Here is a 288,358-nt window from a genome sequence, read left to right on the forward strand (position 1 = left end):
TAAATCCTGAAGATAACCCCTGTCATCTCTGCCATGTGGGGATATTACACCTCATTTCTGTGGCCTCAGTTGCCTTACCTATAAAATAAGATTGTGATGGTCCATACTTGATAGAGCTGTTAAAATGGTGAGATGAAAAAAAAAAATCTGTAAATCGCCCCACATAGGACCATACTCAACAGATACTGTCTTGGGGCAGAAAACGAAGAGGGAACACCCTATTTGATTAATGACTTTGGTTAAGGCATCCAATATGAAAAGCCAAGAATTGTGAGAACAAGTGTAGGAGGCTTCCAGAAGCTGACCTACATGTTGATAATGTTTTCGTTCTTCGAACATCAAGGCGGGGGTCTGTAAGCTGTAATGCAAGTAAGAAACCATCAACTGCTTACCATCAGCATGTTGTAAGGTGCATAAGTGGATTTAATAGGTGTTATGCTCCTTTGGCTTAGCTCCATGATTTCCCATAGTGACTAAATGAGATAAGGTATAGAAAAGATTCTTCATTAGCTGTAATGTTCTATTACAAATGCACCCATTTGTTTCCGCATTTGCTGTAGATGTATCAAGTGTTGATCAGATACCCTACACTTGGTTAAGGACTGGCGTACTTGAACGTGTACCATGGTGTAGTCATAGGTTCTGCCACCAAGCAACATCAAGTCTAGTGACAGATGACAGACAAGTACATGAAGTTTTATAATCAAATGTGCCATCATGCAGGGATCTAAAGAGCAGTACGGAAATAGGAGAAAGTGACAAATGACGTTATCGTTGTTGAAATACCCTTTCCTTCCTCTTTAGAAGAATCCACAATCTAAAATTTCCTTCAATGAGATTTCAAGGTCAGGATGGGGAGGTTATCATATCTTGCTAAAATTATTAATAATGGAAGGACGCCTGGGTGGTCCAGGCATGGTCTCTTGATTTGAGCTCAAGTCATGGTCTCACGGTTTGTGGGATTGAGCCCCATGTCAGGGATTCTCTCTCTCCCTCTCCCCTGCTCTCTCCCTCTCAAAATAAATAAATAAACATTAAAAAAATTAATGCTTGCAGCATAATACAAAATCTGCATTTCCTGAATATTATAGTTTATTACCTAAGCTAAAATACTGGTTTGGGTTTGACTTTGGTCAATACTTACCCCATGTGGCTCCATTGCTTGGCTGTCATTACAAAATGTCCATTTTTAACATCATAGTGACAAACAGCTGTTACATAAGCTTGGACTTTATCTTTTGAATTTCGCTATGGGTAGACTACGTTTGTTGTACGTCAGGTTGGGAATTCATGGAGGAATCTGTGAGAGCCCAGGTTTACTGTCCTCCAAAGGAAGCTGTTAGAATTCCTTTAGATCTTCAGGTGACAGTGGCCTCCCTTTTCCTGACCTCTTGTCATTGGGGCAAACTCTCACTGCTAGGCCGAAGACAAGGTCTTCAGGACAAACCCAGAGATACGCAGCCACAAAGGTCCATGGGCAGAACAAGTTGGGGACAGAGCAGAGAGGATTTTCCAAGGAAGCATGGTCTTTCCTGTTGACCAGTTGTCAACCATATGCCTAGAGCGTATGACGAATGGCACTGTGATCGTGGATGCATTTGAAGGATGATGTGCTAGCAATACAGTTTTAAGTTTTAATCTAGTAACTTTTTTGTTACACAAGTAATGCATGCCTGCTGTGGCAAACAACTCTAGATGAACAAAAACATAAACAAAAATTACCTATTTCCTACCTCTAGTGGTTTCTAGGTACTTTCTTTGCATATATGATAAAACCTTGGATTGCCAGTAACTTGTTCTGCAAGTGTTTAGCAAGATAAGCAAACATTTTTTTATAGGTTTTTAATGTTTATTTATTTTTGAAATAGAGAGAGACAGAGTTTGAGTAGGGGAGGGGCAGAGAGAGACAGAGACACAGATTCTGAAGCAGGCTCTAGGCTCTGAGCTGTCAGCACAGAGCCCGATGCGGGGCTCTACCCCATGCACTGTGAGATCATGTCCTGAGCCATTGTTGGATGCTTAACCAACTGAGCCACTCAGGTGCCCCGACAAGCAAACATTTCTAATACATTTTAACTTGATAAACAAGCCACGTCTCGCAATATGAGTAGTACATGATGCCGAATGTCACATGATCACAACTGAACCAATGGTTCTTGAAATTCACTTTGACATACAAGTGCTTGGGATTATAAGCATGTTTCTGGAAACAATTATGCTCTCAAATCAAGGTTTACTCTACACATACATATTATTCATGTTGTATTGTAACCCTCACATTATTGCGAACATTGAGGAAATATCTAGAACTAGAATATTCTTGGAAATGATCGCAATGCCCCTAGTATATTTGATATTCTATGATACTTTTGCTATATCTTATATCAAATAAGACTTTGAATAAACTCTAGGGGGAGGGGGCGATTTATGTGTATCACTCTTCACCGAATACTCTGCAGCCCTGTCATACAGTGGGAAGAACATGAGTTTTGGAATAGGACAGAAATGGCTGAAATTTGAGTTTGTACACTTGGTGGTTGTGTGATCTCGGCAAATTAAATAGGTTTAATCACATGAAACTGCCAACATCTAATCCTTTTCGACTGAAAAATGGTGATTTCCTCTGGTTCAGTCTGAATCTTCAACTCTCTGAGTATAGCTTCCTTAACTATTAAATGTAGAATGCTACTATCTAACAGAATTGATGTTGGAATTAAATCAGATAATATTTATTTTTTTTATATTACTTATTTAACTTTATTATTTTTTAATATGAAATTTTTGTCAAATTGGTTTCCATACAACACCCAGTGTTCATCCCAACAGATGCCCTCCTCAATGCCCATCACTCACTTTCTCCTCCCTCCCACCGCCATCAACCTTCAGTTTATTCTGTTTTGAAGAGTCTCTTATGGTTTGGCTCCCTCCCTCTCTTACTTTTTTTATTTTCCTTCCCCTCCCCCACGGTCTTTTGTTAAGTTTCTCAGGATCCACATAAGAGTGAAAACATATGGTAAAGTCAGATAATATTTGTAAAATACCTAGTGTATGGTAGATGTTTGACAAATATTAATCCCTTACCCTGACATCTTCACTGGGAATACACAATACCCTTAGGGGATGTGTGAGTGTGGATCCTCACAGAAGCAAAGGCCAAGATGGATTAAAGGGGCAAGAAATTTGTTGGGAGGAATGATTTTCAGGAAGAAGGGGGATCGATTCAGGAAAGGCCAGGGAAACTGTCAGACTGTGTTGGAGGTCTGGTCTTGACTGAAGGAAAAAGAGAAGAAGGCAAGGTTGGGGTCAAGTGTCTTAGACCACTGTACAGTTCTGAGGGAAGTCTGTCAAGGCTATCAGCAAAGGGGAGTCCTGTATCACACAGGCACCGGGTTGCCTTGATCTCTCTACTAGGGTCAATTGTTCCCTGGAGGCAGCAATGTTCCCTGGAGCACAGAAACTGGTGGGATTCTCAGAGGGTAGCTCCTGGAGCTTCCCCGGCAGAAATCAGAGGGGCACGTTCTTCTGGCCATCATTTGTGAATTCCAGACATTAACCAGTGCAGTGTGTTCTTCATTATTTTTAGCAAGATTGAAATTAGAATTTGGGAATGATCAGGATTTGGAAAATGGATAATTTAAATTTTTTCAGCATTATTTATGGCATCTCGTCAATATTTGCCTCCACATTCCCCTCACAGTGAAATCCGGACTGACTTGACTCTGGCCCTGTTCTTGGTCACGATTTGGATCCCTTGTCTTTTGGCTTCTCTTCCCCTTTACATTCTTGGAGCTTTCTAGGCCCTGAAGAATGACACTGGGATTTTAATAATCATTGATTAGCAGTCTCTTTTTATTTTGGTTTTGTTTTTTGTTCTTTTTATTGAGATTATAGGAGTTCTGATGCAACATAAACATAATTTTGTCTCTGAGTAAGAGAATCCCAGAGACAGAAAATAGAAAAGCTGATTGGGTTAATACCCAGGGACCAGAGTCATCACGACTCTCCAATTACTGCCAGTGATATTACCGCCTGTAGTTAGGATAATGATGTTGTAGTTTTTGAAGTATTAATAAGCTGATGAGATAGTATGAGGCCTCAGGATAGAGTCTCTGGCTTTATTTATTTATTTATTTATTTATTTATTTATTTATTTATGTATTTATTTATTTAGGGGTGTTCTATAAAGACAGAGGAGGAAACTGTAAAGAGTGATATAGTATTTTAGTGTTAGGCTGTTAGGAGATACTATAATGTCATTTTTCCAGTTAAGAAAAATCACATGGTAATGTCACATAATCAGGACCAGAGGTGATTGACAAACCTGTCAGGCATACACATTTTTCCAGCTTCTCTAGAGATTTCGTACATTTCGGCAGTCATTGTAATTGCGTTAGAGTTTATTCTTCACAAAGCCATCAAAGTCAATGAGCTAATATCAAAGTTTATATTAACAACTCAAAATAGTTCCAACCTTTAAATTGTTGACATGGAAACACATCTTTCTTCACCTTATCAGAACTCTGCACATGTGCCTATGTGGACTGGGTCCTGGATTAATCAGAAATGTACTATTCGATCATGCCTTCAAGTCAGCAAGAGTTACGAAGAGAAAATTATTATTCATATATTCTGTGTATCTACAGAAAACAATCAGTCTAATGGTGTTGTCATGTTGGCTGTTTTTCAGTCCTGTGTTATTAAACTGGTAAAATCCTCAACACAACCTGAATTTTTCCAGCCCCAGCCCCAGAGTAATCAACAGATGTTTACTTTGAAAAAGAGGTACAAACCCTATTTCTCTGTCGATGTTCCATTTAAAAAGTGAATATATTTTGTGCATGTAGCGTGCAGCACTAAGAAGCAAATATGAGGGAGAAACTGTATTCTGAACTGCAGACTCTTAAACCATGTTAGAAAAAGACCATGGAGGGATTTGGGTTAACCATGTAGCTTCAGGAACATAAATGTCTGAACTTCATTGGCTCAGACAATGGCTGAGAACAATGGCTCCTTGTGCTTTTTTTTTTTTTTTCTCCTTCAAATTGCCCAATTGTTTTCATCTTCATTTCATTTGAGTTCAGTTGACACACAGTGTTCCATCACTTTCAGGTGTACATGCGGCTGTTTTGTGTCGCCGTACAAAGCTATTACTATATTGATGATGTTCCCTGTGTTGTGCCTTTCATTGCTGTGACTGACTCATCTCAGACCTGGAAACCTGTGTCTCCCACTCCCCTTCACTCATTTTGTCTACATCCCCCCAACCCTCCTAGTCTGTCACCCATCAGTTTGTTTCCTGTATCCTTGTGCTTTATTTGAACCATTAGACCAATCATTTGGGACCAGGGGAATTTGTTAATCTGGGTAGCAGCTTGGCCGTGATGGCCAGAGTGAGGATCCTCATGCTGTTGTGCAACTGTACTTCTCACCTGGGTTGCTGCACTAGGATTTGTTTTTTGTGCAATGTTTGGGAAAGTGTTTGGTGGAACCGTTGGGCTATTTTCTGGATACCAGGAGAGGAAGGTAGGATACCTTATTCAGAAGGAGGTGGGCAGATCAAGGGATGAGTAACCAGTTCACATATATAAAAATCCATTTTGGAGATTTCTTCCTCACTGTCCCTAGGTGGATATGAAATTTAAAACCGAATGGAGGAAACTCCTGGCATACTTCTCTGGGATGTAACATAATTCATATTGCCCCCTTTGTAGATCTTCAGACATTTTCAACATTAGACCCACTGTGATTCTACTCTAAGAACCTCATCTTCTTTAGAATAGAATTTAATTTTCCTTTTTCTGAATTCATAAGACCATCAGAGGATAAGGATTATGACTGACGCTCTAAGTCAGTGAATAAAAGGAAAAGATGGATAATTTTACACATGACCCTAAGTAGGGGTGCGGTCAAGGATAATCAATTTGAGCCTCACAGTAAAGGATATAGGGTCTGTGAGTTAATTGATAAATCCCTTTAGGTTTCAACCTTTATAAATGAAAAGCTGTCTCCCCCTACGTTGTTAGCATATAGGTCCATAGTCAGTAGCTTATTCACATATCCATCCATCCATCCATCCATCCATCCATCCATCCATCCACTCATTCATTCAACCAACACATATTTATGAAGCATTTGTCATATGTCAGGCACTGTACTTGATTTGGGGACACAACAATTCCTGCTTTGTTGGATTATAGATGTTCATGGCACGGGTTATAGGGCCAAGAGAGTATCGAATATCTATCTCTTTTAATTCTATTGCCAGGTCTTAGAAAACAAGGTACATGTGTCCTCAGTGCCTAGCCTAGGGCTATGCATTGCAAAATGGTATGTTGACTTGGATACACCTGGAGTATTTTTCCTTTGATTTAGAGCATGTAAAGTCTCTTTATTTAGATTCTTGCTAGTAGTAATAAGACAATCAATGATATGGTAGTTGGCATAGATCACACTTTCCCTGTCACATTCCATCATCTCCTGAACACATCCACAGAGCCGGTGGCTAATCCAGAATTCATTCCTCATAAGCTTTTCTGTGTGGGCCCAAAGAGTCAAATAAAGCCATGCTCTCCCCTCAGGTTTATAGCAGCTGGAACAAATCCGAGTTGTTATTGTCAACTCTGATAATAGCTTACCGACTTTAATTAATTAAATCAAGAATAAATCCCCATACAGTTATCTTGACTCCAATGTCATTGATTAAATTTTGGGGGGAAAGGGTGGAAATATCCCATTTTAGGCATCTTATTCACTGCATCTACATGATGAACTTCATCCTAGTTGGTCCTTTCTGGTCAATTTCTTATTTTTGTTGTAAAAATTACTGTATGCCAACAAAAAGATGGCTATCTGATTTTATTTCACGGGGTAGAACTGAGGAAGGGAGAAATGTAAATAATCAAAATCAAAAGTCCACATGTTTTTATGTGACTCTCTGCATTATTCTATGTTAGCCATGATTTTTTTTTAAAGACATCATTGTGGCACAAATAAAAGACATAGATGAAATGCCAAGTTGCAAACTTGGTTTAAGAATTCAGATATGTTTATAATATTAGTAGCTATCTTCTGGAAACTTATACTTAATGGAACCAAATACCTGGTCTTCAAGGATTACCTAAAGGTCAAAGTCTCCGCTGTCCTTGGACAAAAGGTGCTGGTGTAAAAAATTCACTTGCTATTCCTTCTGGCTTGGATTTCAGGCAAGGAGCCAGGTGGCTTAACAGCTAAAGTTATGTTAGTTTCCTAAGTACAATTTTAGACCACAAGAAGTCTTTTTAATGTCTGAGAAATTGGGGACCAAAGGATTCTGCAGTGAAGCGACCAGCTTCCAGAACCCGAGTTTGACAAGTGACAAGTAATCATAGACTGCCAATCTTCCCCTGAGATGCTAATGAACCCCTACCCTTCCATGACCTCAATAATTCACCAAATTCTTCCATGGGCATTGGTTTGCCCATTAGGTTTTCCTCTAGAAGGGGAGGCATCATTATCTCTCTATTACAAGTAAGTAAACTGAGGCTCACAAAAGTGAACTGATGAAGGAAGTTCACATGGCTGACAAGCAGTGACATGGAAAGCCAAGGGGCTTTCAATCAAATTAACGTCTTTCTGTCTTCCTGGACACGCATGGCCTAGCTCTCTTTCGCTAATCTCCCACTAGGCCACGCAGAGGGAAACGATTCAGTGTCATAACTCCAGATACTTATCTATTTACTAAAATTTTTTTTAATGTTTGTTTATTTTTGAGAGAGAGACAGAGAGGGAGTGCACGAGCAGAGAGGCAGAGAGAGGGAGGCATAGTCCGAAGCAGGTTCCAGGCCTTGAGCTGTCAGCACAGAGCCCAACGCAGGGCTCGAACTCACAAGCAGTGAAATCATGGCTTGAGCCAAAGTCAGATGCTTAACAGACTGAGCCATCCAGGTGCGCCACGCCAGAGCCACTTTTTAAAGATTAGTATTTTCCTAGTGAAATCACTATTTTTGACAACAGTGACCACATGTGTCCACTGGCAGGGTACAAAATTAAAAATTAGATGATCAACAGCAGAGTCAATCCATGACAGACTGTAACTTTACTAATATTTCACAGAATGTATGACAAGGAAATTACATGAGCATCAACACTGACATTACTGTCATCGATTAGGGGGCTTCTTTATAGTTAACATATCATTGTATCATTTTGGCAAAGAAGTAAACAATAAGATCTTCTAATAAAGAAGCTTATTATTTTTTCCTGTAGGTTTATTCAAGGTTGCAAAAGCATGTAAGCATTTGTATTTTCTTTGAATTGCTTTCAAACCTTGAAATGGGTAATATCACCAAGGGATCGGTTGAAATAGAAAGCTGGACAAGTAGGTCTGGGATAGGGCCCGAGAACTACATTTGTAACAAGCCTCTGGGTATGGCCACTGCTTTGGCTGCTGATTGAAGGGCCAGGCTGGTAGTGACAGTGTCCTGAGCTTTCTGGGGGGGACTGACTACTCTCTTCTCAGCTAGCCCCTTCCATGTTGCCCATGGAAACTTAGCGTCTGTTTTAAGTAGATGGTTAAAAACGAAGTCTTCGACAGCAATTTTGTTGCGTTTTCACACGTTGTGTTGTCGTAATAGATGACTTCCTTCAAAATGTGTCTGTATCCCTTACACCAGACTTGTTATATGCCAAAACAATTGACACAGCCCATCTTACCAGTTCTATGAATGTCTTAGGTAGCCAATAACTCATCTTCTCTTAGTTCCTACCTTCGAAAATGTGCTTCTTCCTAGCTAAAGTGTTCATTCCAGAACTTCATGTGATTTCGCCTTGAGTAAGCATTTTCTCCCATGGTAAGTAAGTCCCTGTTTCATGTACATGGTTACTTGAAGACATTTATGGACTGTAATCATGTTTCCTGCTGAGCCTCCTCTTTTCTAGGCCATAAAGACATAGTCTCCGACTTTATACTTTCTTGCTTTATATTCCTAGCCCTTGTTATGTGTGTTCAATCCTTCATGTATTTTTATGCTGGTTTGCTGTTTCCTCCCTAAATTGGGGGTGGGCAAAGTGAAGAGAAGGTTATGTATAATTGAGAGACGGTGCTGATTTAGTCCTTGGAAGGACTATTTCCCAGGGATCTGAGGCACAGCAGGACATGGGGCAGTAATTGAGTGGATACAGCTCTGGCCTCTTTTTGCAGCCCAGCCCCTGAGTGCTACTCACATTCATTGTTCATACTCCCATAAAGCACATGGTAGACTCTGTGTACCTAAAGACATCTATTTTATGGACTGCGTCTCCGTTAAGATTCCTTTGAGTGTTAAAATCTCTCTCATGTTATTTTGAATAAGGGAGTAAGGAAACAAGGTTCAAGCTTTTCAGATACTTGTACATATATAAAATAAACGCTAGTACAAAATGTCATCTATATTAGTCAGGGGTCGACCAGTGAAACAAGTAAAAGATAATATAAGGAAACAAATGGCAAGGAATTGGCTTATGTGATAGTGGTGGTTGGCTAGGCAAGTCTGGAATCCACAAGGCAGGCTGTCTGGAAGGACAGGCTGGAAACTCAGGCGTATGCTGAAGCTGTGATGCACAGATAAAATTTCTTCTTCTTCAAGGAAGCTTCAGTTCTTCCCCTAAATCCTTGGAATGATTGAATCTAGGTGGTGATCTAGATGAATCTTCCTTACATAAAGTCAACTGAAGATAAACTTTAATCCCACTTAACAAAGTGTGATTAAATCACAGTTAATCACATTACAGTGTGCCTTAACAGCGGCCCCAGATTAGTGTTTGATTGATTGGGCACTGTAGCTTTACTGAGCTGACCTAAAACTGACCATGATGTGACACATGGAGCTTTTGGCTATGTCTCCTATAATTTAAAGTGTCAAGCCCCTTGTTTACCTTTGGGGAGATACTAAAGATACTTTGATGTAGTGTATGGGTCCCTTCTTTTTTGGTAAAGTGTGGTTATGGTCCTGGTTCTGTTGTGGAACTCATTCACACGAAGTGTCCATGCCCACGTGTATGGAGATTTTCAATCCATGCATGATGGTGTGTTTCCCACTTCTGAGTAACACAGGTGTAGGCCGTAGTGACAGATGTAACCATGAAATAGAGGAATGCTTCTCAGACTTGAGTCATTTTAATATAACCTTCATGATTTTATTTGTGTCTGCATGCATTATTACTTCCACATGTATAATCTTCTAAATATATTACTTTGAAGTATATTATCTGTGTTTGTAGTTCTGGTAGCATGGCGGATTGAGGTAATGTTGAATACCATCTCACTGAAAAGCAGAAATTCTATTTTCAAAAATAGTCATGTTTGAAAGACCTAATGGGCTTGAGGGCCAGGGCAGTGAGCGTGTGGTTTGATGCCAGGGAAACTGGGAGTATGTTAGGTCTAAATAGGAGTTCTAAGAGAGGCAACAGATGTTGTCCTGTATCTTCAGGAGGCAGGGAGATTGACTGAGGCCCTTTTTTGAAGATGAGATCCTAGAAGACCTGCCCCTTTCGATGCAAGAAACATATCTCCAACTTTTAAGGGAAGGGACAAGAGAGCTGCAGGCAAAAAAAAAAAAATACCCCATTAGAAATCAAAACCTGAACTTGATTAAATAAATATAGATACAAAATTTGCATGTATTTTAGTTATGATATTTGGAACTGAAATGGAAACATGAGTACAAAATCTAGTCCCCCATGATAAAAAGGAAACAGAACTCCTCTGGAAGGACACTTCAACAACATAGGGCACATAAGAATTTCCAGAAGTATGGGTTGAAGAGCACATAACAGTGAAGATGAGCTCATAATGGGGAAGAAAAGGTACACACTCACAAACAATGTTAGGAAACGTATGCAATCAAGAATCAGAAGACAAGACCTAGGATCTTAAAAACTTGAAATAGCAATATGAGTCTGTAAAATACAAAAATGAAAAGTGATAAAGGAGATAAAAGTAGGAATAGAAGCTACAATGAAAGAATTGGCATCTATTGGCGGCAAAACATAACTGTGAAGATCCAAAAGGAACTTGTAGAAACACGCAAAAGACCCTGAAATTTTAAAAATTCATGGATAATTGAAAGATCGTTCATATTTTTAATGTTCCACTGGTTTTCTTGTGTGGAGTGGGGTATTCCTTACTACTTGTGGTTGTTGAATGTTTAAAATAATCACCTTTTGAATCTTTCAAGCACAGGTAGCTCTAGATACTTCTGCTAAAGATGAAAATGTAGACATTTGAAAAAACTTGAGACTAGCAAACATAGGTTTCAAATTTTCCAAACCTTTATAAAAAATCGACAAGTCAAAGAAGTCAGGTTGTCTTCAATGCTTTAGATACTCTTTAGATACTCTTTAGATACTTCTTTAGATAAAGAACACAGACTCTTGACTAATGGTAACAGAACACAGTGATAGGATGGGACGTCACTCCTGTGATTAGGTAATCTTGCATGACACTCATGAAGGGCTTTTGGGGATAGAATTCAGATTCCAAATCACTTGCTTTGAATTGATAAAAAAAAAAAAAAGGAGTTTATCCTGATTGGACCAAACTTAATTAGTTGAAAGCCCATAAAAGGAAGTGGTCATGCCTTACAGACAGAGCTGTCCTTCTGCTGGCCTTGGAAAAGCAAATGGCCATGTTGAGAGCTCCATTTTCCAGGGAACTGTGAGCAGCCTTGAGACCTAAGGGCGGGGGGATTCTAGCTGACACCTACTGAGGTAAGAAGTTGGCAATGGAGCTGCACGGAGAGGAATCCTACCAACCGAGGGATCGGATTGGAAGTGGATTTTCTCTTCAAGCCTTTGATAAGACTTTGGTCTAGTCACACCAAGATCGCAGCCTGGTCAGACTCCCAAGCAGATAACTCCATAGAACCATGCCTGGAATCCTGAACCTTGGAAACTGAGAGACAATAAAAATATAGATGGTTTTAAGCCCCTTAGCTGGTGGCACCATATTATGCAGCAATGGCAAGTGAATATATTCACACTGATAGTGTTTATGCCAGTAGTATGGTCACACTGGGACATCCCCTATGAAGTAGAAGACAGTTGTTACTCTACCTCTTGGACCTTTTTGGTGTCAAAGTCAGCTTATACCATACTTGAGATGAGCGGTCTCATGCATTCTTGAGTGATTCTTAGAGGCGGGTCTAAATTAAGAGGTTTCTGCAGCAGCTGCAGGTTGTTTCTCTGCTGCTCAGTACTTGATTTAAAACACAGTTCCTGGGACGCTGTACCATAATAGAGACCGAGGGCCTGATTAGAAGATACCCATTGTTGATGCATCTAGAGCTACCCATCAAGAGCTGTGTGTTACCAGATGTACCAAGTCATGAGATCTGGTGAGGCAATAGTAATCTCTTGTGTGATGAACATGGCATACTTGGGATCAGGCCTGGGTAGAATCAGAGGACACTAACAAGTTACATAAATAGGCGACCCAGACCTGTGTGTCTCCTATTACATCAGCCCCTTCATCAGCTCTTTTGGGAGGGTTTGGAAGGGTTTCTCTATAACCAACTCAAGAACTTGCAAAATTCAGGAAGGGTTCACAGATGGGTCTTGGTGGTAGAGGGGAGTGAACCACCAGTCTGGAGCAAACCACTGTTACGTTATCGTTCCCCTCAAGGCTAGCCCTGCAGGGCGTTGTAAGTTAAATTCTTTTATTAGGCAGACATGTGAACAATACACTTAGTCATTCACTTTGGAAACAGAATTGTCTAGAGATGGGAACATGCACTGAAACCCTGGCCAGTGGCAAAAAGTTGGTCCAGCTGGTGAAGACAGAGACCAAGTGTATGGGATGACTCATTCGATCCAGCTTCTCTCTTCAGTCACCTCCATAGCACAGTGGGCACATAGACGGTGGCCACGATGGCAGGAATGAAGGCTATAAAGTCTGCTCCTCCAACTTCGACACAACGTTGTCTTATCGTCTCTGCCTCGAGAAGAAAGATCAAATAAGATAAGGACTGGATGTCCGGGGTCCCTGTGAGGCAGAGTGGCTGCTGTGGCGGGGATGGAGCAGGAAGTGAGATTCCAGCAGGCTGAGGAATGAATGGGTGTGTGAGGGTGGACAGTCCTTGCAAGAAATCTGACTTTGAGAAAGAGGACCGAGATGAGGTGGTCCCTTGAGGTGGGCATGAAGTTTAGGGAGATCGCAACACTGAGGTAGGAAAGAGTGAGATACATTAAACTATGAGTAAGGAGGAGGCAGTAGGGGAGGAGATATAAAGATAAAGGATTGAGACATGCTAAACTCTCAGGTGCCTAAGAAGGAGGGAAGAAAAGGGTCCCAAGAGAGAGGGACGCGCTGATTTTCTGGTCTTCAACAGAGGACTAAAATGAAAAGCGTCTTCTGTTTCGATACAGTAAGATTTTGTATATCTGGAGCTCACTAATTTCTAATGCAGACGCCTTCAGAATTTGGAGTGTTCTATTGGGGGGCAGAGCTAAAAGTCTGTAGCTTTGTGACATGTTTTATAACTATATTATAATTGGCTTTACCAATGAAATCAATAGTAAATAGTAAAGAGAATTTGAGAAGGATGTTTGTGCCACTGAAGAAATCTTAAAGAAAACAGCCAAGGCAAGAACCTAAAGCATTCTATTTGCATACCAGCAATGGTGTGCTAATTACAAATTGCTCTTTTGGACTACGGATTATTAAATAGGCTCTTTGGTTAATAGCAATGGTTAGCCTGGGGCTATAAAGTAATACAATGGCCGTATTCCAAAAATATTGTGTAATTCCTTATTTTAACTTGGAAAGCCCAACGCCTGCCTTCTTCCAATTATTCCAAACTAATGAGGTTTCGCTGCCACGCATAGAAGGGAATTTGGAAAACATTGCCCGGTTTGCTGACCAGTACTAGAAAAACTTGAAGCTCTCTTTGTCTTCTTTCTTTGTTTCTTTTTAACCCAAAGCCCTTTTCCAGAGTCCGATTCAAGCTGGGCTCCTTTTGCTCACACCTGGTGCAACTGTTGGTTCCCACTTGGCACTGTTAAGTGGAGGGGGCCTGACAGCATACTGTCCTCCCAGACTCTGGGCCTCTGGATGCAGAAAGCCAATTTGCTTCTCACTGCTTTGTCTTGGGCACCTCACAATGTGCTCTAATGACAGCTCAGCAGTTCTAATAGCCCTTTTTAATGGCTAAAAACAGACCCGGTCTGTCCAAACATAGCCTATTCACCAGCTCTCATCAAAACAATTCAGTTTTGCTATATGATGATGCAGCAGACCATGGAAAGCAGTCACACAGACTCTATTCAAGTCCCAAGTTGGACCCTGAGGCTAAAGCAAGTCGACCCAAGCAATGGTCATATTAAATACTTTTTTTTTTTTTTTTTACTGTCTGTTTCTGAAATAGGGCTTGTGTTTCAAGGGACAAGGCAGGCAGGCTCCATTTGCAAATGCAACTCAGCACAATATGAAAAAAATGAGTAAAGAAATTAGGTCCTTGAAGGGGTGAGGGATTTTCATTTTGACTGTAGTATATCATTTATACTTGACCACCTGTGTTTCACAGCACAGAGAAGAAAGTCTAAGGCTAGTTTGTAGGTAATGGAAGTCTCAAGGCAAAGGATCAGTGACCATTCTGTTTTTCTCTTAAGGCAACAATTATGTTACATATCTGTATCCTTACTGTGACATTTTGACTTTTAGATCTTGGCCATCCGGTGGTTTTCAGCTCAATTTCCTTACGTTGTCCTGACCTACAAAGGTATAGCAATAAAGGGAATACCAAGTGACACTTAAAATAAAAAATAACTAGTTTCCCCAGGCCCCCTTAGGGGCGTAATTTTAAAATGTAAATGTATTAATGATCCTTCAATGAAAAGGTTCTTTCCCTGCAGTCTGCACATTTTTTTTTTTAAAGGTGGATTTCTAGGCAAACATTAAAAGCACATTTAATGATGCTTGCCACAAACTTGAAACCGTTCTTGTCATATGCACAAAAATTATAAAAAGTTGGATGATTATTTGTCTTGGTCAGTGTGCAAGGCTATAGTTTTATTTCAGAATGAACTGTACACATGATTTAAAAATATGGCTAATAGTCAATGGGACTATATGTCAAATGGCTGATTACCCCATTGGGACTTGATGGAGTAGTAACAGAGACTTGCAGGCCCAGATGACAGGTGTATGAACTCAGGATCTCTGCTGTACATGACCTTCAGGGATGCAACGATGGTTGGAAGTCTCCAGAAGCAGCGTAGAAAAGTTAAGAGTTAAAACTTATTTTCTAAGGGTGCTGTATTTTTAGTGGACTGAAAGCAGTTGCTTTGTTTCTAAGAAATGGGACTGGTTGTTGAGGCCAGGGAAAAAAGAAGTAATCTGTTCAGCAGGATTAGTTAATAAATGCAAGCTGTAGGAATCATTAAGCCATAGAAAGGTATGGAGAGTGGAGTGGTTGAGATGAGGTCATCACTGGTAATGGGACCTAACTCAGGGTAGCCTCTGAAGGGGAATGTCCCAGGGATCCATGAATAATGGATTCTTGACCTCAAGCCCTGTGCTCATGGAAGTATCCACTTCTGCTGGGTCTCCTTGTCCAACCGGGATGCCTGACACGTGTCGAGACCAACAGTAAAAGGCAAGGAATGACTTTGAAAGCCAAGAGAGGAGCAGAGACGACTGCTTTGCTCTGGAAAGAGTCTGGAGCTGATTGAGTGCAGTCAACTTTCACCTGGGTATAGAATGGGGTTCCCCGTGGCTGCTGATGCTTGGAGCCACATGTCCCTGCAAGAAGATGTAGCTAGTTCAAAGACAAGTTCTGAGAGAGTAGCACATGAACACAGCAGTTAAAGCAAAAAATTCTACTGCCTGGGTATACATAGTGACTTCTGGCCCGTGTCACAATCAGTGTACCCTCACAACTACAAAGTGATTCCAACTGAGGTGGCCTAAGTCCCAAGTATGAAAGATCTGACCAGTGCCTAGTGCGCCAGCTGGAGCATACGTGCTGGACTTGAATCGGTAAATCCACCATATTTTGAGTTTCTGAGTGTCAGAGTCACGTCTGCCCTTGCTAGACCCTGAAGAGGTCTCATTTGGATACAAGAACCCCCATTTTGTAACCCAAGTTCAAAATGGACGGCACTGCTAGCTTCAGGGAGCAAAGATACAAATAGTTTCCCGATGCGTTGTTGTAGTTACGCCTGCGTCTGGTTTAGAAACATCTGGAGGCCAGTGCATTAATACATTAGGGTTTTGTGGAGGGGGCAGGCGTGATGGAACTGAGGCAGATTTTTCTGTTTTGTCATGCCATGAGTCTGCTGTTCTGTGCTCTGGAAAGGGGGACAGCTCCCAGTTTCCTTAGCATTGTAATGCCTCAGGCGATATATCAAGTTCACCTCGAGTCGGTGGTAAAGCAAATAATTTATAATATCTCTCCTCCGTTGTCCTTGGTAGTGAGTTTTGCTTCAAGCTAGTGCTAAAATTCAAACAAGAATGTCCCAAATAGTGCCTAATAGGGAAAGAGAGCAAGCGGGAAGGATCTGGAGCACATTTTATTTTTTAGCACCTTTAATGAGGTACTCTGAGCCTGCCACTCAAGTGATTGACTGGCTGCCTTCAATATGCTTTCCAAGGCATTTAAGAAGTGCAGTATTTTCTTTTCTCTGTTGCCTATATTACTGACACTAAATATTTAATCACTAACTAGGGCTACAGTAGCTGCAGAAGTGATGAATAATGGGCCCCTGTGCACTTGTGAACTCTCTGTTGTTGGCTGATTAGGTTGGCTTTGCCTGGAGAGATGGAACGCGGATGGCTCACCACCTGTAGTCAAAGAGAAAAAGGGAATGCTGACAAGGGATGAAACTTCATGTAGGAAGGCCACTGTGTCACTGCCATGTAATTACCACAGTGGCTTGAAGAATTAGGTTTGGCTAATTTTTTTTTTTTTTTTCAGATCTACCACAATGTCTTTTAAATCCATTCTGAAGGTATCATTTTGTAAGGCTATGACCTACTCTAGTACCCAGAATTACGCTTCCTTGTTTTTAACAAATGGAGAAACTACATTATGGAGAAACGAAAGGACTGGTCCTTCATTGTACATCGCTAATAGCGTAAAAATGGACTAGGATAGGCCGATTTTATTTTAAGAGGCTCCTATCACAAACCTAAGATAGAACCTTCCTATTCTGGACTTTCTTACAGAAGCCATGAGACCACGGAAGTTACCTACCTTCCTTAACTTGGGAGTTTTCTCATCAGTAACACGGGGACGGTAACACGTCTCTCAAATAGAAATTTGTTAGCCTGACCATCACTGATGCGCTTCAATTGCCTGGCCTGGTTGCTGCACAGAGCAGGCATTTTATAGATGGCAGTGTCTTGGCAGTGGCTGATACTGTCTGGGCCTCTCGAATGTGTTCGTTCGCTAGGGCTGCCTCCACAAGGTATCACAGGCTGGGTGGCTTACGCAGCAGAGAAGTATTTTCTCACGGTTCTGGAGGCATAGCAGTGCTGATTCCTTCTGAAGCCCTGGCTCAGGCCTTGTCCTTGGCTTGTCCTTGGCCATTTTCTCCCTTTGTCTTCCCCTGGACCTGCCTCTATACAACTTTACGTCCAAATCTCTTTTCATAAAGGACACCAGCCATGTTGTACCAAAGGCCACCCGAATGACTGCATTTTCACTTCCTCACCTCTTGAAAGATCTGGTCTCCAAATGTAGTCACTTTCTGAGATGATGGGGCTTGACTTTAGCATAGGAATTTGTTTCTGTTTGTTTGTGTGTGTGTATGTGTGTGTGTGTTTTGATGTTTGTTCTTTGTTTGCTTGTTTGTTTTTTTCAAGGGAAGCAACGCCTTCAGCCCATAATACTAACTTTGAATAATAAATAACATTAATGATTTACTTTATTATCTTCTGGGGGTATATTTATTCTAAGGGGTGGGGAGAGCAAATCATATATTTCTGTAGAATACAGAAAAGCAGTTGCTACTTTCTCTTTATGTGTTGAACCACATTTATTCCCAAATAAGTGATTTCATCTTGTGGGGTAAGTAGATGCAACTTTTTTTTTTTTTTTTTTTTTTTTGGTGGGGAGGCAGGGAAGTGATCCCAGGAAGTGTCAGTAGGAGAAGGAAAATGGAAGGAAATGGAGAAGACCCGGCTGCTAATTCAGGGATCATTGATGACCAGGTTCTGTGTGGACAGTGGGAGCACTTTCCCACTGGGGAGACCTGGTGGAAGGGCTTCGAGACGGCCTCAGAGCTCTCTAACGCTAGGGATGGGGAAACTGGGTGTTGACACACAGATTCCTGCCTGTCTTTTGAGGGCTGCCCCTAGGGCCATGTCCATTTCTGGAAATTCCCTCTGTTTGACCTTGGCAGGAGTTGAGGATAGTATAATGGTGGCAGGGAGCCCGGGTGGATACAGTAAAAATGGTGAATGCAGAGGAGACAGGTGTAGGGCAGTTTTGTTTTGTTTTGTTTTTGGTCTTACTTGCATACAACCAGTACATGTCTACTTTGGACTTTGATGGTTGATCACAAAAACACAGTGTTATTCTATTCTATTCTATTTATTTAAAAAATGTTTTTAATGTGTATTTATTTTTGAGAGAGAGAGAGAGAGAGAGAGAGAGAGAGAGAGAGAGGGAGAGAGAGAGACAGAATCTGAAGTGGGCTCCAGGCTCTGAGATGTCAGCACAGAGCCCTCTGCCGGGCTTGAACCCACAAACTCATGACCTGAGCTGAAGGTGGACGCTTAACCACCTGAGCCCCCCAGGCGCCCCACAAAAACACAGTTTTAAGAGTACTAGTGCGGCTACAAAACATCTTCAGCACCGTGTACAACTACCTACATTGTCCTGAATGGCAGTACAAGCTACTGGCCATGTTGAATGGAGAGTAACATGAAATAAATTGGCAAAGGCACAGTATAGCTTAGTTCAAGCTACTGGCTTTGAAACCAAACCAACCTGAATTTATACGTGAGATTTGATGCTGATTAACATTGTGAGCTTGAATAAGGCACTCCTTGAGTTTTCTCTTGAGTAAATGGATATACTAATAGTTGACTCATTGAGTTGCATGAGGGATATATGAAAATCTTGTTATAATAACTTCCAAGTCATCGATGCTCCATAGAGTAGCTATTACCATTAGGAAGATGATAATACCAATAAACAGGAGGATTTGGGGATTTTGTGTCGAATAGGTTTCAGTAGCTGTGACACATGATTAGGGACTTCTCTTTTGATCTAGTGTCAGGAGTTGTGTGTTCTAGTCCTCAATAAGTCATTTGCGAGTCAAGTCATCTGCTTACTTCCTTTGTCAAAAAGAAACAGTATCGGGTCACCTGGGTGCCTCAGTTGGTTGAGCCTGTGACTCTCGGTTTCAGCTCAGGTCATGATCTCTGGGTTTGCAAGATTGAGCCCTGCATCCAGGGCTACATCAATTTTATTTAATTAATTAATTAATTAGTATTTTAAAAAATTTATTTATTTTTGAGAGAGAGACAGAGCACAAGTGGGGGAGGGGCAGAGAGAGAGGGAGACACAGAATCGGAAGCAGGCTCCAGGCTCTGAGCTGTCAGCACAGAGCCCGACATGGGGCTCGAACACACAAACCATGAGATCATGACCTGAACTGAAGTCGGACGCCCCACCAACTGAGCCACCCAGGTGCACCTCAATTTTATTTTTAAAAATAAAATAGCATCAAAACCTGTGGGTATTTGCCATTTTGACCCAAGAATTTTTGGGAGGTTTAATCCGATTGATGAAACTTTATGCCATCAGTAATGTATGAATATAAGCATTTTTATAATCCACAATGGTGTTATGCCAGCCTTTTCCTCCTCTTAAATTTGTCAAAGCAGGATTGAAATATAACCTTGAAATCTTCTAAGACTTTGTCCCTTCTTTGCCACAGATCCTGAATACATTCTATTTCTAGTTATTCATTTAGAGAGTGAAAGCGTGGAGTTTAAGTTTGAGAACATTGAGTGTCACATATGTCCAGGTAGATAATATGTAAGTTCAAAGAGTATCCACTGAATCTGATTTGATAAATCTTAATGGCCTGGTTCCCTACATTCATCATCAGTGTTCACTTACATCTCTGTGGAATCTTGGCCTTTTCTCTCAGTTGCAGGTATAACCTTGTGATATCAGATGAAAGTTTCACTCTTTTACAGACACATTATCCTGAGCAAATGTTTGCCATTTTGTGAACTGCCCTCAGCGCTGTGTGAGAAAAACTCCCTACTCTAAGCTGTTTACTTTCTACCTCTCTCTCTCTCTCTCTCTCTCTCTCTCTCTGTCTCTTTTGGGCACATTTCCTTTTTCCTTGGATAAAATCATTGTTCTTTCCAATCCACTTGATAGCATTTTTTTTTTAACTCTAACTGCCTTCGGTGACCCACATCTTCCCACCGAACTGAATTTGCCCGTCAGTCAAACCCAAAATTAACCTTTCTAAAACAAACCTTTGTATTTGCTAAATGTAAGCTTTGGGAAAGATGGGTGGTGGTAATCTGATAGAAACTGGTGAAGGGGTATTTCTGAACAATGATGTGGTTTTTATTTAACAGAAGTACTATAGAGCTTGAGGTCATATATGCCATGGAGCTTAATTGACTGAGGACAGCCCCCCTTTGTCCTTCCCCGAGACATGAATTCCATTCTATTTGAGTCATTCTCTTTCATGCCATGCCACCCTGCCCCATCCCATCGCATCTGAATCCCTTTCTAACGCATGAACTATGAGCATGGCTTTTTTTCTAGGTGGTAAGACCAGTGGAAGTCGTCTGGAAGATTTGTTGGGCCCAAGGAAGTCTTTAATAGTAGGAAAGCAGGAATCTAAGTTCCAGTTTATTTTTCAGGCCAACCATATTATTCCAACATGGCTACTGTGAGTATGGATTTAGGAAGAAGTAAAACTCCTTCAGGGTACTTTCTAAGATGAACTCAAAAGGAGTCATTAGTCTCTATGCTTTATGGAGTAAAGAAGAGGCAGTGGTAGACTAATGTAGCTCTTCGATGAGATTTAAATTTGCTTGTGGAAATAGGAACAAAGAAAAAAGAGCAATGAATAGAACTCAGTAGTAAATGAGTGGACATCACGGGTCTCCAGCCAATGACCATGGCCAGGGAAGCTGATGTTCTCAAACTACGCTTAGGCTCTCCCTGGCTTATCTGGTCCTCCTCTGCTGTGATGCTCTTAGTTCCCAGGATAGCCTAATATGCTAAGCTGGGCTATGTCATTCACAGGCTGAGAGAGGGCCACCATTTTTCTTTTCTCCTTGATTCCTAAGAAGTGAACAGAAGCTACAAGGGACACCAAAGATTTTTAAGTCTATAAATCATTGAAGAAATGAAAGCATAGTGTGGTGGGGAAAAAGGAAAACTAATTTCATGTTTGTTGTTGAAACTATCTCATTGCAAGAGTTTAACACGATGGTGATAATGGAAAGCCTTTACAGGTTTACTGAAAAGATTGAAACAGACACTAGGCTTCAGACAATTCTATTCAAAGCTCCATTATTTATTTGCAGAGACAAAGCTACATATCCCATAAAAGGAAATGGCCTGCCGGCTAAACTTGGCTCTGGTACATGTGACTTTCCGACCAAGTTTTGGATCATCCACAGTTAATTCCACACATATACTACAAATAGAAAAATTTACCTTACGTCAGTACATTTATTTTGAAGGATGGTAAAAATTCTTGAGATCAGCGTGGTTAAGTTCACAGTGTTTATACCTGTAAAGTTGATTTGTATGCTTTGGGTTAATATTTTTATTGTGAAATAACTCCTAATATAAATTTGCAAGAAGGACTATAAACACTCTAATGTATCCTTGATCCAAATTTGTCAGTTGAGAACATTTAGCCCCATTTGATTTCTTTCTTTCTTTCCTTTTTTTTTAAGTTTCTTTCTTTATTTTGAGAGAGAGAGAGAGAGAGAGAGAGAACACGCATGAGCAGGAGGCGGGTAGAGAGAGAGAGAGAGAGAGAGAGAGAGAGAGGGAATCTGTCAGTGCAGAGCCCAACATGGAGGTCGATTTCACCCCGAACCATGAGATCATGATCTGAGCTGAAATCAACAGTTGGGCGCTCACCTGACTGAGCCACCCAGACATCCCTGCCCCATTTGTTTTCTCATAGTCGCACTCTCTCCACCTATAAATAACACCTCTTTTCTTTCCACTAGAAAGTGAATTGCCGTTGACCCTCTTCTTGCCCTCCATACTTTCAGGCATTGCTCGCCACCAACCACTAGCATCTGTTCACATTTTGCTGATTCGACAGATGGGACCCTTTGGAGAATTTCTTTTCTTTCTTTTTCTTTTTCTTTGCAGTCCAGGATGTAATTTCAAGATTATGCATTGCATTTTGTTGTCATGCCACTTTGATCTTCCACCTAAAGAACTTTCCCAGCCTTTGTTCTGAATGAAATTGACATTTTTGAAGAGTACAAGTAATTTACTTCATACATTACCCCTTAATTTGAATTTGTCTCCAGTTTCCTTTTAATTACCTTCAAGTCACGGATTTACTGCATAAATGATGTGTTATTTTCAGTGTGTTACACTGCGAAGGTGGTCACCTTTTCTGTTAACTTAGATCACTTGGGTCAGGTAGTTTGCACTAGATTTCTCAACTCTAAAATGAATGTTCTACTTTTATAATTTAAAGGTAATTTGAGAAGAGATGCATTTTGACTATGTAAATATGCTGTACCTGACAAAGCGTTGACTCATTAGCCCTAGTGTCTATTGAGGATTCTTGCCTGAATCAAGTGTTACAATGTTAGTTGCAAAAATTCAGTGATTTTTAAATTCTGTCATCTTATATTTATTAGTTGGCCTTCTGCTGGCTTTTTAATTTTCCTTATTTTTATCAATACATTCTAATTTTTTATTGTATTAAAATGTTTTTTTTTAACATTTATTTGTTTTTGGGAGACAGAGAAACAGAGAGAGACAGAGTGTGAGCAAGGCGGGCGGAGGGGCAGAGAGAGAGGGAAACAAGAACCCAAAGCAGGTTCTAAGCTCCGAGCTGAGCCGTCAGCACAGAGCCTGATGTGGGGCTCAAACTCACCAATCACCAGATCATGACCTGAGCCAAAGTCAGATGCTTAACTGACTGAGCCACCCAGGCGCCCCACTAATTTATTTTATTGAGTAGACTCTAATCTATTACTGTCATTATTTTGTTTTGAGGGTTAAAGTATCCAGGCATTAGGAAATATTGTGGGTACCATGGTTGTTCCAAAACTTAATAATTTAAACTTGGCCACAAGATTCTATGCAACTTGGAGGAGGAAGTTGTTCTGTATCTTCCATTCTGTTCTGCCTACTGTCTGCCTCCAGAGCCCAACCTATGTATCTGGAAGCCCTAGGTTCTTTTTTTTTTTTTTTGTGGTTTCTAGGTGAGTTTGGCCCATGAGGAGAGCTTGCCTATAGGTGAAGGGGGGATGCAGAGTGAGATTAGCTATTTTTCACGTCGGGTCATCATTAAAGATGATTTAATTTTTTGAAAGATTGTGAGTAAAGGCAGAACTCTTTACTCTGGATGAGTCCAAATACTTGCATTGTCCTTATTGTTCTGCCGTCTCTGATGTGTCTAGGTATAGTTTGAAAATGTATCTTGTTGAGGATTTGTTCACCTTCTAGAATCAGCACTCTAAAAAATTCCAGATATTTTCTCTTTTAATATCGGGTCTCGCTGTTCTCTTGAACATCTCCTTTTAGAAAGAGTTTGGGGGGCACCTGGGTAGCTCAGTCTTAAGCGGCCGCCTTTGGCTCAGGTCATGATCTTATGGTTCATGGGTTTGAGCCCTGCATTGGGCTCTTTGCTGGCTGTACAGATCCTACTTCAGATCCTCTGTTCCTTTCTCTCTCTCTGCTCCTCCCTTTCTTGTGCGTGCTCTCTCTCTCTCTCTCAAAAAAAAAAAAGAGTTTAGAATTTTTCATGCTCTTCTTTGGGTCTCTTAACAGCTTTTTTTTTTTTTTTTTTTTTTTTTTGTATTTTGGCCTGATTTCTCTCCACTTCATTCTAGAACATATTCTCCTATATATTTGCAGTTCACTGGTTTTCATTTCAGGTTTAATTTGATTTTGAACCCATCACTGAATTTAAACTTTTCATGACTGCTTTTCTTACTCAGAATTTCTTTTTGGTTTCTTTTAAAATCTAACTTGACTCATGTGAACATTTAATTAATTAATTAATTTAAATTGTTTTTAACATTTATTTATTTTTTGAGAGGCAAAGCGTGAGCAGGGAAGGGGCAGAGAGAGAAGGTGACACAGAACCCGAAGCAGGCTCCAGGCTCTGAGCTGTCAGCACAGAGCCTGATGTGGGGCTCAAACCCGCGAACCAGGAGAGCATGACCTGAGCCGAAGTCAGATGCTTAACCAACTGAGCCACCCAGGAGCCCCTCTTGGAACATTTAAAATACGCTTTTGTCAAAAAATTAGTTGCTGTTACATCCCTCGATTTTTCTGAAGGTGTCTATGCTAGGATTTATTTTGCTGCAGATTCTTTCTCATGGAACTTCTGCCATGTTGTATTTTGTAATTTGAGAATTGGTGTTCTCCTCGGTGGTGATTTTGATGTGGGAACTCCTGTGAGGCCTCTCAGGTGTTGGCTTATGCCAGGAGTCCAGGGTTCTCGTGACAATTTTTTATGTGATTTCTCAGTTTGGAGACAAATAAAGCATGTGAAAGGCATAAACTGGAATTCCAAACTGCCAAGATGTATCGGTCACTGTTAGGTGACCCTCAGTCCTGGATAGGATTGGCTGATGACCATGTATTGGCAGGTGGTTTGTTCTTGTTGGTGTCTTCATGGAGAAGCCCAAACAGGGTCTGATTTAATGCAGAGATGCCTCCCTTTGATTTTGCTTTCCATAGGTCCATGGTCTCTTCTTCTTGGTGCTTCGACTCCAGTGCTGAGATGAGACCAAAAATCCTATCTAGGGAATTGGCTCCCTCACACATTCATTGCTCTTAGTTCTTAAAGTTTTTTTGAGATAGAGAATGAGAGGGAGAGAGAGAGAGAATCCCAACCAGGCTCTGCACTGTTAGCACAGAGCCCAACACCAGGCTCGATCCCATGAACTGTGAGATCATGACCTGAGCTGAAATCAGGAATCAGATGCTCAACCAACTGAGCTCTCCAGACACCCCCAGTGCTCTTATTTCTAATTGTTACTTTATTTCTGCTTTTTAAGAGCTATCTAGATAAACTTCACCTACCATAAATTCACCCATTTAATGCACACATTTCAATGGGTTTTTGTATGTTCAGTTTTCAGCTTTGACCACAAGTAAGTTTAGAATATTGTCATCACCTAAAAAATAAACCCCTTATCATTTAGTGGACTCTCCTGATGTCCCTCAGGGTTCATCACCCTGAGCCACTAATCTCCCTTCTATCTCTATGGATTTTCCTTTTCAGAATATTTCATGTAGATAGAATCCTACCATATATAGTCATTTGTGACTGGCTTCTTTCCCTTAGCACAGCGTTGTCAAGGTTCACCCATTTGTACCATGTTCCAGTATATTCTTTTGTGTTCCAAATAATATTCCATTGCATAGATACACCACATGGTAATTATCCATTTTTCAGTTAATGGGTGTTTAGGGAATTAGCACTTTTTGGCTATTATAAATAATGCTGTTATGACCAGTCACGTACAAATTTTTGTGAGGACATATGTTTTTATTTCTCATGGGTATATATGTAGGAGTAACATTGCTGGATCTTAGAGCACCTCTGTGTTTAACCTCAGAAAATGTAAAGTAATATCTCATTATAGTTTTGATTAGCCTCATCCTTAAAAAAATTTTTTTAATGCTTATTTATTTTTTGAGAGAGAGAGACAGAGTGCAAGCTAGGGAGGGGCAGAGAGAGAGGGAGACACAGAATCTGAAGCAGGATCCAGGCTTTGAGCTGTCAGCACAGAGCCCTATGTGGGGCTCGAACTCATGAACCGTGAGGTCATGACGTGAGCTGAAGTTGAATGTTTAACTGACTGAGCCATCCAGGTGCCCCAGATTTGCCTTATCCTAATAGCTAATCATATTGAGCATTTTTTTCTTGTACTTACTGGCCATTTTTGGAGAAATACCTGTTGATATCTTTCGTTCATTTAGGGATATGGATATCTGTCTGTCTCATAATTGAGTTCTAAGAGTTGCTATGTTTTCTAGATACAAGTTCATTATAAAATATTTGATTTGTACAAATTCTCTCCCATATTCTGTGGGTTGACTCTTCACTTATGATTCCTTGAAACCCCAAATTTTCTAATTTTGGTGTCAAACTTACCTTTCTTTTTCTTGTGCCATTTCTAAGAAACCATTGCCTAATCCAAGAGCACATGTTTTCTTCTAAGAATGTTGTATGTTTAGCTTTTGCATTTGAGTATTGAATATAGTTTCAGAATTTTTGTATATGATGTGAGGTAGAGGTAGAAATGAATTCTTTGGCACTTACATATCGAGTCTTCCCATCACCATTTGTTGAAAAGGCCATTCTTTTCCCTTAGAATGATCTTGGTACCCTTGATAAAAATCATTTGACCATGAATGTGAAGGTGTAGATTTGGACTCACAGTTTTCTTCTATTTATCAATATATCTGTACTCAATCCAGTGCCACACTGTGATGCATGCTTACTGGGGCTTTTAAAAAAAATTTTTTTTTAACATTTTTATTTATTTTTGAGAGACAGAGACAGAGCATGAGCAGGGGAGGGGCAGAGAGAGGGAGACACATAATCTGAAGCAGGCCTCGGGCTCTGAGCTGTCAGCACAGAGCCTGACATGGGGCTCAAACTCATGAACCGTGAGATCATGACCTGAGCCGAAGTCAGACACTCAACCAACTGAGCCACCCAGGTGCCCCATTGGGACTTTGTAGTAAGCTTTGAGATGGAAAAGCATGAGTTTTCCAACTTTGTTCCTTTTCAAGGTTGTTTTGATTTGGGTCCTTTGAATTTTTGTACGATCTTTAGGATCAGATTGTCAGTTAATACAAAAAAAGATGAAAAAAATAGGTGATTATTTTTTGGGGGTGATTTTTTTCTTGGGGTGGCATGATTTTTTTTATTGTTTAAGTCAAAGTAAAATAACTTAGTGTTAATAGTTATAGGTGTATACTATAATGATTCAACAATTCTATACATTCCTCAGTGCTCATCAAGAGAAGTGTAATCTTAATCTCTTTGATCGATTTCACACATCCTCTCGCCTACTTACCCCTCTGGGAAGCCTCAGTTCTCTATATTTAAGAGTGTTTTTTGGTCTTGTTTTCACCTTTGTTCATTTGTTCTGATTTTAAATTCCCTGTACGAGTAAATCGTATGGTCTGTCTTTCTCTAACTTAGTTTGCTTAGCATGATACCCTCTAGGTCCATTCATGTTGTTGGAAATAGCAAGACCTCATTCTTCGTTATGGCTGAGTAATGTTCCAGTGTGTGTGTGTTGTGTGTGTGTGTGTGTGTGTGTGTGTGTGTGTGTACATACCACATCTTCTTATCCATATCCATGGATACTTGGGTTGCTTCCATAGCCTGGCTATTGTAAAATAATGATGCGGTACGCAGAGGGGTGCTTATATGTTTTTGAACTAGTGTTTTCATTTCCTCTGCATAGGTATCTAGTCATGGAATCACTGGATCATACAGTAATTCTATTTTTAGTTGTTGGAGGAATCCCCATACTGTCTTCCACAGTGGCTGTACCAGTTTGCCTTCCGACCAACAGTGTGTCAAGGTTCCTCGTTCTCTACATCCTCGCCAACACTTCTTATTTCTTGTGCTTTTGATTCTAACCATTCTGACTGGGGTGTAGCGATAACTCCTAATCGTTTTCATTTCTACTTCCCTGATGATTAGACTGTGCATCTTCTCCTTTGTCTGTTGGACATCTGTATGTTTCTTTGGAAAATTGCCTATTCAGGTCCTACACCCATTTTTAAATCAGGTTATTTGTGGGTTTTGTTGTTGGTGGTGGTGGGGGTGGTGTTGAGTTGTGGAAGCTCTTCATATATTTTGAATGTTAACTCCTTAACCAGATATATTGTTTGCAAAAATCTTGTCCCATTCAGTAGGTTGCATTTTTGTTCTGTTGTTGGTTTCTTGGTGGTGCAAAACCTTTTCATTTTGGGGGGTAGTCTCAACAGTTTAACTTTGCTTTTATTTCCCTTGCCTGAGGAGACACCTCTAGAAAAAAGGATTTCTGTGACTGCTGTCACAGAAATTACACCTATATTTTCTTTTAGGAGTTTTATGGTTTCAAGTTTCACATTTGGGTCTTTAATCCATCTTGAGTTTATTTTTCTGTATGATATCAGATGGTGGTCCACGTTCATTGTTTTGCATGTCGTTGTCCAGTTTTTCCAACATCATTTGTGGATGAGACTGTCTTTTAACAGTAGTATATTTTTGCCTTCTTAATTAATTGAGTGGGTGAGATCTTACCTGGATTGTATTGAATCTGTAGATTAATTTGGCAAATGTTGCCATCTTAACACCTGTGAGTCTTTAAATTAATGAACATGTAATGTTGTGGCATTTACTTAGATCTTGACTTTCTCTCAACGTCGTTGTGTAGTTTTCAGAGCAACAGTTTCTCTTGTTTCGTTAAACTGTTGATAGCATTTTAAATGAGATCGTTTTACTGGTGCTTTTTACTATTATACACTGCAAAAGTATAGGAATAAAACAGATTTTTCTATACTTTATTAATTTAATTAAAAAGACATTTAAAAATACTTGTATGCTGTAACCTTACTGAGCCAGTTGTTTTCATTCTAATAATTTTCAGTGAATTTCTTAGGATTTTCTATATACAAGGTTATGTCACCTACAAATAGAGATAGAGGCTTACATCTTTGCGATCTGATGGTTATTTGTCTGTTTGTTTATTTATTTATTGCCTAACTGCACTTCCAATACAATGCTAGTTGGAATTGATGAGATCAGACATCCTTATCTTGTTTCTGACCTGAATGTTACACCTACTTTACCCTTGTGGGATAGATCCCACTTGTCAAGGTATACAATCACTTTGTGGTGAGGCTTTTTAGATCTATATTCATAAGAGTTCTTGGTCTATAGATGTTTTGCCTTGTGATGTTTTGTTTTGGATAGCAGAGTAACCCTCCATCACGGCGTAGGGACCACAGACTCTGCCTATTCTGACATTCAGTCACTTTTCTTAAGTAAGTTTTCCTTTATTTGCTGTGTATTTGTTTCCTATGGCAGATGTAGCAGATGACCACACACCTTGTGGCTTAAAACAAAGAAAGTTATTGTGTTGCGATTCTGGAGGCCAGAAGTCCTAAATTGGTATCATTGGACTAAAATTACAATGTTAGCACTGAGTTGTGCTGTGTTGGGGTTTCTCGGGAAGGATCCATTCCTTGCCTACTCCAGGTTCTGGTGGCTACTAGCTTTCCTTGGTTTGTAGCCACATCACTTTAACCTCGGTGCCCATAGGTCATAATATCTTCTCGGACTTTGTCTTACCAAATCTTCTGGTTCACTCTTGTAAAGATACTTCCAATTGAATTAACAGCTCAACAAGATAATCCAGGTTAACCTTTTGATTTTAACATAATCACATCTGCAAAAAAACCTTTTTCTTAAATGTTAAAGTTATAGGAGTACCTGGGTGGCTCTGTCAATTAAGCGTCTGACTTTGGCTCAGGTTATGACCTCATGGTTTGTAGGTTCAAGCCCCACATTGGGCTCTATGCTGACATCTTGGAGCCTGGAGCCTGCTTTGGATTTTGTGTCTCCCTCTCTGTTGGCCCCTACCCTGCTCATACTCTGTCTCTCTATCTCTGAAAAATAAACATTAAAAAATGATTTAAAAAAGATAACAGTTACAAATTCTGAAGCTGAGGACATGGGGTCTCTGGGTCGCCATTATCCAGCCTACCACATGCTTGATGCCCTTAGGACAATTTCTCCAGACTTGAAATGTTTTTCCCTTGTAACTAATTTTACTAGTTCCGATTGCTGGTCAAAAATAGGTGGCAGATCTCCTCCATTGCCATTCCAGAAACATTAAAAAAAAAAGATTTTATTTAAATTCCAGTTAGTTAACATACAGTGTACTATTAGTTTCAGATGTACAATTTAGTGATTCAACATGTAAAAGTTTTTAATCTAACATTTTCAACTATTTTTGGAAGAGTTTTCAGTTTATATTTTCTGTCCCTTTTGGGGACCTGGAACTCAATAATTTTAATAAACTCAGCATCACGTAAACCCAATTCAAAGCAGAACAGTCATGAGGTAATGACCCCTGGCTGCCAATAGGTATACATGCATTCGTGTGTAAAAGTGTTATTTCAACGGTGGGTTCTAAAAATGGATGCTATTTTATCCTAGTGGTTGATAGAAGTATCTGACAGAAGAAAGTTTTTAAAGGGGTCTTAGCAAATTCTACCTCTCATCACACATTGAAGGGTATTGTGGGGAGAAACATACCTGAGGTCGGCTATGATGATCAGAAGCTTGAAGTCTATGGGTTGGACGAAATCTTAGTGTTGACATTGCCAATGTGCATTCTCTTCTCTTTAGATAATTGAAAGTTGGTTTTCCTTTGGGAAGGGACTCGATCCTCATTCTCTGTGCATGGGGTGCAAGATGGACTCCATGCTGTTTGGCTCCAAGTTGCAGATGTTGGCGCATGAGTCAGCCATGGAAGGACAGCCTATTACCCTTGGCCCAGTGATAGGTGTATGACTTAAATGTGGACAAAGAGTGTTGGTGTTGTCAATGGTAGTTGTAGTAGTGTGGTTTACTTCTATGTGTATGTATGCATATGTGTGTTTTCCATTGAGATTCTTTTTAATACAATTTATTGTCAGATTGGTTTCCATACAACACCCAGTGCTCATCCCAACAGGTGCCCTACTCAGTGCCCATCGCCCACTTTCCCCTGTCCCCCACCCCCATCCACTCTCAGTTTGTTCTCTGTATTCACGAGTCTCTTATGGTTTGCCTCCCTCCCTCTCTGCTTGTAACTTTTTTTCCCCCTCTTCCCCTCCCCTGTGTTCCATTGAGATATAAACTGGGAAACTGTTGCTGGAACTATGTGAAAAGGGATGCTCTTTTTGTTGCATGATGGATGAGGTAAGAGGATGTAAGCCTAGAAATGCCAGATGCCAGTTTTGCTACTATTTGAGGAACACTATGGGAAAATAAAGTCAAGAAAGAAGAATGTGGAGAAGGGAGAGAGATGGTTCTACGTAAGACCATTTGGTAGGACCCAGCGGTGACCACTACCGGCAACAGTATAGGGTGGTCATTTATCTGAGGAAGTACATCTCTCCCCATATCCAACCTACTTCTGTGCACATAGACCTTCCATTTCTTGTGCCTGGCCAACTTGGGTTGAACCTCTGCCCCTTGAAACTAAAAAAAAGTTCCCTGGGAAATAAGTGCATTCATGTTAATTTTCCAAAAAACGTGTAAGTCAGATATCTCATCTAACATAGGTATCACACAATAACATTACTCCCGGTCAGAAGTTGATCTAGCGCTCCTTGAATCCTTAAGATGCACCAGTTGCTAATCTGCCTGAGAGCTTTAAAGGTCGTTGGAATTAGGAATTGGTGTAGAAGAGGATGTGATGGTAGCCTCATCACTGTTTAGAGATCATGATTCTTTGTCTCATGTCTGTTTCTCCCAGGCAGAACCTCGCCGCGTTCATACCCAGGTGGGGGAAGCATGTGCTTCCTAAAACCAGGTACTTAGGTCCTTCCTAGGGACACCCAATTACAAAGATCCCTTGTCAGCCAGACTGTTGCCCTCTAGCAGCAAAAGCCAGGAATCATCTAAAACCTTCTCCTGAGCCTTCATTACTACCAAGAACTCCAAACACAAACACCTGAGGGAACAGAGAAGCTCTAAGTCAGGATTCCTACCGAGCAGCAGGCATATTTTTGAACAAGCTTGAGTTGTCTCCTGTAGGGATCACGGGGAAAAGGAGAAATTGTAAGCTTAGGGTGTACGGTGGGATATTTTTCAGGTGTCTTGATACTGTGTATTGTGCTTGCTCGTGCTTCTGAAGTTTTGGAAGCAGAGCATGGAAGGTGGGTCGCTTGGCTTTGCAGGGACTCTGACACATCTGTGCAAATGGCAAGCCTTTCTTGGGGACAACGAGGGAACTGGGCCACAGGAGAGTAAGGTTTGGCCCAGCTGCGGTGACTTACTCTCTCCCCCGGAACCAAGTATACAAAGTGGGAAGGCCAGGGTGGGGTGGGAGGGGTGGGGGGGGTGGGGTAGGCTCTGCTGAAAGTGCTGGTTATGGATAGTGGAGAGAGCAGGGAAGGATTTTGCTAAATTAGGAAATGAAGGAAAGAAAAGGATAAAATAACTCTTGTGATTTTTTCCCCCCAGTGGGATAGTTCTTTTACAGTTTGATGTGAGATCTTGGATAGAGGCCGTCTGTCTTTACTGTTCTAGGATTTCTTCCTTCTTTTCTTTTTATTTTCTTTTCCTTTCTCTTTTCTGGAAAACATCCCTGGGAGCTCAATTACTCAGATATCAGAAATATTTTCTCATGTTAACTTAGAAAGGATAGGCCACCTGCTTCTTACACAGATCCCTAAACACTTGCCCCACCCCCCAACAAATCTCTATGGATATTGGCATGTTGAGATATTACTGCTTAATTTGTGGGAAGTAGACTCCTCAGAGACAGATGACCAAGAGGTGGAAAAGACAAAAAACAAAAAACAAACGCTGAAATGGCTTCCAGAAGGTTTTAGTGTTTTGTGATTTTGAGTTCTCTGGGGACAGACAAGAGGGATAGTCAAAGGAAACGTTGATATTTTACATGGTGAGATTTAACATCAATTTCCTCAACAGAAACACCTTCAAAAACAAATGAAAGCTGAGCTTTGAAATAGTCAGCAGTGAAGTGTGAGTCTTACTTACTCCAACATTATTGCTTTTCTTTTTCGGGCATACCTGGCCCATGGAAAGCTATTTATTTATTTATTTATCATTTTTTGTATTTTTAGGTTTTTCAAACGTTTGTTTATTTTGAGAGAGAGAGAGAGCGTGCGTGAGCGAGAAGGGGAGGGGCAGAGAAGGAGGGAGGGAGAAGCCCAAGTAGGCTCTTCCACTGTCAGCACAGAGCCCAATGTGGGGCTTGATCTCACAAAGTAGGAGATCATGACCTGAGCTGAAATCAAGAGTCTGGTGCTTGGGGTGACTGGGTGGCTCAGTTGGTTGGGAGTCCAACTTGGCTCTTGTGGCTCGCGAGTTCGAGCCCCACATGGTGCTCTGGGCTGACAGCTCAGAGCCTGGAACCTGCTTCGGATTCTGTGTCTCCCTCTCTCTCTGCCCCTCCCATGCTCCTGCTCACATACTCACTCTCTCTCTCTCTCTTTCTCAAAAATAAATAAATAAATAAACATTAAAATAAAATTTGAAGTTATTCTATTTGGAAATACTTGGAGACTTGAAATAAGCTGTATAAATAGTACACTGGGTTCCTGAATGTCCCTCCTTCAACTTCTCCCAATGATAACATCTTATGTAAGCATCGTACAGTATTCCGAACCAGGAAATAAACAACTCTAAAGACATTATTTAAATGTTGCCCTTTGTCCCTCCTAATGTCTCTTTTTGTTCTTCCTAGTTTATAATCCAGGATCCCATATTTCATTTTGTTATCTCTGTGTTGTTTCCTCCAGTCTTGGGACAGTTAATCATCTCTCTCTCTTTTTTTTTTTTTTCTTTTTTTTGTCTCTTCACATCCTTGACACTGTTACAGGGTATCAGCCAGTCACTTCCCTGAATGTTCCTCAGTTTGAATTTCTCTGCTTGCCTCTCCACCAGTGTTAAAAATTTTGTCAAGAGCGCTGCAGAAGTGAAATTGTGCCCGTCTCCCTGCCTTGTGTCAGGAAGAACTTGATGTTGATACATCTTTTCCCTGTTGATATTTCCTTCAGTCACTGACTAAAAAGTGGGGTCTTCTGTGTTCTGCTACTGTGAACTTACTGCGTTGGTTTCCTAGGGTTACATGACAAAGGACCACAGGCTGACTGGCTTGAGGCAGTAGATACTTATTTCCTCATAATTCTGGAGGCTAGACATCTGAGGGCCATGCTCCCACTGGAGCCTCCAGGAGAGAATCTTTCCTTGTCTCTGCCAGATTCTGGAAGCCCCAGGCATTTCTTGGCTTCTGGCAGCGTAATTCCAAATTTGGTCTCCATGGACACATGGCGTTCTCCTTGTTTCTGTCTATGTCTTTCTCTTCTTATAAGGAAGCCAGTTAAATTGGGTTAAGGGCGCAGGAAGAACATGAACGTGAATTTTGGGGCAGACTGTCCTGTTCAGTTGGGTTACTCTTACTCTTTTTGTACCTTCAGTGCTTTGTAGGGGAGTTACTTTGAGATTGTGCACAGATCCATTTTCTCCATAGACTTTGGCCCATTCATTTTAGAATCCCCGAGTGATTCTTGCCTGCATCATTGACCGCCGTGGTGTTTGCAAAACGATGAATTTCATTCTCTACCATTTCTTCTAGACTTATCAATTAGAATTCTACCATAAAAAAACTGTCTCTTTTCTTCCATGTATGCATATTTTAAATAATTTTTTTTGGATTAGTATGGTCTCACTGGTTGCTATTAGGTTTATAGATTATAACCTATTACTACTATATACACATACACACACACACACGTGTGTGTGTGTGTGTGTTATATATATATGTGTGTGTGTGTGTGTGTGTGTGTGTGTTATATTTTTAATAGTCCCAGATTTGGTCACTGGAAACCTTTTAATTTTGCCCCCATTCTTTTTTTTTTATGTTTATTTATTTTTGAAAGACAGAGTAAGACAGAGCACAAGCAGGGGTGGAGCGGAGGGTGGGGGAGCCGGACGCAGAATCTGAAGCAGGTTCCAGGCTCTGAGCTGTCAGCACAGAGCCCGACGCGGGGCTCAAACTCACAAAGCGTGAGATCATGACCTGAGCCGAAGTCTGATGCTCAACCGACTGAGTCACTCAGGGGCTCCTGGCCCCCATTCTTGAAGTCTGGCCACGTCTTGATCAGCGAAACTTTCCTTAATGACTCTGCTCCTACTTTGCTGTCTCTTCCTGAGTTCATACTATACACTGAAGCTAGTACCACATTCTAGCCCTTACTTTTCTGTACTTTCATGTAACTATTAATATTTCTTTATCCTCTTGTCTCATCTTCCAGACCAGGAATGATTTCTTATGTCTCTTGAATTTTCTCTTTCTTTTCAAGATTAGGTATTGAATCTCCAGATTGAACTCAGAGTAGGGACTCGGGTTATTCCGGCATTGTTAATGGGTGTATTGTTTCATGAAATCATAGGATTCTTTAGTCTTTTTCGAATAATTTAAGACCTGGTTGTCTGACGTTCCTTTCTGAATATCACAGCTTTCTCCTTTGCCCTGGCATACATTTCTCAGCACCTGGGTTTCTTTGTGTTAAATACTAAGTACTTCTGACAATGCTTGCTTGGTTTCAAATTTCCTACTAACTTTAATTAAATATGCCCAGCAGCTTTTTACCCACTTCCCCAAAGCCTTAATTATAAGAGCATATCAGTACACAGAAACAATTACTAGTTCCTTCCTGTGACAGGGCGGAGTAAGTACATCTGGATAAATGTTTGTCGAAGGATTAAACCAAAGAGAGCCAATTTTCGTCTCCATTCTTTGGGCAAATGCATTTGCAAGTAGCTTTTGCCAACTTCATTTTGGACTGAACTGGTGAATACCTCCATACCAGTGATAACTTGAGGACTGGGGGTTGTTTGCAAACCTATTGTGTCCCATCCGTGAAGCTGCTTCAGAAGTGAAAGGCATCGATCCTAATTGCAAACGCTCTGAAAAGTCAGGTTTCACCCCGAGTGTCCTTTTTATTGCATTTTTGGAAGATGGACTGCACCTCAATTGAAGACAGTACGTGTGCTCTGGAAAAATGTAGAGCATTTTGCTTAAGTCTGTGCCCTTCTGCAAAGAAGTAATAGCATATGGCATCAATAGAATTAAAGAGGACTACTTGTCACACATGGCCACCTGTTTATCCACATGGATGCATATTTTCATAAACCCTTGAACATGAACCTAGCATACTGAGACTTACCGGACAGGACTTGTTTGAGATTAAGAGACTCTAGGCAGTATTTTCTATCTAACTTTATTTGTTTCTATACTTACCGTAGAGTAAGTCTTTAATATGGGATGAACATTATATTCAGAATAATCTGCAAATTCCACTTACAAAATGGTTTTGTGAGGAGGAAGAACCTTGTTGAGTGGAAAGGCGTGAGAGTTGAGGAGTTGCCGTGGGGAAGAGCTAAACTGTTCTGCGCTTGGCATTTGAAAGGCAATGTGGGAGGCGGGAGACAGCCCTCAGCTATGGGATGTGAGACTAAAATCTGCATGGGTGGGGGGAGGGGCGGAGAGGGGAGCAGGGTCAGGAGAGGAAAAATGGAGGTAAGAAGAGGCATGCCCAAATCCATACAAGTAAAAACTTCAGGGAAGAGACATGTATGATGTGGATTTTGGATTTTTTGGCTTTGTGTCCCCCATCTTATAACCAGCGGTTTTTAGGAAATTCCAAAGTCTGAGCGCTATCCTGTCAGTTTTGCTCCTTGGTTTAATGCCAGCTTTCACAATGCACAGTGAGGACCAGTTATTCAAGAGTTTAAAGAGACCCTTGAGAAGCCAAGTTTTCTTCTTTGCACTCCCTTGTCATCTTGGAAATAGTTGTGAGCTCCAAAAGTAGGAGAATGGGCTATATGGAGCCACTCTTACCTGATCCCTGAGGAATAGGGAGTCTGCACACTAGGTGATCCTTCATGGCAGGCCAAACAATGCAGAATTAGGCCTTCTCATCTCTATTTTACATGCAAAAGAACTGAAGCTTAGCCAGATTACACGGGGCAGGTAGCCAAGCCAGATTTTGAACCCAGGCTATCTGATTCCAAAGCCACACAGGCCTCCTAAATTCTAGCCTTTACGACAAAGGGAGCTGTCAGTAAATGTTGAGTACAGTTGGGTAAGAAATGTCTTGAAGACCTCGTTTCAATAGAACATTGGATTGCTGGTAATGGAGGAAGGATGGAGTTGGGTGGAAAGTCATGATATCAACCCTTGGGGTGCATGAACACTCATGCGTGTCTCAGAGGAGTCCTACGTGGTGATCCTGGAGGATGGGGTAACTTGCCGAGATTCTAGGACTGGAAGCGGCAAACGAGATGTGCATGCAGGCAGCAAGGTCATGGAATCTCGCCTCCTAACTTTGTCCCGTACATTCTGTCCTTGAGATACAGAGTTCCGTGTGACGGAAACGTGCCCATTCCACAGAGGTGTTGTTGTGATAATCCCCAAATATGCCCGAGTTAGTAGTCAGATGCAACAATTGGTAGAAGGACAACCTATTTGTATCCACGTGGAGGGGCCTAAGAGTAAATTCCCTTGCAGCTCAGGTAGACTTCGTTACTCCGTCCCTCCCTTGTGCATTTCACTCCTCCCCAGTCCTACTGGCTTCACTCTTACAAAGATTATGAATCATGGTGGTGGTGTCTACAGCTAGGAGTCTACCTGACTCCATTTCATAGAAAGATCTGTTTAGCAGAGCTGGAGAGCAGCTCCCTTCAAGGTCTAAAATTCCGTCCTTCTAGCACAATCCTCTAAATTGGGGAAGCAAGGGGGAAAAAAACCCAACAATGCTCAGTGCCCCGCCCTAGTTATGGCGGTGGATAGATCCCAGCTGTCAGGGAGTAACCCTCTTTTCGTTTGGATTCCAACTCTCCCGTGGATGTGTATTCCAACTGGCCCTGTCTCCATCTTTAGCCTCATTTCCTCATGAGAGCATCAGCCAACACAAAGATTCTCTTTGGAACGAGCTGGCAGGGCTGTGAGTTCACTGCTGGCTCTTCTTAATGACAACTTTCACAGTCAGGGTTTTGGCGAGAAGATCTACAGCTCCTCCTTAATTCCAGCCTAACAGGCAGTGCTAGGACTTGTTCCTGGAGAAGAATAGACAATCACCTCCCTAGAAAGAGATGGGTGGCTTTTAAGGAGTTAACACGGAATGATCTTGCTGAAAACAATGGTGGGAAGGGTGTTGGTAATGGTGAAAACATACGCCGCTGATTCCTGCTCTGTCTTATTTTACTTGGCTGCTGTCATAAGCAATAAAACTTCTCCTTTGTGTGACTGCTTGGCATTGTCGGAGGTGAGAGCTAGAAAGTGGTGCCCTCTTCCTGGCTCTGTGCTGATTTCTCACATAAGCAAAATAGTTCACCACAGTACGCCTCTTTGCCTTTCCTTGTCTAAGAGAGCTAAAGTGCTGTCCTTACTTGGACACCTCTGCCCTCTGTTTTCCTTTGTAACTTAACCACCTGGAACACTTGGGGCTCTGGATTGTGGTAGAAAACCGGGAACGAGTCAAAGGCTGGCACTGGCAAGAGAAATCGCTAAATAACTGAGTGAATTTAGTGTCCACACTGGACTGTTAGCATTGAATCTGGCCATTTCCAACAGACTGAAGCCTGGATCCTTGGAGAACAGGGAGAGCTCTGAAATCACGAGCTTCATTCACCACACAAATGGTATCAGCACACCATTGTCTGGTCCATCTGGTCAACCATGAGGCCCGAGCAACTCTTTGTCCTCGAGGAGAAAGAGAAATTAAGAGAACAAGTGGTTTGGAATAGATCACTCTTTCATATAGCTTGTAAATACATATGTGAAGCTGTCTACACAGATTCTGGTCAGATTAGAAATGTGCATTGTGGAACGCTGTCACTTGGGAAACGTTGCTACATTTGCTCGTTTCCATGTTAGGATGTTGTCCTCAGAATAGTCTGCCACAACCTCATTCTGGGCCATGTGGGAGTGATTCTGAGTGTTGGTGGGCAGGGGACCAGGAGCCTGGCACACAAAGGGATTGTAAGAAAGATTAAGAGTGTCTCCTCCCTGGACCTTTTGGTCTCATCTGTAAGTGGAGAACACAGTAGGGCACCGCTGTAACTAATGTCAGAACAGGGCAGTGCCTCAGTCTACAGTGAACTTGTCCTCGCTTGCTGACCCCTCAGAGCCTGGAGCTTGCTTCGGATTCTTTGGCTCCCTTCTGTCTCTGCTCCTCCCCTGCGTGTGTTCTCTCTCTCTCTCGCTCTCAAAAATAAATAAGTGTTAAAAAAGAAAAATAGAGTCTTTGCTCATTTTATAGGAGGGGCTCGAGGATTCTCATTAAGAAAAATGCTGCAGATGCTTATGTGGCTGCTGAGGTTGATGAGATAGTAAAACAGGAGAGAGAGTTAATTAAAAGTGGATACATCCATTTGACCCTTGAACAATGCAGACGATGAGGCGCCCACCCCCCTGCATGATTGGAAATGTACGTGGAACTTTGGGCTCCCCCATAACTTAATAGGAGTCTCCTGTTGACCAGAAGCCTTAGCAATAATATACACAATGAACACACATTTTGTATGTTATATGGATTAGATAGTGTATTTTTACAATAAAGTAAGCTAGCTGAGAGAAAACATTAAGGAAGAGGACACCATAAGGAAGAAGAAAAACATTTGTGGTACTTGACAGTCTTTATCAAAAACAAATCCACAGGTGAGAAGACCAGGCCAGTTCAAACCTGTGTTGTTCAAGGATCAAGTGTGTGTGTGTGTGTGTGTGTGTGTGTGTGTGTGTAATTGTGTATGTGTGACACACATAGGTATCTATAAATGTATATCTGTATATATACACATTCATACTTGTATATATTCAAACACATATCTCTGATAGCTTAACTTTGAATACATATTATATGGTAAACCGAATTATATTGTCAGTGATATATGTCATAATGGTGTTCCCTCCTCACCTTTGAAACACACCAGAAAATAAAAGTAAGCTTTAAAAATGGACACTGTTGGGGACGCCTGGGTGGCTCAGTCTGTTAAATGTCCGACTTGGGCTCAGATCATGATCTCACAGTTCTTGAGTTCGAGCCCCACATCTGGCTTTCTGCTGTCAGGACAGAGCCGGCTCTGGATCCTCTGTTTTCTTCTCTCCCTGCCCCTCCCCTACTCATGCACACTCTCTCTCTCTCTCTCCGTCTCTCTCCCTCTCCCTCTCTCAAAAAATCAACATGAAAAAAAAAGGACACTCATGTTTCAAGACCAAAAAAGCTGACCCTGTGAACATGCTTGCCCTGTGATTTTCTTAGGTTTTCATAGTCTAAAAACTCCTCAAGGAAAGTGTTGGTAGCCTCAGTCAGCTTTCCTTCATTAGGAAAGCAATGTTCCTTCCAAATAGCGTGTTTTAGAGAAACAGTGTTTCCTGGTTAGATGGTCTGTGAGTTCTCGGCATGGGTCTAGTTAAGGAAATGTCTCTCGATGCCTATACCAGCATCACAGCCCTGTGGTGGGCAAGAATCAGGAAAGCTTGTTTAAAAGTGCTCACAAAACCTGTCAATCTAAAAACCTTTCTACTAACTATAGCCTACCTCTGTTTTACTTTGTCTTGCTTCCATATTCTATGAAAGGGAGAGATAATCATTTTTTTCCCTCCTATTTTGTTCATTCCAGTCCCCTTCGGTAACTTCCTAGAATCTTGAATTGTTTTCTTTTTCTCGTGACCTTTCTAGAAGCTCAAGGATTCACACCCAGCCTTTTTTTTTTTCCCTTTTACCCAGCGAGATCTATAAGTATTACTAGTTCAATGAGGTGTACAATTGCTACGCTACCTATTTAAACTCCCATTAGTTACAATCTTAGTTGTTAAGGATCATTAAGTAAGCATTCTCTGGCCTGAGCGTCTAACACCTCAAAGTCACGCAAATGCTGGTTCATGAATTCTGATAAATACCTACGTACAGTTTTGGGCACAGGCCACCATGTTTTTCAATCAGTATGAGAACCTTTTAAGGATAAGTGATGGAAATCAGGCATACATACTTAAAACAACAGTGCCCCCCACCTCCCCCGCCCAGTGACGACTAACAAAAGAAGTCGTACCCAGTGTAGCTGTTGTCAAGCCCTGCTTTCAGTATAATAGAGCGTCTAGCTGAAGTCCATTACGGAAAGTGCCTATAGTCACCCTATGCAGCTGTTTGTTCAAAGATACCATACGAGCTGGCAGATCATAGGTGAGGGCTTGTGTGTACCAAGCTAGGTCATCAATATAGAGGAGACCAAGTAGTTCAAGGTAGAGCTCTTGCCTGTAAGGAGTGAATAATCTTAATAATCCAAGGTGCTGTAACAACTTGGGAAGCAGAGGGTCAGCAGGATTGAAGAATTAGGTATAGAGAATCGAGGAACCAGCCAAAACAAGACCATGATCACTACCAACCCAGGCAAAGGACTTTGACGTCCTTCTATCAGGATGGGAGATAGTTCCCAGTCCACTTGCCTCAGAGCCTACGTAAGGGTCATATCTGTCTACCAATTATGATGGTCCCTATGTCATTCAGAGTAAAGACGGATGCATCATCATCTTGTTTCTTTGCTAGTCCCTTAGAAACAAACGTACTAAATTTTCTTCAGCGAACAATCTAATTTTCCAACATCTTATCCTAAAACCGCATTTCTATGTTTAGAGACAACCAGGGTATACTATGTTTCCCTTCTCAAAAACAGGTTCAGTGTGTGTTTTCAAATAATGTCATGGAGGTGTGGCGCTGGAAGACAATTGAGAGATTCATTGTAAGTGACAGGCTCGGAGTAATTATTTGCATAATGCAATATAGGAACATCACAGCATTAATCTGAATATTTAGGTGAAAATGACATTTTTGGCTTTTATTATGCAAATAAACTCGCCTCTGTCCTTTATTTCACTTTGAGTGCAAAGAGAGTAGCTCACTTATGTTCTCAGGTGGTAGAAATTTAATTCGTTTAATCTGATACCTAAAATCAATTAATTTCTGCCTTTTTAAATGTCTTTTCTGCCTTTTGTAATTTTATGTGTTCCTTTTCCTGTGGTGGTATCTTTTAGGAGTGAGACAAGTTTTGGAAAGTTGTTTCATTAAAAGTATAAAAGAAGAGAAGAAAGAGAATAGATAGCAAACATCAATCTCTGTAGGACAATTATCAGGAAAATAAATATAGCCAAATGTGCAGCTATCCTAGAAAGCCTTTCATAAACCACAGTATTGCCTCACATAAATTTAATAGGAACCAATCAATTTGCTCTCATTATTTTTTAATGTCTATGCACTGCAAAAGCGTACACATGACTCTAAACTAAACGTAATTGTGTCTGCAAACCAATAAAATAGGGCTCATTTAGCATCTAATTCCAAGGAGGATTATTACCCATGGGTATACCATAAGTACAATGACCCCTTCCTGATCTATAAACGAGATGATCTCAGATAAGCGCATGTACTTGATTTGGTGAATTATAATTTAATAAATGTTTGCCATCTCGTGTAAGTTGTGGTTAAGATTTTTATTGGAACTACATAGTTTAACTTATAAAATTCCATTGTCGGGCACGTTTCGAATGGAGTCTCTCTGACAAGAAATGGCCATAATTCGGGGTGTCTCGTGGCTCAGTCAGTTAAGCATCTAGCTCCTTTCTGATCTCAGCTCAGGTCATGATCTTGAGGTTCATGAGTTCGAGCCCCACATCTGGCTCTGGGCTGGGAGCGTGGAGCCTCGTTGAGATTCTCTCTCTCCCCTTCTCTCTCTGCTCTTCCCCTGCTCACACATTCTGTCTCTCTCAAAATAAATAAATGAACTTTAAAAAATTCCAAACAAAAATGGCAATACATAGTTCTGTCGGAACCACACCCCTCCCAATGACGTATGAAAGAATCAAGCAATTGGATTAAATGTGACTTCCAGAAGCCTGCTTCAGATGCTGTGTCTCCCTCTCTCTCTGCCCCTCTCCTGTTTGTGCTCTGTCTCCCTCAAAAGTAAATAATAAAACATTAGGAAAAAATTCTAAATGTGACTTGCAGAGAAAAACCTGCTCAACCATTCAAGCTTCTTGTCACAGTGGTTCCGTAGAATTTTGTTTTTAAAAATAGTGGTGGAAATGGAGGAGGGAGAAGATTTCAAGAGCAAAAAGATAAAATTGTGTCCCTTTTTTTTTTTTTTTTTTTTTTTTTTTTAAATTTAGAGCGTTAGTAACAAGGCTATATGAAAAGACCTGGCTGATTCACTAGGCTAAAAGTTGCAGAGCTGCAATGCTGTCTGGGAAATTATTTTCAAGATGTTGAGAATAACACGTTCTTCAACTTGAGTGACGACTTACCTTTATAAAAATCAAAAGGTCTCGAGAGCTCATTTTTCCCTCTCTTTCTCATCAGGGAAGACTCACGTGAAACCTGGAAAAGAATCTATCCGTTCAAATTAAAGCTAAGATGTCACCGAGCCCTTCAGAACTAACTGAAGTATCTCACACCTCGTATTGTTGAAGATCTAAAACTCTCTTTTGCTTACTCTCTTTTGAAAGAGGCTTCTCAAATTAGACTTGGTGGAAATTCAACAGTGTCAAGCTAACCACTAGCTGGTGATGAGTAAAAAAAAAAAAAAATTCTGGCAACAATAGTGCATAAAAAGAAATACACTGCTGGTGAAGATTTTGCTTTCATTTATTTATTTTTAAATGTTTATTTTTGACAGACAGCGACAGAGACAGAGTTGGAGCTGGGGAGGGGCAGAGAGAGAGGGAGACACAGAATCCAAAGCAGGCTCCTGGCTCCGAGCAGTCAGCGCAGAGCCCGACGTGGGGCTCGAACCCACAAACCGTGCGACCATGACCTGAGCTGCGGTTAGACATTTCACTGACTGAGCCACCCAGGCGCCCCTGAAAATTTTTGTTTTAGAATCCAGGTTCACAGATTCTGAAGCGGGATAGTATGTGCTTAGGTCCTGTCCCCATTCCTTCCTTTTCTACCAAGTAATTTTTCTGTAAAGCTTTTTCTGTGTAGCTTGGCGTGAGTGACCCAGTTGTCTCATCTATGAGAAGTGAAGAGGAGGACTAAATAAATTTGATTATTCTCAATAATAAATGAGGACGATTACTTTCTGTCTGCAAAATGTTTGTCGCGGTATCTTGACCATAGGAGGTACTTAATATTTACCACCAGGCCACTCTATGTTCACGCTCTCAGGCTGTCACTTCAGCTGGTTTGCACATGTCTACTGCGTGAGCCCAGTTTTATCCTGGCATTTCATGTCTGTGCCTAAGTTCTTGAGAGGAGCCCCAAAAGTGGTAACATGAAGATGTATAGCTTGGATCCATTTGTAGGTGTGTAGCAACAGGTGCAGACTGATTTGGAATAGGTTAATTCACCAAACGCATGCACCGAAGTGCAGGCCATAGTCCTTGCCTGCAGTTTTGGAAAGACGGTGGTGGGCTTCCTCCTGTGGAAGGCAAAATCGCTCTAGATTTGCCCCTGAATTGATTGCCTCCCTTCCCTTGATTCTCAGTTACCCGCGGTCGTCGGTAGCATCGTTTTTCTCTACAGGCTCTCACCTTGTGAACATAGTGCATCTGTCCCATTCAAATACATGTGAATAAAGCGTGTGCCACTGGGGGAGGATGGAGGTGGGATTCTTGCGTTACATATTCCGGCCGGAGAATGTACATTTTATTTATTTATTTATTTATTTACTTACTTAGTTACTTACTTACTTACTTACTTACTTACTTATTTATTTATTTAATTGCCAGGTTGGCTAACATACAGTGTATACAGTGTGCTCTTGGTTTGGGGGGTAGATTCCCGTGGTTCATCTCTTCCATAGAACCCCCAGTGCTCATCCCAACCAGTGCCCTCGTCGATGCCCACCACCCATTTTCCACCCCACACCAGTCCGAGTGGCTAACATGAACAACTCGGGAGACAACCCATGCTGGTTAAGGATGTGGAGAAATGGGAACCCTTGTGCACTGCTGGGGGGAATGCAAACTGGTGCAGCCACTCTGGAAAACAGTGTGGAGGTTTCTCACAAAATAACATATATGTATTTCAAACGAGTCCCAATTATTTGATTTCTCTAGTTCTGTCGATCCATTTCACTGCCCTAAAAGGGCCCCACCCTCCACTACAACCCCAGGGTTCCCCAGCGACCTCTACATTAGTCAAGAAAATGGTTCTGGTTTATACTTGACAGGAGAGAGCCACTCTTGGGACAATTTTGCCCACTCTTGTCCTTGAAACTCCCACTGTCCTTCAGCTTCTATGGCTTCAGTTTCTCTGGTATCCCTTGTCACCTCTGAGACAATCTTCCTCAGTGTCCTTTAGCTTGGCTGGTGTCAAAGTTTCATATTGCTGACCTTTTCTGGTTTCAGGTCTGCTCAACACCCATTCTTTGAGTTCAGTCACGCTTGTCATTTTAACCACTTTACATCAGTGACTCCTAATGCAGGCTTGCTTGCATTCTGGGAGATCTATACCAAGAAGCCCAAGTTCCTCCTGGGCATCTCTCATCTAAAAGTAGAGTCATCTTCAAGGCTGCATCTTTTTATTTTCTTTTTCTCCCATGTTCTCCTTAGTTGCATGCCATTACACCCCCCGCCCCACCTCCTTTTTTTCACTGTACAATCAGTCAGTATAATTATGTGGATCTTTTCGTTTTTGTCTTCTAAATTTGCATCGACTCAGTCTCCCTCTGTTCATCCCTACTACCTCTTTCTTATTTAAATCCCCATCATCCTTCACCCATTATTTATGATACTCTCTGCATCAAACATCTATGTTGCTACTCCAGGATGTGTGATTCCAAAATATGCTGCTTTTGCTTAGGGATTATTTTGAGCTGAAGACAATTGAGAAGAAGCAGATACAAGAAAAGATATCTGTCCTCCCCGTTTGCCTAAAAGCAGGACATAAATTTGTAAAGCTGTCTCTCCCTTCCTTTCTATGAGGAGAGAGAATTTAATCACAAGAGAACTCTAGACTTTTCTCAACCCAGAGATAGCACCTAGAAGAAGCCGACACAACCCTTTCTAACTAGCTATTATCTACCATTTCCCCCCATTTATTAACATTTCTGCAACTTTCATCCCTAGAGGCTCAAAGTCCTTCCATTTGGCTTTGTCAATTCTCGGCAACATTTTTGTTCTTAGCTACTATGTTATACAAGTTCAAGTTCTAAACACCCCTTTGAGTTACTCATCACTGAGTACCTCTGTGTATATCAACAATATACATATTAGTGAACTTCTTTGTTACTCCTTTGTTAATCTGTCCTTTGTCTAATTTGCAAGGACCTAGCCCCTGAATCTAAAATGGGTTGAGGAAAAGGTTTTTTTTTTTGTCTCCCCTACATATCTTTGCCTTCAGTCTTGCTACCCTAAAATTTGTCTTTATCATTAATGCAATCTACCCCCAATGCCTATCTATTTATACTATGATTTCTTTCTGCAGATTAAGTTTCTGGTTCCTTACCATGATGTCCTTGGCCCTTTCCTAGGAGGACTCTCTCATGTTCTGAATTCCACTGCTTGCCTGGAATCTATACTCCATTGCTCCAAATTCCACAAATGCTGATCCATTATTGTTGACTGTAAACATTAGGCTCTTTCACAACCCAGTATTTTGTGCCAGCTGTTCTTTCTCTGGAATATTCTTTCTCCATTTGATTTACCTTGATAGAATCTGTTCATTCTTTACGACTCAGTTTACCAGTTACTTCAGGCAGTAGTTTCGTGACCTGCCCTCCTTCCCGACATATCCCAAACTGGATTCATTTCTTTTCCCTGCTTCCATAGCACTCTGGGGAAACTGCAGCTAGAGTTATCTGTTGTCTACGAACCGCTGGTAAGGATATTGAGAATGAGAACATTATCTTGTTGTATGTGTATTCCCATTGATTAGTTCCAGTGTAAATAACTGTTGAAGTTATGTGAATTCTAGCCAAATAGAGCATATTTGACTTGTCTTAAAGCAATTATCCCAGAGTAAAAATTGTGCAAGTATCTTCAAAAAATATGGCATACATAAATCACTGTGGATATTTTTTCCCAAGGTTTTTTTTTTTTCCTTTTCTTTTCCTTTGTTCTTCTTGCTAATTTTTTCCTATGTAACAAGAACAAAGTACTGATTGGGCAATTCTTAGATTGTTTATGGCACTTTAGGGATGTATGGAATAAATTAGGCCATCTTGAGGACCGCAAATCTTTCTTCAGTAAAAAGTACTCGGTGACTGAAAAAGTTCTAATCCCCCAGCTGCACTTGTGAGGCTGGAATGAATTGTCAGTGACTGAATGAAGTGTCTGTCCAGCTGGTCAGTCTGAAATGCCAGTGTGGAACTTAAAAGAGGGGGTTTGTTTTAGAAGACAGATTTCTGTTCTATAAATGCAGGAGGGTGCAAATGCAAGGGTTAAAAATAAACTTGTAAAAGTTTATAGTTAACAGAGATACCCTGCCACAAAAATGCTGTGGGAAAACAACTTGAGGGAGAGAAAACCAAAAAAACCAAATGTTGAGAAATCATAAGTATGTGGTAGGGAAGTCATAGACGCCTCCAAACAGAAATGCTTTAGAAATTCTCTGGAGCATATTAAGTTTGTTTAAATATATAGTAGTCCTGTATGTGCTGTTAAAAGTTTGGTAGTTGTCTTGAGCAACGTTGTAAATGGATGCCATTAGAAGTTTGTTTCTCCATTTGAATGGAGTCAAGGGAATGTTTTTTACAAATCAAAGTAGAAAGATACCATGATTTCTTTTTTCAGTGTTGTTTGTGACAGTCAATGGGGGAAATGAGACCAGCCCCGTAAAATGCCATACTAATAAGGTTCGAAGAAATGGCAACACCATTTAATACTATTTTCGGTTTTTCAAATACAGCAGGGTGGTAAGGATTGCATAAAACATCCAGCAACTTGTCTCCCAGAGCTTTTGTTACAAAAAGGATTAAGGAAGGCAATTTAGGTGATACAAACAAACTTGGTTTCACACTTTAGGAAGTAGGCAGTCTCCTTTCAGAGAACTGTGAAATGGCCTAGAAGGCAAGAAGCCCTTATAGGGTAGAGAATAAATAACAAGGATCGACAAATAGAAATGATCTGATTGGCTGGGGCCACAAAGTCAATGTGTTAGGGGTGAGAAGGCCCATATTGCCTCACGTTTGGAGATTGGCTAACTAGTTACAGTGAGTTTCTGGTCAAGCAGAGCTTTCCAAGGGACACGAAAAGTTCTCATAGTTTCTGTTAGCTGCACCCCCAGCAGTACCAGCTCATCTTGGGCTTGGACCGTTACTGCAACACTTCAGTATCTGGGGATGAAAAGACAGCTTTATGCTCGTTTCTTTCTCACATTGGAATAAAATGAACTTGCGTATTTAAGTTAAGAATGTGGCAGTGACTTTTAAGCAATTAGTCCGAGGAAGTTGGAAAATCCCTTACAAATATGCTTATCAAACTTTACATAGAATTGTAGAATTGGGAATCAAATCTCTCCACTCATTTCCTAATATCCTTTACAAAGGTAATAATGTTCCCAGGCTTCCTATGTTACGAATGTCAACAGCCCCACTGGGAATCCCAGGCTCCACTCCCAAACCTCACCCTCACCTCCCGGAGATATTTCAAGGTTAATTATTGTGCAGTCTAACTTAAAAATCTTGGTCTGTGTTGATTGTTTTTTTCCTTGTGCCTTAATGTCAGGAACCGATACACTATAGCTTAGGAAAGAAGGTCTCAAAGCAGATTAGTGGAGTGAGGGGGGGGGGGGGGTGGGGAGAAAGCACAGATACTGAGGGTGAAGTCTGGAATGCTCCAGCGAATGTGGCCAGAATCATTAAGGCACCCCTGACCCTCACCTATAATTTGTTAAATGGTTCTAGACTGTTTTTTTTTTAAATTTTTTTTTAACGTTTATTTTATTTTTGAGACAGAGAGAGACAGAGCATGAACGGGGTAGGGTCAGAGAGTGGGAGACACAGAATCTGAAACAGGCTCCAGGCTCTGAGCTGTCAGCACAGAGTCCAACGCGGGGCTCGAACTCACGGACCGCGAGATCGTGACCTGAGCCGAGGTCGGACGCTTAACCGACTGAGCCACCCAGGCGCCCCTAGACTGGCTTTTAGATACATGCTCTCGCCCGACGCTGAAATTCTGCGGCTTTTCATTTTATATTCACTCTTTCCCGTTCTAGGACTTCGCCTCTCTCCCTACCCATTCTCCAGAACCAGAACAGAAACACTTGGCTTTCTGTTGACTCATTCTTTTTCTTCTCTTTTATCTTAAAAGCAACAGCTAAAAGAGAAAACCTCAAATCTGAAGAAAGAATGAACAGTAGTCATACCCTCTCTCTCCACCAACTGGCAAATCAGGACTTGTAAATTAATGAGGTAGTTTACAGGATAATCTTTTTCTGACCTTTAAAGACACCTGATTTATCATACATTTGTCTTAAGTTTTACTGTCTCCCTTCAATTTCAACTATGTCATATCTGTTACCAATGCTGTATGATGAGAATTTTGTAATTATTATTTTCTTTATGGTATGAGAGTATGGTAGCCTCGCCAAATGTCAGAGAATAATTAGGATGTTGAACAGGTTAAGCTTTGATAGACTTGTACCTCCTGAAAACACCTTTCCGTTATGTTGGCTCTCTTCAAAGAGCTCTTTTCAAAGCTCATACAGAAGCCTCAATGCAGCTTCACTCAGACTGTTTTCCTAGACAGAAAAGACAATCCTTGTCTTCTACGAGCCCCCTTCCCACCCTCCCTCCCCGCCAGAAAACCCCCAACAAATTGCCTGTATCTCATTTTCATTCATTTCGTAAGACATGGCACTGATAAAGACTTTAGAGTTGGACTTTCCAGAACATGATACATATCATCTCCTGTGATAGTTCTTAAAAATATACAAAGTATGAGCCCTAAAGACTCTTAGATGCTGGAATTTCAGGCAGTTTATGGCGGGGGGGTGATGAGATGGAGACAGGGGCAGAAAATTTGGTATGGAGAAGTCTTTTCTGACGAATTTTTCACCTAGGCTTTGGGATACATGTTTGGGGGACATGACGTGTGTCCACAGTCAAGTAATAGCTACAGATGAGCTCCATGAAGTCAGTCACGAATCTCCACCAGCCACCCTTTGGAAACTTGTTGCGTTGGAAAGTCTCATTTGCATTGAACTTTCGTAAGTGTCTGTTACCAGGATCTTTACCCGGTTGATTGAATTGTCTGTCTGCTGACACTTCATAGTTTGTCGTTTTCACTCTTCGGTATGTAGAGAGCCTGCAAAATGGCAAAATATTTTCATAAACTCTATAGATACCCTTTTCTCTGTGAGAGAAGGTGTGGTTTTTGTTTTTTTGTTTTTGTTTTTTGCTATTGTTAGTGTCCACTGCACCCTGCCCCCACCCCAGCCCCAATGAGGCAGTAAGGATCCCAATCGATATCTGCAACATTATAGTATAAAGTTGTTAGAGGAAAGGAAGTTAAATAATAGTATCATTCTGGTAAAGAATAAATATGAGGAAGCCCATAAAAATTCACAGATTTTCCATTTCCGCAGATGAGTCAACAGGGGGGGAGGTTTGCCCCCAAAGGGTGTCAAGATAGTTTTTGCCTTTTAATAAAAACAGAAGACGTGTTAAGGGATCTAGTGCTGGGGTACATTCCTTCCTTATGTGTGCCTGCATTTTTACCTGAGTTTTTCCTTTTGTCTATTTTGCAAAGCTCTCATTCATAATTTCTTTACCACCATCTCGCCTCTCAGGTTCAAATCTCACTCTTCCCTACTCCTCCAGATCACCGTCCTTCACTCCTCCCTCTCCCTTGGGTATTTCCCTTATGTTCAAGTTGCTTCTCTTCCTATATCTTGGTTAGGAGCGTGCTGTGGGCTTCATATCCTCTGCAAGTTGTAGAATAATGACAAAGATGTCCTTCTCCTCCACTGAAGGAGCGTGCTTCAAGTTTCTCTTAAGGTTGCTGTCTGATAATATAAACCTTCTCAAATTCTCTTTTATGTCGTTGTCTGCCTTGATCTCGGAGATGACATCGAACTGGTTAGGCAAGTGTAATCCTCTGTGTTTACAGATGGAGAGACTGGAGGCTCTGAGACATGACCCCTTGATTAAAATTACACACTTGGTCAATGATGGCAGGAGACAAGAGCTGGGGCTCCCAGCTCTCTGTGTTGTGCTTGGTCCCTGAGCCGAGGCTGGGAGTAATGTTGGAATGCAAGGTCTTCAACTGCTGTGAAAAAAGGGTTCATCATTATAATCAACAAAGGTGCAGAGGATTTTCCCTTAGGGAAAGCGAGAGGAAAACTGAGGCCAATACCCCTCTATAGATTTATAAGTGTCAAAGTCTTTAGGTCTCGAAAGCTTGCCACAGAATGTATTTCTCTATTGACAGCAGACCTCATGGATATTTCACACGTATACCTTTATACCCATATTATGAAATATAATCTATTTCATGAATTTAGACTTGATGAAATATTTTCAAGTCAGGAATATTACATTAACAGGTAAACCTAACCACTCAGTTAAGCTAGTGATCCTCCACTTGTAGTGAATTTCCTTTTATACAAGAAGCCCACTCAAACCTAAGATGCTTTGGGGCTCCTGGGTGGCTCGGTCAATGAAGCGTCTGACTTTGGCTCAGGTTATGACCTTGCAGTTTGTGGGTTCAAGCCCCGCATCAGGCTCTGTGCTGACAACTCAGTGCCTGGAGCCAGCTTGGGATTCTGTGTCTCTCTCTCTCTGTCCCTTCTCTGTTGGTGATCCCGGTTTCTTTCTCCAAATAAATAAATTAAAAAAAAACCACAAAAAAACCTAAGATGCTTTGTCGTTGCTATTACCCCAGCTCAAATTCCATGCCCTAGATTTTGTAAGCTCTGTTTTGTCATTAAGTACTCAGTTTAGTAGGTGTCAGCTTAGAGAAGACTTTTTTGAACAGCTATCTAAAGATGACCCACATCCTTGGTCATACTCTTTCACATCATGATTTGTTTTTCATGGCAGTTATTATCACCAAAAATTAAGTTATTCATTATTTGCTTACTTGGGTTTTTTTCTTCCTCACCCTCTTGCCAGAATGGAACTCTGAGAGAAGTATCCTATCACTTATTCAACACTGTGTGTTTTAGTTGTCTATTATAATTGTAATTTATTTTATAAATATGTCCATGTCTCTTGGTCACCAGGGCATTCTGAGCATTGAGAAGCATGCCTCACTCACAGTAGATGCTCAGTTCATCTTTACTAAATGGATGAATAAATTGAGGACACCTACTTCTTGCACAGATTCCGGAAAAGTGACCACCCAGCCACTGTTGGAGCTGGAATTGAGAAAGCCATGAATATTTTTCAGTAGTTTAAATTATAATGCCTGTTTACATATTAATGAAAATCAGCCACCCCCATTTTTTCATTCAACCCCCCAGCAGAGGTCAGCTTTCTGCTTATGGATCGAATACATCTAATCTTGCTTCCACTCTGCATCCATTGAAATGATGGACAGTAGTGTCCTTGTCCTTGCCATGTGTCCTCTGTTCAGAGTTAACCTTTTCCATTTCATTTTGCTATGACTCATATTGCATAATTTTTCAAATCCCCATCACCCTGACCTCCCCCCTGCCCACTTCCTCTTGCAGTGGACTTGAGTCAGTCCATGATCCTCAGATTTTTCATTAATTAATTAATTATCTAAATTTACACCCAAGTTAGCTAGCATCTCGTGCAATAATGATTTCAGGAGTAGAATCCATGAATTCATCCCCTACATATAACACCCAGTGCTCATCCCAACAAGTGTCTTCCTTAATGCCCCTTACCCATTTAGCCCATCCCCCTACCCACAACCTCTCCAGTCATCTTCACTTTGTTCTCTGTATTTAAGAGTCTCTTATGTTTGGTCCCCCTCCCTGGGCTTATGTTAATTTTGCTTCCCTTCCCTTCTGTTCATCTGTTTTGTATCTTAAATTTCACATATGCGTGAAGTCTTAGGCTATTTGTCTTTCTCTGACTGACTTGTTTCACTTAGCATAATACCCTCCGGTTCCAGCCATGCTGTTGCAAATGGCAAGGTCCATGCTCCTCTTATAAAGAATTCCACCAAGTGTAGGAAGGACCCTAACCTCCTGCCTCCAGGAGGGGCTGGGAGAGTGTGGTTAATGGCAAGGGTTTTAAAGCCATTCAGATCCAGGCTCAAAAACTACCATTAGTATGGGCTGGCTTTGGGAAGTAGGGAAAGTCTCTAAGTCTCGGTACCCTCAATTATACAATGAGAATACAAAGAGAGAAAAAGATAATCAGACCTAAAAACCATTTGTTTTGGTTTGATCACACTTCTCCTCCCATAACTTCTGATCCAGCTGAGAAACCAATACAGATATATACCAGGAAGAAAATATCAGCTTTATTGAGAGATCAGATGGTACAGATGGTATTATCTAGAATATAAACTAATAGTCTACTGTTTTTCTTTTTTTTAAATTTTTCATGTTTGTTTATTTTTGAGAGACATAGAAAGTGTGTGAGCAGGGGAGGGACAGAGAGAGAGAGGGAGACACACAATCGGAAGCAGGCTCCAGGCTCTGAGCTGTCAGTGCAGATCCTGACACAGGGCTCGAACCCATGAACTGTGAGATCATGACCTGAGCCAAAATCAGAAGCTTAACTGACGGAACCACCCAGGCATCCTTAGTCAACTATTTTTCTTACGTACTTTTTACTCAAACTGCTCTTAAACCAGGTTTCCCTGTCTTTTATTTTTTCCTTTATCTTTTCATTAAGCAACTAATTTTATAAATCTAGTGGAAGATTCTAGGTATATCTAGATTTCCTTTAAAAACCATAGTCTTGGGGTGCCTGGGCGGCTCAGTCTGTTGAGTGTCTGATTTAGACTCAGGTCATGATCTCACGGTTTGTGGGTTTGAGCCCCGCGTCGGGCTCTGTGCTGATGGCTCAGAGCCTGGAGCCTGCTTTGGATTCTGTGTCTCTCTGCCCTACCCCTGCTTGTGCTCTGTCTCTTTCTTTCAAAACTGAATAAACATTAAAAAAAATTGTTAAAAACATAGTCTTATATGATGCCAGACTGATTATCTCTTGGATTAGTCTTTTGTAATTGGATCAGGTATGTCACCAGCAGTTGTATCATCTATCAATTCGATGGGATCAAAGTCCCAGGTTTCTTTTCTGGCATTTTGAGTATGAATATTGATCAAGATGAGGTCAATAGCAGCATCGCACGGCGTATCGCTGGAGTTTGTGCTCTACCTTGACTTATTAAGACTGACGATGTGAGTAACTCCCGTGTCATCTCAGCAATGTCTCCTCGCCCTGTAAAGAAGAATGTAGTCGCAGATACTCTCAGGTTCTTGTTTTGAAACACATTGCCCTGTGCCTACTGCTTTGCCTTGCCACATCAGTAATCGTAGTTTCTAAATTCCAATCCTTAGTCATAGTAGAGTTCATTAGTGGGTCTAGAAATGACTCTTGGAACTAGGAAACGTTTGCCCAATGGAAGCTCTCTCCCTTGATTCTTCAAAGATCACTAAGAGAAGAACAGCCAAACCCACCTTCAAAGTTCTGTCTATACGCGAAGAAGTAATTTGAATGGGCCTAGAGACTCAGCTTCGTGAAAAGGGTATTTCCCTACTATCGTTTTCCTTATCTTTGGCTCCAATTTCCTTTTAACCATGTCTCCTGTACACTGTGAAGTGCAAAGATTATGCTCTTTGATAGCCCACCTGGAAAAAGGTAATTGTGCTTCCTGTTAGTGTTTGATCATTGACCCCAAGCAGTGGGCCAAATCCTCCCCCCTTCCTCTTTAGAGTCAGGCTCTTAACATGGATGGAAAGTCTCACTGGTTATTATCTCCAACCTTAGTTTAAGAAAAACAGCATTCTCTGTCTTCTTATTGGTCTTTGAGTGTCATGGCAATATTTGCGACACTATTGTTTTTCTTTTTCCTGGGTGTCTTATCATTATTACTATCTATCACGCCAACCCAAGCCAAACAAAACAGGAACCATCAGAGTTGTAGAAATCGCTTGCTGTGTTGCCAAATTCATCTTTTGGTAGACAGTTGTGATTGTATTAACGTTATGTTTATTATAGTCAACATTCTGTCCCTACTAAGTCATGACTCTGAATCTCCAGAAAAGGGATTCGATTAATCAATTTATTTGAACATTAACTTTTATAAAATTTTAACAAAATTCAGACTGGGCCAAGAATTTCCCTAGTACTATTTTATTTTATTTTATTTTTTACATTTATTCATTTTTTGAGAGACAGAGACAGAGACTGAGTACAGCAGGGGCAGAGAAAGAGGGAGACGCAGAATCCGAAGCAGACTGTAGGCTCTGAGCTGTCAGCACAGAGCCTGACACGGGGCTTGAACTCACAAACCTTGAGATCATGGCCTGAGCCGAAGTCGGACGGTTAACTCGCTGAGCCACTCAGACTCCCCACATTATTTTCATTTCTAAGGTATTGGAGTCATCGTTAAAAATTTCTCTGCGTTATCTCTTTTTCATCTTAGCTAGTACAACGGTACATGTGCCCCAGTGATTTCCTCACTTTGTAAAATGGCACATCATTAGAAAGAAATTTAATAATTTATGAAATCTCAAAATGAGGGAAGATATATTACATATTGAACATACATACATGATAGAATGTTATGCAAACGTTAAAATATTTATGAAAATGTTTAAATAATGTAATAACATATAATGAAAGAAAATTACGCAAAGTCAAATAATTAAAAGAGGGCAAGACACCAAAATGTTTATTGGATGTGCTAATATAGAAATGAGCGATCAGGAGTGATGCATGTACTTTTATCCATGTTACCTTAAGATAGGATTGCTGGGAATTTTTTGTTTTTGATTTCTTTATTACAGAAGCAATCAAGTAAATCCATTAACATCATAAATGATGTAATCAAAATTACCCTTATTAGACTATGAAAATATTTTCTTCATAATTACTCCTTACTCTTAGTCCAATCAATGCCAGCGTAGGCAACTATGATTTAACATCATCAGAGATAGAGTTTTAAATGAGATTGTCAGTTTTGCCTATGCTTGTTGCTTGATTTGAGTGTTTAGCACGTCTCAGGTCAAACTGAGTCATTTACATTTTCCTGAACACGTCATTTCTGATGTTGGTTTCGGTTATATAGGCTATCTTTTTCTGTCTTTCTCTCTCCCACTCTTTGTCTCTTCATCTATCCATCCATCCATCCATCCCTCTGTGATAAAGACCGAGAGATAGACAGACGCTTACATGATACACAATACCAGTGCTTTGCTTATTCTATGAGATAGTTATTATTTGTAGAAAGCACAATTTTCTGGAACCATATTCTAATTATATGCCCCAGGCCACTCAAAACATATCTGAATGATACATATGGCATGTTATTAGTAATAATGAAATTTGGGTTTTCTGACATTAATATGCTGTTTGGTGACCACGAAGGCAAGTATGTAATGCTGTAACAATTGTTCCTGGGTCCCCATCTTGGATTCTCAAAAGGACTCCTAGATTTTTCTACCTTGATGCTATCTTGATTTACAGCCTTAGTCTTATTTCTTCTTTCTCAATTTTTATTTTAAGTCTTTGGATGCAACTGGTCAGACCCCTCTTATACATGCTATGTTGCCATTGAAAGTGCGCTTTTTTTAAATAGGAAATTATTCCACAATCCTAAGTCAGTGTTTCTTGAAAACTAGTCTGAGTACCAACTTGCTGTCTTGAATAGCAACCTGAGTGTTCATAAGGAGCCCCCCTCCCCTGCAGCAACTGAGTATTACTTGTTGGTGACAAGGTCCAGGAATCTGTCTTCGAACCACTCTCCTGGATGATTATCATACCCAACAAAGTTTGAGACCCATTCATTAAATTCTCATTCCGACAACTAAAGTCCATTCTGTAGCACCATTTAGACGGGCAACTTGTTCCTTTCCTCCCCCTCTTTGTTCTTGTCTTTCCCTCTGTTTACTTCTACATATTTTCATATCCATATTCCCAAGCTTGACTTAAAGTGAAGGTGAAAAAAATGGCAGCCCCAGCTTTGTCCACGCAGGCTCCACAGACAGCCGAAACATTCCAGCACTCAAGTGACATCATTGTTGGACTGCTTAGGAATTAGTTGATGCTTTCGTATGTGGAGTACTCCACTGTGTGTCAAAACATGTTCTGTAGCAATACCCGCCTATTAATTAGTAAGGTCATATTTTCAGAGAGCAGCTAGTATTGGATTCAGTATGATTCAAGTTCATTTTTTTTTTTTTCTTTTTTTTAGTATTTCTTACATTTCGATTCTGGGAACTTGCATAATTTTAGATTACGTATCTATTGTTGGGCTGAATTTGGAGCTCTTTAAAAATGACTTGTAACTATGATGTACGCCTGAAACCAGTCGGTTCCTGTATGTCATATACACTTTCATTAAAAAGATGTGATGATCCCTACAAAGGAACAAAGAGGGTTTTATAGAGAAAAACACACAAAAGTGAAATTATACCTATAGTGTGATTATAACGTTATAATAAAGGAGGAAAAATACATAGAAAAAAAGCGAATGTAGATGTTATTAAAAATAGTTGTCTTTCACTAGAGGTACTCTTGATTTTTTTCCTTTCTTTTTACATTCTGTATTTTTATCAGTTCTTTACTAAAGACATACTACCCGTAGATGAAGTCTTAAAATTCATTATTTTAAAGGCCACCTTAGTTTCAGAATTAAATTAGGGAGAAAAAATAATCTCCTGCTCTTTTTCTTAATCCAGGAAACACGATGTTAACTGGACAGCCTACATTTAGAACTTGGAAAATCGCTAGCTTCTGCAAAACCGAAACGTTAACCTGCAAACGGGGTTTTTAAAAAAGAATACATCATTATTTTGGGTTATTTGAAAATTTGGGAGAAATAAGAAAAACAACCATACCAGCAAATCAGCAAGGATAGTGAGTTCTAGCCTAGGCTTTTCCAATGATTTGTCTTTTGCATGCATTCTTTATATTCGATTTGATTTGATTTGATACCTGGTTTTACCAATTGAACTTTGTAGCAAATGCTTTTCTGTTTGCTCATAAACTTTTTATAGAGACACCTTCACTCACTAGGCAGTTAGTGTTTTGAGTCAAGTGTTTTGAGTGCCTGTGCCATAGATTATACGGCTATTATCCTATGAATATTGAACTTGTATACATGTTTTTTTTAATGCCATAAATTATTTTTTAATACTGCAAAAAACCACACCATGCTTTGCCTTTGAAAGTATCTTTTTCTCTCCATCTCTCTTGCTCTTTACTTCTCTGCTTCTTTCTTCACCCCCTCATTCTTTTTCTTTCTTTTTTATCTTAGAGATTATTTTCTTAGGCTAAATTCTGAATAGTGGCATTGTGGGATCAAAGGGAATTGACATTTTTTAAAGGTTCCTAGCACACACTAAATTGTTTTTTAAAAGTTGACAGATTTACATTCTTACCAGTAGCATGCAAGAGTGATCTGGAAAGTTTTTAAATTGTGAACTTGGAGATGTTTTTGCCATGTTTGTTTGTTTGTTTGTTTGTTTGTTTGTTTTCCCTTCCTGAGCATGTAATCATACTGACTGGTTGGTACCTTGTTATAGAGAAGCCAAAGTAGACATTTTCTTTGATATAAAACCTGAAAAGCTTGTCTTTTGGGACATTTACTCATAGATGACCTAACCCAACAGCTTTCACAAATAATGACAGTTTCCTTTTGGAGATGTTTCTTTAAAATTTTTTTTTTAACATTTCTTTATTTGTGTGTGTGTGTGTGAGAGAGAGAGAGAGAGAGAGAGAGAGAGAGAGAGAGAGAGAGATACAGACAGACAGAGTCTGAGAGGTAGAGAGTCAGAGCACAGGATGGAAGGGTCAGAGAGAGGGAGCCATGGAATCTGAAGCAGGCTCCAGGCTCTGAGCTGTCAGCACAGAGCCCGACTCGGGGCTCAAACCCATGAACTGAGAGATCATGACCTGAGCCAAAGTCTGACATTTAACCGACTGAGCCACCCAGGCGCCCCTGGAAACGTTTCTGATAGCAAATTAAGCCAGCCAGATTTTCAAGGCACATTAAATATCAGATCAGAGTACACATGCATGCTGTAAATTGAGGGTATGTTTTAAGGTCAAAGTGGTAGCCCAGCTAAATTTTATATAGCCGTAACCATACTGCAAGTTTAGGACAGACAGCACTTTAGTTGCATGGTACCAACAGACAAATTTGAATAGAGCCAAATACCATGAGAATTGTTTAATTCTTAGTCCCAATGATGAATGGAGATTATATCCATTTTTTGTTTTGTCTTCTAAGACCACACAATCCAAATTGTCTTAATTCTCCGAAATGTTGAGGACGGTTTCCTCTCCTCGTGAAAATTCCTGGTGTGGTTGTTTTCCTGGTATCAGCCATCATTCTGTGGCATGACAACAGCTCATATTCCAGGGGCTGATGCACTCCAATCTCTCTCCTTTTCTGTTAAGTGTGAGGTCAATAGTTAAGTTCGTCCTGCCCCGGACTTGATGTTGGATAGCAGTGGTTTTAACAGTTGAGTTTGGCTTTGGGTGGTTTGGGGTGGGCGTTCCTGTGGATGGATCTTCCAGTGCATGCTTATGCTTATGACCTTATAAAAGAGGAAGCTAAACCTGACAGGCATCAAGTGACTCGCCAGGTCACAAAATAGAGGCAAGCACAATGTCCAAATAAGGTAGGCCTTCTGGCTACGAATACAACTTCTTTTCCCTCTACCATAAATGGAGATAAGCCAGTAGTTTTTCTTGGGAAAGTTCATTCTAATCCAGTAGGACATGTTCAACAGAGTTGGTCAACGTTAAGGAACAGGGGAGTTTGTGTACTATTTAAGGACGTGAGCTTTGCTGTCAGAGCTGTATTTGAGTTTCACTACCTAGCCTGATAACCTTGGGCAAATGACTGAACCGCTCAAAGCAAGGGTTCCATCTGTAAAAAAACAGCATAAAGTAAGATCGTACGTATGAAGGTGTAAAACACCGTTTGGCACATAGCACGTACTCGCTAAATGATTTTATTTTTATATTAAATTTCTTACTTAAATTATATTTTTTACTCATTTCTACAAGAGTAATCCAAAACTAGTGTACATAAATATTGTTACTGTAGGCAGATGATATTAATGTCTTACATATTACATCATACTTAAGACTATCATGGCATTCTAAAAACTAATAGCCCTAGATTTTATTTCCTACTAAAATTAGAAAGTATGGGGCATCTGGGTGGCTCATTCAGTTGGGCGTCTGACTCTTGATTTCATTGCAGGTCATGGTCTCAGGGTTGTGGGATCGAGCCTGGCAATGGGCTCCATGCTGAGTGAGAGGCCTGCTTGAGATTCTCTCTCTTTTCCTTCTGCTCCTCTCCCCTGCTCATGTGCATGCGCTCGCACTCTCTATCACTCAAAAAAATTTAAAAAATAAGAATAAATGAATGAATAAATAAATGAATAAATATAGTATAAAGGTAAACAGAAATCTTCTAACTTAGGAGTGTCTTCAAGTGTTTAGGTCAGAGCCACATGTAGACGTTAATTAAAAAAAAAATTTTTTTTTAATGTTAATTTATTTTTGAGAGAGGCAGAGACAGAATGCGAATGGGTTAGGGGCAGAGAGAGAGGGAGACACAGAAGCAGGCTCCAGGCTCTGAGCTGTGTAGCTGTTAATTTTTAAAAGTATAGTAAGACACAGGGCCTTGTCTTGGCTGTCCTGGGGAATCATGACCAAATGAAGAAGAGAATTAACGATGTTGAAGAGTATGATACCGCTGTTTTGTAGGAATTTTTAAAACCTAGGACAAAGAGGCTCAAAGTGGGGATACAACATTTCAACTATTTACTGGAATTCAGAGCTAATCAATACAAGGAATAGCAGGTTTTCTACCATTTCTTCATGCATGTGATGTTTCAAGGGAAGGAGGGGATAGAGGTCAAGTACTTCTAAAATCCAAGGATTATATACTTGGAGACCTAAAAATCTTCCTGCTCCCAGTCTTTTACTCCATTAATTATAGGTGATGAACTTTACAAAGAATTAAGCCAATTAGCTCTGATGGTGCCAATCTAAAAAGCTTTAGAGAGTAGCTGTGAGCTTGGGAAGAATTTAGAAAACACTTGAATCAATTCTCAGATTATCTAAGATTTTATTTTTTTTTATTTCCTTAGGCCACATGAGACACTGTATTGAAAACACTTTTTGTTTCTTCAAGTCCTTCTTCTGTGGCTGCATACTGAACCCCAAAGAAAGAATTTTCTGTTTATTGTGTTCAAATAGTTTCCTGGGCAAAGGTCATAAAGTAATAAATTGAGAATTTAACTTCTAGTGGACTAAAAACTAAGGAAATGAATTTCTATCTCTATTACCATAAATCGACATAGGTGCCGGCCATGGAGTCTAAAACACATGACCACTTTCCATGTCACCTGTCAAACACAGATTGTTCACAGGTGGCTGGAGTGAATATTTGGCTCTTAGATTAATAAGTAATCAGGGTTGCAGGGTTTTTTGTTTTTTGGTTTTTTTTCTTCCCAAGACAACTTATTCCCATGAGATAGTATTTGGCTCCTCTGTAGGTTTTTTGAAGGTGATCAAATGACACTTTGGTGCATAATTTTAAACAAGTCTCTTAGTGAAAGTTTTACAAGTCTTTGGCAATAGTTCCCATGGCATGATAGTTATTTTCTGTCCTACATCACTCAAAATGGAGAAATAAAATCAGATATAGTTTATATTCTAAGGACTGTTCCTGATTGTAGTGGTTCTTACAAGTGCCAGAAATGAGAATCACCTGGAACCTTTCCTAAAAAACAAAAACAAAAACAAAAACAAATTCTTCTTCCACTCTAGATTCAGAATTATTCTTTTTTTTAAGTTTTTTTTTGTTTTTTTTTTTTTTGTTTTTTTTTTTTACAGGATTATCAATTCGTGAATGGGACCAAGAAACTGAACTTTCACAAGGCAGCTCAGGGATTACTTCGACTGGATGAGTTTGAGTCATCAAACTTGTCTTCAGTTGACAGGCAATAAGGTCTGAGAGGTGGATAGTTGCTGAAAGTCAGACACTTAACTTTCTACATCACAAGAGACGCCCCGGATCCCTTGAGCTCAGACTTAAGCTCATGCTAATTTTGATGATGGTGACCGCTATCGTACATAAAACTGTGTGCTTAAGGGGCCACTGCACAACTGCGAAGCTTAAGGAAACCGACAAAAATGTGTTAGCACCTCATTCTTGAGTAAGAAAACCCAGCAAGCTCTATAGCAATTCCTGTCAAAGACATCTGGAGTGCTTACTCTGAGAAAACTCCTGTTCTTTCTTTTCACGTATATCTATGTGCAAAAGAAGCTGGGATTTCATTCAGCTTCTCCTTAAGAAACTAAAGCAGTAGAGATCAGAATTGGAAATTCCTTAACCGATGGAACTGCAGAGTGAGACTATGAAATGGTAATGTGAGCTGGTGAGAATAGGAGAAAGGGTTGTAGACATTTCTGCTCATAAATACTTGGGGTTAGATTAGATTGATGTTACAATTGATCAAAGATGACACTTTTTCTTAACTTGCCTTAAGAACAGACATTCACTTTCGGGACACCTGGGTGGCTCAGTCGGTTGAGTGTCCGACTTCGGCTCAGGTCATGATCTCCCTGTTCGTGAGTTCGAGCCCCGCGTTGGGCTCTGTGCTGACAGCTTAGACCCTGGAACCTGCTTCGGATTCTGTGTCTCCCTCTTTCTCTGCCCCTCCCCTGCTCGCGCTTTTTCTCTGTCTCTGTCTCTCTCTCTCATTCTGTCTCAAAAGTAAATAACCTTTAAAAACATGATAAGAACGGATGTTCAGTTTTGTTACATTTCTTTCGTTTTTGTTCCATTCGAATTGTATCACAATTCATCTTTCATCCTTACTTCTCTCCTATTTGTCTTTTTTTTCCTGGCTATATTTCTTACCCTTCTACACTTTCCTCATACTTTCTCATGTAGGCTATTCTTGCCATATGTTTCCTTACTCACTTTTGTTTGTTGAGTTGACACAGCCATATTGGCACCAACCTGCTAACCAGTCAGAGATCGCCTTCCGTTCTGAAGATGGTTCGCTGTTCATAGGAACGTGGTTGTAAAAACTCTTGAGGGAACCTGACTTTGAAGATGCTTTCTGTTAATTTTGTTCTGTAGAGTTGAGTTATCGAATGGATGTTTAAAAAAGTTTTAATTTAAATTCTAGTTAGTGAACATACAGTGTATTGTTTAGGTGTACAATTGAGTGCTTTAACACTTACCTGCAACCAGGGTTGCTCATCATGATTAGGGCCCTCCTTAATCCCCATCACCTATTTATCCCATCTTCCCTTCTACCTCTCCTCTGGTAGCCATCATTTTGTTCTCTGTGGTTAAGAGTCTATGTCGTGGGGTGCCTGGATGGCTCAGTCAGTTGAGCATCTAACTCTTGATTTCAGCTCAGGTCATGATCTCAGGGTTTGTGAGGTCAAGCCCCGCATTGGACTCTGCACTGACAGCATGGAACCTGCTTGGGATTCTGTCTCCCTCTCTCTCTGACTCTCCCTTACTCTCTCTTTCTCTTTCAAAAATAAACTTGTTTTCTTTTTAAAGAGTCTGTTTCTTGGTTTTCTTCTGTTTCCCCCATATAGTCGTTTATTTTGTTTCTTAAATTCCACATATGAGTTAGATCATATGGTATTTGTTTTCTCTGACTTACTTTGCTTAGCATTCTACTCTCTAGCTCCATTCACATCATTGGAAATTTCAAGATTTCATTCTTTTTTATGGCTGAGTAATACTCTATTGTGTGTGTTTGTGTATATCTATATCTCTATATGCTTGTTCTCTCTCTCTCTCTCTCTCATATATATACACACACAGACACCCATCACATCTTCTTTATCCATTCGTGAGTCGACAGGAGGACGCTTGGACTGTTTCTGTAATTTGGCTCTTGTAGATCATGCTGCTGTAAACAGCAGTGTGCATGTCTCCTTTTGAATTAGTATTTTTCTATCCTTTGGGTAAATACCTAGTGGTGCCATTGCTGGATCATAGGGTAGTTCTATTTTTAACTTTTTATTGAATGGGTTGAATGGAGCTATTGCAGCTTTCCTTTTATCTCCTCCAAGTTCACGTCTGGGTCATCCCAGTGGACTTCTCCTCTTAGAACCTAGTCATCGTGGGCTTTGTGTCCTCCTCAGAGGCTGCTTTATTCTTGGTGGATGGGAGTGGATGGTGGGTGGTCCAGACGTATTTCGGCACTTAAATTCCCATCCCCAAACTTTCCGGTGTCCGGGCAGTAACTCTGTCATCACTCACCTCTCTCTTTCCTCAGCCTCTTATTTTTCAGATACACATTAAAAAATAGCCTTTTATGGAAGAACCAGATAATCCTTTTAAAACTAAATGCTAAGGCATCTTTTGCCGTTGATACCTTGCTTGTGGATGGAGTTTTGTGTCTGATGTCATGTCTCCTCCTCCCCACCCTCCCCCCACCTCCAACCAGCACCGGGCTTTTCAGTGTTGAAATAAAAAAAAAAATGTAGATCTACGTTAAGCTATTACCTGAATTGATTTAATTTCTTCATCATAGGCTTGAAGTGCTCTCCCTTATTATGTAAAAAAAATAAACTAATCCATCTGTCCTATGGAGGAAAGAAAATATTTGTGAGGAAAGCAGATAGTTGTAAAACAGAGCACAAATGAGCCACAAACTTGAGAGATCATCTATAAGGAAATCTGATAGGACCCCAGTTGGGATTGCTTTCACAGGGGAAGAACAAAAAGGAAAGTTTTTAACAGTGTCTAATGCATTGGTGAAAACATGGCTAGAAAACAAACAAAAAAATAATTCCAGGAAACTAGATGGTATGGAAGGGATGGAAATAGTCGACAGACAGCAACTGAAGATTTCAACTTAAGGTTAAAATACGACATAGACTTGAACTGAACCTTCAAAGTTTCAGAGCCAGAATATTGGAGAGTCTTCGAGGTTTCAGTTAGCCGCTCTTAGTTAAAATCTGAGAGCCTGGATGAACCCAAATTGTTCGCATGGATCATAAAGTACTTTATCGATGAATGGTCTGATTGGCTACAAGACGAGGCCATGTTCACAGTTGTATTTTTAGCCTATTGATCGTTTTTTTGGTAAGTCTTCAGGTTCAAAGAGGTGAGTTACAGAGGGCCATAAACTTACCCAGCTGTTCTGAGAAATGTTTTATGTTTAGTGGGTGTTTGTTTCTTTAATCATCTAGAAAAAGTTGTCATCATACCAGGTCAACCAGCTTTTCTTTGTCTTTGTTATGACCGACTACTGAATTGTTGAAGAGCGCAAGCTCAAAGTGTTTATTTTTATTATTCGGTGAGCAGCGCTGCAGTGTAGCGTCTAAAAAACACACTTATCCATTTAACATAGCCTGGTGTGCCAATTTTACTACTGACTTTTCATCTTGCAGACTGCTTCATGTTTGGCCTCTAGATTCCACTCTACAAAAGTACACTTCTTTTCGTTCTCACCCTTAATCATATGTGGGATGAAGGAGCCTTTGCTGTGACATCTTCTAGAACAAAGATTCCTCAAAGCTTTTATTTTCTCTACTCATAAACTGTGGGCTCCCTCTCTGTTCTCTTTCTCCCAATCTTTCCTTTATCTTCGTCTAAATCAGACTTTGGTTGTCCCGAATACCTTTTCAACTTGAAATTCAGCAAGAGCTGTATCTTAAAGGGAGGACAAAATATATCATGTGTTATCCATTAGTAAAATGAGTGCCCCAGATCTCAACGATGTTGGGTCATTTGCAACGTAGGACTGTAAATTTCTGGAGTTAGCATTCATATTTTCCCTATCTTGAAACACTGAGGTTAGGTAAAAAGTAGAATAATTAAATTAAAAACTCTTTAGAGCAAGGGAAGAAAAAAAAAACCCACCACAGAATGCTGTCATCAATGAAACCATAAAACTGTAAGGAGCAGACTATAGCGGGGTCAAGGGAAATGGAGCATGGGTCATGGAGAGAAAATTCCCCCAAGAATCGTATTTCAGACAACTGCTGTTGGAATAAAACCGCTTCTGGGCCCATGCTTAAACTTAATCTGTAGTTACTGTTGCATATAAGATCAGTATGAACGTGGTCCTAGCATATAATAATGATAATAGTAATAATAATAATAACAATAATACTATTATCTCCACTATGTAGAACTTAAAATTTTGAGACCCTTCTCTGTCCGTTAATCCTATGATGTCAGATCTGTCAACAATGCTCAGGCAAATACTGTGATGATCCTTCCATGTTCCTCTTAGGGTGATGTTTCTCTTTGTTTTCTCATTTTGCACAGAGGGAAGCCAAGTCACTGTCACATGAAAAGCAGCTGGAAGGAGAAGCCTGTCAGATGAGTACTTGCTTCCCTGGCACTGTCCGAATGTGCAGGGACCCCCCCAAGCCCCGTGTCTTCCTGAGGTACATTCTGCCTGTCCGAGTCCTACTAATTGACATGATCTTGCCAGATGTTCTGGTCTGTCTGGTGGCAGAGTTTCATGGAGGAATTTGTAATAGGACGGTTGCCCAAATGGTTATTATTCTGTTGCTTTGCTGGCCTCAGAGGGGTATTATACACAGAGGGATCATTACCCACAATACAGTGTGGGGGAGAATGAATCTGAGAGCCCCTGGAAAGGAATGCGGCGTGAAAACAAGGTCAGGGCCTCCCGTTGCTTTCTGACTTGTAATCGCCGTTCGGTGGCTTCCAGACAGCTGCAGGAGGCCCTGGTAGCATGACTGTGTGGCTGTGACATGTGTGAGTAAATGCTGGCTCCATTCTGTGCCTGAGATGTGTGCTCCCTCCACACCCACGGAAGGCTGCACTTTTGTGGGACACGGGCAATTTTGGAAGGTTGGCTTTTGTGCTTTGTAACTTTAGAAAAAGCTACTGATAGAGCTGACACTTTTTTGGATTCTCCTAGAACCCCGTCCGTACAGTAAGATTATTTCTGAACCTTCTTCACTACTAACTGAAATAAACACACATAATGAGAATTTGGCGTCAGGGAAATGTTCAGAAATGGCATTGTGTTTTTAAGGGGTGGAAGGAAAGCTCAAAAGTCTCAAACAACTGGAAGTCACCCAGCTGCCTTTTTGAATCTGCTTAGTGGATTCAGTTACGGGTTCTACAAACATCTACGTTGTGAAGCATTTGTCTGCTTTGAGCAATGTCAAAATTAGCCGAATCAATAAATAAAGCTCTTACACAGTATGTACAAAGTGGGCCGTAATTATAAAGTTATTCAAGATCATGTTAGGGAATTTATAAAAGGATGAATTGAAAGAATCAGAAAAATGTTGACTCTGACTCCTATTTCTTATTCCACCTCCCATTGTTAAACGTTTTGACCCAATAGTGTAATTCCTTCAATTCATTGTGTGTGTGTGTGTGTGTGTGTGTGTGTATGTATTTTAAGCTTGATATTATGGTGTATATTAATGGTGAGTCTGCCCAAATCTTCTATGTCTCTGAATGTCACCTTTCCACCCTGAAAGGTGACAACACTGTACCCACTTTACTGACTTTTCCTGAGGATTCGAGAGTAATACACTGTGTCTTGTAGAAGTAGAAGTTGTGTGGGGACAAATACAAGGTGTATTGTTTCTCCATTCTCTACTCCCGCCTGTGCTAGGCTGGATCTTTGTCTCCTTAACATTTGATGCCTTTTTTATTCCTCTGTGGCTAGTTTCCTCTAAAAATGTCAGGATAGGGGTGCCTGGGTGGCTCAGTCGGTTAAGCGTCCGACTTCGGCACAGGTCATGATCTCACAGTTCGTGAGTTCAAGCCCCGCGTCAGGCTCTGTGCTGATGGCTCAGAGCCTGGAGCCTGTTTCAGATTCTGTGTCTCTCTCTCTCCCTGACCCTCCCCCGTTCATGCTGTCTCTCTCTGTCTCAAAAATAAATAAACATTTAAAAAAATTAAAAAAAAAATAAAAAATAAAAATGTCAGGATAGTTCATTTTAAAAGTTCAGTGAAAACTTCAGGTCTTGGAAATGATGAGGGGTGGTTTGCACTTTTATAAGTCCAGTGTGGCAGCAAGGAGAAAGGATTAGGGCAAAAACCAACTGGTACCTATTTTGGCTTTGGAGTGTTCTTCTCAGGCTCTTTCCCTGGCTAAAACCAGTTGACCACCATCACTGTCCTCATTGTGACAGTCAAATATTTGCTTTCTCAACAGGTCCTCCTGCATGGTTTTCTCTGTGTCTACAGGATTTTACCATCCCCCAGTTCCTCTGACTCCATGTTTCACTTCTGTCCCCTTTCAGCTCCCACCCATGGCTGACTCTTGAGAGTTTGTTGTTACTGGGATTTTCTTGCCTGATGACCAAAACTCTTGGCAACATTGGAGGGGGTGGGTGTGGGTGAGATTGTAGCCAGATAGTTCTGGAATGTTCCTTGGTTCCCCTACTAATGGTCTTGGCTTCTCCTCTGGTGGATAGCTGTGTCACACAAACTTGCCAAGGTGTGGCCTATATGATTGTGTAAATGAGAGAGAATTCTTACCTTTGTTTGCAATGGAAACATCCCAAGGAAGACAAACTAAAAATGTTGGGGACTTGGAATCTATCAAATGTGACTTTCAGCTCTGGTCCTTATGCTTCCTGCTTTCCAGGTATGTGATCTTTGGTATATTGGACAAACTCTCTGGCAATCATGTGAATCGTGTGAATAAGAAAGGTCAAAGGATTGGCTTGAGAATTAAATGAAACATGGTATTCCAATAAAGGTCTCTAGCTCTCTTACCTACTTGTTTGCTTTACAAGAATGTGTGCAATGTGTGCTTTTCCTTTTTCTTTTCTCTCTTCTTTTTTGTTTTCTTTCTCTTTCCTCATGTTTCTCTCCTTCCCTCCTCCTTCCCCTTCCTTTGTTCCGTTGTTGGGGAGTAGAAGCAGAGAGCTGTCTAGGTATATGGGTGCATGAAATGAATGCGCGATGCCAGGAGGGGAGCGAGGGTACCATTGCGCTTTAATAGCCAATCACCTACCCTCGATGGGCCCCAAACACAAAACTTCCCATGCCTTCACTGGAGTCAGGAGCTTTGTGAGTTTGTTTGGACAGAGTGTCATGATTGGAGAGGTGCACAGAAAAAGGAGGTCGGTGCCATTTAATCTATAGAGGATAGAGTTTCAAGATCAAAGGACAGGATGGCATACACTACAAATTGATTTCAAATGACAGGAATATAAAATCCATGTGAATACATTCATAGATAGTCATATACAGTTTTCAAATAACTCTTAACGAAGTTTGCCATTTCCCTGGGTACAGACAATTCAGAACCGTATGTTCAATCACTTTAATATTTATAAGAAATAGGTGTGGAAGGAAGTTAGAAAATGCAGAGGGAGAACTGAATCCCCAGTTTTCCTCGAAACACATTAAGCCTTGGATTAACTGCCTCCAAAATCCATTTTTGATGGAAAAACCCAGGCTGAAAGTTTTTCCAAGTTGCCACAATAATGGTACCGGCAATAAACTTGAGCGTTGTTTTTCCCTCAGGGAAGATTATGCTGAGTGCGTTTGACAGAATTTTATATGGAGAAATAGGGAAGCAAGGGAAGCCACGGGGGAAGGGGCGATGAGCAGCAGAGAGAATGAAAACATAGCAGAAGCATTAAAGCTTTAACTTCAATACAAATGATTTTCAGACTGTTGGAGAATACAAGGGTGATAGTCATAATTGCCCAGCTGTTGTTTGCAGACTACAGCAGCTGCACAGAAGTGCCTACACAGATACGGAATTTTATTGTCTTTTCTGCAATTCTTATGTGACTCTGGGTAGTGGGGGATATTATTTCACCCTTGAATGGAGGGAGGAAAGACCATGTTTTCCTGAAAGGTTTAGACAAACCAAGGAAGCGTGAGAATTCAACCGCTTCTCCACATCCTTTTGTTGAAATGTGGATTCAAGGTGCAGTTAATTACACCTGTCTCCTTAACACCATTGAGAATACTCCAACCCTGGATTTTTTAAATGGCCTTAAGTTGCATAGATAGTGGCGGGAAAAAAAAAGCAAACCCAAAAAACCAGTTGTGAGTCCTTATTTTTCCCTCCAGTGACCTCACAATGATTAGGTCATTATGAAATGAATGACTTTTAAGATAATTTTGAATTTTAATAAAACTTAAGATTTTTCTCCTGTGTTTGACATAAACAGTGCTTTCTTTCCTGTAGTGTTAAAAATTGGTGTTTTTAACTAATGTGAAAAACTAGTAGTGTTAAACACTAAGAGGTAGTAAAGGAATGCTTTAATTAAAAAGGAATTCAGTGGACATTGTAAAAATGAGCCTCCTGCCTGAATTTGGGAGCTACTTGGCAAACATGTGGTGGAGAGTGTAACACAGAGGTAAAACAATTCTAGCATAATTTGCTAGCATCTCTACTGTCCAATGATTAGAAACCTTCAAGACACTTCCTACTTATATTCTGATGTCCTTTTCCCGCTGAACTGTGTTTACGTTTACTCCTTTATCATTGCCTTCGTTTCTTCAGTTTGAACCAACTAATCCGACTTTACTTTTTCTAGTAGATTTCTTTTTCTTACTACTCGTGTTGTACCATCTCACAGTTATAGAGACGTGCGTTCATTCACTGTGGGGTTACATGTCAATAAACCTAGTGTGAGTTGAAAGTAATCCTGACTCAAAAATGCATTTAATACACCCAGCCTACTCTACAGCACAGCTTAGCCTCGCCTACCATAAATGTCCTCAGAAGGCCTGCATTAGCCTACAGTTGTGCAATATAAGCTAACATAAAACTTCTTTTATTATAATGTGTTGAACATCCCAGGCAATTGATTACAGACAGCGAAAACCAAAATGGTGGAAAGCGTATTGGTTGTTGACCCTTGCGATTGCACGGCTGCCGAGAAGATGCACCTCGATGCTGCTGCCCAGCAAGGGACACAAACAGATAGCCTGGGAAAAGATGAAAATGCAAAATTTGAAGTATGTGTCTACTGAATATGTACCATCACAAAGTCAAAAAGTCATAAGTCAAACCAGCATACAGTGGGGACCATCTGTATTTGTATGTTTTCTTTACATCACCTTGCATAGAACTTTGTTTTCACTGATGGTTAAACACTTGTACTAGTTCATAATTTAGGAAAACAATACATTTTTTGCAGTGAAACGCAAAACAGTTGCTAAGCCCCTTACTGTGTGCTGGAGATGTACTTGAATTATGATTGCTTCCACTAATCCTCCGACAGACCCAGGGGATTTTTATTACGATTATGTTCATTTTACAGATGATAAAAGTGAGAAGCAGAGATGCTAATGTGTGTATAGCTGTATAGCTGGAAGATTACAGAGCTAGGGTTCAGACTCTGGTTCTGTCTCTAATGGTCGGCCTGCCCGAGATGGAGGTCCATCACCTTTGCCCTGCTCCCTTGATAATCATTCAGATTTCTTGCTCTAAATATGAATCATGTGGTTCCAAAATATATTTTCCAGATTTAACCTCTCCTGGAATTCTGACATCGTATATTACTTGTCTGGTTAATAATCTTTACTTGGATATAGAAGTAGACATCTCAAACATAACTAGTCAAAGTAGATGAATTGATTACTAATATCCCATGTCCTGTAATGAACTTCTTTCTGAGTCAATATCACAATCTTCCTCCTAATTGTTCAAATCAAAATTATGGATCTCTTTTCATTCCTGTCTTTTTCACATCCCTCTGTTTAATCAGTCAATAAACACTGTCAGTTTTACCCCTACAGTATATTCCAAATCCTCTCACCTTTCTCCATATTTAGTATTGACACCATAGTCCAAGTTTCCATTGTAATTTACCTGGTCTACAGCAGGAGGCTTCACGTAGGTCTCCCTGATTCCATTACTGCCCCTATGCGGTCCACTGGCAACCCAGCAGTTACAGTGATGCTTCTAGAATGAAAATTACATTGTAAAATAAATCTGCAGTAGATTCCCAAAACACTTAGGATAAAATAAAAACTCCTTTTTCATTACCTTTTTGTCTGAGTGATACTTGTTATCAAGCTAAGGCTTGAGTGACCTTCAGGGAATGATACAGTGTAAAAGTAGGCATCCTGTTACTTGAAGATTACTACTACTCCTGATAATTTTTCTTACACATATAGTTATTTTATTTTATGCGAGAATAGGGGTTCCATGAGTCAAGTGCCTTGCCCGTCTTAATTATATCTGTACTCAAAGGTACTTCGTGAATGTTAGTCACAATCAAACGCATCCAAACAGGAAAATTTCATGCCATCACACTCGAACAGCCACCATTTGGCCAACATGCCCTATTGGACACTGCACGCATCTTTGCACATTTTCTTTGAACTACACTTCTAGATGTGGAATTCAGTCAAAAGGTACTCACACTTAACTTCTGATAGGCTTTGAATAATTGGCTCTTAGAGACTTACTGCTTACCAAGAGTGAATGAGAATTCCCATCCCACTGTTCTCTCATCAACCGTGGGAGTTGTTAATTTTTTTTCAATTTTGCTGATCTGAAAGGTGAAAAATGGTATTTCATTATGGTTTGAGTTTGTGCTTACTTCATTAGCAGTTAAATTGAACATCATTCTGAAATTTAAATGCCATTAGCGTTTCTTCTTTTATGGATTCTCTGTTAAATTACGGTGCCTAGTCTTGTGTGTGAGCCTGTGGGCACGGGTGCATTTTTTTTTCTCACTATTGATAAGCGAGAGACCTTACAGGTATTACAAATAATTTCAGCCACATTTTTAATTTATTATTTTCTTTTTTAAAATTTATTATTTTCAGCCACTTTTTTTAAAAGTTTATTTATTTTGAGAGAGAGACAGACAGACAGAGAGAGTGAAAGAGAGGGAGAGAGAAAATCCTAAGCAGGTTCCACACTGTCAGTGCAGAGCCCGATGAAGGGCTTGAACCTATGAACCATGAGATCATGACCTGAGCAGAAACCAAGAGTTGGATGCTTAATTGGTGGAGATACCCAGGTGCCCCTATTTTCAGCCACTTTTCATTTTTATTTAATTTTTATTAACTACTGTTTGTGTGCTCTATAGAAGTTGACATTTTTATCTGGTATTATTTACAGTTTTCTTTGGTGACTTTCTTCATTGTTGGCTCTAGAAAGCATTTTCCCTTCCTGATATTTAAACACATTAACTAATGTTTTGCTGTATTTTTTTTAAAGCTTCAGTCTTCATGTTTAAAGTTTTATTTCTCTGTCATTCATTTCAGTATCGAAATAAGGTAGAGAATTACCTTCTTTTTTTTAACTTCTAAAAATAGCATTTTTTCTAGTATAACTTTTCTTCCTAGCATCCTTAACTGACCACTTCTCACAATTTTTTTTTTCCACATTCTGTATTCCCATACATACCTGGATCCATTGGCTGATTCTCTATTTCAATACATTCTAAAGAGTGTTCTTGGGAAGATAATTTTAGGAATTCTCTTGGAATGATTTCATGGTCACACAAGTCTGAGAAGCTTAAGATTGTGTAAGTTTAGACAGATTTCTATAGAATGGTAGTTTCGGATTCTTTAATATGCTAAAATAGATGATAAGTCTCTAAGGGGTAGACACAAAGAACGAAGTTTCCATTTTTGATAATGAGTATTTGTCCATGGAAATACTTTTGGGAAGCATTTCAGTTGTGCATACTTTGGCAAACCTGATCCATTCTTTTTGTTATTATTATTTTGTAAAGTTTATTTATTTTGAGAGAAAGAGAGCAAGCAGGGGAGAGGCACAGGGAGAATCCCAAGCAGGCTCTGCACTGTCAGCACAGAGCCCTATGCAGGGCTCGAACTCACAAACTGTGAGATCATGACCTGAGCTAGAGTCAACAGTCAGATGCTTATCTGTCTGATATACCCAGGCACCCCCCCAATCTATTTATTTTTAGTGATCTGTCTATGCATTGGCTAGTGCCACAATCTTTTAATGCATGTACCTTTATAATCTGTTTTATCATTTGGTAAGCCATGTCCTTGCTTGTTAGTGTCCTTTTTCGGAATCAAAGAGATTTCCCAGTTTGCACATGTCTCCCCCAACAGACATTTTACTTCATTCAGTCGCAAGGGGAAAATAAGTCATGAAATTTCCGGTGCTTCCGCAGGACAGAAGTTGGCTGAGGTTTATTTTTTTTCTTTTCTTTCCTCGTCTTTACATTTCCTTCCCTTTGTTTAAGTTAAGAGAAAGCAAGATCTTGGATTAACACTAAGGTTTTTCAAAGGCTAAGACTCATGTGAGGTTAGTTGAGATAATTCTCATTAAGAGGAAACAGAAAACCCCTGAGATGAGAGGGAGCAGCCAATCAATAAGAGACAAGCAGAGCAGGACAATTGGACAGTCACAGTCCTGAACGTTAAGAAGGAGCTAGGAGGCTTCAGGACTGAATAATAAGAAAGCGTTAGTAATAACGGAGGCATATGTCAGAAAGTGTATCTTACTTGTTCATTTTCCATGTCATTCTAAAATAACCTTTAAAACCGTAGTAAAATTTAAATTTTTTAAAGAAATTAAAATCTTGCTGTAGGGGAACCGTTGAAACTTGATGCTGAGACGAGACAGAGAGACGTAAAGCACTGCTATCTGTTAGCTTAGGAAGAAGATGTACCCTCAATTTAAAACTTTAGTTTACACACTGTACAGCAGTGAGAGGATTAAGGCACCTGAGGCAGATTTGCTATAAGGGAATAACCCCTGAACTTCAATCCAGAAAATGTGGCTCTGAGCCCTGATCTGTCGCCAGTTGTGTGACTTTGCACAAGGTGCTTAGCCTCTCAGGTCTTCCTATTTGTAAGGCTGTTATGTCCTGGAGCTTGATCTTCAGACATAGCTGACTGTGGGCGTCTCCTCCACATCCACACTGGATGACCTCACGGTTATGGTAACTTGTATTCGGTCATGGTGGGAGTTTGTACACCATGGCCCGTGACGCATCCGGCAAATCAAGGTGGTCTTGTTGTTATTGTTGTCCTAGCTGTTTTCAGGGAGGCTGTGTGAGCATTGCTGTGTGTCATCCATACCAGTTCTTAAAGTTGTTGGAACACCAGAATGATTTAATAAATATGGAAGCACTTTGCTAATTAATAACATCAGCCAGCTGAAAGCATACATGTCACTGTATCTCTGAATACCTCGTTGGAGACAAAAACTAAAAAAAACCCTGTTGATTTCTAAAGAGAACAAATGTTAGAGTCCACAAGTGTCAGTCATTCATCTACGGCTAATTTTGGAAATATTTAAAGTATTTTCCTAGAGTGGGTATTTTGAGAGAGAGAGAGAGAGAGAGAGAGAGAGAGAGAGAGAGAGAGAGAGAGAGAAAGGAAGAACACGAGTGGGGAGGGGCAGGAGAGAGAATTCCAAGCAGGCTTTGCACTCTTAGCACAGAGCCCATTGCAAGGCTCCATCTCAGGACCTTGAGATCATGACCTGAGCCAAAATCAAGAGTCAGACCCTCACCTGACTGAGCCACCCAGGTGCCTCCTGAAAGCCTTGCTTCTATCATCTAAACATCTTTGAGTCATATTCCCAACTACTTTTTGACTTTGAACACCCTAGATACATTAATAGAAAATGAAGTGACCACTTCAGTCAGAGATACAAATGCTTTCTGGTATAGTGGAAAGAGCATGAAATGTGGTCAGGAGAGTGGGGTTCTAGTCCTTACCAGAGCCTTGGTAAGAGGGTGGGGAGGATAAGTAGCCATGAGGGGAGTCTTATCTCCGCTTCATACAGAGTCCTATCTCTAGCGATGGTATACAAAATATTTTCCTCCCCTTCTCTTCGCAGCCCCCCTCCAAAACAGTCCATTGGCACACCACTTTTCAAGATTCTAGAACACACCTTGTGTGGGCTGAGTGTTGGGGGTTCTCTGCTTATGTAGATAGAATTAATGATAAGTTTGACAAATATGTAAGAAAATCAGAAAAGAAATTTGTGAGAAAGTTTTACCCTGAAGGGTAGAAGCTGATACAAAATCAGCTGGCTTGATAGCCAGTCAACATACTGATTGTATTGATCAAATTTGACTATAATAAAATTGTTTCCAGAAAGTTCTTTCTTGAGTTATTCGTTGGGGATTTGCTCTAACCTTACTATTTTTGGATAGCATTTAAAATTAGTTTTTTATTTTTATTCATTTCATTTCCTAAAACAAGAAAACTGATATATGTCATAAAAATTTTACTTAAATATGCCTGATAATGAAAATATTTTCAGTATATAGAGATGAGAACTTTAGTCTGACTATATTTTCTGCTTAAGTCTTTTTCATTGCCCTCTACTGGCATTTGATTGGTTGACTGTGTTTTAGATGGGTTAGATGGGTTTTTCAAGAGTTGACCTTTTATTAACATCATAAGATTCTTCAAAATATTGCTAGAATCAAAATTCTTAACAACACATTACAAAAGTAAAGTTTCTTTGCCTCCTTCGATAGGTCTTTGTTAATTTTTTTTTTTTTTAATTTGATCTTGTGGCAAACTATTGTTTTGGTGTCAGCAAAAGCCTTTAGTCGTGTGACCACTAATGATACAGGGAGAACCCAGAAAGGCCAGTTTCAACTGGCCAGTAGCTGGACGTGGGACACCTGCGTGATTCAGTCGGTTGAATGCCCAACTCTTGGTTTTGGCTCGGGTCATGATCTCAGAGTCGTGGGAGCAAGCCCCATGTCAACTGCCTCACTGAGCATGGAGACTGCTCAGGGATCTCTTTCTCTTACTCTCCCTCTTCCCCACTGACCCTCTTCCCCACCCATGCTCTCACTCTCTTTCTCTCTAAATTAACAAAAGAAAAAGAAAAACAAAAAAAAGTGATTGGACTTGTGTTGTCAGCAAAAATGCAACTGCTGATGATATTGACAAATTGCTAATGAATCAGGTGACAGTATGAAGATTACACACTTCATTCCCTTAACTGGATGAAATACCACAGTGTTCTTAATATTGAGCACAAATAAAGTTTAGGTTGATGTTGCATTGAATCAATAGCTAAGTTTTGGAGGCCCCTGGGTGGCTCAGTCTACTGAACATGACTTGGGCTCGGGTCCTGATCTTATGGTTCATTGGTTTGAGCGCTGCATCGGGCTCTGCTGACAGCTCAGAGCCTGGACCCTGCTTCGGATTCTGTGTCTCCCTCTGTCTCTGCACCTCGCCTGCTCACACTCGGTCTCTTTCTCTCTCAAAGATGAATAAACACTTAAAAAAATTTTTTTTTTAAAGAGCCAAGTGTTAACCTAACAGAGGGATTTTTGTGAAAATCAGACTCCATTCAGGGAGCCTTAGGCTTGGAAGTAAATTTTTGGTTTCCTAAAATTTTACCCTATTAGGCTAATTTAATTTGATAGTTAAAATCCGTGTTATTTTACTGTAGTAATTAAAGTGTTACAACAATAAGAAAAATCCAATTATCCCTTTATTTTGATAGCCCTGTTACAATACTCAGAACATACTCTCTCAGGAAGTGGAAATAGCGGATATCCACCAGAAGGGCTGGTTTCCCTAACACTGCTGGTCAACTAGGTTTTAATGTTGTGTCTGTATCCTGCTCCTGGAGGAATACGAAATTGCAACTTCTCACCTAATTGGTGTACCACCAAGAAAAATTTTGAGGACAGTCTTGCTGTTTTGTTCAGCAGCAAAATGGGAGGGATTTTAGTGGGCGAGATGATGCATTTCACTTTATATCTTTCCATATCCCCTGATCTTTTTAGTTAGATTCTCATTTTAGGGACGCCTGGGTGACTCAGTCAGTTAAGCATCCAACTCTTAATTTTAGCTCAGGTCATGATCCCATGGTTCATGAGGTTGAGCCCTGCATTGGGTTCTGTGCTGACAGTGTGAAACCTGCTTGGGATTCTCTGTCTCCCTCCCTCTCTGTTCCTCCCTCACTCTCTTCCTCCCTTTCTCCCTCTCTCAAAATCAATAGACACTTTCTTTTTAAAGGTTCTCATTTCAGCCATTCTTTGTTCATTCCCAGTTGAAAGCTTATTGTCTTGCTTCTCCTTTATTGGTAATGTCTCTGCTGGTGCTTTCTACATGGCTACAACCTACTCACTTTTTCAAAGGTTTCTGTTTTAAACTTCTTCCTTTAAATCTAGTACTTGATTCATTCATTCACCATTTGCCATCTACTTATGAACTATATATCATGTATTGGGCACTATCGTAGGGTCCTGGGAACCTGATAGTAAATGGCTAGAGTTGTTCTATATTCTTGTTTCTGTGGAGAAATAAATGAGTAAACAAGTCAGGAAAATTATTATGGCTTATGACAAGGGCTGTGAAAGGAGGACATCAGCAGAATAATAGATGATAAGCCAGTGGGGGATTGTTTTTGTTCTCCGTTTTATACACAAAGGCATGAGAGCAGAGAATAGTTAACCACATGTTAATGGCCCCTGGCCAGCTGAGATTAGCCAGCTATTAAAGTCTGAAGGCCACATGTGTCCCTCTACTGTAGGCTGAGGCCAAAGAGAATTCAGTGACTATTTACTAGTGTGGCAACTGAATTCTGATGTAAGGAGTTTGGCTAAGTCAATTTTTATTATTTTTAAAGTTTATTTCTTATTTATTTATTTATTTATTTAGAGAGAGAGCAACTGGAGGGAGGGACAGAGAAAGAGAGAAAAAGTCCCCAGAAGGCTCTCCACTGATAGTGGGACTCAAACCCACAAACTGCAAGATGATGACCCAAGCAGAAGTCAGATGCCTTACTAACTGAGCCACCCAGGTGCCCTGGGCTAAACCAATTTTTAAAACCTTCTTATAATTTAGAATAACCATCATCTGCATCATTAGCTCACAGAGAACAATGTAACAATAAAACAGCAGAGACCAGATAGAAGCATGTGAGGGCTTGACACATAGCAAGCAGGCCTTCACAAAACAATGGCAAAAGGACTGATTATTCTTTTTTTTTAAATGTTTATTTTTGAGACAGAGACAGAGTGTGAGCAGGGGAGGGGCAGAGACAGAGAGGGAGACACAGAATTTGAAGCAGGCTCCAGGACCGAGCTGTCAGCACAGAGCCCAACGCGGAGCTCAAACCCACAAACCGTGAGATCATGACCTGAGTCAAAGTCAGATGCTCAACTGACTGAGCCACCCAGGCGCACCAGGACTGATTATTCTAAAAAGTCTAAAAGGACTACCTGAAAGGCACTGGGGCAATTACTTATTCATTTGGAAGCAATGAGATTTGACCTTTACCTGACATGATGTACAAAAGTAAAATCAAAAAGAAGAAATGATAAGAATTTGAAAAACATTACTATAAAATTTTTACAGAAAAGAAAGACATTTTTAATGATACTCGGTCCGTAAAAAATTCTTAAGTTACAAAAAGCACAAAAGAAAGAAAAATATTGATGATGGGAGCACATCACTAATTTTCATGAAAAATAAAGCCAGAGGCCAGAGCAAATACTTGTAGAACATACAACTGAACAAAGAGAGAGAATCCAAAATTGATAAGGAGCATCCAAAAAAGAAAAGTAGAAACAACTCATTGAAATAGCAGTGAAAGGTATGAACAGGCAATTCACAGACGAAAGGATCACCAATTCATACATGTAAAGGAATAATAATGAAGGAAAGGTGTATTGGAATCATAGTGAGATGTATTGTGACCCATGAGATTGGCAAAAAAATAAGACTGCTATTACCAACATTTATGAGAACGTAAGGAAATATTAAGCCTCATATTCTATCCAAGCGAGTATGAATTTTGCAATAATTTTAAACAGTCATTTAGTAATTTTTTTGTAAAACTGACCAAGCAACAGGATTGTTTTACCAATTCCTATTTTTGGTGTAGACCTAGGAGTAGCTCCTGAAAACAGATTGGAAAAAAAACCCTGCAGACGGATGTTTTGCAGCATTGTGTGCACTGGCAAAAAAAAGTAGAAACAATCTATCAACAGAGGAGTGGATGAATAAATGATGAATTATTTAGATAATGACTAAACAGATGATATATGTCACCTTGGATTAATTTCAAAACAATTTTTAGGGAAAACATGAACTACAATATGATGGTATATATGTAAATAGCAGGATGCTATATATGCTTATTAGATACACATATTGGCAGAAAAATGTGAACTAGAAAGTACACATGAACTTGAGGAAGCACTTCTAGAAATGGGGGTTCAGGTATACCTGGAAGATGTAGTTCCTTAAAAAACGTAGAGATGATGAAATCGTCATTTGTTGACAAAAGTTACATTTGTTAGAAAAGTAACATTTATGAAATCTGCATGGTAAATAAATAAGTCTTTTATTTGTCCCACTCATCCGTACTTTAGAAATGTTTTGTAACGGGTGCCTGGGTGGCTCAGTCAGTTAAGCGTCCGACTTCGGCTCAGGTCACAATCTCACGGTCCGTGAGTTCGAGCCCCGCATCGGGCTCTGGGCTGATGGCTCAGAGCCTGGAGCCTGCTTCCGATTCTGTGTCTCCCTCTCTCTGTGCCCCTCCCCCGTTCATGCTCTGTCTCTGTCTCAAAAATAAATAAAGCGTTAAAAAAAATAAAAAAAAAAAAAGAAATGTTTTGTAACAAAAATGATTCATGATTTCTTATTTCCTGATGTCATAGTTTTCTTTAACGTTGCCTTTTCTCCTGTCAGTCAGATGCTAACTGCATCACTAAGTTTTATACCTCTTTAAGTTCCACTTACTTTTTTCACTTCATGTATTGGGATGGTGTTATAAATGGAGTTTTTTACTTAAAAGTAAGAAAAAAACCTATATATTTTTGTATATTCACAGCCACTTTTGTTTAGTAAGGAAATGTATAATGGAGTCTTCTTAGAGAATATTGAGGTGGTTATAGACCATAATTAAGATAGAGTAGCAAGGCAACTCCAAAAACTGATGATGAGTATGATTGTTGACCTACAGACGCAAGAGGACACTTGAAGAAAGTCTTCCTTTTCAATACAGAGTTGAAATTTGTGTAGGTTACAGTGGTGCTCTCTAGCCAAGGCCGTGTTGACAGGACAATGGAATCCATTCCTCTAGATCTGCCTTGCTTACTCCCCATTTATGGTCTGCCTTCTCCCCACTATGTGCACCATTTTTGAGGTACCCTGGTGCTAACCAAGCATAAACTCCTTAGATGTCTTTTAAGACTTCACACTTCATCCTTCAGCGTTCATTTCCTGTTACGTCTTCTAGTTTCCCAGACACCGCCAACCTTCGTTACTCCCATGAGCCTTTCCTCGTGCTAATCTGCTTAGGATGCCTTCTGATCTTCATGTCTCCTCCTCCTTTGGCCAATTCTCACTCTCTTTCAAGACCTGCCCCAGGCCTTGTCTTCTGTATTCATTCCTGAACCCTGCTCTGAGCCTGCCTTCCATGTTGTTCTTAGAGCGGTAGCAAAAACTTAGGGGAGGGTACCAGCCATGTATGTTTGAATCAGGTGAGTAGACTCTATAGAAAGTGAAGTTCCTGGTTTGAGGACAGTATGGGAGGAAAGAATGCTCTGCTTTGATAAATAGCAGAGAGAGCCACAGGACTTGAAGTTGCTCTCTGGACAGATGCAAGGAGTATCTTGAGTAGCACTTCAGTAGACAGCCCCACAAATAGGTAAATAAAAGGAGGACCAGTGTCCACTCCCCATCTCACCTTGTACTTTGGTACCACGTACTTGACGGAAGCCCAGAGAAAATGGGGCAGGCGACTCACCGTAGACTGATCTGTGGTAGTTGGTGGAAAAGGAGCATAAGAATAGAAACTAAGAATTGATAGAGCACTTTCAAAAGTTAGTTTTCTTTTGACCTTTGACTTGGTGGACTGATACTCTACGTCATAAATTTGTACTTGTATGTGGAGACTGAGTGGGGAAGTGACATCCTTTGATGCTGCTTCCCCACCCCCCCACACTCCCCACCCCATGTCCCATTTAATTCTTCCACCTTGTAGTGCTGACAGGAGGATTGGAACCACCTGGACTTCTTTTGTTCTTTATTTTAATTTTCAGAGATGTGAGTTATATTTTCAATGTTCTAATACAAGGATATTAGTCGTCATAAAATTTTATTTCTTTGTGGTTTTGCCTTCTCGCTGTACATCCAGGCACTAATGAGTGCCATAACAGAAAGAACCAGGAACTCCAAAGTAAGTGGTCAACTTTATTTCACAGAACAGGCATTGTTTCACATTATTCTGTCTCACTCAGAATTCCTTGTTGCTGATACTATCAAGAAATTCAGACAAGAAGTGTAACATTGAAACTGTAGAACCACAGACAGATCTTGACCCCAGAATAAGAGGTCTTTGTGTCTTCTCTCTACTATGCATAGAGACTCCACTGGGTAAAACTTCCCTCTTTTAAGACACTACCAAGTGTTTGGGGACAAGACACCACGAATAAACAAATTATACCCAGAAGGCTATCTTCTGTTTTTTTTTTTTTTTCAGTTACTCCAAGTTCAAAATACTTTGTCAAATACAGAATAGGAAGCCATAAACACCTTTCAGTCAAGTGGCCTGGTTATTGATGACCATCCTTTTAGAAACCATTAAGCTCTATTCATGGCAGACAAGCTACAGACATATTTACGTGATACGTTCTCATCACACCACGAGGTGTAGGGTGAAGACTGGATCCTCTTGGGTAAAATTCTGAAGAACTTGAACGGACTCTGAATTGTCTTGGAAGCCTCATAATTACACAGGAGCATCACTGAGTTGTATCTGGGGCAGTTTCCGATTTCACATAATACTGGACTTTTAACTTCTTGAGATTTAAGAGTTACCCATTTCTGCTGAAGAGGAGGGTAGAAAATGGTGTGTTCACAAATCATTAGCCCAAGGCTCCGGGCCACAGAGCTGTCTTGAAGCGTAACCCATTCCATTGGTAAATGGCAGTCTTGCAGAAAGTGGTGTGCCGACGAGAATTTTGTGATACCTTGATGTCATCCTTCCTAAAGTCGGTGACTCTTCCTGACGGTCCATTCCTATACCTCTGACCGTATCCACTGTTATTGAGTCACTACCTGTCCAGCCAGCACCTCTAAACGTTGGCACTTCAAGAACTGCAGTCATAAAATTTGCTTCTTTACAAGAGTCACCTTTAAAGAAACTATACATATAAAATCTGAAAATATTTTCCAACGCTGTGCTTCCATTTAGTGGTATCATGTTGCTGGCTTCTCAGGGGAAGCAGGTCTGTTAAATTACCTTCCCTGTGTCTTATGATAAGATCATGGTAGTGATCTCCGCATCCGTGGAGTTCCTTTTATTTTCAGTCTTTGAATCTATACTGAATTAAGGGTGCATGCAGATCTGTTCAGTACATTTTGTTTAGCTGAGGTAGAACTATTATTTTAATAGATCTGAGACCTTGGTCAATGCCTGAAGAATCAGGGTGTTTGGTATATATTCTGAGTCTATTCTTTATTTTATCCCTTAAGGGAATCTTTTATGAAAAACTATTCAAATGCACTTTGGAGGTAATGTCGTAAAGATATCATGACATTAAACTTGACACCAGGTATGAAATTACTGTTGTGAGTGTATAGATGTGTTTTTTTCAGCGTCCACAGCAGAGCTGGTATTCCTTGACTTGTGCCCTCTTCCTAGCAGTGATACACAAAGGTTTCTGGTTTACTCTGGGACTCATTTATAAGCACAGCTTAGCCTTCCCTACATCACACACAAATAGAGGGACTATGCTGATTGCAGATAGGAATAAGAGAAACATACCTGGTATGAAAGGTTCATAGATTGAGCTGTCAGAAATGATGAGTGTTTGGAAGACTGGACCCATGTCTCTGCCTTCTGTCCTGGAATGCCTGCCTCCTGTCTGAAATGGCCTGTAGGTTACATAGCTGTCATAAAGTTACCCATCAAATAGTTGTTGGTTTATGATGGAATTATTTTTAACTTGATCATTCTTTTGTGTTTTGGGAATAGAGCATTAATACGGCATTCTTACTTACTTTTCTGATAAATAAGAAAATCTCCGGAACTATCAAAATGGAAGAGACCAAATATGACCACAAATTGGAGATTGACATCATTTTCAAGAGGCCATTTTCCTGGTTTTACAGGAGCTTATCTACACTTAAGATTCAAAGAGGAAGGGTGTTACTCACGGCAATACTGTACTATCTCTCTGCCCCCCTATATTAAGGAGAAGAACTTTTTTGGAACGTGGATTAACATCAGATTATTTAACAATGTGGAAAAGTTACATCAGAATTATACGGAGTTTGAGAATCAAAGCCAACCAGAGGTTAAATGATCGTGACACAGGCTACCTTATTTTAGCTGAAGACAGTCATTTTTGCCCCTGAGGGTGAAGAAGAAAGCAAGATGCATTTATGGTGGGATGCTAAGGAGATCCAAGCACCTGAATTAATACAAACCACCCGGGGAGTTACAGGAGGCTGCGCATAATCACAAGTAATATGGCGCTAGCAAGGAAGACTCACTGAGACAGGATTGTGGGAGTCGAGGGAAGAAGAAGTCAAACAAGCTTCCTTGGGCCAAGGAAGAGCTCAAAACACTGTGACACCAGAGTTTTTAGAACTAGGCCAAGTCAGGAAGGAGGAGGAGTTTTCAAACTTGGCTCTGCATGAGAATCATCTCCAGCAAGTGTTAGAGATACATAAGCCAGCATTCTACCTCTGATCCACTAAATCTGAACTCTGGGATGATCCAGGTCCTAGCTGCTGGTGTTACTAAAAATCTCTAGGTAATTCTGATGCATAGAAAACTTTGACGTTGGGAACGCCCAGAACTCTCCAGTATGTTGGGTGAATTGTGAAGTTGTTCTCTGAAGAAGCAAGTGTTACTTCTCATGAATATGCCTGCAACCATCTAGATGATAAAATTTGGCTGACTCACAATGATTAACTGTCTTGGCTAGGCTTCAAATACCAAGTCCTAGGCTGCTTGCAAGGTTTTAAAAAAAAAACAAAAAACAAACTGAATTGGACTCCAAGGTCAGAAAACCATTTTGAATATTTGTTCCATGGGAGCTAGTTTGTTTGTGACATTAGGCAAGGCATTTAACCTTTAAACGTCATTTTGTTTCCTTTTTTATTAATGAGAGAAAAATTCCTTCTTTCTCATTAGGTAGGAGAAATCATTTTGAAAACTGTACTTTAACAGAAGTTTAAGTGGATCAGAAATTTAAGCCCTAACAGGTCGACATGCAGAAATCTAAAATATTAATGAATTTTATATAACTGAACTTGCCTTTGCTTTGAAGATAGAAATCTTCCAAGAGTAAATAACTTCTTTCTCGGATTTTAGTACATTCCGTCTGATCTCACCATTGCCTGTTCGCATTTATATATCATCTCTGGCGCTGTGGGGTTCAAAACACAGTCACTTTGAGGAAACTTATCAACCATCATGGTTTGTTTCCTTCTTTCTTCTACTTTTTTTTCAGGGGTTGTCTTGAATGAGAGAAGCTTCTGGAGCAGTGTGGACAGTTGGTCAGGGCTGGCTCCTCTCTGAGTCTTCCTTCATAACATTGCTCTGTCTGCCTCAGTTTGGCAGGCTGGATCTGCGGGTGTGGACACCTTCTTGTATCTGTTGAAGAGAGGCTGCTCCCACCTTGTCTTTGGGGCATCGTGCTGGCGTGTGGCACTTGCTGTCATGCAGGTGTAAGGCTCGATGAGCCTGTCCTCAGATCCCCCCTCAGTGTTCAATACCCTGCCGGGCTCATGTCCTGTTTGGGGAAGCAACACAGTGAATAAGGAGAGTGTTTCAGGGTGAGGTCTCCAAGAGCTGGGGATTTGAGTGCATGTGAATTCTTAAGGAAATATTCGAAGAAGAAACTGATAGAGAAGTGGAGGAAGCCGGTATGGAAGGGGAAAAAGGCAAGCAAGGATTCAAGGTCAGGGAAAGTTCTAGTATCAGCCAGATTCTGTAGCAGCAAGTATACTTCCTATCGTCTTTCATCTTGCACTCAGGGGGCTGAGGTTTTTCACTTCTTCTGCTTTAGTTTAACTCAGTGGCTTATTAAGGCTGTGGTGGGGGGAAGGGGTGGTTGGTCATAAGCTCCCTGGAACTTCGCCATGGTGGTTCCTGGCACCCAATGGCATTCCTCAGTAAGAAACGTCACTGATGCAAGTCTTGGGCAGAACAGCAGAGGCTGACGGGTGGATATACAGACCTTGATGGAATATGAAGGTATTTGGGCGGGGAGCCAGGAGTGTCTATTACAGCTGATCTTGTGCAACTTTTCCATTAAGTTTGCAGCTTTTTCAAAAATCTGGTGGGTCACAACTTCTGCAGACAAACTTTATAAGATGGCTTGGTGTGATGAGCTTTAATCTCCATTGCTAGAGTTGGTCCCAAGACCCACAGTGATGGTCCTAATCTTCCCGCTACACCCATACCAAACTTACCCTTGGCTAACACCTCTGCTGTTCTAGAAGATAGCCTGGTGGGGTGAACTACACCAACGTCTGAGGAGTCTGAGCTCTGGTCACTGGCAGTCATCTTCCACAGTTAAAATTCCTCTTGGGAGTCACTGCCATGTGTGACCAAGTAAGCTGATATTAGGCAATACTCTCACACATGACAAGTATATATACTCTGGGCAAAATAGAAAAAAGGAAACAAAAACCAAAGACAGCCACTTGAAGACACTGGAGGAAACTTAAAGACTGAAGGTGGTGGAGAGGGGTCACCAGTTGGGTAGAAGGGGTAGTGGGGGTAGGAAAGGATTTTCTCTTTTTCGTTAGCTTCTAGCTTAAGGACAAGCCTCGTCAGGTGCAATATGTAGCATACAAACCGGTCATAGAAAACCCTGCATTTTCTCTGTCCTGAAGAACCAGAGGACAAGATTGAAGGCAGCTGTAATAGCTGGTCATGTATGGGGGAACACAGAACAAAGGGAACCAGAGAGAGCAAACCTCCCATTTTCCATAAATTTTGTGTGTAAGCTCTAACACTCTTTTAGATAACGCAGGAGCCAGATACATTAGGAAAAGTATCTTTTAAGCTACCATGTTAAAGTTTAAAAAAAAACAAAAAACAACGGAACTGATATTTGAGCTGTTACCCAGCTGACAGAATTTCTAGTTTTAGTTCAGTCCGGTTAATTACCTGATAAAACAAACAGCGAAGATCCTCAGTTTTTGGACCTGTATAACAGTTCAGAGTGTTCACAACACAGGATTCCAAATGTCCGTGATACAGTCCAGAATAGCTTGGCATACGGAGAAACAGGAAAATGTGCCCCATTATCCTGACCAAAGACAATCAGTAGAGACTGTTCCTGAGATGGAACAAAGTCTGGAATTCTCAGGCAAAGGTTTTATGGAAGCTATTATAATAATGGTAGGAAAATATGCTCATGGTGAATGAGAAAATTGGAAAATTCAGCAAAAAGTTAGAAACTATAATAAAGAACCAAATGGAAACACTAAAATTGAAACGTACCACATCTGAAATAAAGCTGGTCATTGAAACACTGAGCGTTGCTGAAATGCCAACCCTAGCTCTAATATGTAATAGTAACACTAAATCTTTTTGACGATCGGTATCAATGTTACCTGTCAAGATGGTAATTCCGTCCTTTGCCTGTTGGTATTGGTGTGAGGAGTCCAAGAGACCCAATGGCAATCAAAACTTTACATTTAGTAGGGCTCCACTCTAGGTCTTGCTGGATTCATTTCTCTCTGGGAACTAGGAGCTTTAGACACACGGAGCTTTAAGATACAGAGCTGAGAAGCGTTGATTGTTTACATATATCATTAGCTACAATTAGTAAGCGAGGACACTGTCTTTCCACCCCTAGGTCTGAGACCCATAAATTACACTAGGTGGGGACTCAGCACCACATAATGGCTGTAAATTTAATGTTGCCATTGTATCTTGAAGAATAATCCCCTACCTTTACAGAGGCTCGTCTCTTAGATGACATTTCAGAGGTTATTCTAGAGCTCTGCTAGGCGAGCAGATTCTAAATTGTGTGGTATGTGTTTAAACCAAGAAATGTTCTGGTCATACACCTACTGTTGGGCATCCTTCCAAATAAAGTAGGTCCGTTGGTCCAAGGCAATTTTTTAAGGAGACTGTATTAGTAAATATGACATTCTGTAAGCCCTTTGATAGGGTACATGCCAAGGAACTACTGTCAAGGGAGGCAATCTCTTTTCTCATCTTGGTAAAGGGAAGTTACTTTGCTTCCACAATGAACAGGGTGTAGTGTAATCAACTTGCCACAGGAGTAGCACGTTTGTCTCTTCAAGAGATGAGAATTGACCAAGTGCTATACCTTGGTTTCTTTTGTTGACATATTGGACAAAATGAGCTAGTGTCAAAAACGACATCATGTTTGATTGGAGAGAGGTCTATGAGTAGCTTCCATCTCTAACACCATGACTAATTGGTTTACCAATCCATCGCGTAAGCCCTTGGGGAACCAAGCACACATGCTGCCTGATAGTGATTTGATGAGGCGTCCTGGTCACTGTATTATTTAGTACACCTTCTGCAATGGGTGCTTTATCGTGGGTATTAAAATGTGATGCAGATATCCTTTTCTCCTGTGGTTGCTCTTACTCCACAGATCAAAGAAGCAGAGTTCGGGTTTTATCAGATCGCTGGTCTGTACATTCCATGTACACATTCAAGAACCAGAGTAATCACCATTGGATGAGTCTGTGGATCCATGGGACACTATACATGTTGGACATAAGCCAGCTCTCTATTTACCACTAGATAGATATACACCTGCCCATACAGTAACAGAGGATCAGGATAATAATTTCCATCCCAGGTACAGGATCAGTCAGACTCATTCCGCTTCAAAATACCTACATGGTTTTCTTTCTTGAATATGCAGGTAATGAGGTGAATGGCTACAAGTCCCATGGGGAAAGGACAAAGAAGATCACTATTGTTAAAAGCTGTTGTGGCAATGCCTCTTCCTTTCTCAGGAACCTAATGTCTTTTTATCTTTGGATTCTAGGTGTAAAAATTATTCAGGTGCAGAAACTGAGCAGGAGATCATAACTTTTAGTTGAGGTGGTTGATAGCAATGTTCGTGATGTATGCCTCATGCACATGTGCACGTGCGTGCACACACACACACACACACACACACACACACACGCTCATGTTAGTTACCCATCTCTGTTGGTCCTAGGCTTTCCCTATCTTTTAGCCATTGACATAAATCTCTCTGAGCTACTGCCCCTGGTTATTATTTCCACCTTACTACCCATCATGGTAATCAGACTTACTTTGCCTCTAATGGTGAAAGCCTGCTGCTGGAATTTTTGATACCTTTGGTTACTAGGAAGCCCAGTTCCCTAAGAGCATCTTATACTAGGAGTCCAACCCTTCAGAACACAGTCATTATAAGCTTCTCAGTGATACCAGTGACCCCTGCCAATTCATTTTTTATTGTCTTATATAGTAGTGTTTTGGTCATGTCATTTTATATATTAGATGTATCCTCACACGCTCCCTTCTCTGAGCCTTTTGTTCTCTCACTGTGTCAGGTCAAGTCTAGCATTTTTACTTGGTTTAATGGAGGCTTGTAAAAAAATTAAGACAATTTTTAGAGCAAATGAAAGTTCACAGCAAAATGAAGGAGAAAGATACAGAGATTACTCACATCCTCTCTGCCCTCACATATGTATAATCTCCTTATTACTAACATTCCCCACCAGAGTGAACTACAGTGGGTCACGCTGTGTTGACATGTCATGTTCACCCAAAGCCCGTGACTTGATCGTCCGCTCTCTGCATGGGACTTGTTATGGATTTGAACAAATCTATAATGACCAGTAGCCACCGTGTGATATCACCTAGACTATTTTTACTGCCCTAAGAATCCACTCCACTCTGCTTTTTCATCCCTTCTCATCTCCCTGGAAACTACTGATATTTTTACTGTCTCTATGATTTTACTTTTCTCAGAATGTCGTATAGTGGGAATGATAAAACTTTTTAGAGTACAGCCTTCTTAGATTGGCTTCTTTGACACGCTGGTATGCATTTAAGATTTCTCCATGACTTTCAATGACTTGGTAGCTCATTTTTTATTCACTGCTAAGTAGTATTTAACTGCCCAGGTGTACCAAAGTTGATCTATTCACCTGCTGAAGGACTTCCTGGTTGTCTTTAAGTTTGGGTAAAGTTGATGAATAAAGTTTATGAGTAAAGTTGCTATAATCATTTGTGTACGGCTTTTAGTGTGGATTTATTTTGAAACTCTTTTGGGTAAATTCCAAGCCGTGTGATTGCTAGGTCATATACTAAGCCTGCATTTGGTTTTGTAAGACCCCACCAAAGTGTCTTTGAAAGTGGCTGTACTATGTTGCATTGTCGCTAGAGAGGAATGAGTGGTACTGTCGCTCCACGGTGCTCACTAGCACTTAATGTTTCAATGATCCCAATTTCAACCATTCTAATAGTTATAGGATGGTATTGCATCGTAATTTGCATTTCCTTGATGACGCGTGGCATTGATCTTCTTTTCATACACTTAATTGTCCTTTGTATATCTTGTCTGGTGAGGTGTCTTTTAAGGTCTTTGGCCATTTTTTAATTAGGTTGTTTGTTTTCTTATTAGAGAAAGTAATTTTTCTCTAAGAAAATGTTTTCTTGTTGACTTTAGGGATCCTTTGTATATTTTTGTTAGCAGTCCTTTATCAGATATGTGTTTTGCAATTTTTTTTCTCGTAGTCAGTGGATTATCTTTTTACTCTCTTGACCTTGGATTTCACAAGGCAGAAAGTTTTATAATTTTAATGAAGTCTGGCTTATCAGTTGTTTCACAGATTATGCCTTTGGTGTTATATCTAAAAAGTCATCATTATACCTAATATCATTTAGTTTTTTCCCTAATATCTTCTAGGAAGATATTTTATAGTTTTGCGTTTTACGTTCAGGTCTGTGATCTATTTTGAGTTATTTTATATGACAGGTATAAAGTCTATGTCTAGATACATTTTTTTTTTGCATGTGAATATCCAGTTGTTTTTACATCAGTTGTTGAAAAGACCCTCGTGGCTCCATTGTGTTGCCTTTACTTCTTTGTCAAAGATCAGTTGACTGTATTTTTAAAGGGTTTATTTTTGAGCTATCTATCATGTTGCATTCATGTGTTTTTCCCTTCTTTTGCCAATATCACTCAATCTTGATTAATGTAGCTTTATGGTAAGTCTTTAAATCAGGAAAATGTCACTTTTCCAACTTGGTTCCTCTGTATTGTGTTGGCTATTCTGGGTCTTTTGCCTCCCCACATAAATTTGAGAATGAGTTTGTTGATACCCACAAAATAACTTACTGGGATTTTGATTGGGATTGCATTGAATCTGTAGGTCAAGATGGAAAGGGCTGACTTTGTGGTAATATTGGGTCTTCTTGTTTATGAACATAGGATATCTCTTTATTATGTATGTATGTATGTATGTATGTATTTTAAAAAGTTTATTTATTTTGAGAGAGAAGGAGAAATCACATGAGTGAATGGGGGAGGGGCAGAGGGAGTGAGAGAATCCTAAGCAGGCTCCACACAGTGCAGAGCCTGTTGTGGGACTTGACCCCATAAACTGTGAGTTCATGATTTCAGCTGAAATCTAGAGTCAAACGCTTCCCTGAGCCACCCAGGTGCTGCTATCACTCTAATTATTTAGACCTTTGATTTTGATCATCAAAGTTATGTAGTTTTCTTCATGCAGATCACGTACATATTTTGTTAGATTTATATCTAACTATTTAATTTTTGGCATGTAAATGCTATTGCCTTTTCAATTTCAATTCCACTTGATTATTGTTGGTATACAGAAAAGTGGTTGAATTGTATATATCAACCTTCTAGTATGCAACCTTGCTATGATTACTTAATAGTTCTAGGAGGATTTTATGTCTGTTCTTTCAGATTTTTGATAGAGATGATCATGTAATCTGTAAACAACAGATTAGTATTTTTCCCTTCTTAATCTGGCTACCTTTTACTTCCTTGCCTTACTGCATTCGCTAGAGGCCCATTGTTCTTTTTATAAACCTGCAAAAGCAATTCAAGCTGCACATGAGATCCAGCCTGAGGTTTTCTGGGAAGTTAAATCCAGAGTCAGAAGAAGTTGTCCCCGTATGAGCAAACTTTCCCTTATCCAGCTCTCTGTTCTAACTTTACCTCTTTCTCCATCTAAGACCTTCCAGATTCACTCCAAGGCCTACTCTTCCAGTTTCTACTGGTATACATTATGCCCTGAAGGTCATTCAGTGTATATTCCTTTTCTTCCTTTAACTGGATAACTTTGTTCATTTGGGTCATCCTTGCTCTTAGTTCTTGGTTTAGTGTCCAGGGTGGGAGATGGGGGCAAATTTTGAGGAGAAGAGCACTTTCCTATAAGATTTCTGTTTTGATTGAGGCATCAGCATAAGTTTTTAAGCATGAGGGTGTTTGTTCTGACCTCTAACAGGTCTAGAAGTTGTTAACGAATCTGTGGGTACTAGGACATTCAGTGCATATTCTTACGTCACGTCTCAGGCTGCCCCTGTTTTCCTGTCAGGCACCTGACTTTAGAGTAGGGGACTTGCCAGTTTATTAATTCATTCTCCTCTGAAGTTCTGCTACTTTACAGTTAAGTCTTACACCTGGCCATCAGTTTGGTTTCCTCTCTGGGTACAGTTGATAAGAGGTTTTTTTTTGTTTTTTGTTTTTTTCAAATACTGCATTGGATGCCCTGAGGTTTTCGCAATATGCTTTAGGTTGCTAACTGGCTATCTGGAACCTGTCATTTTGTCTTCTCAGTGCCTTACTGCCACTTAGCAACAACCGATTTCACAGTACTTATAAAGTACTCTTTCCCTTCTACCTCTCATAGGCCAAGGATATTGCAAAAGCCATTACCTTTCCTCCTACTTCTATGCCTTCCCAGTTCACCACAGGTGCTTGTGCAAAAAGAACATAACTGCGGAGGAGCGCCTGGCTGGCTCAGTTGGTTAAGCGTCTGACTCTTGATTTTGGCTCAGGTCACAATCACACAGTTTGTGGGTTTGAGCCCTGTGTCAGGCTCTGTGCTGACAGCTCAGGGCCTGCTTCTCTCAGGGCCTCATTCTCTCAAAAGGAAGGAAGGAAGGAAGGAAGGAAGGAAGGAAGGAAGGAAGGAAGGAAGGAAGGGAAAGGAAGGAGGGAAGGAAGGAAGGAAAGAAGGAAGGAAAAGGGAGGGAGGGAGGGAAGGAAGAAAGGAAGAACATAATTGCACCCTGCCATGTTTCATTGACATTCCATAAACTACTGTGATAAGATCCTCATTGATACCTGTCCTGCATGTGACCTGACTCTAGAATCCCATACATAGAGTCTAATTTCTAAAATCACTTCATGTACCAAATGTTTTAGGTTAGGTTTCTGAGAAGCAAATCCCGAATCAAGGATTGGCATGCAAGTGATTTATTTAAAAAAAAAAGTTTCTTGGAGAGAACAATGAGGAATTGGGAAAATTTGAGTATGTGAAAAGAAGCGAGTAAGAGAGGTAGGAAATCTCCGTGAACTTCAAGGCTCAACCTGTTCCTATGAGGCAATACACATTTGACCCTGGAATTTATTTCATCTTTGGGCAGGAGAACTGGACTTGTGTGCTCTTCCACTGGCTATCATCATCTGCCCCTAACCATCCTTAAGGGTTTATAAGCGTCCAGGCCCTCGTCTCTCTCCCCTGGGACAACCCTCTGAAGGAAACTGAGTGCAGCAAAGCACACACAGTGTAGGAGACAGGAAAGCAGTGAAAGAAATCAGAGAAAGTCTGAATGGGACACCAAGAAAAGCCACTGTGGGTCCCTCTGAGTGGCTTGAACACTATCTCCAGGAAAGCAAGTTTCCAGCACCCAGTGTTTTTACATTCCCTCAAACCTATCTGGATGTTTCTAGGATTTCACTACCCTTAATGTTCAACCCTAAGGTTTCAGACAACGTCACTAACACCCACCCTTTCTCCTTCTCCGAACTCTTTTTCAGTTATCCTGGCACCTGAAGGGCTTTTCACTTTCTTGCAGGAACCATCCTTGTAGCAAATCTTTCTTGTGCTTTGCTCTGTGACGTAGAAAAGAAATCCTGTGATCTTAATTCCCCTACGGCATGATACCATGTGTTCAAAAAACCTATCTCTGTATTATTAAGAAAATTATTTTCTTTCAATAAAGCCTAGCTCCTGTGAAATTAAAAAAAAAATGTCAGTTTCAACCTAATGCCGTGTATTGGTCTACAAATTCTGACTTGAAGCCAAGCATTGACCATCCTGAACTTGGCTGAGTATGGCTGCCCCTTGACGCAATGGATAGCGCTGACTCAAAAGGTACTGTTGCAAAGGGGGCCACCGTGATGAACCAAATGTTGGTTTGCTAGTTCAATAATGTCATCCCTGTCAAACAAATTATTGTAAAATTATTGAACATTCATGAGTCTTCTGTGTTATAACATTTTTATGATTCTGCTCATTCTGTTCAGATTTTCTCTCTTCTGCTTAGTCAGGCAATGCCAATTGACTTCTCTCTGTTCTTTTTCTTTTGCTGTTTGCCTCTAATAACCTTCTGAAATCCTCCCATACCGTGTTAGTTCGTTCGTTCTACTTCACTTAGGGCTGGGAAACCAGATGCACAGCCATGTTGGAATTGAATGTTTGAGAGTTTCATTAATTTAGATGAGAGACTAAGTCTTCCGGGGCATCGCATTAATGACTTATTTGTGAGTCCTCATGACTGACACTCCAGGTGCTGAGAGCTGTGTGTGTGTGTGTGTGTGTGTGTGTGTGTGCACGCACATGCATTTATGTATATTAGTGTCATGTTCATTTCTTCTAGACCCTTTGTAATACATAACTCCATTGAATTAGCTAGAAATAAGACCATTTGTGAGTAGGAAGATTATCTTCTCAACAAACTGATATTATCCATTATTCATCACGTCTGCTCCACCTTTGACAAATTAAAGAAACTTAAACATGGAAACTTCTGGAAGTTTTCAGGTCAGTCTTTGTTAAGAGACCCAGTTTACTAGAGATCCTACAGATTTGCATGCCTTTGGAGACAGAAAAAAAAGATGTTTAATTGCAGGGCGTGAAGACAAAGGGAATATGCAAAGCTCCAGGAACATGAATGAGCAAACCAATATGACAATCAAATTAACAGACCATGTGTGAAGCTGATTGTAGATGTGGGATCTATAGCTTTCAATTAACCAGACCACACTGAGACATCTGGTGCTCCTAGTGTATCCCATCATTACCACTGGTTTCCAAACTGGAGAGCAGCTCTGTTCATTCAAGTTTATCTTTGGAAAAAATATTTTTGTATTATTCAATGGAAAGCACCACATTCAAGGATATATCCCGAGCTGGCTGATCTTTCCCCATTCTAACAAGTAAAGCTATTGATGTTGTATTAAATTGATTCCATTGATGGTGCTTTCTTGATGCATACGTGGGTTCTAAGGAAACCAGAGGAAGTATTGATCATTCTCTTACTACAGGAGTTGTAGTAGCGGGTGCTGGCTGGTGGAAATGAATTGAGGAGGCACCGAGGTTCCTTCTGCTCTGGTTAGTGCATAAATGACGTTATGGTGGTCCCGCTTTACAGGTGGTTGGAATCCCTCCAATGGTATTGTGAATGACAGACATCTGCCTCTGGTTCAATCTTTCTAATGATGAGTTCTCCCAAGTTGCTATTTTTGCTCTTGGATGGTTGGCTGCAGTTGTCAAAAAACATCTCTTTCCATGGTCAGCCAGAATCAGCCCCCTTCCCTCTGTCTGTCATCTTGTTTCCAGTTCTGGGCCAGAGCAGCAGAGAATCAGTGTATTCTTCTAAGTCCTTCCACTACTTAAGAATGTCCTTGTTGACATCTATGAACAAAAAAATGAAATATAGTAAGTCTAGCTTAGCTTATTCCTTTTGAGCTCCTTCAAGTCTTTTGCTCATTGTCGCAGGCTTGCACTATATTCCAAAGATCCAGGGGCCAGGGTGACCAGAATACTGCTCATGAAGACCTGCTTACCTTTTGTCATTAACTTTTGACTTGACTCCCCACTGTCATCTTAATCATTTTTGCAGATACAGATCCCAGGCCTCAGAGAAAAGGCAGCGCGCACTGCGAGCTTCCTCCTTCAGTATTTACAGTGAGTTCCCCATAGTGCTGGAAGCTACACCGGAAGGAGAGAATATTGATGTTCCTAGAAAGTTTTTCATGGCTCAGCTCAGGATCTTGCAAAACAAAATCCGGAGGCTAGATAGATTTTAAAGGGAACGCTTAGCGTTCAACTATGAGAGATTGTTGAGACTGATAGTCTGGAATGTTAATATGTGAACATTAACTGAGGTTATTTATTTTGGTTATATTTCAGAATGAAAGACTGCTTCATGGTTATTCATTTAAAAGAGTTCACATTTAGGAAATACTTTGAGAGAAGGATTCGTGCAGGGATAAAGTACCTGTCTTTTGGATTACTGAGAGGAAGGACAGATGAGTGGAATTCTGTCCCTTTAACTTCTGTTTGCTTGAACAGCTTGGAAAGAGCGTCCACATGAGTGGACCATAGGCATGCTGGGATCTGAAGGCATTAAGTAGAAGGAGAAAGCATGGCATTCGTTTTGGCGGCACACTTTTGCCATAAAGATAATTATCAGGTCACAGACTCAAATCTGCTAAGTGTGGGTTGAGGTGGGAAGACCTGTATGGACAAGCCTCCAGTGTTGTAACTACAGGGACAGTTGGGTTTCTCTCCTCACTTTACTCATATAATGACACAGATACGAATGCATAGGACATTTGGTACACATAAAAGGCCGGCTCCTTTTCTCTTCCTTGACAGAGCCAGGAAGTTTAAAGCTAATGAACGACTTGAAAGCTCCTTAAAAATTACCAGCAACTGTACCACTGGGCATTTTTCCATGGGATACACGTGTGCTGTTGCAAAGGGACACGTACACCCCCATGTTTAGAGCAGCACTATGGACAATAGCCAAAGTATGGAAAGAGCCCAAATGTCCATCGATGGATGAATGGATAAAGAAGATGTGGTATGTATATACAATGGAGTGTTACTCGGCAATCAAAAAAGAATGAAATCTTGCCATTTGCATCCACGTGGATGGAACCGGAGGGTATGATGCTAAGTGAAATTAGAGAAAGACAAAAATCATATGGCTTCACTCAGATGAGGACTTTAAGAGACAAACCAGATGAACATAAGGGAAGGGAAACAAAAATAATACAAAAACAGGGAGGGGGACAAAACAGAAGAGACTCATAAATATGGGGAACAATCTGAGGGTTATTGGAGGGGGTGTGGAAGGGGGGATGAGCTAAATGGGTAAGGGGCACTAAGGAAGCTACTCCTGAAATCATTGTTGCACTATACGCTAATTTGGATGTAAAATTTTAAAATTAAAAAATAAAATTAAAAAAATAATAATAAAATAAAAAAGCACCAGTCTTGAGGGGCCCCTGGGTTGGTCAATTGGTTAAGCATCTGACTTTGGCTCAGGTCATGATCTTACAGCTCATGAGTTTCAGCCCCACATCGGGCTCTGTGCTGAAGGCTCAGAGCCTGGAGCTTGCTTCCGATTCCGTGCCTCCCTCTCCCTCCGCCCCTCCCCTACTCATGCTTTGTCTGTCTCTCTCTCCCAAATAAATCAACATTAAAAAAAATTTAAAAAACAAAACAAAACTGAAGTACCAGACTTGAGAGTCTTCTTTGAAGGTGTTTACCTCTGTCTGCCGGTCTTTTTCTGTCGTCCTTTTCTCTTTCCCTTTCCTTGCTTTGTTTTGAGATTTCCCATTTGAGGCATTCGCCTTCTAACTGCTGGAAGTCCTTTTTGCATGAAGATGCGCAGCCTCACCCTGCGCTTGCGCTTCCCCTCACAAGTGAGGGAACCCTTGGGCTTTCTCCTGGTTTCTTTTCAGAAAAGAAGTTTCGATTGGGGGCTGAGAGGAATTTGCGTTTTTGTAAACGGATACCAATATAGGTTACAAAATTAGCCCAGTCACCGGGCATGACTGGGGAGGAAACTGACATACGGGTGCTTGGTAGTGCCCAAGTGGACACTTGGGACTCTCTGAGAAGCAGTGACAGTAAACAGAGGGTCAGGATGGGAATTGGCTCATTAGCTTTTCTCCCAGTGCTGTTGCAATAAAATCTCACATTAATTCAGGTCCTCATTATTGGAAGAGGAAGTCAGGGAGTGTTGCCACCACATTCCTTGGCTCCAAAGGGGGGCAGTTTGTTGGGTGCTGAGGGATCTTCCCTTGATTGTACAGCAGCACGGCCGGGCTGCCATCTTTGCCTTCAGATGTCTTCCTTCATTCCTCTATTAGTTCAAGGTTCTTTAGTTCCGTCTGAATAGAATTGCCTCCCGAGGGCACTCTGCTCTCCTTTACACATTTCAGGTCTCTCTGAGTCTCCAGGGCTCTTTGAGCTCACCTGCCTGTATCAGAACTGATGTACCTCAGAGCTTGACGGGAACAGTGCCCTTTGGGGCATATTAGAGCCATTTCAATTGGCAAGTAGAGAAAAATAAACACCACATAAGGAGCAGTAAAAAGATTGACTTGCAGGTTTTTTGGAGCTTTATGTTGAAGGAAAAGGATTTATTATAGAGGTAATCAGGCGTGGAGATGGGCTCTATGTAGAGGAAACAGTGGGTGGGCTTAGATTTGCTAACCCAGCATTGCTCAGAGCACAAGTAAAACCAAGCTGGCCTTAAGTGGAGGTTCTAATCTCTGGATAGCATCTTTCTTGTCACTGAAAGAGGCATTTCCAGGATGCCACCTAGTTGAAAATAGCATTGCAAGGAGGAGGTGGGCCTGGGTGGTAACTACCTTTTGGCCTTCACATCTGTAACTGGGACAGGTTCTCTGTGGTTCAGGAGAAGGCAATGGAATCAAGCCTGCCAAAACAATGAAAGCTTTTTCAAGACTGTGATCTGTTAGATAAACAGTTTTCCTTCTGTTCCCCATCCCATAAATCCACTGCTGACTCTGACTTATTTTTGTGTGTATCTCAGAATATAAAATCTTTTATTAACCACAAAGTAATGGGACCTATTCATCTAATTGATCACCCTTCTGCAGTACAAATATCTAAGGCAATAAAAGAATGGAAGGAACAGAGAGCTGAGAAAGATGAGCAGAGCTCTTGCATTTTTGAAATCTCTCCATGAGTATTTGCTTTTTATAGCAACGTGCACTTTTAGATTAAAAAGTGGGTGGAAGGGTAGATGTCAAAAAATTTTCCCCCCACTTAAAAAAAAGTGTATGTATGTATGTATGTATGTATGTATGTATGTATGTATTTTGAGACAGAGAAATTGAGAAGGAAAGAGGGACACAGAGATAGGGAGGGACAGAGAATCCCAAGCAGGCTCCACACTGTCAGTGCAGAGCCTGATGCAGGGTTCAATCCCACGAACCATGAGATCTTGACCTGAACCAAAATCAAGAGTTGGATGCTTGACCGACTGAGCCACCCAGGTGCCCCCTTTTTAGTTTTATTTATTTAGTTGTTTGTTTGCTTCTTTATTTTATTATTTTGTTATTTTATTTTATTTTAATTTTATTATTTTAATTTTATTTTATTTTATTTTATTTTATTTTATTTTATTTTGTTTTATTTATTTTATTTTATTTATTTTTTTTTAGAGACAGAGCATGTGTGCAAGGGGAAATGGGCATAGGGAGAGAAAACGTGATGTTTGGTCCCACCACCCTGGGGACCCCAGTCTTTTTTTCTTTTAACTTTATGAATGTTTGTTTATTTATTTTGAGAGAGGGGTGGAGACAGAACCTCAAGCAGGCTCTGAGCTGTCAGTGCAAAGCCCCTCTCGGGGCTAGAAATCATGAGCCATGTGATCATGACCTGAGCTTAAATCAAGAGTCAGTCTTTTAACTCACTGAGCCACCCAGGTGCCCCGTTTTTAGTTTTGTTTGTTTATTTTTTGGAGAGAGAGAGAGAGAGAGAGAGCACGCACGCGTGAGAGAGAGCGTGCGCAAACGGGAGAAGGGCAGAGAGAAAAAGGCTCTTAAGCTGGCCTCATGCTCAGTGTAGAGCCTAACACAGGGCTTGATTCCACCAGTCTGGGGATCCCAGGGTTTAAAAAGTTCTTTGTATAGTTGAGCATTGTTGTCAACCTTGAGGCTGACAGAACACCACTGTTTGGAAGTCCTACAATCCCAGCCACCTTCCAGTGAGTTGGACAGTTAGCCATGTATAGAATGAGTTAAAAGCATAGCTGTAAATAGTCTGTCCACGTACTGTATACACTTACTAGGTTCATAATTAAACCAAATAAATCTCCATTTCCTTTTTTTTCTTTAAAGGCACAACCTATTTATGTTTTCTGTGAAGGCCCATGATTTCTATTTTCATGAAAATTAAAGTGCATCCGGGGAAAGAAAATAAAAACTCCTACTTTATCAAAATAGTAATGTGAGAAAATGTCTCCGTCTTACAAGGAAGTGATGTGGGGGAGAGGGTGTGCTTAGCTCACATCTGAATGTATAATGATAGTGTTTAAGCACGACTTGACAAGTGCCGTAGAAATACACGGAAAGCCCTGGGTGAAAACTTTTGCTAGAGACGTCTTGCCTAGGTGTGAACTTCAGATTTTTTTTTCTGTCTTTTCAGTGTCAATATCCTTTCTCTGAATCATAGTCTTTAAGGGAATATTACTTGAGTTCAATTTCCTACCCAATTCCAGTTTGCTCTCTGTATCCAGTAATTCTATCGTCCTCTGACTCCTGACTGCCCTTTTCCTACGTGGTGTACATGATATTAAACACCTTTATCAACCAAGTACCTGTTGTGTGTTAGGTGTTTCTTTAGGCTTCCAGCTCCTCACTCTTGCCTACAGAGAGCAGATTTAATAAAGGAGATGGGCTTTGGGCTAAGGCTAGGGTCGCCTGAGTCATTGTCTTCCTGAATTCCAAAGCCTGTCACCTTGTTCGCTTCTCTCAACCTCAGTATTGGCACCCAGTAAGTGCTCACCCAGTTTTGATTCCAGAATTCATATAGTGACTAATGGTTTCTATAAACAAGAAAATAAGAGAGCTTGGTGTAGATCTTGCAATAATGAAGAATAGATCCAACATTAATTTGATCTGATAGATGTGTTTCATTATTTTAAGATTACGTTTATGTTTAAGAGTTAAGATCACATTTGAGACTACATCTTTGGTGTCATGCATTCCTTTTATTAATATTTATTGACTTTACTATATGCTTGACACAGTCTTTGAAACAGTGGGACCCGCCCCCCCATACATACATATACCTACAGTGTGTATCATCCGGATGTTCTGAGGCAACTTGGGTAAAAAATTACACATGTATAAACTATTAAATTATAAAACAGTTATATAAGAAAAGTCAAAGCCTTATTATGAAGGATTGCCTCACACTCAGTAGTGCACACAGTAAATGTTTAGAGTTTATAGTAGTAGGAGACAGAGCGACTTGAGTTTAAAGCCTGGTTTTGCTTCTTCACTGTCTCTTTCTTTCTCAAGTTCCATGGGAATGTCCCCTTTTATTCTTTGACTTGTCTTCACTTCTGCATACATAACAATCTCATTCCTCCTCGGTTTTCCTACCATAGATTTAGTTGGTTAATAATTATATATGGATACCGGGGCACTTGGGTGGTTCAGTCAGTTAAGTGTCAGACTCTTGTTTTAGGCTCAGGTCATGATCTCACGGTTCATGAGTTCGAGCCCCGCATTGGGCTCTGCACTGACAGAAGGGAGCCTGCTTGGGATTTTCTCTCTCCCTATCCCTTCCCCGCTTGCACGCTCTCTCTCCCTCTCTCTCTCTCAAAATAAATAAATAAACTTTTAAAAAATTGAAAAAATTGTAAATAGATATGTGCATACATGCATAAATATATATATATATACACAATAAGATATATTTATGGGCATAGGTGTGTGTATGTGGCTAGAGATATACATATATACACACATGCATACATATTTGTGGGTGTATGTATATCGGGTGTACATATGTATACATATACACGCCAGGCGTTGTACGCGAATCGTACACTATTTTTTTGGTCTGATTCATTTTTTTTTTAGAGAGAACATGTGCACGCAGGGGAGAGAGGCAGAAAGAGAGTCTTAAGCTGGCTCCTTGCTCAGTGTGGAGCCCAACACAGGGGTTGATGCCACCACCCTGGGGATCCCAGGCTGTAAAAAGCTCTTTGTATAGTTGAACACTGTTGTCAACCTTGAGGCCGACAGAACACTACCGTGTGGAGGTCCTACAGTCCTAGGCCCCTTCCAGGAAACTATTCACTTATTCAGTCTTTGCAGTAATTTTCTAAGGTAGGTTGTTGTACATCATTCTTTACTGATGGCGTTACTACGATGACACAGGGAAGCGAGGCAGCCTGTGCAAGTTATCTCAGCTAAGTGACACGCCGGGATTCAAATTCAGATGTCGTTCCATAGTCCGTGTTTAAACCACTATACTTTGTTGCTTCTCAAATCATCTCTTTATAATCGTTTATCTGGTTTGGTTGTCCCAGTTAGACTGTAATCTTGAAAGAGTTTTGGCTTTTTATGTTAGTAGGCTCAGGATAGGACAGAGTAGGTAGAGTGTAGAAAAGGTCCAATCTAGGGGCTCCTCGGTGGCTCAGTTGGTTAAGTGTCCAATTCTTGATTTTTGACTCTAGTCATGATCTCAGGGTCATGGGATCGAGTCCTGGGTTGGGCTCTGAGCTGACAATGAGGATCCTGCTTGGGATTCTCTACTCCCCACCCCCCCCCCCGTGCCCCTCCCGCAAGTCATACATTCTCTCTCAAAAATAAATAAATAAACATTTAAAAAGGGGGATTAAAAAAAGAAAAGGTACAATGTAATATATAAAAATATCTAAATGTTGGGCAGTCTTGGAAGGAGAGGTGCTACCCTGTATGACCCTGAAACAGAATTCCAGCAAAGGTAGGGTTGGAGTGAGTAGAGGTAAATGGAAGTAACACAGGGTGGGTAGGTCGATGCTGGGAAGGCTTTTTATTCTATGATGATCTTCGTCGAGGAAAAGACATAATTTCAGGCGTTCGGTAGAAAGGTAATATTTTAGAACCGTAGCTGAGAGCGGTACAATGTACTTGTGAAGAAGGAAAAGGACTGGAGAGTGGAGCAATCATTGGCCCTCTTTTCCAGAAAATTTCAGGAAGGAGGCCATGAGACTTAAAAACAATGGGTACAGATAGTGGAGGTAGAGGGGAACGCCAAAAACGGAGATCCATTGATGAGATGGAACCCACAAGTTGATAGGAGATTGGAAGGAAAGGACAGAAGCAGGGTATCTCAGAGAGGCTTTACTCCTAGCTAAATAGGAGGTATGGCAAACGGGTAGGAAAGAAAACAAGTTCTGATGGGAACATATTTAGGTTGATGTACATTTAAGATGTCTATTGATGGGTGTCAGGTAGAAGATTTTATATACACTTTGGTATGGTGCTCTGGCATGTAGGGGAAAGATCTAGACTAAAGGTGAATTTTGAGAGATGTTGCTTTTTTTTTTTTTTTTTTTTTTGAGAGAGATCTATTTCTTAATCGATAAACGACATCATGGAGAAGCCTTAAAAAAATTGACCCCCTCTCCCCCAAGTAGGCCAAGGGAGAAACCCCTTTGAAATATAAGCATTTATGGGGGCAGATGGAAGAAAATATTCTAGGGATGCCTGGAAAGGAATTCATGTTTTTGGAAAAGACAAACCAACCAAACACCCCAACCAACCAATGAAACAACAAAAGCACACCTAGAAAAATATCTGTTCTCTTGACTCTTCTAGGCCAGAGGTTTGCAAACTATGGCCTGTGAGCTCTATCTGGCCTGCCATCTGTTTTTAGAAATACAGTTGGACTGGAACAAAGCCACACCCGCTCGTTTATGTATTGTCTGTGGCTGTTCTTTCACTAAAACACGCAGAGTTGGATAGTTGAGACAGGGACCGTATGGCTGCAAACCCTAAAATATTTACCATCTGGTCCTTTACAGAAAAAGTATGCTGACCCCTGTTCAAGAGATAAACAAGAGGAAATAGAAATAATAGATAAAAGGAACTTTCTGCATACACTTGCAGGATAATCTTCTACAAAAGATCTTAAATGAAGACTAGTGTAAATGAAAGGCCACCACTTGATGTGTGGTAGGATCAATTAAAAATATATATATATTTGTAAGCATATATATTATGTTATATGTTGTATAGGCTTATAGATGCACATGTAATTATTTCTATATCAAATATATGCACACATATGTAATTGTGTGCGTGTGTGTGTGTGTGCATTTCTTCAGCAATGCTTCAGAAAATGAGAAGGATTTCGCTTATTCGCCTTATGGGGAAGGCATTTCTGTGTCAAGGAGGGTCTGTGGCTTTCCTTCTGCGTCAAAAAGATGAGTTGTGTCATCCATCCATGTCAGATCGTTGAAATTTGCACTTACTCTTGGCTCCGTCCTTATGAAGACACTGCTTCATTCATATTCATCAATCACACTAGGAAAATCCAGTCAAGAGAAAGGCTTGCGTTATGGACTCATTCAATTAAACATTCTGGAGGGCATGATTGCTTTAGGCCCGAAAATGGAACAACATCTCCGTAGAAATTAAAAACATAAAGGAATGTGTTCAGGTAATTGCTTATTAAATTTTCAGACTCCAATGACAATAACAAGTTGAAACTGATTGCTCAATATGTTTAAACTAGATGATGCTGAATGTACAACCAGGCTGTACCAGCGAGCCCTAAAAGTAAACCTGATTGAAACGCTAAGTACAGCAGTATCTTTTTTTGCCTCTGGGAGCTTGGGGAGAATTGAATAAGGCCGGCTGAGATAGTCCAAATTAAATTGGTTAGTAACAAGGGTCACTTCTTCTAGTAGGTAGTGACCCTTAGCTCAGAAGGTTTCAAATCAGCTGCGGGTTCTCAGCAAGAGAAAGACAAAGGCATTCGTGTTCTTACCTCTGGAATGTACTTTTCAGGGGTATTTATTGTTTTCTCCCAGGAACCACTTAAGGGCTTCTTCCTTCTTTTTCTCACCACTCACCCAGGCATTGTCATCTGCAGGCGTTTAATTGTGGAATGAATTTGTCTCGTGTTCTGAAGTGTCCAGTTTGCCTACATGTCTCTTGTAGAAGGGGCCTTGTAAGTCATTACTAGATGAGTTCCATGAACTTTTTGATGAGCCAGTATTTAGTGAATGCCTGTCTCAACATGAATGCAAGAGGGCCTGCCTTAAGTAGGACTTCTTTAAAAAAATTTTTTTAAGTGTATTTTTTTCAGAGAGACACAGCACAAGTGAGGAAGGGGCAGCAAGAGAGAGGAGAGAGAGAATCCCAAGCAGGCTCTGCCCTGTCAGCCCTGAGCCTGATGCAGGGCTCAAACCCACGAAGCCGTGAGATCACAGCCTGAGACGAAACCAAGAGTTGGATGCTTAACTGACTGAGCCACCCAGGTGCCCTTTAAGTAGGACTCTTAAAATTAAGACTCTTCAGCAATGCTGTTTTTTTTTCTTAGTATTTTGTTTTTATTTTTGAGAGAGAGGGAGAGAGAGAGAGAGAGAGAGAGAGGTAGTGTGTGAGCAGGGGAGGGGAAGAGAGAGAGGGAGACACAGAATCTGAAGCAGGCTTCAGGCTCTGAGCTGTCTGCACAGAGCCCTACATGGGATTTGAACCCACACACCGTGAGACCATGGCCTGAGCCAAAGTCGGACACTCAACCAGCTGAGCCACCCAGGCGCCCCTCAGCAGTGCTGTTTTATTGTGGATTCTACCTACTCTCTAATCTGTAAATTATAGACTGTATTTCATGTCTGAGTTTTTATCTTTGCTTTTCGAGGAATGCCACGAAATAAAAAGATAGATTCAAGTACTTGTCTACACTATTTGGACCCATAGAGAGAGCACTATACAATATTCAGTGATGTGCAGCAGTGATCTGGAGACCTTTTGACGATATGAAAAACCAATGGGTACATGATTAACCACAAACTACAAGCTAAAGTCAGGAAGTGAAACAATACCTTTTGGACCTACGTTGAAATGTGAGCCCATCATCTCCATCCTTAAGTGAGAAAATGCAGTTATTTTGAGAATCCCACTCTCCTCGGTTAAACTGGGGCTGAGTACCCTGCACTTTTTTCTATCATCATCATCATCATCATCATCATCATTATTATTTTTAACAGCTGGAGAGACTGAGGATTGAAATGTGATAGAGAAGACTGTTCTGGGTATAGTCTTAGTGATGGGAAAGTTCATTGTACTTTCTTAGAGACTCTTAAAACGCGAAGAGTAAAACATCTCAAAGGAAAGAACTGATACAAGAGTGGAGAAACGGTTGTTAGGCTAAAGGAAAAATAGAAAAGTAAGAGGTGCTCTACTTGGGAGAACGGTGATACAGACACAACTTTTAAAAAGAGTTTGAAATCAAAACTGGCCTTGTTGGAGTGGGCACCTGGGTGGCTCAGTCCCTTGAGCATCCAACTCTTGATCTCGGCTCAGGTCTTGATTTCAGGGTCATGAGTTCAAGCCCTGTTTTGGGATAGGCACTGGGTGTCAAGCCTGCTTAGAGAGAGAAAAAAAGAGAGAAAGAAAGAAAACTGGCCTTTTAGGATCTTCTTTTATGATACAGCACCAGTCTGAGACCACATTTGAGCTGAAAGTTCTTAAGGATCAAACTTTCCTGCGTAAAAAAGCTTCTGTGCTTTCTCATCTTTCATACGGACATTTTCTGGCTGTTTCATAGCTAATTGGTGAGGTCTCTGTGATTTGTGCTTATACCATAGTCACTGTCCTGATTCTCCACAGATGCCTGTTGTCCGTCACTCTTAGATTGGCTGGTTGTGCTACAGTGACAAACAGCTTCCTCAAACCCCAAGCTAAAAATCAAAGTTTGGTGTTTTCTCTTTGGTCTCGCATGGGTCCACTGGGTACTTTCCTCTGTGTGGTCTTTGCTCTAGGACCCAGACTCCTGGAATGGCCTTTGTGTGCATCTTCTCCAAAGATGACAGCAAAGGGAAAGAGAGGCAGTGGTGAACTGCATTCTACTTCTTAAAATATCCATGCGGAAGAATAATCACTTCCTCTCTTACGTTACTGGCCTCAATTAGTCCTGCCAAAATGCAAAGGAGTTGTGAGGTAATTGTCCTATGTACTCAAGAAAACTAGATGTCTTGGGTGGAGAGTATGGTACAAATACCTATCCATCCACCTACTCCTTTTTTTTTTAATTAAAAAAATTTCTAATGTTTATTTTTGAGAGACAGCACGCAAGCATGGGGAGAGGTAAAGAGAGAGGGAGACACGGAATCGGAAGCAGGTTCCAGGCTCCGAGATGTCAGCCCAGAGCCCGATGCAGGGCTCAAACTCATGAACTGCGAGATCATAACCTGAACTGAAGTCGGACGCTTAACCGACTGAGCCACCCAGGTGCCCCTATCCCACCTACTTTTTACAGGTAAGGCAGTCAGAAAGGGTATCAGCCTTTAAAGGGCTGAGTACAAGGTAATGGAAATTCTATGCAAACTATAAACAAGTGGAAACCGGCCAAGTTATTGAACTAGGGGTATCTCTAAGAAGGCTTGAGGAGGAAGGTGGTAAAATGAAGACATGAGGCTTAAACACTGGCTCCCCACCTAATAGCCATATAACAATGGACAAGTGAGTTAATCATGCACATGAGGCAGTTTCCTCATCCATCTAGTAGGGTGGTGGATAGCGCTTTCCTCATAGGTATTTTGTGATACCTACACGAGGTGCAGTGTGCAACGTGCTTAGATAATGTTATTGAACATGAATACGAGAGAGACTCTTGGCTCATATACTTATCTCTGAAGATCTTGGAGACCCTTGGGAGAAGAAGATGAGGTGAGCTCATCCATGAAGTGAGGCTGCACTGAATTGGCAAAAAAAGGAATTGAAGACAAAGTGAGCCAAGAGTCAGGGTCTGGGTGCAGCTGGAGCATGTCTCCACACGGATGGGACCTGCTTGGTGGGATGGGGAAGACTGTGGAAGGAGCTGCTTTGCGGGCAAGTCAGGAGCCCCTGGAAGTTCTCAAGCAGAGGATTTCAAAACAGAGGTTGGGAAAATGAGTTGGACGGAATCGTGTGGGATATATTGGAGAAGAAACAACGCAGGGAGGGAGCTCTTTGTGTAACAAGAGGAAACGGAGATGGAAGGGAGAACAGATCTGTGAGATGATTTGCCTATTAGGGCAACACGGAGTCTAGTTAACCATGGAAAGCAATGAGAGGAAAAGATAAGGAGAGAAGAGAGAGTCACGAGGACCAAAATGCCTTGTGTTTTGTGCTTCGCTACCTAAACACAGCCAAGTGTGTTAGAGCTGAGTGATTACCCTAACTTAATTCCCTGTCCTAAAGTGACATATCACAGTTCTAAATACTACCCAGATGCAGTTTGCCTTTTATATTGATGCTCTACAGAAAGTCAGAATGAGCCCATGAAATTCTGCATGCTGACTTGTTGGCTCCTTGGAGCAAATGCCAAAGAAGAGGCTGTCAAATAAATACAACAAGAGCTACGAAAGAAATAAACACGAGGGCAGCCAAGTAAACCAATCAGCTTGAAGTTAAGAAGCGCCGTGAATTCAGTTGTTAGAAGCAGCAATAATTCCATGGCTGTGAACACACCAGTGACTGGCTTCGTTGGCAGGCGTTGTAAAGTACAGGCTGCCGCCAGCTGCGGTATTTAAAGCTGCTTTAGATTAGAATGCAGACGTACAACATTTAAGGTTCATGGTTCAAACATGGATTCATGGATCACTTTAAAGGCGGCCCAACCTGTGAAGTTACAAAATGGCTCTAGACTCAATTACAGATTAACCCGAGCTTTAGGAGGTACTGGAAACAGCCCTCCCAAGCAGGGGTTGGAGACAAAACCGGATCAGCCCTTTGCTTCCGGGGAGGTTCCGACATGTTAATCTTGGGATAGTTAGGGCAAAGGTGAAGAAGATGATTTTCTCCCCCCACGTATCTAAAGGAGGACTAAAGCTCTTCGGTATAAGGATTGCAATGAGCCTGCCATTTACTAGAACTCTATGGATTTTTTCAGTGCAGGGAGTAGATTCAGATCTTTCCATATGCCTCCTTTGCCTCTGATGGGGAACCAGTAGGAAGATCTCTATTAAGCCCAGCTCCATGGTTGACGCGCTTTGGGAACAGTGAACTCTTTTTATTAGTGGATATCAGCATATGTTTCTTGGAAAGGGAGGGGGAGAGAGAGAGAGAGAGAGAGAGAGAGAGAGAGAGAGAGAGAGAGAGAAAGAGCTTCCTATGGAAATGAAAAAAAAATAACTTTTTTATATGGGGTTGGAGTATATATATCTGAATATTCATAAGGCATATGATTTAAAGAGTATCTAAGATTGTCTGAAGCCACCCGCTCTTGAGCTGTTGAATAGTTTGGCTTTTCCTTAGGATTTACTTCTTTTCGGAAAGCATCCACTTCTAAAGTTTCAGACTTTCTTTCTCATAAATTCAATTCCGTCGTCTTGATTTAACATCAGAATTTGCTTTGCTCTCTCCTTCTCTTACTTCGACGCGCTGTCGTCCTAGAACAGAAAAATCAGTGATTCTCTCTCATCTTAGGGACTTTGCACCATGATGAATTTCCCTTTTAGAAAGAGTCCATTCGCTTTCACTGACCTGACCCTGTCCAAAATTCTGTGCCCCACCGAAAGGCACGCCAGCATCTGAGCCGCCTTCCCCAACAGCTTGCTGCTGCCTTTTGGGGGCACATATGTCTGATTCAAGCTCTAGTTCCTACATATGTCCATATTTAATGCCCAGAGTCATTGTGATATTTGCCAACCTACTTAAGTCTTAATCAGTTCGTTTTCTCCATGCGAATGCTCTCTTAAATGCTGTCCTGCTATTTATTTCTTAATGCCTGATATCTTTTGAGCAGCCTAATGCCATCTGAGCAAACACAGAGGTAGCATAGACAGACACATCATGTGGACATATACAGAGTGAACAGATAATGTTCTGAAATGATGTAATGTGCAGTTGTGGGCGGGGACATGAAGGAGATCCCCGTTATTTTGCTGAGATTGATAGCTTGTGGCTTCTTAGACACAGTTTGGGCAAAAGTGATGTCGCTGCTGTGTCACTTTTTTTTTTTTAAGATTTGGCTCATTTTCAGTGCTTTCATGTGAGAGCAAAATACTTCTTTCAGTATTTTGTTACTTTTGACATTTTAATGGAAGTTTACTTGGCATATGATGTTCAGTTAAGTCAGGGGTACAACCCAGTGATTCAACAATTCTGTACATTGGGAATGCTCACCAGGATAAGTACAGTTACCATCTGTCACTGTACAATGTTATTCTAATGTCACTGACTATATTCATGACGCTGTACTTTTCAATCCCCATGATTTATGTGTTTAGAACGGGAATTGTATGCATCTTAATCCCTCATACCTGTATTCCCCGTCTTATAACCACCATTTTGTTCTATGTATTTTTGCATCTGTTTCTGTTCATTTGTTACTTTGCATTTTAGATTTTATGTACAAGTGAAATCACATAGTATTCATCTTGCTCTGACTTATTTCACTGAGCATAATACCCCTAGGTCCATCCATTGTTCTTACAAATGGTAAGATCTCATTCTTTTAAAAACATTTTTTTAATGTTTTTTTGGGGAGAGAGAGGGAGGGAGAGAGAGAGAGAGACAGACAGACAGACAGAATCTGAAGCAGGCTTCAGGTTCTGAGCTATCAGTACAGAGCCCAACATGGGGCTCGAACCCATGAGCCATGAGATTCTGACCTGAGCCAAAGTTGGACACTTAACCGACTGAGCCACCCAGGTGCCCCAAGATCTCATTCTTTTTATGGCTGAGTAATCCCCCTTGTGTGTACATACCACACTTTCTTTATCCATTCATCTGTACATGGTCACTTGGGTTGCTGAATTGAAATTCCAAGCCCTGAGGCTTTGCATGTTATCCAAGAGCTGGAAGAACCCTCACCAGCTGACTTGCTTCACATATTTATGTTGCTTGCCTGGTCTCCAAAGCCATTTTAATCTGACCCTTGCTGTATATATCTGTGCATTGTCTGGGCTTGCCATGTTAAGCCCATGGCAAATACTAGGCCAAAAATGTGAGCGCAGAATGCTGTGTGAAACCACAGTCAGTCCCAGGGAATGATCGCCAAGGAGGAAGGCTAGAGGAATGTTTTTCAAGAGGCTGCACCAAGTGACCACTTGTCTAGAATGACCTGGTTCTGTCCTTGGAGTCGCAAGTCCTCCTATATTTTTTCTGGCAAATAGAGAGCAGATATATATATTTCATTATATAATCCAGAGTTTAAGAATACAGCATGTAACAGGTTCATCCGGTTATGATACGATGAGAGAGAAAACTGTCAAAGGAATTAGAATACCTCATTTACAGGACAGCCCAATGTCTTCCTAGAGATGTTGGGGATGCTGTATCGCATTACAAATGCCAATTGCTTTATAATATTCAGTAACTGACATGGCAATTCAAGAACTGGAGATTGATGTGATAGAGTCATCTCTTGACCCACCAAAATTTCCTTTGTTATCACCACCTGTACCCACCAAAGGAGGTCTTAAGGTGAGAGTGTAGTAAACAGAAAAACAATACAGTAATGCAGGTGTATTTCGGCTTCAAATATGCCTGTATCTCCCTCTGGGGGAGTCCGTATAAAGTCTCGTTCCTTTGATCTGTGTGTGTGGCAGGGAACAGGCACAGTATCTCTTACTTTTCCATTTCTTCTTGCTCTCTCTGCTCTTCTAAATCATTTCTTATTTTCCAGGAATTTTACTTTACTTACTTTCCAACATTTTACCCCAGTTGGCCCCCATGGGTAAGGGGATTGGACACATTGCTCTGACATCCATCGCTTCTCCAAGAGATGTAACTTGGACAAAGGGAGGAGGTTCAACACCAATTAAGACAGAACATGCTGAGCATTGATGTTGCTCTTGTTACTTCTGGCTCCCCAGGGGCCACATTCAGGGTGACTAGAGAGGGTAGCTTTGTGGCACGGTCAGCTCATTTCTCATTTCTTCTTGTTTACTGTGAAAAGGGTTATTGTATTATTATAACAGGTAAAACTTCTAAGACACGGATCAAAAATACATAATGCAAGTGTTCTCCGAGGAAGGGTCAGTCAAGTGCCTTCCTTCTTTGCTGTCTCTTCTTTGTGAACAACAGAAGCCTCATCTACGTGAAAATGCCTGGTCATATATTTTGCACCTGTCAGTGCTGAAGGGGTGGCTGGTGAGGGGGAAGGGAAGGGGAGGAAGAAGGAGGTAGGGTGCAAAGTGACCTTGCCTCCAAAAGCCTAGTTGAGGGCAGGTCCAACTAGCCTCTCTAGTACCCACCTCCCCCTGCCCCTCCCCCCCTCCCACAATTGTACTCAGCCATCTGTCCTTAAGACCCAGCTATTTTCTTTATTATCTCTGACATGTTCTCATCTCTGTGCTGGCAGAGAGCCCTTTGGCTTGAATGGAGGCCTTTTCTCTTGTACATCCCTGGTCTATCCTGAATACTACCTTGGTCAGTCTATTTCTTCTGCCTGGGGATGAAAACACACCCTTTAAAATTTGCACACGGAGGTAGTTGGGCTTCCTGATGTGCACGAAAGGGATTTTATTCACTAGATGTCTCGTGAAGTACAATTTCAAGATGGCAAGATATGGTTAAATTCACCTCTGCGAGGGCGAAGGCCTAGCAAGAACACTTCACCAGTTTCCACAAAGATCTCATCTGCCATCACGGGGTCATTCATTGCACATGGCAGTAGGAGGGACACCACCTGTCAGTCCCCCCCCCCACCCCCACCCCCACAAGAGGAGACATCAGTCATCAGCCAAGTGGAGGGGAAAAAAGAAAATGACCATTTGACATGTTGCACGGATGTTGTGTGTCTTTGGAATCTGGATCCTCGATCAAACAGAAGGAATTTGTTTTTTCTGCTGCATTCCATTGTTAAAAAACATTTTGCTATTAGCTTTGCTAGAAACGCTTCCCATTTTTAGGCTTCGCAGAAATGTCTGTCTACAAGAAGCAGAGGGCTGGCTGGAGATACCTGCTTCTGGGCCCCATCTGTCCACGCTTGGCAAGACTGATACAGTATTTCACTCGTATTTGAGGCTGGTTATCACACACGCAGTAGAAGTGCTGTAGCATTGGTCTAAGAGCAGAGCTGGCCACCTAGAGATCCATGTCTGTTACTTACGGGGACACTGCTCGTGTATTTTTATTCCTCGTGGTGGTTCTTTTCTGAGTCTAGGAAGGAGGCCCACTTTCTGAAGTCTATTTAGGGCGGTTAGAATGTGAAATCAGACTCCCCTAAGGAGGAATCAGACATAGCACACAGTGTGAACCATAAGCCCTACCGCAGGCTTAGACAGAAAAAGATCAAATATCTCTGACATATGGTAGGAGGGATTTTCAGGTCCTGATATTAGAAGGGCTAGCAAGGGGGGGTGGTGGAGGGATGCCCCTTGCAGGAGGCGGGAGAAAGATGTGGAAAATAGTTTTTGGGTTACAGATCATTGGCCATATGTGTTTCTGAGCTTCAAAAGCCTCCTTTGTCAATGCCATTAAAAAAAAAAACCACGGTATTTGATTGAGATGCAAAGGAAATGGGAACAGTGGAGTCAGAAATCACATTGGCAATTCTGCCGTGCTTCACAAAGTGGAGAGAAAGTACACCTTGAGGTACATGTAAGTAAAACAAAGATGAGTCAGAAAAATGCATATGGCAGATGCAGTTGTTAAGGCTTTACGCTTGGGAGTGTTAGGGGACTGGCTGCAAGTGGACATTATCAACGCTAATGCCTCTGAGATTTCAATCTGTTTTAATAACCCACAACCTTCTGGGGCACCTGGGTGGCTCAGTCGGTTGACCGTCTGACTCTTGGTTTTAGCTCAGGTCATGATCTCACAGTTGGTGAGGTCAAGTCCCACATTGGGCTCTTCTCTGACAGCACGGAGCCTGCTTGGAATTCTCTCTCTCTCTCTGTCCCTTCCCCACTTGTGTGCTCCCGCTCGCTCGCTCTCTCTTTCTCTCTCAGATAAACATTAAAAAAAATAACCAAACACACAACTTTCACATGATATGTTGTGGTGACTTAGTGGTCCCATAGGTACATTAGAGATTAAAACTGGCAAGAATACTCAGCATTAGGACAGGGGACCTATAAAGTAGGTTTATTCTATTAAAGTGGCCTTGTAGAATTGTCAAGGAATCTCAAAATTTTTGTTCTCAGATACATCTTGTAAGAACCCAGGCACACATCTTTCATTAGCTTCATGTTTTCTTGCTGTTCACAATTTCTTTCTTGATTGGACGGAGAAGAACAGATAGAGAAAGTAAAAATCGAGGAGTTTGTCCAATTTCTCTTAAAATTCTCAAGCAGACTCCATGCCGAGCATGGAACCCAATGCGGGGCTTGATCTCATGACCAGTGAGATCATGACCTGAGCCGCAATCAAGAATCGGACACTCAACCAACTGAGCTACCCATCTCTACACATTAGAGACACTGAGTTTTATCACTAATGTGGAAAATTATTTTTTTTAAATAGATGAACATGATTATCAACATAAAATATGTTTAAATATTCTGCTTTGATTTATAGGAACTGAGTATTGCAGTACTTATGGTGTTTTGTAATGACTTACTTGTCAAAGCAAGGCAAAGCCTCATAATAATAGGTTATGAATCATCTGTCATAATTTTTTAGTGGGCCTCTGATTTATGTTGAGGATAGCAAAGCAAGTCTTTTCTATTATTTTCAGTTCCCCGGAACCTCTAACAAAACCAAGATTTTCCTTTGGTTCAGTCTACTTGTTCATTATGAGCTTCTATAATGCATCTCTGTTATTTTTGCATGTTTCTTAGATCTTTTTCTCACCCCAACTCATGTTTTGTTTCACCTAACCTATCTTTTGTCCCGGGGCCTTGCTGATCTCATGTCTTCTTTTATGAGAAATCACCCACGTTAGTGACTTGAGGGTCATCTTTCAACTTAACACGACTTCAAGTCAGCAGTTGGATAGTTTTCTACATCTGACCCATCTAGGGGTTATATCTTGGTATGGTGCTCAAGAGTGCTGTTTGAGAGATTGAGTAGCCAACTGAGCAAAAGCCCTGGCCAGTCAGAATGGAAGAGAAGCCATCACTGGTGAAGCAGAGTCCTCGAGGTCCCCTCACGTGCCAGGCGTGAGCATTTGAGTTGCTGAATTGATAGCGTCATGTCAACCTTCCTCAGAGAAGGTGCAGGCTAACTGGAGTGGGGAGCTCACAGCTATGGCTCTTTTGCAATCTGGACAAAAGGCTTTCATTCTTTAACAGCTGAAATGGCCCTGCATTTCAGTATGTGCCAGCCATATGTCCCCCTAAGGATGTCTTTGCGGAGACTGTTCCTTCCTTGGCTGCTTGCAGAAGGCCATGAGTGGGTCAGCACCTAGCTCCTCCAAGTGTGGCTTGTGAACCCACCGGCGATGTCATTAGCACCATGTAGAGCTCGTTAGCACAACAGAACCTCAGGCCGGAGCGCAGACCTACAGACTCGGAATCTGCATTCTAACAAGATCCCTGGGTATCTGTGCCCTCACTGAAGGGTGAGAAGCATCGCTTAGCACCTACATCCAGGCTGGCCAGGAGGTGTAGATGAGTTTAGTGGTTCTTAATGCAGACCACAGATTGGAAGCCCCGGGAAGCATTAAAAAAAAAACAAAACCAAAACCGTGACTAGGTCCTATTCTGTGAGAATCTAATTTCATTTGTCTGGGATGGGGCCCAGGCAATAATTATTATATTTTTATCACAGTAATATTATAATATGATGTAATATAATATAATAATATATAAATAACCTATAATATATATGACATATTACAACAATATATCAATTATTATAAAGCAATCTTTAAAACCTCATTAGGTGATTGTTCTGTGCAGCCTGGGTTAAGGAAAGGTGCCATCTGTATCTGATGTAACTGGAGCAGGTAGAATTTATTTTTATCTAGGGCAAAAAGGGCAGGACCACACAGAAGGTGTATTTGAGTTTGCCCCTGGGCTTGAAAATGAACGTTGGCTTCAGGCTACTGTAATAAATCTACTATCGGAAAAATTAAGCACCCAGTACACGTGACAACTTGGAATGGAACTTTTCTTGTATCCATGGTGGTTTTATGCGTAATCTCCTCAACACAGAAAACCAAGATAGCTGGAAAGGATCTGCTCTTATTTTAGTGAGCCTGATGGTATCAGGAGTTAAAATTTGCTCTCATGTACTGGAGAAGTGACCTCCTGTGCGAAACTTGGCTCAAACACCCAGGGCTCCTTCCTGTATTCCTTCTTGTATTCATTGATTGTTTTCATCTTCATTATATTAAAGAGACTGTCCTCAGTGTCACAAGCAGTATAATAGACAGAAAAGACTTAACGTTGACAGTATAAAGTTGGGTCTCATATCTGCTTTCTGCCTCTCTTGGTTTGAAAAGGTGACCATTTTCTTTTCCCTTCAAGATGGAAAATTAGGCCAGGCTCAATATGGACCAAATGTGTGTGTGTGTGTGTGTGTGTGTGTGTGTTTATTTTAAATTAAAAAAAAAAAATTAATGTTTTTATTTTTGAGACAGAGAGAGAGACAGAGCATGAGCAGGGGAGGGGCAGAGAGAGAGGGGGACACAGAATCTGAAGCAGGCTCCAGGCTCTGAACTGTCAGCACAGAGCCCGACATGGGGCTCGAACCCACGAACTGTGAGATCATGACCTGAGCCGAAGTCAGATGCTTAACCGACTGAGCCACCCAGGCATCCCTTTATTTTAAATTTTTTTAATGCTTATTGTTGAGAGAAAGAGAGAGAGAAAGAGAGGAGAGAAAGAACACGAGCAGGGTAGGGATAGAAAGAGGTGTGAAGGACCCAAAGTGGGCTCTGAGCTGACAGCAGAAAGCCGATGTGGGCCTCGAACTCAAGAACTGTGAGATCATGATCGGAGTCAAAGTCTGACCCTTAAATGACTGAACCATCCAGGCACCCCATATGTATATTTTTAGTGATATAAAGGAATTTCCCAATAGTAAGAGTTTCATGCTCTATTGAGTGAGCTAGCCGGATGCTAGAGAAATTATTCTATATTAAAAGGCAAATTTTTAGTACCATACATTGTGTCTAGTTTCCACAGATAACTATCCTCTATTTGCGTTAGGAGGCACCAGGTGACAAGACCCCCTCCTCCAGGCTGTTGGCCACACGTTTTACTCAGTGGGTGGAAATGGTGGCACATTGTCTAGATGTGGAGATGACAGTGGTGTTTTGGTGATTTTTTTTTTGTCAATATCCAGAAAGGCACCAGCAAATCAACTTAGTAGAAATAACCCTGGAGTCAATGGGCTCTAACCCCAGACAAAACTTCTTAGACCTTATAGTCTGTGGTCCTGAAGTCTTAGACCCATTATGCATTATTTTCCCCTGGTGCCCCAATCACTGCGTTTCATTTATTCATGGATGTATTCATTCACCACCCTTGTATTGAGAATACGCTGTATGGGCTGTCCTCCGTGGAACTTTGAAGAGACAAAAAAATGTTTCCTGTTCTCACATTGCTTCAAGCTTGGGGGATTGCTTTTATTATTTTTTCAATCAGGAGACCTAGGTTTGGAAACCATTAGCCTAGAATAGATAGCGGGAGCTAAAGGATGAGATAAAGTTACTCTTTTTTTTTCTTTATTACTTTTTTTAACATTTATTTATTTTTGAGAGACAGAGAGAGAGAGAGAGAGAGTGAGGGAGCATGATTGGGAGAGGGGCAGAGAGAGAGAGAGAGAGAGAGAGAGAGAGAGACAGAATCCGAAGCAGTCTCCAGGCTCTGAGCTGTTAGACCAGAGCCTGACGTGGGGCTAGAACTCAAGGACACGAGATCATGACCTGAACCAAAGTGGGATGCTTAACCGACTGAGCCACCCAGGCACCCTGGAGATGAAGTTACTCTTACTCATTTATTTACAAAGTGCTCACAAGGTAGTTGGAGAGCACAGAGTCAGACATAGAAAAAACCAAAAGCAAAATTTCAGATGAGTTGTATTGTAACTAACTATTTCCAAGTCTCTGTTTTATCTGCTAGATTGGGAGCTCCTTGATGGGAAAAAGAATGTCTTACTCTTCTGTATTATCACAATTTGTGTTAATTGGTATTAGCACAATTCCTGGTATCTTTATGCTCATTAAATATTTTGTGGAAATGAATTCATGAATAAATCTTGAAAGCTTGGATCCTGAATGATTAAAGAAAACTTAATATTATAGTTTTATGTGCTTTCACATCCACCTACTTTCTAGATAATGAATATAACAGACAAGTGAGAATACAGGTTTTTACTTCTCCATTGATGAATTCATTCCATCAGTGACAGGATAGATTGTTGTGCCAGAGTCTTTGAGATTACTAATCAGTAGATTAAAAATGCCACTAATGTTGAGGGACACCTGGGTGGCTCCGTTGGTTCAGTGTCCAACTCTTGGTTTCAGCTCAGGTCATGATCTCACGGTTTGGGAGTTCGAGCCCCGCATTGGGTTCCACGCTGACAGTGTGGGGCCTGCTTGGGATTCTTTCTCCCTCAATGTCTCTCTGTCGTACCACCTCTCAAAAGAAATAAATAAACATTAAAAAAAAAAAAAGACAGTGGTGGTTCCGGGTTCTTTAAAGTTCTGAAGGCCATGTCTCTTCCACACAGATAGGGAAGCCTAGGTTGACATGGTGTAATTATAAAAAAAGTGAGACCTACCCCAGATCATCTTTTGGTCTCTACGTAGGCAGTTCAGTTTAGAGGTTACATTGTGGTGAATGGCATTCTTTTACACAGACTGGGGATTCTGGCTCTGTGTCTCCACAAGAGCCCCGAGTAATAATTGGTACATGAAGAAAGGGGAGACCCTATCAGGTAACTCCGGTTCCCTCACAAATTCCTGGGCCTCTTTCTCTGTCTCATAACTGACCCTGAAACCCCCCCCCCCCGCCCCAAATTCTTTCAAAATGACTAGATATGTTCTCTCCCCTTCCTTGTCCTTTGTCCATGTGACATTCAGGTTTTGACTAAACGCTGGTTTCCCACAAAAGATGTCAGCCCTCACTTCAGCTGCCATCTCTTGAGACTTCGCTCTTTGGCAGCCAGTGTAACGAGCTGTGCATGTATAATCAAACTTAATCCTTAAAATACGCTTAAGAGATGGCTGCTAGAGTTCTCATTTTTCCAGCTGAAAGGAAAACTCCCAATAGCTGTGCGTCATTCAGCTACTAGTAAGTGGCAAAGCTAGAATCGATGGAGATTGCTCTGATCCCAAAGTCTGTTGTGTTACTTGCTGCCCTGGTGGACGTGATCTTTATGGTATTTAAAGGAAGACAGTGGGTTAGGACTCATTGCAAAAACTGCTGTTTGGGGGTTATGTACTTTGCGAGTTCTTTCTTTCTCTTCATTTAGTAAGGGGAATGCAGAACTTGGAATCTGCTGAGGCTCTCTCTGGTATCAGGAAATCTGGTGAATTTCAGATTAACACGGATGCTCAGTGAATATAATCCACTTGGTGGAAAGCCAAGCATGGCCAGAGGAGAAACTGCCCCAGTCGTCTGTTGGGATGCTTTGAGGCATTCGTGGGGACAAATGTCAGATGTGTGTAACAGAACATGCCTGGACCCGGGGGCACAGACTTGAGGCTTTCATCGCCTTTCCCTAACATACTAGCTTTGCCATCTAGACACAGGTCCTTTATCTTGCTCTCTTGTGGCTCCGGGAGGATATAATAGAAAATGAATACGAACATACTAGGTCAATGCTAAAGCATGCAACACATTAATGTCTTAGGAGCCTTGTTATCTCACGAGTACCTGAGCGTAAAATGTACTGGCTTCCGTCCTCAAGCACAGCAGTCCTCCATTCTGAAAACGGGAAATCCTGGGGGGAGAGATGAACATTCTCCTCCTCACCTTCCTTCGCTCCTTATGATCAGCCTGCCCAGAATTCTGGTCAACTTCACATCGTGAATTCTAGTTCTCTCTCTCTCTCCACACCCTGTCCCTAATTCAGCTGGTTAGCTTACAACTGGAACCCTCTCCTCGCCTCCTAAGTCGTCATCTTGCAGCCATTTGTTTTTCCCTCCAATCTATTTTTTTCTGACGGTAGCCAGAGGGCACATTTCCTTTCTTTTTTCTTTTTTCACCTTTGCTATTTTTTTTATTATTTACTTATTTCTTTTTTATTTTTTTTAAACCTTGATTTTTGAGAGACAAGAGACTGAGCTCCAGTGGCGGAGGGGCAGAGAGAGAGGGAAGCACAGAACCGAAGCAGGCTCCAGGCTCTGCGCTGTCGGCACAGAGCCGGACGCAGGGCTTGAACCCATGAGCCGCGAGATCACGACTAAGCTGAAGCCGGACATTTATCCGACTGAGCCACCCAGGCACCCCTAAACTTTATCATTTGTTTAATGTTTGTTTATTTTTGAGAGAGAGGGGAGAGGGAGAGAATCCAAAGCAGGCTGTGCACTGATAGTAGAAAACCCGACGCAGGGCTCAAACTCACGAACTGTGAGATTATGACCTGGGCCAAAATCAAGAGTTCGCTTAACCGACTGAGCCACCCACACTCCTCCCAGAGGCAAAACTCAAAGCAAAACTGCTTGGCTCCTTCAAGGCTTTCTTATAGCTCTTGGGATATTTCAAATACACTGACCTCACCTGCAGGACCCTGTCCCCTGCCAGCCCTCTGCGTCACCGCTGTCCCCTTGGTGCTTCCTTGTCCTCACACATGCCAGGTTCCCTCTTAGCACCAGGCTTGTGGCCGTGAGGTCTTTGGGCCTGGCACGCCCTGCTTTTCCATCCTTGCTGGTTTATTCATTCCTTCTTGGGATCCCAGCTCAATGATTCCTCTCTGCCTTGTGGATGCCCTTTCTGACCTGCTTAAGTCTGATCTCTCTGCTTTGTTCTCTGAGGACTCCTGCTTTTCTTTTTTCTTTTTCTTTTCGCTTCTCAGCCCTGCATCAATAGGTGAGATTTTTTGAATTGACACCTAATTTTGCCTGGAGGAAAGGAACTGTGGTGTCTCTTGCTTACTTTGGTATGTGCTTGTAAAGCCTGATGCTTCTCAAATCAATGTTTATTGTGTAACTGGATGTATGACTACGTTTAAGGGGTGCATGATCTCTCTCAATAGCTTTTTGCTGACGTCTGTTGACAAAAGAAAAACCCCGTGTATGTAAATAAAAATTGAGGGCTTGAGTAATAAAAAATATTTTTTTAAAAATGACCGCAGGTAACATTTAGTAGGTACTGTGTCTCAGACACTGTGCCCAGCACTTTAGAAGCATCTTGTTTCATTCTTAGGGTGAATTTCACGGGTAGGTACACTGTTATTGTCCCAGTTCGTTAATGAGGATGGGTTAATGACTTGATCAAGTACCCACAGCCGGCTGGAGGTGGGTCTTTATTGGAACGATATTGAAACATTCACAAAATTCACAGAAGATGAGAGAAAGAGGTTGGAAGCAAGATTGAGCGTTTCTATACAGCTGAAAAACACTGCCAGGGTCAGGTCCCAGGAAAGATTGTTTTAGCATTTATTTATTTTTGAGAGACAGAGAGAGGCAGAGCATGAGCAGGGGAGGGGGAGAGAAAGAGAGACACACAGAATCCGAAGCAGGCACCAGACTCTGAGCTGCTTGTTAGCACAGAGCCCCACGCGGAGCTCGAACTCACAAACCGCAAGACCATGACCTGAGCTGAAGTCGGACGCTCAACCGCCTGAGCCACCTAGGCGCCCCGTTAGGCAAGACTGTTTTAAGTGACACACGTGGCTTCGCTGCCCTCGGACGTCGTTCATCCCCATGGCTGACTTCTCCGCTCTGTTGCTTTTCCTGTGAACGATTTCTATATTTGCAGCAGGCTCTCTAGGTCCTAAGTACTGATCAGGAGCTCCTCCTTGGTTGATGCTAGGCCACACATCTGTGTCACAGCTGTCAGAGGTAAATAGGGAGTCAAGACCCTGTCTCCTGCCAACACTCCAGAAATGGGGGATCAATGCAAGTCAGAAGGGGGTTCTCAAAGGGGCAGCGAAACCTGTGCACGTCTAGTCCTTTGATGTGTCTGTCTCTTGATTGTGTCACGTGCCTCCAGACACACGTCCTGTCGCGGTGCCGGTATGCGGCGGTCACGCTGCTGCTTTCCAAGGGCCATCAGAAAGCATGCTGTTGATAACCCAAGCTGGAGGAATCAAGGACTGCCTTCGCGGCGCGTTGGAGGCTTTAAAATAAGACAGTGTACCAAAACACACAGAAAGAAACCTTGAGAAAAAATTCTCAAGGCCCTTGGGCCCAGGGTGTCTTAAGAGATTCCTACATATTCTGGTCGTGATCTCACAGTTGATAATTTCGAGCCCCGCGTCGGCCTCTGTGCCGACAGCTCAGCGCCTGGAGCCTGCTTCTGATTCTGTGTCTCCCTCTTTCTCTCTCTGCTCCTCCCCCACTCGTGCTCAGTCTTTCTCTCTCAAAAATGAATACACATTAAAAAAACAAATTGATGCATCAACCAATTCAGTCCTGGCAGGGAACAAAAATATTTCCCTATGACAAGGACTGCAGAGGAGATGGTGACCCTGGAGAAGCTTCTGTGTAAGTGTGTGAAAATTTGAAACGAAGCAAACAGGTTTAAAAACAGCTATCAGCGATCCTCAGAAATAGTGCCACACTTGGTGAATCCAGACAGTCTCATAAAGAAGACTCCCAAGTTGGAGATAAAATGAAGTGATTGCGAGCACAGGCTGTTTGTCCTTGTTTTCTCGTTTGGGGGAGATTGTGACTTACCCTTCCCACCCTGCACACTTGGGATCGAGAAAATAACAACAGTAGAAATGGCTGCTAGGGGACACACGTTTCCCGTTGTATTAAAAATTTGCCTAAATTCCTTGCTTCTCTTTGACAACCTTTTAAGGGAAAGACTTGAGTTCCACCGGGTGTGTGCATCAGGGAAATCTTGGCTTCCAGTCACCTTGGACTTATTTGAATATATCGTGTTCATTCTGACCCTTCAGTCATTCATGGTATGCCCATGGCACACAGTGTAGTGGCTGAGACGAGATTTGAAAAAGAATATTTTAGATCCGTAATTAGAATTAAGGAATAACCTTTATTTAACATTGATCTTAGTTTTCACTGCCACACTGAGAGCCAGGTGCCACAGCTGTATCTAATGTAGAGGTGAGGAACTTGAGGAATAGTTTATGTGATTGGCTTTATGTACTTTATTGATGCAACTTGACCCAGGTACTAGGTGTTTACCATTCAGAGAGAATCTTAAAGGAAGATGGGTGCCATTTCTACCTGTCCAATGTCACATTGGTTTCGGAGTAACCTCTGGCTGAGGAAGCCAGAACCAGTGCTTAGGTTGAGCAGTGCAAGCGGCGGAGTGTGGGTGAAGGGATTCTCCACCAGGAATTAGGAGACGCGGCCCTGGTCCCAGCCTTTGCACTCGCTACTGATGTGAACTTGAACAAATCCAGTGACCACCCTGCTTCACAATTCTCTTACCTGCAAGGGAAGGGAACTAACACTGATAGGAGGGGGACCCACCGATTACAAAGCACCTGGAAGCTGAGGACAAAGATGAGAAACCTAGGAATGGTGTTAAAAAAAAAAAAGTGTGTTGAAGGGATTGAGAAATTTGAAGGTGGAGAAGAGACAAAGTGTATGTGGTGGGCATCCACAAATAATTGAAAGCAGAAAAGGGATGAAAAGGTTTGCACATCTCTTAAGAGGGAAAAATGTACCTGGTTGGTGGGAAAAGAGGCAAGAACAGATTCCAACTCCATAAAATACTGTGGCAAATGATGAGGGTTGTTCAGATAGGAGATTGAGTGCCTCAAAATGCAGACTTTTCCTTTCCTTTCCTTTCCTTTCCTTTCCTTTCCTTTCCTTTCCTTTCCTTTCCTTTCCTTTCCTTTCCTTTCCTTTCCTTTCCTTTCCTTCCTTCCCTTCCCTTCTTTCTTTCTTTCTTTCTTTGAGAAAGAGAGAGTGAGTGTGAGTGGGATAGGGCCAGAGAGAGAGAGAGAGAGAGAGAGAGGGAGACACAGAATCCCAAGCAGGCTCCAGGCTCTGAGCTGTCAGCACAGAGCCCGATGAGGGACACAAACCCACAAGCTGTGAGATTATGACCTGTGCTGAAGTCGGACGCTTAACCGACTGAGCCACCCAGGCATCTCAAGTGCAGAGTTTTTCTAAGCCTGGAAATGGTCTGGACCTGAAAGGATCAGTTCCTACAGTGGATAAAACTTTCCTGTAAATCAGTGATTGTCAGCCAGGTGATTTTGTCCCACAGGGGACATCGGGCAGTACTTGGAAACACGCTTAGTTGTTCCAGCTCTGGAGTTGCTATGACATTTATGGGTGGACATCCTACATCGCAGCTTCCATGACAAAGAATTCCAAGAACTATCCAGCCCCAAATGCATAATGGTATCTAGACTGACAGGCTCTGAATGAGAGCACCACTTACAGATGCTCCCAAAAAGTAGAGTCATTGCTTTTCCATTTTTTAAAAGCTTTTTAAAGATGGAAAATTTGATGTTCTACTTTACATCTAAGCAATTTAAAGAAGCTTCAAAGAACATAGATTTTTAAATTTGAGTTTGTCCTTTGTCTCTTGCTACCAGTTATGTCCGTATCTAAGCTTGTGTGACACGACCTTTGGTTAAATCTTGACATCATTGGTTTGTGTTGTTTTAAGTGCAAGATTCTAGGGGCGCCTGGGTGGCTCGGTCAGGTAAGCATCTGAATCTTGGTTTCAGCTCAGGTCGTGATCTCACAGTTCGTGAGTTCTAGCCCTGTGTCGGGCTCTGCACTGACGCATAGAGTTTGCTTGGGATTCTCTCTCCCTCTCCCCCTCTCACGCTTTTTCTCAAAATAAAAAACTTAACAAATAAATGTAAATTTGAAGTCTGCTTGTTATTTCTATCATAAGTTTCCATTATGTTAGTTTTAAAATGTATTGCTGTGGTGCCTGGGTGGCTCAGTCAGTTGAGCATCTGTCTTCGGCTCAGGTCACGATCTCATGGTTCAGGGGTTTGAGCCCCGCGTCGGACTCTGTGCTGACAGCTCGGAGCCTGGAGCCTGCTTTGGGTTCTGTGTCTTCCTTTCTCTCTGCCCCTCCCCTGCTCTCTCTCTCTCAAAAAAAAAAATAAAACATTAAAAAAAATACATAAATAAAATGCATTGCCCAGCTGTTTCACAGACTGTTTACCTACCTACCTACCTATCTACTTATTTTATGATCTATCTTCTTTTTCTTAGTGTCTCCATTTTACCACGCAGATGTTTCCCTATGGAGCACTTGTTATCGCAGGCAGTTGTCTTTGTTCATTATGATGTGGTGGGTATTGTAGAGACAGTTCCAGGCTAGGAGTGAGAGGCTGGGTTCTGTGACTGGCTGGCATCACTCTGGGCCAGTTGTATGATCTTCGTGACCATGTACAGAACGACAACAGAGTCCATTTGTACTCCAGGCTCCTGACACTAGCATTGTACAGGCAGCGGGAAGGAAAACATGTATTGAACATTTACATCATGCAAAGCACTGTATGTGTTTAATCTCTTAATCCTCATAACAAACCTGAGAGATTGGTTGTATTGCGCCCATTTTTAATTAATGAGGAAACATGCTCACGGGGATTTATGTGAGTTGCCCTGTAGCACACAGCTAACTAGTGCTGAGCTTTGATCTGAAGAAAAAGACAATTCCAGCATTATCTCTTCTAGGAAATCATTCTTGATCCCGTGGTCTGACCTGAAGTCCCATCCTGGTGCTGTTTCTGCACAGAGCACGTCAAGTTGAAATTAACTGTATGTGGTCGGGTAGTCCTGGGCATGTCACTTCCCCAGGGTAGTGGCCACACATTTTTCTTCTTTATATGTCCAGCATGCAAAATACTATACTACTGTTATGTACAGAGTAGACATACTAATGTTTTTAACCAAACCGAACCCATAATACTGTTCTCCAAATTAATGTTGGCTGAGGCACACATGCTTTGTTCAGGAGGCCATGGTGATCCTGTTTGGCCAATCTCCAACATTTTCTGCTCTCAAGTTGATTGTCGTACCTCGGAAAATCCGTGTTGACGATCTAGCTGACGATCCCTCCCCTCTCCTAAATGAGCCTTTTCTGCGCTCCCTGTTTGGATTCACTTCTTCATTTCAAATGTTGCTGTCAGATGTCTCTCCTTTATGTCACACCCTTGGGTTTTGTGTCCTTAGAATGGACCAGCAACACCGCTCTTCCTGGGATGGGAAGGCAAACTCGGCTCGCGTTGGCCTCTGTTTGACCAAGTTTCATGTTTCTGCAGGATCTTTATCTCTGCCTCTATTGTTCCCTTTCCTTCCTAGCTTTCTCTTTATGCTTAAAAATGTTCTAGGGAAGAAGCAGAATGTGATTGATGTCTGCCTTCTCAGTTTAAGCAGAGTCGGGTCCCCTGGTTAACTGCAGAGGTTGTCTCTATGGGTCAAAGCCTCCGTTTCGTTTCTGTGCCTTTCTTCTCCATTTAGAGACAGGGATTTAACATAAAGAGAAAATGACCTTCAACCTCAAGAAGATGACCTAGCTCTTGCTGCACACACAGGCTGGAAGATCATATTACTGTTTTTCCGAGTTTCAGACAATAAAAGCACCATTCTGGGGATTACCTTTCGAGATGGTATTTTAAGCAGCAGTAACTGAACAAAACAAATCAAACCGATAGGCTTTTTATAAGAGGAAAAGATAAAAGCCAGGGTATCTATAATCCAGCCACTGAAAGGGTCTTAATTCCCAAGACTGCTGCCTTTTGAGAAGACTTTTGCACCGCTTCTAGGTGGTGACAATGAACCTAATTAATTTTACAAACAAATGCTCAACCTTTGACCACAAACAAAACAACCTCGTCGGTCCTTCTCTTTTACTGATGGGAATTTTAATAAACAAGAACGAGGGATGTTTTCCCATAATAAAATGCATAATTCAAGAAGAAAATTCATATCCTCACACCCACATAGATAATAAATAATCACAGAGAATCTGGAAAGATACTGACCTCAGGCAAACGAGAGTAGAGATTTTGACTCGACTCCCTGTGTTGATGTAATTTAGAAACAACTTGATTGATGACTGACTACGGCGAGATGGCCTTGTAAGCTGTTGTGTTCACTGTTGCTAAAGGTATTCAAAAGAATTCCACGATACAGGAGGTGATGACACTAGAAAGGTGATAAATCTGTCAATCTCAGCCCAAGCTGAACCAGACCTGGAGGTCTACAGTTACTTTGACCTCATGTTACAATTTCCCCTAGGGGTACACTGTCTCTCGTCCCGACTAACCTTAGTAGAACCCCAGCTCTCTGACATCACAGGCAACCACATGACCATTTGGTGTGAGTGGAAATCTCCAAGCTCAGCACCGCACATACTCAGAAAAATGAGCTGTCTCTAAAAATGTTGATTCACCTTGAGTTATGATTGTTTCCGCTCATCTGAACATTTCGGAATACGCTTAAAATGATACTCTAGTTCCTTTAGATATGTATTTATCATTCTTTTCACCCGAAGACATTGGTCCTTTTTGAGAACACCGTAAATATTTTATTGTTGAATTGCTAATTCCAATTTATGGTCTATAGTAATAATAACCCTTCCCAATAATAGAAAATGCTTCCTTCAAAGAAGAAGTCACCCCAACTACAACAAACGCTTTTTTGTCACTAGTTCATTGTTCTTTCAGCAAGACCTTTGATGGTGTCTCTATGACTCATGATCTTTTTAATTAGTTGGTTGGTTGGTTTAGAAAATCCGGGAGTGCAATGTTGGCTTTATAGCAAATAGGGTGACTTTTGTTTTTAACTGAGAACAAAACACGGGGAATGACAGATTTATAAAAATTAGTTGAGAGGCAGGAAATAGACCTCAATGCTCATTTCTTTAGGCTTCAAGTTCAACTGATCAAAAATAAAAACCAGTGCAGTAAATTGTAGGGACACAATTAAACACCTGCCTGCCCTTGCAAACATGAGGCCATTTTAAGCCCCTTTCCAGGTAGAAATCGGGTTAGGACTACCTCTCACCACGGATCTGAAACAGCCCTGGGAATGGAGCACTACCGAGCCTGATGATTCCAATCTGTGGCATCCTCAGTTCCATTTACCCAGAAGAACCCATGTGCTACTGGTCTATTTGAGTTTGCACTGCACTATTGTTTTGAAATATTTGGCAACACGAGCACAGGCCATATGTGAAGTAGAGAAATAATTTATTATTCAGTTTGTCAGTCTCTACATTTAGAGGGTTTATAGCATGTCGAAAATTCTGGCAACAGCCTCTTGTATAATTAGTTGCCTCATCCTTCAGAGCTAATGGGATGAGTTTGAGGCCAGAGTGAGATTGTTTATGGGAAATATTTCTTCCCCTGGTGCTCTGTAAGAATATGTCCCTCGAATCAGGGTAATTGTGAGGGTAATTTTGGGCAGGTCTTTCCTGAAAGGGAAAATATTAGGAGCAATATGGAGGAACCAACCGGAACCTAATCAGCTTAGGATATTTTGAATGTATCTCTCTCTCTCTCTCTCTCTCTCTCTTTGGTTGGGGAAAGGAATGTAGATGAAAAGCAAGTATGAGGATGAGAATAAAAATGTAATTTTCATCTAATTTCTTTTAGAATTATGCAATAAGTTAATGCCACCAATATGATAATTAGGGACTTTACATAATTGAATTGAATGCTGACTTCCTTAATCCATTTGGTAAGACTAACTCCTATTTTGGACGAGCACCCTCACTTTGTCTCTTTCACATCAGACCCATCTCATTCCTAGAGACCATTGTTTGTAATAAAGCCTAAACAGTCTTGCGAAGTTGATTACTTAAACTCAGCCTTTTTCTTGAGTCTCTTTAGTGATTCCCCTTTGATAGTAAATATAATCAGAGCTTCAAAGGGTAGCCTAAGGAAGAGGGAAAATTATCTGGGAATATGTGCAGTATAAACTAGGGAAGCCACCAGACTTCAGTGAAGTTTGAGATAGAAAATAGAGGGCTCAAAATTGCTTCCTCCTGTGCTTCATCCTCAACTAAACACCTGTCTGTCCTTAACGACATGAGATTATTTGCAAAAGCTATGGAGAAGCCCGAGTTACACGTTGTCGACTTTGCTTCCACCATGGAGCCAGCCTCTCTCCTAGTCTGGCTTTTCCCATCAGCACAGCAGCTCTCATAGCCTTCAACCCCCACCTGCCCAAGTGCCTCATGTTGGTGGCTGTTGATAAACCACCTCTGTCTTCCCTCTGTTGAGGAAAAACCCCACTCCACTTTCCTTCCTGATGAGCTCCTGGTTCCTCAAGGCATCCATCACCTCCAACTGCCTCTAGGCTCTGAGGGTCGCAGGCAGCAGTCCAGGGCCCCCGCCATCAGATCTGGGCTTTGCTGGCAAGCTCGGGTTCTCATACGGAAGTGGGTGGGTCGAAGCCTCAACTAACAACCCTACCAACAGTGCCTGGTTCTGGATGAAGTTTTTTCTGCTGCTCCCAACTATAGAATTGGTGGAGATCTATCTTTTGGGAACTTGAAGACTTTTTGTCTGTGGCTGTGTGTATATTTTTTGTTGCTGTATGTGTGCCTGTCCGTGGTTATGTGTGTACATGCATGCATGTGTGGGCACCAGAGACACGGACTTGCTCTTTCCTGATAACCTGTCATCGCAGGGGTTGTGTCCCTCAGCGTTACATCAGTTCGATTTCTCTTGGGACTTAGGTTTGATGTCTTCGAAGATCCAGAGATAGTCCCAACCTTATTAACTCCTGCCTAGAGCGAGTGTAGTTCATACATGAGAATGTTCCCGATGCATAGGCTTCTGCATTGTAGCCACCAGTCTACATCCCACTCATTTTGTGTTTTCCTATAGACCAATGCTATGAAAAGTGTGGTCTGTGGACAGAGATTATTATTTAATAATGAGATGGTGAGCCTACACCAGGATCTAAACCAGTCCACTGCTTCCTTCACTGACACAGTTAGGCTGTGGAAAAAATAGCAGCTGAACAAAATGCTCAGAAATAGAGTTGACTTATATTCTGACACAAGCTCCTTATAATATCATGAACTGGCAACACATGGTTCCGGGTATAGAACTTGGGGTAACACTGCTGTTGGAGAGCATTCCTGTAGCTTAGCTATCCTTTATCTTTCACAGGAGGCTGCGCGAGCACTGAGAGTTCACCTCCCCTCCTTACTTAGCTTTTCTTGTCCACACAGTATAACTTTTCAGCTCTACAGGCATGTAGAAATGTTAGCCAGGACATTGACTCTTAGCTTTTGGAGCGCTTCGTGAATTTCTCATTAGATCTGCCAGCAGCAGCCACTGTCTTGTGAATTGGAAACGTTAATTTTAATGTTTTAATACCATTAAATCAAAAGACAAAGATGTGTAGAAGGTGGAATAATAAGTTACATTAATCAATTTCTATGCTCCCTTTTTCTTATCCCCAAAATATTACCAAGTCATTACTTAGTTGTGAGTAACTTAAGACCCAGTATGGATCTCTAATTTTTTTTTAAGTTTATTTATTTTTGAGAGAAATGGAGAGAGCGAGCGAGCACAGGAGCAAGGGAGGGGCAGAATGAGAGGGAGAGATAGAGAATCTCAAGCAGGCTCCACGATCAACATGGAGCCTGATGCGGGGCTTGATCCCATGACCGTGAGATCATGACCTGAGCTGAAATCCAGAGTTGGATGCTTAACTGACTGAGCCACCTGGGTGTCCCAAGGATCTCTCACCTTAATTTGAGTTTATAAAGTACTGGCATATAGGATACTATTTTTGTGAGCATGTCATGATTAAAAAAAAAAATCAGAGTGAGGATTGCCTCAAGGTTAAAATGAATCTACCTAACATCTAATATAATTAAAGGGAAAACAGACTTTGCAGACTGTGACTGTATTAAATATAAACTAGAAAGTGAATATATATTTATGATGTTTGGAAATCTCTATACCTGCTCTTTGTCTCCAAAACCTTGCCATCTTGCTTTTTGTAACAAGATGATAATACAACTAAAATGTATATATGTCCAGGCAGGCATTCAGCTACATAAAAATTCATTATTCTGAGCTAAAATAAATAAAAATGCAAAGAGAATTATTCTCCAGTTTATTTCTCTATAAAGTATGAAAGCCGGGTAATGTATTAAGCATGAAAACCCATTACCATGGGTTGTTATTAAATTTATCATTTTTAAGTGAGTCCGTCCCTTTGTACTCTGAAGTCAGATCAGTGAGTCTGCATTTTGATTTGCATCATTGTTTGGAAGAGATTTGAAATAGGATTTATCATCTGCTTGTGTTTTCCGCTCAATCTCCCTGTTTGTTCATTGCATAAGCCACTTAACAGCACCATCAGAATAAGATCCTTGAGACTCATTCGAGTTGCTGGCGGACGTCGCTTTGTATAACACTCACACGATAGGAGTTGTGAACTGGAAACACCATGTCATGTCTCTCTGACTTCAGGTAGATGGAAATGACCCACTTTCCTGCATACCGACCTAGCACAGGGTGTCTCGTGTGGGTTCTATGGATGCTTGTGGCTGGAGAAAAGGCCACAGGGCTTCATAGTTTAGCTTCAAGGCAAAAAACTTCCTTGTTCCCTATAATCATTCTCCCCCGCTCGCCACCCCCCCCCAGACTTTACCACTGTCAGGAACCTTGAAGTTTTTCAAAGCAGACTCTTGAAATGTTCATTCAAACTAAGAAGAATACACAATACAAGAATTGGCTTCCCGAAGGTACCCTCGTGGTCAGACATATCTCCTGTAGATTTACAGCTCCCGTGTCTTTTTTTTCTCTCCAAATACTCCTTCCCTGCCTAACCTGTTGCCCACCCACTAACGTCTTTGTCCACCTCTACTTCTCTTGCTACTTCCTTCAAAGCAGTTATTAGAGTGGTTGTTTTTCTTTATTGACTTGCTTACTGTTTGTCTCTTTCTGAATAACGTAAACTCCATGAAGGCAGTGAACATGCGGTTTTTAAATTCATTAATTATCATTATGTTTATTTCAAAGAGTGAGAATGTGAGTGGGGAAGAGGGGCAGAGGGAAGGAGAGAATCTATTTAAAATTTTTTTTAAGTTTATCTATTTATTTTGAGAAAGAGATAGAGTGAGTGGGGAAGGGGCAGAAAGAGAGAGGGTGAGAGAGAATCCCAAGCAGGCTCTGTGCTGTCAGCATGGAGCCCGATGTGGGGCTCAAACTCACAGACCGTGAGATTGTGACCTGAGTCAAAGTTGGACGCTCAACCAACTGAGCCACCCAGGGACCCCAACATGTATGTTTCTATTTTTTTAACCTCAGAGTCTAGCCCAGTGTCTGGCTTAGATAGACTGCTCAGATTTATTGGAAAGTGTGATAGATAAATTCTGTAGGTGTGAGGTTGTGCTTTTGGCTACTTGATATTTTTAGGAAGAGTGTCAAAATATCTAAAAAGATGGCTGATGTGAATGGGAATTGCATTTTGAAAAGCTTATGTTACCCTTATCACCTCATGGGGTCACAGCAGCAAACCTTTCTTATCCCAGTAACACTAAACTGAAAGTGAGCTCCAGATGTGTCTCTGAATCTTGAAATTATTAGAGTTATTTTTTTGGTGTTCATTAAATGGCCCCTTCCTTAGGAGTAGCTGATCATCAAGAAGCCAAAAATGTTTGCTCTCCCCACTTTTCAATACATAAATCAGATAATTCTAAGGCAATGTCTATGTGTAATGTCTGTTCTTTCTTTCTTTCCGAATTAATTAGAAAAAAAGCTGTGTTTTGGTACAAATGTATGGGGGAGGTCAGATAGTAAGGCTTTTATCTGAATTAAGTGGGAACGAGCTGTTTGCTTCTTCAAGGGGAATTGAACACTTTAGTCAATTTTGCTTTCAATATTACTAATTGCAATCTTCCTTAAAGATCATTCAGGAAAGAACAACAACAATTAAGACCTCCGAAGGGGAAAGCATAATTTTGTCAATTAAGGTATAAAAAATAGTAAACATTTTTTTTTTTTTTTGAAAGTCGATCTGGTGTCTTAGGAAATATAATCAAGAGGCAGTGGACGTTTCTGCAGGAGAAGAACATGGCCTTAGTTAATGAGTTATTTCAAAACACTCTCTGGAAACCTATACAGTTAGCAGTCTCAGAACCAGGCTGGGCATTTGTTTTAGTCTTGGTTATGTCTCTGGTACCAGTCCCTAAAAAAGCAGGGAGAGAGAAAGCCATTAAAGGCCAGGATAGTAGAGGTCAATATGGAATCCAGACTGGATCAAAGCGGACCTACAGTTTGATGATAAATTTTTTTTTAATATGTATTTATTTCTGAGACAGAGAGAGACAGAGCATGAGTGGGGGAGGGGCAGAGAGAGAGGGAGACACAGAATCCGAAGCAGGCTCCAGGCTCTGAGCTATCAGCCCAGAGCCCGATGCGGGGCTTGAACTCACAGACTGTGAGATCATCACATGAGCCGAAGTTGGATGCTCAACTGACTGAGCCACCCAGGCGCCCCTGACGATAACCGGGACATATTGGTAATGACATTCTAAAGAATTAATGTTTCAAATGTTAGGTAGGCATGTTGGTGAGCTGGTTATGACATTTTACAAATTGTTGTAAGGACTGGACCCAGTTCCATCCAGGCGACTTCCTCCTCCTCCTCCCTCTCCTCCTCCTCCCTCTCCTCCTCCTCCCTCTCCTCCTCCTCCCTCTCCTCCTCCTCCTCCCCTTCTTCTTCTTCTTCTTCTTCTTCTTCTTCTTCTTCTTCCTCTTCCTCTTCCTCTTCCTCTTCCTCTTCCTCTTCTTCTTTTGTAGAAATGGGCAGGCTAATTTTACAACTTATTAAAAAAACATAAGGAACTAGAACATGTAAAACAGTCTTGAAAATGCAAAATGAAATTTGAGGACCATCACTACCTAAATCCAAGAGTTACCATGAAGCCACGTTACCAAAAGGTAAGGTACTGGCCTGAGGATGTACAGATAGCTCCATATGTGAGACTAGAGAGCTCAGAAATAGACCCCCATTGATCTGGTCCAGTTTTAATGAAGAGAGCAAAGAAATCCAGTGGAGAATCTTCTTACCCAATGGTTCTGGAACAACTGGATATGAATAAATGGAGTAAATGGTCCTCAACTCCTACCTCTCTGGCACACACAATTAATTGGGAATAGATCATTGACCTATATGAACACACACACACGAACAAACAAACAAACAAAAACTAGTAGAATATCTTTAGGAATTATGTGTAGGTAAAATTGTCTTAAACAGTAATCACAAAAGAAAAATTCAATAAATTAGAATCCATCACAAATGTAAAACTTCTTGCCAAAGTACAAAATTGAGAAAATGGTAACTCAGTCCATACATGGGCAAAACGTCGTGCAGAAAATGACTGGTGTTCAGTGCATGTTAAAAATGCCTATAATTCAGTAACACAAGGCCATATGACCCAATAAAATTGGGCAAGCGACCGGAACACTTCGCCAAGGAACACATGCAGATGGCCAAAAAACATGTGAGGACATCGATCTTCATTCATCTTCGGGGAAGTGCAAGTCAAAACCATGAGAGACCACTAATTACCATATCCATCAAATGTGTACGACTAAAGACCACACCGCGTATTGGAGAGGATGTGAAGCAAGCAGAATTACGTAGGTTGTTTGTAGGGGTGTAAAATAATATGACTAGGCAAAACAGTCTGCCAGTAACTTACAAAACTAAATACAGGGGCGCCTGGGTGGCTCAGTCGGCTGAGCCTCCAACTCTTGACTTCAGCTCGGGTCATGATCTCACAGCTCGTGAGATCGAGCCCTGCATCAGGCCCTGTGCTCCCACTGAGGAGCAGGCTTAGGATTCTCTCTCCCTCTCGTTTTCCTTTTCACTCCCACGCGCACATGTGTGGTCTCTCTCTGTCTCCCTCTCTCAAAATAAATAAACTTAAAAAAATCAAAAAAAAAAAGATAAGTATACGTGTAGCTTATCATGCAGTTCCGTTCTTCAGTATTTTTCTAAGAGTGATAAGTGCTTGTACCCACAAAACAATTTCTCCAAGAATGTTCACAGCAGCTGTATTCATAGCCGCCAAAATCAGTAAACAGCTCAGGGCTTCATCAATGGGTGATAAATGCATATCCTGGAACACAGTTCAGCAGTAAAGAAGACTGAATAGATTCAGGGAAAAATATGGCTGGGTCTCAAAAACATTATGCGTAGAGAAAGCCTTACATAAAAGAGGACATACTGTATAGTTCCATTCATATGAAGCTTCACTACAAGCAATGCTAATCTTGGTGAGAAAACAGTCAGAATTGTGGTTGTTTCTGGTGCGGGTCAGGGAGTAAAACAGACCGACTTGGAAAAAGGATGAGGGAACTTTCTGGGGTGACGGTAATGCTTCCATCTTGAAGCAGTTTGGATTACTTTGTTGTATACATGCATCAAAACTTGCCAAATGATCTATTTATAACTGGTGTAAGTAAAGTGTACAAATATTACCTGACACAAACAAAAAAGGAAAATGCCCATAAAAGTTTAGCTTTCAGTACGATAGTATTTACTAATCTGGATGGCGTGGGAGCCTGGGCTGCATGTCAGCACATCTGTAAACCCTTTGAAATTATATTTAAACTCTGGAAGGGGGTTTCAAAGTGTCTGTGACGTTGTCAAGGGGAACGTCACCCTTTGTGACCTCCCCCCAATTTTTGGAAACAGCTATAGAATTATCCTTCAGATTAATACAGTGCTTTATAAGTACATTTTTATTACAAAATAGATACTCTTACATTTCGATGTCTATTCTGCAAGCTAAAAAAGAGATATTACATAGAATTACACGTGTATACAATCTCGAAGCCCTGTCTATTCATAGATACATATGGATAGGTAGTAATGCCCAAAGATTCAAAATTGGGTTGCTCAAGGTCACTATCAAAACAAGGATTAGACTCTGAGGGTAGTAATATTATTTGTTCGAATGTTTTCATTAGATTAGATTGCCCCCCCCCACCAGTGTCCTTTAATTGTCAGTTTTATTTTAAGCTCTGACTCTCATGGTGAGTGCTGAATTTCTTTGTTCACGGAAAATCAAGTATGCACATATACTTCATGCCTTCTGTATTTAGGAAGAACCATTAGGCTGCAATTAGTATTTAGTAATGATTTACAGAAATAGTTCCTAATGACTAAAACTTGTTAAAACTTATGATGCTTTATAATTAAGAAAGAATTTTAGATTTGTTAGAACTCTCGCTAACCTCTCCTGCCAGTTTGCATCCAATTGTGAGTGGTTTCTTCAGACCCACTGATACACTGTAATAACTACATTTGAGGATACATAGCTATGTTGTTTTGGTTTTGTTTATTTTTATTTTTTTCAATGTTTATTTACTTATTTTTGAGAGAGAGTAAGAGTGAGCACAGGGGCAGGGCAGAAAGAGATGAAGAGGAAGAGAGAATCTCAAGCAGGCTCCATGCTGTCAGCAGAGCCTAATGTGGGGCTCGATCTAGGGACAGAGAGATGATGACCTGGGCTGAAATCAAGAGTCAAACGCTTAACTGACTGAGCCACGCAGGCAGTGCCAGAGGGGTGCCTGGGTGGCTCAGTCAACTAAGCATCCAACTCTTGATTTGGGCTCAGGTCATGATCACAGGGTCATGAGATTGAGCCCCGTGTTGGGCTCTATGCTAAGCATGGAGTCTTCTTCAGATTCTTTCTCTCTCTCTTTCTCTTCTCTCCCCTCTCTCCTCTCCCCTCTTTGCCTGTCTCCCTGGCTCACGCTTTCTGTCCAAAAAATAAAATAAAATAAAATAAAATAAAATAAAATAAAATAAAATAAAATAAAATAAAATAAAATAAAATAAAACAATGCAGGTGCCAGTGAGCCCTGGGTATTGTATATAAGTGATGAATCACTAAATTCTAAACCTGAAACTCATACTACACGGTGTGTTAACTGACTTGAATTTAAGCAAAAACTTGAAACTAAAAAAAATAATGCAGGTGCCAAATCTTTTACTTGACAGGATCCAAAAAGAAAAAAAAAGACACTCAAACAATTAAAGCCGAAAGTCTTAATAACTCATTACATCACAAATTATTCTTTCTGTATTTCATAAAAAAGATGCTATTTATGTATCAAGGGTAATAAAATTGATCTTCTCAGAGGATGTAAGAAAAAAATACCTGTGCCCATTATTTGAAATGGTTACAAGTGTGAAATAGTTCATTCCAGTAAATTATGTTTAATAATAGCATATGACTGAATATCTCGCCTACAGGTTTGATCAGTGTCCAAATGCTGTATTGCTTTTGATAAAGGGCAAATTTGGGTAGATTCTGTGTTCCATTTCACACTGTATTAACACCATGACCATCAATTTCAGTAGAGTGCCATATTTGAACTTAATAGTAACATGATTTTAAAGGTCATCTTTAGCTATGCCCATAAAAATATTACGGAATGAGAACTGGTTAGACTAAGTGAGATATCTATTTGCTGTTTTAAAAGTAAAACTTTGAATCATGTAAAAATACATGACCCTATTTCTCTTCTGTTTTGTGACAAGCTCAATCACTTGCTCATGAAAATTAAATTGCCCTCAACAATTAATCTATAGAAAGGTTGTTAAGTGGGTTGCATAGGAGTGATTCATTTGTCGTTGTTAATAGTGAAATACTTCAGCGTAGTACCTTCACAGAGAGGTGTGGCTGCTGGAGTAAAAGTCCCCAGGCAGTGAATCTAATTAACGGTCCCTGGGTTTCCCATGGTGACAGACTCCCTGATTCTATGTCTGTCCTGGGCTCCTCTTCCAGATTCTCACTGTTCCATGAAAAATTCTTATCATGCCTGTCATGATGAACACTTACCCTTCCCAATGATCCCTGTGGGTCTCTAATGTAAGGTCTACTCCCAGCATTCAAGGTCTTCCCTGATAGTTGCCATAGTTTAGTGCCTAGAAATGTGTTAAGTAGTTGCAAAGTAGAAAATGTGGATTAGTTAACCTACAGAGTATCATATGTATGGTTTACGCTCAGGCATAGGAAACCAACGGACTCTTTGACAATGGTGCTTCTGCTAGCGATGATACTGTGACCTATGCACACTGAGGGGAGAATCACTTGAACTGGGGTCTGTGAAGTTAGTGACAAACACCACTTACCACGAGAAAAATTATATATATATATATATGTATGTATATATGTGTGTATTTATACGTATATATATGTGTGTATATATATATATATATATATATATATATATATATATATATTTTAAGATGTATTGAGGTATCCTGGTAATAACATAAATCAGCAACACACACTTCTTTGAAATCTGTAGTTTTCAGAAGGAGGCAGTTAATTTCTAGCTTCAGTTACTCATTATATCTTTCTAGTAGGGTCACATTAGCACGTTGTAGATGTACTCTAGACAGAAGGGAGACAGCTGGAATTCTTAAAGACTTTTTTGTCATTTGTTAATGTTTCCTTTTGTTGGAGATTAATAGGTAGTTTAGGAGTCTATACCCAGCAGTTTCAAAGGGATCAATGGGACGCATGCATTTCAGCAGCCAAAGAATTGGAAAAACGAACATTTCTACGTAACATTCTCTTGCTATAATGAAACTCAGAATGCCTCTGTAATCAATTATCAGCCTCAAATTTTTCACACTCTTTGGCAAACTTGTTTCTCTTTTTTTTTTTTATCTTGTGATTGGATATATTTTAATATAATTGGCCTTTGTATCTACTGTAGTTCTAGTAACACTATGCCCAGATGCCATCCGGAGAAAATGCCTAATTGTGTCCTACCCCTCCATTCCCACCTAGTTTCTTCCCTTTAAATTAGGTCTGGGATAGAGTGGGGAGATGTTCAGGTAAATCTGTGTTCACGATTTGGACAGCAACTTTGTTGGCATGAGTTAATTCATCATGCTCTCATTTGGGGAGGGCTAGAGATATGCACTATAAGGATGGAAAATAGGACAGGTAAGTTTGACTGTTAGGGTCACCGGTCTACTTGGAACCACTCTCATCATGAGAAGACAAGTCTGTGGTAGCAGCTAGAGGAAGGAAACCTCCAGGCAAGATGTCAGAGTCGGGCTTTATTCATTTGTTTTCTGTCTCATTATGAGCATGTGTGTTTATGTGCAGGTAGTGTGGGGAAGGGGTGGCGTGAGATGAGTAGGCTACAGACAGGTAGCTTAACCTGAACTTGTTAGTTAAAAGCAAGGTCAAAGTTGAAAAGCATTTAATCATAAATAGTAGCATGGCCGGACGCACAACTCATGGCCTTTGTTAATGTATTCATTTTATTTTAATTTAAACAATTTCTCTTGAATACTCAGCTCATACATTTGGTATGTAATCGTAATCAAAAGATGAAAAAAACATCTCTTCTTGAAGACTTCACCGGGGAAGATAAGAGTTGGAACATTTCTTTCTCTTGTATGACCTTACGGTGATGCCATCATAGCAGTGCACGGAATGGGTGTCAGTTTTAAACTAGAGACTTGAGAGATCATTCTTAAAGAGTTGATTACTGATGATCTTAAGCCCAGAGGAAATAACATAAGTGAAAAGAATACATGTCCCATTGAAGGAGCTAGAAATGGCACAGAGAGCTGCCGAGTAGGAGAGAAATGGACTAAGAGATATAACTCGAGTTCCATCCATGGCTGGACCATTTGGAGGCTTGGATGTCCTACTGAAAATTGATACCCTAAAGTTGAGGTCACTGACAGAGGAAATTAATATCACTATGGCCAGATTGGCATTTATTTTTATTTTTTATTTTATTTTATTTTAAAGAACTTATTTTTAAGTAATCTCTACAACTAATGTAATACTCCAACTTAGAGCCCCAAGATCAAGAGTTACATGCTCAACCAACTGGGCCACCCAGGCATCGCCCCCCTTCCCCAGATTTGCATTTTAGAATGATCCCTCTAGCTGTAAGATACAGAAGGCATTGAATAGGGACAGGAGTGGAGACTGGAGGCCAGTTAGAAACTTGTTTTCATAATCTAAGGAAGGTCTGTGTGAACAGGAACAGTGATAAAGGTAACAGAGTGAATTCAAGGAATATTAATGCAGTAGAATTGATAGCAGTTGTTAATTAATTGGATGCGAAGGACAAGCCACAGAGGGAAGTAAAGCATAATGCTTGGATTTCTCTCATGGATATGGTACTAGTTACTGACACTGGGAGTATAGGCGGCGTGGGGTGGGGCTTGGAAAAGATGGCACTCTACTCTGGTAGAATACATCCTAAATAATTCTGGGAAAACAGCCTGACAAAAGTCAATTTCTCAAAAACGGAAGTCTAATTCTTTGAAGAGATTCATTTAAGAGGATAATAAAAATGCCCAAAAAAGTCTAGGAAAACATTTTACAGATGGCTCCTGTCCCACATGTATACTGTATTGCTTTCTACCATTAATCCTTTTCTGTCACAAGACAGAATTACAGAAGGACATAGAGAGAGGAGGGCAGGACATAGAAAAATGGGCAGCCATCCAGTGAAAGGAAGGTAGTAGTTGTCTGGCTCTTGAGAGCTATGTTTTTGTTTTTTTTTTTAACGTTTATTTATTTTTGAGAGAGAGAGTGTGAGCGGAGGAGGAGCAGAGAGAGAGGTAGACACAGAATCCGAAGCTGTCAGCACAGAGCCCAACGCGGGGCTCGAAATCATGAACCACAAGATCATCACATGAGCCGATGTGGGACCCTTAACTGAGCCCCCCCCCCCCCGGAGACCCCCTGAGAGCTATCTTCTACTCTCTACGGTGAACGTTTACTTTATGGACTTGGCTAATTTGACCTTTCCAGGTTGATTTTGTCTCTAAATCATTGTCGGCCAAGTTGATTTGTAATCTAGAATCCGTGGATTCTTCTAGCTCTGCATTTTCTCATAATGGGAAGGAAGGGTAGAATAAGTACAAAAGGCTAAGGGAAGCAGGGAACCGGCAAAGAAGGACTCAGCTAGGGCTGTGCTGTGTACTTCCAATACTTTAAAAGAGAAAAAATGCAATAACCATTTAATCATAATTCTGCCTAATAAGTCGGTTAAGCGGGAGAGAATTTGGGCATTGGCAACACGGTGATGGGGCTGGTGGCGGAAGTGAGGATGATGCTGCATTATGATTGGGACTCCTGCATTTTGCTTGCACATGTCATGATCAGAGAAAGTGAGGGTCAGATTCTGTAGAATGATTCATTCCTTCTGGGTGCTAGTGACAGTCTGGTAGATTGGGGGGAAACACCTTGAATCTCTTAGTAATTTCTCATCATCTAAGATACACATTTGCTACGATTTAGATTTTACCAGATGACCCAAACCAGCATAATTTTGTGTTTCAATGAGATTTTTCTTAATGCTCCAGTAGAAAGAAGAATCTGTGTACGTAGACTGCTACCCTAGCTGCAACCATGTTGTGTGCAGTCTAATTAGTGCAATCAAGGAAAGGGTGAGAAGATACACCCTGTTTTTGGTCATGACGCTACACAGAGATTGGACGCCCTGCTTCCACGCTGTTATCCCTTCTACCCTCTGTTGGCCAAAACTTAGTTACATGGCAACTGGAGGCTCTAAAGGAGCTCAGGCCATGCAGTTTTTATTGGAGTGGTCACACGCCTGCTAAAGTTTTGGCATTCTATTTTTAAAGGAAAAAGAGGAGAAAGAAAGTAGAAACAACTGGCAGTCTCTGCCATAGGAGTGAAAACAGTTCTCCGAAATACTCAGGCAGGGCTGGATGTCTTTAAGTTGTATTGGGACCACTGGCTGTATCTGTATGTATATATGGCCAATTAAGCATAATTCTTGCTTAAAGTTCTTTTAGAATTATTTTTTCTCAAGGTTATCAGTGTGATAAGTATGATTTTAATTAAAGATAAAGTTTTAAAGCAACAAAGAGAATTGATTGATGATAAACAAGAAAAAGAAGCCCTATTGTTACCAAGTTTTTCCATTAAAATACTATTTAAAGTTTTATACTGTTCCTGCGGACCTTACAGAGTATAGTCTGTTAATACCTATGTTTGACTTTCAGGTTTTATAAATCCTGAATTCTTTGCACAAAGCAAACTCAACTATGCAAACTATTACCCTCAATATAACCCTCCTTTCCCGAATAAAATCTTAGTGACAAAATATTAATCATTTGTAAGTTAAGATGTTTATTCAATTCCTAGGTATTATCCATGCTTTCTATATTAATACAGAAATAGATATGCCAACTTGTACAAATGTTAGTCATGATTGTTCTTGCTTGATTTTCCTGATTAATTATATTTTTACATATATATTTATCTATATATATTAGATTGCATATATTTTTATATGTGTATACATTACATATATCTTTTATATTATACAATATACAATTACATTATACACTGCATTGTGTGTGTGTGTGTGTGTGTGTGTGTGTGTGTGTGTGTGGATGGATAGATAGATGTTAAATGAGTAAGATTTCCTGATTCTGTAACGGTTTTCTTGTTGTTAATTAAAAATTTTTTTTTTAACATTTATTTACTTTCAAGAGAGCGAGACAGAGACAGAGTGTGAGCAGGGAAGGGACAGAAGGAGAAGGAGACACAGAATTGGAAGCGGGCTCCAGGCTCTGCACGGTCAGCACAGAACCCGACGCGGGGCTCAAACTCATGGACTGGGAGATCATGACTTGAGCAGAAGCGGGACGCTCACCTGACAGAGCCAGCCAGGCGGCCCTCTTGTTGTTAATTTTAATACCAGTACCTTAACTAAACAGTGATGATGGAGGTTTAAAAGCTATTCTACTGGGCCACTGGCTCTGAAATAAGTTGATAGCATTAAATTTCCTTTGCAAAGAAATCATTTTTCTTTAAGGGGGACTGTGGATGAGGCCCTGACCTGGATTATTTTTGCGTTTCTTTGGTTTCCATCTGGACTTCGGCAAAGAAAGTTGGGTGAGCTCAACGTTCCACGTCTCTCCTGCATTTTTACAGCCTCTGATCCAGCCCTGGCTGTAAAACTGTTGAGAAGGTATTTATCTTTTTTTCCAAAGGTGCTGCCCAGATCCTGGGAAACAAATAGCCTTAAGCTGCAAGAAGTTAAAAAGGAAGTCAAAGAAAAGAACTAATGAAATAATTGGTAGCCATAAGCAAATGGCCCTTGAAAGATTATCCAGCCAGAGCCTAGATTTGGAGAGCTCTGTTCCAGCACGGTTGTGCTGATATTGGCTCTTAGTCCTGATCCTTTTATTGGGAAGCTTGATGATACACCCAGATGACCGATTCTCTTTTACTTGAGCTACTACAGAGTCTTCATTCTGGAAGATCATTTCCTTTGGATTGCCATATGCCACCCGGAATTTTTCCAGCATGCTCATGGTTCTAATTCTCTAACAGAGTGTTCTCTCCTGCTCTGGCCAGTTTATATTACAGACACTATAATGGCACCAAACTCTTGAACCCATGAAAGGACTAGACCCATGTCAGAAAAATAGAACATGTAGTGTAAGAAAACTGCATTCATTCCCAAAGCTATGGAACGGCAAAGGTAGGTCTAGAGGCAATTCGTAGCACCATTACAAGTTGACAGAAAAAGTGATAGCAGCTTGGGCTTACATGCACCCCAGCCCTGATCTCAAATGGATTTACCTGATTCCGGCTAATTGAATGTGCACAACAAAGCAGGAGTTGAGGCACTGAGGGGAAAAAAAAAAAATCTTATCGGTGGTTGTAACTGTTCTAAGCAAGGAAATGCAATTTCCTGATTGTGGAGAAAGAGCCTGTGTAAATCTTGGTGACGTACTTTATATCCCTGCTAATGAAATGTGTTTTAGTGATCTAAGTGCTGTGATCCTGGTCTTGGCCACAGTGCTCTTGCTGCGATGTTTCAGAAGGCTGTTGGTGAAGAATGTCAAGTAGTTTTCAAAAAGTTAAACTTGGCTAGCTCGTGGGTGTTTGCTCTGTAGAAAATGTTGGAGAGAGTAGGGTGCTGGGTCTCAAGAGTGCTGGCTTAATGGAGGGGACTGTTCTGGAAGGGCAAAGGCGCTGGCTCCATTGGCCATTGAATTAAGGACCAAAAATGATAAGGATTCAAAAGGAACTGAATCAGTATAGAAGCAATCAATCACAAGGGCAGTATAATACCATGGAGGCTCTTACACACCAGGGTTTGATAGCTACGTTGCCATTGTTACAGTTGGAAACTTTCCCACCCCCACAATGCTCATTTTCTCTTTATTTAAACTGCTTCTTTTAAAATTAAAAAAAAAATTAATGTTTATTTTTGAGAGAGAGAATGTGAGAGGTGGGGGGCGGCGGGGGGGCGGGGGGGACAGAGGATCTGAAGCAGGCTCCGTGCTGACCGCAGAGAGCCTGATGCGGGGCTAGAACTCAAGAACTGGGAGATCATGATCTGAACCAAAGTCAGACACTTAACCTACCGAGCCACCCAGGTGCCCCACAGCGTGTATTTTCCTTAATGCAACCCTAGACTTTCATAATGTCACTCACCCTTGAAGTTTCTTCTCTCCATATATATTTTTTGTAACTTCGCCAAATTGTTGGATTATCTTTGAGGCTTTTATAGGAGCCAAAGCAAGCAGGTTTCCATAAAACGGACACTCTTACCGCTGCTCAATTATTCATTCGCCCGATCGTGGGAGCTGGGGCGTGGGCAGTGGATCCATTTGTTTTGACACTTCGACTACCAGTTTGGATGGGCCGCGCTGGTTGTTGATGACAGTAAACAGAAACGGTTCAGAGTAGGTAGATTGGACTCCCGATTTTAAGCCACGAAGCCAGGGGATTAAGAGAGGGAAGAATGGGGAGCAAAGGGGAAGGCAGAAGTCATAAAGGAAAGTGGAAAGAAAAGGCACGGGAGAGGACTCATTACTCTTATCCCTGCTCCTGAGTCCCTAACCCAGATCCGTCCATCCTTCCTTCCTTCCTTTTTCAACACTTATTTTTTTAGAGAGAAAGCACGTGTGCACATGAGCCAGCATAGGGGAGAGGCAGAGAGAGACAGACAGAAGATCCAAAGCTGGCTGCTTGCTGCTGATGGCAGAGAGCCCGGTGCAGGGCTTGAATTCACGAACTGTGAGATCATGACTGAGCCGAAGTTAGATGCTTGACCCTCTGAGCCACCCAGGGGCCCCTGAATTGCTTCTAACAGTAACTATTTCATAGGATTGTTAGGAGGATAAAGTGAGATTATGAACACAAAGGTCCCCATAGTAGATACTGAAAAATACTAACGTTGCCAGGCACGGGCCTCACCGTGTATTATAAGTATGAATGGTGTTAGGGGTTTAGTTCCTACACTTTAGTCTCAATAATTGGCATAATCAGCTATAACCAGATACAATCAGCTATTTAAAATCAAAAGCTGATCGTTTCCTCTTTATCTTAAATGGTTGACAATAACTGCACAATCCAGGCATGGAGAAGGATACATTTCTCGACTGGTTGCCAAAGTAAATATTGTTTGAATTAATAATACATTTGCTTATTCATAACTTATTATATACATAATATATAATGTTTCTGTGTTCCTAAAAGTTACTCTAAATATTTTATAGGGTAATAAAACAAATAGATTATTTTGTCACGTATTTTCATCTTCTGTCCATTCCTGTTTTTGCCTATCACTCAACATTTTGTCCCCCCACAGTGACTTCTAAATTTGTAAAATTGTAACCAGTTGCAGCGTGAATTTCATCAGACTTCTCAACTCCTGATACTTGGTTTTACTCTATTAGTTTTTCTTTCATTTCCCATCCTACTTCAGTTTCCACCACACTCGCCGTAGCCTTGAGAGATAACACCCATAATGATTTATATATGTATATGTTTTACTTTCTTAGGTGCAGATTTCATTCCTTATACTAAGTTTATGTTTTTACATTCTTATCTAACAGTATTTTTGAAATGTATTCATACTCATAAACATTGCTGTGTCTTTCCTTCTTACTGTTCCGTGGTAATCTATATTGTACACAACCACCTTGTTTTACGTACCCAGTCTTCCAGAGCTGAATACCTAGGTTACCCGTGATTCCCTGCTGTTAAGACAACCCTGAAGCAAAAGTATTCATGCACAACCCGTGACAGAATTGTGAGCTTTGCTGTCGGGTAACACTCGGGTAGAATGATCGAACAGAGGCTCTTTATGAATGCACCTGACCTATGTTCCATCACTTTGCTCTCCGGTACAGTTTTACAACTTTGTATTCTCAACAGAAGTACATAAAGATCCCCATTGAAAATTCTCATATTTTATCTTGAGTAATTGATGGGAAAAAAGGGTGACCGGGACATTTTAATTTTTGAGCTGTGTTTAAAGAGACAGAGTCCTGTTTAAAGAGACATAGTTCTGGCAATATTAACGTAAGCTTTTTGTGGTTTCTGACCCTTTATGCAATTGATATTAGCATATACATTTAGAACAGAAAAGCACCAAAACAGCATCGATAACGAGGCAAGATGGGAAGCTAAGTTCTGTTCCTTAATTTGACTTTGAAAATGCAAGCCCAAAATTGATGGGGAAATGCTATCATTATATAACAGGTGCACATTTTAGGCAAAATTTTTAAATAACTGACCCAAATGGGTGATGATGTCTCTGTCATTTCTTAAGTTTCAGAAAAGGTGTTTTATTTATTTATTTATTTATTTATTTATTTATTTATTTATTTTATCAGAAAAGGTGTTTTATAATCGAAACCACAGTTCCTTGTGAATTCGCTAGGTAATTTGTAGTAAAAATTCATTTGCTCTTTCTCATTCACTGAAAACATAATTAATAACATTTTGATTTTTTATCCAGGAGTAATTATATGGCTCCCTGAGGGACATTTTTATTTTTGGTTCACTTGTATCAGAGATTTGGGATCTGGAATCCCCTGACATAATTAGAAAAAAATATGAAGTTAGAGGACATGACTTACGTGAACATGTGTAACACTCTACTGACTGTTGGATTTTCCTATTTTCTTTGATACCCATGTTGTGTGATTCCTGGATTTGGATCACCTTCCCTACTAACCTCTTCCCAATCCCTGAAATCTAACTCTGTCCCTAGTATGATTCCAAACTTGCTATCTTCAAGAGCACACTGTTTTTTCTTAATGTTTATTAATTTTGAGAGAAAGCACAAGTAAGGGGAGGGGCAGAGAGAGAGAGAGAGAGGGAGAGAGAGAATCCCAAGCCAGGTTCCATGCTCAGCACAGAGCCTGACACGAGGCTCGTTCTCATGACCATGATATCATGACCCGAGTCAAAATCAAGAGTCAAATGCTTAACCGACTGAGCCACCCAGGCACTACAAGAGCAGACCATTTTACTGCCAAATATAAAGGATGTTCTTAAGCCTTCACATTCAATTTTTTTATAATTTTTTTAATGTTTATTTATTTTTGAGACAGAGAGAGACAGGGTGCGAGTAGGGAAGGGGCAGAGAGAGAGGGAGACACAGAATCGGAAGCAGGCTCCAGGCTCTGAGCTGTCAGCACAGAGCCTGACGCGGGGCTCAAACTCACGAACCGCGAGATCATGACCTGAGCCGAAGTCGGACACCCAACCGACTGAGCCACCCAGGCGCCCCAATTTTTTTTAAGCCTTTGATGTGCTTATACCGTCTTTCATGTTGAAACTCATTTCACGTAATTTTTTGGTCCTTGACTATTCTAGCTCTGCCTCTTTTCTATTATCTCTCCATTTGTTTTGCTTGGTCCACTTTTCCTCTGTCCTATTCCAGAGTTGGGTCCTAAAGGCCAATTGCTTAAGGACAGGGTGAATGTAGATGGGATTGGATTCAGTCTCTCTGTTGGTAGATATCTGAGGGGCTTAAATGTTAAATATCTTTGTGTTTGAGAGCTGAGGCAATCCTGCTGTACCCCACACTCGTCACTGTGTATCTTTCCACTTAAGTTAATTTCTAACCAAAACAGATTAATGGTAACCCTAAACCTGAGAGACACAGAGGAGAGAATCCAGAGAGATGAGGATTTAGAGCCTATATAATGACAGGAACAAGTGAAAAGGAGGAATATTTACCTTGGGAACAGAAGAGTAAGGATATTCTTTTTTTAAAGTGTATTTATTTATTTAGGGGAGGAGGGGCAGAACGAGATGGGGAGAGAGAATCCCAGGCAGGCTCCACACTGTCATTGCAAAGCCCAGTGCCGGGCTCAAACTCACAAACCATGAGATCATGACCTAACACAAAGCTTAACTGGCTGAGCCGCCCAGGCGTCCCCCAAGGATATTCTTGATAACTGACTTCACGGGTTTATATACATGAGTGACACTTGGAAAAGAAGGAAGACTTACTTTGCCATTCTCCTCCAAGTGAATGTAGCAGTGCAAGTGGGTAAAACTTGTGAAAGAAAAGATTTAAATAAAGAAGCACTGAGTGATAATTAAGCCTGTCTGCTCCACACCGATTGCTTTGTGGGGGAAAAAAGTCTTCATTTTCCTGAAATGAGAGAGAAGAAACTCCTCGCTCATGGATGCTACATTGAATCCAACTGTGAATGAGATTACTTCTGGAATCCTTTGCCGCTCAAAGCTCTTTTCACTTTCCCCTGATTCTTTGAATAGTGTGACCATTTTCCTGGTGAACTAACTCCAAGCTTACGAGTCATTTTCAGGGCGCCTGAATGGCTCAGTCGGTACAGTGTCTGACTCTTGATCTCAGCTCAGGCTCATCAGATCGAGCTCCCCCTCGGGCTCTGCCCTGACAGTGCAGAGCCTTCTTGGCATTCTCTCTCTGTCCCTCCCCAACTCGTGCTTGTGCTCTGTCTCTCAAATATAAATAAACATTAAAAAATTTTTTTAAAAGTTCATTTTCAATTAATCTTTTTCATCTACCGCTTTTCTATTTAATTTTAATTTTATTATTATTATTTTTTAATTTGTATTCAGGTTTGTCATCTACCTCTTTCATTCAGAAATGCATTCAAAATGCCTGTTAAAACTTGCTCTGTTACTTGATTTCCCCCTCTTGACCTTTCTTGGTTACTGCTGTAGACTTCTGGTGGTCAAGTCTGGTCTCTGGTCTTCTCTGCATTCATGCATCTGGCCGGGAACGGGAACGTCCCTTGACATTATGCTCCGCATATGGCCTTAGTTAAAAGCTCTGCAAAAACTTCTGCTGTGCTGATTTCATCTAACTCAAAACTCTCTGTTACCTGACTGCCCTGTAATGATTTCACTACATTTGACACTCCTTCTTTCCATCTGTTAGAACTCACTAGTTTGCCTCCTTTCCTACAATAAACACTCCTAAACCACTCTTCTGTGTGCCTCGGGGGCTCACTTGACCCAACACTTTTGGTCTTTCTTGTTTCAAGACCTCCCCCCCACCCGCCCGCCTTCTGCTTCCAGTAATGTGTGTTTCAGAATCAATCCTTCACTGCTTCTTCTCTCTTTGGGAGAAAAATAACAGCAAATGCAGCAACAAGGACTAGATCCCTGCGGTACAAAAATGGTAGCCACCCTGTTGCAAAAAAATAGGCTAAAATCCGTCTCAATTTTTCACCAACAGCCCTTAATTAAGGGGATGCAACACAAGTAATGATTCATCTATTCACCCCTCACTCCACGCTGATCCACAATCTGATGAGCCACAATGTCAAGTGACACAGACATAGCACCGTGTCTGTTTCAGGCATAGTTACACTCTGTCCACAAGATACCACAGTCGTTCCTCATCATTTGTGGATTCTGCGTTTGTAAATTTACATACTGGCTAAACTTTATTTTTCAGCCCAAATCCATGCTGGTACTTCTTTGGTGCTCATTCCTGGACAGGTGCAGACTGGCAGTAAGTTTGAATCACGTGACTCGCCTTCCTATTTGAGCTCCAACACACTGGAGCAGCTCCTTCACCTCCTCTGACGCTATACCTAACGTCCTATTCATCATCTATTTAGTGCTGCTGTTTTTACGTTTCTGTGAGATTTTTGTTGTTGGTGGTGGTGTTTTTACTGTTTAAAACAGTGTATGCGTAATGCTGATGTGTGTCTTGTGTTCCTAAGCTCAAGAAGGGTCAGGGTGCTTGGCTGGCTCAGTCGATTAGGTGTCCGACTCTTGATTCAGTGCAGGTCGTGATCTCGTCGTTGGTGAGTTTGAGCCCCACATCAGGCTTCGCACTGACAGTGTGCAGCTTGCTTGGAATTCTCTCTCTCTCTTCCTCTCTCTCTGCCCTTTTCCTGCTTGTGCCCATGTGCATGCATGCATGCACGTGCATGCACGTACACATACTCTATCTTAAATAAACTTAAAAAAAGGAGGCTGTGATGTACCTTAGGGAGAAAATACTTCCTACGTTCGTCAGTTAGAGTGCTTTGGTCAGGAGTAAGTTGTTAATGCATCACCAATATATATGGAATCAGGTGTCTTTAAACGCATGTAAAACAAGGTTAGGCCGTGATCATTTGGTGAGATGAATATATTGTGACCGCAGCCTTCCAGGAACCTCTGTATTTCCCTTGGGAGCCACGTTTCAGGGTTCCCTGTGACTTTACAGAACAGAACTGCTACAAATCGTAAGAATTCACTGTCTCCTGTAGCTAGTGCATGCATAAAATATATCACACATGCATAAAGGATCATCTGCATCCTCTGCTCTAATAATTAGTAAAAACATGTAATTTGGAGTGAAAGAGTAGGAGAATGTAGATACACTTAGTTGCCGGCCAAGTGGAAAGCTAAGACATGATTCAGACATCAAGTGGTACATCACGCTGTGTGCAGCCTGCCAAGCTTGAAGAACCGTGTTGCGATTCACGGAAAGAAAAGGGGGAGGAAGAGGTGGGAGAAAAGGAGGAGTGTGCAGGAGGAGGGAAGGGGGAAGGGAGAAGAAGAAGAAATAGAGCCAAGAGAATGGGGCCCACTTATCGGGGGGGAAAAAAAAAGATCGCCAAAGGGATGAAAATGGAAACTGTAGTGTGACGGGCAGATGGAATTATAACAAGTGTGCTGCTTAAAGCCCGTGGTCTGTTCAAGTTTACGGCAATAAAAGATAAGGAAAACGGAGTATAATGACAGCAATTGTATTTAGTGAGAGGAGTCTGTTCCGGGAAATATTTTTCAAGTTACCATTCCAACTTCTTGCTCACCCCCCCCCCCCCAAGGGGTTTTAGTCCAGGGACTTTTCCTTCATTGTCTAATGCACGCTGATGCTCCGGGCAGTTGACTTGAGAAATGGAGCCTCGAGGCAGTAGGAGAGAGGGGCTGCAAGCAGGTGTCCGGGGGCAGACGCACAGGGAGCTGTGTTGTGCACACACGCACACTGAGTAGAGTGGTGTGCATCAGGCACAGCGAGAAGGGGCTGGGAGAGTCTGAGGAAGGGAGGGAGCACTTTGAGAAGTGATAAGAGCTTCTTGGCACAGAGATTCCATTTTTCTCTGTGCATCTAAACGCTCCCGCCTACAAAGGACGAGAGCCACAGATCATTGCAAGCTTTCTTTAGAAAAACTATTACAAGATCAGGAATAAAATGAGATAATTTTGGTTTGGGTAGTGGTTTTTTCTTTTTCTTTTCTTTTTGTTTGCTTTTGTTTTTTTTTTTTTTTAGGTGTATTTATTTTGAGAGAGTGAACGAGCCGGGGAGGGGCAGAGAGAGCAGGCTCCACACTGTCAATGCGGATCCTGACGTGGGGCTCATTCCCATGAATGACGAGAACATGATCTGAGCTGAAATCAAGAGTTGGTTGGATGCTTAACTGACTGAGCCACCCAGGTGCCCCAGTTTGAGTAGTATTTTGATTGTTGTGAACTGAAAAGTCTTGGGTGAAGCCACTTGCCTTACTCCCTCCCACTCCTCCCCCACCGACTCTTAACCTCCAACTTGGATCCCCTTCTAAAATATTGGGATGAAACCATGGGAGTGTAAAAGGGTCCTCTCTCTGAGGGTGGTCTTTTATAACGGCGGCAATGTACCCCAGAACTGAAACGGTTTCTATTAAGTGACATCTGTGATGGCCCCACCATCAGAAATAAAGGGCCGTTCTAGCTGTTCAGGTGTGTGAAGCTCTTCCTTAGAGAGGGACGCCGCATAGTAGCTTTGTCATCCATCGTGAGGTTTCAGATAGTTGGATAAGTGTGGCAAAGAAGTGCTTGATGTTCGGTGGGCTCGGATTCTACTGTGATACGAAGAAATAGGGGAAATAAATGCCTTTTGAGTTTGCCCTCAACAGAAGATCGAAAAATGACAAGAAAATGGCTCTCAATTTTGGGTCTGTTACTCATTTTTTGGGTTTGATGAATAAGCTTGCCTTTAGTCTGCTGCAGCGGGCCTTCAGGAGGCACAGATATCCTCGCCATGAAGACAGAACCCAGAGTTCCGATTTTAGTTGGGGGTTTCAGACCTGGAGTGTCCTTGGCAGGTATTTTTTTGCTGCTTTTGCCTTTTGGCTCTGGGTTCCCCCACTTAGTTGACTTTCCTTCCTGACTTGCTGTTGGCCTGCGGCTGAGTAGAAATGGTTTGCTCAAGTTCAGAGCCTTCCCGTGATTGATTTGTTGATCTGAAAGACTCACTCTGCTCCCAGCCCTGAGACTCCTGTGTTTGGCAGTGGAGAGAAGTATTTGCGCGCTTTTCATAGCTAGCTCACGACTGGTTGGGACACCAAATGACAATAGCAGATGTAATACCAGTTCTGCTAAACAAGCCGATGAAGTGTCACATGAGAAGAATGGACGAGGTCGTTGATCACGATTGATTTTAAAATGACACTTAATTACTATGGACTTCCATGGACATTAGTGTCTGGAACTAAATATTGTCAACTCCATCACGTTCTGAAACTTGAGACAGAGATATCTGCTTTATACAGCTCCTTTGCCTTTGAATTCCCATGAGCAAACGACTCTCTGTAAAGCAGCATCAGTAGATGGAGTGGAAGGAATTATTTGAACATGTGTATCTGTTTTTCATTTATATCCTCCAGGAGGCAGAATTATTGTGTACGAATTCACTGAAGTAATCAGCAGTATGTGAGCTAACTGTAGCTAATGATATCACATTGTATATCAAGAACCTTATTGTCATTTTCTTGTCCAGAATTACTGGCTGAAATCATTCCTCATAGAGGAATTTTTCCTCAGTGACTAATTCACTGGGGTTTCTCTCAATTTGGAATGTTGTCTTTATGACCAAAAGCTATTCTCCATATGAACCCAGTGGAGATGTCACTTTTTCCAAACTTGTTGCCTCGTCCTTAACAAAGAGCCATTTGATTTGTTCCTAAATATATCCTCCAGCAACTGGGATCTCTTCGAAGAAGCTGTCACATACCTCATGTAAAAATCTCTGTAGTGTCCCTGAGGATCAGAAAAGGCTTTTTTATGAGTCAAGTAATTTCTCCGTGTGAATCCAAATGATAGTACAACTCAGTATTATCTAGACTGTGTCAGGAATATTCTGGATGAATATAATCAGAATTCATTTGATGATAAGGGCCCTATTACGTGTTTGATGGTAGTGACTGGCTATCACTGGATAACAATCATAATGACGACAGTGGTGGTGGTGATAGTCATTTACCACCTATTGAGAACATTCTATATGACAGATTCTACGGTCAGTTCTCTATTCGAATAATTAAATTGCTTCACTGTTTACTTATTTTGAGAGCCAGAGACAGAGCAAGAGCAGGGGTGGGGACAGAGAGAGAGGGAGACAGAATCCGAAGCAGGCTCCAGGCTCCGAGCTGTCAGCACAGAGCTAGACGCGGGGCTCAAACTCATGCACCTTGGGATCATGACCTGAGCCGAAGTGAGACGCTTAACCGCCTGAGCCACCCAGGCGCCCCTGAGTAGTTTGGTTTAATTGCCACATTGGCTGTACTTTGTGGTTTTCGTATCCCCATTTTCTAGGCAAGGATACAGAGTTCACTGAGGCTATATAAAATGCTAATGACACGGTGTGTCATTGTCAACAAATGTCCTCCCTGGGTCTGATTAATTTCAAAACCTCCTTTAGGGCGTTACAAAATAAAGTATCTACTTGGGCCCTTCAAATGAATTCATGTGGCTTGGCTAGGTGGAATAGAATGGAAAGTAGAAGGCCCCTGGACAAATTCATTAACACTTTTCAAATTGGAACGTGTGCACAGTCGCCCAGGGATCTGGTTAAAATTTGAGATTCGGATTCAGTAGTTTGGTGCGGGGGCCTAGGGTTCTGCATTGTTAGTAAACTTGCTGGAGTGGCCCATCTGGTGATGGAAGGGCTATAGTTGGAAAGCAAAGAACTTGTAAGCACGTGGCCCTGGCCAAATGGAACAAATCCGGTGACTTGGACGGCCTGGGGTATCAGTGCTGCTTAATGTGAGCAGGCCCTAGGCTAGAGAAACATGCTGTCTGACTCCACAAGGCAGTGTTCATGATCTTCCTCATCTTTGATTAAAAAAAATTTTTTTAAATGTTTATTCATATTAGAGAGAGAGAGAGAGAGAGAGAGAGCACATGTGCAAGTGGGGGAGGGCAGAGAGAGAGAGGGAGACACAGAATCCGAAGCAGGATCCAAGCTCCGAGCTGTCAGCATGGAACCTGATGTGGGGCTAGAACCCACGAGCTGTGAGATCATGACCTGAGCCACAGTCGGAGGCTCAAATGACTGAGCCACCCAGGCGCCCCTTCCTCATTTTTTTAAAGACATACATCGTCGGGCACTTAAAGTTTACCTGAATTATTGACCTCACTGGGGACAGGGCTTAGCATAGAAACCAAGTTTCCCAGTCTGGCTGGAATGATTTTCAACGACTGCACTTGACTGTCCGTCTTACTGATGCGGCTGTGATAGTTTAGGGTTTGTTTCTCTGATTGATTGAAACCAGGTAAGTCTTTATGTCTTTCTCTTTCTGCTGAAAGTGGAATGCAAGGCGTGTTTGTGTGTGAAATCCTGATTATTTACATTTGCTGTTACTTTGGTTCCGGTCTCACAGAGCTTTCTGTTTGAACGGCCAGCAACCTTTTGAAGTCTACCTTAAGTATTTGGATACTCGAACCACGGCCATTTGAATAAACTTTCTTCTTCACTCGTACAACGAATGACAGAGTTACTTGGCAGCCTTCAGGAACCGCTTTCCTGAGCTCATTCATTCAGCAGATTTTCCCTGAGCATCTCCTTTGTACCCCAGCCACTCTGCTAGGTGCTGAGGATAAGGCTGTGGATACCTCAATGTCTCCCCTTAGGATGCTTCTGGAAGGAGAAAAGGATATTACTTATGGCTATCTGTTTGCTAGTACCATGCAATTATCACAAACTTAGCAGCTTAAAACAATAGACATTTATGAGTTTATAGTTCTGTAGTTCACATGGCCAGCTAGGCTTGGGGCTCTTGGGTGGCTCAGTTGGTTAAGCATCCGACTTCAGCTCAGGACATGATCTCACGGTTTGTGAGTTTGAGCCCCGTGTCGGGCTCTACGCTGACCCTTCACAGCCTGGAGCCTGCTTCAGATTCTGTGTCTCTCTCTCTTTGCCCCTTCCCCGCTTCAAGCTCTGTCTCTCTATCTCTCAAAAATAAATACACGTTAAGAAAAAAAAAAAAAGAATCAGAAATCCAGGTAGGTTTGACTTCTCAGTAGTGTGCCAATAAAAAGCCAGGATTTCCCCTTTAAATATTCCGGGAAATCGTCATCAAAATTTACCTTACCACCAGCATCTTTTCCCATGTTACATAAAATAGTTTTAGATTCCTCCCTCACGCATGCCCGTGTTTCATTCTGTGAAAATTGCTTTTGAAAATCCTGCTCTTTCTCATGTGGAAAGATGGCAGTCAAATTCCATGATGTAAAAAGTTTGTATCTGCCAGGGCTGAGCTTGCTAATTTTTAAAAATAAGGCAATGGTTTAAACAGAGCAAACACGGAGAAGTTTTCTTTGAAATGTGGAGTATAAGATTTCCCACCCATTCCCTGCCCTCCTTCCCCCTCCCCCTGTGCTGGTGTGACTTATCAATGTGGTCTTTGTGAAGCCGGAGAGTGGGACACAAAGGGCTTGTTGAAAAATGCTATTTTTCATTTGCTAAATTCTATAGGAATATAGCCCGAAGGCAGTCCACTAAAGAAAAACATCTGATGTGGTTCCATTTCTCACTTCTGCCAGGGTTCTGGAATAACAGGGCCCTTTGGGGACACCCGACACGGATGTGCTAGTGTTGATAACACATTTTAGCCAGTCTCTTGGCTTTCTCCTTTTCGTCCTTGTAAAGGTAAATATAATGGGTGCATAGCAGTTACGTTCAGTCCCATTTTTATTCTCAAATGTAACAAGTTAGAGCTTATGGTCTTTATGGGTATCAAGCTGCCGGCCAGAAAGCCTCAAGTATTATGACAGGTATCTACACATTGCCTGGGGGGGTCCACAGAGGGCAGAGTAAATGTCTCAGCAACCTTTTATTGTATAGTAACCGGCAAAGGGAGAACAAAGTCAATAACTTCCATTGTTCAAAAAGCACCATTGGAAGAATTGTTTTTGCTTGTGAAAGAAAAACCCACACACCAGAGATGAAACAAACACACACAAAAAAGCAAGTATAGTATGGAGCTAACAGCCTCACTGTTTTATGGGAAATAATAGGTTGCATTCAATCTTAACCAAACAATTCAAGATTCAAAGCTGAGTAGAAAATGAGCTGCTAGGCAGCCTGTGTGTGGTGTGAGCGCCATGCAGGTGATAGAAAGGCGAAGATTTCTCCCTCTCCTGTCTACTGACTGTAATCTAGAAAATAGAGAGTCATTTAAAATCAGCCATGCCTTTTCAAGATCTTCAATGAAGGATCCATCTCGATTAATTACATTCTCAAATATCAGGTTGCTTAAAAAGTCTCAATAAAAAGTCGAAAATTAGAATCGATTCCAAATCAAAAGCACACATTCTCACATTTCCAGCGTTGTCCATATGAAGTTTAGGGACGGATCTCGGTGAGGATTTTTCATGTGCTCTTAGTCTCTAGGATGCTATGTTCATAAGTTACATAGAAAGTAAAAGGGACTCGTAGATTCCTTTGAGCAAACACCTGACCTGCGCTAAATGATTTCAGAGCTGCCTTGTTGGATTCATTTACGTCAGAACTGTTCGACTGGAGGTAGCTACATAAATTCATATCGTTAATTCTGGGAAAGCCATAGGCGATGGTCGGGATAGTTCAGGCATTTGAATAGTGCTATAAGTGCTTTTTTATTCTGAAAAATAAAAAACAAAACCCCACAATAAACTATTAGCCAAATAATGAAACATTAGAAAGAAGAAAACAGACAACCACATCACCACTACCCCATTTCAAAATAACTTCCAGGGGCACCTGGGTGGCTCCGTCACTTGCCGTCCAACTTCAGCTCAGGTCATGATCTCACGGATCATGGGTTCGAGACCTGTATCAGGCTCTGAGCTGATAGCTCAGAGCCTGGAGCCTGCTGCGGATTCTGTCTCTCCCTCTCTCTCTGTACCTCCCCCACTTGTGCGCGCGCTCTCTCTCTCTCATATAAATAAACATTAAAAGATAACTTTTAATTCATATATATTCAGTATTGATATATTTTAAGTAGTTGCATCATAACGTGCCTATGCACCTATATTTTTTCTGACTTTTTTTTCATTTAACATTGTATGTGAACATTGTTCCTTGCTAACCCATGGGCCTCAAAATTATCATGTAAGTTTTGTATGGTGTTCAATTTGCTTAATAATGCTTTCTTTACTTAACAATTCCCTAATGAGCTATTCATTTGTAACCACTCTATTAGAAAGGTTACAGTGCATATACTTCCCTTATATTACTTAAGATATGCACTTAATACATTATATTTTAAAAATGACACTTAAAAAAAATCCTTGCCTTTTATAAAGGGCTCCAGCAACCCAAGAAAGTACGTAGAAAGGAAATAGTCAACAAACCAGCTAAAAAAATAAAAATAAAAAATAAATAACCGCATGCCAACACTCACAACTAACCATTGTTTATATTATGTCATCTTAATACCAGACATCGAGTTTTTTTGTGTATGTGCATAACGTAAATAGATAAGTAGAGAGATTTTTTGCTTTGTGATATTTTTTGCTTTTACCATACAGGATCATAAGTTGATGCTATTAAAATCTAATATTTAGATGTAACCTGTAATAAAATTGTTGCATAGTTTTTTGTTTTAAATAATGGAAAAACAAAGGGGATTCAAGGAACTACTATATTTCAAATAAGTATTTACCATAGGGTTTAATTTTTTGAAAGATTATTCTAACCAAAAGAAAGTGATTAGGAAAAGCAACATTGAAATTAGAATCCTCAGGTTTTCAAAACTCCTACGTATAAACTTGAGACAATTCTTTTTTTCTCTCTCTCTCTCTCTTATTTATTTTGAGAGAGACAGTGCGAGTGGTGGCGGGGCAGAGAGAGAGGGAGAGAGAGAGAGAGAGAGAGAGAGAGAGAGAGAGAGAGAGAGAGAGGCGGAGAGGGGCAGAGAAAGAGGGAGACATAGAATTGGAAACAGGCTCCAGGCTCTGAGCGGTTAGCACAGAGCCTGACTTGGGGCTCGAACTGAAGGTGAGATCATGACCTGAGCCAAAGTCAGAAGCTTAACCAACTGAGCCACCCAGGTGCTCTGTTATTAGTTTCATGTTTAAAAATATTTAGATCTCACCTCTCAAATTTTCAATGTTTGTGTGTTTGTTTTTCTTACTCCTAAGTTATTGATTTCATGTGCAAATGGTGGTTCCAGGAAGGATTCAAAGTAGCATGTATTTGAGAGTTTCAGCCTGTTGCCACTGTACTTAAAAACATGTTGGCTGAGTATAATTATCTTGGGTGACAAGACTGTTCCCACTGTATTCTGTCATTGTCAGTTGCTGAGTAGAAATACGAAACCTGTCCTAATTTTTACTCTTTTTCAATGCTTTAGATTGCTTCCTTAGTTGCCTGGGAACATAGCCCACATTTATACCTGCATATGTACAAAATGAGATATATTCTGTATTATGAATTATCTCATTTGCACAGGGAAAATGTTGAAAATGTCCTAAATATTCACTGATGAGCTCTGGTTAAATAATTTATATACATGCATATGCAGTAGAATACTATGTGGCCAGAAAAAGATTGAAGGAGCTATTTATGTATTATGTAAAAAGATGTCTGAAAAAAAAAATTGTTACATGAAAAAAAAAAAGCAGAATGGTACAGAATCAATGCTTCCTTTTGGTAAGGAAGGGGGAAAATAGAAGTACGTGGGGGTTTTTTGGTATGTATTTGAATACAGAAACGGTGGAAGAATTCTCCAGAGACTCTGTATCATGGAGATGGGTAGATTGTGTAGCGGTGAGCGTCAGACTCTTTAGTGTGTGTCATTTTATAATTTGATATTTGAGTCCAATGAAAACAAACAAAAACAACAGTCCATGAAAAAGTAGGGACATAGCTATTTTATTCGATGGAAATTGGAACTTGGTTTGGTGCTCGATATTTTACGGCTGGCTCTCTATGCTGGTTGATAGGCACATTTATTTACAGCAACAGTTCTATGGAAATACCATCTATTTTTACAGCTGTTTAGCAAACAGGAAGTTCAGGTCAGTATTCTCCATTCCCCCACTGTCCCCTCCACTGTGCTGCTTCTTCCCTTTTTTTAAACATTTTATTTTACAGCCTCATGATCTTGGGGCTCAAATGGGAATTACTTAGGTTCTGTAAGGCAATACTACGTAAAAATCCGCTCCCTTCTGACTTGTGCGGACCCCCTCACCATTTCCAGTAAATAACTTGTTTTTGATACAGCTCTAGTCTTGTTAACAAGAAGCAGAATGGATTAGGTGTAGCTACGATAAAACAAAGTTTAAGTTCCATGACGACCACCAGGTGCATTTCCAATACATAGGTCTTCAGTTTAGGGGGGAAAAATGGCTTCACTGATATTAAGGCTGTGAATACCAGAGATAGTATCCCAAATTAAACCGTAGCTGTAGTCAAGTGTGTTGCCTGGTACCTTTGTTGGATTCCCATTTTTTTCCTATCAAGTAATAAAGAGTTTCATGTAGAGTGAACATCTAATGTGTTCCAGGCACAATAAAGGAACCAAATGAACATGAGATAGATCCTTCCCTTCAGGAATCGTCCAGTGTATTTAGGGTCATAAAATTTAACTGCCTTAAAGGAGGATACGAATATAGTTGCATCACCTCAGAAATAATACTGTATCGTTATTTCAAGCAATGTTTATGTTTTCATACTATAATATTTTCATATTTAATGATTCATTGGCACTATCCCTCCTTTTGATACGCAGTATGTCTAAAATAATTGAGAGTGTTCAAATGGGGACAAAGTTCCCTCATTTTAATATGGCAATGGACTAAATTATCCTTCTCATCACTAAGATTCATTGTCACCTCTACCTTGATTAGTGACCAGAGACACTAGTCTGATAGGTTGGGCTAAAACACAAGCAAATTTGGTGATAGAAACCAGGTAGAAATCCTTACAATAACCCGCAAGAAATAGGCTGAAGCTGTGTGGACTGAGTGTCCCTGAAAATAGAAATGAAAGGAGAGATGATCATACGGTTTCAGCGACAGAAATCTGTAGGATGTAGGGCTGGATCAGGGTGAAGGGCAGTGAAATCAGTGCTAATGGAGAAGGGGGTCCCTTCAGGTTAGTAAGGAATAAAAGATAATAAAATGTGGTCTCCAGCTTGTTCTTAAGCATTTTGCGTGCAAAGGCCATAGATTATTAGTCACTTATTCTTTGAACAAATACTTAAACAAATTAATAACAATTTACTCAATGCCAGGGGCACCTGGGTGGCTAAGTCAGTTGAGCCACGGCCTCTTGAATTTGGCTGAAGTCATGATCTCAGGGTTCGTGAGATTGAGCCCTCTTCTGACTCTGAGCTGCCAGCACGGAGCCTGCGTGGGATTCTCTCTCTCCCTCCGTCTCTGCCTCTCCTCCCGCTCCTGTGTACTCTCTCTGTCTCTCAACATAAATACACTTCAAGAAAAAAGAGAAAAGAATTCACTCGATGCCATGGACTAAACTTGATGCTAGGAGCATAAAAATTAGAAGACAGAATTTCTATTTTTAAGCACCTCCTAGTCTACTAGAATGATAAGGATATAAGGAAATAATTACCTTACAGTTATACTAAAATAGTACAAATGTCATAATAGAGACCCTCCTTCTCTATTCCTCCTTCATAGGAGGACCCTCCTATGAAGACCCTCCTTCATAATAGAGACCTCCCCTCCTTCACCCCTACCATTGCTTATATGGCTCAGCATATAGGTGCCAGATAAATGTTGGTAAGCGTAAATTATTGTTTGCTGTCTTTCCTTCAGAGCAATGAGTGAAGATTTTGCTAGATCTTCCCCCCAAGAATAGGCTGATAAGATCTCACCTATTTCACAGTGGTGACAGGCAAGGACGGCATCTGTCGTTTATTAGTGTTGAGAATCATGCTTATTTTTCCTCCTTCTCTGCCTTGACCACAAAAGCATTGTATACAATCCCAAGTCACAGTAAATGACTCCCTATTTTTTTCGAGTAAAAATCAATGCTTTTTAAATAATTCCTTTATCTTTTTTATTTTTTTAGTGTTTATTTAGCTTTGAGAGGGAGAAACAGAGAGCGGGCAGGAGACGGGCAGAGAGAGAAGGAGACACAGAACATGAAGCAGGCTTCAGGCTCTGAGCTGTCAGCACAGAGCCCGACGTGGGGCTTGAACTCACAACTGTGAGATCGTGACCTGAGCTGAAGTCGGATGCTCGACTGACTGAGCCACCCAGGCACCATAGTAATTGCTTTAGAGATGGGTATACATATGCCTGGGCCACAACCATGAGCTCCCATCACCTCTCACTAGGTCCTGAGCATCCTATCCTTCTCATTGTAAACCTGCTTTTAGACGGTGCCACTTGCATGGACCTGGGTTGAAAAAGGAGCCCTTCTCCAACTCCTGCCTCCATCAGTGCACAAGCGTTGAAACAATAAACCGTGCCCTTCGCTTTTGCATTATATAGCGACTTTTAATAGTATCGGCCATAGATGGACATAGGTTCAGTTCTTGGCTCGCTGAAGCTGAGCTACCTCTACCCCACGTGACAGCAAGGCTGTGTGGGCACGTTACTCTTACTTGCTCTGCATTCTGTTTATTAGTTTTACTGAAGTGACCTCTCAGTGACTGCACAGAGCTGAATGCGAATGGAAAGGCAGGGAAATTTGCTCCGGAGAATGCCTTGTTCCCCTTAGTGGCAACTGTAAGAGAAGAAAGCATAGCAATTTTTTGCCTTCACAGGGGAACTGAACATGGGGGATGCTTCTTTGGGACGGGTCTGGCGTTGGAATAAGAGGTAACTCTGCTCTCTCCAGCATCTTCGCTGCTTGCTGTTGGCAGTGTCTGAGACCTGCTAATGACCACTGTGCCTCAAGGCGGAGCAGGTCCTGGTGCCTTAGAGGACTGCATTGATTTCTGGGACATCAGTCAAAGAACAGCTGAGCTCTCCAAGGAGAAACAGGATTTTACAGCTGGAAAGAGGATGTGGAGGTCCATTATTGATTCACCATCCTTCATAATTCCATCCGGGACCCGAAAGAGAACAGATTGATAGGATTTCAGAAGAACATTAAGATCCAGCAGAAATGGCCAGGTCCTTTGGCACTCTTGTAACCCTAGCAGAGGCTTTGTGAATCACTTGACTATTTAAAAAAAAAAAAAAAAAAGGAAATTAAAAATTGCATCCCCATTAAGAATAAACTCCTGCCCTCTGAAACATCCAGATGCTTTGGTTTTGGTTAGGCTTGGTGACGTGACAGACCTCCAGCATCTGCAAAGCTCTAAATTAGCAGTTGTGCGTTTGTGGTTAAGAGTGGTCAACAAGTAAGTTACTACTGAAATGTGGTGGGTAAAATCCTTTAAAGCACGGTGGGGCAGAGGTGGGGTCTGTGGAAGAAAAAAAAAAGGTAGATTTCATGGTAAAAGATTGGGAATTGTTTCTCTAGAGCTGCACTGACCAATATGGTAGACACGAGACACATGTAGCTATTGACTTTGAAATTAAGATTCGTGGATTAAAAATGTCCGTCCTCCATCACACTAGCCGCATTTCAAGTACGCAGTAGCCACTCTGGCTCGTGGTAATGGGGGGCAGTGTGGACCTAGAATATGTAGGAAACTTTATTGGGTAGCATTGAAGAACAACATTTGGTATAGACCAGAGTTTCTTAAAATATATACGTTAAAAAAAGCTTTTTTGCTGTCTATATTTTTAATTATAAAAGTATAATAGTATAAGGGATGATGAAAATTGAAACAGTACTCACTGGGATAATACAAAACAAATCCTTTGGTGTCTTCTCCTGTTGTCTAACATTGTTCTTTGTTTATAATATGTCTAGCGAGGTTGGCCTCCTCCACAATTGTTGATCCCCTTTCCATATACTTCTTGACTTACCAAGTTCAAATAGTAGTTATAGACTCTGAAATATAATAATTACACGTTTGGTTCACTCTTCCCACCCCTCTCAAGTTATGTGTCATATCGCTTTAAAAATACTGTCGTCATGAAGTAATCTAATATTCTAATGTAATAATAATTTTATTTGCTCAAGATATCCCTTACTTATTCCTATATTTGATGAGAAAATATATGCCCCTCCATTTCCTTCCACTTCTCTTCCTTCGGTATCTCACAAACCTGATACACACCATATTACTGTTTTAGATAAATCTACATTTGTTTTTATGTTAGTTTTTTTAATGTTTGCTTATTTTTGAGAGATAGAGACAGAGTGTGAGCAGGGGAGGGGCAGAGAGAGAGGGAGGCACAGAATTTGAAGCAGGCTCCAGGCTCCTAGCTGTCACCATAGAGCCTGACACGGGACTCAAACCCATGATCCGTGAGATCTTGACCTGAACCAAAGTCGGACGCTTACCCAACTGAGCCACCCAGGTGCCCCGAGATAATCTACGTTTGTAATGCACACAGACATACAAAATTGAGTGTTCCAAGCTTTGCTTGTATAGTTTGAGTGTTATACTGAGGTCAAGAACCAACATAATATTATGATTACATAAATATTCTTAGTTATAACGTCAAGTAGTGTAAGTGATTTAAAGTGATAGATACTCCTTTGCCAAAGACTTGCTTTGGTTAATGAAGAATGATTATTAACACAAATTTAAAGGAGAATCTGGCTCTTAACCTGTTATACATTATTCTAGATAATCTATGGCTTTCTCTTCTAAATTGAGATTTTATTTACTGATGTGATGCACAGCCCACATCCTGAGATTAGTTGTCTTTTTTATTTCTGAGAGTTTCTGTTTTACCTTTTAAGCTCATTGTGTGTCTTCCTCGTTCCTTCTTGATTTTGCTGCAAAACGTTCTTATGAAGTTGCTTTAGAAAGGGTTTTTGGGGGCGCCCGGGTGGCTCAGTCAGTTAAGCGTCCGATTTCGGCTCAGGTCATGATCTCACGGTTCGTGGGTTTGAGCCCCATGTCAGGCTCTGTGCTGACAGCTCAGAGCCTCCAGCCTGCCTAGGATTCTGTGTTTCCCTCTCTCTCTGACCCTCCCCTCTCGTGCTCTCTCTCTCTCTCTCCCTCTCAAAAATAAACCAACATTAAAAAAAAGGTGGGGGGTTTGGGTAGTAAGTTTTCTGGGTCCTTGTATGTCTAATAATTTTTTTCTCCTCATATTGGATTAAATAATAGGATGAAAATTCCAGATCCAAATCACTTTCACTAGAGATTAATATTCCGGTTATCTTTTCTTCCAGTAGCCAACCTTGATTATGCCTGGTCCTTCAAGTTTAGAACCATCATGCTTCGCTTTGCCTACAGCTCAGGTGGTGTTCGACCTTGAGTACCTTCTCATTTGGCAAACCCTGTCATGTGCCAGTTACCATAGTTGTTGATGTGATAAGGACGAATCAAACAAATGCTGTCCTTTTTATGCCCTTTGGTAAATTACCTTGTTAAGTCACTATTGGGTCCTGAAAGCAACACAGGATATGTCAATGGCTTAACTCACTGAGCAAGTTAATTGGCTTCTTAGAAGGGATTTGGTATCTTTGGTCTTTGTTGCACATTTCTTTGGTCTCTGCACACAGAGTTCCATGAAAACATGTGACATATAAAATATTTCAGCTTCTGCAGGAGGAAAAGGCATGCTTTCTCTCAAAATTCCCTACAACCGAACGTTTTCTGTATTCAGGGAAAGATGGACACGAATAAATGAACCTTCTGGGAAGACATTTTTAACAATAAAACCACCATGGTAATCAGAGTTAGGAGATTTATGACATAGGAGATTGATCTGGTTTATTCTGTTACTTCAGTGAAGACCAACCCATGGCGTTTTAGGAAACTGTATTTGGGATATTCCTGAGGATTCTCAGTGAAAGAAACCAAATGATTACTTTTGATAGGGCATTTTTTTTTTCTTCCTGAACCTTCTTCTTTTATATACTTTACCATTCTCTGTAAGAGAATGAACCATAAAAATCTAGGCAAATGGAACTTTTCCCAATTATACACGTTGAAAAATTCACAGTTGGTCAGAGAAAATGAGTATTTAGTATGTTGTTGCTGGGAGTGATTTTAAGAAAGTGTAAGTCAAATAGATTCATTTTTGGTTGGTAGCCATGTGAGCTGCTAAAAAGGGAAAATGGAAGAAATATTGATGGCATTCAGTGGAAAAAAGTGAAGTGAGAAGTCAGAAAGCCAAAACAGACTCTGTATAAATAAATGTTAACGGTTAGAATGGTAAGCAGACTGTTAAATATAACAGTTATATCTACTATATATATAGTATGTAATCTTTATTCATGAGAGATTGAGACACTTGATAATCTTTATATATATACAAGTACATGTATGGTGTTATAACTTAAAATCTATCTTGATGTAAAAATGAGAAATAAAAGGTACTGATGAATCAAATAGTTATGTTAGGACTTTGCTTATGGCCTAGAATTTTTCAAGACATTTATTTTGTTCCTGTGGACAGCTCCTTCGTCAGGGCAAGGTACAATTAGGACTTTAAAAAGGGGTTAGCAGACTCGCTCAAGGTCACTTAGCTTGTTAGTGCGAACCCTGGTGGTAGGGCCCACTTTATTGGCTCCCACTTGACTGGTTTGTGATTACTGTGGGTGTTGCTGTCTCAACCCCAGAGACAAAACCAATGAACTCATACTCCTATGAAATAATGATGTGACAATTGAGTGCCCAGCTTTGTGACCGTGCAAATAGACTAAGGGAACAATGACTTTGAGTTTCTACCCTTACAGGCAGGCATAATGAAAAGCAGAGTACTTGGGATGGGCTTTACAGGTCCTCTCAGAGCCAACTTATCTTTATGAATTCTGGGGCTAGAACAAAGTTTACTTGTCTTTGAGCCTATGCATACATGGATTTACAGAGTTTTCTTGGGGTGGCTTTTTTTTTTTGTAATTTCCAAAAACTAATTTCATAATTATGAGATTTTCAGAGATCTTATTTTTCTTACTAATCACCTTATTAAAGTATAAATAGAGTAGTAATGCAAAACAGCCACAGATGCACTCAGGATCTAGGAAGAGATTTCCATCATTGCCACAAGAATGTCCTTCAAAAAGGAAACCATTTATGGCATACACTACATTTTAATTTGGAATGTTCGTATAATTAAGAGGCGACATTAAAAAGAAAACAAGACAACTGATTCAGACAATGTATTTGCTGTGGGTATAAATGACACTAAAGTATCAAATTTCCACAAATGAGACAAAAAGACAACTGATTCAGAGAATGAATTTGATGTGGGTATAAATGATGATAAATTAGTGTCAGGAATTTCCACAACTTAACTTATAAAAATGGGCAGAAGATTTAAAGTGGATGGCTAGAATTACAGTAAAATATTTTGTTTTAATTTTTTTTTTAGTGTTTATTTAGTTTTGAGAGACAGAGAGAGCACGATCAGGAGAGGGGCAGAGAGAGGGAGGGAGAAAGAGAATCTGAAGCAGGCTCCAGGGTCTGAGCTGTCAGCACAGAGCCCAACTCGGGGCTCAAACTCATGAATACGACATCGTGACCTGAGCTGAAGTCGGACGCTCACCCGACTGAGTCACCCAGGTGCCCCTATAGTAAAATATTTTTAACCTCACTGGTAATTCTGAAAATTAAAATGAAATCTATAAGATCATATTTTTTCATTGGCAGGTTTTTTTAATTGCAATAATGCATGTTGAAAAGGCTCTGGGAAACAACTTTTAATAACTCTTGGAAGTTGTACACGTTGTTTCAGCTACTTGGGGGAACAATATGGCAAATACACTGAAGTTGAACATGCACATACCTCACCATAGGGCATTTGCATTCTTAAAGATATTCCCCAAAGAAGCTTCGATACCTTTGTACAAGGAGACATATACAGAGAGCTACATTGTAGTGTTTACAATAGAGAAACTTGGAAAGCATACAAATATCCTTCAGCAAACAAAGTGATAAATTATGGTAGATTCCTTAAGCAGGATCTCATATACCGCAGTTACAGTAAGTGTTCTAGAATGTATCTGTAATAGTCAACCTAGATTTCCAAAACATAAAGTAGGTACACTGTATAGTGCTACATTTTGTAAGTACATTTTTAGTATAGTATGAAAGCATTTGTAAATTTCACACACCATGTGAAACAGTTTAAAAAAAATTTTTTTTTAATCTTTGTTTTTGAGAGAGAGACAGAGTGTGAGCCTGGGAGGGACAGAGACAGAGAGGGAGACACAGAATCCGAAGCAGGCTCCAGGCTCTGAGCTGTCAGCACAGAGCGCCCGACTCAGGGCTCAAACTCACGAACAGGGAGATCATGACCTGAGCCGAAGTCAGACATTCAACTGACTGAGCCACCCAGGCACCCCTGAAACAGTTGTGTTCAATGTTTCTAGATACACATGCAGTGAAAGTATACCAATTTAGTTTGTATAAAAAGTAGTAGTTATTGACATTGTTGATGGAGATATTTGTTTCAGAGGAGAAAAGGAGGAGATGATGGGAGGCCGCTGGTTTGTCTGTAATACCTTCTTCACTGCCACTCCCCGCCCCAGGGGAAAACAACAAAAACAACAACAACAGCAACAAATAAACAAAAAAAGCAAAAACAAAACCTCTGTCAGAAAGGTAATATTCTTTCTTAATACTACTTTTTTATTCTTTAAGTGTTTTTAATTAAAAAAAAAAAAAAAAAAGGAAAAATGGTGCACCTGAGGGGCTCAGTCGGTTAAGCATCCAACTTCGGCTCAGGTCATTGATTGCTCAGTTCATGAGTTCGAGCCCCATGTTGGGCTCCGTGCTGACAGCTCAGAGCCTGGACCCCGCTTCGGATTCTGTGTCTCCCTCGCTGCCCCTCCCCTGCTTACGCTTTGTCGCTATCTCAAAACGAAACGAAACATTAAAACAATGAAAAAAGAAAAGAAAGGAAAATTGTGTCACATTGGATGCGAAGGCAAACCTCAGATTACAAAGCAGTCAGCCCTCTTCAGCCTAACAATCTGAGTATCCTCATGGGTGACAGTGGAGCTGGCAGTACCCAGGAGCGCTGCCTGGCAGGGGTTCCATGGGACCGTTGCACGTGGTAGGCATATCTTTGTTATCTGCACCCTTGATCCCAGCGGGGTTGTCGCCATGCACACTGCTGCTTTGCCCTGTTATGGGGAGTATGTTGGTTTCCTCTCTCTGTCTTACTTCAAGCCTGAGCTGACCCCCTCCTCCCTCACAGGTGAGCGCCCTGTTATAAAACCTGCCATTTTCTCTTGCCAGGCCCCACACGGCAGCATCGAAGGGACTAATCAGAGGCACCAGGTTTTCCTTTACATTTCTCTTCGTGGACGATGGTCGGTTGTAAAAGCAGGCTCACATCTAGGCTGTGCTTTGCGTTCTGGGTACATAGGTCCGGCACCCGTTGAATATAAGTGACCCTGAAGCCGGGCAAACTGTGTTTTGCGCACAGGTTACTTTGTGGGCTCTGCAATTACACCGTCTGGCTCAACCCCTAACACACTGTGACGCTGGGAACAAATTACTTCATCACTTTAAGCCTCAGTGCCCTCCTCTCTAAAATGGGCATCATAATAGTAACTGCGTCAAAAGTTTGTTGTGAGGTTTCCCTGAGTCGTTGGCATTTAGTGGTCTTGCCACATGGTCTGCATTCAGTACATGTTAATTATCATTTGTTTGAAGGCTTGGGGATACTAGCAGGGTGCATGGTGTGGTATTGACTGTATTCATGTTTGCACTACTTGGTTAGTCATTTATTCATCGCGACTAAATCACCAGAACGCATGCACACTATGCAGCTCTAATAGTGACAAATGAACTAGGAACGCTTTAACTCAGCGGAGAGAGGAATGGCCGGGAATAAATGACGTTGTGCAATTAAGACAACAAATTCCATGCAACTACGTTCCTGGAAAAAAAAAAAAAGAAAAGAAAAGAAAGAAACAACAAAAAAACCCCTCAAAAGCCTAATCATTTTGATGATTTTTTAATAGCAATGTGAAGTTCTGCATTTATCGCCTGATAGAACTCCTGAAATGCATTGTGTTGATCCAAGGGAGGCTAGGTTTCTGAATAGGACACTATAAACGTGATTTCCACAGATTGAAAACAAGATGTGACAAGCGGTTTGACACCGGCCCTGCACTAATTTCCGCTATTTGTAAAGAGGCACATCTGAATGGAAATAGCTCTGCAGAACGGATCGGTATGGTTGGGGCCGTGTCAGTCCCCACATAAAACCGCAGTACCGGGGAAAATAAGTAGCCATTGATTTCCTGTGAAAGACCCCCCCCCCCCCCGAATCTGGGGAAAGCAGCCAGTACGGGACGCCAGCTGCTCTCTGCTGGGAATCCTTTGTGGAGGGATATGAGGGGCAGGAGAAGGGGAGAGAAAGCTGGTGGGTATAAAAGGGGGGGTGGGGAACCGCACACCAGATCTCAGGCTAGAGGAGGTGGTCGTGATTGGCCGAGCCATGCTTCATTCCTCAAACTAAGCCTGCTTCTTTCTCAGAAAATGGAGGGGGGTTAGGAGGAAAGCTTCAAGGAGCCCTACCTCTATTTATGCAACACGTTGGGAACAGTTCCAATGGGAATTTCTCATGCTCTTTCACGTTCTCTGAATCCTGTTGGTGGTGAGTTCTTGTTTTCTTTAAACTGCGCTGATCTAATAAGGATTTGCCTCAAAACCGGAACAAATGCCCAGTGTGATTGCAAGCCCTCATTTACATAATTGCATTATGACAGCAATTTTAGGAGGATGGTAAACCAGGAAGATGTTGATGTTTGCTCGCGGTCCTGCAAAACCACAACGCAATACAACAAAACAAAAAACACAACACACACACACACACACACAAACCCAAGAAACCTCCCAGATTACTTTCTGAGTGCTTCCGTGACAATTTCGCTGAGTGGATTAGACAAAAAAAAATCTCTTTCAAGACTGAGCCCTGGGCAATCATTCTTTGTTTCCAGTTCAGACACTGCACGCAGCTTCTTTACAGTGAAATCAAGTATTCATCAAGGTGTTCCAAGAAAGCACTGAACAGTATGTTTTCGGTGTCCTCGGAAGTTTGAAATATTTGGCAGTGTTTCTCCTCAATGAGTGTTAGCTGTGATCCCTGCTACAGGGACAAGTTGGCGATCTTTTAAAAGCATTTTTTTTCCCCAAAGGAGTTGGGTCACCTGCCTAGAGAGTCAATGGGGAAATATGGATTATTCCAGGGGATAAAATTGTCCTACGGTATAAACAGCAAGCCACTAGAGAAAAATGGATTTTTCAAAATAAAAACAAGACCTCTTAGCCAAGAATATCTGCCTGCTGCCGTATTGTGCTGTATTTCTATTTTTAGGGGTATGCAAATGACTAGATTGAAGGAAGTTGTTTGTCAGTAGCTTGAACACAGAATTTGTTAGACAAAGGGATGCATTTCAAGCAGTTTTGATGTGATAGCATAAATACATTTATTTGTATATTACTGATCATGAGTGTTATTTCTGTTGAAATACGTGGGCCCAAATTAAAAATTTTACTCAAAACATGAAAAGTTTGTCAAGCAACTTACTAGTATCAACACATTCCCAAGAAAGTAGGTAATGGACAAAGCTTTTAGGACTCAGAATCAGTCAACCATCCATGTCTAGCATGTTAATGATAAATGATTGATTTGTTTTCTTTAAGAGACCTGTCACATCTCTATGTGGCAGCCGTTTTATTGTATATTGACCACATAGTAAGGCCATTTCACTAAAAATACTCTGTAATTTAAGTGTTCCACTAAGTCATTTTGGTTTTCTTACTAAATCATGCAACTAAGCGAAATTTCTGTGTCGAAATACCATGGTGACTTTATTTTTTTCTTTTTAAATTTTATTTAATGTTTTGAATGTTTATATATTTTTTAAATGTTTATTTTTGAGAGACGGGAGGGACAGAGAGAGAGGGAGGCACAGAATCCGAAGCAGGCTCCAGGCTCCGAGCTGTCAGCACAGAGCCCAACATGGGGCTTGAACCCATGAACCATGAGATCATGACCTGAGCTGAAGTTGGACACTTAACTGACTGAGCCCCCAGTGCGCCTTAATTTTATCTAAGTACAAGTTAGTTAACATATAGTGTAATAATGGTTTCAGGAATGGAATTTAGTGATTCATCACTTACACATAACACCCAGTGCTCATCCCAAGTGTCCTTCTTAATACCCATCACCGATCTAGCCCATTCCCTCTACCCTCCTCCACTCCAGCAACCCTCAGTTTGTTCCCCGTCTCTAAGAGTTTCTTATGGTTTGCCTCCCTCTCTGTTTTTACCTTCTTTTTCCTTCCCTTCCCCTATGTTCATTTGTGTTGCTTCTTCAGTTCCACATGAGTGAAATCACATGAAATACCATGGTCACTTGCACATGTTTTCTCTTTTTATTCCATGTGGCTTGTACCCTTCTTTCTACAACTCCCTTAGTACTGAGACCAGACATGCCTTCAGGTGGAGCTTAGGCTTGTCGTCTATCACTGGTCTTGCGGAGACATAGCTAAGTCCGCTGCATTATTGATAATGCAGGGAAACATTGATTGCCCTATGTGGTGTGAATAAATACAGCCTGCTCATAGGTCTTGTGTCCGGAATGCAGATATTAACAAAACAAGCAGGCTTCAGAGATACGGTGGTTGCTTTAAATCCTGGAGAACACAGGGTTTGGTCTATAACCAAAGACCCCTTCTAAACAAATTGTCTTTCAGTCTTTAGATAAAATTAACTCGGGGGCACCTTGGTGGCTCAGCCGATTGAGCGTCCATCTGACTTCGGCTCAGGTCATGATCTCACGGTCTGTGAGTTCAAGCCCCGCGTCGGGCTCTGTGCTGGCAGCTCGGAGCCTGGAGCCTGCTTCGGATTCTGTGTCTCCCTCTGTCTCTGCTCCTCCCCTGCTCACACTCTGTCTCTCTCTCAAAAATAAATAAAGATGAAAAAAAATTAACTCACCATTTTATAGTTTTTGAAACAGCAGGATAGGGACGGGTGCAGCAGTTTAAGGATATATTTTATTGTCTTCAAACGTGGATGGTTTCTTTTGGGAAATAGGCTGTTGCCCCTTAAAGGTCTCTTGAAATTGATTTCCATACTCTGGATTTTTTAAACTCTGGTACTCTGTTGTGTTTTCAGCAGTTATTCTAGGATGTATGTGGATGCTGGTGGTTCCTGAGGCCTTTTGAATGTGTGAAGTAAGGTCCAATCATGAGTTAGAGAGAGTTTTAGAAAGTTCTCAGCCACTGTTTCCTGATGGGGAACTTCTCCATTATTTCTCCTTCATTTTTCCACAAGTTACATATATTTAAAACTTTGTCACTATTACGCTGTAAGTATTTCATTTTTTTCTTTGGCAGTTTCCAGTGTCCTGTTCTTCATTCATTATGCTAGATAGTTTCTTCTAACTAATTTTTCAGTGTGCTAATTCTCTCTTCAACTGTGTTTAATCAACTATTAAACTCCTCTCCTGAATTCTTAATTTAGGCTCTTGCATTTATTTCTAGTGTATCATTGGATGGTTGTTTTTTACCAAAGCATTTTCATGAGTGTCTCCTGTCTTTTTGCATAGAGAAGCTATTTTAAAGTCTGTCAGGGGCACCTGGGTGACTCAGTTGGTTAAGCATTTGACTTTGAATCAGGTCATGATCTCTTAGTTCACAAGTTTAAGCCCTGCATCCGGCTCCAAGCTGACAGCTCAGAGCCTGGAGTCTGTTTTGGATTCTGCATCTCCCTCTCTATTTGCCCCTACCTCACTAGTACTCTGTTTCAAAAATAAATAAAAACATTAAAAAAAATTTTTTTTCAGTTAAGCCTGTAAGACAATTCCTATAATTATATTCCCATATGGGACTGTTTATATGGTCTCCTATTTTTGCTGGCTTTAGTTTTCAAAGTTGGTGATATCACTCTGTGCCAGATACTTTATTTTCAAAATTGTTGGTAGAAATAATTTAAAGCTCAGGACAATATTATCTTCCACTGTAAATAATGTCTGTTTGCTCCATTTAACTGGGAATCCTAGTATGCTGAAATTACTTAATTAAAATTTAGGAATTGAAATTATTTGACCTGAGCTGTAGTGCTTACAAATACCTGTCTACATGTGGTTATATTTTGTAAAGTTTATTTATTTATTTTGAGAGAGAAAGACCGAGAGAGAGAGAGAGAGAGAGCACAACAGCAAGCAGGGGAGGGACAGAGAGAGAGAGAGAGAGAGAGAGAGCGAGCAATAGCAAGCAGGGGAGGGACAGAGAGAGAGAGAGAGAGAGAGAGAGAGAGAGAGAATATCAAGCAGGCTTTGAGATGTCAGCACAGAGCCTGATGTGGCACTCAATCTCATGAACCATGAGATCATGATCTGAGCCAAAATCAAGAGTCAGACACTTAACTGACTGAGCCACCCAGGTGTCCCTTACATTTGGTTGTTCTTTAATTATAGGGACAACCCTTTTGGTCTCCCACCTAAAGAGAAGAAGTTTTAGTAGCCCCCCATCTCTCACAGGCCCTAGACTCAAATGTCTTTCCTCTTGGTCTTGTACAGCCGTGATTCAAAAGTGACATCTAGACTCTCTGTATCTCAGAAGCAGGGGCAAGAGTGACCTTGAAAGCATGGCTCATGTTCTTCAGCTGGAAGCTTTCCTAGTTCTGGGCCAGTCATTCTTTGCAAACTTGGTAGTTTTCTGAAGCTGTAAATAAAGTGGTTTCAGTTGTGCCCAACTTTTATAGTTATGCTTAGTGAGAAGCTCATCCCAGTTTCCTAGTCTATTAACAGCAGATGTAATACCAAGTTGAACCAAATCTTCACTGGTCATGAGAACTTTTTGCACTGTAAGACCACTCCCCATTTTATGAACCAAATACACTATATGTATTCACTCAATATTAAAAATAGTGTCTCAACTTACTCAATGTTCTTTGAAATTTTTAACACTAACTGATAGTTATTTTTATTATTTCTTCTCGTTTCTGGCTGCTTCTCCTTAGAATCGCTGTTTTGACTATCTGGGTTTTGTTACATCCACCTTCAGGTGAGCCAAACTGCTCGCCGTAAGTTGAATGTTGTCAGAGCCACCAAGCTCTGTAAAGTTTGCATGGGCGTGGGTACGTACCATCAGGAAATAAAAATAAAAGAGGAACTTAATGAAATATAAACTAGTAATGAAATAGGTTCAATGTAGCAGAAGTTGGTTATTTAAAAAGCTAATAAAACAGACATAGCTCCAGAAAGATGAATCAAAGAGAAAAAGGATTCATATGTAAAAAAATGAGAATGAGAAATTAGTAGGTAAAGAGGATGCAGAAGTTACAAAGAAAAGAAAAAGTGGAAGTTATGAATGCTTTCATGAAAATTTGTAGGTCAATAAATTTGAAAATATGGATGAAACGCATACATTCCTAGAAGAACCTAACATTTTATCAATGCTGATTCCCCCCCCCAAAAAAGGAAATTCCATATGCATCCTTTAAAACTTCCAATAAAGCAACAAAGAATGGAAAGATCTTAAAAACAAGTTATTACTAATTCTTCCAAAAGTATAAATGGAGTGAATACCCCAGGTGCATTCTATGTTGCCAGTACAGTCTCGATGCCCAAAATTTAATTCTGACACGTATTGGTGAGGATGCGGAGAAATGGAGACTATTTACACTGGTTATCGGAAGTACACATTAATGCGTTCATTTCACACAAGTCGTGCAATTACATGCTCAGCTATATATTCTATGTAGAGCTTCTTCAAACCCCCTTGTGAGTTTTACATTGTGACCATGTACACACACATGCATGGAGAGAAGAAGCAAGGAAACAATCATTACTCATATTGCCTCTACTGCTTGAATGTTTTTTCAGCCTCTACTGTTTGCATAAGACTTTGGTTATGTAGTAATCGTTTGATTTCTTACTCCATTAATAGTTCTCCAATCTCAGTTCCCATAGCTCTACACTAGAGAAACTTTTAGTAAAGAACACTACAATCAGAAGCGACTGTTAACACCGTTCATCAAAGTGGCAAAAATAAGCAAAATACTCCACATGTCTATAATCAGATGCATAAATAAATGCTAGGTATCTATACAATGGAATATTATAAATAAAAACGATATCAATACCATTGCATCAATAAGAATAAATCTTAAAGTAGAATATTGAGCTATAAAAACAAGCTATAAGAGAACACGTTTTTATGATTCCATTAATAGCAAGGGGTAAACTCAACTAAATTAGGCAATAAATTGTGTTTGAAGCTTCGATGACTTCACTGAAAAAAACAACCTTCTCCCTTTACTTACAGGTTTGAGATTTCAAAAAATCCAAACACAGAATCTGGCGCTGCGGGTGGTTGAATTATATTATAAATTGAGTTCACATCCTTGCACTATCTCTTATGTTAAAGTTAGGGAAATGTAAGAAAGAGAGGGACCCCAGAAACTGGGTGCATATGTCTCAACAGACTCCATGAAGGTGAGGCCGTTAATTTACTTACAGAGATCTTTATTTAGTACCTTGATGTTGATTTAACTGACCCTCTCATGTATTTCTTTATTTAAAAATTTTTTTTGATGGTTATTTATTCAGAGAGATAGAGTGCAAGCAGGGGAGGGGCAGAGAGAGAGAGGGAGACACAGAGTCTGAAGCAGGCTCCAGGCTCTGAGCTGTCATCACAGAGCCTGACACAGGGCTTGAACTCATGAACTGTGAGATCATGACCTGAGCTGAAGTCAGACAATTAACCAGCTGAGCCACCTAGGTGCCCCCTCTCATGGATTTCTTATGAAGATATAATCAGTTTAAGATAATTGAGAAAATAAAAGAATATAATCCTATGGTAATGAAAACAAAAAGGACAACATAATTTTGAAATAGGAAATGTGAAGTTTGAAATAAAATTGACACAAGATCACATTGTCAACATTATGTCTTCATGAGTCAACCATAGACAAGTCAACTAGTGTTTAACTTACACACTAAGCTCCATCAATACCAGCATCACACCAATCTTTCTTTCTGTTTGACGAATATTTAAAGACCTACCTACCGTGTGCTACATAATGTATTATGAACTCCATCACAAGCCTTGTATTATTTCAGAATAATTACAAATAACTTTTTGATTATAGAAACAATATGTCTTCATTAAATCTGAAATTATATTTTCATTGTTTTCCTCTGATGAACTTATTCACCAATGTGTAGCTAATTTGCTTGCTAAAAATGTGTGCGGACATTGGCTATCTCCTTCTCTTCCCTGTTATTTATGAATCCCTGCCTTCAGTCTTCTCATAATTGCTTTCAGACATCTTGTAGCCATGTTTTTATTGTAAATCACTTCACAATAGTTTTGGAGGAGGGGAGGGGAGGGTATAATGAAGTTACAATTAAACTATTATTTGATGATTGTTATTAACATCAAATAACACTTGCGTAAATAGGAGACCTCTTGACGTCTTGGAAGGTTTTAATGAAAGCTTCATTGAATATCAAAACGAATCAGGATTAAAGAAATAAATAATAAAATGAAAACGAAGCCTTATTAAGACCAATAAAGTTAAGTGCTCCTGTGTGTTGACGAGTCCCTACAGCAATTTATGCAATGTAGAAAAGAATATCTCAGGTTGAAAAGGAAGCCTTTCTTGGGGATACATTAGAGGTTAGAAAAGAAACTGTGAGAACAGTATTTAGAATATATGGTATCCCCTTAGACACACTTGAGCCATTTATGTATATTTCACATGTATATTTCTGAAAGTAGACTGTGATGCCTTGCTTAATTTAACTGTATGGGTGAATATTAAAGTCAAGGTCTAAAGGAGTTAGGTTCAGCCCAGTTACAAGGTGACCAACTTCCTGTCATGGAAAAGGGTTATCTGGACATAGCCACATAAACTGTAAGTGTCATTGTTTCAAAGAAACCAAATAAACATAAATGTTGATGATGTCGTGCTCATCTCTGTGCTTAACCTTCACAGTTCAGAGGAAAATTGGATATTCTGATTTACCACTGTAGAAGAAATATATAAAATAATCATCAGGTAAAACAAAAACCTTAGAGAATCCCACAAAAAATTGATTCTTTTCACTCCTTTGTCAGATACCACTTTGAAATATGATCCCCTGGTAGAATATTGATAGATTGTTTCTCTAGTCATGTGGTCCTTGAGGACAATAATAACCTGGAGTCCTAAGAAGTAAAGAGTAGGTTAAAGTTTTTGTGCCTTTTATTTCTCTGCTCAAGAATACTTAATAGGTTTCTTCAATACCTTTCTCATTAATGGAGAATGCCGTCCTCTTCTGATCTTGTATTGTCCCTCTGATAATATATCTAATGTGTATCCTTATTATTTCTACTTATGTTTTCTGTCACCATATACATCAGGGTCTAATTATAAATTTTAGGGAACTTATATCGCAGTTGTATATTCAGTGCCCCTTATAGTGCTTAGTATAAGATGGGTTTTCAATAAATACCTGTTTAACATAAGGGTTGGCAAACATTTTCTGTAAAGGCTAACTTTTAAATATTTTAGGTGTTGCATGGTCTCTGTCATAATTACTCACCTCTGCCTTTGTGTTCAGAAAGCAGCCAAAGACAATACATCAACAATTGGCAGTGGCTGTGTTCTAATAAAACTTTATTTACACATATAGCAGGTGGGCCAGAGTAGCCCATGAGCTGTAGTTTGCCAACTGTAGTTTAATGGATGTTTGAATTAACTAGTTGCTTCTAATGAAAAAATACCACCCTAACTTTGACAAAGAGAGATCATGTTAGTATTATTTAAAAAGGTAATTTACAGGGGTGCCTGGGTGGCTCAGTTGGTTGAGTGTCTGACTTCGGCTCAGGTTGTGATCTTGAGGTTTGTGAATTCGAGCCCCAGGTCGGGCTCTATGCTGACAGCTCAGAGCCTGGAGCTTGCTCCGGATTCTGTGTCCCCTTCTCTTTCTGCCCATCCCCTGCTTGTGCTGTGTCTCTCTCTGTCTCTCAAAAATAAATAAATAAATGTAAAAAAATTTTAAAAAGGTCATTTATAGATACTTGGGGTTTAATTAAGGAAAATATTATGATGACAGGTGGTCATAGGAAAATGTTAGCGTTTTCTGGAATAATGCCCTCAAAATCCAGTAAAGTATATTTTGCTTGCTCAGTTTCCCAAATCAGTGATAAATAGAAATTGAGCAAATCAAGAGCTGTGAAGGATTGAAACATCAGTTTCTTGAGAAGAGAGAGTTTTTTTTTCCTATTCGGGCTCAAAAGAAACACACACACACACACACACACACACACACACACACACCCACATCATGGTCTAAAACTGGTGGAGAATGAAGAGATTTAACAATGAGAGAACCAGAAATTATTTTAAACATACTTTTTATTGTGTTGATTTGTGGCCTACTTTTTTTAGAACTGCTCATTGAGAAGATTGCTCAATTATGTCAAATATGCTGAGAAGACTTGCTTCTGTAACATTCCAGAATACAGCCTACAGCATCCATGGTGACTACAATAGCCAATTATCCCCATCCCTCACATTCTTGGCAGTAATGGAATTTTAACAGGTTTCAAAGGCCAAACATTCTCTTGTAAGTGTTTTACTTGGGCATGAACATGCCCAATTTTAAAAGGGCTTTGGTCAAATCGCCCACATTTTAGCAGAATATCTTGCATGCGTACTTTGGAGAAGAACTATGGATGGCCCTATTTGGAGTGATAAGCTCTAGCGACAAACAAAGTAGATGTTCTTATCTCATATCCCATTACTAACAGCAGATTATACATTATATAAAACACGGTTTAGATGGCAGTGTGACAATCAATCCCTTGAGATGTTGTGCAGAAACGTCACATCAGAAAGCGTCTGACCTTGATACATGTAGTTTTCTTATTTCCTGGGGTTGATAGAAGTAGACGAGAACTCTGGTCACTGACAGCAGAAGAGGGCCATCTTTGATAAAATAGCTTCAAAGGGCAAAATGACCGTTGTGCTTTTTGCCGTAAAGAGAGATTGCTAGAGCTTTCTCAGTTTGACATAAACTGTTGACTCCAGAATTATTTGGCTGGATAGTCTGTATACATCTGGGTAGATAGACTTGCATGGACTTTTATGCAGTGGGCGCTTGACCTCCTTTCACTTTCAAATTTGTATCAGTGACCACTGGGATAACTTTAAGGCGTTAAGGGTGTAGATGCTGCAGGACAGGAGAAAAATACAGATAACCAAGAGATGAGAGCTAAAAGTCTGACTTAAAAGAAGTTGAAGCAGATACAAAACAGAATCCTTTTATTCATTGTGTTAGAGCTGACCAAAGGTGGGACTCTAAAACATGTGGGTCTGGGAAGCTTGTATCACTCTGTCTGGGCGGGGTGTGCGTGTGTGCGTGTGTGTGTGTGTGTGTGTGCATGGCCCAGAGGAGTAAAATTCTCCAGATATGCCTCCCTAAGCCAGATATTCTCAAAAGTTGCCCTCTCCAAACTCAACAGCCTTGGAAGAACTGTGGATGTCAAAAATGCCTAAGTGCACAGATTCTGGGAGACCGAAAGTTTTAGTTTTAGTTTTGCTATTTTACATTATGTAAATCCTTCAGTACTTTGAGGAATACAATATTAGATTGATCATGAGAATCATAAGATACTTAGGTTATGATCTACCACTTTTATAATGAATACGGGATTAAATGTACAACCAGTGTCATTAATATATATGCTAACAATAACCTTGATTTGTCTGGAAATATGTTTATAATCATGTTATAATCAATATTACAGAAATTTCGTGCATTCATTTTCAAATTTTCGAATGTAGGGGGCACCTGGTTGTCTCAGTTGGTAAAGGGTTAAGCGGCTAAGCGTCTGACTTCAGCTCAGGTCATGATCTCCTGGTTCATGATGAGTTCGAGCCCCGAATCAGGCTCTGTGCTCACGCAGAGCCTGGAGCCTGTTTCAGATTCCGTGTCTCCCTCTCTCTCTGCCCCTCCCCCACTCAAGCTCTGTCTCTCTCTGTCTCTCTCAAAAATAAATAAACGTTATGTTTTTTTTTAATTTTTGAATTTACAATTAGAGAAGGATGATTTTCAACTTTATAAGTATTAGTGAATTTATGTAAAATTTTTAATGTGTGAAATAAAATTTGCCATTTTGAAGAAAAGTATTGCATTTCACAGTTTATAGTCTAGTTTACTATTTAATTTTCATTGAAGTATAGTTGACATACAATATCACATTCATTTCAAATGTACAAAACATTGATTCAACTTTTATTTACATAACAAAATGCTAACCACAATACCATCTGGCAAAATATGAAGTTATTACAATATTATTGACTATATTCCCTATGCTGTATTTTTCATGCCTGTCTTATTTATCTTACAACTGGAAGTCTCTATCTCTTAATCACCTTGACTTACTTTGTCCAATCCCCTATCCCCCTCCCGTGTAGCAACCGCCAATTTGTTCTCCGTGTTTATGACTATGTGTGTTTTGTTTCGGTTGTTTCTTGTTTAGATTCCACATTTAAGTGAAATTGTATGGCATTTGTCTTTCTCTGTTTGATTTATTTCACTTGGCATAATACCCTCTGCTGGGTCCATCCATGCTGCTGCTAACAGTAAAATTTTATTCTTTTTAATGGCCGAGTAGTTTTCCATAATAAATAAAGAAAGAATAAAAAAACAAATCAACCAACCACAACTTTATCCATTTGTTTATTGATGGACACGAAGAGTGCTTCCATACCTTGGCTGTTGTAAATAATGTTGCAGTGAACATGGAGGGGCCTATATATTTTTTAATTAGTGTTTCTAGTGTTTCTTTTGGGGGCAGGGGTGTGGGGTACCCAGAAGTGGGATTACTGGATTATAAGGTATTTTTATTGTTAATTTTTTGAGCAAACCCCATACTGTTTTACATAGTGGCTGTGCCATCTTACATTCTTAGCAGTAGGGCATGAGGGTTCCTTTTTCTCCCCATCTTTGCCAACGCTTGTTATTTTTCGTCTTTTTGGTACTAGTCATTCTGAGTGGGGTGAGGCAATCTCTCATTGTGGTTTTGATTTGTATTTGCCTGGTGATTAATGATATTGAGCATCTTTTCAAGCTTCTGTTGGTCGTCTGTATATCTTCTTTGGAGAAATGTCTATTCCCATATTCATATAAAAGTAGTAGATCATAAGCTAACTATCTTGTGATTCTCATGATCAATCTAATATTGTATTCCTCAGAGCACTGAAGCATTTATATAACGTCTCTCCTCTTTTTTTCAGTTGGATTGTTTGTGGTTTTTGGTATTGAGTTTAGGATTTTTTTTTATGTAGTTTGGATATTAACCCCTTATTGGATCTGTCATTGGCAAATATCTTCTCACACTCAGTAGGTTGCCTTTTTATTTCGTTGATGTTTTTCTTTGCTGTACAAAACCTTTTTAGTTTGGCATAGTCCCAGTTGTTCATTTTTGCTTTTGTGTCTCTTGCCTGAGAAGAAGTATCCAAAAAATACTGAGAGTGATGTCTGTTTTCTTTTAGGAGTTTTATGATTTCAGGTTTTAGACATAGGTCCTTAATCCATTTTGAGTTTATTTTTGTGTATGGTGTTAGAAAGTGGTCTATTTTCATTCTTTGGCATGTCACTGTCCAGTTTTCCCAACACCATTTATTGAAGATTCTATGTTTTCCCCATTGTATATTCTCTCCTCCTTTGCCGTACGTTAGTTGATCATATAAGCATGGGTTTATTCTTGGGCTTTCTATTCTGTTGGTCTCTGTGTCTTTTTTTGTGTCAGTATCATATTGTTTTGCCCACTGTAGCTTTGTAGTACAGTTTGAAATCAGATAGTGTGACGCTCTCTGCTTTGTGCTTTCTCAAGATTGTTTTGGCTCTTAGGGGTCTTTTGTGGATCCATACAAAGTAAGGTTATTTGTTCTAGTTCTGTGACAAATGCTATTAGTATTTTGCTAGGGATTGTATCAAGTCTGTGAATTGTTGTGGGTAGTATGGACATTATGAATTCTTCTAATCCATTAGTGTGGAATATCTTTCCATTTGCATTGTATTCACTTTCTTTTATCAGATTTGTATAGTTTTCAAAGTATAGGTGTTTGGCTTCCTTGGTTAAATTTATTCCTAGCTGTCATACTCCTGTTGATGCGGTTATAAATGAGATCATTTTCTTCATTTCTTCTACTCTTACTTCATTATTAGTATATAGAAATGCAGCCCATGTCTGTATATTGATTTTACGTCCTGCAACTCGACTGAATTCATTTATCAGTTCTAATATGATGTTAATTTCCTTTTTAACCTTCATTTATTTTGTTTTTAATTTTTCAATGTTTATTTTTGAAAGAGAGAGAGAGAGCAAGCACGTGCGTGTGTGCGCGAGTGGGGGAGGGGCAGAGAGAGAGGGAGACACAGAATCCAAAGCAGGCTCCAGGCTCTGAGCTCCAGGCTCTGTCTGCACAGAACCGGATGTGGGGCTTGACCTCGTGAACCGTGAGATCATGACCTGAGGTGAAGTTGGACATTTAACTGATGGAGTCACCCACGTGCCTATTTTTTGACCTTTATTATGTTAAGGTATATTCCCTCTATATTCACTCAGTTGAGAGCCTTTATCATCTGGTGTTGAATTTTGTCAAATGCTTGCTCTGCATCTACTGTGATGATAATACGGTTTTTATCCTGCATTTTGTTGATGTGTATCATATCGATTGACTTGCAGATGGTGACCCATCCTTGCATTTCTAGAATTAATCCAATGCTATTGGGGTGAATGATCTTTCTGATGTATTTTTGAGTTTGGTTTGCTAATATTTTGTTGAGGATTTTTGGATCTGCGTTCATCAGGAATATTGGCTTATAATTTTCAGTTTTCGTAGTGTCTTTCCCTGGTTTTGGCACCAGAGTAATGTAACCTTGTAGGACAATTTGGGAAGTACTCCTGGGGTGCCTGAGACGCTCAGTCGAGTGAGCATCCAACTTCAGCTCAGGTCATGATCTCAAGGTTCGTGAGTTTGGGCCCCGCTTCCGGCTTTCTGCTGTCAGTGCAGAGCCAGCTTCAGACCCTCTGTCCCCCTCCTTCTACACCTCCCTCGCTCACTCTTACTTTTAAAAATAAATAAACATTAAAAAACGTGGAAGTACTTCTTCCTCTTCTATTTTGTGAAATAGTTTGAGAAGGATAGATATTGACTTTTTAAACAATGTTTGGTAGAATTCATCGGTAAAGCCATCTCGTTCTATCTTTTTGTTTGTTGGGAGTGCTTTGATACTGACTCCATTTTATTATTAGTAATTTGGTCAGATTTTCTATTTCTTTGTGATTCACTCTTAGAAGATTATATCTTGGTAGGAATTTATCCATTTCTTCTAGGTTGTCCAATTTTGTGGCATATAATTTTTCATAGTACATTTGACCCTTGAAAAACAGGAGTTTGAACTATGGGGATTCACCTATACCTGGATGTTTTTCAATAAATAAGCTGGAAGCTTTTTGGACTTTTATGACAATTTGAAAAAAATGGCTGATAAACTAGCTTATAAATACTTGTAAAAATTAAGAAAAGGTTGAGTATGTCATGAATGCATTAATGTATATGTAGTTTACTATTTTCTCCTGTACAGTATACCCAAGTATAGTATAAAATTTTTAATTTATCAAAATGATGCACATAAATTCTTACACATTGTACATGACTCCATTCACTGCTGAGAAAAATGTAAACAAAGTAGAGATGCAGTATTAAATTATCATTGCATAAAATTAATTGGAGAGCATACTATACCGCTCTAATAATTTTGCACCTAACTCCTGTCTCGTGTTTGCTATAACGGTGAGCTCAAATTGTAAATATGCACTTAAAGCGTCACGTGACGCTAATCATTTCCACCCGAGCAGTTTGTATCTTCAGTAAATTGCATATTGCAGTAAAAAGTGACCCCTTGCAGTTCTTGTTGTTAGTACTTAAGTTCTGGGGGAGTCACAAGTTATACGTGAATTTTCTACAATGCAGGGAGTTGGCATTCTTAGCACCCCAATTGTTCAAGGGTCAGTTGTAGTCTTTTATAATCCTTTGTTGTTCTTTGGTGTCAGTTGTGAACTCCTCTTTGATTTCTGATTTTGGCTTCTCTGTCTTTTCCTCTTGAATAGTTGGCTAAGGGCTTATCAATTTTGTTTGTGTTTTCGGAGAACCAGCTCTTAGTTTCATTCATCTTTTCTGTTGTTTTTTTTTTTTTGATTCTCTGCTTCATTTATTTGCATTCTGCTCTTTATTATTTCCTTCCTTTGACCAACTTTGGGGTATGTTTGTTTTTCTTGTTCTAATTCTTTAAGGTGTAAGGGTAGGTTGTTTATTTGAGACTTTGCTTGTTTGTTGACGTAGACCTGTATCGCCATGTACTTTCCTCTTACAAATGCTTCTGCTGCTTCCCCCAAATTTTGACCAGTTTATGTCCATTTTCCATTGTCTGAAGGTGTTTTTTGATTTCTTCATTGGCCTCTTTCTTCTTACTAGCGTAGGGGTTAGCCTCCACCTGTTTGTGTTTTTTCCAGGGCTTTTTTCCTTACAATTGATTTCTAGTTTCATTCATTTGTGGTCATAAAAGATGCTTGATATGATTTCAGTCTTCTTAAATTTATGAAGACTTGTCTTGTGGCCTAACATGTTATCTGTCCTGGGGAATGTCCTGTGTGCGCTGGGGAAGAATGTGTATTCTGCTGTTTTTGGTGGAATGTTCTCTATATGTCTGTTAAGTCCATCTGGTCTAATGTTTCATTCAAAGCTACAGTTTCCGTACTGGTTTTCTGTCGGGATGATATGTCCATTGATATAAGTGGGATGCCAAAGTCCTCTACTATTATTCTATTGGTTTCGTTATCTCCCTTTGTTAACACTTGCTGTATGTGTTGTATTTTCCTATGTTTTATTTTCTCACTGAATTCACCCTTCTTCCTTATGTAATGCCCTTTTTAATCTTTTGTTACACTCTTTATTTTAAACTCTCTTTTTCTCTTATGTCAGTATCACTACCCCAGCTTTATTTATTTTTTTTCATTTCCATCTGCATGGAGTATCTTTTTCTGTTCTTTGAATTTCCTTACTAAGTCTGAAGTAAGTCTTTTCTAGTTATGGTATGCATCAGTCTTGTTTTTTAATCTGTTCCATCACCCTATGTCTTTAGCATTTGGTCCATTTACATTTGAAGTAATTATTGATAGGCTTGTACTTACTGCCAGTTTGTTAACTGTTTTATGATTGTTTTATTGTAGTTCTTGTCTCATCTGTTATTCTCTGTCCTTATTACTTGAATACTTTCTCCTGAGTGTTATATTTGGATTCCTTTCTCTTTATTTTTTGTACTTTTGTATCTATTAACACTTTTTGGTTTATGGTTGCCATACAAAAGCCTATGTATGCAGCATTCTTTTTTTATAATTTTTTTTTTAATTTTAGAGAGAGAGAAAGTGAGTGGGGAAGAGGGGCAGAGGGAGAGGTTGAGAGAGAGAATCTTAAGCCGGCTCCTTGCTCAGTGCAGAGCCCGACATGGGGCTCGATCCCATGACCCTGGGAGCATAACCTGAACCAAAATCAAGATTTGGATACATAACTGACTGAGCCACCCAGGCACCCCTATAATAGTCTCTTTTAAGTTGGTGGTTGCTCAATTTCACACTGTAAAAGTATTGTCTTTAATTCTTTCTCCTCATTTTATGCAGATGATGTCATATTTGACATCGTTTTTATTTTGTACATCCCTTAACTAACTCTCAGATACAGTTGATTTTACTACTTTTGTCTTTTAACTTTACTGGCTTTATAAGTGATTTATCTATTACCTTTACTATGTGTTTGAAAGAGAAATTTTTTCTTTCCTAATTCTCTTCTACTTATGGTCTTATCTTTTCCACCTAAATATGTTCTTTTCACATTTCTTTTTTTTTTTTAACACTTATTTATTTTTGAGACAGAGAGAGACAGAGCATGAACACGGGAGGGGCAGAGAGAGAGGGAGACACAAAATCTGAAAACGGGCTCCAGGCTCTGAGCTGTCAGCACAGAGCCCGACGCGGGGCTTGAACTCACGGACTGTGAGATCATGACCTGAGCTGAAGTCGGACGCTTAACCGACTGAGCCACCCAGGCGCCCCTTCTTTCTTTTTTTTTAAATCAAATCAAGAGTTGGATGCTTAACCGACTGAGCCACCCAGGCACCCCTCTTTTCACATTTCTATTAAGGCCAGTTTAGTGGTGATGAAATCATTTTGTTTCTGTGGGAAACTCTTCATCAATTTTGAATGATCATCTAGTCGGGTAGAGTATTCTTTTTTTTTTTTTATGTTTATTTATTTTTGAGAGAGAGAGTGTGAACCGGGGAGGGACAGAGACGGGGACAGAAGATCTGAAGTGGGTTCTGTGCTGACTGCAGTGAACCCAGTGTGGGGTTTGAACTCATGAACCATGAAATCATGGCCTGAGTGGAAGTCTGATGCCTAACTGACAGAGTCACCCAGGTGCCCTTGGGTAAAGTATTCTTGGTTGTGGGTTTGTTTCCTTCAGCATTCTGAATGTATCATGCGACTCCCTTCGGAGTTTCTGCAGAAAAGACAGCCGATAGTTTTCTAGGGTTTCTCTTCTCTGTAACTATTTGCTTGTTGCTTGCTGCTTTTAAGATTCTCTGTGTTTAATTTTTTCCATTTTCATTATGTGTCTTGATGTGGACCATTTTGGGTTTATGTTATTTGAAGCTCTCTGTGCTTTCTGGACCTGAACACCTGATTTTTTCCTGAGACTAGAAAGTTTTCTGCCCCTTTCTGTCTCACTTCTCCTTCTGTGACTCCTACAGTGTGGATGTTGTTGATTCTTTTTTTTTTCTTTTTGCTGCTTAGCTTTTATGATTTCTCCTGCTGTCTTCCAGATCCCTGATCCCTTCTTCCGCAGCCTCTCATCTGCTGTTGATGCCCTGTAGTGCTGTTGATTTCAGTTACTGCTTTCTTCAGCTCTGACTGGTCCTTTTCAGTATTTTCCATCTCTTTGTTGAACTTCCCACTGTGTACCTCTCTTCTTCTCCCAAGTTGGAGGACTGTCTTTAGGACTCTCCCTTTGGATTTTTTTCCTAGATAGATTGCTTAGCTACCTTTTGTTCTCTTTCTGAGGTTTTGTCTTGTTCTTTTGTTTGGAACATCGTCCTCTGTCTCCTCATTTTGCCTGCCTCTGTGAGACCTATGGAGCCCACAAGCACAATCTCCCTGGTTCCCAGAAATCTGGTCCCCAGAACCGCGTGCCCCGAGGATGAACCCCGTGTGGGCTGAATGTACCTTCCTGTGATAAATGGGCGGTGACTATCATAGGCACACTGGTGGGTGGTGTTGGTCTCTTCTTACCAGGGCTGGAGGTGCCAATACAACCTGCTGGATGTAATGGTGTACTAGGTCCTTTGCAAGGGCACCTGCCAGGGTAGGTGGATCGGCTGGGCTGGGTCTCCAGGAGATGGATTGCCATAGCCAGGCAAGAGATGCTAGTTGGGTAGATGGAGCATGTCCAAACTGGCCCCCAGGAGAGATAGTTTGCTGAAGATCAAGAAAAAAGGTGCCTTCCCATGCTTCTCTTCCCAGAGCAAGTTCCTACAGATCCCTGGCCTTTTGCATATGCCTTAAAATTAGTTCATAAACCTCCTTCACATACCACCCCCTCCCCCCCACCCCCACCCCTTGGGTGCTTTTCAAACTGTTGGCTCCTTGCCGAGTCTTGGAGCAAGTGTGTTTATGAGAGGGTCCTTTAAGAGGAGAGGCTGGGTCTCCTCTCACCCTCTAGCTCTCCTGGAGTTAAGTGCTCCTGATTTTCAAAACCAGATGTTACATATGTTGGGGGTGGGGCTCATGTTCCTGGTGCAGATCCCCAGAGTAGGGGATGTCTGATGTGGGGTTTGAATTCCTTACTCATCAAGTGTTCTCTCAGAGCCCGTATTACCCCTCTCACTTCCTGACCTTCTTCGTGTGTTTTATTGGAGCAGCTATTCTACTGACCTTCAGGCTGTTTTCGGAAAGTGTTGCCCCATGTGTAGTTGCAGCCTTGGTGTGTCTGTGGCAGGGAGGGAGATCAGGATTTGCCTAGTCTTCCCCTTTCCCTCTTCCCCCCGGTTTTTCGCAATTTCAAATTGTAAACATAATTAAAACCCTAAGTGTTACGAGGTCAGAACTGGCCTAGTCAAGTTCAGCTTCTTCATCTTCATCCGTATTCCAATAATTTTTATTTAGAATCAGCTGTGTAAATACAAGACTATGTAATGTCACAGAGGTGTAGATGGTAATTGTCACCTTGTGTACCAACTTGTCAACACAAGGTTGAACCGTTTTGAATCATGACACATTTACCTGCCATGTACAAATATGTGTGTACCTGAGTCCACATCTGTCATCTGTCAGAGCTTACAGGATAAGAGGGGTTGTCCAAATAGACTCCTATGTGTCACACACTTCCCTCCAAAGGGTGAGTGATGAAAATGTACCAGTTTGAAAGCTATATAAATATTACAAAAGCTCAGTGGTAATCAAAACAATCACTTAGAACTTGGACTAACAAAATGTCTTTTTGAGAAAGAGCATCTTGGGGCGCCTGGGTGGCTCAGTCGGTTAAGCGTCCGACTTCAGCTCAGGTCATGATCTCACGGTTTGCGTGTTCAAGCCCCACGTTGGGCTCTGTGCTGACGGCTCAGAGCCTGGAGCCTGCTTCAGATTCTGTGTCTCCCTCTCTCCCCACCCCTCCCCTGCTCACACTCTGTCTCTCTCTGTCTCTCAAAAATTAATAAATGTAAAAAATAAATTAAAAAAAAGGAAGAGCATCTTGTCACTGATATTTAAAAAGTCTGATGCACAGCAAAAATAATAAGGAGACTGATTTTGGTTATGTTTTTATTGTTTATAAATTCTGGAGATCGGACTCACATTGTCTTATTCTGCCCATTCAGGTTGATTACCTGTTGAGGGAGATTATTAAACCTTATATTCTGCATGGGTGTCTACTTAACTGGAATGTATTACCTCTCCACAAAACAGCGCTAGATTTAAGATAAAAAGACACATCCTCAGAAATGGTGGACTTTGATAAGAGGGAACTGGAATTTTATCTCACAGACTGCTAGCTAGGTGATCAATATACTGATGGTTGTTTTAAATCATTTTTTAAGCTGTTTTAATTGGAAAGAATATGAATAGACAGGTATGAGTGATGATTGGGTGAATACACAATTTTCCCCTGCAATGATCGTCAAGTGGAGAAGGAGCTGAGACGAAGCCAAGACAGATGAAGGTATCTTCAGAAGACAAATCAGATATGTGTTCTTCCTAAACCAGATGCATCCAAGAAGTGGAAGATGAGGCCTATGTGTCCGAGAAGAGGGTACAATTTATTGGAATCTACTTCTACCATGTTTTTGGTTCAGATGCCTTATTTTTTTTTTCTCTCCAGACGTGTGTGGAAGACTGAACATTTGCACCAGAAGAAAATTTAGTCTGTTTCTGGTTTTTCTTCTTAGATGGTATTTAAATAGCTTGTTTGTATTTTATGGCCTCTAATCAGAAGGGACTTTCAGATCCTTTGTCTATCCACATTATTTTGGGGGCATTTTATACTCAAAGCTGTAAATTGTATACTTAAAATCTTTTATTGGGAAAGATGTCCTCCTTTTTTTAGGACTATATAGACAATCATAGAAACAGGCAGCCCCATCCCAGAAGGAGTGTTTTGACCAGGATCCGTAATTTGCCTCTTATGCCCCAAAGAGTCAAAACGTGCATAATTTAAACCTGAATAGACAGAGTTCTCCAATTGTTTTCTGTAACAGACCCGCAGAGAAAACTTTTGAATATACTCTCAAATTCCATAACATCTTGAATGATGATTCCAAGTTTTTATTATAGAGAAGAAAAAATTTATTAATAACCCCCAAACATTTTGGAGCCAACCCACAAATATTTTCTTCATGATGCACTGTCGTAACAATAAGACAAACGGTTTATTTTTCAGTGTCTTTTCCAGTTGCATCCATGTAAGTATAATCGGGGGGAAATACCCACATGACTGACTTTTATATATCCCCTGCCTCTTTAATTAGCATTTGATAACTGTTTTCCTTCAACAATGTTTTTTTGTTTGTTTGTTTTTCCTTTAAACAATTTTGAACCCACTTTACCCCTTGTATAAGAGAGACATGAATCTGGCTACAAATATGAAGGTATTATAAACTTAAGTACAGTTACACTTCAATTTCCCTCCCTTTATCAAAAGCGCAATTGAGATTCTCCTAAGTAGAATTAAGACAGGCTTCATGGCTTAGATGTTCAGAGTAGTTGCTGTTTGGGAGACTTAAAGAAATCTAAGAAGGAAAGCAAAAGGTAAAAGAAGAAGGAAACATAAACGGTCAGGTCGATGACGGTATGTTTAGTGACCATGTTCTTGAGTAAGCCCTGTGAGTAGGGCAAGACTAGGACCTCATCTGCAAAGAGCCTCACAGCGAACTGGACGTAAAATGGGGGTTTCATTTACCCCCCCACATGGATGATCACACTGTTCATTCTAAACACAAACTGTATCCTTGAAGAGCTTACTTGGTGGGCTACCATCACTCGGTCTGTCCCGTGACTGACTGATGAGCATGGCCAGGCTTCATGTGTTTAAAGGCTCTAAAAACAATATAGGGGTTTGTGTGTTCCATAGGACTGCATTTTTCAATCAGTTTAGGTATCAAGAACACCTCTGGATAACTTATAAAAGTGATGTACAGACCCATAAAAGTTCACATACCAGTTGAGAGGGGTTCATAGACCTGCTCCAGGGAACACATGGCGTGTGTTTGGGTAACTCAGTGGGCACACAGCACCTCACTCTGCAGTTCTACTTAGATAATGTGATAGCCCTGACCCAAAATATTCGTTTGTTCATTCGTTCATTCGTTCGTTCGTTCGTTCATTCAGTGGGTGAGGGGCAAAGAGAGAAGGAGAGAGAGAATCCCAAGCAAGCTCCACACTGTCAGCGTGGACTCCAATGCAAGACTTAATCCCAGGAATTGCAAGATCATGACCTGCATTGAAATCAGGAGTCAGGCACTCAACCTACTGGAGCCACCTAGTCGCCCCTAATAGGTCCCTTTAATGTCTGAAAGAATGTATATGAGGGGCACCTGGGTGGCTCAGTTGGTTAAGCATCAGACTTTGGCTCAGGTCACGATCTCACAGTTTGTACGTTTGAGCCCCACATCAGGCTCTGTGCTGATAACTCAGAGCCTAAAGCCTGCTTTGGATTCTGTGTCTCCCTCTCTCTCTGCCCCTCCCCTGCTTGTGCTCTGTCTTTCTGTCTCTCTCTCAAAAATAAACAAACATTTAAAAAATGTATTTGAGAAACAGGTAAAAACGAGTAAGTCTTTTCTGCTTTTTAAGCATTTAGCTGTATAAATTAAAACTCATTTTATAAAGACTTTTTGTTTCCAGTATTTCACGTTGCTAGTTCTGCAAAAACACAATGACTTTTCTAAAGAAAGTGGATTATCAGGACATCACCTCCTTTAGGAGCGCAACATCACCAGGGGTCACAAGGCCCCTAAAACAAGGAGTTTTAGGTGGAAGTCCTATATATGTAAGCAAGCAGGGAAACTGGTACTCGGAAAAGTACCCACCTTTACCTTGTCCAGATCATTCCTAGAGCACCTTACATGTAACCATGACTCACTTATCAGTGAAAAAGCCAACCCGCTTGTTGAACTATGGGACCAGGTTTATTTTCTATCTCGCTGACTCTTACTGGTTTTGGTCTCAAATAATCTGAATCAAAAGTTAAAATGTGCTTTACAGAGTGGAAGTGGGTCCAGGATGGAAAAAAAAAAAAAACATGGCACATAATTTATATCTCACTTCGCTGAAATGTGCATGTCCGTTCCTTTTAAGGTAATTCCTTTTGTCCCAAAGCTGCAATCACCTACAATGAAATTTGTATGCCTGATCCTTGTGACTTGTTCATGGTGTCTCTTCCATTTATCATAGCTGATACAGTAAAAACCTGGATTCCATGTATGTTTACAGTATATTTTTAAAAGTTTATTTACTTACTTTGAGAGGCCAAGATCCCAAGTGGGGGAGGGGCAGAGAGAGAGGGAGAGAATCTCAAGGAGATTCCCTGCTGTCAGCATAGAGGCTGATGTGGGGCTCAATCTCATGAACCGTGAGATCGTCACCTAAGCCAAAATCCAATGTAGGACACTTAACCGACTGAGTCATCCAGGTGCCCCTCCAGTGTAATATTTTTTAATGGCCAATATATTAAAAAAAGCCAAGCCCCCCTGCCTTCCACCCCACAACTTGAGCTCTTACCCACCCTCTGTCACGACTGATAAGGAGTAAACTGTTGACCTTGAATTCTCTAAACATCCATCCTTCCTCACTTGTCTTCCTGCCTTGCCTGGCGGAGGCATTCGAGTGAATGATGAGAAGGACCAAATCTGAAGGGTCAGGATACCAAATTACCCAGAGTTGTTGGCTGTCATAGGTCACCAACCGCAGCGTTACAGAGTGGATCTTTCTAAATTCTCAGACAGGTGTCGGGGCTGCTGACTATTTATGTCATGCAGTGTTCTTGTCCCTTGATTTATAAAGTCAGTTTTTAAAACAGAGTTTTAGGTGGAAGTCCTATTTCTTCAGCTTAAGTGCTGTCATCTCAATGAGTGGTGATGTGGAAGGACCCACCAGAGACCGGTTGATTACTTGGTGGTGGCCAAAACTTAGGAAGGAGGGCCCAGCTAAGGAGGAGTTAAAATCCCAGGCTTCTGTGTTATAACACTCAGCGTGTGCTCATGAGTGCAAAGAAGCATAGTAGGAAAGACGTGCATATTGTTTTTGTTTTTCCCAGTGTGTAAATCATTTAAGTGGAAAGTTAATTGTCTCCTGCCTTTTTTGAAACTTTAAAGCGTGAGTGGTTTCAGCACAGAAAACTACAATAAAAAAACATTAAAAAAAAACCCACTGTCCCTGTCCAAGTGATATAAATTGGCATGATATTTATGCCTGTTTTTATGTATATCTCTAAATACCTATGCTAAGAATAGGTAAACCATACAGAGGGGTGATATGTGAAGAGAGAGGCCTCTTTTCTTACACCCTGAAGCCCCCTTTACAAAGATACCCACTGGTAATCATTCCTTATAATCCCTTCTAGGAAAAAAAAAATGTTTGTGAATTTGAAAAATAAGTAAACAAGCTTCATTTTTCTGCTCCTGAATGTTTATGTTTATTAAAATACCACACGGCACCTGGATGGCTCAATTGGTTGGTCCGACTCTTGGTTTTGGCTCAGATCATGATCTTGGAGTTCATGGGTTGGAGCCCCATGTTGGGCTCTGTCCTGACAGTATGGACCCTGCTTGGGATTCTCTCTCCCTCTCTCACTGCCTCTCCCCTGCTCTCTTTCTCTGTCTCTTTCTCACACAAAATAAATAAATAAACTTATTTAAAAAAAAGAAAAAAGAAAATACCAGAAATTTTCCATGTTGGAGCACTCACTTGATTGGCTCAGTCGGTGAAGCATGCAACTCTTGATCTCGGGGTTGTGAGTTCAGGTCCCATGTTGGTTGTAGAGATTACTTCAAAATAAATTCTTAGAAAAAAATAATTAAAAAAACACCTCCCATATTAATAGATAGAAATGTACCTCAATCTTTTAAATGTCTGCATATTTTTTCTTTAGTTCAGATATTTCATAATAGATTAGTATCCTATATGTGGTTTATATGATTTACATATATCATATATTTTTAGGTTGTCTGTAGCTTTTTGTCTTTTTCCTCGGCAAAATATGCTGTGAGGAATATCCTTTCACTTCTATCTTGAAATAATTGTGTATGTAATTGGGTGTGATGCTGAGTGCCTGTTAACGTCTAATAGATATCGTCAAATTGCTTTACCAAAAGTGTACAATTTAATTTCCACCCAGAATGCAGAAAATTGCGTTTTTGTACAACTTGTTAGCCTTAAACATTGTAACTTAATGTGTCATTCTGATGGTTGAAAAGAACCATTTTAGTTTCGTGTAGTAATGCCATGGACCACATTTTAAAACATTTTTTGGCTTACGTGTATCTTTGTCCTGTAAAATGTCTTCTCTAATTTTCACTATCTTTCCCCCTTTTGGTGTTATCCATATTTCCCTTACTCGTTTTTATGGGCTTCTTGTCAACTGAAGAAGTTGAGCAATGTCATAAAGCATTGTTGATATTTTTTTTCCAGCTTCTCGATTAATCTTTTTATTGTATTTGGTTTTACAATACAACTTATTGTATTGTTTTTATTGTCTATGGAAGATACTTATTTTACAGATTAAAAAAGCTGAGGTATACTGCAATATAATGGGTATACCAAAAAACTGGACACATTCAGTGTATACGATTTGATGGGTTTAGACATAGGCATGTACCCATGAAACCATCTCCACAATCAAGGTGATAAACAGACCTGTAATCCATTTAGGAAAAAAAACCCTTTATTCGAAAATATTAAATCAACTCAGTTTTTAATAGAACTCCCTATTCGTTCCCCAGGGCCACCATAACAAGCCATAAACTTGGAGGCCTAAGCCAACAGAAATCAGGGGTCTAGACATCTGAAATGAAGTTGTTGGCCGGGCTTTGCCTTCCCTACAGCATCCTTATAGTTGTTGGTTCCAGCTTCTGATGATTTCCAGACAATCCTTGATGTTCTTTGCTTGTAGAGATACCACTCTAATCTCTGCGTCCTTCCTTCCCATGCCACTCTTGCGGTGTGTCTGCCTGTGCCTTTATTTTTTCTCATCTAAAACACCAGTCACTGGATAGGACCCACCGTAATCGAGTATGTCCTCATCTTAATTTAACTGTATCTGCAAAGACCTTATTTTCATACAAGGTTAAAGTCTGACATTCTGGGTGCACATGGAATTTTGAGGGGATGCTATTCATCCCAATACAAACTCTCACTTTACTTTTCTCATTTTAGTTCTTGAACACATTGTTTCAGTCTAAGACCGTGTTCTTCAAACTTTAACATACTTCTGGGGCACCTGGGTGGCCCAGCCGGTTAAGAGTCCAACTCTTGATTTCAGCTCAGGTCATGATCCCAGAGTCGTGGGACCAAGACCTGTGTCGGGCTCCATGCTGAGAGTGTGGAGCCTGCTGGAGACTTTCTCTCTCTCCCTCTCTATCTGGCCCTCTTCTCTGCTTGTGTCTGTGTGAACACACACACTGTCTGTCTCTCTCAAAATAAATAAATATTTATAAAAAAAACTATCATACTTCAGAATCACCTTGAGTATTTTTGAAAATATAGATAGTCAAATCTCAACTGCAGAATTTGCGATTCTGAATAGAGGTTTGAGGTAGCTGCTGGCCTGTTCCCACTTGGGTAACTTGTTATGGGCTGAACTGGGTCCTTCCAAAATTCATGTGTTGAAATTGTAACCCCCCCCCCCCCCCCGCCCCGCCTCCCTGCCCAGGCTTCAGAATATTTGGTGATAGGACCTTTAAAAGAAGTAATTAAAAGGACATCTGGGTGGCTCAGTTACTTAAATGTCTGACTCCTGATTTTGGCTCAGGTCATGATTTCACAGTTGTGAGACTGAGCCCCACATTAGTGTAGAGGCTGCTTAAGATTTTCCCTTCCCTCTGCCCTCCCCACTCACACACCTGTGCACTCTCTTTCTTTCCCTCTCTTGCTCTCTCTTAAAAGAAAGTAATTAAGGTAAAATGAAGTCATTAAGGTGAGCTCTAATAACAGGAGATTACTTATCTCTACCTTTTTTCATAATAGACATCCTAACAAGTATGGGGTGATAACTCATTGTGGTTTTGATTTGCATTTCCCTGGTGATTAGTGATGTTGAGCACCTTTTTACATACTTTTGGCCGTTTGTATGTCTTGTTGGAAAAAATAGCTGTTCAGGTCCTTTGCCCATTTTTGATTGGAGTATTTGCAGGGTTTTATTTGCCATTAAAATGTGTGAGTTCTTTCTTTATTTTAGATATTAATTCATTATCAAATATATGGTTTGCAAACGCCATTCTATTGATTGCCTTTTCAGTTGATTGACAGTTTCCTTTGTTGTGCAGAAGCTTTTTACAAGTTTGCTACAGTCCCACTTGTTTATCTTTGTTGCCAAGATGAGTTAAAAAATGTTGTGGAGGGGGGCGCCTGGGTGGTTCAGTCAGTTAATTGTCCAACTCTTGATTTAGGCTCAGGTCATGATCTCAGCGTTCATGGGTTCGAGCCCTGCGTCAGGCTCTGTGCTGACAGCTCGGAGCCTGGAGCCTGCTTCAGATTCTGTGTCTCCCTCGCTCTCTGCCCCTCCCCCACTTGCTCTCTCCCTCTCTCTCTCTCTCTCAAAAATAAATAAACATTAAAGAAATTGAGGAAAAGATGCTGTTTACACAGCTCATTATGGCAGCCTATTACCAGATAGCAATGAGTAGTTATACTCTCAGTCCTACATTTACCCAGTGGTTTGCAATACCATCAGTATAGTTGACCCAAGTCCCATATTTATTAGAATACATCTTGGTCTCTCTTAGGGTATACTGAACCACTTTTTACTTCTAGAGCTCCAAAGTGTTGTAATATGCTGATATCATATAGGTTTAATATGTTAATACATCGAATGTTTTAATATTTGTCGATATTTGAATATCTAGCAGGATTAGTCCCTTGTCACCAGCCTTTTTTTTCCTCAGAGCTGTTTTTAAAATTTCCTGTTATTCACCTGGGAACTTGGTAACGTTTTGCCCTATGTTATTTAATTTTAATCACATTTCATTTACATATTAGTTTGGAGTGAATTACAGCTTTTATAGTCTCCCTAGCCAAGAACACATGATGTCTCCATTTATTTAAATAGAATTTGTCATTTAGTGTATTTTCTACTTTTCTCCACGTCTCTTTACACGTTGCTATCTTCATTTCAGTGTGTTGTATTTTGTGTGTGTGTGGGGGGGGGGGGTGACCTTATAAATGAGTATTACTTTCTATTAGTGCTCATGTGGTCGATTTTTGGATATGAATACGGTGACATTTTAATCACTCCTATTTTTTTCTCATGTTTTTTTCAGTTGACGTCTAAGTTGGTTAGGTAGGCAATTGTGTCATCTTAGAAGTCTGTGTCCTCCAATTCGCTGTTCGTCAACTGCAACATTTTCTCTTGTCAGTTAGCGCCGGCTACCTGTATCAGTCAGGGTTCTTGGGTCAAGCAGAAGCTACCGATCATGGTTCCATAAATCGGAGGAGGGGTTTAGACAGCCAATTAAATGGAAGATGAGCAGAGGACTGCCGGCACAGAGCCAAAGCAAAATCATGTCATGCAATCCTCTTGGTGAGAGCCTCTTGCTGCCGCTGGACGGGAACGCCATGGCTTGAAACGTCAGTATCACCAAGAGCCTGGCACAGCACCTCACGGCTGAGAGTGGCCAGCCTGCTGTCGCTCGCTGCTTCATTTTCCACTCCTTGCATTCTTTTCCACTCTCCTTGGTTCTGTGCATGGCGTGCTCCTGCCAAGGTCATTTGCCTGTTTCCTATTGGTCAGGAGGACTAGCGAAGCCAGGAACTGGCTCTGGCAGTCCTGTGAGCTGTGTGTCATCAGATTCTGGGGAGCTGAAACAAGTGTCAGGTGCCCGGGAAGTTCGTACTGCCGGATCGGTGCTTACTAATTGTGGTAACAAGGTGGGGGGGGGGGGCGGTCGTGGTGGTGGGAGGGTTAGAACTGCTTTCCCCTTTGTTGTTATTTATGTGTTTTTTTCTTTTTTCCTTCTTTTTATGAAGTCTATTTATTTTGAGAGACAGAGGGAGAGGGAGAGAGAGAAAGGTCACAAGCAGGAGGAGAGAGAGAGAGGGAGACAGAGAGAATCCCAAGTGGGCTCCCCACTGTCAGCACAGAGCCCAGTGAGGGCGCTTGAAGCAATGAACTGTGAGATCATGGCCTGAGCTGAAATCAAGAGTCGGTCACTTAACCAACTGAGGCACCCAGGTGCACCTATTTATGTGTTTTTTTTCTTGACTTGAATAGAATAGTCCTCTTTCGCCATGAAACATCATGCTGTCGTTGGTTGAAATAATTATTTTCAGGGTGCTAAGGATTTAGTTTTTTTTTTCCTTTGGGGTATCCTTATTTATTTATTTTATAATTTTTAAGCTTATTTATTTGTTTTTAGAGAAAGACAGAGAGAGCACGAGGGGGAAGGGGTAGAGAGAGGGAGGGAGGGAGAGAGACAGAGAGGGAGAGAATCCCAAGCAGGTGCCACATCCAACATATGAGTAGCCCACCCTTGTGGGGCAAAAATGAAAGCCTTATTCAGTCCTTTATATACGTGGGACAGGTCACTTTGGCCTCTCAAATGTGTCTCGCTACTTCTCAGACTTCTGTTTCCTCTTCCTGTATTGTCCTGTCTAGTGCACCGTACAGGTTCTTCTTCAGTAATGCATGAATATCATTTCCATCAACCCATAGTCTAGAAGACCCTACATCAGGAAACTTCCATGACTTACCTTGAAGCTCATGCAGGGTATATTACTGCCTGGGAGAATATTAACCTTTTCCTGTTTTCTAGGTGTGCATTTTCATATTTGCTTTGTCTCCGCCACGCTTAGAGTAGAATCTCTGTATTCTTGTGTTGCGTCCCTTCCGTTGCCTCATATAAAGCGATCTCTCTTGTCCGTACTTGGCAAACGTTTCAAGAAGAAGGAATAGTTGGTTTATCTCCTGTCTTCCCCATGGACTTGGCCCTCTCACTAGCTGTACAATGAAGGCCCTGAGTGAATTGTCCGTTTTATGCAGATTGATATAGTTAAATATAAAAATTGTGTATTTATTTATTTAACTGTTGATTTCTTTATTTTTTGGAGAGAGAGAGAGAGGAAGAGAGCATGTGCAGGGAAGGAGAGAGAGAGAGGGAGACAGAGAATCCCAAGCAGGCTCTGCGCAGTCAGCACAGAGCCTGACAAGGGGCTTGAACCCACGAACTGTGAGATCATAACCTGAGCTGAAATCAAGAGTCCAACACTTAACCAACTGAGCCACCCAGGTGCCCCCCATAATTCTGTATTTAAATAGAACCCTTGTACAGACCTTTCCATTCCTTAAATTTGCCTCTATGTTATAACAAGTAAAGAGTTCCATGAAGGTGATTTTTTTTTTTTTATCTGAAATGTTTGTTTGGGAGAAGCTTTACAGCTTGTAAAGCAATTGTTAATCTGTTGACTTTTACCCTCATAGCCCCATGTAGGATTTGGAGTAAGACAGCACAGCCAGAGGAATTGAGTTAGGACTATGTAACCTTAAGTTACAGTGTTTTCTTAATCACTCTATGTTAGGTCCTAGTTTATGCTTTTGTTTACTTTATTGTATTTATTTATAAATTAACTTGAAACTCCCCAAATTACAGTGCTCATTAGATTGATGTGCCATCCCAAATTTTTATCTCTGTTAGTAAAATAAGTAAATAAATAAATCTATCCATCCATCCATCCATCCATCCATCCATCCATCCAAGATTGGTTCAGAAAATTTGGCATTTACACCGGACCATACTGACTTTTGTGGGATTAATAATTCATACATTTTATCACATTTGGGGCATTTCACTAAGTCCATTATACCTGTGTTTTCTGTGCGGTCAGTAAATTTTGGAGCTCTTAAAACCCAGGAAGTGAAATATAGGTTTGAAAAGCCCTAACACCATCAATACATTAATATTTATGTAGCTCTTTTCATGACACACATTCTAAAATGCTCTCCCCATAAAGTAAAATGAAATAAAGCATGAAGAGAATGTGGATGATTACAAGTCAAAAGGTCACTGTAAAAGGCAAATCAAATGAGTTGGGCCAAGTGATTGACCAGTTTGCACAAAAGACAGCATCTCTGCTTAGGCTGAGCTCACATCTGGAAAACCAGAAAATTAGAAGTGGCTTTCAGCCATCAGTGCAGCATTGTGATGAACAAGTCAAACTCAGCAAAACGTTCCCACTCAACCCAATTACACGTGACTATTCCTATTAGACCATAAATGAGGAGGCCTGCAGCCCGTGGGACCATTTTCATAACTCTATTAATAGGACATTGCATTTCTAAATGTAAATAAGGGTAAATAAGCTGATAAAATGCAGTCATAAAGGCATCTTTAATTTATTGTGGGGTATTCTTTTCTTCACACATCACAGAAGCAAATTATTGATATAAATTATGCTAATTTCTTTCTGTGATGAGGTCATTCATGAGTGAAGCATAAATCTGGAGGACAAATGCCCTTTAATGCATACCTATTGCTTCTCTAATTGTGGGTTGTCTCCACCTAATTTCCTCTAAAAATGAATGGTTCTGTGGAAAGATATTCTTCAATGTAAGATGTTTTTAGTTCTAATGGGACTAGAAATGTTGAAAAAGTCAGGAAAACTAGTGGGGTAGTAGCCCAGGATGCAGCTGAAGTACACAGTTTCAAAGCCACAGGAATGGAAGAGGCTAGAAAGTCATAGAATCCTAACGTATTGTCTCTGGCACATTTCAGACGCCTAAAGGTCATGCAAGGGCTATGAGAAGCAATTTCTTTTTTTCTAGGTTCGACTCCATCATCCTTGAAATAAAATTACTCTCATCGTAGGCTACTGATTTTTTTTCCATTGGATCTAAGAAGTCCTAGAAAAAAGGTGACTGATAACCATTTATTGTAGCTACGTATTCATTTATCTTAGGGGACTAGGAATGAGAACCAAGAGTGATCATCCCACTTTATGATTCTGTCATATTCCGCTAAGGGTCAATGTTTTTCTGATGTAATCGTACATTTTAGCCATAAAATCCTTTTGGCTTAATTATCTCCCTCTCTTGGGGCCAACATTCCTTAAATGAAAAGAATAATCATAAGTCATTCTTTCCTGATTAAAATAGGCTTCATTCCCAGTATATTGTCCTTGCAGTGATTCCCCGTTCCATGGAGAATTCCATTGGCTGGCTCTAACACTTCAAAGGTTTAGAAGAAAAACTACTCTCTGATCTGACCCCTTTGTGACTTTCCAGCCTCCAGTCATACAACTCATTTACTCTCAAGTTATGTTCCCATCACGTAACACTGATGGAGTTCTATGGCTTTTCCCTGCGGTTCCTCACTGGGTTCATCTGTTTCCTGCCTGAAATCCTTGCATTGTCTTCCTGTTCCCCCACCTAACTCTTAATTACCCTTTAAGACTTAATTGAGGCGTCACCTCTTCCAGAGATAGTCTATGATATTTTGTCCCTTTCTCCCTGTGCTTCTATCATTGTTATGACAACTGAGTCACAAAAGGTGAGTTTTTTTTGTTGTTGTTCATTTGTTCATTTATTTATTTAGAGTGAGAAAGAGCTCGAGAAAAGATAGAATCCCAGAAAGGCTCTGCACTGTCAGCGCAGGGCCTGATGTGTTGCTTGAATCCACGAACTGTGAGATCATCACCTGAACTGAAGTGAGAATCTTAACCTACTGAGCCACCCAGGCACCCACAGAATGTGAGCTGTTGATAACACAGACTTGGGTGAATTTACCTTTGCATTCTCCGCACCCATCAGAGTTGGTGAAATTTAATAGAAGCTCAATAATCATTTGAAAGCATTGATGTCACCAGGCAGAAAAGTTTACTTTCTTACAATTGCTGTACTGGAAAATTCATTGCCTGAGAGTCACCTTTCCAAAGACACCCGTTCCCTTCTTATAAAGAACCACCTATAACTAATAGCATTGCCAGATCTTTGTATCTGGCCCCTAAAATTGAAAGGCATTCCGGTTTCTGCCCTAACAGTGTTTATATTAGAACCATTAGATAACCCCGGAGGCTATTTGAGAATTAAATAAAGAAGCAAAACAAAACAAAATAAAATCTTGGGAACAATAAATCTACGCAAGACATTCGAATTTGGCTGAAAGGTCTGTTCATGCCCTGAAATGTGTGGTTCCCACGCAGCCTTTTTGCTGGATTTTTGTAATACTTGCTTATCAGTCCTGAATGTAGCTAAGCTTCCTTTTTAGTTGGGTATACCTTTATGTATCCAAAATTACAGACTTCCTAGATTCACATCTATTCCTTCTGAAACACTTTACTTGATACGCCACAGGCTTGAGTTTTTCAGGCAAGTTTCTACAAAAGAAGCATTGTGAACACCGCGTTCCATTATTGACTGTTTTATACCTTACCAACTTGAGTAGTTGTTCGTATTTATGTGATTGTTCACAGCTCTTGTTGACTTCCATAGTCTTTCAGTCAGGAATAAAACCTAGATCGGGGCAAAGACCTTGGGTTGATGATGTTCGTTGAAAACTTGAATTAGCTTGGACTGCAGTGTTTTTCACACCTGGAGTCCTGAATCACATGTGTCCAAGGGGTGCCTGGGGGGCTCAGTCAGTTGAGCCTCTGCCTCTTGATTTTGGCCCAGGGCATGATCTTGTGGGCTTGTGAGTTGGAGCCCCGCCTCTGGGTCCACACTGACAAGGCAGAGCCTGCTTGAGATCCTCTCTCTCCTCTCTCTGCCCCTCCCTCCCTCTCTCTCTCAGTAACTAAAAATTAAAAAAAAAGTATCATTAATCTAGAAAGACTCTTATCTAATAATTATTTTCAGTGGAGTGAGTTAATGTCTTATTTGGGCACAAATTTATCATTCAGTAAGTATTTGTTGACAGTGCACAATGTATGCCAAACTGTTGTAGTTGTGGAAGAATATAAAGGTGAAACTGAATTAAGAAGTTTAGGGTTGGGGCGCCTGGGTGGCTCAGTCGGTTGAGTGTCCGACTTCGGCTCAGTCATGATCCCGTGGTCCGTGAGTTCGAGCCCCGCGTCGGGCTCTGTGCTGACAGCTCGGTGCCTGGAGCCTGCTTCACATTCTGTGTCTCCCTCTTTCTCTCTGTCTGTCCCCTGCTCCAGTTCTCTCTCTCTCTCAAAATTAAAAATGAAAGAAAGGAAGAAAGAAAGAAAGAAAGAAAGTAAGTTTAGGTGTTTTCCCAGTTTAGGGCTGTCAGAATAAACAACTTAATATTTACAAAAAAGATGATGCCCTCACCACCCCCCACCTCCACCCCAGACACATACTCTAAAATATTGGAAGCCAAGCCTTTTCGTCTGTAGAGATGGAAAGGTTGTAATACCAGGCTGGAAATGGTTTTCATAGTCAAAGGGATTACATATCACCTCTTCCAAAACTGAGGTCTCACGTTTGTTTCAACAGGCATCCAGTTTCTAACTGGTCTATAAATAATAACGCTGCTCGGTGACAGGTTATTTCATCCAGTTGATGACTACGGACCAGCTTGTGGCAATTTTATCTTTCTAGGGCATAGCAGGAAATTACCCCTCAAGAGGCTCTAGACCTCAAATGGATGCTTTGTAGATATTTGATTTATTATTTAATGGGCAAGGTAGACTGCTGAAGTTGCTTTAGGATTAAAAAAAATTTTTTTATTAAGTTTACTTATTTATTTTGAGACAGAGAGAGAACAAGCAGAGGAGGGGCAGAGAGAGGGAGAGACAGAATTTCAAACAGGCTCTGCGCTGATGGTGCAGAGGCAGGGCTCGACCTCAAGAACCGTGAGGTCATGACCTGGGCCGAGCTCAAGAGTTGGACGCTTAACTGTGCCACCCAGGTGCCCCGAAGTTGCTTTAGGATTTTGAAAGACTTGAACACTGTTGCATTTTGTGGCATAGCATTTGAGGCCCTCTCCTGCCCTGTCATTTGTGTGTTGTGGTAACAGCTGTCTGGGAAGAGACCCACTGGGGTCTCCCCTGAATCACCTCAGAACGTGTGTGGCTTGGCCCTCTTGTGTAGGCAATTGCTTTTGTCAACCAACTCACTTTTCATGGAAGAATGGCCATTCTGGCCCTGCCTTGGCAAGCTGCTAAAGCATGTGGCTTGCCCTGCAATTCAGATACACTTTGGAGGAGATGACCTTGACTGCACGGCCCCACGATAGCCATGAAAAAATTTGGTTGAGAGACACAATATTCTCAGCGATGTAAGATCTGTCATTGGATTCAACCAGATGACCACATCTTTATCAACATCCCGTACTCTTGATTTTGTGGTATTGCCCCTTAGGCTTGTCATCAGCTTATATTGAAGGATGTCATCAGAAACCAAACTATGGAGCTCTGTGGCTTATTTCCTAGAAGGACGAAGTTGCTGGTTCAGCACATGACAGAGTAGCTTTCTTGTAGGAGTCTGGAAGAGGTATTTCTCTGTGCTTCTTCAGAGCGATTGGTATATCTTTATCTTATGAACACACTAAATTACATAACTAGTCATATTTCCTCTTCCTGCTGACAGATAGAAAGGGAGTAACAAATTTGAGCTCTCCCTTTACTATGTGCATAGGATTTTATGGCATAAATGTTGTTAACTTATCTCCTGGCACCTTCACATTTATTACCCTTACTTTTTCATTGCCTCAACTTTCTTGCAGACTGAGAACAGATTTCATTTTTCTATCCTACATGTTTCTTCACGAGACGCCCTGCGTTTCTGAAGCGAGGCAAGACACATAGTTGGGTATTGTGCGTGCTTGTGTGTTTAAACATGAGTATTCACTAAAGACTAAATTGAGAGGCTTCAGCCCAGACCGCCAAAGAATCCAGAGAAGGTAAGTGAGATGGTAAAGTGGGGTGAGATAGAAAATAGTGGAAAGAGAACTGGCAGAACTTTGGCACAAGAATAGACTTAGCTATGCCCTTGACATGGAGGCTGAGCTGAGTAAGAGAGTCCCGTGATTGGCTTGGACTACCCCATACCGGAAGGTAGAAAAAGACTTGGAGGAAATGGAAGTAGTTCTAGAAAACATGCCAAAGCTGTGTAGCCCTGCATGTATGGAATTATTTTGCACTGGGAAATGGGGACAGGACATATAGTTACCACGTCTGATTTTTTTTTTTTAATATTTATTTTTGAGACAGACAGAGAGAGACAGAGAGTAAGTGGGGAGGGGCAGAGGAAAGAGGGAGACACAGAATCCAAAGCAGGCTCCAAGCTCTGAGCTGTCAGCACAGAGCCCGATGCCAGGCTCGAACTCATGAACCAGGAGATCGTGACCTGAGCTGAAGTCAGGTGCTTAACTGGCTGAGCCTCCCGGTTGCTCTGCTGCATCTGACTTTGATAACATCAGCTGTACTGTTTTCATTACAAATGTTATATCTGCAACTCAGAGTACCAGACTCAAACTTAGATAAATTAAGCAATCAACTCAGGTAAGGTTTGTCCACTGCAGCATGGACTCCTTTAGTTGTGGTTCCTGCTGTTTCTATGATGTTTGATAATACCAGGTTTGACCAGTTAAACCTTAACTATCACAGGTCATGTTCATAAGGAAACCATTTCATATTGCTGGGTCAATAACCACTGAGTATCAGAGCTAGAGAATATCTTCTAGAACATTCAGCCTAATGTATTTATTAATACTTGCTGCAACTAGGGCTCAGGTAAGCTTTGTTACTTGCTTAAGGTCACAACCAGTTAGTGGAACCAGAAGGGCAGACATCACTTGATTCTGACTTACCAGCAGGAACATAGAATGTTCGACTTTTTAAAGTCCCCCTCCCCCGCACACATCAAAAGCTTTTCTGCCATTTTCTTTACAGACTGAGTCCTATATCTGCTAGATGCTAAAACCAGAGAAAAAGCTACTGGGATTATTGGTCCCTTAAAATTCCACTCATAATCTGTGTTGCTTCCATTGCCTGAAGGTGAGGTGGGCTGCAGGTAAGATTGGAACAGAGGGTAGTAGGGGCAGTTTAATGACAGAGCTATGACATTATGGCCTTAGTGATTTGAGGTAGCTAATGGAGCTACAGGGAGATGTATGCTTGTTTGTAAAATACACACTGAAGTAATTATCTTGATAGTCTAGGTACAGGATCTTTATTTTATCTTTTATTTTTTTGCCTAAAATTAAGATGAATTCATCTAATGGGGTTTTAAAGATTTTATTTTCTAGATAATTATCTTATTTAAAAAAATTAGTTTTGCTAGTGGAGACAAAGCAATAGTTATTAAATTTCTGCAGTGACAAATTAAGATGTTTTGTGCTTACAAAGCAAGCTATGACTGAGAGCTTAGAATTGAGGGAAGTTATTTCTTGTAAGCAATCTGGTGAGCTCAGTTGAGAACAATATTGTTCCTTCTCCACAGAAATCTGTTGGTTCCATTGTGACTCGTTTTATTTGTTGGAATGTCTAATCATCTAGGTAATTGCCTCAACTCTACCGAATTTTTTTCAATAAGCAGACCCTATTTACATGAAGCTGGGAAGATAAACCTAAGTTTTCTTCCTGGTGTTTGACTTGCAGTGTCTCTAAGCCTAGATGAAGCACCAGTAAAGGATAATGCGACTGTCCTTGTTCCTACATTCTGCTGATTACAGCGATCTCTCAGGTTTTTCTAAAGGATTTCCAACACGTCTTTTGTCTCTTAACTTGATGAGGTAAGCGGGACCGGTTCAGTGATGTCATTTTATAGGCAAGAATATTGAGGCCCAGAGAAGTGATTTCACATGTCTGAGCTCCGAGCGTGACTCATGAGCGGCATATGGACAAGAACCCCAGTCCCCTGACCCCTGGCCCAGCACTTTACCAACCCCATTGTGACAGCCATGGTCCGTGCCCATGTGACCTCTTTGCTGAATTGATTACAAAAGCATGACCACATACACTGCTGTTTCGAGTCCACTTTCCTCAACTTCATCTCCCAGTCACTTGCTCATTTCATTAGAGGAAGCTTCCTAAGAAGTTAACATTAAAGATAATTGGCCAGGGGCTTTACTGTAGATGCTTCAGTGGGAGCCTGTTGGGTGTCCACACTCGCACAAGTCCAGCCTGGAAGTGTGGGGGGAGTTAGTGTCACGTGCAGAGGACTTTGGGCCAGTGGGATTTGGAAGCCAGTATGAAAATGTTCCCACTTTGCCTGCCTTTCTCCATCCTTTGACCATTGATCTTGAAATGAAGTTGGGCCTTTGGGGAAGTCTTCCCAAAGATGGAGCACTAGGTTTTATTTGGCAGCACCTGTGAGAAAATGTATATTCCTCTTGGAAGGAGGAACAAGGCAGAAGCCCTTGCCAGCTTCAGTCCTCTTAATCCCTAACTCCTGTCTCCTAGGGAATATGCCCTCTTAAAAGAATATCACTTAGGCTCTTAGTCTGATGCTCTAACTTCTGGGGAAGCCAGGTTCATTTCCATCTCATCCTTAGGCTTCCAGAATTCTCCTCTACATTCCTGCTTGGATGACTCCTGTGCTTCTCCCTGTTGATCTAAATACAACTCTTTCTTCAAGATAGGGTTAACCTGTTACTTGTTCCAGGGTCGTTTTTCTGGAATGCCCTGTATGATCTTTGTTCTCTCCGAAACCTCCATGTCTCCATTTAACGAAGAACACAGTAGGCTTGTCTCTTATGAGAAAGACTTGGCGATGACTGTGTGAGCTGACCTTCCTTGCTAATGCATACACACCTTAAAGTCCCTGGGTTATTTGTCTTGTGTCCCCCAGCCCCTGGCATGAAGTGTCCGATGATTATTTTCCAATGGCACATGACGCAAGGGAAGAGTTAATTGCTTATTCTGCGCAAGTTAATCACTCATCGGACTGACACAAGATAACTTTGGATGCAGCACCTCTGAGAGATTATGACGGTACACTTCTCCTGTAGTATGGTTATTCTGTGTTGATGTGAAAATGTTTTTTTTTTTAATTCTTTATTTATTTACTTTTGAGAGCTAGTGAGAGAGAGAGCACAAGCAGGGGAAGGGCGGACAGAGAGGGAGACATAGAATCATAAGCAGGCTCCAGGCTCCAAGCTGCCAGCACAGAACCTGACACGGGCTCGAACTCACAAACCGTTAGATCATGGCCTGAGCTAAAGTCAGGCGCTCAACCGACTGAGCTACCCAGAGCACCCCGATGTGAGAATGGTTGAAACTCATGAAGAACACCCTCCGGTATGTTATCTTTTCTTTATATCCACAATTTTTAGCTCACCCCAAGCATTTGGAAGTCAAAGACCAAAAGGATATTGCAGGGTTCTAAGTATTTTTATTCTGCACAGTGTATTAAATATAATTCATCTAAGCTTTAGTTTTTATCAAAATATTAGGCTCAAAGATACTGGTACAGCCTAAAAAAGACCCCAGGGCCTTTGTGCATAAGGAGGTAATGCATGGTAGATATTATACAGACACGATATACTCAATATAAACAAAGCAATATTTGCTATACTGTATTGGGGTGAGATAATTGGGAAGGATTTTTTTTTTTGAAAACAGTGATAAATACACAAAGGGCTGAGGAACTCAATAGTATGTGTGTGTATATGCGGCTTTTTAGCTGAGACAAAAATGATTATCAAGACTATGAAAATTTGAAAATCCTACACCAGTTTGCTTGTTATTATATAGGTAAAGCCAATACCAAAGGATTCATGCTAGTGGAAATATGGCTTAATATTAGAAATTAATGACAGGGCACCTGGTTGGCTCAGTTGGTTAAGCACCTGACTTCGGCTCCGGTCATGATCTAGTGGTTTGTGAGTTCAAGCCCTGACTCCGGCTCTTGTGCTAACAGCTCAGAGCCTGGAGCCTGCTTTGGATTCTGCGTCTCCTCTCTCTCTACCTCTCCCCCTCATGCGCGCGCTCTCTCTCTCTCTCTCCCTCAAAAATAAATAAACATTAAAAAAATAATGAGTGAAGTTTCCCTATTATTTCAGTCACTTCTCCATATTAAATTAAGAACTTACCAAGGCAAATTACTTATTTCTGCTGGTTGAATTTTCATTTATAACACTTGCTTCTGCAGCATACTAGGTGAGGAGAGGCGGGCACTGGGGTGGAGGGGGTCCCTTTTCCCTTGGCTCCATGCTTCCTTCTGGAAGGGGCACAGGAAGAGTACTGCAGCTGGCCTTTTGAGCCATTGACTCCGCTCTCTGAAGACATGGTCTGATTGGAACTTGGATGGAGAGGGGGAGGTTGATCATAATCTCTTCAGAGTCTCTTCTTCTTTGGGGGAGCCCACTGACATCGGAATGCCCACCTTATTCTCTGAGCCTCCGTGTTGGAGGTTCTAAATGTGAATGCCCTGCTCCTGCTGTGGGGCCCGGAGTCAGTCTAACTAGCCAGGGCCCGGAATGGATGAGTCTATGTACTTCAAGGGTGAATCCTACTTGTTTAGCTAAGCCACAGAGGCCAGTGTCAGTTTAATAATGTAGAGAGGTGATTGGGACATTTACATCTGTCTGACTCTCATGACTCTGAATTGGCTCTGAACACAGGCAGGTGAGAGAACGTGTAGCTATTGACAGACTGTGCGTGAAACCCACAGAGTTGTCTTTCGTTTCTCAGGGGTAACAGGAAAGGTACCTCAGTGCTCGAGGAACTGAACATATCTTTTGGCCTAAATGGGACAGACTGCAAATCCTGCAGATGAGTCCGGAGTGGAATGCCCTCAAGAAAAAATTGTAATTAGTAAATAATTGTACGCGTACATAAGCCAATTTGGTAATTCTAAAATCAGTTCCTTTTCTGTGTGGGCGCTGATGCAGGTTAAAAATGCTAATGCTCCAGCATCCGGGGCACTCTGGGTGGCTCAGTCAGTTAAGCGTCTGACTTTGGCTCAGGTCATGATCTTGGGGTTCATGAGTTCAAGCCCCACATTGGACTCTGTGCTGACAGCTTGGTGCCTGGAGCCTGCTTCGGATTCTGTTGTCTCCTTCTCTCTCTGCCCCTCCCCCTCTCATGCTCTGTCTCTTTGTCTCTCTCAAAGTAAATAAACACTAAAATTTTTTTAAGTAATAATGCTCCTATGAAGACAAACAAACATGTGTGTCTTTTGTGATGAGACAGATTCAGCATAGTTAAAAGGACAAGATAGGTTGTATTGGAAAGGTAGCCACTGCAACTAGATAAGTCTGCAAACTTTATTTTATAGGGTGATTAAAATTCATGTTCTAAGCTAAACATACAGCATTGCCCTCCAGGTAACAGATCTGGAGATGAACGGTATCATTTATAAATGGTCCCATTTTCTTGGAAGGCTCAAATGTCCTCATCCAGTCCAGCTCTCCCCAACATCAATTTGAAACAAAACGATGACTCCGCTTAAAACAGCATCTTACAGACATTAGAAATCATTTCTGGAACGGTACGTTTTTGTCTTACATGGTGATGCGTTTTCTTGTGGGGCTTGAGGAGGAAGTGTTGGTAATTTAGACATTTGTAGTTTCAGAAAACGTTCTTTCTCAGTCCAAGGATTTGATAAACCCTTTCCTTCAGTCTGGGAAAAAGCTTTAAAAATACATTCTAGAGCTATCATGTACACTCTCACCAAAAAGGTGGCAATGATATAATGCATGCTAGGTGCTTTGGTGGAGCACGCCCTGGAGATTTGATAAAGAGAGTCTTGAGTTTTACTGTTTTGCTGTTTGGTCAGAAACCGGTGGTGGAGAAATTACTTTGCTCACTTTCTGCCCCCTCTCAGCCACACGGAAATATGCTCGTGATTACAGACTCTTGAAGAGCCATCATGCGTGTCAATAATCTGGCAGGGTTAACTGGTACTAAAAGTTTTTTGAGTGTTTGACACCTCCACCCCCCCCCCCCCCCACCGTGAGTAGTTTGTGCTTGTTTGGTAATTTGCATAAATATTACTGATCTAAGTCATTTGATGTATTTCAAAAATTTCTTGGTGTGGCTTTTATATTTGGAGGTGTTCATTTTCCTTTCTTTTCCTTTTCTTCCTCAAACCCAATGCTTCACCAAATGCTCCAGGTGAAAACCACTTTCTCATCTATACCAAATGGAGTAAGGCGACTGTCCGATGAACCACAGTTTCTACCCTGTCAACCATAGAACCTTTTTGTTTGTTTGTTTTAATAAGGAAAGAATCAACAATTGACATTTGTCTCCAACTTGCTAGAGAAGGAAGGGAAGCTAGCGTCTCACCATGCCGTTGATGTGATTTTGTGAAAGATCTTGTTTCCTGAGCAGTCCTGATCTTTGGGACTTTTTGATCAGTGGCCTAGAAACTGTTCTCGGTCCCTGGTTTTGAGAACAAATTGCCCGTGGGCTACACCCACAGCTTTGGAGGGGAGGGAAGAAAATTAACCGAGCTTAGGAGTTGGGGATACGAAAAGGTACAGCTACGGGCAAGGCTTTGGTGGAGCTCAGCTCTCCCTCTGATAGAAGACTTGGAGTTGTGCAGAAAGCTTCCTCCACAGCCCTCCTTCCAGAAGGTTTTTATGCAGCTGTGGTAGCCGTGACCCTGTCCTTTCAGCCATGGGGCTGGGCAATGTGAAATTATTTGCGTTCTCAGTCCGAAATGTCTCCAGTGAGTATGCTGGACTTCTCCAATGAGGGTCAGCACAAAGTCAGTAGGAGGATGTCACCTCTGGAAAAACAAAAACAAAAACACAAGATTTGAGGAGAGCACAGTGTCCGAGGGGGATAATTCAACCGAATTGGGAATACGGAGGGTCTCAGGGTTGGAACATAGGTGCAGCCTACCAAAAGGGGAGACAGCAGTAGGGGGAGGGGGAGGGGCCAAGAGCTTCAGCGGGGAGCACCCATCATTCATGCTTTCATTGCTATTAAAGTGCATTCCCTGGTCTTCGATTGCGTAAAAATGAGGCTCGTCAAAATGCACTGAAAATCGAATGGAATGAATAGAAGAAATACCAGTTTTCTGCTTGTAGCTCTACTTGGGTACAGGATTTATTATTTTTAAAGGGAGCACATAAAATCCTCCCAGAAAGTCTTCTGCATTTCAAGTAGCCTCTTTCTTAAGGAATGTCTTTTGAAGTGGAGTTTAACTACAATGGAAACACAACATGAAAACACAGGATAAGTGAGAGTGGTTATTTCTCTGCATCACTTCGTGTGTTCCTATAGCAACCCCTCCAATTTTACCTGCCCCTTATTGACCAGGTATATTTTTAGTGACTGCTTACAGCAGAATAGAAAATGAAGAAGGGGGAAAAATGGGGGAGGGGATGGGAATTCAAACCACCCTTTGTTCCTTTTCTGTAACAAGTTAGCTGCCTATGAATGCACCCAGGCCTTAAAATCAGTGTCATTCATTCCCCCCCCCCTCCCCTGTTTATATTAGTGTAACTGAGGTCTGAAGTCCAGGAAGTCTGTAGAAATAGGCCCATATCCTCACCCAAAATATTTGGAGTTTTAGAGAAATGGAAGCCTATGACTGTACTTTGGCCAGATGCAGCCTGTATTTACCCAGACTAGGCTTGCAACGATTTGGCTGTCAAGAGAAATGTAAATATTGATGAAGGATATTTCTCAGGAATGGATATTCCGTGAGTCCTCTTTATCTGTCAAAACTGACTCAATCAGTGCACACTTTTTGGACAGATCGAATGTTGATAGAGTCATAAATTGACGTTTATCTGACAACTTTTGTATTCCCACCAAATGGCTTTCTGTATTAGCCATAGGCCTTTCAATGCACTGTAGTGCTTCTGTGGAGAAATTAAACATCATTTTTCAAATAGAGATAAGAATGAAATAGAATGTACAGCTCGTGGTCCTTTCAAGGATTATTTGGACATGAAATGCAAGTACCGGCTTAAATTAAATCCGAGTGTAGAATTTAATTCTTGCCTGCTAAGACACAAAAACAATCCTCTTGTTAAAATGACCCATTATTAAATTGTGATATAGTGTGATATGTATGCACAAAGAGACGTCTGTGTTTTCTAAAATATTATCAGGCGATGAGATCGCTTTCTTCTCTGTGCATTTCTTTTCCCCTCAAAACCAAACAGACTTATCAAAAGAAACAGGGAAATGCTTGGCTTTCCAAAAAATAAAGCACGGCCATTTTAGAATTAAAGTTGTGTAATAAATGCATACCCAGGCACACTCCCAGATTCACACGTACACTGTAAGTTAAATAATTCTCAAGAACAGGAGGAAACTAGGTTTTATTGATGTCTACCATGTGCCTGCAAAATGCCCATAAAACTATCTATTATGAAATTAGCCAGATTATGTTAAACTTATGAATGTAGCAAGAGTTGTTACTGCCTCCAACATCAGGCTTATTAAGCAATTTCAGTATACATTTGTAATAGACAGGAGAGTTAAAATTCTGATTTGTGTCACAGAATTTTTAAAAGAATTTAAATATCCTTTGGCAAAGTTGACTTTGGAAGCTGAAGATACAAAGGGCCAAAAGCTAGGAGCAGCTGGGTGGCTCAGTCGGTTGGGCGTCTGACTTTGGCTCAATCTCACGGTTCATGGGTTTGAGCCTTGTGTCAGGCTCTGTGCTGACAGCTCAGAGCTTGGAGCCTGCTTCAGATTCTGTGTCTCCCTCCAGCTCTGCCCCTCCCCTGCTCCCACTCTCTCCCTCTCTCTCAAAAACAAATAAACATTACACAAACAAACAACAACAAACAACAAAGAGCTAACGGCAGCGGAGAAGAAGGAAGACTTAAGACTTTGCAGAAAAGAACCTATTTGTCTTTCTGTTTTCCAGAAAAATCCAGAGAGCCTGAGGGAGCACAGTCCATAAAAACAGCTACTGCCATGAGAGACTGCAGTCAAGGTAATGGAAATATACCATGATCTCTCTCACATTTGCTCAATCTCTGCCTTGGTTGTTAAGAGGATGCTGCTTAACAGAAATAAGGACGGATCTCAGGGGTATCTGGCCTGCTGGCAAAGATCTAGGAAGTGTCTCCAAAGCTTTCCCTTACCTTTCTCTTCTCCCAAATATTTATCTCTTGTCAACATCCACCATCTTCCTGGGGAATTAATGCATATCGTGTGTCTCATCATGGGCTCATCCACGTTTGTTGTGGTTCTTCTCAAAATGTAATCCTAAAAAACCTGTAGTGTTAGTTGGCATTGATGGCATACATCTGAAAGCAAGTTCACTAAAGGAATTAGTGAAAACCTCAATGTCCTGGGTAATGTTTCTGTATCTCCTATGTGCCTTACCCTCATACTTCCCGCATCGTATTTCAATCTTGTATCTGCTTATTAACGTATCCGTCAAATCCTGCAGTGGACTTGGAAATTACTCGATGCTCAGAAATGTCTTGTTTCTCACTTTTGTGTTTGTTTGTTTGCTTCTCAGGACTAAGGATGTTAGGGGCTACAAAAAAGGGTAAGATCCCTTGATCTGGGATAATTTGATTCCCCCAAACAGAAGAGAGGAATGTGATGGGTATCTGTAACCTTCTTGGTTTGTTGAGCATCTTTCAATTGTTTTAGAGCTTTCCATTCCTTATACGATGGGGCTGACCATCACATAGCTTCATTTTTTTGATATTAATGTGTTTGACAATTACACTAGGCAGCTCAGAGTATTCCAGGCCTCTAGAATCATGAATGGAATCCAGCATGGCAAAGTGATTCAAAAACAGGCCAGTCAGAATTCTTTGAGGGATTGTTGTGGACATTGTTGAAATTTAAGGTTATTCTTCAAGGGATCAGTATCAATGAAGATCATAAAGGATTATCATTGCTGCCACACTGCAGAGAAATACAGCGGGGAATGAAATCTAGCAGGAGAGAGGAGAGCCAAGGTGGGGGGGGGGGATATATATATATATGTATATATTTCCTAATTATATCATTGAATTCCTGGATCATTCCATACCTGAGGACAAATACTCTATAGACATTCAAAGCTTATGAGTCAATAGGTTACTTTTGTTCATTTTTGTTTAAGTGTATTTGTGTAGAGTCTGTCACTTAAAAATCTAAAAACGTCTTGACTCTTACATGGGATACCATGAGGTCTTCCAAAAATCCAAGCATAGAAGACAGAACACAGTTGGGTAACACAGAACAGATGGATCCAAGGCTACCTTCTCCTTTCCTTGCGGAGCTGGTGGCCTTTTGTCTCTGCTTCTCACTAAAAATTTGCTTCACTTGTTACGTTTTGCAAAGCAGCTCTGTATGGATACTTGTGACCTCCCTGCTTCTGCATAAGGGTAGATTGTACCTTGTGTGTGACATAGAGTGTGGACCAGCATCCCTACCATTTCTCAGAGTGCTGTCTCAATGTCTCAGCTTTTCATCTGACTTTCAGTTCAGGTAGTCCCTGTTCATTTCTTTCGTAACTTCCCAGGTATCTACCATCATCTTTTTAAGTCACTCTTCCCCTGTTCTAGTTCAAAATCCGTAGGAGACAGAATTCTGCTCAGATGCCCCAAGTCATGCCTCTTCCCACCTTGTCTCTCCGCTTAGCCATTACTTGTGTGGGATCACATGGTATGCTGTCTTTTCTAGGTTCACCTGTACAGTAAGGGCTGTGAGATGAGGCCATCTAAGGAAGGCAGCATGACAGAAAGGCAAGGATTAGTATCTAAGATATGGATAGTGATGATGATGATGATAATGATGGCCTTATCCAAGAACCAGGTAGATCTTCTGTACCTTCGCAGATTTTCAGTGACTCATCTTTTTTTTTTGTTTGTTTTGACTCAACTGTTCTCTCCAATGACTTGATAACTCCTGATTTGCTCTTTCTGGATGTGGATGAAAGCCACACCAGAGGGCCTGAAATTTTGCTTCCCAAGCAGCCACTAGTGCGGCTGATGGTATGAACTGAAGTCCTGGGGACTTAATACTATCTGAGACCAAGTTGACTAATGGAAGATGAGAGAGAAAATGCATTCTTTCCATCTTCTATCAGATGGCTCAAGATACAGTTCTTCCATATATCCTGTGAGGAGACTTTTTGTGTGTGTGACTGGGTGACCTGCCAAATATTGACTCTGTGTCTTTGTACCTTGTCACGAAACGGCCAGTGAGGTAACGCGTCATCTCTCAGTCACTTCCCATCTTTTCCGGACCATTCCCCCCCCACCACCACCCCTTTTTGTGGCTTGAGACGACCCCTCTCCAAAGAAAGCATTAACACTTCAGTCTAATTTCATCTTATGGTTGATTCTCTAGAGATCAAAGGCCACTAACTGAAGACTCTATCACCGGTACTTTGTTGTGCCATCCTCCTAACAACCTTAGGAGATGGTTATTGATACTATCTCCATTTCAGATGAGGTGCAGGACCAGGAAACAGTGGCCCTCACACATTGGGCAAATTCAAGAGGTTTTCTTTACAGAGGAAGTATTTGTACAGTTATGGGGATGGGGAAACCGCATTTGGTGCAGCGATTGGGATCTGAAGATAGCAGAGGAAATGCTTACCACCCTTTGATCTGAGGGCATGAAGGAAACAAGCAGCTGCCAGAACCGGGAGAAAGCTGTGTCAGCAAGAGCATTTTGGGTAACGTAGCTGCCCTCGATGAGTGGACATTAGGGAATTAGAGATGCTGACATCACTGGCTTCGTGAGTCTCTCCTCTTGTACACCAGCTTCCCTTTTGCGGTGCCCAGCCAGAGTCTGAAGGCAATGGGTCCTGTGGATATAGCCCAGAGGAGGTCAGGATCCTGGGAGGACAGGCTGCAAGGGTAGAAAGTGAATCAGGGCACAAGACACCATTTATCTGACAGAATGAAACAGTGGAAATTCAGGAAGAATGTAGAATTTGCGTAAGGTCCATGGCTAATGCAGATTTTGTTGTGTGTTTTTTTTTTTTTTGGTTTTTTTGTTTGTTTGTTTGTTTGTTTTTTTAGTTTCAAAGACTGCCTTGTGCAAGCAAGTCATTTTGGAAAAAGTCTCTTTGATGGCTGGGAAGAAATGCCTATTTTTGGCTGGATGTGCTCTTTCACTTTTAAAGGATGTATAGCAGCAGCCAGTTCCCTGGCTCGCTCGGCAGGTCTTGGGCTACGATCTCAGGGCACTCAGATGCCTAGAGTGAGGCATCTTCAGAATTAGGCTGTTGGTCCACCAGGGTGGACGTTCATAATAACGGGATGATTTCTGCATTCACAAAATTTTGTTTCGGAAACTTAAATGAGGTGACTCTTAGAGATGGTTGGAATAAAATGAAAATATTTAAAAGTGAATTTAGCTATTAAATTAGTAATCATAGTCCGGATAAAGTATATGTCAAAATTCATAATACAAACATGTTGGTTTTATGAATAAACGCAGTTTTATGTAATAAATCTTTAATGCTCAGGGCGCCTGGGGGGCTCAGTTGGTTGAGCTTCTGACTTCGGCTCACATCATGATCTCGTGGTTTGTGAGTTTGAGTCCTGCATCAGGTTTCCTGCTGTGAGCTTAGAGTCTGCTTCAGATCCTCTGCCCCTCTCCTCTCCTCCAGCAGGGGAGGCACTCTCTCAAAAATAAATATTTAAAAAATACTTTAAAAGTAAGTCTTTAATGCTTATGCTTATTGGAATTTTACTTCACCCCTTTTCTCTTGGGAAGAGTACATTCAAATGTACTTGGCCAACTCTTTCACCATTCACAAGAATTAATTCTTTGTCATGGGCCACACTATGCCCTCTTCTCTTATCCTCTTGTGCAGATTTTGCCCACAGTTAAATTAATTCTACCTAAGGTATTTTTTTCCCCACATCCTAGTCCTTTTCCACTTCAAGTAATGTTATTTCTACATTTTATTTAAATCTCCTATTTCTCTAAGATAATCCCTTGAAGGATTTTGATGCCTGGAGCACACATTAGCATAACATTGCCCCAAAGCCCTTCGGAATCAGACTTTGAAATATGTGTACCCTGTGTGCCACTGCAATTAAATGACAAACCAATAGTTCCCCCTGAGGGACTAGGCTGAGGTGATTTTACATTACGGAAGTTTTACACTTTTTTGTAATTGTACTGAGCTCTATTTGCATTATCAACGAGTTTATTCCATTCATAGAAACAAAATATTGCAAATGTAGATCATCTATAATCCCTTCATTTTCCAGATTAAGAAACCAATGCCCAATCAAGTAGATTGACTATTTGAAGGTCATATAGCTACTGATTGCTCTGTGACCTTTTCTTTATGTAGAGTTTTTTTGAAATCAAAGAAATTGTGTAATAAATTGTAATAGCTCAATATCTTAATGTCCCAGAAGCATAAGTCACACTGTACTTAATGACTAAAAGTCTGGACGTCACCATAGAACTCCCTAGGGTGTCCAAAGCCAACATCTTTAGGAATCACTTTGGCTGAATTAGATTTTGTTTTCCCACACATTCTTCACTAAAGGCCCATCTAAAGGAATTGTTTTGGGGGCTAAACTTAAGTACGTGTTTTCTCGTACATACCCAAGAAAGAATGGAGTACCAACCATGTTGCAGGAATTACAATGTCTGCTAATTTTGTGTTTTTCCAGAACCCGTGTGTCAAAGATAGTAATGTCAGGAATAATTGACCCTGATTCTGTGCTCTTCAACAAGAGCAGGAAGGAGAGGCTTTGCATGAGAAAGGTCTTCATTGTAGGGCACCTTACAAAGATGCTGAGGGATTTTCTCCTACAGTGCAATCTGGAATTCTCTCAAATCCCATCCCTCTTATGATACAGCAGCAAGAGCTTGGGTGGCCTCAAGCATCTGACTCATTTTGAGACTTTATGTGTCTTCTATCTTCTTGCCTGTGATGAAGATCGGTCTCTGTTTAGAAATACACAGGCCAAATGGAAATATAACACAAATATGAGAGCATAGACAAATTTACTTCAACCTGAGCAGTATTATCACTTTGAATTCCTCTATCTCCAAGATTTCATGTATTCCTTCCCTTTGTGGCCCCCCTGCCCCCCCGCCCCACCAACTTCGTATACCTATCCCAATGCTTTCAGGTGTGAAGGCCCATAATTACACTGAGTTCATCACTAGCCTGCATCATTCTTGTGCTTTCCTTTATACCTTCCTCTTGGCTGGCCCTTTAGATAGTCTCTGAGCAGTTGGTAGGTTTTCTTGAGGCCCTCATGATTTTGCTAAGTCTGTCTTTCTACTTCCTCTGAGCTAGGATAAGACTCTTAGTAGTAAGCATAGTGCTTTTCAAAGTACTGGTTGAACAGCTCTGATTAAGTATGATTAATTTATTCCTTGGAATTGTATTTGTATTGAATATACATACTAGCAATCCTCAAGCCATTTCTAGTCTATTAGGGGTATATATATATATATATATATATATATATATATATACACACACACACATATATATATGAAGTTTATATATTTATAATGAATTTATATATTTATATATTTATAATGAATTTATATATTTATAATGAAATTTAAGAGATTATATTTATAATGAAGTTAAGAGATTATACATATATATGTATAATATGTATATATATGTATATATATGTATATATGTATGTATAATATGTATAGATATATATATGTATAATCTCTAAACTTCATTATAAAAATCTCAATTTATGGGTAACTGGGTGGCTCAGTTTGTTAAGCGTCTGACTCTTGATTCTGGCTGAGGTCATGATCTCACAGTTCGTGAGTTTGAGCCCCGCATCGGCCTCTGCTCTGACAACGGGGAACCTGCTTGGGATTCTCTCTCTCCTTGTCTCTCTGCCCTCCCCAGCTTGCTCGCGCGTGTTCTCTCTCTCACTCAAATAACTAAACGTTAAAAAATCTCGATGTATGTCAGTGATTTTCAGACATTTTGTCAGTGGTTTCTGTGAAACAGATCTTCAACAGAGTTACCTAGTTCTTAGTGTCCCGCGATTGGTTTTTTGAGTTAACACAGTGTTCTAGTATAAGAAATGGCAAAATGATGGAACGTGGATATGTTTGTGTCATTTCTTTTCTGGGGAAACTTTTTACCCCTAACCACTGGGGGCAAAATTTGTGGTTCTTTTTAACTTTAGATGCTGTATAAATTGCATCTTCTTATTCTTTTCCACTCATCGATCCAACACCCTCTACTTGAACAGATTTGAAAAGTGTAGTCTGAAAAACAAGCGCTCTGTAATCAATTTCTGCATTTTCTGCAGGGTTGAAATCAGTATGTGACTTTGAGGCAGAGAAACCTATTTTTGTCTCTTAATATTTGGAAAGATTGAGCTATTTATTTAAATTCTCTGAATCGCATTACTTCACCTGTGATAAGGAGATAATATTCTCTCAAATAGTGATGATTGAGATGACATATTTGAACTGCCTAAGTTAAATAGGTATACAGTAAACCAAAATGTCTTATTATTATTACTATTTTTTTAAGTGTTTATTGGGACACCTGGCTGGCTCAGTCGGTTGAGCGTCAGACTTTGTCTCAGGTCACGATCTCGTGCTTAACAAGTTTGAGCCCTGCTTCAGGCTCTGTCAGGGAGCCTGGAACCTGCTTTGAATTCTGTGTCTCCCTCTCTCTCTGCCCCTCCCCTGCTGGCACTCTGTCTCTCTCTCAAAAAATAAACAAAAAAATAAAAAAGGAATACAAAATGTTTATATTTGAGAGAGAGTGAGTGAGTGGGGGAAGAGCAGAGAGAGAGAGAGAGGAGGGAGGGAGAGAGAGAATCCCAAGCAGATCCCACATTCAGTGCTGAGCCAGATGCGGGCTTCCATCTCATGACCTTGAGATCATGACCTGAGCTAAAATAAAGAATCAGAAATTGAACCAACTAAGCCACCCAGGAGCCCTGTAAAATGTATTCACCAACCATTTGGAGCAGTAGCAAACTTTCCCTGTGAAGGGCCACACTTCTTTCCCTCTAAAGGGCCACGTTAGGCTTTGGTGGTCATATAATCTCTTTCACAAATACTCAGCTTTTCTGTTGTAGCACAGAAGCAGCCTTAGACAACAAATAAACCAATAAGTATGGTTGTGTTCCAGTAAAACTTTATTAAAAAACAAAACAAAACAGGTCGTGGGCTGGATTTGGCCTGAGAGTTTGAAGACCTCTGATTTAGAGTTTGAGGACCTCTGATTTAGACCTCTGTCTCTACATTTTGCTTTGTCTACTTACGTACCTCATTCTTTTAAAAAAATTAAAAAAAAAATTTTTAATGTATATTTCTGAGGCACAGAGACAGAGCAGGAGTGGGGGCAGGACAGAGACAGAGGGAGACACAGAATCCGAAGCAGGCTCCAGGCTCTGAGCTCTCAGCACAGAACCTGATGCGGGGCTCGAACTCACAAACCGTGAGATCATGACCTGAGCTGAAGTCGGTCACTCAATTGACTGAGCCACCCAGGCGCCCCCCCACCTCCCAAAATTTTTTTAACGTTTATTCATTTTTGAGAGACAAAGACAGAGCGCAAGTGGGGGAGGGACAGAAAGAGAGGGAGACACAGAATCGGAAGCAGGCTCCAGTCTCTGAGCTGTCAGCACAGAGCCTGATGCGGGGCTCGAACTCACAGACTTGTGAGATCACGACCTGAGCCAAAGTCGGACGCTCAACCGACTGAGCCACCCAGGTACCCCTACATACCTCTTTCTTAATTTTCTGCAGAAAATCAGCAACTGGTTCATGATACCTTTCTAAATCTATGAAAATATATCAGATATAAAAGTGTATTCCCAATGATGAATCGAATACCTAGTAGCAACCATGCAGATAAAAGGGTATAGAAGATATTACAAATATGGGCTGAAGTGTCCTGAGTATTGTTTCCCGACTCCTTTCTCCTCCTTCTACTGAGACATAAATGCTGTCCTCACTTACGGTCCATCATTCCCTTAGCCTTGTAATTCTGCCAAATTTATGTGTGTTCTTAATAAATAGAGTACTATTAGACTATAATAAAATTGTGTGCGTGTGTGGTGTAATATCATATATCCTGTCTTTTGCTTTATCGCTACATATCAAGTTATTTAAGAAAGATCTATGTGTAAGCTACAGATTGAGTCTATTAATTTGCACTGTGGTAAAATATATGAACATACTATAATATATATAAATCCTCCTGTCCATAAAAGTTGATGTTATTTCTTCTTCTCTTTCTTTGCTGTTACAAACACTTTGGGTGTGCATGTGTTCGTATAACACTTTGGCCTATGTCATATGTAGGGATTTATCTAGAATGTGTACATAGGATTAAATTGCTAAATCATCTTCCACTTTTCATTATATTTTCAGATAATCCTCCGCCTTGACCCTAGCAATTTGCACTCTACTAGTGTGTGTAAGAGGTTCCTCATTTATGTGCATTTCTTACTGTTCGGTTTCTAATGGATTTCACAATGTGTTGGGCACAAAATTGCATTTTATTATGCTGTGAATCGGTATTTCTTGGAAAACTGGTGCTAATTTTTTTTGTATGTCTATTCTTATTCTGCGGAGTGACCATTTATATCTGTTGTCAGTTTTTCTGTTGAACAATTTGTCGTTTTCTTTCAGATTTTATACAGTTCTTTATATGTTTTAGGTCATAATCCGTTGGCATTTACTCAACTTGCAAACACCCTTCTAGTGACTGACTGAGGTTCAACATTGTCTCAGTGCTTTTCCATGCACAGAAGAATTAAAATTTGATGTAGCATCTAATTTATCAGCGTATATCCCTGTCCTCTCATCTTTAAGTCTTTTTTTAGAAACACTTCCCAATATTAATGCCATAAAGACATTCCCTTCTAAAACTTTTCAAGTTTTTTTAACCATATACTCAGATCTATTATTTATTTAGGATGAATTCTTGTATCCTTATCTTACGCACTAAAAAACAATTTAATATTTTCTCTATGAATGACCATTTTACCTAGTATAATTTATTGAGTAGTCTGTCTCTTTTGCCCATGATTTTCACTGTAAATTTTTAAAATAGATTTACCTGTGTCTATTTTCTGTTTCATTGGTCAACTTCCCTATCTCTATGCCAACAACCGTATTTCTTATTCACTTTAGTTTCATGACAGCCTCATATCTAAAAGACACATAGTTGGTGATTTACCTATTCTTGACTGTTAGCTTTTCCATATACATTTTCTCGACTGATTCCTTGAAAAAAAAATCCAGTCTCTTTGCTTTCCTATATACACATTTATTTTTAATTTCTTGGAAAAAAAAATCCCTGTTGGGGATTTTGATTGGAACTCCATTTAAGTTAGGTTAATTTGGACCATAGTGATACCTTTATGGTATTGAATCTTTTTATCCGTGAACGTCTGAATTTTCTTTAAAAAAAATTTTTTTTAGGGGCGCCTGGGTGGCTCAGTCGGCTCAGTGTCCGACTTCGGCTCAGGTCATGGTCTTGTGGTTCACGGGTTCGAGACCCGCGTCGGGCTCTGTGCTAACAGCTCGGAGCCTGGAGCCTGCTTCCGATTCTGTGTCTCCCTCTCTCTCTGACCCTCCCCCCCATTCATGCTCTGTCTCTCTCTGTCTCAAAAATAAATAAACGTTAAAAATAATTTAAAAAAATTTTTTTTACCATTTTTTCACTTTTGAGAGACAGAGTGTGAGTGACGGAGAGAGGGAAGAGGGAGGGAGACACAGAATCCAAAGCACTCTCCAGGTTCTGAGGTGTCAATACAGAGCCCACCGTGGGGATCGAACTCAGGGACCATGAGACTATGATGCTGAAGTCACACGCCCAACAGACTGGACCACCCAGGCACCCTGAACACCTATATCTTCTTAATGTTTAAACATACTTAGGTAAAAATTTTGTAATTTTTCTATTCATACTAGTCAAATCACTTATATTTTGTTTAGTGCCTTATATTTCTCTTGCTAGAGAAAAATGATAAATGTAATAAGATTTTATGTTTCATTTAATAAGATTTTATCACTCCATGCAGCTCTGTATAGGAGCCAATTGATGGCTATATAGTGCTTTTATATTTAGCAATCTTGCCAATTATATTACTAACAAAGATTTCTCTGTAGAGTAGGTTGAGTTTTCTAGTCAGATAATTTTTGTCAGATACAAATAGTGACAGTTTGGTGTCGCCCTCTCCAATCCTTGGAGAGTTGGCATACTGATCCTAGACTACATGTCTTTGACCTTTTATGTGAGGGAGAAGTAAACTTCAGAATTATTTTAATCATTGTCATTATAGCAGCTCAATGTAATCCCTAATGGATACACACAGATTGGTCCTGGGAGGGGAATGTCATAGCTAGTGCTCTGACTTACCAATTTTTAATTGCCAGATGACTTAGAGAAAGAAGTTTCTCTTTTGGATTATTAAACTGATAGATGATAAATTCAGAGATGTGACAGCCCGTTGCTGCCACTGCCCTGAGTTTGCCCGTAAAAGAAGCTAACCCAAAGGAGTGTAGAGCCTGGAGGAAAGTGAGAAATCGATTCATGAGAGTCTGGTCTTGCCTGCAGTTTTCAGTTATGCAAGCTGATAGATACGTCTTCAGTAAATTACAACAGAACTGGCTAAGTCAGTTCAAACTGTATTATTGTCACTTACTCCTGAAGAATCCTCAGAAGTCTTTCCCAGGGGACTTCTGATACCTTGTCCCCCTAGCCTACCGACTGGGCTGCCTCCCTGTCTACGTGCTTCCATCAGCCTAATCAAACGCCCAAGTCAGCTATCCTGTTTTGTTCTGGGAGGCCAGTTCCTAGCCAACACTACCCAAGACACACGGAATATTCAGTGTTACAAAATCGTTGCCATCACTATTGTTGACTATCTGTCTTCCAAATGAACGACAAGTCTTACTTAAAACTGCCCATTGTGAAGTATGCATTTTCATGTGCACATTCTTCATGAATTTGATAGTTTGGTAGTCCTTTAAGCTCTGCTACTAACCCCAAAACTCCTTGAGGTTGTCCATAGTATCTTTGCATTTTAATGATGAGGTCAGTGCTCTGCCCTTTGGACATCGGCAACAATGGTTGAGTGGAAGTTACTGATAATTGTTCAGTACTCTTCTATAAAGATAAATAATTCACATATAAAAATTCTTTTTCTCTTAATAACGTTAAGCAAATTCTACTTTGTAGACAAAAGAAACGATGCATTTCAAAGGTCATCTTTGTCTTGGCAAGAATTGGACCCTTCCCATTCACAATTTTATGTAATCCTAGTTGAGAATGCACCAGTAATTCAATTTAGTTTCCGAAGGAATAGTTTCTCCCAGCAAAAGTTGGATAGTTCATTCTCCTGTACCTTTATGTTTCTTTTCTCAGTGAATGGACTACTTGTGATTTAAATTCTGGCTAAAAATTGGAATCATTTGCAAACCTGTTGTCCGCATAAAGGCAAGGATGGAACACGACTAAAAGGAAACCAGGTTAACCCTCAGGTTTTACCTGGAAGGATTTTTTTTTTCTTTCTGTTGCTGCATTTTTTAGAAAAATAATAAATTGTCTACCCTCCTGCTCCTCCCTTGTACTTTTATGTGTAAGAAAGCTGTAAGATCAAGAAAGAATGCAAAACCTTATGGAAGCATTTCTGCAACTGTTTTTTTTTTAACAGTTACTTATTTTTGAGAGAGAGACAGAGAGATGGAGTGTGAGCGGGGGAGGGACAGAAAGAGAGGGAGACACAGAATCAGAAACAGGCTCCAGGCTCTGAGCTGTCAGCACACAGCCCGATGCAGGGCTTGAACCCCCAGACTGCAAGATCATGACCTGAGCCAAAGTGGGACGCTTAACCACCTGACCCACCCAGGCGCCCCTCTGCAACTGCTTTTTCAAGGTGCACCTTTCTACAAACCAAAATAGGTGTGACTAGGAAGGCACCAATTTAATCACAGCACAATGCCTCCTGCATGTATCTTTTCATCCCTTCCTCTGCATTTATTTTGCAACTAAGTTTAGACACATGAGCACTTCTTCAGTTGGGATTTCTATGACCAATTCTTCCTACCGACTTCACATTACCATCCTGTCGTGTGTAACATTCAGCAGATAAAGGGGAAAAGAGAAAACAATGAGGACAGTAACAACATATGAGCCTGGATGCATCCAGACTTCCATTTTTTAGGTGTAAGATAAAAGTAAGGGATATTTTTGAATGTCAAAGCTTAGTTGGTTGTTACACAGTTCTTGCTCCCTTGAGAATGTGACAGCTATGTCCTTTCTTTATATGTTTTGAGGGGTCATCGATTTGAATTATTTTGAGGCCATAGATCTTAAGAGACAATGTAAACAACAGAGATGAGTGAGGCATAAAAAGGTATTTATAGCGGATGCAAAAACAACTTATATTTGGTAAACTATGACAAAGTTGGGCGAAAAAGTAATTGAACAACTTAATGCATTTTCTTTGCCATTTATAACAGTACTCTTCGTAAAATAAAATAACTGAAAAAAAAAAAGCAAAACAAATCCTCTAAAGGAGGAAAGCATTCTGGAAATTAAGCTTAAGTATTAAGGTTAAAGGTTAAGGTAAAGGGTTAACATTACAGATTCTGGATTTTTTTTTTAACCAAACATCATCTTGTTTCCCTTAGAAGGACACACTGTTGAACTTCTCTCTTTAATGTATAGTTGAGTAAATTATATTGCAGAGGTGGCTAAAACACGAATAAAGTGAGATTTCAGGTTGGTTTTGAATATTTTCCATGGTAATTGTCAGAGACATTAGGTATATGTGGGGAGGAAAAGCTATGCAGCTGTTATTTGTTATATGAATTTCCCTAATTTTCCATAAAGGTTTATCAGAATAGATGAGTATTTCATTATTGACTATTAGTGGAAGATACCATACTCAATGAATGCTATCATTGTCAGTATGTATCCCCAGGGAAACATTTTGCCCTATCATAATATTCATCTAATTTGTTTAAATGTATTTACTTATTTTGAGAGAGACAGAGAGCTCACAGGGGAGGGGCACAGAGAGAGGGAGAGAGGGAGACTCCTGAGCAGGCTCTGCGCTGTTAGCCTAGAGCCCTATGTGGGCCTGGAACTCACAGACCATGAGATCATGACCTGAGCCAAAACCAAGAGTTAGATGCTTAATGGACTGAGCCACCCAGGTGCCCCCAGTTTTTCGGTAATTAATTACTATCTGCCTTCTCTGTTAAGCTGGAAGTTCAAGGAAGGACAGGAATTAGTTTATTTTTGTGACTGTATCATGTAATCTGGTACAAATTGGATAGTCAATATTTCTCAAATGAATGAATAAATTAATAAAGAAAGGATCATTGAATGGGGTTGGCCAATAAGATTTTTGTAATTTGTAGGAATATTTAGGATTGAACATGTCTGGATATATATATGCATTATAATTTATTTTTCTGTTTTTTTTAATTAGGTCAATATTTACAGTCTTTGTACTATAATAAATTCTTATAAAGTCCTTCCATATAACTGCTTTTCTAGAAGAGGAACCTGAGATTAGGAGAGATTATTCAACTTCCTCAATTTCTGGCTGGACCAGAGTTTGAACTGTATGGCAGAGACTTTGATTTTTTTCATAAACTCTGTGCTTATTTTCACAAGCTTTAGATGGGTATGTTAGGGGGAGCAAATGATACAGAAAAAGGAGCTCTTATTTCGTATTCTACTCTTAAATTTTACCTCAGAACATTCTAGAATCTGGGGCATCAGAGCACTTTGACTAGGGTCCAGTCCTCTTTTCCAAGGGCAGATTTTAACACACAGTTATTTTGTTTGTTATTAGTGTTAGAGAAAAAATACCTCCTTTAGGGCAAACTGCTTTTTGCGCATTACTTAAAAATACAATTAACCTTGATAAGAGTTTCATTCTCATTTAACAGACTGTCATTTTCTATTTGCCATTCTTAGCAATGAAAAAGAAATTTTTCTTCAGAATACATTCCCATTTCCCCCCCCAAGGCTTAAAAGGAGGGGCACGGAAAAAAAAAAAAAAGGAAAGAAATGTAAGATGAAATACTAGATTCCAGACCCGGGATTGTTTTTTCAACGGTTGGATAAAATTATAGAGGTAGATGTTTATGGTAGAAATTCGGCGTATTTTTACTCCACAGAATCACAGTGCTCTAATTCTATTCATTCATTTCCCCCAAAACTAATTATTAGGGTGAAACCCCAAAGGAAGATTATTCAGGAAAGGGAAAAAAGAAAGAATCCGTTGATTTCTCCATCATTGTAGGTGAACAATGCATAATAATGAATATAGAAGGGCCATTTGTATACCGCAGAGAAAGAAAATCCTAAATTGAGAAGGTCTCAAGGCAAAAACCAAGAGCACTTAATGAAATAAGAGCTGCTTATTCAAAACCTTGTTGCTTTATATATCTCTTACTCTGTAAAGGTGTGAGCTTGGGACGGGTGATAATGGCTTTTGCTAAATAAATGTGTGATAGAACAAACAGTGACTATTTCATTTTGTTCTGAGCAGATCCCCTATAAAGAAAATGATGGCTGTTAAAAGTGCCTCCTGCAACTTCCGGAGTTGGGAATGACTCCTAATGCATCAATTAGATGCCTTTTCTTCCACTGCCTTTGTACTAAATAGTATTGAACAATTAACTCTCATCAAGCCATAGCTGAAATACCTCTGCGTAATGAATGGCACTTACAGAAGTCAACTTTATTTCTGAAATTGCTTTATTTTTATTTTATTTTTTATTTCTACTATTCCAAGGCAGATGTTTCTTTTATAATTATATATATACATATATATATATACACACACACACACACACATATATTTGATGCATATATATATATATATATATATATATATATATATATATATAGTTGAGGCATATATGACTAAAGAGAAGTAAAGGTCTATTTCAGAAAAATTGTTTCTTCATGTGTTAGTTGGCTTTTTAAAACTGCTAGTAGTAGGGATGCCTGGGTGGCTCAATGGGTTTAGTGTCTGACTCTTGGTTCTGCTCAGGTCATGATCTCACAGTTCGTGAGTTCAAGCCCCACATTGGGCTCCATGCTGGCGCTGTGGAGTCTGCTTGAAATTGTCTCTCCCTCTCTCTCTTACCCTTACCTGGTCACTCTCTGTTGTCTCTCTCTCTCTCTCTCTCTCTCTCTCTCTCTCTCTCAAATATAAATAAAGTTGAAACTGCTAATAGTCAATGTCTTTAGTCTTGGAAACTTCATTAGAAAACCTGGAAATTACTTACCTATCTCTATGACAGTACTTGCAAACATGAACTTGAATTTAGGATGGAACAAAATTCTAAATATGAAAGAAATTTAAAATTGTGTAGCATTTCTGAAGGTATTACTTCTAAATGTAGGCTTATATTTTACTGAAACACTTTATAGTGAAATACTTTATGTGAAACACAAATATTTTTAGATGATAAAACTAATTCATTTGAACATCATATAATCATATTTTATTATCAACAATGAGAGGCGACTATATATAAGACACTGGATGAAATAAACTGACTTGATTCAGTATGTATTCCTCTTCCCCAAATGCTTTTAGCCATGTATGACAGAGACAAAAAATAATAAGAAGGTTCATGTCACTGAAAAAGTCACTGTGGTTATTCAAAGAAAGTAGAGATCATTCAAATTGGAAACTCAGATGCCAGGATAAAAGAGTACAATTAGGAAATAATAATTGTACTTTCTGTGAAACTATTTCAAAAATAGTTTTCCTAAATTTTCTTTTCTTTCCACTTTTCTTTCCATGATTACTCATTATGAAGTCATCAAAGTCGAGTTTTATGGGTCAGTTTCCAACTCGATACAGCCTTTAATAAGATGCAAATACTGGTTATTTTTTTCTTTTTTGCATTATCTTTCAATGAAAAAACATTCTTTCATTCAGATAACTTGGCTTAGGATACTTTGTTTTGCTTCACCAGTGTATCTAAGTGGTCGTGATTGAGAGAATTCGCCATAGCCATAAGTATTATTGACAAATGATAGCTTTTGGGTGGGTTGGGAGAGTAACAAACTCATATTATCTGTTCTGGAGATGTTCTGTGAATTCCTGTAAGTTTAAAATACATCTTTTGCTTACTGCTTCCTTCCTCCCCCCATTTGCCTTCTCTTCCTTTTCTCTTAAAATGAAATCCGGTACAAAATTTCTGCACTTTAAATACTGGAAGCCACAACATAAAATTTCATTAAGGATGTCAAATGCTTCTTCATTTTGAATTCAGAGACACTGCCAAATGCAATCTCTAGCTCCATGCAAAGTACTTCCAAGTGTGACTCCCTAATCCATTTTGGGGGAGGGTTTAATCAACTATAGTGTTTGTAGTAAGTGGATAATTTTTTTTTTTTTGTCCACAGGTAATTCACCAAAGCAGATATTCACCACCTGAGTATCACTATTGACAGTTTTATCATGACAACTAATTATTCAGGATGTTCTGTATATTTGGCTCATTATGGGGTAAACATTGAGACCAGGCAAAATAAAGTACATGCAGAAAGCATGTCTTCTACTATAAGGGTATGTGGCCGTATCCTGATTCAAGATTCTGAGGATGTGGGCTCAACTGTGCCAACAACAAGATTTGAAAATGATGATTTAAAAAAAAGAAAATGATGATTTACATGGTAGAGTGTACAGATTATCACAAAAAGAAATCAAAAGATTTGAACTAAGGAATATTATGCTAATATGCATACAGTTTCATTCTGAAAAAAAATTAGCTTCCATAAGCTTTATTTTCACCAGGTCACTTGATAGTAAGAAATCTTGGATAGCCTTCCATTGCCTTCCTTGTCAATCCCAAATAGTGATGTGATCTCCTTGTTTTTCTTTCTTTTCATGCACTGGAGGAAGTTTTGCTGTGAGAAAATTCACTGGTTAAATTGCCAGTGACATTCGGCTATTTCTTCTCCATACAAATTTGTCTCCTAGGATATCACTTTGCTTTCTTTCCTCTGATTATGTCCCGCTTTTTATGAGATATCTGAGTAACATTTATCTTGCCCCAAACCTGTCCATACCCATCACCCTCTCTTCCAGGGTTCCTGTAGCGCAAAGGGACAGAAATCTGGGTTTGTGATTTCATTTGTGTTTTTCATTCAGGTTTCAACTCCAAGATCATCTCTTTGACCTTTATTATAATTTACCAGGGCACCTGTAACGTAGAAATGTGGAAATGGTGGATTATCATTAATATTGTCTGACGGCCTAAGTGAAGGATGAATTCACTCCCACCCCTCTGTTTTTTAAAGACTTTCCATACCTATGACATTTTGTGGGACCACTTCTGGCCACAGAGCCATAGAAGCTGTTTTGAACAAGATGGTTATTTGGGATTGACTTTTCTTCTTAATGATTCATTTTGTAATCATGATCTCTTACGCAGGTCCTTCCCTTTCTCTTGGGTGACAAGGGTCAGAGGGCTCACATTCTCACACACTGAGCATGCTGTCTTTGCAAGTCTCCCATCGCTGACTGGAATAGTAAATGAGGCTCTCATGCAGGCTCTGTGCTGTCTCACCCATAGGAAATGGAGGCTCAAGATGCCATATTAGTTTAGTTACCTCTCTATATATGTTCCTAGGTCTGAGGCTGGTTGTAATGGAGAGAGAACACTTGTGTTTTTATCCAGATGGTTACTGTGAGTGTCTGATTATCAGCTAAAACTCCTTGTCCACATTTCAGCAGAGAATAGTTGCTCCCAGTAGACCAAGAGCTCCTTTCAGGCAACTGCAATTCAATTGACTTCCCAGCTAGAGCCCCAGTGGGAACTGCCCAACAGTATCTGAGGGCAGGGTTTGGACACTTGTGAGTTATAGCCTTGTCAATTTCAGCCTTCCCATTTGTTGCTCTTAGTTCTCAAGTGGCAGGTATTGTCTGTGTCCTACTGACCGCACTGTCTTGTGGACACAAGATAAATGGTTCCAGGTTTTCTGTTAGCCAAGCAAAGGCATTTTTAAAGTTCATTTCTTTTCTGCCCATATTGAGTATCACAGAACTGTATTGACAAAATCAATAAACTGACCAGCTACAGGTCTTCAGTGGTACATGAAAAAAAATATTTTGGTACCTATCGATGCTTTGTTTTCTTTTTTCCAACATCCTCCTGCATGCCGGCCACTCAACATCCCTCACTGCTCAAGTGCTTAGACGTACCTCCACTGAAACATTTTTGATTAGCTACCGAACACTTTTTGCCATCATTGAGAATATGTCATGATACAGTTATATAAAACTATGAACTTCTTTTAACTACCAAGCAGGAAACAAAGATTACATGTAACCTCTTCTAAGCTGAATATTGTCCTAAGTTCTTAATGTATTGATATTCAAGGTTACTGCGAAGATTAGGCTTTTGAGTTAGAACTCTCTACTCAGGGAAATGGTACTTCAAAAACACGAGGTTATGGGGCACCTCGGTAGCTCAGTCAGCTAAACGTCCAACTCTTGATTTCGGCTCAGGCCGGAGTTCGAGCCCCACCCACATCAGGCTCTGTGCTGACAGTGCTGAGCCTGCCTAGGATTCTCTCTCTCCCTCTCTCTCTGTTCCCACCCACCCCTTGCTCTTACTCCCTGTCTCTGTCAAAAATAAAATCAATGAACTTTAAAAAAAATACCTGTTATCTCAGAGCCTTTATAATCAAATATGAAGAAATTAATCCATGTCAAATGGCGTGCATTCTTCTGTTCCCTGGGAAATTTTGATCTTCATCCTGAAAACCCTTTGGGACGCCTCATTGGCATTTGACAAGAAACGTTCTCCAGTCTACTCTTACAGACTTGCTCCATATTGGTGATAGTGCCTCAGCACTTGATTTACAAGATAGGCAAAGGGCTAAAGCCTTGGGATGGGATGTTCTACTAGGTTGTGTCTCAACAGCTGGGAGTAAAGGAATGGCTGTATTTTCTTCCTCTCACAGTAAATCATAAAGGGTTTGTGCTATGTTTCTCTGTGTAGAAAAGCCAAAGGGCTTTTCTCAGCATTATGTCTGTGTCCTTCTGTACAGAACAAATGCTTATTACTCATTTCTATCTCATCTCATCCCTGGAGATTGTGTAACACAGGATAGGAGCCTGTGTTAGTCTGCTAGGGCTCCCATGACAAAGTACTGGAAACTGAGTGAGGTAAGCAACAAAAATGTATTTCTCACAATCTCCAAGGGTAGAGGCTGAGATCAAGGCATCGGCAGGGTTGATTTCTCCGAAGATTCTCTCCTTGGCTTGTAAATGGTCATTTTTCCTCCCTGTGTCTTCACATGGGCTTTGCCCTGTGTGTGTGTCCATATCTCTTCTTATAAGGGCAGCGGCCATATCAGATGAAGGCCCACTCTAAGAAACTCATTTCAGTTTAATTATCCCTTTAAAAAACACTCTCTCCAAGGGGCACCTGGGTGGCTCAGTCAGTTAAGCATCCGAATTTGGCTCAGGTCATGATCTCACCATTCGTAGGTTCAAGCCCCACATGGGGCTCTGTGCTGACAGCTCAGAGCCTGGAACTTGCTTCAGATTCTGTGTCTCCCTCTCTGCCCCTCCTCCTCCCTCCCTCTTTCTCTCTCTCTCTTTCTCTCAAAGGTAAATAAACATTAAAAAATTAAAAAAAAAACAAAACACTCTCTCCAAGTACGGTCACTTTCTGTCACATTATGCCAACCTGAGGCAGTGTGTAAATCTCCATAGTGAACAAAAGGGAATGAATTGTTTGCTTGGTATGGAATAGATATTTGTATTTGGTTTAAGTTTGCTTAATTTAGAAAAAAAAATGGTGATTTTTTTTTTCCTTAAGATGAAAGTATTTGTGTTCTGGAATGAGTATTTTAGATAATGTTTGGAGTTCCAATCCAAGTTTGACTTTTGTTTTTTCTTTTCTATTCCTTTCTTTTCTTTTCTTTTCTTTTCTTTTCTTTCTTTTCTTTTCTTTTCTTTTCCTTTTTGATGCACATTAGTTATGACCCAGTTAAAAACTGCCACAGTGTACATTTGCATAGCTGATAGAGGCAAAAACTCTATGTGGATTTTTTCCCCCTGAATTGCTTTTTTTTTTTAAGCTTATAATTAAGCATGCCATTCCTTTATTTTTCTGCTTTGTATCCGATTTTAGTTTTCTTTCAAGGGACACAAAATGTCAAATGGAATCTTAAAAATATTCAATCACTTGCAAAAATAGTTAATTGCCTGTGGCCCACTGACCCAAATTAAAATAATAAGGAATCAGTAAAGACCAGATATTTTTATAAGGAATTGTAATTTCTCTAAAACCTGCATAAGACTAGCTATGTGACCCAGTATAAAGGAAAACACACACACACACACACACACACACACACCCCAAAGTAGCCTAGATAAGTAACATGATTGTGGGAAAGTGGAAGCATTGAGCCCTCTCAATGAAAAAAAACCTTCTATTAATTAATGAATTAAGACCCGGGAACAATGTGGGATGTTACAGCTTTATGTGTTGCTCTCTTATGTGTTGTGAAGAAAGGAAAAAAACAAAAAACTAAGCTCCTATAGTTGACTGTATTCTCTCTGCTACTACATTTGTCTAATCAGCTCAATTACTATATTTGCTCTTTTAAGGTTTGTCTTCTATCACTTTTAAGGCATTTTATAGATCTTTAAAAGTTACAACAAAGTGGGAAAAAATCATTTAATTGGTTGATAGATTGCTTCCTCCAATTTTTACAGCTTTTTAGCACTCAAGAAAAGTGATATAATAGAGAAGGATTACTTGTTCTTATATAAAAAAAAAGATATTTGATATTTTGTTGTAAATTGCTTCCTGACTATTTTTCATAGCCAGTTCATTACCGGTACTATGAACTACTGAGGTGGCATTGCAGATTTTTGCTAAGTGCCCCTTATCTTCCTTTGTTCTTACCTAAAGTCGCTGTACATGTTCTGTGCCCTTTGCTATGATATATGTGCCCATGTTTTTCCCCTGAGTATAATTGGTTGGAGTGAGGGAATGTGCTAATAGGGAATGTATTGTAGTGTTTTCCATTTGAAGAAATTCAGTAATTTCTCAGACACTCACCTGACTTCATTACAGAACCATAATTCAAAATTATTACATTAAGAGCACAACTAATTAGACTATAAAGCTGTCTTTTCTTGTCTTTGTGTTTTTGAAGAGGTTCAGTAAGAATGATGCAGCCTAGGCAGAATCATGTGTTCCAGTGGTCTTCCCTTGTGTATACATGCCTGTGATTTGGGGTGACACATGGAAAAGTCAAAAAAGCATAAATCAGTTATTAAAGAGGTTTGAATTTTCAGAGGACGGAGTAGTTGAGACCTCATTTTTTAAAAATCCTTCTTTCCTTTTTTAAATTTGCTTTTTTCTTTCTTTCTTACTGACGTACAATTAACATAAAGTGTTACATTACGTTACATAAAGTGTATGCCTAAAGTTTTAGGCATACAGTATAACAGTTCCACAATTCTTTATATCGCTCACTGTTCATCATGTTAAGTGTACTCTTAATCCCCTTTATCTCACCCATCTGCCTATGTCTCCTCTGGGAACCACCAGTTTGTTCTCTGTATTTAACAGTCTTTGTTAGTTTCTCTCTCTTTGTTTTCTCTCTCTGTTTTAAAATTATTTTTATTTATTTTGAGAGAGAGAGAGAGAGTAAGTAAGTGTATGAGCAGGGGAAGAGCAGAGAGAGGGGAAGAGAGAAAGAAGTCCAAGCAGGCTCTGCATTGTCAGTGCAGACTCCAACAGGGGGCTCGATCCCACAAACTGTGAGATCATGACCTGAGCTGAAGTCGAGAGTAGGACACTTAACTGACTGAGCCACTCAGCTGCCCCTTTGTTTTGTTTCTTAAGTTCCATGGATGAGTCAAGTCATAGGGTATCTGTCTTTATCTGACTGACTTATTTCACCTTAGCACAATACTCTTTAGCTCCATCCATATTGTTACAAGTGGCATGATCTCATTCTTTTTCAAGGCTGAGCAGGATTCCGTGTGTGTGTGTGTGTGTGTGTGTGCATCGCATCTTATCTATTTGTTTGTGGATCGATACTTGGGTTGTTTCCATATCTTAGTTATTGTAAGTAACCCTGCAATAAACATGTGTGTTTATCTTTTTAAAGATGTGTGTGTATCTTTTTAAATTAGTATTCTCATCTTTGGGTCATAACCCAGTAGTGGAATTCCTGGATCATAGCGTATTTCTGATTTTTTGAAGAACCTTCATCCTGTTTTCCACAGTGGCCATACCAACTTGCATTCCCACCAACAGTACATGAGGGTTTCTTTTTCCTATATCTTCACTACACTTGCCATCTCTTGTCATTTCGATTTTAGTCATTCTGACAGGTTTAAGGTGAAATCTTATTGTGATTTTGATTTTCAGTTCCCTGGTATTTAGTGACGCTGAGCATCTTTTCATGGGTCTGTTGGCCATCTGGATGTCTTCTTTGTAAATTGGCTATTCAGGTCCTCTGCCCATTTTTTTTTTTAAATTGGATTGTTTTTGGTGTTGAGTTGTATAAGTTCTTTATATATTTTAGATATTAGCCTTTCCTCAGCCATATCATTTGTAAATATTTCATCCCACTTAGTAGGTTGCCTTTTTGTTTGTTGACGGTTTCTTTCTCTGTGCAAAAGCTTTTTTATTTTGATATGGTCCCAGTAGTTTAATTTTGCTTTTTTTCCCCCGTCTCAGGAGACAGATGTAGAAAAATGTTTCTTTGGCCAACATCAAAGAGATTATTACCTATGTTTTTTTCTAGGAGTATTTTCTTTCTTTACTTTTTAAAATCATTTAGGGGCACCTGTGTGACTCACTTAGTTGGATGTCGGGCTTCTGCTCAGGTCATGATCACATAGTCCATGAGTTTGAGCCCCGTGTCAGGCTCTGTGCTGACAGCTAGGAGCATGGAGCCTGCTTTGGATTCTGTATCTCCCTCCTCTCTTTGCCCTTTCCCCACTCACTCTCTGTCTCTGTCTCTGAAAAATGAATAAATGTTGAAAAAAATGGAAAAAAAATCATTTATCATTCATTAATTAAAATTTATAGTGTTTACTGTATTATGCCAGACTAGAACTCTCAGCAGTGTCCTTGGGTATTGCCCACGTTGCCCAAGACCACAGTTTTGTTCTTGGTTTTTGACAAAATGCAGCTTAAGTTATAGTTGGGAATAGCACTGAATTGAGGAAGAGCCATTGAAGGTACCAGCCTATGAAACTTATTCCTCGCTCTAAAGATCTTAGACTGTAGTGAAACCTCAGCACTTCTAAAGAGAAGAAATGCCCAGTGAGAATGATTGGTGCATTTCCAAGAGACCACTGGATAATTTATCATCAGGATCATGGCAAAGGCCAGGAGAGTGGCCTGTGTTTTGTTCTCTTCTGTTTAGATTCCATCTCCCAAAGATCAGCAACTGAGTTGTCTTCTAATTTAACCTTTGTTGAACTAGGAAGAGAAGATAGTTCTGATGAATTTACTTGGAGGGAATAGACCATTTTCAAAAAAATGTATTGGGCAAAGGCTGAGTTGGGCAGGCAGTGGTGCGAGAGATTAAATGTGTCATTAGCTTCATTGTCCAAGAAATAAGAGTCTTTCAACATAAAGGTGAGTTTTCATAGATTTAGGGCTGGGGAAATGAATTTTGCTTTCTGAAGAATTTGTGTTACCAGCAGTGCTGGAGAGGGAATGATAATAATAGATAACACTGACAAATATGCGAATTCCATCTTGATAAGCATCTCTTTCCCCTAGCAAATTGCTTCTTATTAGTCCCATTTTATAGATCAAGAAAATGAACCTTTTAGAGGGTAAGCAGTACATCAGGCCATAGGGTGGAGTCGAACTGCACCCTCCCCCCTCTGACTATGGAGCCCAACGTTGTAACATCTACTCTGAGGGAAAATATACACCACGTCCTTGAGCAGGTGAGCCACTCTTCGATGCAGTGATAGAGCAGACCCCCTTGCCAAGTATGATTGACACATGTGATCATCACCATCTGTCAGTTACACTGGTTCAGGATGTGGAACGTTAGCAAAGAGTGTCCCCCTAGGAGTTTTGAATATGCTTTGACAGAAAAAAAAAAAAGAGAGCGAGCGAGTGAAGGGGGCATCTTTACTGAGAGGACATAGGGGTTGGTGAGCTAAACAAACACTTGTGATTCGGATGTCTTAGGTTTGCAACCTGGATTTTCCTTACACCAAAACCCATGTGGAAGCAAGTACATTGCAATCTGTGGGTCTCCAACTCCAGGGAGCACAGATCCCACGCAGGGCTGGCTCTATGACTTGTATGGCCTGTTTCAAAACAAAAAAAAATCTGCAGCCCCTGGTTCCAAAGGAGAGAAAAAAAGGTATCAAGAAGTGTGCTGAAATAGACATTTGTGTTCTTGAATCTTTCTCGACTGTTCATGATTCTTTTTTTGAATTTGATACTTAATGTTGTCCTAAGTAAAGGAATATGTAACATTTTAAATTACTGGCTTGAATCTTACTGTTCTTTATGTTGTGGGATGCCAGTTTTTGGTGCAAACATATGAGCGTCTAACTTATGTGGAGGATCCCTGAATTACACAATTCTGTTTCGTAGATTGTACATGCATATGGATTTTGTCTTCCCAGTGAAATGAAAACTTCACAAAGTAACTCAGATGTTTTTCTGTCACTTCTTGATACGTTTTACCAACATTCTCTACCTTCAGCTCACTAATGAGCAAGGAAAGAGTGAGAGGAAAAGAAACTATGGATGGCTCTGTCTTTTCCTTTCTTTCTAGGTCATTTTCAGCATCAGGGATTATGTAATACAGAATAGTAAAGTAACTATGATGTGGTTTTGTGATCGTTCACGTTTCTTGGAGCACACTGCCTTCTCTCTGATTTGAAGCCAGTTCTGGTTTACGACCTCTTGGCCTCTGTCAGCAACCCTGCTTACCGAGTCATAGACATAACACATTCACCTTGGACTGGTTTTGAGTTTTGCTTGAATGCCTGTGCCTTGTGGGTCTCCCGGAATCCTGTGCTGCTGGGACATCTCGAGCTCTGTACACGAACAAGCTGCAAGCTGCAAGGAGTGGCTGACGCGAATATTAGGTGTGCTTCCTCTATTAGCATGCCCTATTATCCTTACAGAACACAAGTTTAAAGATAAATTTAAGAATTTCAGTAGAGTGGGGGCACAGTGGGTCCCCTGGATGGCTCAGTGGGTTGAGCATCCAACTCTTGATTTCAGCTCAGGTCGTGATTCTGGGGTTGTGGGATTAAACCCCGCATTGGACTCCATGCTCAGCTTGGATCCTCTCTCTCTCTCTCTCTCTCTCTCTCTCTCTCTCTGTCTCCCTGTCTCTCTCTCTGCCCCTCTCCCTCACTTTCTTTATCTCTCTTTAAAACACAGAAATAATAAAAAGAATTAAAAAAAGAACTTCACTACAGTAGCAGAGCACTTACACAAGAGCAGTTCCCTGTGGGACACCGCCATAGGTCTGCACACTCCTAAAGCTGGCTGAACCCAGGTGCTATACTGTGAAATCCACCTTCACATTCTGGTCAAGGGCATGTTTCCCATGGGGTGTGGCCAGAGAGGGATTGAGCATGGCAGGGCTGCAAAGACAGGCCCATTCATGAGTTACATGGGAGCCTATTGGCAGCTGACTTTGGTCCTGAATGGTCTTACCAGATATTACTTAGACTACTCACCACTCTAAGTCTCTTTTACCCAAACTTTTCTCTCCTCTTCTTGACTTAGTCACACATCATGCTCTGTGGCTGTCTCCACCTTCCTGGCCATTTTGCTTCATGTAGATTAACATAAGTATTACCAAGTGGCCTGAGAAAACAGATAATCAGGTGGGAATGTAGGATGGGCTCACTTACCATCTGGCAGGTGAAGAGGGTGGCAACCTGCATGTGTGATGGGGCATGGGTAGATGGCATAGTTCAGTTAATAAGGATTTTCCAATAATGACCCAGGAAAATGTCACAGTGGAGGGGAATGCTGCGGCAGGTATAATAACACATTTGAGTAATCAAGTTTACAGAAATCTGTTTCCCCATAAAGCAATAAACACCCCCACCCCACCCCCCGCACCTCAGGAACTGCCTCCACATTCTCTCCTGGTTCTGATGATGATATTTAAGGTTACATTGAAACAAAACCTTGCTGGGAATCGGCTGAGGTTTATAAGGGAGGAAGGAGTCTTTGTATACCTAAAAAATCGCAAGGAGTAGTTGGCACATGCCTGCTGTCACCCGGAGAATACAACCGGGGATAGGTCTTGAATATGGTTGATCAAGGGGAAGAGATGTAATTCTGCATGAACAAGACCTTTTAGTTTGGGACCACTGTCCTGAGACTCTGGATTTAATGTCCCAGCAAGAATCCCGGGGGAGGGGGAAACGGAACAGTGGATTGGCTCTTAGCAGCCTGGAATCAGCAGTGTCTCACTGCCGATGAAGTGGAAATAACTGAGTTGCCCTAGAAAAGGAAGGAATAAGAAGAAAAGTGGGTACACTGGAATGGTTATAGTATGTAAGGCCAGAGTATCATGATGTTCCTTCTATAACGGGACCCAGAGAACACAAGATTCACCAAGGCTGCTAGAAATGTATTGTGTGAAGGGTACGGCCATCCCTAAGAAGTTGGATGGGTCTGTGGGAATGCCCTGTTGGTTAAGGCTGATAGTAAAAGATGTAGTCACAGAAGTAGGCTTATTATTATTCATGGATTGATGTGGCCTTGAAGTAAGAATGGCCAGGCAGCAGTGTTTAACTTCTTGAAGTGATGAGTCCACAATTAACATAGGACTGTAAGAATAGGAGGGCAGGTCAAGGGAACGTGACCAGTCAGGTGTTGTCAAATGGTTAATAGATAATAATATCTTAAAGAGCATGGTGTCTGAAGTTCTGCTTAAGCGATACAATGTTAAAAGGAGGCGTGAATTTAGGAGCAAAAGTTGGAGAGTGGTCACCTCAATCAAAAGTCAGAATCCATTGCTTAAGTTATTAGATGTGAAACAGTATGTACCCTGAGAACTCTTACATATTTTTTCATGTTTATTTAATTAATTTGAGAGAGAGGGAGAGAGAGCGCGAGCACAAGTGGGGGAGGGGCAGAGAGAGAGAGGAAGAGAGAGAATCCCAAGCAGGCTACGTGCAGTCAGGGTAGAGCCCGACGCGGGGCCTGAACTCACGAGCTGTGATGTCCTAACCTGAGCCTAAATCACCAGTTGAATACTCAACTGACTGTGCCACCCAGGAGCCTCTACCTTGAGAAGTCTTTAAGGAGGGAGAACTTTGCCAACATCATGGCAAGTATATTCTGTAATGAACTCCTCAATTTTTTTCAAAGAGATCTATAATCTTTTACTCATGTGAATACACCATGGAGGACAGGGCACCTAAATCCAGACATTTCTAGGACTTTTGAACACAGATTCTGAGTAGGCAGTGGTACCTACAGAACCAACCATCACCACAGCCCTCCTGTTAGAGCAGAGGCATCAAGGAGCCAGATGATACATGGAGATCTGGCTCACTGTGACTACCCTGGGTCTACAGATGCATCATCCAGTGGTCATTTCTGTAATCCCTAAGTGCATAATTAAAAGTGATGGCTCTGGCAGTGAGATCAACAATTCTGCCTCTAGTCTGTGGAAGCGCAGCTATTATTATGAGGATGGCCAACTGGAAACCTCTCCAACTATCTTCGCTGGATGATAGAGTAAGCAGAAAACAGTATGAAATCCGAGAGGGGATGGCAGAGATTAATGCCACAGCTAAAGACCTAAACACTGTAGAGCAGTGGTCCGTATCACATGTCTGTTTAATTAGGCAGTCTGACAGCTTTGGAATCTGATGTACTCTGGAGAGTGATTGTAGATGACCGCTACAATCAGATGCTACTTGAGTAGCAGACGTTAAAAGAACTTCTGGATCAAATCTTGTGTTTCTTTTTTTTTTTTAAGTTGAAGTACGGTTGATATATAATAATGTATTTGTTTCAGGTGTACAATGTAATGATTCCACAACTGTGTATATTATGAAATGCTCACCGTCATAAATGTAGTTACCATCTGTCATCATATGAATTTATGACACTATCACGGACTGTGTTCTCTCTGCTGTACTTTTCATCCCCGTGGCTCATTTATTTTTATAATTGGAAGTTTGTGTGTCTTAATCCCCTTTACTTATTTCTCTCATCCCCCATATCACTCTCCTCTGGTAAGCATCAGTTTGTTCTCTGTGTTTATGAATCTGTTTGTATTTGTTTGTTTTGTTTTTGAGATGCCACGTATAATCATTAGCACGATACCTCACGTAGATGTTACAACATGGATGTTGTCGCAAAAGGCAAGACCTCATTCTTTTTTTATGGCTGGGTAATAGTGAATGTATACACCACATGTTCTTAATCCATTCATCTGTGGATGGACACTTACATTGTCTCTGAAGACAGATCTAGAAGAATATTGCTAAGACCACTGTCCAAGATATTACTACCGATATTTTCTTTTAGGAGTTTTGTGGTTTCAGGTCTTAAATGGGGGGCTTAATCCACTTAATTCATTTTTGGGTATGTTTTTAAAAAGTGGTCCAGTTTGTTTGTTTGTTTGTTTCTCTCTCTTTCTTTCTTTCTCTTTTTTCTTTGTTTCTTTCTTATGTGTGTGTCCAGTTTTCCCAACACCATTTATTGAAGAGTCTGTTTTCTCCATTGTATATTCTTGCTTCCTTTGTCATAGATTAAATGAACACATAGGCTTTCTATTAAGTTCCAGTTGATCTATATGTCTGTTTTTGTGCAGTACCATCCCCATACTGTTTTAATTACTATAGCTTTGTAGTGTTGTTTGAAATCTGGGACTATAATACCTTCCGCTTTGTTCTTTTTGAAGATTTCTTTGGCTATTCAGGGTCTTTGTGGTTCCATACAAATTTTAGGATTATGTATTCTGGTTCTTTAAAAAATACTATTGATATTTTGATAGGGAGTACACTGAATCTGCAGATTGCTTTGGGTAGTATGGACATGTAAACAGTGTTTTTTGAAACCTTGAGTGTAATATATCTTTGCATTTATTTGTGTCATCTGCAATTTCTTTTATCAGTGTCTTATAGTTTTCAGAGTATAGATCTTATCTGTTGAGCATATTAATTGTATCTTGGATACATTCTTTGTCAACATAGATGTAGTACATGCATTCTTTTCCTTTCCGGCTACAAGGGGATCAGTAACCGTTTGTATTGATATAAAACAAACACCAGTATTCACTGATGAGTTTACCTCAGAGATATCTTGAGTCTCCTGCTCTTTGTTACAATATCATCTCAGTATATCTGGACTGCATGTATATCCCACCAAAAGTTATACAGATGCATTATCACATTGGTGATGTCATTCTCATGGGACAAAATGAGCAAGACGTGACTGGAGAGCTGGAAGCGTTGTTAAGACACATGCCCTCCCAAAGGATGAAACATGAATTTTATGAAGAGTCAAGGAACATCCAAAGTAGTGAAATTGATAGCAGTCCATTGTTCAAGAGTGTAATTAGACATCATCTCCAAAGTAAAAGATACATTGCTACATCTTAAACCCTCTACCCCAAACAAAAGCCTTGTAATGTTTGGCATGCCTCTTTGGACTCTAGAGCCCTTAATAGCAGGTGATCCGGAAGGCTGCCAGCCTTGTGTGGAGCCTGGATCAGGAAAGGGAACTGCAGTAATTCCAGCCTGTGGTGAAGCATTCCTGGCCTCTCAGGTATGTGATCCACCAGGCACTATGGTCTTAAAGGTGTAATTGGTCAGGGGTTCCCAGGTAGCTCTGTTGGTTAAGCGTCCGATTCGTGATTTTGGCTCAGGTCATGATCTTATGGTTGGTGAGATCAAGCCCTGTGTCAAACTCTGCACTGTCAGTGCGGAGCCTGCTTGGGATTCTCTCTCTCTCCCCCCCTCTCTCTCTCTGCCCCTCGCCCCACTCATACCTACTCTTATTCTCTCTCTATCTCTCAAAAATAAGTAAACATTAAAAATAGTGTAAATGGTGGGGTCTCTGGTGGCAAGCATTAGTAGGACACTCACAATACAGGTCCTGGAATCCTGGGATAAGAAGATGCCATTCAAAGTGAATAATTACATGCACTTTCAGGAATAGCTCTTGTCTTTACTGGGCTCTGGTGGAGATGGAATGCTTAACCATGGGCACAAAGTGAGCCTGCATCTATGACTTTTTATTATGATCTCCATTACATTGGACCCACTAAGCTAAAACTTTGGATGGGTCCAATATCAATCGGTCCATTGTAAGATGGAGATTTTACATCGAAGGCTAAGCCCCCGCAAGATCAGAGGTCAGGGCCAGACCTGCATGCCACCTACTAAGAGTGCTCCTCACCTTGCTTTCAACTACAGCCATGTGGGAAATGCTGTATGATCAATGTTAGAAATGTCTAACATTCGTTTATAGGTTGTTGAGCTGAGTTCCTCTGTGCAAGCCAAAGATGGACATTATCTACATTGCAGCCACATGTAGGAGTGATCTTGAAAGACGATGGAGGGACAAGAAATACTCCCAGCAGTAATGCTATGAGCAGTGCACCAGGTTGTACACTTTGTGTAAAAGGAGAGGTGGCTGAAGGTGAGAATATTTAGTATTCCTGGCTTTCTAACCTAGAAGATAAAGAACCGGAAGATTAGTGATAAGCAGGCATGGAATGTGGATGGACATATAGATGGGGCACAAAATGTGAAGAATTTCGTATCTCACTTTATTGGCAGGCACATTGAATAACTCAACCAGTTGACATCATCTGGAATTTGCCATTGCCTACCCCATAACTGGCATGATGGGAACACGAATATCTTGGCTGTAGTGGCACAGATAGAAGCTATGGAAAGGCCACACAGCATTTTCTCTTCCTTAGAAAGGCTGTTCCTGTTCCTACTTTCTTGGAATGTCAGTTTGTCAATAACACAAAACAAAACAAACACTGAGCCTCCAAGATGGCACCGGTTTTTGGGTAGACCAACTGGACACTTAGTAGAATTGACCCCATTGGGGGATTCTAGAAGGGCCAGCTGCTCATCCTTACAGAGAAAGATAACTGTTTCAACTCTGGAATTATCTTTTCTGCCTGCAAAACCTCGGCCACCATCACTGTCTGATAGCTTGTGATGCGTCATCCATACAGGCATGGATTCATAGACTCTAGCCTCTGTCTAGAGGACCTACTTAACACTGACGGAGGTTGAAAGTGGGCCATTAGCTTTTAAGAGGCAACCAGCCACATAGAATGCTGGAGAAGCCCCCTGAAGATACAGCTGAAAGGCTCAGAGGAAAGATTTTTGAAATGATGGGGTGGTATCTTTGAGGATGCAGTATATTTATTAAATCACAGGTGCCTCTAGTGTTATGTCACCCAAAGGAAGGATATCTACATCTAATATTCAGGAGGAAAAGTAAACCTTAAGTAGAGCTTAGCTCTCTGTATTCAGACTTCAGCCACCTGGTCGAGCTCCTTCACCCATTTCTAGGCAAAGGTTCCAAAAGACCTGCACAGTAAAGGTACACAAGGTGAAAAACTAATTTCTAGATGAAACAAACCAATACTATCACAAGTAAAAAAAAATATTTCTTTTCCTTTCATGATAACCCTTTGGCCACAGATCGTGCAGCCTTCGTAAAGAAGCGGCTGCTTAGATAATAACCTTTGGCCATGATGCAACTATTTTATTACTGTCATCTCATAAAAGGCTCCGTGGAGCCATGTTATCTTTGGCATATCAGCTGTCTCAAAATTGTGGTAATATTCCAAGGAGTCACCCGCACATACAAATACAGAAATCACCACTTTCTCCCTCCTTCCCCTCAAAGCCCAATTATTTCTAAAGCTTTTGCTCCATCTCTAGTCGTTAAAGGCTGTGGCTTTGCCATATCTATTTGTGATCGTGTGACTCTTCAAAAAGAGCACTCTGGTGTTGCATACCAACCGAAGTATGAAACCATATGTACAGACATACACCCATATACACAGTCTTCATGAATCCCCTTGGTAACTCGTATGATGGTAGCCTTCCTGTAGCCACATGAAGAGACCAGAAATTCAGGATCCACATGATTGGTCTGAGTTCAGGGCGGGATGCTTTTTCCTTCAGAATTCACCTCCAGGACCCAAGTTCAGTCTGTGTTTAATCGCTGTAATTTTACTACTTGGTATGATGTTGTGATAAAATTGCACCATCCAGGGCCGCCTATGGCAGGCACTGAAGGGAAGACCTTTTCAAACTCTAAACATCACATTACTAAGCACATAAGCACAGATATTTATTTGGCGGGATGGGGTGGAGCCTGGATTTCTGCATTTCTAACCATGTTCCTAGGTGCTATACATAATGATGTTCTCTGAAACCCAATTTGAGTAGAAAGATCATAGTCTCTTAAATATCCGACTAATATCCATTGGACTCTTCTCCTTATTAACAGAAAGGTGTTTTTTGGGTTTGCTTTTGTTTTTGTTTTGTTGTGCTCATGTTTTCCCTATTTGAATCAAGGATAAGTCCTAATTGATAGAATTTGAAAATGATGGTTTCATTCCCCTTGCCAGTGATTGGCTGGAGACATCACATGAGAGTTGTGGCCAATGAGGTATGAAGGGAAATCTACAGGCTTCTGGAAAGATTTTCCACCCTTCAGGAAGAAACACTCAAGATCTCTTCTCTGCTTTCGTATGCTCTTTTACTGGGTATGATGACTGGAATTACTACAGTATCTTGGAAGGAAGTCAGCTCACAGAGAGGGTTAGAGTCGAGATAATTAGAGAAAACTCAAGCGGCATGTCGGTTGTCATGCCATCTCTGGACTTGTCCTTTTCTGGAATACTTGGCTATTGTGGAAAACAACTTAAGCCAGGCTTTGAAAATTACCTTGACTACAGAGGAAAATTTGGAAATCAATGTAGTTCAACTCCGTGTCGTATATACCAGATTTATGTCTTTGGACATGTTTTGGTTTCCTCATTTATAAGACAGAGATGATTATAAGAGTGACCACCATGTAAGATTATTGTGACTTTTAGGTAGGATGTTGCTCCTTAGCTGTTTATCATAGTGCCTTGTGTATATTACCTGTTCTGGAAACATGATAAGTGACTGTCCACATTCTACTTATGTACTGCTAGTGCCAGGGAACTCACTAACTTAATGTGACAGCCTTTTCTGTCATTGAGCACTCTCACTTGTCCAAAGGGATGGATGGATGGATATATATATATATATATATATATATATATATATACACACACACACACACACACACACACACACACACACACACATATTATTAAGCTAAAGATCCATTTCCCTTTTTTTTTCAAGCCTTAATCCTAGCTTTGACCTCTGGAAGCACAAGAAATAGGTATAACTCTCTTGTTCATGACCATCCACAAAGAATTTCCAAATAGTTTTCATGACTCACTGCTATCTACTCTCTTTCCTGGCTCAACCTCCTCAGGCTTTTCAGCTGTTTCTCCTAGGTTATGGTTCCTAGATCGTTTTCTCTCCCCCCCCCCCACCCCCGTTGTTTTCTAGATCTTCTTCATTTTAGCAAAGATGACATGCCTAATAGCACCTTTTTCTGCCCTAGCTCATAGTTCTGCTTCTAATAGCAAAATCTCTGTGTTGTTTATATGCAGTTTTATATTAATTGGATTTAAATTTTCCAGTATCCTGTTCACATGCCTACTGTGTTTGTTCTTGAGTGGTCTGCCTTAAATTGGATGTGTGCTGAGGGCAAATGTTATCTGTAGTTCAAGTGTATATTCCTGGTTTATCCATGATGATCATGTTTTATTCGTAATGTCTTGGCATACTTATTAACCCCTCCTTTAACTTGTGTTTTTTTTTAAATTTTTTATGGTTTATTTTATTTTTGAGACGGAGAGAGACAGACCATGAGTGGGGGAGGAGCAGAGAGAGGGAGACACAGAATCCAAAGCAGGCTCCAGGCTCTGAGCTGTCAGCACAGAGCCCAACGCAAGGCTTGAACCCATGAACTGTGAGATCATGACCTGAGCCAAAGTTGGACGCTTAACCAACTGAGCCACCCAGGTGCCCCGAAAGTGTTTTTTTTAAAGTTTATTTATTTTGAGAGAAAAAGAGAGAGAGCATGAGCAGGGAAGGGCAGAGAGAGAGGGAGAGAGAGAATCTCAAGCAGACTCTATGCTGTCAGTACAGATCCCAACATGGAGCTTGAACTCATGAACCTTGAGATCATGACCTGAGCTGAGATCAAGAGTCAGATGCTTAACTGACTAAGCCACCCAGGTGTCCCTCCTTTTATTTTTAAAAGTACCTCTGTTTAGATGATAAATTATATGGTTACAAGCTGTACATAGATTTTTATTTAACAATTGTTTTAAAGTTTTTATTGTCATTCCAGTTAGTTAACATACAGTGTAATAATAGTTTTAGGTGTACAATATAGTGATTCCACAATTCCATGCATCACCTGGTACTCATCACGAAAAGTGCCCTCCCTCCCCATCACCTATTTTACCCATCCCCCACCCACCTCCCCTCTGGTAACCCTCAGTTTGTTCTCTACAATGAAGAGTCTGTAGAAAACAATATGGAGGTTCCTCAAAGAGTTAAAACAAAACAAAAAAACAACAGAACTACCCACCATCTAGCAATGGCACTGCTGGGTATTCACCCAAAGAACACAAGAACACTTATTCAAAGAGATACATGAATACTTACTCAAAGGAAACACCCCTGTGTTTATGGCAACATTATTTATAATAACCAAGATCTGGAAGCAGCCCAAGTGTCCATTAGTTGATGATTGGATAAAGAAGAGGTAGTGTATATGTAAGTAGATACATACACAATGGAATATTACTCAGCCATAGCAAGTGAAGTCTTGCCATTTGCAACAACGTGGATGCAGCTGGAGAGTGTAATGCTAAGTGAAATAAGTCAGAGAAGGATAAACACCATATGAACTCACTTATGTGGAATTTAAGAAACAAAACAAACAAGCAAAGGGAAAAAGAGAGCCACAAGTCAAGAAGCTGTACATAGATGTTTAGCCAGGGCTTTGTAACTGATCCATCAAAAGACTATTGACTTTGGATCAAAGACTGAAGGTTCACACCTTTAGATGATCCGTCATATATGGAGCAGCTAATATGGATTAGCAGCTCTGGTATTTTCTGATAAATTGCCTGTTTTACCAAGTACAGGTTCCAAACCCCATCAGAATTTATTTACTTTTCCAGAAAATCGGTTTAATTTTTTTTTTCTCTTCTGTTGAATAGTAAGCTATCCTAACATCACTTCAGGCTTGCGACGATGAATGTGGGTATCTTTATGACTCATTCCTTTCTTTTTTTTTTTTTTTATATTTTTTTAAAAATTTTTTTTAACGTTTATTTATTTTTGAGACAGAGAGAGACAGAGCATGAACGGGGGAGGGGCAGAGAGAGAGGGAGACACAGAATCCAAAGCAGGCTCCAGGCTCTGAGCAGTCAGCACAGAGCCCGACGCGGGGCTCGAACTCACATACCGCGAGATCGTGACCTGAGCCGAAGTCCGACGCTTAACCGACTGAGCCACCCAGGTGCCCCTATGACTCATTCCTTTCACCCAGGGAATGATTACAGTAGTCTGGAAAAAAAAAATACAACTGGGGACTAATAAAGGGTATTAGTCAAAGGAAAAGTTTCTCCTCAGTGTTAATTGCTGAATATACCATAAACTACGAAGAAAACCCTATTTTTGGTAAAGCATCCCACTTAATGTTATCCAGCTGGCATTGGTGTCTCTGATGGAACATGAAGTTCCAGAAAACTTTACAACAGCCTTAAGCTGTCAACTTCATGGAAATGAAAAGTGTCAAGTTGAATTCCATTCTGAGCCGTGCAGAAAGGTGAGTGCTCACTTTGAATGCTGTTAGGTATGGTGCCCTTAACAGCCACCAGCTTTCTGCCCTGAATGAACGAAGCGACTGTGTTACAATGAGACTTCCGCCCTTGAAAAGGGCAGAAAGTTGTACGTGTAAGTGGGTATCTGGCCTCAGCAATAAATATCCAGTAAACGGGGAAATGATGCATCTTTTATTTACTCTCGGCAAAAGATAGAACTTTGTTTTGTTTTTTTGGTTTTTGGTTTTTGTCTTCTACTTCCCCAGTATTCAAAATTGTGTAATAGAAATGTGTTTTCTCCTTTGAGGCATGTAACAGAATGGAAATGGAGATTGTGAAAAACAAATTCTCATTAGTAATTGGAACACATATCGAATATTCTTCCATGTAATTAGAGCTACGACACTGATTTCGATTCTGTATGGTTAACCAGAAATGGTCAGCAAACCACATTGATTAATTAGTTGCTTTCTTGTAATTAAAATTGGCTTTTAGAAATATGATCGTAACAATTTTATTTGGGCTTCATTTTAGTAGGTGACTGCATTCCAAAAGTTGCCCAGTGAATAGGTCCCATTTTACTTTTAGGTTTGGCAGAGATATTTGCATTAGGAAGGAAAACCTTCAGCATTCCCATCAAGGCTAATTTTTGTGTGTGTGTGTGTGTGCCCCTGTCCCTGCTGCCCTGCTGTGCTTGCCATGGGGATAGTACAACTAAACCACGTGAACTTTTATCTGATATTCAGGAGAATTGGAGTAGAAATTAAGCATTATCCTGGCCCTGGGTAAACTCTCTGATCCCGGGAGATGAGACGGTGTGTGATTCCATGAAGCAGGGTTCCAACATCCACAGAGTTTTTAAGGGAGCAGATAAGATGAACAAACAAAAAGGCTGTGTGGTTGTCAACAGCCTCACCATAGCATCACCCACTGGGTGCAGTGAGCTCACATATTTGAAGGTTTGCAAAAAAAAAAAAAATTGGCAAATGCGTGGGGACTTTTCATGGAACTTTGTCAATATCCAAACATGAAACGTGAAGAAAAGACATGTGTTGATTTCTGGGTGATTGGGGCTTGGGAAATGGTCAGTCCTGGTCCTACTCGTAGGGAACAGGCACGGCACTGGCTTTTTTTCTGGGAGGGCAGTCTCCACTAACTGTTGGGAATAAACATTTGGTGCTGGAGCTGCCGGCAGTAGGAAAGCGCTCCAACTGCTAGGCAGAGCAGGGCAGTAGAATTGTAGGGTGGGCAATACAAACTAGGAGCTTAGAGAAAAGATCTGGTTTAAGTAGAATGGATTTGAAATGATAGCTTTAGCTGTTTCATCTACAAGCATTACTTTCTAACCTCTCTGAGTCATAGTTTTGTCATTTCACAAAATGCTGATAATAGAATCTGCTGCATAAAGTGGTGGTGCAGATTAATTGAATCATGTATGTAAAGCCCTAGGATCCTGCCTGGCTCAGTGCTTAATAAATGGCAATTCTCTTCAGCCCCCAAGGAAGGATATTGCTCAGGGCAACACAGCGTCCTCATCAAATGTGAGTAAATGAATCTAAAAACCCAAGCCGTTCAAATCTCTTAGAATAGAATACTGCTGGGGCCAGCTATGTCATTTACGAGGTTAGGTGCAAAATGAAAATGCAGGGCTCCTTGTTTCATAGATTTAGATTTTCGAGACCCTTAGGACAGAGTCAAACCAAAAGTGGCATAGTTGTAAGTGTGGGGTCTGGGGCACCGGCTCAATTCACATGCCAATGAAGCTGATCTTGGCTCTGCAACTATTCTAACTGTTCTCCCTTCATTCAACCTTACTCATCTAGAATGCGCTCTTCCCACAGCAGATGGGGTGAACGTCTCAATTCATAACATAGATCCCGTGACAACATGCTTCAGCCGTAAACTGAGAAACAGTATAACGTAACGAAAAGTCACATAGCACAGTGGTGAAGTGGGTGGGTCCTGAAGCTAGACATTCCTCTCTTTGCCGTTTTGGTCTCACCTGCGGTCCTTCAGCAAATTACTGAAACTCAGTTGACTGTGTTAAAACACGGGCAGGATAATAAATACCTACCCACATAAGGCTATTGTAAGGATTAAGTGAAATAACTCTAGTGAAGCATTTGGAATATTGTTGGCTACACAGAAACCGCCTTGATAGATATTAGCTACTATTTTCTGAAGCAGAACTCTACTTTCAGGATGATATTAATGGCCCACCAGCCTGTCTGCCATCTGCGAATATCCCCCCCCCCCCTTTAAGCTTATCTCCTTCTGCTGTTCTCTTCTCTTTTCTCATGACCCGTGAGACACCCTCATTGTGTCCTTTTGTTTTCTAGTTCCTCAGCTTCTTCAATCTTTTGTTGTTGTTGTTGTTGTTAAGTTTATTTTTTTCGGGGGAAGGAGCGAGAGAGACGGGGGGTGGGGGGGTGGCGGGGAGCGCAAGCAGACAGAATCCCAAGCAGGCTCTGTGCGGTCAGCGCAGAGCCTGATGTGGGGCCGGATCTCATGACCCGCAATCAAGACCCGAACCAACATCAAGAATCAGTTGCTTAGTTGGGGCGCCTGGGTGGCTCAGTCGGTTGAGCGCCCGACTTCAGCCCAGGTCGAGATCTCGCGGTCCGTGAGTTCGAGCCCCGCTTCGGGCTCTGGGCTGATGGCTCAGAGCCTGGAGCCTGCTTCCGATTCTGTGTCTCCCTCTCTCTCTGCCCCTCCCCCGTTCATGCTCTGTCTCTCTCTGACTCAAAAATAAATACACGTTAAAAAAAAATTAAAAAAAAAAAAAAAAGAATCAGTTGCTTAACCAACTGAGCTGCCCAGACGCTCCACTTCAGCCTTTTTTTCTTTTTTTAAATACTGCAGGGTGTTTGCTGTTGTCTCTACATAAAATGCATAGAATGCTTTTTCTGAACTCTTGATGATTTAGGTGTGACCTCAGGTATTCTACAGGAAAACTTCCACATAGCCCTGGTCTAAATTTGGTCCGTCATTATTATGTAGTACAATGCCATATTCTTCTAATTGGTGGCACCTTTCATGACTGGAACTTAAATATTTCATTACGTGTTTGTTTCATGTCTGCCTTCCCATGAGGGTAGGAGACCACATGGGGTGCGTTTAATACTTTATCTCTGGCACTCTGCACAGTGCCTGGCACGCGGAAAGCAAGCAATAAATATGGCAGAAACTTTGAAAGGAGTCATTTGGATAAACTAGGATCCTTGGCTAAGAAGCAGAGGTTGGGACTAACCTCAAATATTAGGAAACCTAATTAAGAAGGCATGTTAACACTGTCAACACTGACTTAAATACTTGCCCTTGGTGATTATAAAATAGTTACTGTTTTTTTGCGTGCTGGCTACGTACCAGTGTTCTTCATTACAGATTTAACTGCTTGAAATTTTACAGAAATTCTAAAGATTAGATGCTGTCCTTCATCCCTCTTTGCACACCCTGGCTGTGGCGGAACTGACATTTTACCTTGTTCTCGTGACTTTTGGCCCAAGCTCCTTTAGGAGCTAATGTGCCCATATTTATTACCCATTTTTTTTAACCTCCTTTTCAGTGCTATCTAGTTGATTTAGTCTTTTTTCACCTCGATAGATATGGACTGAACGTTCAAAAGCAGCCCTATTGAAATATAGTTTAACACAACACACTGGACCAGTGTCAGTATACAGCTTGATGAGTTTTCATGCATGTTCAGAATTGTGTGATCATTACAGCTAAGTCCTGAAGCAATGCCATCACCACAAACAGTTGCTTTCTGCCCCCTTAAGCTTTACGCTCTTTCCTAATCCTGGCCTCTGCCATCCTGTTTTTTTTTCAGTTTATTTATTCATTTTTGGGCGGCAGAGAAAGCGTGAGTTGGGGAGGGGCAGAGAGGGAGAGAGAGAGAATCCCAAGCAGGCTCTGCAATGTCAGCGCAAAGCCCGACACGGGGCTTGATCCCACAAACCCTGAGATCATGACCTGAGCCGAAGTCGGGTGCTTCGCCGACTGAGCCACCCGGGTGCGCCTTGATTCCAGCTTTGCGCTAATGTGAATAAAGCTCCATGAACACTTGGTTTCAGACTTTTGTGTAAACAGGCAGCTACTGCATTTTAATCAGTGATGTGAATGTATTTAGAAATGGACACGAAGTAGATTTTTAACAAGACCATTTAAGCTAGACCACTGGCAGTTAATTTTTTCAACCTTATGTGATCTCTTCTCCTCCTGTTCTTCCTCCTTCTTCTGTAGTTGGATGATTTTTTTTTTCTTTTAATTTGGTCTGTCAACAGTTGAAACCTCCCTCTATGAACATGCGTTTACTGGTTTCTCCCTGAAGGTGTACTTATTTGTTTATTTCTTATTGAAGCTTAGTTGACACACAACGTTACATCACTATCCTGTGTCCAGTGTAGCCATTCAAAAGTTCTGTACATTGTGCTGTGCTCCCCAAAAGTGTAGCTACCAGCTGTCGCCGTTCAATGCTCTTACAATATCATCTACTGCATTTCCCATGCTGAACTTTATATTCCCGTGACTTGCTTACTTTATAACTGGAAGTTTACCCCCTTTTCATTGCCTTTACCTATCTCGCCCATGCTCCCACTGTTTCCCTTTGGCAACCACCAATGTGTACTCTGTATTTATGGGTTTTCTTCCCCCGCTTTTTTATTTGGTTATTTATTTTTTGAGATTCCACGTACATGTGAAATCATAGGGTTGACCTCTCTTCTAAGTAGAAAATTTTCTATACTGTTTTTTTTTTTTCTTTTTCTGAGAGAGAAAAAGAGCACGAGGGAGCGGGGGAAAGGGGTAGAAGGAGAGAATCGTGAGCAGCCTCCACACTGTCAGCACAGAGCCGAACGCGGGGGGTTTGATCCCATGTGCCTTGAGATCATGAACCTGAGCTGAAATCAAGAGTTGGACGCTCAATGTCACCCATGCACCCCGCTTTACATGATTTTCAAGCCAGGAAAGTCACTATCGAACATCAGTGACTTAAATCCCTTGGAAATTGTTTTTTTGTTTCTACAGAATCGCACTGCTCTTTCTTTTTACAACTAAATAATGGTGATAAACAGTAATAATTTTTGATTTCCTTAATGTTAGTGGGAAGCTTTGCCTTAAATGAAGCTGGACAGGATTTAAAACTTTGCGTTGTATCTGCCTCTGTCTTTAAGCACAGAGACATAGCACAGTTTATAAGGTGAAGTTGGGTATCTCATGAGCAGTTATAAATGGGAACGGGGGGGGGGCAGAATGACAGTTCTTATCCATAATATATGTTTTTCATGGTGCACTAATACCTCACCCACAAAGAGCTCTGCAAATCACACAATCAGGAAAAAAAGAATTAAAAAAAAAAAAGAAACAACCAATAGGAAAATAAAAGATATAATCTAGTGCATTTCAAATATTAGTGTATATCAGACATAATTCACATTCATTCAGTTTTATTCTGAGGCTTTTAGTAATGAGAGGTAATAGAGGTAATTTGGCTCCTGACGCCAATGTGAATCTCATCCGATGGGATGCGTGAAAGCCGAGAATAAGCAAAAAATGAAGATGATTTTTATCACTCAGCCCATCCAGGTTCTGAAGCGTAGTGGCCCTGTCCTTTCTCCCTGGTTAAACTTGAAGGGAATCAGGGTGCCTGGGTAGCTCAGTCGGTTAAGCATCCAGCTTGGGCTCAGGTCATGAACTCACGGTTCATGAGTTCAAGCCCCACATCAGGCCCTGTGCTGATAGTTCAGAGCATGGAGCCTGCTTCAAATTTGTTCTTTTTCTGCCCCTCTCCTGCTCACACACTGTCTGTTTGTTTGTCTCTCTCTCTCAAATATAAACAAACATTAAAAAACAAACAAACATGAAGGGAATCAATCACTAAAGATTACCTGAAACGGACCAGTGCTATTTCTTGCATTCTGGTGCTAGGTCTGTGGGAGGACAGGTGCTGTATCAGTAGGGAATCCTCACATCTCCTTGTGACAGCAGAATTTTGTGACAAAGTGGAGCTTATCAAGGGACCAATCATGAAAGGGATTTTGAGGCCTTAACTCCCAGGGGTAACTCTTATAGGAAGACATTTTATGAAATTGCAGTGTAATTCCCAAAGCCATGGGTGTATATTTAATATTAGGAATAAATTAATACCCAAGGGAATTGGGATGCTATTTATAAACTATTTAGAGATCTTTGTAAGAATATGACTGGCTAAAAAAGGGCTATTTCCATCTAAATATAATATGACGAGAAAGATTGTGGATTTTTGAACGATAGTGACATGATTTAAACCTCATTCTCTGAGAGAAAATATGCTTTTTACTAAAGATTTTATTTTTAAGTGGGCTCCACACCCAGTGTGGGGCTTGAACTCACAACCTTGAGATCAAGAGTCACACACTCTACCCACTTGAGTCAGCCAGGTGCCCCCAAAATAAGCTTTTGAGTAAGACTTCAAACTCCTCAAAATTCATTTTTGTAGGTGATTTTTCCCACGAATGAATCAGTGTTATCTGTCCATATTAATTGGCATTGCATTTCTTTGCTTTTATGTGGCCAGGGGTTCAGAATGAAGCTCTCTAATGTACCAAATGGTGTATATGTGTCCACCTCAATAGATGCTAGCGAAAAGCTCTCCAATGTTTGCTTTTGCAACAGACTCCATTCTCTCCCATGGGGTATCCTACAAAAGTCATTTTGTTTGTATGTTTCACATCAATTCCACAAAGTTCTCTTTTTATGTCCACCCACATGTTAATTTCTCTGGCTTTTGAGTGTCACCTTACGGACCTTGTTGTACTGTACCTATATGAAAATAACTTTGTTTTCAAAGTGATCTTGGTTCTAGGAACATGTGATAAGGAGAGAGACCCAGTTTTTAGATGGGTATATTACCTAAAATTCTAATATGGGATATATGATCCCGAAGAAAAAACAAAAGAAAAAAACTCACTCTGCTCTGAGTTCCAAAGCTGTTGCAATGCGTATTTAATTACAGAAGCAGAGCTAACAAGCTGTGAATGAGGACCACTCCATCTGTAAGGAGCCCTTTTCTTTCCTGCCCTCTCGATTTCTTAAAGAATGTGTATTCATAGGGGACAAGGTCGGACAGAGGAACACGTAACTACTAGCAAGCATTTTGGCCTCAAACCTCACTGCACTCTCTTTGGTAGCGGGTGGGAATATCTACAAAACAAGTTTGCTTAGATTTACAGTCATATTAGTTGGAGCACCCTTTTTACTTTCCTGTCTTAGGCCTCAGGGCTTTGGTGGCAAAGGATGTCCAGTCTAGACTACGTGAGGCGAAAATAAGTGAGTTTGAGTCTGTCGAGGAAAGCGTTAGATCAGATCACCTATAAATAGCCTGATCCCCTCAGTTTGACAAAAAGGCCTGAGATGTAGCTTGTCTTGTCAATCAGGGGAAAAATTGATAGAGGCCAAAGAAATGTAATAGGGACGACCCCAGGCCCCTAACACACAGATCTTCGATTCCAAGGGCTGCCCTATCTTGCGTCTCCAGACTCATGAAAGAAAATGCATACAAAGAGAGACAGGGCCACCTTGGTGACTCCGTCCTTTAAGTGTCTGACTTTGGCTCAGGTCATGATCTCACGGTTAGTTAGTTCAAGCCCCACATCAGGCGCTCTGCTTTCAGCACAAAGCCTGATTCAGATCCTCTGTCCCTATCCCCACCCCTGCCCCTCCCCTGCTTGTGTTTTCTGTCTCTCTCAAAATAAATAAACTTCAATTTTGTTTAACATTTATTTATTTTTTTGAGAGATAGAGAGAGGGAGACACAGAATCCAAACCAGGCTCCAGGCTAAGCATGGTCAGCACAGAGCCTGACATGGGGCTTGAACCCATGAGTCGTGAGATCATGACCTGAGCTGAAGTCAGACGTTCAATCGACCGAGCCACCCAGGTGCCCCAGAATAAATAAATAAACTTTAAAGAGAGAGAGAGAGAGAGAGAGAGAGAGAGAGAGAGAGAGAGAAAAGAGGTATCTGCCCTAATATACTTCCTTTTGCTCCTGGTAAATCCCATTCTCTAACTCATCCCAATAAATATTTGCTGCCTTGGTTAATCAGTAAGCAACAGTCTCCCTCCTGAGGGCTGGAGTAAGAAAGGAGGCAAGTTGTGAGGTGGCTACACTAAGTCCAACATCTATAGGTTGAGTTTTTTACCCACAGGACAGAGGTAGCGCTATAGAGCATCTAAGCAGATTCCTCAGCTCATTGCTTAGTGTCTTAACACAATTTCATGACCTTTCCCCTGGTGGAGAAAATGCTCCTGCTCATCAGTAGCTAAAGAATAATCTGGATTTTTTTTTCTGGGCAAGAAATGCTTATGTCTGTATTAATTTATGTCGCTGCTCACAAGTTCATAGAAGGTTTAATTATTATTCTCAACTAATGTATGTAACCGTAGATCTTACATGGGTAATGGGAATCCATTTTAGTCTAAATTTGCCTTTAACTTAAATGTAATAAAATGGGTAGGTCTTTGGAGATGGGAAGAAAGAGGGTTGTGAGAATCAAACGGTAAGTCTGGAGACTCAAACTGTTTTCTTTCTATCAGAACTTCTGTGCAGCGGTGTGATATCATCAGATAGTTCTACACATTGAACATTTTCTTTCTCTAAACATCAGTGGAGTTGAAGCCTGAAGCAGATGACAACGTGATGTTTTATCTGCTTCTGTGTCAGTTGGGTTGACTGCAGCAGCATGCCAGTGATTACACCTTTTTAAGTCTCTGCAAAGACAAGTTTTTTTTTTCTCTTAATTCAAATTGAATTCACACAGTATACTGTGGCATGTTTCTTCAAACACCTTGCTTTCAAGCACTTTCCAATTAATAAAGACTTAGGGAATGTTTTCCGGAATTAATGAGGTTTTTCAAGACACACACTATTGAAAGCACAACTCCTTGTTTCTGTTGCTATTTATACCGCCTCTTGGAGATTTTACCATTAGGTGTTTGTTTGTTTGTTTGTTTTTGACAGCTCTGCATGAAGTCATTTATAAAAAATGAAATTTCCCTTTCATTCTTGTAATCTTATATGTGTAACAAGCTAAGTGCTTACTAAATTGAATAAACACTCCATGGGCAGTATTGAATATGATACATTACAATGTGTTTAAAATGATGAAATACAATATTAAGAATAGGAGGTAGTAGTTTCAAAGACAGAACATAATACAAGGATAATCTTAGGAGTCAAATATTAGTTCAGAGGAACAGAATAAACTATTACTCTACTATCACCAAAATATTTCAACGTCTTATAGCATCTGCTCAATGTAATCATTTGTATTGATTGATAATCAACAATTTCCAGTTGATTGGAAATCTGTGACTTGTGTCCCAATTTGGGGAGATTTCTTTTTTGGTGGTTGGATAGCCATTATTCATGACTATTTTCTTTGGTTTCCAGTGTTGCTACTATTCTTCTTTGAATTACATGTGTTATTTTCATTGTTTTCTCCAAAAGTACATCATTGAATGAGTTTTTTTAAAGACATATTTATATATTTTTGAAAGAGAGAGAAAGTGCAAGTGGAGGAGGGGCAGAGAGAGAAGGAGAGAGAGAGAGACTCCCAAGAAGGCTTCCCTGGGTCAGCACAGAGCCGAAGGTAGGGCTTGAACCCAGGTACCATGAGATCATGATCGGAGCCAAAGTCGGACCCTTAACTAACTGAGCCACCCGGGTGCCCCCATCATCGAGTGAATCTTAAAGGAAGAATATATAGGAAATAACATTGCTGAGTCTGTTCATGTCTGACAAATTCCTTACTTCCCTACTTGGCCCTCAGACTTAATGATATTTTGGCTGGGTATAGAATCGCAAGTCAATAATTAGCTTTCTGCCCAGAGCTTTGAGGGGTTCAATTCTTAATACTTAGAAACTAGAAAGGCAGGTAAGAGTATCCATACTAAAGTCAGTTTTAGTTCTTGGTGAATAACCATTTTTACTGCTCTTTCTCTGAAATATTTTGAACCTATTCTTTTAACATATGTTTTCTGAAATGCCATATTCTAAGTGGTGCAATTTTTGTCATCAATCTTGGTCTTTTCATTGTGAAGATTGGGATCTTTGGTTTGGGAAATTTTTATTATGTCATTATTATTCATGTTCATCTTTTTTAGAACTTTCTCTAGAACGCATAGTAAAGAGGTATCTGTGAACCTTACTCTCTCTTCAATCATCTTTGTTCTATTTAGATTTAACATTCTTCTTTGAGCAGTACCCAATTATATACATTTTCACAACTTAAAAATAAAAATGCGATGAATACACAAACTTGAAAAATAAATCTCTTTTCTCTTTGGCTGTCAAATATATCTTCTTTTTTACCCCCATGGGAGCTTACTATGGTAAAGGAGTTTCTCTGTCTTGCTGGCTTTTTTTCCTCTTAATATATTTTGGAGATAATTCCATCATAGCCTATATAAATAGATCTACCTTTTAAACTGTTGTCTGGCTCTCTTATAATCTGCTTTTCCTGTCTAATCTTGATGGCTGTCTATGCAGATTCTAGCCTTTGGCTTCCATAAACAATGATAAAAGTTTTCATGGAAATATTTTGTGTCTATAGTTTGCATGTCTATAAAATAAAATCCAGAAGTAGAAATACTAATTAAAAAGATACTTGCTTTTAGTATTGTGGTATATATTTGCTTAATATTTTGTTGAGTTTCTCTCCAGAGCGGATACAGAAATTTATATTCCTAAGAACAGTGAATGCCTCTTTCCCCACACTTTGCCAATGCTGGGTATTAATTTGCTTTTTGATGGATGCTGATCACAGTAGTAAAAAAAAATAACCTTTGGTTTTGGTTTGCAGTTTTTCAGTTGTGAGTAAATGTGAACATTTTTCAAATACATCAGTGCCATTTGTGGTTTGGTTTTTTCTCATAGGAAATGTCTTTTACATCCAATGCCCATTCTTTTCCTTAAGAATTTGTCATTTTTCCTTACTGATTTGGGACCTACTTATATAGGATAGAAATAACTTTTTCTTTGCTGATTTGAAACCTACCTATATAGAATAGAAACAATTTTGTATATCACATGTGGTAGTATTCTTCTTTTGGTTTGTAGTATGTTTTAAAGTTTGTTGCCATTTTTTTTCACATGTGACTTCGATTTTCTATGAATTCAAACACATCAATTTTGTTTGTTATGGCTTTCCAATTGGTATATACTTAAACTGTCCACACTCTGAGATTACTAGACACATCTGGAGATTTTATGTATACACACACACACACACACACACACACATGTGCATATATACATAAACCATACATACAAAGAATCACCCTTTTAAAGCTAAAAAGCTGACCATCAGGTTTATTTTTTAAGTTTAAAAGCAAGAAATTATCACTTGAAATTTTCTACAATGCATTATTTATCAGAAGTGTAACTAGTTTCATGTTAAAAGTGTTTTTAGTTTCAGGTCATTTTCTACAAATTTTGGTACCTATCCTGTAATGCAAATGCATGCTCTTCTGTGCCTATAAATTAAGCATGAGGCAAGTAATTAGGTGTCTTTAAGATGAAGACCTCAAATCTCTTCTCTCAAGGGTATGTGCCTGTGAAACTTCTAAGGCTGTGAAAAAAACAAGAGCTATGAAAAACCACGGTTTAACCTCGCTAAATGCACCGGGTACCTTTATCTGTAACATGGGCAGTTCTTCTGCCTTATGTGTTACTTGCAAACCTAGAAGTACGAAGAGTCAGGTCAAAGTTCTTTGGAGTGTGAACTCTGGGTCAGGCCTTGTGCTAAGCTGTGGACATACAGCCTCATTTCCTGAGGGGCATAACCGCTTGCTTTGGTAGGTAGTATTGTCTACACCGTTTTATAGTAAACCACAACTTGGAGGCATTAGGTAATTGCTCAACATCACCCGTGTAGTAAGCAGCAAGAAAAAAGCAGACGTGAAGTTTTCCTGACTCCCTAGCCCTCTCCACTTACTGTTTATTTCATAGTGCCTGTAACGTTTGTTACTGTGGCTGTAAGCTTTTGAAATGGGGATTCAAGAAAGAAGTAGCTGGTTTGCTGAAGCTAATTCTTTTTAACATATTCAACTCTGTATTTTTTAGTCTTTATATTTGATAATCTTTAAGATTAAGGACATTGTGACAGTCTGTGGTCAACTAGAATGTATTATGCATTGGGTTTTATAAAGTAACTAGAGATTCAAGCTTTAGACTCATAGGGACCTGGGTTCACAGCCTGTCTTTGAACTTAATGGCTGTATGACATCAGGCAAATTAATTAACCTTTAAATCCAATTATACTATCTTCTAAGAAATGAGATTAATAATGGCACCCATTTCAAGAGGTTGTGAGGGTGTTAAATGAATGTAAGCTTCTCCAGAGTCTTATTTTGCCTATCACCGTATCCCAGGCACCTGGAAAAATGTCTATCCATAGTAGCTGCTCAATAAATACTCATTGAATAAGTATCAAAAGTTTATTGTGCTGCCCCTGGATTTGTCACTATTGGCCAATGCAAAGAATAAGAGCACACATTTCTAGTTTTCTTTAAATTTTATTTTCTAAGTTATTTTTAATTACTATTATTATTTTTTTTAGTGAGAGCAAGTGAAGCAGGGGAGAGGGGCCGAGGGGAGAGAGAGAGAATCTTAAGCAGACCCCAACACGGGGCTAGATCCAGGAGCGTGGGATCATGACCTGAGCCAAAACCAAGAGTCAGACACTCCACTGACTGAGTCACCCAGGTGCCCCTTGTAGTTCTCTTTAAATGAGGAGGATGATTTGAGATTCCTGGTTAAACAAACATTTTCAGTGACAATTAGCAGAGATGAGATTCTATGAAACCCAGCTCCTTATCATCCACCTGCCTTTGCTGCTTTTAGGCTTCTGAGAGATGTTTACCTTCTCTTCATTGACTAAATGAAGATAGGGCAATTAATTGGTGACAACATTTATGTAAATGTGTCATTTTGAGTACTGAGACTTCCTGTTCTTAACTAGTACTTTGTAGAATACCACAAATTACTGAACGAAGTTTTGAGGATGCATAGCTGACTATGTTTCCAAGAGGGAGACAATGGGAAAGAGAGTTTCTAAGAACTGCAAAGTAACAATCCAGTGCACCCTCTCACTATAAACATCAGTTTGGGAGTTGATCAGTGTTAATTCTGGAGGCAAGAGAACAATTTTCGTTGTCAACCAACTGAGTTCTCCACTGCCCCCAGTGAGCCCGGACACTTGGATCAGGGTCTCCATTCACAAAACTCCTATGAGTGAATTCAACCACCAGAGTGTAGGTTCTCCTGGGCCCAGTGAACTTTTTCCATCTTGTTTATTACTCTTTCTCCAGTGTTTAGAAATAAGTGGTCAATAAAATTTAAGTGAAAGATTGAAGCCAATGGCAGGCGGCCTTTACGGTAGCTGTTTCTTTTCAACCAGTGCGGATCAATGGTACACTTACTTTTGTTTTCAAGGGGGAAATACAAGTAGAGCATACATATTCTAGGGAGTTCGGTCAAAAATAAAATTTTTGTTTACTAATTATCATACCAGTCAGCGGAGATCGACGGAACTTCACTTCTCGGTATAGCTAGTTTTGAGTTGACGTGGAAAAGGGTCATTCCATAAGCACAGACATGTAATCAATCATTAACATGGATTATAAATGAAAAAGATTTAAAACCTCTGAAGACAAATGCCCTGTCTTCTTGGCTGATCTGCAGCATGGTTGGAACTCAGACTAGTCTCTAGGTCAATTTTTTTTTCTAGAATGTCAATCAAATCCGTTTCAAATAATAATATAAATGTAATTTTGTATTTTCTGTGCTATAGCGATTTGGACTTCTGAACATGTCTGTTCCTTTCATGTCGTTTACCACTATGAGGATACAACATGGTGTATTCCATGACCTGAGAGAATACTTCTGTTACTTGCATGTGTCTTGAGCACGCATGTGTAACTACCTCACCTGGGTGCAAGACGAGTTGCATTTGGGATTTAAATCATTGTTTTGTAACCTGACAAGATGCTTTGACAGACTGTGAAGACTAAAGCTCCCGTGAAAACCGTTCTCTCATTTACTTTCACTTGCTCAATTATTTTGAGCCTTACCCAAAACAGGGATTCATCACCTCCAGAGAGACGTCAGAAGATGTCAAGATGTAGATTCGTCTTTTTTATCCTTGCCTTGCAAATGAGATTCCATTGTCAAAATGACAGAAGATTCAAGCTGGAGAGAAGCCCTCAGAAAAATGTGAGAGCTTTCTCACCGTATGAGTTGCAACTGGCCTATTAATAAGTGTTCACTCATGTTGGGCCTGACCTCAACCCCATGACCGGACTTCTGGACAGAACCTTCACAATTGCCAATCAGATGCATGGGTACACAAATTATATGGGGATATATTTTAAAAAGGTATGAGACAGGTTCCTTACATCAGCTATTGATTTGTCCTCTTTTGAACTTCAAAGAACTTCTCTAGTGGGTAACTGTGTGACATGGAAGCCAATAAAAACAAAAAGAAGTGTTGTTTATAGTGACCTCATTATGCTCAGCGTTCAGATAATGATCTGGGTCTTGCAGCGAAGGCTTTGATCTGGGGGAATTGTGCTAGAAATGTTTCCGAACGAAGTTTTCCTGTGGTGTGAAAATAATTTTGTGTTGCTGTGTGTGCAGCAAACAAGCTTCATTTGGTTAAGGGGGCTCTTTATCCGGTTTTGTTTACTCTGGATCTAAGAGCTTTTGATTCTAACATATCAAGTAAAATCTGTGTTCTCGACACTGTGGTTGACTCCTCGACACTGAGGCCAGCTTGGACTCTTCGTCTAAGTTAGCCATGAGGACTTAATTTCTGTTGCCAGCAATATGTGTTGTCGGGGTCACATGACCAAATTCTTGCTACCGAGAAACCAGAGTTTTGACATAAAGAACCCATACTCCTAAGAAAAGTCCCAGGGTATCCTTGCCGCAAATGAACCTCGGCAGTATGAAAATGAGAGCGGGGACAATGGCAGCTTCCTTGCAAATTGGGTAAAGAAGTAGCTGACAGCCTGGAGACAGAAAGACCCTGGGCCCTTGTCACCATCACTGAGCAGCTTAGAACCCACGGTACCCAAGTCCTTGAGTTTTGTTTTGTTGTGTTTTGTGTGCGTTTTTTATGTTTGCAGGAGATAAAACACTTTCTTACTCATGAATTCCACGTAAGTTGATTCTTCTATTACCTACACCCCAAAACGCCCTGGTAAAGATAGATCAGTAGCATGGACCCATGTTACGAACTCTGTGTTGTGATTGGTAGGCGGGTGCTCGAATTTTAGATTTTAGAGGAGGACAAAGGATGGAAAGGGGTTTCTGCGAATAGCTCTGAAGGACAATTGAATGCATTTGTCTAGAACGGGTTTAGAAGAAACATTTGCAACCAGTTCCCTGGCCCATGTGACTAAGGGAAGGATTGTGTCTCAACCTACATCCCCGGGCAATGTGCCACAATGACTTGTCCCACCCAAAATGCACCAGGACAGGTGCTTCCGGATTTAATGCACTGATAAAAGTGATGAAGGTGATATTGCAGCCCACAGTTTATCAATTGATTTCTCTCTGGGAATTTGCTCTTCTAAACTGTGTCCCCCGCCCTCCGCTGGATAATAGCTGTGATCCTGGGCTTTTATCTTGTTCTTTTGAGTACACAGTGTCCTCTTTGTCTATATTTGTACACTATTTGACAGCTGCATCTTCTGTATGAGCACAGAAGGGTCACTGAATATTGGGACATTTGAGGTTGCATTGGAATCCCATTTTGGCAAGAAAACTTCCTACTGGAAAAAAAGAGCCAAAAATGAATGTCACATAGTACAAAACATGAGGGCCATGGTGCTTCCTGTCCTAGCCTGGGGTTTCCCCATGACAGAGCTAAAGACCAGGGCTTGCCTCCAGGTAGTTAATTTGTGAGGCAGCCCCAGGGAGCAGAAGTAAGAGGCTAAAGGGAATAAAAAGTAATTTCAGAGAAGGGGAATGTGATTTTAGAAAGATGTACAATTGGGGAGCCAGAGTGTGTCAGTCGGTTAAGAGTCCGACTTCAGCTCAGGTGAGTTGGAGCCTCGCGTTGGGCTCTGTGCTGACAGCTCAGAGCCCGGAGCCTGCTTCCGATTCTGTGCCTCCCTCTCTCTCTGTCCCTCCTCTGCTCACACTCTGTCTCCCTCTCTCTCTCAAAAATAAGTAAACATTAAAAAAAAGAGAAGGGTGTATAATCACTCCCACTGTGGGCAACTGGGGCTTGATCTTGTTGGGACCTTCTGACATGTAGAATGAGCCTCAGAACAGTAAGGAACATAAAGGAAGAACATTCATCCATTAGCTCTCGTGCCCCGTAGGTCAGGAGTCACCTGTGTGTAACTCCCTCTCTCTTCCTGGCTTTGCATACGTGACCGCCATGAGAGTTCCCACAGGGGTGTCCTGTGGTGAACTGATAGCCCTGAGAAGGAAGCAAGACACACAGCTGCTTAGTGGTAAGGGTACAACTTTGTGAGTGCAACTAGTGTAGCAATAATTAGGGTAACGGATGGTTTGAGAGGACCTGTGAAAAGGAATAAGATGTGTCCAGTGCGCTTTCTTTCCACTGCCATGAACTGATGTTCTCTCCCTCCCCGCCCCCCCCCCCCCCGTGCCCAGGTAAGAGATAAGTAGCTCAGAGACATTTCTGTTTTGTTACTTCGTGACTAATATTTCATGGGCAATCCCGATTCTGGAAAGCAAATAGCTCAAACGAAGACTAGGAGAAATACTGAAGGAAAATCCAAAATGAATCTGAAGGCAGCAATAATAAATCATACACGCACATAAAATACTGGAGAAAATCTATAGGAAGTAAGAGGCACAGAAGACTATTTCTCAGAGTTATTTTGCTGAAGTAGTGAGAAGGATCTGAAACCAAGAAGCAAGATACGTTACTGAGTGGTCTGGCTACTTCGAGAGAGTGGAGATGCGTGGAGTTATTATTACGTGCTGTCCTTAGGAGAGTGCTTGACACTGAAGCCTTGGCGGGCGCTTGCCACTTTTCACGTGTCACTTCAACACACAGAAATGAGAATGGGCACACAAAAGCAGCCCACCTGTGGAGCACCCTGAAGGAAACAAACACGATTAATTTGATGCAGTGTCTACCAGAATTCTGGAATGCATTAACGGTATGAGTGTGTGTGTGTGTGTGTGTGTTAGACATTCATATATGTGTGTTTGCATATGTTTATATGTAAATCAGGTCATCAACGATGTATAAAGTGAGGCCAAATTGACTGCAGTTCACATTGTCTCAGAGACTTCAAACTGAAACTGATCACGGAGCCAGTGATCATATATATGAGCAGAGTATATTCCGTAAGACATTTTCCTTATAATAGATCCAGTACACGCTTGCCAAAAGGGGGAAATGCTCTGGCAAAGGACATTATAGCGGACATACAGTCTTTTAGAGGCACGATGGACCCTAACACGGTAAGGACTTTGACGAGTCTTGAAGGACAAAAACTGAGTACAATCTCTTAAATAGTGGTGACCCACATTTTCCAAGAGTAACACAATTTGGGAAATGCTGCGGTAGACATAATGTTTCACGTTTCAGCAAGCTTTTTGACAAAGTCTCTCAAGGTCTTCTTGTAAACATGATGATGATGTATGGATTGGGCTTTGGCAAAATTAGGTCAGCTTGTGGCCAGTGGAATTACTGTTCTCAGCGTATTGACTAATGGGTCATTGCCGGCACACAAAAGAAGAGTTCTCTGGTGACATGCCACAGAGCTCTGTCCTTGGCACCTGCCATGCTTAACTAGTTTATAAATAACTCGGGTAATGATCTGAAAAAAAGAAGAATGTTGAGAGAAGGAAGTAATATTCTACTGCATTGTAAACCCGTACAATGCTTTGAAAGAAAAAGCGTTTTTTTGAATCTGATAGACCCAAGTTCATTTGCTAGCATTGCTATTTATTCCCTGTGTGGTCACTGTTAAATTGCCTAGCCTTGTAGAGTTTCTAACGAGTAAATAAATACGGAGTTAATTACGGTAAAGGTAGTAAATGACATGTAAAAAGTAAAATGCTTTACTCATTTGGCAGACTGTAGGCAATGCAGTATTATTACCCAGAATTGCACTAACTTGATAGGTTATAATGAAATCTCAGAGATACATTGTGAAGTTGATATGCGTAAAATTAATTTGAAAAATCAGTTATAGAAGTATATGTAAGAAATACCTGAACTTACCTGATTTTTATTCGTTGGGCTATAGCTCTAGAATTAAATTGATTGCAAACTCACTGTGAGGCAGAAATACACATGCAACTTCTCAGAGTTAATACAATCTGGGCAGCAGTTGTAAAAACGTATGTCCAGACCAAGGCAAACATGCACGTTAGGGTACTTTGCGTTGGTCGCTACCATATCTGGATAATTCTCTGTTGACAAAGGGCAACATTGACCGTGTCCAGCACATGCATAAAAGGGTGACTCAGATGGAAAACATCAAAACATGTTTCATAAAGATAGTGACAAGGACTACGGAAAAGGCGTTCAGTAACCCTGTCTGACAAATTTAGTCGAAAAGGACAAGGCTTTTGTGGTTGTTTTGGTGACATTTTACTTTTATTCTTTTTTCCTCCTCCACTTTTAAAACAAATGTTTATTTATTTTTGTGGGAGAAAGAGCACACCTGGGGGAGGGGCAGGAAAAAGAGAGAGAGATGTCAACATCGAGCCCGATGTGGGGCTTGAACCCACAAACCGTGAGATCATGACCTGAGCCGAGGTCGGATGCTCAGCCGACTGAACCACCCAGGAGCCACCACATTTCTTTTTATCTTTGTTGTATGTTTAACTTCTTCATGACCACTCATCCCCCCCTCTTGGACTTTGCTTCTTAGACTCTAGTTTTGTGCCGCAATAAATAAAAGTACCTTGGATTTTAAATGGCTGACAAACCTCCATGTATGAAGTGCTCTGTAGATAATTCATCTAAAGATTCAGTTCTCAAAACTTCTCTACAGACTTTGCTCTAGATGCACAGTAGCGACCTGCCTACTATCAAATAAAAGGCAAACGCTGTGGCCTAGGACTCACGTTCACTGAAATGAGCACACAGAGAACAATGGTTTATTCCTGTTGTAAATAAGCTGTGTCTGCTTTTTAATTATTTTTATTGTGCAAATACTATGTGGGTCCCTATAGATTGTGTGTGTGTGTGTGTGTGTGTGTGTGTGTGTGTGTGTATGTATATATATATAAAGGAGAAAATAAAAATCAAGCATAATCCATATTTCTGCTTCCCTTTGTTGTGAGATGGACCTTACAAATCAAGAGATAAATAAAAAGACCAGAATAATAATAATTCATTTCTAAATATTTTATTCTTTTTGATGCAATTGTAAATGGAATTGTTTTCTTTTTCTCTCTCTCTTTTTTTTTAATGTTTATTTATTTTTGAGACAGAGAGAGACAGAGCATGAATGGGGGAGGGGCACAGAGAGAGGGAGACACAGAATCGGAAACAGGCTCCAGGCTCTGAGCTGTCAGCAGAGAGCCCGACGCGGGGCTCGAACTCACGGACTGTGAGATCATGACCTGAGCCGAAGTCAGCCGCTTAGCCGACTGAGCCACCCAGGCGCCCCTTCTTTTTCTCTTAAAGTTTGTTATTGTGTGTGTGTGTGTGTGTGAGAGAGAGAGAGAGATAGAAAGGCAGAGAGGGAGAGAGAGAATCCCAAGCAGGCTCTGCATTATCAGCACAGAGCTCGACATGGGTCTAGAACTCGTGAACCATGAGATCATAACCTGAATTGAAATCAGAAGTCGGATTTTAATCACCTGAGCCACCCAGGCACCCCAAAATTGTTTCCTTAAGTTCTCTAGTTCATTTTAGTGTATGAAATGCAACACATTTCTGCGTTTTGATTTTTGTATCCTACAACTTGACTGAATTCACTTATTCTGGTACTTGACTCGGTGGAGTCTTCAGGGTTTTCTCTATATAGTATCATGGCATTTGCTCTCGTTTCAAGTTAACAATGGTCCATTTTATATGTGCTGAGGATCTTATGCAGTCCTCTTTGAATGTTTTGTTGTTTTTGTTTCAGTTTATCTGTCCAAATTCCTTACATGTATATTTTAACATCAGTAGATTTTCCTTGTGTTTGTGCACATTTTACCTCTGTCCACGTGTTTCCTATTAGAATTCTCCTTGTCACTTGTTAAGATGGACATCTTAATGGTCTATTCATTCCATGGTCTGTTCGTTTCCTTGGGCAAGTAGCTGTCCTTGGATAGCTGTCTCTTTTACATAATTTACAAAGGAAACCCATCCTTAGGTAATCTGAAATATTCCGTAGTTCTTAGTCACTTTATTAATGCATGAGTTGAACAAATATGTGTTGTATGCCTAGTCTGTTTTAGGCATAGTGTTAAGGGTTAAAGATAAAGCCATGGAAAGTAAAAAAAGTATAAACTTCTAATGTATAATCATATATATATAAGCATATATAAATATAAAATATATAACAAAAATGCATAAAATTCCCCACATTTATAGGAACGTTTCAGTATGAGACAAAAGTGAATAATAAATTATATTCTTGTGTCGTTAATTTCAGTTGGGAGGGATACTTTGAAGGCCACGTGTAAGACGTCAAGTGTGCTTTTTCTGGGGATGTGATGTGCTGGGAAACGATGAGGGAAGATTTGTAAAGTGAGTTTTGAGTAACAGGAGTTCTGTAGGAGGAGGAAGGGTACACAGGGAAGCTGTTAAGGTGGAAGGAACAAAGCAAACAGCCAGCATCCCTACATGAGTCTTCAAACCTCACCCTGTGAGGCCTCCCACCCTTGGCTTCTGAACTCTGCCTCTATATCATGTTGTTCCCTGATACCTTATAGGAGGTTTTAGTCCTAAAAGGGCTGTAGGGGAATTATTTTTTGGAATCTATACTTCTACTGCTCTACTCTTCTCTTTTCTTCAGAGCTTTTTTTTGGTGGAGGGAACAAGTACAACTCAAGCAGGGAAGTGTCAGGAGTTCATATCCCGGGGAACACTTTCCAGCCAATGAGTTCCATTGTCATGGGATGAATAGCATCATTTCTTTGTCACTCAGCTGGGACATCTCTAAGGGGCATTTTAAATGCTGCCCCGGTGTATTGCAGTGGGATTGAGCTCTTGCATTCTTAATGATACATCCCAACCGTTATTGACTCTCTTATTTGCTCATTGTATTTCCCTACTTTCTCTCTCGTGTATCCTGATACTATCTACCAAATAGATTGCTTTTCTCACATCTTTGTGTCCAGGAAACCCCAAACCTAGCTAGTTGTTAGTGCAGATAATCGCTGGAAGCAGATCCTCATACATTCAATGGTTTACCTCCTTGAGGAGCTAAGGTTTTTTTTCTTTTTTTAATTGTGATGAAGTCTAAATTATTAACTGTGTTGTCTTTCAGGGTTAGTGTTTTTTGCATTTATTCAGGAAGTCTTTGTCTATTTACAACAGTGTTGCCAAGATACTCTCCCACTTGTTTCCAGGAGCTTTATATTTTTAGGTTTTATGCTTAAGTCTGCAGTCCATGCTTAGCTAAATTTGGTTTATGGTGTGAGGCATGGGTTGCTATTGAAGTGATGGTCATAAAGCTTTTAGATTCCTTTGACTCTTAAGTGAAGTAGTACTTGACCATGTTTGTGTGAATCCATTTCTGGACTCTCTCTTGTGTTCTCTTGTTCCTTTTGCTTATATTTACATTAACAGCAGACTCATTAAAGCTTAAGCGTTACGGTAAGACTTAAAATCAGGTTATTTAATTCCTCCAAAATTGTACTTGTTTTCCAGGAAAGTTTTGACAATTTGGATACTTTATATTTCCATATAAATGTTATTAGCTTGTTGATTTCTACTCCCCCTCCCACCCTGAAAACAAAACAAAAGAAAACAAAAACAAACACCAAACCAGACAGCAGTTTGGTTGGTAAAGCATTTATTTTATAAAAATAATTGAAATAGAATTTCCATATTTAAAATACTGCTTATCCCTACACATAAATGTGGTATCTCTTTCTTTTTGCTTTTTTCTTTGAATTCTCACAGCAATGTTCAGTGGTTTTTAGTGTAGAGTTCTTTTTTTTAAATTTTTTATTACATTTATTTATTTTTTGAGAGACCTAGAAAGACAGAGCACAAGTTGGGGAGGGGCAGAGAGAGAGGGAGACACAGAATCTAAAGCAGGCTCCAGGCTCTGAGCTGTCAGCACAGAACCCAATGTGGGGCTCAAACCCACAAAGTGTGAGATCATGACCTGAGCCAAAGTCACAGGTTTAACTGACTGAGCCACCCGGGCGCCCCTAGTGTAGAGTTCTTAACATGTTACTAAACTTGTTTCTAAGTGGTTTATATGTTTCTGTGATATTTATTTTTATTTGTTAAACATTTTTTTCAGTGTCTATTTTCTTTGTGAGAGACAAAGAGAGAGAGGGGGAGGCAGAAAGTGGGTGAGGGGAGGAGAGCGAGGGAGACACAGAATCGGAAACAGGCTTCAGCCAGGCTCTGAGCTGTCAGCACAGAGCCTGTCTCAGGGCTAGAACTCATGTACCACGAGATCATGACCTGAGCCAAAGTCACACGTTTAACCATCTGAGCCACCCAGGTGCTTCTTCTGTGATATTTATTTTTAATTTCATTTTCTCCCATTTTTGTTGCCATTGCATTCCAAGAGAATTTTGTATGCTGAATTCATATCCTGAGGCCTTTCTGAATTCACTTATTGGGTTTAGTGTTTTTGTAGATTCCTTCAGATCTTTATCACAAGCATGTTTTCAGCAAGTAGAGTTTTATGTCTCCTTTTTCAAACTTTATACATTTTATTTATTTTTTAAATTACTTCACTCAATAAAATCTCTAGCACAAAACTCAATAGAAGGTGAAAATAGACACGTTTATGTCATCCTGATTATAGCCTTATGGCAAAGGTATTCATGTTCACCATTAAACATGTTAGTTGTAGGTTTTTCACAGGTACTCATCACATTCAGGAAATTTCCTTCTATTGGTAGATGCCTGAGTGTTTTTATTACAAATGGGTGTTAGATTTTGTCAAATGACTTTTTCTATACCCACTGACATGATAGCATAGTTTATCTCCTTTATTAACGTGATGAATTATACTTATTGATATTTAAATAGCAGATCAAGTTTGCATTTCTGGATACACTCTACTAGGCATGATTTATTATCTCATTTTATGTATTGCTAATTTGATTTTCTTAGACTTTGTAAGGAATTTTCTATATTGATGAGGGATATCGGTCTGTCAATTTTTTTCTCTTCAAATGTCCTGGTCCAGCTTTGGTTTTTGTGTTATTCTGACTTCATAAAATGAGTTTTGTAGTGTTCTGTTCCCCACCTCCACTTTCTGAAAAAGTTTGTGTAATACTGGCATTATTTGTTCACTAGATGTTTAATAGTATTCCCAGGAGATACTATGCTCATCTATGTGCCCCTAGTTATCTTTGTGAGGAAAATTTTCTATTACAAATTTAATTAGTTCCTACTTCTTTTGTGTTTTTTTAAATAAGCGTCAATACCTTTTTCATTTCAGTGACTGTAAGATCTGTAGTAATGACCAATTTTTCATTTCTGTTGTTGGTAGTTAATATTTGCTCTATATCGGGATCATTTTTGCTAGGTTGACCAATTACATTAAACAATATAAAGAACCAAATTTTGGGTTTTGTTGATTTACTCAGTTATTTTATTTTTATTGATTTATTTTATTTTCTACTCATTATTTATCCTCTTCTACTTCCTGTGGATATTGCTTCTTTTTTTTTTCTTTCCTAACTTCTTTACATGGGAGATTAGATCATCGTCCACAGATTACAACCCACAGGCCAGATGTATGTTTTTCTATTGTTTATCAATGCCAGAGTTAAATAGTTGTTATATAGACCATTTTCCGTAAGCCTAAAATACTTGTCTTTAAAGAAAAAGTTTGTCAATCCTTAGCTTACATTACTAATATTAGATACTGATTTTCTAGCACAAACCTGTAAAGATAACCATTACTATATTTACATCCTACAAATTTTATGCTGTGCTTTCATTTTTATTCACCTGAACATATTTTCTAAATGCTTTCATTCTTTCTTCTTTGACTATAGGTTTATGTAGATTTAAGTTTCCTAATTTAGAAATAAGTAAGGATTTTTTTGTTATTGTTCTTGATTTCTAGTTGTATGCTTAGGTATGCTTTATGATTTAAATTCTTTGAAGTATGTGGAGACATCTGTGACCTGCCATAGTGTCTCCCGTGATGTATGTTGCAAGTACACTTGAAAGTAATGTATGTTCTGCAGCTAAGTATAGTGTTCTATAATTTTTATTAAGTTAAGTTGGTTGATAATATGATTCCACTTTTTTTACATGCTTATATGCTGAAATCAAGAGTCAGAAACTCAACCAACTGAGTCACCCAGGTGCCACTAGTTAGGTCTTTCTTGATTGCTCTTAATAATTGATTCTCAAAATGTCTGTTTCCTGTTTGGAATATTTAACCCATTTACATTTAATGTTAAATATCGGTATTGTTTAGTTTAAGTCTACCATCTGGCTATTTGTCTTTATCTGTCCAATTTCTTCTTTGTTCCAGAGATTTCCACCTGCTGTTTTTTTTTGTATTGATCACATATTTTTAAGTATTCTATTTTATATCTTTTTTTTTAGGTCCCGGTTTTACATCTTCATTTCATTTATCTGTTTGCCAATGGTTGCTCTACCAACTAGAATATGCATACTTAAAGACGTATAGTCTGTTTGGAAATAATTTAATGTCATTTCTCACCAGTGTAAAAACCTTACCCAGTACAGTTTGATTTAGCATCCCATCCTCTTTGCAATTTTTGTGATATAGTCATAACTACAAATGGCAAAACACCACAACACCATGCTGTTACTACTTTATAGCTTATTATAAAGTAGTAAGCTATAATGACTGGAGTAAGCTAATGACTGGACAACTTTTATCATTTCATGTAATGCCAGTCTTGCACATTCTTTCACATGTTAATTGGACTCAGAACTTTGTGCATGTTTTTATTATTATAGAATAATGTTAGCTTAGTCTGATTCAGTTGTATTGCACCCTGGAACCTCAGTGGCAGGCTTATGCGGAAGTGTTTGAGAAAACTAAGAACAGCTGAAATTGGAAGGACTAAATGAACCTCAGTAGTGACCAAATGACCTAATATCTAAGTTCAGAGGGCTGTAGTGTTCTTTAGCAATTGTCACTGACTAAGTGGGGTCTGTGATGGTGTTTGGAAGCACAGGGAGGAAACAGCCAATGATTAGAGCATCTTCTATATTTCAGCTCTATATGCTTTATTTCATAAAACTTCATTTAGCTTTCAGAAAAACTGTGCAAGGCAAGTTTTATCATTGTTTCACAAATAAAAAAATGTCAGGACATCTGACTATTGGATTTATGATAGTCGATATGATTAGGCAGGACCCCAGCTGGCAACTATAAGAAGTATGGTCCAAACCCTAAATTTGAAATTGATAGAAACAGAGTAGAATGTCAAGGCTGGTCAAGTAGACTAGACTGCAGACAAATTAGGATGTCCTGTGTAACTTCACCCCGTACCACTATATAGATGTGACACATGTTGGGTGCGACAAGGGTACAGCTCAGCAGTCTTAAATGCCCAGGGCTAAGACTACATTGTGGGTTAATTTCATTTGTGAATGTGGATGAGTCCCAATATCTTCCTTTCTTTTTTCAGATGTGTTCTTGTAACTGGTTGGCACTAACTGGGGACATTAAAACCTTAACACAGGATTTTGGGAAGCTGCAAATCCCCACAAAACAGACTATTGAAACCAGACACAGACCATTCAGTTATTCTCTCCTTTAGGGGAAAAAATTGCTAGGTAATTTTTTATTAATGGAACTCTAGTTTATTTTTAGACATTTCCACAGAATGTTTGCAGAGTGTCTTTTTATGTAGTGCTTTTAACAGTCCAAGTAATCATAAACACAGAAGCAGAAACTATGCCCTTCTTCTCTTACACACACAAAAACAACTCTACAATTTGATTTTGTTTCTTTAATTTCTGTCTCTACTGGAAATAGAGTAAAAAAGCTCTCTCCTCGACCCAGCCTCTCCCAACACCCCGTGTTTATTGAAAAGCAAGTAATTCACTATCAGTCTTCTTTCCTGCAGTATAAATTTCTGTTTTGTAAAAAGCTTTTAAAAATGGAGGTCCTGCTTTCTCACCTTTTGATCTGTCTATATTCTCCCATAAGGGATATTTTTCCTTAATTACAAGCAATTCTAATGCATCCTATTATAATCTTTTTTTATGAGATTCTATAATGTTGGGGAAAATACAAACTAAAATTAGTCTGTGAAACCAAATCACAGATGTTCAAAGATTCTGTTCAAGGTGGAGGTGAAAGTCATGTCTGAGTATCAAGGCCCAAGCAACTTGGGCAAAGAAACAGCAAGACGCTGCCATTGTCTTGCATGTTTATTAGTGTAATGAATCACATTTATGAAGGCATTACAAAGTTATAAACAGTTATAATATAACACTGCAGAGTGGTCCATCCCAGATACTCAATATATAACAGTTTTATTACTGCAGTGGACCAACATTACAATTAACTAAGGAAACAGGATACATATAAGTTATTTCAAAGCAGACACACACACGCAATGAGCCACAAAAGGTCAACTTTCTGGATTAGTTTAAAAGTGCATTCTCATAAGCCAAAATAATGGTACAGTCGTCAAAGCATTGTACATAAACCCATAAAGCACCCTTTCCCTGGCACCATTTAAGCCCTCTAGAATGAATCTTTAATGTGATGAGGCATTTTGGATTTTGCTATGCATAATGAAGAAATTCAAATTTAAAGAGTGCAGAAGGGTTCTCTACGTTTAGTAATAGCTCTGTCAGAAAGCTCTTGCTATCCTGTCCGTGGATCATTTTCCATCCCACCCCAAAATCATTTTCAGTCAGTGATGCATGTCTGCCTCTGGACTGGTTCTCCAAAGCTCCATTTCTTTCTGCCGGCATAAATCTCACAGATGCATAGAGGCAGGTTACCTTGTCTCTTATCTCTCTGTTTGGCACACACAAATGCCTTCTTTTGTCTTAAGGGGGAAAGCTATGATGACAGATTATAAGGCCATGGTATCATTTTGTAAATTAACATCATTATTTCTAAGACTCTAACATTTATCTGCATGGTGCTCTTGGAAGGGATTGCTTTCTTAGCATTGACTCAACTCTTTCTTCTTAGGAGTGGAGAAAATTTCAGGATTCATGAAACTTCACACACATTTCTTAAAAGCTTTGTGTTCAGCAAAATCCAAATTATTTTTTGATGCATTTTCTTTTTTACCTTTAAAACTTTTCAGTGTTGGAGGGAGATATAATCAATAGCTACTCTTCTTACTTAAAGTTCAAATCAATATGATGCATGTGTTTAAGTTATTAGATATCCTCAAATATTTGATTATATAAATGACATAATTTGTATTACATGTGGTTTTTTTTAAAAAAAAATTCTCAGGGCTCCTGAGTGGCTCAGTGAGTTAAGTGTTTGACTTTGGCTCAGATCACGATCTTGCAGTCTGTGAGTTCGAGCCCCGTATTGGGATCTGTGCTGACAGCTCAGAGCCTCAAGCCCCCTTTGGATTCTGTGTCTCCCTCTCTCTCTCTCTCTGCCCCTCCCCTGCTTACACTCTGTTTCTCTGTCTCTCTCTCTCTCTCAAAAATAAATAAACATTAAATAAAATTCTCAAAAATTTACTTAAAAGACACTGCCGGTGCATTTTAAAACCAAAATGTGAAATATCAATTCTTATCTTGCTTAAAAAATTGTGTATGTCAGACCGTGCCTTTACCTGTGTGATACCTAGATACCTAGTGCACATTCCAGGACAGATATTTTATGGTTGACAGCTCACTTTACTTTTGAAGAGGTGATGGGGGTAGTAGAGGGTTGAATGAAGAACAGGTACCTACCCCATTTCTCTGGTCCTCAAGCCAATAGGGGGAATAACTATTCAGCTCTCTTCTCTTGCCCTGATAGCTGCCTCCTTCCTATGATGGCATTAGACTTCTCAACTCTTACTTGTAGTAGGTACTTCATTTAGGGAATTAAAAATATCTTCTAGCTCTCTGGTAATGGAACTTCCTTTTTTACTTATAAGCTTATGTTTCACCTTCCAGACCATTGTATGTGTTTTCATCATGCAGTAGGCACTTGATTTTGACCACCTTGTATTCCACAACCACTTTTTAAATTTGACGAAGGTCAGATCTATATTTTGTATAGTTTATACAGCCTCAGGGTATCTGTCTTGTTCCTTCATTTTTTACTATGAGATGGTTTTTTTTTTTTTTTTTTTTTGCTTTCTGGAAAGAAATTCCAAATCATAAATAATTCTTTGCCTTTGCTTCAATAGTTATTTAACTTACATTCATTAGATCTTGAGTGTTTTATCTTTCTCCTAATTTAGAAGACATTTATTCTTACATCATTCTGTCCTTAAGACCATCTGATTAGATCAATAAACTTAGAGGTAAGAATAGCCCTGCAATACCAAAACTCCATTGTTTCCTAAATTCAATAACGGATCCCAACACTGGAGTCTTTAAAGTGATCTCCCAGTGTGTCTTGAGGGCCCTAAGGTTGGGAGTTTTTACAATCCTTTTGGACAAGAAGAGTCCTTCCCTTCTTGGGTCCAAGTTGAAATCATTACCTCAAGCTATGCCACTGTGAATCACGATATTAAAATACTGTTGAATATTTCCATGGTGACCATAACCCAGTGTAGCCCACCATCCATAGCAATCCTGAGAGGTCAGCATTATCAAACTTGTGTCACAGATGAAAAACATGAACATGGGAGCAGTTAAGGGAGCTTTCCAAGGTTTGTTAGCTGATGAGGATTTTGTGTTGGAGGCCAGAGCTGTTTCCTGTTAATCTCTCAGTTGATTTGGGTAATGGCGTCATTTTGGTTTTGTATATGGAACGTGACACTTAGCTTTGTAAGAAGTGAAAGAGACCAGTGCATATATCTAACTAAAGTGCTATTTAACTGAAGTGCACTTGTCTCATTATCAAATTTGGCCTCTTTTCTGAAATATAATAGTTAAGTAAAAATAAAACAACCACCCAGGGACAAGATATCTGCTCCCTAATCAGGTGTGTTCTTGTTCCAATCAGAGAAATCAGTGCAGAGGTGACAGAATAGGGATAAATAGACTTTGGTAAAGAGTATAAGCTGTAACAGAAATGGAAAGATAAATTATTCTGGCTAAGTTACATACACTTTCTTGCTTGGTTCTCAGTAAAATTCGGGGCTGGGGGAGAAGGCAAATTCTCTTATAAAAATTGAAAGATGACACATCTTTGTATTTTGCAAAAGCTTCTTCTAAACACTCTAAATTTCCACACTTGTCCCTTATTTTAGGAAAGCCACTCCATTTTGTTTTTCCAAGTGTATACATTTACTTCTTACTTTCTATATAAGCAGGCAGATACATAAAGCTACTTGCACCTAAGATGCCCAGTATTCAGAAATTCCATTTTCTCTCTTTCCCTGTCTCTTTCTCTCTTGTATACATGTGTATACACTTCATGCGCGCGCGCGCGCGCACACACACACACACACACACACACACACACACACACAGGTAATAAAAAGACAGGCTGCATTAATTTCCGTTCTTCCGTGTTTCAAAGTTTCATTTTGACCTCAGGCTCACAGGTACATACAGCAATAATTAAGTAGCATGAATCCTTGACTGTATCTTTGTTTCCAGGTGTCCCCTAAAGGTGCATGATTGTCTCAAAGGTGGTTGTATTCGTACAGGGAAGGGTTCTGTTCCTGGCATATAACTTTTTTTTATTATAGTTTTTCTTCCTCTTAAAAATATGTATTTATTTAAATTTAAATTAATTTACAGCATAATATTCGTTTCAGGTTTAGCATTTAGTGATTCATCACTTATATACAACACCCAGGGCTCATCCCAACAAGTGCCTTCCTTGATGCCCCTCCCGCCACCACCTCCCCTCCAGCAGCCATCAGTTTGTTTCCTGTATGTAAGAAAAGGTAAGTGAAAGAATATAATGCACTAGAGCTAATATGTCTGCCTAACTTATTAGTGTTTCAAAACTTGCATTTCTGGAAAAGTAATTTTTTGTTACTCATTATACTTTAGGACAATACGAGCATAAAGAACAAAAATTTACTACTCCAGAATTCATTATTCTGGTTCCCTGAAGTTATTTTTTTCCCACTTCCCTACTCTGTTTCTCTCATGCTTCTGTGTGCCTCCCTTTTTCTTATCTAAAGGAAAGTGTTTCTCTAGAGTGTTCTGGTATAGTGTGGGTGATCTCAACTGTAGATAACATCATTTAGATAATTAGGGAAGAAGTATTTAGATATTTTTAGTCAGGAAAGAATGAAAACTTCAAAGCAGCAAATGGCATTTTAGCAAAACTTTAATTTTGATATTCCCTAATTTGTAGTTTAACGCTGCTAACCACATTGTGTTTTGCCTTAGCTTTCTTTAGATACTGGTTGATCACATGACACTTTGCATCCATTTATGTTCAGAGAGACGTTGGGGAAAAATTTTAGGAACGAAATCAAAGGATAAAAGCATTCTAGCATAGCTCTGAAATGAAACAAGGCGCTGAAGGAAATTAAGGATAAGCATTTTGTGGCTGGACCTCTGTGGTCATAAGACAACATGGATTACAAATGAACGTGTTCTGGGGCGCCTGGGTGGCTCAGTCGGTTAAGCGTCCGACTTCAGCTCAGGTCATGATCTCACGGTCCGTGAGTTCGAGCCCTGCATTGGGCTCTGTGCTGATGGCTCGGAGCCTGGAGCCTGCTTCGGTTCTGTGTCTCCCTCTCTCTCTGTCCCTCCCCCGTTCATGCTCTGTCTCTCTCTGTCTCAAAAAATAAATAAACGTTAAAAAAAATTTTAAAAAAACAAAAAAACAAATGAACGTGTTTTGATTTCGTACTTTGCTGTGTTAGTACCAAAGTGTTAGTCATCACTATATGCACAACTGTCTTTACCATTTCCAGGAATTGTGCAAACATGTATGCGCTAAGCACACAGACTGTAAGCCCTCTCTGAAGGAGAAATTAGAGCTGTTTTAACTGAGGGTAAAGCAACAAACTCCCTCTCTCTCTCTCTCTCTCTCTTCATCAAAATGTGCATAAAGAGCAACAGAGAACACTTTTGGGACTTACTTTTCCCCTTGAGCCCCTGTAGTTATTGGATGACATTAAAGTAAAAACAACTGAGTGACTGAAGACAGAATGTTCGTGACCTAAAAATAATAATAAAACAATTTGATAGTATTTAATAGCCAGCAAGGGTTGGAGAGTGCTCCCCAAGCAATATCAAATAATTTATAACTATCTAGTTTTAATGAGGCAGCCTGGGGCTCAAAATAGATGATGTGGCATTTTTTTTGAAATAATAGGTGAAACATATAGATAATATAATGTGATTTAGCTTTATGAATATACAGTCCTCATGGATTTTTCACCAGAAACTCTAATTTCTTAAAGGACTATTCTTATCACAGAAGTGAAAATACTGTAGTTTCAATTCGTCCTCAGGTGTGAAAGTGAGTTTAATTCATTAGTTAAATTAATTAAGGTGTGCTCATTAAAGAATAATTCTGTTCTTAATTAGAAAAGCCTTTTTAAAAAGCTCTTCATTTTGTTGTATCTCTACAATATCTGTTACATCTAACTTCATATGTTTTATGTGTGCTTTCCTTACTTTGGGATAGATCTCTTTTATTATGCTAAATTGTGGAAATGAACAGAGAAATTTCTCAGTAGCTAATTCACAACAAATGAAATCCTTTGGCCTTGTTTTTGCTCATGGATTGTGTTCATCCAGTAAGGCTAGCAAACTTTGTGTTCTTTTATTATTTTTAAAAATTTTTTTGGTGTTAAATTTCATAACACCAAATTTAAAACCAGTCATAAGCAGTTATGTAGCATCCTTGGAAAATAATTCTTGTTCCTCTTTTGTACAAAAGCAAATGGCCTGGGGCACCTGGCTGGCTCAGTGTGTAGAGAATGAGACTCTTGATCTCAGGGTCGTGAGTTCAAGCCCTTCGTAGGATATAGAACCTACTTTAAAAATAAAACAAAACAGGCACCTGGGTGGCTCAGTTGATTAAGCCTCCAACCTTGGATTTGAGCTCAGGTCATGATATCAGGGTTTCTGAGATTGAGCCCCACATGGGGCTCCCTGATGACAGTGTGGAGCTTGCTTGGGATTCTCTCTCTCCTTCTCTCTGCCCCTTCCCCACTCACATGCACATGTGCTCTCACTTTCTCTCAAAATAAATAAACTTTAAGAAACAAAACAAGGGGGCGTGAGTGGCTCAGTCGGTTGAGCATCTGACTTCGGCTCAGGTCATGATCTCACAGCTCGTGAGTTCGAGCCCCGCGTCAGGCTTTGTGCTGACAGCTCGGAGCTGGGAGCCTGCTTCAGATATGTGCCTCTCTCTGTCTCTGTCTCTCTCAAAAATAAATAAACATTAAAAAAAATTAAAAAAACAAAACAAAACACCAGTGGCATGACATCAGGACAGAGAATAAGATCATTCATAATCCATACCTCTTTTCCGGACTCCCTATTTTTGCATAGGTGAGAGTTAAGTTACCTGATGTGAACAATGTATTCATTCCCAGACTCTACCAGGCATAATTTTGGTACATGCATTTATCTAAAGCAACAAATTCCCGGTATTTTTTAATTTTAGCTGTCACTTTATCTCACGTTGCTGAGTTCAGCTTTCCCCCCTGAACTTTAATAAACCCCACCTTTTGTGTAGATCCACCCCACCTGCAGAATGAAGTTCGTGAGATCATATCCATTCTCAGTCTGCATTTGCCCAAGCAGAGTGAAAGGTAAATTCAATCATTATTTCATCCATCCATTTGAGAAACAATTGTTAGAGAAATACTGTGTGTCTATTTTTGATGTGGAAGATAGAGAATGGAAGTGTGTCTTTTCAGAAGTGAGCATAATCTAGTGGGAAAGACAGGTAGATAAGGAGACAAAATACATTAAGTACTATGTAAGTGGACAAGAAACATGAGTAAAGGGCCGTGGTATCATGACTCTGGCTGAAGAATTTGGGGAAGGCTTGCTTTGGGCAATATGGCTGTCATGAATTAGAATGAAGGCGTCCTTCACATTCCAAACTCATGAGTTAGCCTTCACATTCCAAATTCATATTCTTTACTGAGTCCGTTGTTATGACTATAATCACTTGAGGTAAACTCCACAAGTATAAATAGTTGAGTTCCTACATAATTAGGATATTTTTATCATATCTTTCTACTTTTTGTGCATATAAATCCTAAATATTTCGCAGGTTATAAATTCATAAGCAAAATTACATTGTTTTCCAGTAATATCTACATTCCATGTATTCTAACACAGTTGATTTGTCTATAGCATTTAGGAAAATGTGTTACAGTGCTGACCTCTTTTAAAATTGGGATTGAAAGATGGAGAGGAATAATCATTTGGTTGAGAAAGAAATACCATTTTCTACTAACAGCTTTGGCAGTTTGTGGTGATTAGGACAGAAAAAAATGGAATCCATTCTGTTCATGTCCTTAAAATGTGAAATGGGAAAGATGACTTTTTTTGTTTGCTTCATTTTTTGAAATTTATATTTTGAGAGAGAGAGAGAGAGCGCGCGCATGCTCATGAGCAGGTGAGGGGCAGAAGAGAGAGAGAGAGAGAGAGAGAATCCCAAGCAGGCTCTATGATGATAGTACAGAGCCTGAAGTGGGGCTTGATCTCACAAACCATGAGATCATGACCTGACCAAAATCAGGAGTCGAGGGTTTAGCAGACTGAGTCACCCTGGCACCCCTGGGACAGATGATTAACATCACTACTGCTTCTACGTTTTCACAACTTCTAAGGCATATTTTTGCAGCCAACAGCATCCCTCATGGAGACTCGTGATGAGATTATAAGCAACTTGAGGGATGTCTTCTTTTTGCTTTTATTTTTTATTTTTTATCCAGACCATAAAGCTAAGGACAGTTGAGAAGGTTCTCATGAATATTTGAGGTAGGAAAGAAGAAACACATTAAACCCAAAGCCAAAAATTTAATATTTATGGTGATGTACTTCTGACTGTAGAGAAAGGAGTCCCCCAAACACACCTTGAATATAAAAATAAGGGGTAGCTTGCAGGATATAAAATCAATGTACAGAAATTGGTTGCATTTTTATACACCAATAGTGAAGCAACAGAAAGAGAAATCAAGGAATCAATCCCATTCACAATGGCCAAAACCCATAAAATACCTAGGAATAAACCTAATCAAAGAAGTGAAAAATCTATACCCTGAAAACTATAGAAAGCTTATGAAAGAAATTGAAGAAGACACACACCAAAAAATGAAAAAAACATTCCATGCTCATGGATTGGGAGAACAAATATTATTAAAAGGTCAGTACTACCCAAAGCAATCTACATATTCAGTGCAATCCCTATCAAAATAACACTAGCAGCCTTCACAGAGCTAAAACAAACATTTCTAAAATTTGTATGGAACCAGAAAAGACCCCAAATAGGCAAAGTAATGTTGAAAAAGAAAACCAAAGCTAGAGGTGTCGCAATTCAGGACTTGAAGCTGTATTACAAACCTGCAGTCATCAAAACACTATGGTATTGGCACAAAAACAGACACATAAATCAATGAGACAGGATAGAGAACCCAGAAAGACCCACAAATTAATGGCCAACTAATTTTCAACAAAGCAGGAAAGAATATCCAATGGAATAAAGACAGTCTCTTCAGCAAGTGGTGCTGGGAAAACTGGACAGCGACATGCAGAAGAATGAACCTGGACCACTTTCTTACACCAGACACAAAAATAAACTCAAAATGGATGACAGACCTTAATGTAAGACAGGAAGCCATCAAAATCCTTGAGGAGAAAACAAGCAGTAACCTTTCGACCTCAAATGGAGTGACTTCTTACTAGACATGTGTCTGGAGGCCAGGAAACTTGATGTATTGGGACATAATCAAGATAAAAAGCTTCAGCACAGTGCAGGAAACAACAAAACTAAAAGGCAACCAACATAATGGGAGAAGATATTTGCAAATGACATATCAGATAAAGGGTTAGTATCCAAAATCTATAAAGAGCTTATCAAACTCAACACCAAAAACTCAAATCATCCAGTGAAGTAATGGGCAAAAGACATGTACAGATGCTTTTCCAGAGAAGACATCCAGATGGCTAAAAAGACACATGAAAAGATGTTCAACCTCACTCATCATCAGGGAAATACAAATCAAAACAGCAGTGAGATATCATGTCCCACCAGTCAGAATGGCTAAAATTGACCAGTCAGGAAACAATAGCTGTTGGCAAGGATGTGGAGAAAGGGGAACCCTCTTACCCTGTTGGTGGGAATGCAAACTGGTGCAGCCACTCTGGAGAACAGTGTGGAGGTTCCTCAAAAAATTAAAATTGAGCTACCCTATGATCCAGCAATTGCACTATGGGTATTTATCTAAAAGATACAAAAATGCTGAGTCGAAGGGGCACACACAACATAGTGTTTATAGCAGTGCAATCGACCATAGCCAAAGTATGGAAAGGGCCCAATGTCCATTGACTGATGAATGGATAAAGAAGACGTGTTATATATATACAATGGGGAATGTTTTTTTTTTTTTGATCAAAAAGAATGAAATCTTGCCATTTGCAATGATGTGGATGGAACTAGAGTGTGTTTAATGCTAAGCAAAATAAGTCGGTCAGAGAAAGATAAATATCATATGATTTCACTTGTATGTGGAGTTTAAGAAAAAAAAAACAGATGAACATAGGGGAATAGAAGGGAAAATAAGATAAAAACAGACAGTGAGGCAAAGCATAAGATACTCTTAAATATAGAGAACAAACTGAGGGTTGCTGGAGGGGTGTTGGTGGGGGGATGGGAAAATGGGTGATGGGTACTAAGGAGGGCGCTTGTTTGGATGAGCACTGGGTGTTATATGTAAGTGATGAATCACTAAATTCTCCTGAAGCCATTACTACACTATATATTAACTAGCTTGGATTTAAATAAAATTTTTAAAAAATGAGGAGTAGCAAATATTGTCAAAATTAATGCTTTTGCCACTCTGGAAATTAAATAAAGGCTCACAACAATCCAAGGAGGATTTATTCAAGAAAAAGAATGGGATCTCACTCAGTAAGACTAGAAAACTTTGTGCTGTTTTAACATGCGTTTTGCCCAGTACCCCCTTCCAATATGCACCTTACCTTTGAAAGCAAAGGCTTTGCAACCACAACGTGAAAACCAGTAGTCTGGCAGCCACTGAAGGGAAAGAACAAGTTTGCAGCTCAAACTTGGAAAGCCTCAACTCTGGAGAATTGTCTCCATTTGACTTGTGTGGCAGTTCCCTGTTATCTCTGTTTCACCTGACGCAGTACTTGATCTGTGCAAGTGGCCATATTCTTTCTTCAACCATGTCCTTAGGGTGTTTGTGAAGACCAATCAGCAGAAATCAGTTAATATTGCGGATACCTAAGGCAGTGATACTCGTTGGTACTAATAAGCTGACCAAAAACTTCACGGAAAAATTGGCAAATGAAGTGTTTATAGGGGACTTGGGAAAGTTCTTCTGACACATACTGGGGAATTCTAAGAGACACTTAAAAAGGCACAGTTGTGCTCATGCCCAGGAAAAGACTTGAAAAGGACACTAATCTTTCCCCTCAGGCTGACCTTGAAGCTCTGAGCAAGCAGGAAGTGAAGGCTAAGGCAGAATTGCCCGCTGCCTGATGGGTCATTGAAGATGTGTCTACATAGAGAAGCTCTTAACAAAGCCCGGGAGACTTACCAGTTCAAAGTATTTAAGGTAGTTTCTGATCACTCATTATCTGATCACAAGTCAACCTATCTTAGTCACACTGTTGAAATCCAAAGACGAAGAGAATAGCTTAAACCCTAAGAGGACGAGAATTTGCAGTTAGACCATAAATGGTATCCCTTAGATCGATAGCATGGCAGTCATATCCATGCAATAATACTCAATACTCCTAGGAGAAACAGAGTCTGATTGAACTTCACAAAAATTAGAGCTTGTGAGAAAGGCAATATTATTGACACATTAAATGGTTCCTCTATAAAACTTGGCAAAACACTTTAAAATCAATGCATTGAGGCATACAGTTGGTGCGTTTAGGAAGCTTAGTGGGTACTTAGAGATCAGAATCCACAAACTACCACAAGGAGACTTTGCTCCCACACTGACACTTCACAGGAAGATGTTGATTACTCAAACTCATTTTTCTCCAAATTAGGTCACGAATCAAATTCATTTTTCCAACTGTAATAAACGAGCTTTGAAGGAGAAGAGACACAGAAGGAAGTGGGTTCTGATGGGGAAAATGGAAAACGTGATGCCCTCTTTCACGTACAATCGTCAGTTGACCTGAGTTAAGGGAAGGAAGAATCAGCGAGAGTGAGAAAGGTCTCTGTCAAGCCTGTCTGGAAAGATTGTCTAACAATTCCATATTTACATGCCCTCAGACTTGGTTAATAAAAAAAAGTCACAGGGTGCCTGTGTGGCTCAGTCAGTTAAGCATCCAACTTGGGCTCCGGGCAGAATCTCATAGCTCATGGGTTCGAGCCCCGTGTCGGGCTCTGTGCGGACAGCTCGGAGCCTGGAGCCTGCTTCAGATATTCTCTCTCTCTCTCTCTCTCTCTCTCTCTCTCTCTCTCTCTCTCCGCCCCTCCCCCATTAGTGCTCTGTATCTCTCTGTCTTTCAAAAATGAATAAAAACATTTAAAAGAATTTAAAAAAAAGTCACTGTTGAGTCTTCCTGGAACACTGATTCCATTGAGAGAAGGTGCAATATGGTCCATTATTTAAGACATTCTGTATTCTTGAAGTCATAAAAAAAAAGTGTATAGTTAGTATTGCTTTAGCTCAACGGTCTATAATGTGATAACTAGAAATATGTAGGTCATGCCAATTAACAGTACCTGGGTAAAAGCAAGTAAAGTTTAATAAAAGGATAGTCCCCTTTCCCTTTTTTTTGCTGCTCCTAATGT

This window comes from Acinonyx jubatus, chromosome A1 (genome assembly GCF_027475565.1).
Source record: "Acinonyx jubatus isolate Ajub_Pintada_27869175 chromosome A1, VMU_Ajub_asm_v1.0, whole genome shotgun sequence".
Classification (NCBI taxonomy): domain Eukaryota; kingdom Metazoa; phylum Chordata; class Mammalia; order Carnivora; family Felidae; genus Acinonyx; species Acinonyx jubatus.